Raw genomic sequence first — 216140 nt, 5'->3', positions numbered from 1 at the left:
CAGCACACCTCCATCTCTCATTCTCCCCATCTCACCCATAACTCGCGTAGCTGGCGGAGACCCAACAGCATCAAACTCCTTTCGGCCAACCTCCGTCTTGGCTGACTCAAGGACATCACGGCCAGACCATCCGAGGCCGGCTCTCCTCCCTCCTTCCTTTGCGCTCATGTAGTTGCTCCTCAAATCCATCGGGAGAACGCCTGCCTTGCTCACCTCACTTCACCCGAATGTTCGGTGGGGTAAACTAGCCCCTAGAGCGCCACAGCCCAATGCTGCTTCATGGGGCCCAAGCTTGTTCTGCTTCAAAACTGTCAGGTGGCCAGATCCTATTTCCAAACCTGCCTCTACACGTCCTTTAACTTCTTTCTCCTCTATCCATCCTGATTGATCCATCCCTCCACTGCCACCATGGACCAGGGGAATCCAACTGTTTAAACAAAGCATCGCGTGGACCAGAGAGTGGTGTTGACACAATGTGATTTCTGCCCAGTGCTCTGAATGTCAAAGTGAAGAAATTCAATGAAGCTGCGGACCCGCTATACCACGCCGGGATTTTAGTTTGTTATGAAAAATGTCATTATTGGAGGCAGATTTAACATAGAAGCAATACATATATGTTTTGTAACAACCTTAACATGTGTAGTTTGAGCCAGTGTTGTGGGGCTTATGCTGTCTGCTGTATCCTTCCTTGGACACTCAATAACACTACTGCTGATTATACAGAGCTCTTTCCATACCCCTTCACTCACTCTAATCTTGGTCACTCATTGCCTAGATATTTAATTTTGCTAGCACCACCTCTCACATCACTTCACTTCTAAGGTAACATCATCAACATCCCTTTCTCTAACTTTGTGAGAAAATCCAAGTCAGGACCCTTATGAAGACTTGCTCATGGCAAAGCACCTAGATTATTGGACTTTAGCAGCAGAAAAGCATCTCTGAAATGGTCACAAGTAAGTGCTCCCTTATCCATTTCTACTCTTCAATGCCCCAATAATTGTGCTATGTGGCGTTTCTTTTGCCTAGCATTTACCATCTTTGTAAGGTGTGTTTTAGTTTACAACGATATTGCTTTACATTTTTGTGGCATAGTGGGTCATTTATATTTAGTACTTCATAAAAAGTAAATATATAAAACTATAGTAGATGTGAAATAGCTAAGCCCTCTCATGTAATAAGTAAGCTCTTGTTCCACACCTCACACTATCAACAATAGATGATTGTTCTGTGAGGAGGCTGCACAATGACAGCACTCTGGCAGATTGACACATGAATTTACCCATGCATTATACAGTTTTTTATGCATATTTTGTTATAAAGGAGCTTCATTCTGAGTTGATTCAATAACCAAGGTGGCACTGTATGAAACAAATATTTGGACGTGAGCGTCAGTAGATTTTGCACCCTAGGAGCCAAGTTATCCAAACTATTTTGTAACATTTCAATAATTATTTACCTCTCTGATGCTGATCTTTCTGATCATAAAATAGGTCCTTACGATAGCAATTGACAAGAAGAATTCATAATTAATTGCAGAATTATGGTATTTGAGGGATCCTCTAGAGTGCCTCTTTCTCTTGCACAGTTTTGTTCAAAAACTACAGTAAATAACACATCGTCATCTCATAACAAGCTCATGTTTCAAGTTTGGTATTTTCCATCCATCAGTTTTAGCTCTAGACCGTCCTCAAGAAACTGTGACTCACACACACACCCATCATTGATATATCAATGTTTTCAGTATCAGGGGACCGTAAAACATCGAGATCCATTGAAAACCAGAGATCAAATTTTTCACTCCCCCCATAGATGATAGGTAATGGGGGGGGGAGGGGGGGGAACAAAATAAAAACATAATAGTGGCAATGAAATGCATGACAAATCACAGAAAAATAAACACAGGGGGAAAAAAATCACAATGTACATAGGGACTGACTGAATATGCAAAATAATTAATACAGAGGAGTCAGTATTTGTATTGTAGACACTGATGAATCAGTTAGAAAATGGAATCAGTCCAGAAATAAGTGATCTAAAATTTTCCTTTCCATTATCACCCATGCTAAATCCAATTCAGGGTAGTCAAGAGGGCTAGCATTACTAGGCACACAGCTTGACTCATCTCTAAATAGAGCTAGCTCATTGCAGAGGCCCCCTCTCTCTCATATGATCCCAAATCAGAGCCAACAATTAACCTGCGTGACAACCCACGCCAAACACCAGGTAAAAGTACAATAATTCTTCTTTTTATTATAATAATTATGTGCACCAAGCACCCTCCACTCTGTTATACTCATTAAACACAATAATAATCAATAAACCAATCCTCCAACTCCCAGACCCTTCCTCCCAGCTCAGCTTGCCATCTGGGAGCTCCCACAGTCCTTTTATAGTACACGACCCGGAAGTGCTCCTTAACCTGCAGTCCATGTGACTTCCTAGCACTTCCGAGACAAATCAAAAACTCTTCTTTCTTTGTCAGCCGCAAGCACTTTATTCCTTCGGTCCTCGTGACCTGCAAGTACTTCCGGGCTATAGGAAAAGCAAATGTCTCTGTGCCTCCCTGCAGCGTCCCCTGTCGGCCCCGACGTTATCCAGCAGGGCTGTGCATTACAACTCCAAAGTCCATGATGACCTGCTGGAATTCGGGGCATCTCCACATTGCAGGGAGGGCTCCATCTGGCGGCTTGGGGGTCTTGGCCGGGATAAACCGTCGGGCATAGTCCACACCTGACATACATGTTTTTAGAGGGAAGAAAAAAAACAGAGTACCCAGTGAAAAACCCAGGCAGACCTAGAGTTGGGCCGAAGCTCAGCCCAATCTGTTGGAGCTGTGACGTATCAGTGTATTCCGCCATGCCTCCCTGCTGCCCTCTGATGTAAACTGCGAGTGAATAAAAGCAGATTCTCAATGCAATTTGAGCATGAACATAGTTCATTACAAATAGATCTAAGGAGACAGTTACCCAGATGAGAGCTGCAAACTAACCACATAGCTGTGATGTTGTGGTTCTGCACAGAACACAGTTACCAGATTTTCATCTGCTGGCATTTCTGTAAACAGCAGTACTTCTAGCAATGACTGAAATTTAGCAAAACATGAATGTACTATTATAACTATGAAAAAATATAAACAATGACATACAATCAGTTGCAATATGTATTAAATGATATGAGACATCTATGTTTTTTTACAAATATGCTGTGCCAGCAGCATCACTTCAAGAGTGGCCCACTGAATCATCAAGCTATTTAAAATTATGGAACCCCCTGGAGGTAGTAGCAAAGGACAGAATGAAAAGAAAACTGAGTGTCATTATGAAAAATGCTGCACATCCCCTCTCTGACACACTGACACTGAGGACTTTCAGTCAATGAACCCTTCAGCAGAAGTGTGTCAAGAGGTTTTATGGGGACTCCTTTATACCAACAGCAAAACACCTACATAATGCTTCTATGCGTTCTATGTTAAATGATCTTAAATCTGTTTATATGAAAAATGACAAATAAGAATTAATAAGGTCTGATGAAAGCCATGCTCGCCAACCCTTTAAAAATGTTTTATGTCACTGTTCAGAAATATTGTGGGTCTGAAATATCATTCTGTAATGCATAAATGAACACAGTACCTCTCTAGTGCTATGAATAGCTATGCTGTTTTAACTTAGATACAATACAATACAATACAGTTTATTTTTGTATTGCCCAAAATCACACAGGAAGTGTCGCAATGGGCTTTAACAGGCCCTGCCTCTTGACAGCCTCCCAGCCTTGACTCTCTGAGAAGACAAGGAAAAACTCCCAAAAAAAAACCTTGTAGGGAAAAATGGAAGAAACCTTGGGAAAGGCAGTTTAAAGAGAGACCCCTTTCCAGGTAGGTTGGGTGTGCAGTGGGTGTTAAAAGAAGGGGGTCAATACAATACAATATACAGAACAGAACAAATCCTTAATACAGCATAAAAAAAAAATTAGAAGTACGGAGCAGAATTTAACAGTAGATAATATCACATAATAAGATTTGTATATTTTCAGAGTCCTGGAGACCTCATCCATCAAGCTGCCTCCCCCATTTGGCCATTACAGGGCTGAAACAGTGCTGGGCCAGCCAATCCGATGAAAGGACCCCTCTTACCCATGATTCCTGTGATCCTCCATCAGGAATGACTTTCCCATAGGCAGGCAAACAACTTGGCAGGTGGGCTGTGACACCAATTGCCACATTTGAGTACCGAGAACAGAAACAGAATAGGTGAAGGTTAGTATCCAATTATAACTATCATGTTTTAGTGCTAATGACTAACAACAGAGATGCAGTCTGTACAGTTAATCAGCAGCTCTAGTCAGGATATGCTAAACTGAAGGAGTGAGTCTTCAGCCGGGATTTAAAGGCTGAGACCGAAGGGGCATCTCTTATAGAAGCAGGAAGACCATTCCACAGTTTAGAGGTCCTGTAACTAAAAGCTCGACCTCCCACTGTTATTTTATTAATCCTTGGAATCCTAAGCAAACCGGCATCTTGAGATCTTAATGTGCGTTCAGGTTTGTAAGTCATGATAAGTTCAAACAAGTAAGCCGGACCTTGACCATTTAATGCTTTATATGTTAAAAGGAGGATTTTGAAATCTGCCCTTAACTGGGAGCCAGTGTAAGGATTTAAGAATTGGAGTTATGTGTTCATATTTTCTTGTTCTTGTAATAATTCTTGCAGCGGCATTTTGGATTAACTGGAGGCTGTATAAAGGACAGTTTGAACAGCCAGTGAACACCGCATTGCAGTAGTCATTCCTACTAGAGATAAATGCATGAATTAATTTCTCAGAATCCTGTTTATTTAGAAAGCGCCTTAATTTCCTAACAAGATACCACAGTATGTTTGAATGTGTCAAGTTGCAAGTCATCATTAATAACTTTATACAAAACTGCCAGACAACAGAGATCCAACTCCAGGCAGCCATACCCCAAACTCCAGAATGGGGTTGTGTGGTATACCAGAACTGAAAAAGTACCCAAAAACCTAATTTGTCGGGATTGGGGGAGGTTTCCATTATTTACTTCTGAGGTCTAAAAGCTGCTATTGATTCCAAAATCGAAATTTTTGTATTGATCCAAAACTATTCTTAAACAAAAATCTATTCATCCATCTATTATCCAACCTGCTATATCCTAACTACAGGGTCACAGGGGTCTGCTGGAGCCAATCCCAGCCAACACAGGGCGCAAGGCAGGAAACAAATCCTGGGCGGGGCGCCAGGCCACCACAGGGCCAGAAATACTTTTAATATTTCAAAATTACTTAATTTCAAAACTTGGCTTGAATAACAAGGCCCACAAAGAATCTTTATAAATGAAAAATTAATTTATATGAACAAAAGGAGTACAAAAATTGGCAAAAACAGGAGCAGGTATAAAATAATTCCAAAAATGGTACACATTAAAAGCAACCCACAGGAAACAAGACCAGTCTGCATATCAAAGGATCAGAGTCTAAAAAAACAAAGCCAAAGAATCTATAAACTATTAAACTAGAACACTACTTATTCAACATCATCTCCATAGTTCTGAACAATTTACTGCTGAGACCACCTCTTCCACCAGAATATAAAAGCAGAGGGTGGTCCCAGCAGTGATATCAGAGTGTAACCAACTCTGGGGCTTCCACCCACAGAACATAAAAAATATACTTACATTTCTTAAATACGCTATATATAAATACAAAATAAAAACAATGTTAACAGAAATGAGGTTAAAGCAAAAATGCCTGGAAAATAATAATCTAAATAATTTGAAAATAACTAAAAAAGAAAATACTGTATACAAAAGTCAGGTAATAAACCCTGGTTGAAACATAGTACTCTTGGCCCACAGAATAAACTACAATGGCATTGTCTAACCTAATTAAGCCACACTAGGTTTGTGGTTGGACAGGAGCCTATTCCAGCTAGCATAGAGCACAAGGCAGGAATAAACCCTAGAGGGTGCCAGTCCATTGCAGGGTGAACACATGTACACACCAAGCACACACTGGGCCAATGTAGTGTTGCTAATTCACCTAACCTGCATATCTTTAGACAGTGGTAGGAAACCATAGCCCTGCAGGAAACCCACACAAACACGGGGACAACATGCTAACAACACACAGGGACGACCAGGGATGTGAACTCAGCAATCCGTATTGTGAAGCAGCACCACTACCACTGCACGACTGCTTATTTAACCTTAGTGCTGGTATACAGTAGCTCATACCATACCCTGTCATGCCCTATCCTTCATCACGTGGTTTAGCAATGGCAATTACTTAGCATTCTGCTGATATTCATGTGAGTTCCTGACTCACTTTGGAAAGTGTGTGTGATGCTGCATGTTGTAAACTATGCTATAAAACCTACAAATATATGCATAAACTGGATTAAAAAGTACCTTCTATCTACTTATCTCCCCTCTCTCCTAATTTGTTCTCAATGTCTTTGCCTAACTCCTCTATTTAAGGTTTTGGAGTAAGTTGTATTTTTCAAATGTTTGTCTCTGGTTTGACAAATTCTTTGTTCTCTACCTAGATTGCATTATTGACCAACTACCGCACTGGCCCTATTCTATTGTCTGATGCTTTTGTTTCCTCCTATTCTCCAGATCATATAGTTGAATCCTTCTTTAAATGACACTATCAGCTTCTCTGTCTCTATACTAGCAATAGTCTTCTCCATTAAGCATAACACACTTGGACTGGAATGTGTCATGGCAGCATTGAGTGTAAGGCAGGAAACAGACCTGGACAAAGCACCAGTCCACTTACACACACCCACCCTTAGGCTTGTATCTTATTTCCAGTTGATTGAAACAGAATGTTTTTAGGGATTTTGGGGTACAAAGTGGAGGGCAAAACTTCCAAAAGCAGCTTGCTCAAACTATGTTTTAATAATTAAAAAGAATTTAATATAATGAAACTAAAATTGAAATACAAAATTTTTCATTAAAAAATATTTCACAATTAAAAAACAAAGGAACAGAAGCACTTTGGTTAATAAACAAAGTATATAGACAAAAAAAAATCAAAGTCCTACCATACCAAATTTGAATCCAGAAAATATCCAAAATATTTAAAGATGAAAAGACCACCAAGCTTAAAAAAGAGGAGTACAAATGGAGAAGAAACAAAGGACAGTTGGAGAATATGGAAGGAAAAGTGACAAGGTGTAGTAACAAGTCTATTTAATACCCAAATGTCAGCATCACCTGAGGGAACAAGTTTAAATGGAGGTCCAACCCATCGATATGAGACTGGGAGGAAACAAAAACATTAAAGAAACAAAGAAAATCAAAGTACTGGAATAAAGAAAATTACAAACATAAAGAAAAATGTATATTGGGGTGAGGAATGACCCAGATCTTAATGGTGGGAGGAAAACCAGAGAACCTGGAGGGAAACCCAAACAGACATGAGGAGAATGTGCAAACTTGACACCAACAATCCCAGAATGCTATATGTGTAAGGCTGCTACATCATCTGTGATTTGCCCCACGAACCATGGATAACCAAAGAAGGGAAACGATGTGTTTACCCCCTCTCTCCAGGTGCTCAGGATTATTTGCATTTGTATCACCATTTATTTTATTTGTTCAAGATTTTATTGTAGTATTTTGCACATTTTTATTTTTATTCTGGTTTACTGTCTCTTATTCTAATTCAAAGCTTTGTGTTTCCTGTATTTATCTTTAATTAGTGTTTTATGCAGATAGTATTTGTGCCTAATGTTGCATATTTCCTGTTGTTAATTTTGATTGTGCAGTGCGTTCATCATAGGAAAGGTACTATATAAATAAAATGTAATATTATTATTATAAACAAATCAAAAACAACCCGAGTTTGAAATACAGTAGATCATAAAAACACACTTACAGAATTAAAAAGGTGATCAAAATCCAGGAGAGTGCAGAATCAATGCTTCAGAAATCAGCTTACAGCCTGCCAATCTCTTGAACTGTGATTCAATACTTCCACAGCTGCAGCATTAGGGGGACTCCCCCCTACCCCGCCCCGGGTTGAATATACAGATAAAATAGCTTTAAGATTTAATTAAATGTAATAAATAATCAAACCCATACTAATTAAGAACTAATCAACAATGAAGAGAAAGTAGAAATTTGCAAAATAATATAAAGAAAAGATACTTGAGCCAGGGATGACACCCTAGCTGTTTCCTATTGGCCCTGTTTTTTACCTTTCTACAGCTTTAACTAGAGGTCTTTTAAAAGCTCCATTTTGCTCACCTGTTACTCTTTATCATGGACTATCCCATAATATCTACTATCCTGCAAACCTGGATATCACAGTGTAATAATCAGAGTAAAGGACACAGGGTGCTCTGGTTTAGGCTGCTGCCTCACAGCTCAAGAGAACCGAGTCTGAATTCAGAGCCAGGCGCTTGTAGTACAGGGTTTGTCCTTTCTCTGTAGTACTCAGTGGATATCTCTCCAGTTAGTCCAGTTTTGGTGACACATCTAAAAGACATGGATTGGTCTGCTTAGACCTTGTTGTTTTGTGTATGAATTTTAACAATGCTGATGCCTTCATCTGCTTTCACAGCCTGTGTCTCTAACTCAGAACAAATGAGGTCAGTAGATGAATGAATGAATGAATAGATGGACAACCAGAGTCACTAGTCTTAAAATGAGTGCAGGACAACTAACTTGCATGGTTGAGAACACAACTGGTTAGATAACTTACTTCTGCTAATATTATAGGGTGTATTATATTATCCAATTCATTTTTTAGTTTTTTACTAGGCTCACCCACCTTTTAAGGTGACCGACTTTTAAGTTGACCACTTCTTAAGGCAATTCAGTATGTAGATCAATTTGATATTTTATACAAACTCATTAATTTGGTTATATTGCATTTAAGCGGTATTACTTTAATACTCGTAGTTTCTGTTATTTTTGTGATGAAATTTAAACTTTTTTTCTATATTGAGGTCGCCCTTTTGAACCCCCCTGATATTTACTACGCGGTGAAGCATTTGTACTCCATCAACATTAATTATTTCCAGAGACATAATTTTGCCTATTTTTCCAGCGCATCGCGCACAAAAGCAAGGGAACGATGGGAGCACCAGAACTCTGCTTACATCATGTCGCTTTGTACCGCAAGCTGCAAGCAGTAAGTCTGTGATAAGCGGAATACTGCTACGCTTTCCACTCACGGGACGAAAGGACAATCCCGACCGCTTTTATATAGTAAGAAAGATGGCAGAAAATCTTCAGGCAGACTTCCAGTACTCCTTATCCTTGATACTGCACTGTTACAGGTTTACATTTCAATAGTCTTGTAAATTTCCCCTTGGGATTAATAAAGTATCTATCTATCTATCTATCTATCTATCTATCTATCTATCTATCTATCTATCTATCTATCTATCTATCTATCTATCTATCTAGTCACACTTAACCTCTCAATTACCCAACATCACCTGGGGTTATAGTGACACTAAGGAGTGAAAATCTCATCATAACTCACTGTCAACCCTTCTCAGAATGTATCTCAAAAGAACAAGCCAGGAATAAAGACAAGTATTCCTTGTATAAAACATGAGGTTGTAAAGATGAGAGGTGGGGCAGTCATTTCAAAAGAATGGTCATTAATGGGATGTCACGATGATTAGTACTACTGCCTCAGAGCTCTAGCAGCCTCTTTTCATATGTTGCACTGGTTACATTTTGAATGGTGTTAATCTGGTTACTCCAGTTTTTCCTCTCATGTGCTAAAGATATTCCTGTTTGGTTACTTGATGTATATAAATTGACTTGGCTTGAGAGAGTGCAGCTTAGAGTTAAGTGCACAAGTACAGGCTGCAATGGTGTGGAAGACTGGATTGAAATGCAGAACTAGTTACTTTTTGTAATTAGTTTGTCTGCATAGGTTTTTCTCCCACATCCCCAGAGAAGTCCAGATAGATAGATAGATAGATAGATAGATAGATAGATAGATAGATAGATAGATAGATAGATAGATAGATAGATAGTGCTTTATTTTGTTTCAAAAAGAAATTGGCGTTCCTTACTAGGCTCTGTGACAAACAATGCCTTGTCTAGAGTTGTTTGCTACCTAGTATCAAATGTTGCTAGGACAGGGTCAGTTCCTCAGTGACCCAAAACTGGATTAAACAGGTTGCATAATGTAATGTTATTTGAAAATAATTATGAGTGAGTGTGATTTTGAGCATTAGTGTGGCCTGCAATGGACTGGTTCTTTCTTCAGAGTTGGTTCCTTTCTCACATCTCATGCTGCCAGGATAGACTCTGATCACTCATGACCCTGAAGCATTATGAACACTGAGTGGGTAGTATCTTTGGCTGCTGGCCTCCTATCTGTTCCAGAGCTCCATTGTTGTTTATATGGTCATTATTGTAACATGTAAAGAGTACTGCGGTGGGCTGGCGCCCCGCCCGGGGTTTGTTTCCTGCCTTGCGCCCTGTTTTGACAGGGATTGGCTCCAGCAGACCCCCATGACCCTGTAGTTAGGATATAGTGGGTTGGATAATAGATGGATGGATGGATGTTAAGAGTACAGTGATATTTTTAGTTGTACTAACTTCCCTGAAAAACAAACATTACTTCAAAGTTTTTTGTCCTCTTTACCTCAGAACATATTAGTTTCCTGTTTCTTACTTAATACATGGATAGGCTTAAAACATCTTCAACATTATAGATTACAAAATATGTACATTTAAAACTTAAGATAATGCTCAGATCAGCTATCACCCCAGAAGCAAAGAGAATAATAAATAATTAATAATTGAAATGGCAGTGAGTAAAAACCTCTAACCATTTAAGTGAGCCTATTAAAATACTCATATTTAAAAAATTCCACACAGTCATTCATCATCTGTAGTACCCAGTGTGGTGATTAAATACTGTTTTAGTTTTATTTTTTTAGGTCTTCCTTTACTATAGATTTTTAGCAACTTCTATGATTTTAGCAAGGAGGATCCATCTTTCTTTTTATTTCTTACTCTTGGTTTAATTTTGAACCAGCTTATATATTTCAACATCTCATTTACTTTATTAGTGGACTCCATTTTGTTTCCCTTTGTTGTTTCTGTTTGATGGAGTTTTGTTGATGGTTTCCATCCTGGATGCTATGCTAAGATGACAAAATGTACATGACATCACCTTCCTGGCAGTATAAAGGTCAGCATCATGCATTTCCAGGTTGTCCAAGGTTGTGGATAATTTCAAAAGAATTGTGCAGAACTATTTAGATTGCTCAATTCGAAAGAACAATTTTGATTCTTTGTTTTGTGAGAAGGGTTTTGAGGCTTAATTTTTCTCATTGATATATTAAAAATTACTTGGCCACATTCACAACGTCAATTTCTGTCTTGTGATTTTGTTTAGACCAAATGTTTAATCTCTTAAGTTGGGATCCCACTCTGTCATTTGGCTACTCCTCATCATTCAGTTCTTGTACCTGTTGTTTTGTGTCAGTATACCTAATGCTGCTCATTAAGCTCCATCTGTCTCAACATTCAGATCTGGAGTGAAGATTTCTCAGTCCTCCCTAGCTTCATAATTGCTATTCTTTCATCTCACAGTCCCATGGTCCCTGTTACATCAACATGATTGTAATTTGTCACTATATTACAGAATTTTAATGTAACTTTTATTCAGACTTTTTCAGTTTACCGTGTTCTTTTACATGATGCCCTGTTTTGTAGTTTTCTTACATAAATGTGCTTGATCTGTACAGCTCCCCACATTAACTTGTCTAGTGCTATTATTAAGCAACCTGTTTTCTGATTTTACACTATGGCTGTCCTGGATTTGTACTGCACCTTTGACACTTGCATATTTGATTTTGTATTGTAGTCTAGTTAACCATATAATCTTGCATACCCCGTAACACTTGTGGGGTTAAAACTGCAAATAATGTTAAATAAAATAAAGATTGATTGCTGTTAAATAGGACCTCTGGGCACAGTACTTTTCAGTCTTGTCAGAAGTTAATTATTTTGCATCTACAGTGGTGGGATAAAGCTTGTGAACAGTCTATGTTAACATGTGTTCCTGAATCAATTTGTCATAAAATTAGATATGACTTTTACTCAAATCCTCCTAAGAAAGAAAATATTTTTTTTTCCTTTCCTTTTTAATCCAAATTTGGTCAACTTCAGGGTCATGGAGACAAAGCCCATCCTACTAAAATGTTGTGCAAGGCATGAACTAGCCCTGGGTGGGACGCCAGTCCTTTACATGGCACACCCATATGCACACTCACATTCACTGACACAGAGGCAAATCTTTTATCATTTTTACAATCTCACACACTCGGATTCAAGGTTTGCCTGATAATGGACAATCTTAGATAGTCACTAAGTATAACAAGAATGACTTGGAATAATTTTTAATTTTTTCTGTCTTTTTTCTTTTCTTTAAAGATTTTATCCATGCAGAATCTAACTTTGGCATTTAAATCCTGACTTAAACAATATTTAGAAATATTAAATATACAGTGCCCATAAAAAGTGTTTACCCCCTTGGAATTTTTGGTATTGACCTTTAAACCTTTGTGTTGATGATGTCACTGTCATTCCCAGTCATGCCTGGGTAGCGAAAACATAGCAACTGTAAACAAAGATGGTGATGCAGGTAAAAACACAAATGTAAGGTGCTAAATACACTGCCTATAAAGTTTTCACCCCCTTGAAAGTTTTCACATTTTACTTTTATACAACATTGAATCACAGGAGATTTCATTTGATTTTTGGACATCAATCGACAGAAAGGAAATGTGAAAACAGATCTCGCTGGCTGCCCCAGTGATGTTTTAGGTGTCTCATAATAAACGGGGTAAACACTTATGCAATTAATTATTTAGCGGTTTATATTTGTAATTAATTGAGACCACTTTACAGAGACCTGTTTTCACTTTGATATTAAGTCATCTTTTTCCTGATGATTAATGCCAAGAAAAGCCAAATTAAATATGCTGTGATTCAATAATGTATGGCAGTAAAATGTGAAAACTTCCAAAACTCTGGTCATAAACCAATTTGGTCGTGAACCGAAGTAATTTCCCCCATAGGATTGTATGTAAATACAATTAATCCATTCCAGACCGTACAAACTGTATGTAAATATATGTTTTAAAGATTTTTAAGCACAAATATAGTTAATTATACCATAGAATGCAGAGCATAATAGTAAACTAAATGTAAAAACATTGAATAACCCTGAGAAAACCTTGAACAGAGAAAACTAACATTGCAAGAGTTTGCGTTATAGCACTTTTTTTTTAATGAGTTTTAAGCACAGGGAAAAAATGAACATTTGAAAAAAACAATGATTTAATAAACCAGCAAGAAAAGCAACATTGCAACAATGCACGCTACGAACCGATCGCTGTAAACAGAAGTGAAGTGGAGGTTAAAATCCAATAGAAAAAATTCTTCGTTAAATACAACTAGGTTAAAACAATGCTCGGATCTGTCTCTTTAAAAGCAAGTCCGACGCATTCTTTAACAGCCTTCTCGGCCTTATGAGTCCAGCTGTCTCTCTCTCTTGCTCGCGCGTGTGTGCGTGTGTGTGTGTCTCTCTCTCTCGCGCGTATGTGTCTCTCTCGCGTGTGTCTCTCTCTCTCTCTCGTGTATGTGTGTCTCTCTCTCCCAGGTATGTGTCGGGCTCTTTCTCGCACGTGTGTGTGTGATTCTCTCTCGCGCGTGTGTGTCTCTCTCTCACGTGCCTGTGTATGTGTGTGTCTCTTTTGTGCGCGCCTGTGTGTGTGTGTGTCACACTCTCTCTCACTCGCCCGTTGCGCAGGGAATGCACAGGGAGAGACTGGACACGTGCGGAAATCATCGATGCGCACAAACCGAAAGGGAAACTGACTTGTTCGTATACCGAGTGTGTGGTCGTAAACTGATTTGTACGTGTTCCGAGATGTTCGTGAACCGAGGTTCCACTGTAGTTGAATACCTTTTACGTGCACTGTATTTAACATTTTACCGCAACTCTGCATTTTTTAAGGGTTTTGCCATAATTGCTTTACGGTTACTATGGTTTTGCTACCCAGGGATGACTGGGCATGCGTGACACATGATGTCATCAACATAATGATTTAGAGGTCAGAACCATGAACTTCCTGGTTGCTCGATATTGTGGATAATGCTCTGTTATCAGCACCCTTTGCTATGATTTTTTTTTACTTAAGATTTCTGATTAGTTTGGTATTTTGATGACAGATAGGACAGGCGTTTGGTTTAGAACTTTGGCCTGACACTGGATTTTATGTTTTTAATGGTAGATAATGGATGGATGGATAATATTTCGATTAATGATTACTGCCTCAATACAATGCAAAAAGTTGTGGTGTTCGACACAAAAGTTCAGCCCCCACTCCTGGTAGCTTGCTGTGCAAGAACACATTATCGCTCTGTTCAATGTCTGCTTTTAGAGAAATCTAACCTTTGCCACAATAGCTCTCATTTGTCAAACTCCTTATGTTCTAGTGCAAAGTCTGCCTCATTGTATAGGTACCAATTGACAAAGGAAATCACAAATGGTATTATGAAAGTATAAATCAAATTCAAAGTAGGATTTTTAAATAGTATTCACCAATAAACAGTTCCAGGTGCAACACAACTCACATAAGGAACCAGTGGTTTATTTATCTACGCTTACCTCAGTAATCCTTATCAGTAACAAGAATAACATTTAAAAAATGAGTAGTTAACCAACAATCAACAAAAAAATAATCTCCATCTACACCTGTATGCAAAAAATTTGTTAAAACTTGCAATGCACACGTTTGCTCTTTCTAGGATATTCTTGATCTTGAAATGGATAAAGTTGAAACACATGGATTAGACTTCTTCATGATTCAGTGACCAAAGCCCACATTATTAGGTTGACAAAGGACCTGTTTCATTCAAATTCAAAAGAGCTAAAGTAGAAAAGAGGCACTCCAGACGAAGCACCCTCTAGACACTTGAAGTCTTATCAAAGTCCTTACCATGAGAAGTAATCCAAATGTTTCAGCAGTCAGTAAGCGACATTATCGCCTCAAAGCCAAGCAGATAAAGGTAAAGTTAAACATAACTGTATTTTATCATAAATGTTGTTTGACCTGTTCCTAGATTAAACAAAATTATCAAATGAGCCCTTCACACATGACCTTTCTCTTGCTGGTGGGAGTTTCCAGGGGCAAACTGCACACTGGATTTTGAAGTTGGGTCACAAGAGTAGGAATAGCCCAGCTAGCAGGGAGTCGGGTTCAAGGGCACCAGCACAGGGGCAGGGCATAATGTTGTCCCTGAGTTTTATATTGTTATGCACAATGTTGCTTCTGTTGTCAGTCTGGTTCACTACCCCCATCTCTCTGCACCATCCTGGTCATTACTGGGCCCCTTGCAAACGTTTGTCAGTTGGACCCTCCCTTTACATCTTCCACTCCAGCTGAATCAGCATTAGGAAACACAATATTGAAAAAGCACAATAAAACATTACAGGAAGAGAAGGAATATGTTTTGCAAAATGACATTATCTAATGAAATTGTTAGAATTTGTAAATTTACATAATTTAATTGGCTGATTGAATGACACAGCACAGAGGTAAACACAGCCAAACCCTGGAAGGTTTGTATTAAGAGATAATAGTGTCTTGCCACATAAGATTACTGTCTTTGTTAGAAGAGCTAAGTGATCCTTCAGATGTAGTAACTGGAGGCACCTCCTTTAGCAGCACAGACTTTAACTAAACATTTCTTGTACTAGTTTACTAGTACTTGCTAATATTTTAGAATTTCTTTTGAAAACTAATTGTATTTGGTAACTTCACTTAGCAATTCGAAAAAACACAAAACTTCTTCTGTATATGGTTTACTTGTTTGCTGGGGATCAGAATTGTAATGCATTAGTCATATTGTTAAGCTACAGCTGATACCGTCCTGTAGACTTCACTTGGACAATCCAAACTTCAATATTCTCTAAGCAACTGCAAGTTATCCAGGTCCTAAATCTGAATAGAGGCTTCAAACCATTATGCCCCATCCCTATCTTCATACTCTGTGCTTGTGTGGTGATTATTTGTAGAATATAGTGTCACTAATTACAAAACATTATTTGACATTTATGCCAAAATATTTTACTGTAAGCAATAATTATCCTCACAGCAATCTTCCAAGTGCCTTCTTATTCAGGCCAGACAGCAACATTCTTTGGTATCCTTTCAGTATACAGCCTTGTAAAGTTTTTCCTTTACATTGGACTTGCATGTACTGACATTAGCTGTTACTCGCTTCCTTGTGCTCTCCTAGGAGAGTTATCAATGGTTTAGGATCTTCACAACTTGTACGCTACTTGGATCCCCGTGGACTGATGAAAAATTAGCAGATTTAGAAACAGCTTTGTTAATTTTTTCAAACTCATGAATATGTAGTTTTCTTTGAGATTCTTAGAAAGCTCCTCTGAGCTGGACACTGTGAGCTTCAAAAAGCACTTGTTCTGAAAAGCAGATGGTAATAGTGATGACAAAAATTATACTTTTATTTTAGAGAAAGATCTCATTGTTTGCTTTTTAATTATGCCATGTGACTCAAATTACCCCTCTAATCATATCAGTTTTCCCCATAGGTGTTAACATACAGTACTTTTCCTTATAAATGTAGTAAACAAGACAATAGTGAACCCGCGGCATAACAAACGCCGCATAATTATTTACTGATGGTTGAGCACTTCTGGAACGACACAGGGGCACCCCTCGCAAACTGTTCTACACGCCGCATACAGCGATTCACATCTGCGACAAACTGTTTTACACACTGCATACAGCGAATCACATCCGCGACATGATTTTTCCTAGATGGTCCTGTCGCGTCCACCCTCGCACTCGAAGCATACACACTGCCTGCTCATGTGCCCGGTCGCAAGCCGCGTCCAGCCTCGTTCTCGAAGCATACACACCGTCTGGCATTGTGTCCGCTCGCAAGAGAAACTCACGGAGAGCCGCCCACCAGCTGCCTGTGTGTGTGCCTCTGTCTGTCTCTGGCGCGGCTTTCTCTTCCGCTGCCTCTGTGTGAACCGGTCAGGCACAGAGAAGGTCAGCTGCTGACAGAGCGTCTCGACTGTTGCAGGGCCTGCATTGGTGAAGCAGGTGAGACGGTAATGAAACAGAGGCACAGGGCTTATTGGTTTTTAAAGACTGATTCCTTCATTGTGCTTTAACCTCAGTTTTAAGGATCCCATGGGATACCCTTCGCAAACCGTTTCACACGCTGCATATGGCGATTCACCTCAGTGAGAAACATGCCTCTATGAAAAGTCAACGTAGCTCGGAGGTACATGACCTTAACCTGACCTGCACTGCATGTGGCCTCTACGACAGACGAACATAAATGACGCCATTTTTTCTGTGTCGTCGCGTCCGAGTTGGTGGGCGTGGCCCTGCGAGTTGTCGTCGTATCCAATGGTCTTGGAGTTGGTGGGCGTGGCTCCTTCCTGTGTGCGCCATAGGTGTCTCACTTGTCGGCAGCTTAGTGAATCCACGCCCCTTCCAGCATGCTTTTCATGGTTGTCTTGCTTTAGTGAATTATATATATAGATCCTAGGTCAATGGTGTTAATGAAGAAAAAAACTCTGCTGTGTTTTATTTATTTAGTGAGATAGTTTTCATCATTAGGATTTAGGCAAAGTTAAAAATCACATTTTAGGCCAAATTAATAAAGGAATGCAAGGTAATTTAAAAAGTTTAGCAACAGTCAGAACCCAGAGCTAAACAAACCCATTCCTTCTGTTGAGCAATATGTCTCCTCTCAATTAAAGGTTTAGTTTTAACTGCGAAGCTGATTATAGAAGCGAAGCCTTCCTATATGTTTTTATGGGATAAGTGCTGTGAGACTTGAAACGTTAGTGTCTATTGCTCTTTCGCAGAATCTAGAATGGCCCACAAAACACCAGTTATGACGCGTTTGGTTTTATTTTGAAGCCAGTCATGCCTACTTTAAATCGAACCCAAAGATAGGTTTGTGCCTGTTTCGGTTCACCAGCAGGATGAGAGTATAGAGGGCTATTTTGTTTTGCACTCCTGTCACATGCCATCCTGTTTTAAGCATTAATGTCCACGTTTACTCTAAACAGCCAGAACCCAGAGCTAAATGAACCCATTCCTTCTGTTGAGCAACATGTCTCCTCTAAATTAAAGGCTTAGTTTTAACTGTGAAGTGTTTAAGGGATAAGTGCTGTGAGACCTTGAACATGAGTGCTCATTGCTCTTTCGAGGAGTCTAGAATGGCCCACGCATTTGGTTTTATTTTGAAGTCAGTCATGCCTGCTTTAAATCGAACCCAAAGATATGCTGTTTCGGTTCACCAGCAGGATGAGACTATATAGGGCTACAGTAAACCCTCGTTTATCTCGGTTAATCCGTTCCAGACTCTACCATGATAAATGAATTTCCACGAAGTAGGATTCTTTATTTATAAATCGAATATTTTCACAGTTAGAGCATAGAAAACCTGTTTACGACCTTCTAAATACATTTTTTAACATTATTAGAACCCTCTAGACATGAAATTACACCCTTTAGTCAAAAGTTTAAACTGTGCTCCATGACAAGACAGAGATGACAGTTCTGTCCCACAATTAAAAGAATGCAAACATATCTTCCTCTTCAAAGGAGTGTGCGTCAGGAGCAGAGAACGTCAGAGAGATAGAGAGAGAGAGAGAGACAGAGAGAGAGAGAGAGAGAAGCAAACAATCAAAAATCAATAGGGCTGTTCGGGCTTTTAAGTATGCGAAGCACAACCGGAGAAAGCAGCTGCAAGGAAGGGAGCAATGTGAAGGTAGTCTTTCAGCATTTTTTAGAAGAGCGTCCGTATCCTCTAGGCCAGTGTCCTAACAGCCCCTCTGCTCACACCCCCTTCATCAGGAGCAGAGAATGTCAGAGAGAGTGAGAGAGACAGAGAAAAGTAAACAATCAAAAATCAATACGTGCTGTTCGGGCTTTCAAGTATGCGAAGCACTGTGCGGGAAGCACATCGTATATCATTGAGGAGTTTTATTTAATATGTAATACGTGCTCTATTGGGTAGCTTCTCAGCCATCCGCCAACAGCATCCCTTGTATGAAATCAACTGGGCAAACCAACTAAGGAAGCATGTACCATAAATTAAAAGACCCATTGTCAGCAGAAATCTGCGAACCAGCGCAAAATCCGTGATACATATTTAGATATGCTTACATTTAAAATCCGCGATGGAGTGAAGCCGCGAAAGTTGAAGTGCGATATAGCGAGGGATCACTGTATTTTGTTTTGCACTCCCGTCACATGTGAGATTGAAACGCTGTTCGGCTGGCCCCTGGGTCAGGTTGAAAATTCGTCCAGCTGGGCTCAGGGACCCATGCCACGCCCCCACAGGGCTGTGGAGAACTCCATCTCCCATGAAGCCCTGCGAGAGACTGAGGCAACACTCCAACCCAGGGGGGCTGCCATCCAGGGGAAGGTACTGCACCGTCCAGGGCTGCTCCCTCTGAATACCCATTGAAGGGGCGTCCCAGCCGGGCATAGGACCCAGCCGTCCACCACAGTGTCATCATACAAAATGTAATGATTTACTTCATGAGGTAGAAGTACAAAATAAACAATAATAGTTGCATCAGATATTTGAAATATTAAAGCATGCACTTCAATTTAAACACTTAAAGGCTAAATACTCTTAATTGTAATAGAAATGTGTAATTTTTCACGCTGAGGGCTTCATCCCTAGTAAAGAATCAAAAATGAAAAATAACCTCATTATTTATAATCACTGACCTTGAAATAGTCTTAAAACGATACCCCACATGCTTATGTTTGACATCTGGCATTTTTAGCATTTTGGGAGTGGCTGTTAGAGGGCTAGGACTACCAGTAAAGAACCAGATACCACAAAAATGAACATATTTATGATCAGCAACCCTAAAACAGCACAAAATGACACTGCACATGTTACTATTACCGATCCACATTTTTTGAAGTTTTGTGAAAAGGAGTAAATTTGTCCCTTTATATCCCACTAGCCATGTTTGCCCAACTATGTTGCGCGTGTTAAAGTTGTCTGTGAAGGGCAACCTGCTTAAACGCGGCTGCCAGTCATGAACTGGGCCCTTCGTCGCACAGCATTATGATTTTTTATAAGGGAAACAAAATTACAAAAGAAAACCCTTGGATATTGATTCGACAGGAACGGCCCACTCGGAATCACTGTCCGAATCGTAATTATGTGGTGGTGTAGGAGCATTTCTGCTTCTGTCCGTTCACAGTCCGTCTTGTTTTCACGACGCTGTCGTTTCCTCTCACGATCTCTTCTCAACCTTTCTCCAATTTCGCAGGTTGCTTTGTGACAATCCAAAGAGTAAGGCAATATACACGGAGCAATGGTTATAAAAGGGGGACACATAGGTATCCAGGCTCTTTAAAGCTTAAATAGGGATCACTTCACTGACATGTGAGCAAGCCACGGTACAACTGTGAGACGCACAGCACTTGTCGGCTACAACGTAACAATAACAATTTCTGGAACGTGCTGTTACGTTGTCATTCATTTTACCCACTATCTTTCTTTCATTCATATGTTACGTAGGCATGTACCTTTTATCTTTGGCAATCTCATTCTCTAACCAGGCCTCAGGAGCTAACCAGCGTAACACTGTCCACCACCCCTTTCGTTATTCCGGCACATTGTTGACATCCGTGAGTAACAACGACGTACTAAATTGGAAGGTGGTCTACGCATGCGTGGAATTCGCGGACAAACAAAGATCAAGATCTAAATCAAGATGTCTTTAGTTAATTTAAAGCACAACAATTTGTTTAGTTTGAATGTCTGTGTTTTGAGGTGTGACTGGCGTACTACAGTCTTCAGTAGTATAAGTCTGGAGGAGATTCTTAATGCAATGCCTATGTTTTAGCTGTCTCTCTACTGCCATCTAGTGCTTTTTCTTCTAATTCATTCACGGACAAACAAAGATCAAGATCCAAATGAAGATTATATATAGAGATTAGGGGGTGAATCTCTGGGTTTAGTTGATGTGACATGTACAATTTCAAGTCCTCCAGATAATTTTTCCTGAAGAGACATATTGGTTTACTATTTATCATGAGGATGTAAATTTCTACACAAAATATAGTCCAGAAATAGCCTAAAGAGGGGTTTTCTGGTCTAAAGGGCCAAAAAAAATAGCAGAGAACCCCAAAAAGCTCAACATCTTGCATAACTCAACATGAAGAGGAGTCAAGTGGTATATCATATGTAGGGCTTTCTTGTTCCGGAAAGACTGGAGTTGCTGGACAATAAAATCCGAAGGTATTTCAAAGTGGTCGTAAGTAATTCTTATGAACACAATAAATGTTCCCGGAAAATTCAGCAGACATTATAAATAGGACACACAAGTCACATGGGACTGATTTTTTTGAGTTGAATGCAGGAATCTTGACCAATCAATGAGGGGGAGAGGTGGGTCTTCAATACAAAAGTATGACCTCATGTGTCTTACATTTCCTGTTTATGATTGTTACATTTCCTGTATACTGATTTTTCAGTAAGACTTATTTAGCAATATTTAACAAAAAATTGTGCAAACAACTGGATAACTGTCATGTGGATTATGCAGTATGAGATATGGAAGATTTTTTTCCATTAATGTTTTTCATATCATTTGCTTTTGTACAAGATTGGTCACCATTGGCTTGCTTTATATAATCACAATTTTTTCCATGTTCTTCATGAAAATGTGAGATTAGAAAAATGATTTGTGTAAAACAAAAAGTATCCTGTTTCGGTGATGTATTGCTTTAATGTCAAACTGGATGCAAATTCCTGCAAAAAGTGATTTAAATGAATTACAAATATAAAGCACAACATATTTAGACAAATTTATACAGGAATGCAAGTCATTTAAAATGCCTGGCAAACTTTTCATTACAACGGTAAATAGGTGATCCAGAAATAACTTTCGTCATGTTTGTTTGAACGGTTATGCCCACAGATTTAACTAAAACTAGCAGTTGCTCCAACATTCGCTTCAGAAAAAATGTCAACTGCTGGTTTTGGGCTCTATTCTTGATTTAGACCCAACAAATAAATTTGCTTGAAGACCAACATGACCACACGAAACAAGTATAAATCTCCTTAAGGCCGGCCTCGCTTTTTTCACGAGCTCTTGTTTCAGATTCAGACGACTTTCTGACGCTGCACTTCCAGAATTCCGTTTCTCCCGTGATGCCGTGCAGGACGCGTAGATCTCGCGCATCACCGCGCATCGCGCACTCGCTCTCTTCCTCCATTGCTCTTCATCCGCGATTAACGCGGGCCTCTTTAGGTTTTTTTTCCCCCACATATAATGCGGGACATTATCTCATTTGGCCAATTCTACAGCACTTGCTTTGCTTTTTAATCCTAATATATTTCCATGACACGCACCAAGTGCTATAATCTTGCCAAGACCTAATTCAGAGAAGCATCTCTTTGAATCAAAACTGTGTCCCAACTGCGCATTCTGCCGGCAGTTGTCCCCCGCATTCTCAAGTTTTGGTTCAGCCCCAGCTTTTGAATGGAATTCGGGGCTTCGCATACTACGCTAAAAATCAGGGAGAAAGGCGGGAAGGGTGGCTCCGACTCTGCACATTATTGGAACCTCTTAAAATAGGATACGTACTCATGATGCTAGATACTCGTACACTTAGAACAGGGAGCAAAGGTTCCCTTTGATAATATCCACAACAACATAAGAGTAACTTATGTGATACGCACACCCCTACATAAAGAAGTGGTGCGGCCCGCCCTGTGGCAGCTGTTCCGGTGTACCCGCCCCCTCCCTCCCTCTGTCTCTCCCTCCCTCCCTTTCGCAGCAGCAGCTGCTGATCGCTTTGCCACTAGTGGTGATGGCATGCCTGCGATCTGGGAGATTTTGCATTTTTATGCTTTCTAGCCTGGCGAATCATGGCTGAAGATTACTGGGAGAAAACAGTGGCATTTTTACAGCACTGACAGCAAGGAAGCCGAAACCCCGAAGGCGTCCGGTGTCGGGGTAAGAAACTGTAACGCTTCTTCACTCGTAGCGCTACTTTGTTATTTTGAGTCGTCTTGTTTTAGAGAAGGAGAAATTCTTAATGCTGAATTTAAAATATCAAAGTTCGTCAGAAATGTTGTGTCCTGTCCGTTTAGCAGTATGCAGTTTTGCGATTAGCCACTTAAAGCAGCTCATCGTCGCATGCTTCAGCCGCTTAAATATGCTGCAGATTGGGGCTGAACGCTCGGCTTGTCTGCAGGGGAGCGCGTTTCGATTAGCTGCTTTGCAGCAACCTTGAGTCTTTGCCTCGCGATCGCCGAAGAAAGGATTATGTGTTGCAAAAGCTAATCTCTAATTGTTTTATTGGTATCAATACAGCGTTCTTCCAGTGATCTCATTTAATGTGGGCAATTTGCTAAATAACTTTTTTTTCTGCTCTGTCATCTTCGGTCCGGTCGAAAGGACCCGTTATGCCTGGTAGTTTAAATGATACACAGTTCGGCTTTGAAAGAACGAAGAAATTTGTATTGGTACGCGGACCGTTCTTCTGTCACCTCTTTGTTTTGATTGTCTTTCTTACCTTTGTCTTGTTTGCCCTCTCCGTACGGTGCAAAGCATCCTCTGCCTTATTCGCCGTGGTGCAAGGTTTGAATTATAGACATCCTTATAAGACGATTCATTATTTATTTCTTCGATCTTGCTGCTTTACAATTTCTTTGAAGGTTATTCAAAACCGTAACGTGGTGTCACATTGGTGCATTTTGCATAGAGCCTGTTTGTCTTCCTCAAAGAGGAGTGAGTGACAATAAGCAAATTAGCTTGTCTTTTTCTATCATTTTTAGAGTATGCAAAAAAAGTAAGATTACCAACATGACTTCTCAACAGCACATTGTCATTCTTATGGTTTGTGTTGGTTTATTATATAAGATCAATGTGTTCATGCATTTTAACTTCAGGCATGCGTTACCCTCATTATACTGCACGAGTTTCACATAGCTTGCTCCCTCTGAGTTGACCCAGTCAGTGTGAATAAATGTATTGTGCCCAGGGTTGGGTCTTGCATTACTCTAATGTTTTTAGGGCTTCTTCCCCAGTCCTGTAAAGGCATAAGGGGGTTAAACAAAGTGATTGAATTTTGCTTCACAACAATTGCCATGGATGAATTTTAGCACAACTGTGCACCTAACCTAAACTGGTCACAGCAAATACAGTAGATGTCTGGTTTAGGTTGAATGTCCAGTGCTGAATGAAGAGCTTCAGGAGTTCTAAGAGGGTTTGGCTACAAGGTTACCTAATTTTGTTGATTTTTACACCTTTGTCAAATGAGTGCATCAGCAATTGTGAAGATTTGCTATTGATTGGAATAAGTAGCATTGTACTGAAATGCATGAGCCGACCTGGCATGAGCATGTGCTGCTATGCTGTTAATTGGTGTCCCTTCCAGGAGCAATGCCCTTCTTTCTTCATGTGCCATGGAATAGTATCTTGGCCCCCTCAACCATGAAATGTCCTTTTGGGAAATGAATGGATCGCACATGGTATTGTTTAGCTTTCTTGTGCAAGTTCAGTTGAGTCATTTTAATAACCTGCTGAATCTAAATAATTTATTAAAAATGTCATGAGAATTTACTGTGACTTCACAGTCTTCCATTAAAGACATGCAAAACTTGACTGTTCTTATTTTGTACAAACTAAGTGGACATATTTATACTGATGTTGTTCAGCTGGGATATGAACTGAAGTTGCACAGCTGCCATATACAGTATATTTTAAATGAATGCATATCGGTTCTTGATTTCCACAAAATAAATCAATGCATACCTTTATTATGTTTAAGTTATATTTAGTAAAATCAAAATTAGATGTCATGTTATGTATTATACCCATTATGCTCACGATGTTGTGTAAGTGACAGACCACTGATTTATGTTTGACAGGCCAGCACAGACTGATTGGAGTCTGTGTTCATTGACTTGTGTGTGGAAGAAGTGCTTGCTATCTGATGATTTTTATGACATGACTGGTTACTTGGTTTTTCTTGAGTGTATTTTGTTATTCAGATTGAGGTTCCTGTAAGTGCTTCTCTTGGGATGTCTCCCTGAAAGAGTCCTATTTGATAAAGCTAAGTAAAATAAACTTCCAATTAATTTCTTTACTGATTTTTATCTTCTGCTAGAGTAGGCACAGGACTCTGACTTGCTCTTGAACCTTGAGGTTATGTTCTTTGCATTACAGTTTCTGACAGAGCTTCTAGGATTTGGGATTGAGCCATCTGTTAAGAGGCGCCGGCATATAATGGCTGTACGCTGTAGTGTAAGACGACTGCTGCCCTATACGGTAGTCCTGGCACAAAAACATTTTGGAAGTTAGTTTGTTCTGTGTGCCTGCGCAACTGAAATAAATGGAACTCGGTATGATGTACATCTGACGACTACTTATTGAAGGGCATGCTTAAATAATCCCTACATTTTCTTTATGATAAATACTATTTTACAAGAAATGCTTCGTCTGGATCTGTGACTTTAATGGTTATGATAAACAGATGCAAGAGCTACATTTCAAATGAGACGCTGAATTTTTGATTTGCTAGAGATCATGTGCACTTGAGATTGACATTACAGAAAAAGACAAACTCCATTGGGAATTCTGAAGATATTGTGCTTCCTGTACCATGGACACATTTTTATACACACACTGGTTTGGCTTTAATGACATTCAAACACCTTCTACCTTGTAAAAAGTAACACTGAACCCAGCCTTCTTTGACTTCCTGTCCTGCCAAATCCACTAAGTAAACTTGTGAATAAAACTCTTATTACAGACAACATATGCTTAGAAATTAAGGTGTTCTATTAATTGCAGAGGTCGTTTTCATGTTAATATATCCTTAATTTTTCTGTCATTCCAAAAAACATAATCTGGTACATGCCACCTTACCATTCTTTGTCTTTGCGCATGCTCTGAATTTGTATAGCAGCGTTATTTCATTTGGCATAAACAGAATTTTAAATTTGATTGCTTGCATCTAAGGAGATGTATTGTTGTGCACAGAATTGACCTGCCTACTGTACATAATGTTAAGTGAATGTGGAATCGCAGATTGTTTTTGACTTTTGTTTTTTTTTTTTGGTTAAATAACACCACTAACAGTCACTTCCTTTGCAAAATACGTTTACAATATGATGTACGAGGAGCATTCATCGAATGCCAGGTGAGACAATCTGTCCTGACAAAACAGTGGATTTCACGCTGATATTTAAAGTTGCCATTGTTTCCTGAGTTGCCACACCACACTGTTTGCCTGAGGTCTAGTTGTAAACCCTGATGTTTTATAGGCAGGCAATGGAGGAGGGCTTGGCCTGGGGGCATGCTAAATTGGCTAGGTGTAATCCGATGTCAGTAACTGGTACAAAGTGACCATTCCATTATAAACAGTTTCCATGGATAAAGGCCGCCAACTGCTGTGAGGTGATAAGATTCAGAGAATCTTTTTACTGATTAGACTTTAATTTTCGGAGGTCAACATCACTGCTGCATTAATTTTTAAATTAGATCTTGCTTTCAGTATTACCTCACTATTAGGCCAGTTTAACACTTCTCATTTGGCTGACAATGCTACGAGACACTTTGAAAGTATTTTAAGGGATTCATCCTTCAGTTTATTCTTCGGTGGATTTTAGTACAGCATGTGGAAATACTTTTAAACACATGGAGTGCACCACAAGATTAAAATGTACTGTTGGGAAGACCTTTCCGCCCCTGGGGAACATGAGCTCCATGACTTCATCTACCTTGTACCTACCTTTCTTGGTCCCTTTTCAAGATATCAGGTGGAGCTGTCCAGTGAAAGAAAAAGCAAAACCTACTTGAGTTATTTTAAGACTGTGTCCCAGTTTTCTAAATTGTGCTCTCTCATCTTTAATGGTGGCCTAGTCTGACATGTTCATCTAACAACCCTCGAATAGGCATCCCCAAGGTGTCACCTGACAGCCCTGACTGTGACTTATGATGCTGAAGTGTGTCCCAGTTTATAATTTTTTTTTTTGTACCTTCCTTGTGGAATGCTTTACAGTTTAGCAGAGTGGTTAAGTATTACAAAAGTGTCCAGTGCTGCTCACTTCCCATGATTTAGTTCCAAACATATCCTGAGCAGTTTTAATAAAGAACCCACAAAGTAGGAAACATGTGGCAGCTAAATTGCACTTTCATCTGAGATTTAAATTCTAATTGTTTTAAAGCATGTTCTGTTGCCACAGCCTTTTCTGTAATGTGGTTAAATGTTTCCAGGATCATTTAGACAGGACTGGCTGCAAGACTGGAGAGGATTTGACTAAATTCTTCTTTTTTTGTTTAATGCTGTTACTTTGCTTTTCTCGGTCAATTCTCTTCTTGCCTGTGCAATTTGAGATGTTATTTGACTGCTTTTTAAACGATAGTATTAAGAAAGTTTTTATCAGGTAGATACTGATTTTTATCAGGTAGATACTGATTAAAGGAATACTCCACCCACAAATGGTATTTTTTGTTCTTTTTAGTCACCCTGCATTGTTTGTAGTGATGGCCAAAACAAATTGTAATCTTGTGTTTTCACGGAAAATGGAGATAACCTAAAGTCCTGAAGCAGTGGCCTTCATTGAGAACCCTAACTGAACAACACCAAACAATATCAAAACTACTATGAAGAAATGTTAAATTAGTTTTGTTGCATAATCTATGTCAGGTACCAGTCATATGCTCACAACATTCCAAACACATGTATTTTTAGTAAAATATTGTTAAAAAGAAAACAGTTTGTTTAAAAGTCCCTAATACTTGACTGTGCCACATGCAAAATGAGGTTGAGCTTTTAAACTGGAGACCCAGCGCTCTAAACAAAAATTCACCTCAAGGAGCCAGTGGCTCCTAAAAGAAAAAAATTAGGAACCAATAGCTTTGATTTAGGTGCCAAATAATAAAATGTGGAGTTTGCATGTTCTCCCCGTGTCTGCGTGGGTTTCCTCCGGCACTCCGGTTTCCTCCCACAATCCAAAGACATGCAGGTTAGGTGGATTGGCGATTCTAAATTGGCCCTAGTGTGTGCTTGGTGTGTGGGTGTGTTTGTGTGTGTCCTGCGGTGGGTTGGCACCCTGCCTAGGATTGGTTCCTGCCTTGTGCCCTGTGTTGGCTGGGATAGGCTCCAGCAGACCCCCGTGACCCTGTATTCAGATTCAGCGGGTTAGAAAATGGATGGATAATAAAATATGTAAAATGTAATCTTTCAATCTCTTACGTATGTGTGCTTTATTGTTTTCCTTCTCCTATGCAGCACAACCTTCCCTCCATGCTTTTCTGTCCGGCTTAATGATTTGGGTAACTGAATATCATTATAACTTTCAAACTATGTACAATCATATAGATATGTGTATTTTACTCAGGCTCCGAGTCTGTGTCACTGACCATCAGAATGTCAGTGTCAGAGGGCCATCCAGTGTAATATGGTCATCTTTTACCCATGTTTGAAATGAGGCAATGTTTGACACAGGGCATAGTATCAAATTCCTCAAGTGATGGGCCTTCGGTGCTGATCTTGACTAAATCATCCAAGGTTGAGACATTGAGGGAGTTTTGCACTTTTGATTTTGTTCTGCTCTACGATGAAAAGCCACATTCACACTAAGCTGCAGAAGTAGGCATAAGAAGCATTATCTCATCAAGATGTAGAGTATTGTGAAAAATTGACAATATTGCACAGAAAGACTTCCCCCAACTGTTATAAGACTTATTTGATTAAAGGCAAATTCTCAGATTTTTTTTTTACCAATCTACATTCTGTTTGTACAAACCTGACATCACATGCATTCTTTAAGAAGACTTCTTGATACCAGTTAAAACGTGTCCGCCTCATTTTCTGTAAAAGTGGTTAAATCATCTGGCAGTGAATCATGATAGAAGATTGAGAAACAACAAATGATCGCTGACCCCAGTGCAGGATTTACGTATAAGCTACACAAGCTATAACTTAGGGCCCCCGCCTTCTTGGGGGCCCTCAAAACAAATTGTCCGAGTGAGCAATTGTCATATATACTTAAATATACTACAGCATTATTTGTCCCAATGCCGCACGTCTGGGACGTCCAATATTCTTCACCCAATTTTTTTGCGCCTTTTTCGAAGAACAGAGCGCTGTTGTGCCTAGGGTTTGCATTACCGATAACCGGTTAACCAATGTTACCGGTAATTATGACTACCGAAATTACTGATAAATTTCTACAGTAAATGCCGGTAATTTCTGTAATTTTTAAAATTATTTCATTATTATTTCACAATAGAAATGGAACGTTTAGACTCTAAACTTTAGAGTATATAATTTCTTTTACTATAAACACGGAGATTCCCCTGTGTTCCTCCGCTACACTTGAGCATGCGCTGATCTTTTGTAGTTCGAGTGAGCCGGCAAACGATACACTATTCTGACCTTTTATTTGCAGTGTGTGTTTCGTTGATAATTTGATTGTTGACATTATTTTGGAAAGTAGTTTTTTGTGTCCTTACTGGAGTTACATTTCAGGTAAGTACATTTTACACAAGTACGCACATAACGTAACTAACGCAAGAATATTTTCTACCGCATTTAATTATTTTTTTTACAATATTTTGATAAAAAAATCTTGTTGGATAGTGGTGCATAATTAACATGGTTAGTACAGGTGTTGCATGCAATAATTTTTCTGCAATCGTGTTGAAATTGAAAAAAATATAGAAAATAGAGAACCATGTTTTCTATATTTTATAGTCAAAATAACAGTAGAATTTGCATGATAACAATTTTTTTTAAATAAAAATTGGTAAATCATATTGAAATGAATGACTTCTTGTCCTAAATAGGTTTAAGTGATAAAACATTAGATATGATATTTAAAATTTATAGATAGGTCGATCCTATGCAGACACCTGTAGCTGTAATTATAGCATATATTTTTAATGTTTTTTTTTGTCAATATAATATCAAATTGTAAGTTTAATATATAAACTTAATATATAAACTTAAAACTTAAAAATACATATTATTTTGTTTTGATTGTATTAAATTAAGTATTAATGTATATGTTTATTGTTTTTTCTTCTTTAATTTAATTAATTAAACTAATATTAAAACTTGAGAAGATATTGTTAATTTTCTCTTTGCATGCATTATTTATTATAAAAATATCGCTTGCTGGTAAGTAGTGGTAATATCACAGGAAATTTTCAATTAAAAAAAATGTTGTGCATTATATTACTTTTAAATGTATGTTTATAGTTATATTAAATATTCTGCCCACAGTTTGCAAGATGTCAACCAGAAGTTATAAAAGTGGAGCTCAAAAGAGGAAAAAGAAGCAGAGAGCTGAAGAAGAGCGTAGCAAGTTACCAAAATTAGAAAGTTTCTTAACAAAGATAGATAAGGGGCCTGATGAACCAAAAGCCTCTACCACAGTGACTCAGTCATGGGATATTCATCCTATTCCTGATACAGAACCTGGTACATCTAGTTGTATAGAATCTACTCCAACGAATGAAGCAACAAATATTAAGATTTATAAACCAGAGAGTAGTACAAGCACAGAAGATTCAGTATCAAAAAACAAACATAATGATGTTGGGCTGTGGGGTGATTTAAGTAAAGATGAGATTTTATACTGGGTAGAAAAAGGTCCGTCAGAATGTCAGCACTCAAATGGCTCATTTACAAAATCAAAGAAGCTTTTTGCAAACCAAGACAGCTATTGCTCAAAAGGCTTGTTCTATCCCAAACGGGCTAATGGTGAAAAATATTGCAGAGAATGGTTAGTATATTCGCCAGCAACTGGTTGTGTATATTGTTTCGTGTGTAAACTCTTTTCAAATTCTTCTACACCATTATCATCTGATGGATTTTGTGATTGGCGTAATACCTATTTAGTTCAAAGTCATGAAAACTCTGTAGACCATAGAACAGCTTCGGTAACATATCTTACAAGAAGATGTGGCTCAACAATTGACTGCCAACTAGCAGAACAGATAAATAATAAACGGCAGTACTGGAAAAATGTTCTTGCACGAGTTGTGGCAGTCATAATTACTATGGCAGAGCGTGGTTTACCTTTCAGAGGAGATAAAGAAACATTTGGTTCTCCTCACAATGGCAATTTCCTTGGATTACTCGAACTTATAGCAAAATTTGATCCTTTTCTAGCAACCCATATAAAAAACTTTGGGAATAAAGGATCAGGTGTCACATCTTATCTTTCTAAAACAATATGTGATGAATTTATTCAAATTATGGCACATAAAGTAAGAGACTCAATCTTGGGTGATTTAAGAACTGCAGGATATTTCAGTTTATCTGTAGATTCCACTCCAGACCGGTCCCATATTGATCAGCTCACTGTTATTGTGAGGTATGTTTCACCAGATGATGGGCTCCCTATCGAACGTTTTCTAACTTTCCTAGAGATGGGTAGCCACACCGGGGAAAGTATGGCTAAGATGGTGCACAACTACCTTACAAATGAGTGCAAAATAGATTTTAGTAAGTGTCGAGGCCAGTCATATGATAATGCTGCCAATATGTCTGGCAAATACAAGGGTATGCCAGAAATAATATTGAAGATTAACAAGTATGCTATGTATATTCCATGTGCTGGTCATTCCCTGAATCTTGTTGGTAGAGCAGCAGTTGACTGTTGTTTAGATGCAGTAAACTTTTTTGGAATTGTTCAAGAAATATATAATTTCTTTTCATCATCTACACATAGATGGGCAGTACTGTTGTCATTCTTCAAAGATGATTCAAAAGTTCCAAAGTCTTTGTCAAAGACCACAAGTGCAATACTTGATAGTTATGATGGAATAATTTCTGCATTGCATCAGCTGCATATTGATACTACAGAGAAAGGCGAAACAAGAAATCAAGCCATAAACATTTTGAATAAAATGGAGGAGTTTGAATTTATGGTTATGTTATATTTATGGAGTTATTTGCTGGATGAATTTCACAAGACTAGTCAATCACTGCAAGACCCCCAAATTAGTCTAGATGTATGTTGGAAATTGTATGCTTCACTTTCGGATTTTGTTAAAGGTTCCAGGGATCATTTTGAAGAAAAAGCAAAGGAAAAATTGCCTGATGTTGATTACAAGAAAAGCAGTTATAGAAGAAGGCATATCAGTAATGATGAAGATGATGCTTTAGAGAACCTTGGGCCAAGAGACAAGTTCAGAATTAAAACATTTATACCTGTGATGGATGCATTAGAGTCAAGTCTGGCACAGAGGGCCTCAATATACAATGATGCTGCAAAAAATTTTTCATTCCTAACAAAATTAGAAGCTACAGAAGAAGAGATTCGTGAAGGAGTTAGTGCTTTATGCCAAACATATCCTGAAGATGTGGACATGAATCTTGTAGGAGAAGTCAAGCATTTTCACCAATATGTTAGACATAGTCAAGCCCATGGTTCAGCGGAACATGATAGTCTGACACATCAGGATCTGTATAGGGTAATATTTAACTGTCGTGTCCAAACGGCATTCCCTAATGTAGAAGCAATTTTGAGATTGTTTTTATGTATGATGGTTGCAAATTGCTGTGAAGAAAGATCTTTTTCTCATCTGAAGAAAATAAAAAATGAATTTAGAACAACAATGACACAAGATAAATTATGTTCCCTCAGTCTCATGTGCATATAAAGTGACAAACTACGCAGTTTATCATTTCATGATGTCATCAGTGACTTTCCTCTGGCAAAAGCAAGAAAGAAAATATTCTAGTTTAATATAATTCCTTAATCCTTATACCAAGATATTAGATAATAAACCTTTGTACATTGTGCCTTTTAAAAGAACTTTTGTTTCTTTTTACCAGAGTTTGCATTTTTAGGTTTATTATGAATAAAAATTATTTTAAGTTAAGCATTTATTATTTCACTATCTATATACTTCTTAATTGTATTTCAGTTTAAACCTCTAGGTATCGGAAAATCATATTTGGCACTTACATAGAATATCTGGACTATAAAGGGCCCCTTGTCTCAAATAGCTTAGGGCCTTATCAAGTCTAAATCCGGCCCTGGCTGACCCATGTGAGCTTTCTTGCTGTGTATTACACCTATATTTACAAACCAGTTTTCCAGTTCGTTGACTGTAACCTCCACTCTTTTCTCAACATGCAATTGGTCATCTCTAAAGATGGGTGACACTTATGCCTTTGAGTTGAATATTCTGAAACTTGATGACAGTATTGGTATTACCCACTGACTCTCTGTTTCTTAGTTTTCAGTCTGTCTGAGATCTGTGTGTTATCTTGGAGTACCACATTTTTTTGCTGATTAAGTGATTCTAGCTTAGTGTGCTGCAGGAACTCGTGCAACTTTCCATTTATTAATGGTCTGTCTGACATACCCTTGATTGTGAAAACACAACTGTCAATATCTGCTCTAGTTTCAAGCAAAATTAAAGAATTTTTCTAAAGTGTAACACTTAACTTTGAGATTTTCCCAAACATGTCATGGAGAAAGTGACAAAATGCCACAAAAGACAATCTCTCCATTTTTCAGTGCAGTGTACTTGGCTCTCCCTGTAATGTTTGTGTTTTTTGAACTTGCAGCCAGGTGTTACATATGGTGGTGCACAGCTGTACCGTGTGATCCAAGAGCAGAAAAACAGAAAGTGCCCAGTAAAAGTGAGGCAACCAACGCTGGGTCTTCACCACAGAACGTGTGTGTATAGAACAGTCTAATTCCACACTGTTTGTTCTCAGCTAACACTTGCTTTTGGGGCTGGTTAGGGTCATATTTTCAATCAATAGCTGTCCAGTGTTCATTTTGAAAGCAGAAAACGGGGGCACTGATATCTATGGCAAAGACTTAGCTGAAGAAATAAGTGTCTCCTTGAGAGGAAAGGAAAGAGGGGCACAGTAGGCGTGAAAGTGACACCAAAGACTTCCTTCAGTCTTTATAAATATTTTTTGGGCAATTCTGTAATTCCAGAATTTATCATTCAAGCAGCAGGAAGGGGACACACATTGTTATACAGTTGTGCTTGAAAGTTTGTGAACCCTTTAGCATTTTCTATATTTCTGCATAAATATGACCTAAAACAACATCAGATTTTCACTCAAGACCTAAAAGTAGATAAAGAGAAACCAGTTAAACAAATGAGACAAAAATATTATACTTGGTTGGTTGTTTATTTATTGAGGAAAATGATCAAATATTACATATTTGTGAGTGGCAAAAGTATGTCAACCTCTAGGATTAGCAGTTAGCTTGAAGGTGAAATTAGAGTCTGGTGTTTTCAATCAAAGGGATGACAATCAGGTGTGAGTGGGCATGCTGTGTTATTTCAAGAACATGGATCTATCAAAAAAGTCTGCTCTTCACAACACATGTTTGTGGAAGTGTATCGTGGCACGAACAAAGGAGATTTCTGAGGACCTTGGAAAAAGAGTTGTTGATACTCATCAGTCTGGAAAAGGTTACAAAACCATCTCTAAAGAGTTTGGACTCCACCAATCCACAGTCGGACAGATTGTGTACAAATGGAGGAAATTCAAGACCATTGTTACCCTCCCCAGGAGTGGTCGACCAACAAAGATCACTCCAAGAGCAAGGCATGTAATAGTCAGCGAGGTCACAAAGGACCCCAGGGTACCTTCTAAGCAACTGAAGGCCTCTCTCACATTGGCTAATGTTCATGTTAATTAGTCCACCATCAGGAGAACACTGAACAACAACGGTGTGCATGGCAGGGTTGCAAGGAGAAAGCCACTGTTCTCCAAAAAAAACCATTGCTGCTCGTCTGCAGTTTGCTAAAGATCACGTGAGGAGGAACAAATTATGGAATCTAAATTAACCCAAAAATTACAATTAATACTTTGTTGCACCTCCTCTGGCTTTTCAGTCAGCTTGACTTCTTTGAGGCATAGACTTCACTAATGAAAAACAACATTCTTCATCAGTCAGGTTCCAACTTTCTTGTATAGCAGTTGACAGAATAGCTTTCCAGGATGGAGCCTTGTCATGGACCATTTTTTTCAATTTCCACCATAAATTTTCAATTGGATCACAAACCAGAAGGCTACTAGAAGAATGTTTTGTGGGCGGATGAGACCAAAATAGAGCTTTTTGATTTAAATGAAAAGTGTTATGTTTGGAGAAAGGAAAACACTGCATTCCAGCATAAGAACCTTATCCCATCTGTGAAACATGGTGGTGGTAGCATCATGGTTTGGGCCTGTTTTGCTGCATCTGGGTCAGGACGGGTTGCCTTCATTGATGGAACAATGAATTCTGAATTATATCAGAGAATTCTAAAGGAAAATGTCAGGGCATCTGTCCATTAACTGAATCTCAAGAGAAGGTGGGTCATGCAGCAAGACTACGAACCTAAGCACACAAGTCGTTCTACCAAAGAATGGTTAAAGAAGAATAAAGTTAATGTTTTGGAATGGCCAAGTCAAAGTTCTGACCTTCATGCAATCGAAATGTTGTGGAAGGACCTGAAGCGAACAGTTAATGTGAGGAAACCCACCAACATCCCAGAGTTGAAGCTGTTCTGTACGGAGGAATGGGCTAAAATTCCTCCAAGCCGGTGTGTAGGAATGATCAAAAGTTACCAGAAACGTTTAGTTGCAGTTATTGCTGCAAAGGAGGGTCACACCAGATATTGAAAGCAAAGGTTCACATACTTTTTTCACTCACAAATATGTAATATTCGATCATTTTCCTTAATAAACAAATGACCAAGTATAATATTTTTGTCTCATTTGTTTAACTGGTTTCTCTTTATCTACTTTTAGGTCTTGAGTGAAAATCTGATGATGTTTTAGGTCATATTTATGTAGAAATATAGAAAATGCTAAAGAGTTCACAAACTTTCAAGCACAACTGTAGCTTGGCTCCGGGTGTGGAAATAAGTATCTCTTCCAGTGGATAGGACAAAAGGGCACAGTGGAGAGAAAAGTGACAAAAGACTTCCTAGAGTCTTTTTAAATAGGTTTAGCTCAATTTTAGCTATCCTGTGTTGATTTTGTAAACAGAAGAGTATTTCAATGACAAAGGCTCAGCTGTGGAAATGAGTGTCCTCTCCAGTGGATGGGATGGAGAGGCACATTAAATATGAAATGTATGTAGAAGACTGTCTACAGTCTTTTAAAATACACTTTGAATAGTATTAGCTATGCTGTGTTCATTTTGTAAGCAGCTAACAGGGGCATACCTTTCTACAGGAAAGGCTCAGCTGTAGAAATGAATGCCCTCTCTGGTGGAAGGGACGGAGGGGTAGTAGATATGAACGCTCTACAGAAGACTGCCTGATATTCTTATTAAGGACACTGTGCATTATTTTAACTACCCAGTGTTTATGTTGCAACGGGGCACAGCAGGTAAAAATTACCATTTAATCCTTTCTACAAGTTTTTTAAAAACATTTTGATCGGTTTTAATCAACCATGATCAACTGTGCATATAATATACAAGAAGAAGAGTTTTATAGGTTAAAGATACCTGTGATTAAATTGAAATCCTCCCCCTGTTTAAAGGCATTTTTTTTGGTACAACTTAAACTATTTAATTCATATGGTTTTGATCACTCATTCAACCGAATTGAGATTTGAGATTCACAACAAAGCTTTTCCTGTGGAGATGTTTTTTTTTCCTTTGTTCTCCAGAAAAACTACCTGAGTAAATGTTTGAGAGCACGTTATACCGTGTATGGTGTGAAATTGGATTAGTGTATTTATTTTAGTGAGTTGTCTTTTAAATGTCTTTGTACAGAGTTATTGGGTGTCAAGTAATTCATCATTCATTATAATTATTACAATTATTTTGCTAAATCTGTTTTTCCATGTTTCTTTGTTAATGAACTCCTGTTGAAGCATTTATTTTTAACAGAACATATAGTGCACATGCCCAAACAACTGATAAGTAGCATTTTTCAATACCATTTTAGCAAAGTTTACTGTCCACCATCAATCACGGAGCACCAACAATAAACAGCAATAAAACCTGCAACCTTAAAATAGAGACTTTGCTGTTTGTGAGGAAACAGCGGGCAGGCTGCTACCCGTGCAAGTTCACTGACAGACAGGCTGGCATTTTGCTTGGGGCATGCATTGCATCAATAGAGAAATGGTGCACAAAGATGCACGAAAACTTGGTGACCATATTATAGTGCGCTTGCACGAAATCAGAAGGGACACAGATATCTTTATAACAGGGGACTGACATGATGCATTTCTAATGCTTTTCATGTCTTCCTTGTATTTCTATGACCTGTTGTATATTCAGCCCGTCATTTATCATTTTGGCACAAGCCTCTCCTTGAAATTCACAATATGGGAAACATGGCCACTGTGTCAGCTGTGCTGCACACAGTTAGAAAAATTTGTGTCTCCACATGGCCCTCATGCCCAGTGCAAACATGTCAAGTCTAAACCAGCCTTTAGTAGAATGCAGTTCATGAACCTCTTAAAGGGAATCTCCCCCTGTACCGAAACTTATATTATTAGCACATTTACAATATAATTACTTTAAAGTTTCACTGATTTCATTATCAACTGGCTAACTGAGTAGAAATAATAATTGCCAAAGCTTGTTTTTGGTCGCAGTCTGGAGCTTAGACCCAGATTCATTGATCAGGTCTCTTGCTTAATAATAGCTCATTCATTTGCTACCATGGCACCTCACATGGTACCAGAATGTCAGAGTATGATTAAAGACAGGTATACAGTTAGAGATTAAAGGTTAAAGAAAAGTGAGAGAAGACATTATCAGGTGGAAAGTATGCCTTGTATTAGTACATATCCAAGATGCTAAAATAAGCAGAAGGTCAATTCACTACCTGAAATAATTCTGACGTACTGCAGATTTGGCTTACTGTTATAGACATAAAAATAACAACCAATGATTGGCTGTTGCTCGATTCGTTTCTTTGCCTGGTCATAATTTATAGAGTTTGCATGTCCTCCAGATGTCTGCATGGGTTTTCTCTAGGTTCTCTGTTTGTCCTTCTCAAATTAAAAAAAAAACAAATCCACATTTTGCAGCTTTGCCTGGTATGAGTTTCAGTATATTTGAGTGTGCTTTGAGACTGGTGGTGTCCCTTGCAGTGTTGGTTCCTGCTTTTTGAGTGATGCTGTTAAATAGGTACCAGCTCCCATGATCCTGCTGGGAAAATTTGGGTTCAGAAGGTTATTTAGTGTTTAATTAAATAGGATTTTGTATGCAACCAGAGAAATGTCTTAACTGGAGTTTGATTGGCTATTGCTTTCATTTCAGTTTGATTCATAAACCATCTATGAAGCAGACCATTAGCCTTTAATCTCATATAAAAACTTAAATATTGTTCAGCAGTAGAAATGCAAAACTAGAAAAACCAGCCATGCATCCATGTATTTATCATACTGACTTTTTCCTGGATGAGCTGTAGGGTGCTTAGATCATAACCATTTGGAACTGGCAGACAAATCCTGTTATCTGTGGGGGTTACGTTCCTGAAAAAACACTACAGTATGGAAACCTCAGATAATGAAGCATTAATACTATAGGAACATTGGGGTTAGGTTCTGGCAGAGCATCAGCTTGGGGAAAGTTCAGCAGGGGGAAACTGGGTTGAGCTGTCATGCAGACCCTCAGCTCTTGCCACTCAAGGCTTGGTAATGGTCCCTTCACAGGTTTACCTACGGAAACTTTCATAGAACTTTTACTTCCTCTAAAGTCAAGTTTGATAATCTTTTAAGTTTTCCGCCATAGGCTGTGAGTGACCACACCAGCGTAGATATAAGGACCAGCTTAAACCATGTAGTCCTTAATTGTTATGGGTAGTGTGTACAAAAGGCAGGGGGCTGATCAGTGCAAGTTTATGACCTGCTGTTACTAGGAATTCCTTATTTGTGAGGAACAATTTTAAGCCCTGGTGGGTGGAGTGGGGCAACCCCAGACATCTAAGGGCATCATAGACCTGTTGTAACCCCTGGCAAAAATTATGGTATCACTACTCTTGGAGGATGTTCAATTAAATGAAATTGTTGTAATTAATGGGGCATTTTTTGTTCAGACCAAGTAGAGGAAACAATTATGGAATCCTTCAATGAGGAGGAACAAATTATGGAATCTAAATTAACTCAAAAATTACAATTAATACTTTGTTGCACCTCCTCTGGCTTTTCAGTCAGCTTGACTTCTTTGAGGCATAGACTTCACTAATGAAAAACAACATTCTTCATCAGTCAGGTTCCAACTTTCTTGTATAGCAGTTGACAGAATAGCTTTCCAGGATGGAGCCTTGTTTTGGACCATTTTTTTAAATTTCCACCATAAATTTTCAATTGGATTGAGATCTGGACTGTTTGCCTGCCATGTCATTGAGTTGATATGCCTTTCCTGAAGAATTTTTTTTTAACTCTCTTTGCACAGTGACAAAATGCATTATCATCTTGAAAAATTACTTCATCATGAGCAAACCTACTTTCGACTGATGGAATGTGAAAAGTGCCCAGAATTTCATTGTAAACCTTTGCATTTCCTGTAGAGGTAATGATTTCATCTCCCTTGCTCCTTTACCTGACAAGCAACCTCATTTCATCAATGAGTGTGGAAACTTGCTTGTTTTCTTCAGGCAGTCACCTTTATATGTTTCACTGGAACAGCACCAGACAGAAGTTCCAACATCATCTCCTTGGCCAATGCAGATTCATGATTCATCACTGAATATTCCTTTCATCCAATTCTCCACAGTCCTTGACTGCTTCTCTTTAGCCCATTCTAACCTTGTTTTATTCTGTTTAGCTGTTAATGATGGTTTATGTTTGGCCTTTCTGTATGTAAATGCCATTGTCTCCAGCCAATTTCTTATAGTTCAGTCACAAATATTGGCTATTTCTGTCCATTTGTTTTTCATTGCTTTTGTTCTGCATTTTCTATTTTCCAGGTATTACTTTGAGTTTTCTTTCCTGATACTTTGATGTCTTCCTTGGTCTACCTGTATGTTTCCCTTTTCAGACATTCCCATTTTGTTTGTACATGCTCCAAAATTTAGACACAGCTGACTGGAAATAGCCAACATCTTTTGCCACACTCCATGTTGAATTTACTTGTTGAAGGAGTTTTTTTTAAATCCAATCCATTGTTTCAACTGACAGCTCTCTTATTGGGGCCATGTTTCCTGTCAATCAGCCTGGTGTAACAGCTCATTAAGGTCTGCAAGCACTCGCTTTGAACTGTAGACCAATTGGCAGGGATTTGTTTTAGAAATGCAAATTACCAGGTGATTCCATAATTTTTTCCTCATTGTTGAATGGTTCCATAATTTTTTCCTCTACTTGGTCTGAACAAAAAAGGTGCCATTAATTGCAACAATTTCATTTAACTTTTTTTCAGATCTGTTTTACAATGCCAGAATGTTCAGCTGTTAAAATAGTTTTGTGTCATAACTGTGATTTGTTTTTTTTTTTAGTAGGGGACAGCACATGGTCCCTGTCTGAGAGCAGTGGGACTGTGTTTCAATTTTACCATGGGACCTACATTTAGGAGATACTAAGACTTATGGGTGCAGGGATACTGGGAGCTACTAGAGGGCATTCTAACAGGGACCCAGTGACTCTGAAAGACCCTCTGACTAGAAGAAGAAAACTTGAAGAAAAGTTGATGAAACGTTTCACTGGGAGAAGTAAGAGGTCAAGGTTGGGAAAGGGTGTGAGAGTGGAGGTTAGAATGGAGAAAGTTTTGGTGCTACTAAGGAGGTGAAAAAATGTGGATAATCCATTCCAGGTGAAAGACAGAAGCCAATTGCCTGCACTGCCAGCAACCTGAGCAGTATAAATTTTAGAAAACGATCAGGAGATTAATGTAGTCAAAGACAGAATCAAATCAAAAACCAGGAAATGCTAAATCTGTTATCAAAGCTAATACACCAAACAAAAAATGTAGGTTAAGAGGAAATTCCAACAATTTCAAAACCAATAGGACAAGGAATAACACATGCAAAAGCTTGTTTTTGTCCAAGTTTTGAACAACAAGAGATCCATCGCACCAGTATTTAAAGCATTGCATTAATGACGTCAAATGCTGTGACCTCTGAAAACATGCACACTGGCAAGGGGAAGTCGCATCTTGATGAGGGGATTCCAAAAATTGTGGCAACTGCAAACAAAACAACATGATGATGTGGCAGTGCTAAATAATACTAATTAAAATATATTTGTTTTTACCAGAGACAAAAAGTCTGAAATAGCATAAGCCTCCTAATTGTATCTATGCTATCTGTCTTGTCTGTACTACAAGAGTGAGGCACATGTCGGTTATCAACTTTACGTTAGTTTACTGTGACACTCTTGCCTATCTGTAAAACCTTGACTCAGTCCATTCATAAGTTTTGTAAACCCACTTTTTTGATTAGACGGTCTACATTAAATGTGTCCTGGTGACACTGGCCGCAAAGACAAAACCATCCCTTAATATGATTGCACCCAGTACAAGGCACAATCATTTACGTAACATTCTCAAACCTGTATAATCCGATTCAAGGTTACAGAGGGTAGGAGCCTTTCCTGACAGCACTGCAAGCAAGGTCAAGAATGAACGCTGGATAGGGCGTTGTTCTATTATTGTGCCCGCTCTCACAGGCACAAGAATGGTGCAACAAGAACTACCCCTCCACGTGACATAGGGCACCACATAACAAAGGGCACCAGAGTAAAAAAGAAATGTTGATGATTTGGCAATAAAGTGAAAAGCATCCCAAGGAAATTTTAGGGACACTTTAGTCTAGCATATGTCAAAGCCTGACTGTCTCACTGAGAGCAGAAACTAATATAAATCCTCTGGATTGTGGAAGAAGAAATATCCCTACTTGGCAATCCAAAAGAGGAAGAAGGCTACTTGGAGGCTGCAGGGAAGAACCTGTCTTTTAACTGATACCACTGGGCTGTGGGGGCTAAGGTCACTCTCAGCTGATGTTCTTGTTACCAAAGTGGGGCACACCGAAGAAAAGCAATATCCAGAAGGCACTAATCTTAATTAGCTTCAGACAGGAGGTTATGAAAGTTTAGGGTAGGGTTTAGGAGCCTAATGATGGAAGGAAGAGATGCTAAGCTTGAGAGGGGAAGAGAAATGGAAGGAAAGTGGGAGAGTGGTTTGTCAAAGTTCTTTTTGTTTAGTGAATACCTTTTTTACTTCTATAGTTAGGTGAGATTTATTATTTCGAATAATCACAGCATTTTTGATAGCTTGGGCTCCTTAGCATTTATTGTGGGTGAGGAGAGATGTCAGGAAGTTGATATACTATTACATTGTCTAACAAGCAAGCAAATTAGTGTTTCTATTTGGTGGTCTTATTGGGTATGGCAAAAATCTTTTAATGTGACCTTCGGGATAGGAGGAACGGACACTAGTGGAAAAACTAATTCAGGCTGGCGTCTTGCATCCTATAAAGAGTATTGCCAAGAAGATAGGTATACTTATACTGTGTCATTTAATGAACATGTACACTGACTGTGTGGTCTAGTAGCTAAGGAACTGGAGCATCAACTATGAGTTTTTAGGTTCAACCCCACCAATTACTCACTGTGTGAACTGAACCTTGGTCATTATGTAGTCTGTTAAATGAGGCACTGAATATGTAAGCCAATTTGAAAAATTGTAAAGTGTGAAAGAAACTGTTTGAATCAGTTTTTTTGCAAACATTATATAATGAAAGTTGGACAACTTCTGTACATAGTGATGGAAATGTTATTTAATATTATACTTGTGTTATAGACCTTTCATGATCTTACACACTTTCAATATGAGGCAAGCATTCTTTTCATGACCACTGTATGTTGAGTCCAAAAAAAGTAATATATTATTTTCTGTAACAAGCTGCTTTTGTTCCATCTGTTGCCAGGGAGTGCAGTTTATTTCTAGAAAAATTGAGTCTATCCCATTATTTTGGATGTTAGGCCACTATTATAGACTGATATTGTGTTCATTTTCTATATTTTATTCAGTATTCCACAGGAAGATCCACAAGCAGAGTTTGTATAAATGAGGAGTAGGGAGCACCAAATGACACTATCCCCATCTGGGTGGACTAGAAGATCAATCTTCAGACACATTCAGAGACTCGGTAAGAACACTTACTGGACTGAGCAGAACTGTGGGCAAGTTGCTGAGGTAAAGAAATCTTTATCAGTGCCAAAACAGAAACTCTGATTTTGAAAATCACACTTTATAAGCAACAGTATTCAAACAAATAATAATCTGTTAAAATTCCTGTATCAGAAGGTGACAGAAGAATGGCACAGTGGCACCGTTTTAAGCACTGCTGCCTCATGGATCTAGCTTCCTGGGTTTGAATAACATGCCTGGACTTTTTTCCATGTGGAGACTGTATGTTCTCTTTGTATATGGTATGGTTTTTCCTCCAGGTTACAGTTTTCCTGTCGCATCCCCAGAGATTTGTGTGTGTCAGGCTAACTGAATATGAGGAGATATGTGTGTGAATGTCGGTCATGTTGTGGACTGGTGCCCTGTTTTGTGCTAAGAGGGTTTTAGAAGGTGTCTGAATGCCTATGATTCATAATTAGGTATCATTCATCCATAGTCATTCTTTTGATTATGCTGCCTGGGTAGAGGGTGGTCTATGCGGACTGCATGCGGGTTTATAAGGTGTTTATCATTTTATATTAACACAGATAAAAGACAGCAAACCATCCATATTTAATTTTCTGTCCTTTAAGTGGATTTGTTAGTATAACAGTATTAATATCACCACAGCTTAAAACCTTGAATGAGCCTGATGAACTTTGAATTTTAAATTCTTTTTTGTGCAGCTGAGCACTATCCTTCAGATTGGAGAGGCTTTGCTCTTTAGAATCTTCTTGGCAAGATGGTGATGTGTTGTTGATGTCTTAATAAATAAGAATTGCAAAGGAAATTCAGATGTTAGATTTGATCTTGAGGCTAACCACTTAGGCACATCCACTCTTACACATCAGCCTCACTAATAAGTTATTAATAAAGTTTTGGAGAAATTAGCTGAATAGGATTGATGAGTTTGTTAGACAAAATGGCTTGCTCTTGTCAAAAGAGGCCTATGCTTAAATCACATCCAAGTCACTGCATGAGTAGAATTGCACTTTCTCCCATTGTCTGTGTGTGTTTTCCCCTGGGGACTCCCTAAAATTGCTTAAGGTTAACAGGGGAATCAAAATTGTCTCAGTTTTCTTAAGTGTGTGTTTGGACTAGTGTGTGTCATAAGATGCTAACTTGCAAGCTGCAATCCATCCAGTGTTGGTTTTCCCCTTTGACTTTGAGTGGGGTAAGTGAGTTAGAAAATGAAAAATGAATACTTATATGACATGCAAGTAAGAATTTCACTGTACACATGACAGTACTACATATACTCTACACGTGTATCTACAGTAGGGTGCCTTTTTTGATTTTTGATAACTAAAGCAAAAAAAATGACTTTAAATGATTTTTGTACCACTTATCTAATTGAATACTTATCTAAAACAAACGCACACAGTTTCTTTAAAATTGTAATAGAAATCCTCATTTAATAATGTTTCCCATGAAAATATCCACCACATTTTTGTGTTTTTTCTATTGAGCAGTCTTCAGAAGCCACTGTCTATAAATGTTGCTGCAGCAAGCCCAGGTTAGGATGCAAGTTTGTTGCATGGCATGCTTCTGCTAACATGCATACTCATTGCTCTTACCATGCAGTCTTTAAGTAAGTCTAATACCTAATCTGTCATAGCAGAGACATTTTAAAGTAACTAATTAACCCAAACCGGCAGTTCTTTGGTTTTTGAGAGAAGACTATACTGTCTGAAGGAAACCCAAACAAATATGGGTTGAAGATGCAAACTACACACAGATTTTGGCCAGTGAAGAATTTCAAACCAGGAGCTGTAAGGTAGTGTGGCTGCATTCTGCACCAGTGTGCCATGTTTGCCACTACCACCCCTCACCTCTCATGAAAAATGTAATATAGAGGTAAAATGAATGATATCTGTTATTCCTTCTTTTAATTCAAATGCTTTGGATCAGTAACCTGCATTTGGCTTCAAGCGTGGCTATACATTATATTGCTTTATTAATGTACAAATCTGCTTTTGTAAAAAAAAAAAAAAAAAAGGTGGTGGAGATAGAGGAGACGATGAAAAATGTGCTGCACTTCCAATCCTGTTGCCTCTTATTTCAGCAGAGCAATCATGTCTCTGTCAACCAAATCTGCAAGCGAGCTTTGAGCGCTGCATCCCACGGTAGATTCACATTTGCAGAATAATCTCATTAGTGGATTCTATTAGCCAGAGGAAGCTCCCTGAGTGCTGTTTGGATGATTATTAACATGAATGTAAAATTCTGTCCTTAGGCACTTCCTCTCCTGGCTTTACGTCTGTAAGATTTTGGGAAACTGTGCCCTGGGATTTGCTGTTAATTATCAGTAGTGAAGATTGTTTGCAACACTGACTGGTATTTTCAGATGAAGCAGACCCAGCTTCTAGCTTCAAAGCAGTCTCATGAATAAATATGCACTAATACCACGTTTACTGCCTGCAAAATAATTAAATTATACCAAGATGGTAGCGGTTCTGCAAATATGTGACTCATTGGTGTGGTCAAAAGGACACCTATTTTAGATATTGCACCATTTACTTCCCCTTCAATTTTGTGCCCCCGCTTATCCCCCAGGTATGACCTCCTGAGGTTCAGATTATTCTAGATGGATAAAAGCTGGCTGAGCACCTGTAATGTATGCCAAAGGTCAGGTCCATAGAGAACTGCACATTGCATAGAAAGAGAATAATATTGTAACCAAATGCCTTAAGACTATTCTTTTTATTTTATTTTTTGGTATGTTGATTAAATTTGAGCTGATTGTTGTGTTCACATAGTAGACAGCATTGTCCCATCTGTTTATAGCTAGTATGTTTCAGGGCTGTGAAATTATTACAAAATTATGGTTCTAATATTTACATTAAAATAAGTAAATACTTAAATATAGTGGAATGTAGCTTAAAAGTTTGTGGTTAACATGCCTTTGTAGACTTCATTAATAATTTTTTATTTTTTTGCTATCCTGATACATGTGATTTGTGCACTGATGCTCCTCCACAAAATGGGATTTGTTGTGTATGGAAAGTGATATGATCAAAGAGAAAAGTGAAGCCGGGACACTTCACATGCCCTTAATGCGTATATGACACGGATACAAAATCGCACCTGATTATTTAAACACACTTGTTACTTTAGTCCCTCACACCCTGTCACCTCCTCTATTCCTCCACTCTGCTAAGTGCCTTTCTGATCCTTGGGTGCAAAAGACATGAAGTTACTGCCCATCCATATTTTATATAAATAGAGGCATGTTGAGTCTTTTTGTGTTTCAGAAAAGGAATTACTGAAAGTACTAAAGGGTCTATTGTAATGATCTTTAATTATACCCACTGCATTATATTTTTTAATTGGCATACTCTTTTCATTAAGTTATCTAACCAAGTTTAAAAAAATATGCAGGAAAATTGTAGTGTAGATGATAGTTTAAACAAAACAGCTTGTGAAAAGTAAATGAAATGTGTGGAACAGCCTGATTTGATAGGTTTGAAGAGCAGGTGAAGGTAGTCAAAGAATACAAAAATACAGGATTAAACTAGATGGGATTCCTTGTCCTCTTTATGAATTCAGCAAAAATATAACATGTGCAACCTTAATTTTTCATTTTGTCCTTATTTTTGGAATTATTTGTCAAGTCAGTAGTCCCCAAAAGTATTGGCTAAGGTAGCAAAGTATGCATGCTGTTTCAAATGGCAATTTTGAAGCAGTAATAATAATAACTGCCATATTTCTGTTTTCCTTGTATCTCCCATTATATTTAATGAGAAAGAAAGCCAGCTTTTGTTTGCTGCAATGAATACTGAACCTAAGATCCCTTTCACTTTCAACAGAAAATCAGGTAACAGGATCAGGAGCAAAATGATACCCCTAGGGCACTGGAGAAGGTTTTAAAAACTGTTGTTAGAACATACATTAACCAAAAAACAGAACAGTGCACTAGAACAATTAATCTGTCCATAAATTGTAAAAAGCTGATTGTGGAAGTGACATGCAAACTTCAGAAGTATTGCGGTGTAGTGTGTCTGGAATAACCCAGAGCCGAAATTAATGCGCGGTTCATTAGGTTGCATAGTCTGTTAGAAATTAACAACAGCAATAGCAGCCCATGCCAATGATTTTGAGTGTACATTTGGCAGATACTGTTATCCATGACAGGTTACAGGTTCACAGGGTTGGATACATTGTGGAAATTTAAATGTATGCTTGTTTGCAGAAGTGGGGGACAGAACTGGCAGTAAATTAAAAAGTCACTGTGAGTTAAAAGTCTGATGCCCTCACCCCAGCACCATATTTGCCATTTGCTGACTTGATCCTTTTACCACTTTTGGGACTGGGTCACCTTTTGTCATGTCTCAAAATGAACAATCATTACTAAGCCACATCTGATTTAGTCCACTTTCTTTAACATTCTTATGGCCTTGGGTTGCTTCTTTATGGTGCAGTAACATGAAGTGACACACAATATAAATACTTTGAATAAAACTTGTAGTGGATGCTGTTGGTGGTTTAGATGTTTGCCACTTAAATTACTCCTTTAATCCCCCGTAACTTGTAATAATATGTCTTTATGTTTAAATGGTCACAATGTTAGGTGTTGGTGAAGTGTAGAGTTGAGCACAAAAACATGCCAACTCTGGGCACCTTACCTTTGCCAAGTTACATAATATTTTGTCAACAGCTTGAAGATTATCTGCAATGTTTATTAATGTTGGGGAGCAGCTAGATTAATGAAAATTTTAAATTAAAGTGTACTCATGACTGCTGCCTATCACTTTACTTAATGGGAAACATTTATGTGATGATAAAGTGAAGTGGAAAATGGCACTGCTAAAATCAGAAAACCATGCCTTACTATAGTAGAAGTGGTGCTGAAAGGGAAATCTGCAAGCATTTCATGTAATTATCAGGAATGCAGAGCGGCTGTCTAGAGGTGAACATATAGTATCATGGAATGTATTTGCCTACCCATGAGTTGTTGTTCTCTGGTTAGACTGCTAGCGTTTTTATACATTTAATGCTTTCCAGACAAAAAAAATGCCTAATAAATAAAAAATGCAGCTGTAAAGTAAACATTAAATGTATTACTGAATTATAATGTGTTGTTTTCTGGATGACAACCCTCAGCTCTTCTGGAAATGACCTTTGGCTCCCCACTGCTTAATTGCCATAGACTGCTCCTTGTGCGCCACTCTGTCTCACTGCCAAAAACAAAGTAGTCAATGGCTGCGGTGTTGCCTAATTTCTAGAGGTTTTAGGGCTGCGTGGCATAATCTTGTGTGTGCCCCCCAGCAGTCATGACATGCTGCTAACACAGTTGTCTATTATTTTAAAGCCAATGATTGATGTGAAGTACAGTCATTTGTTGCTGCACTGTGATTGCAAATCTTGGCTTAAGAAATTCCCCCAGTTTAAACAAAATAACAATGCATTGTATCAAGTAAAGTTAAATAGTTTGGCTGCTGTTTTGTTAAACCCGGGTGATGTCAATAATCACCGGCTAATTTAATCTGGCATGTTAAGGAAGCACTTGAAGTTGCATGTGTTCTCTATTAGTGACAAATGGATTTGCAGTGTTATTGACAGACAGACAGACAGATAGACAAAGAAGTGCTTTAATAGAACACACTAACTTGTATCCCAGCTAAATACTTATGAGCTCATTGATCAGTGCTTCAATCTATGCTCCTGTATTGGAATGTGGGAAACCATATAAAAACAAAATCAGCTTTTGGAGGAGAATTCCTTTACTATTTCTAAATGCCAGTCTACACTCGCTTATTTTCAAGCTGTGATTGTGTACAAAACTCAAGTGTGGACAAATGTAATGTGGCAAAGGCACTATATAGGTGTTGACCTGACAGCGGAGGCATGTATAAAAACAAAACAAAAAGATTTTCCCTGTGTCCCTCTGCCCTAACACCGTCCCAAAGCACACAAAAGCACAAAGCAAAACACTCTTCTTTCTCCTCCACTCCTCCAAGGCAGCTTTGTCCTCTTTCTCCTGACTCTGGCGCTCGAAGTGGTGAATATCGGCTACTTAATAGCCCACCCGGAAGTGCTGCAGGTGCTTGTTGACCTACTTCCGGCTGCACCTCCCACCCAGACGGGCTTGTTAGGCTGTGTAACTCCCCCTGGCGGTGGCCATGGAGCCCAACAGGAATGAGCTCCGGTGTTGTAAAATATTGGCCCCAATGCAACCTGGGGGGCTGCCAACAAGTGTTCCAGGGGACGTAGTGTGCATTCCATGACTGCTTCCCCAGGTGTGTCAAGTGGGTCCCGGCCATCTGCCACAGTAGACATTAGTTGTTTTTGGTTTTTCTCCTGTTGCAATTTTGAAAGCTGCACAGTCAGTCAACACCTTTTCTCACACATTCCATGACTTTATTAGGTCTTTTTATAGTGGAATTGTGATTGACGTTCTAGAGGCATAATGGTGGACACAATCTTTATTTCTAGATTTTAATTTTTAAAATTATTGGATAAATTTTAAGACTGTATGACTGACCAAATGTTCGCAAGTCTTTTCTGAGATTATGTAATCTTATTCCAGACAACAAGTAGACTCCAGTGTAGAAGCACTGATTGGAGTAATCGGTTAAGTCACACACCATTTTTGTATTGGGTTGTGTGCTTTAAAATAACTTGGTCTAAGCAGTACTTGAATATTTCTTTCTCTTTTCTGTAATGCATATCAAAGCCACTGGAGCAAAATTAGAATCTGTGTACAACCTTCTTATTTGAACTGGCCAGTACTCTAGGTACCTCAAGCAAGTTTTCTGTGGCATTATCCTTTCACATTGCTGGAAGCAGTGTGGACACAATATCTCGGGTGAAAGTCATGGTTTTTGTGTAAAGCAGCCATGTGATAAGAAGAGCACTAGACTGTCACAGCCTACTGTGGGAATGCAACTGACTTCTAGCACTGCAAACATGTAGGCAGAGCAGAACTCGCATCTAAATGGTAAGACTCATCCTGATAATTTTTCTACAGAGACAGTTGTAGAAACAAAGGTTCTGCATCTCCATGTTATGTATGATGCAATGAGCATTTCAAGGAATGAGATTTCCTTTGGTACATTTCCTCTTTATGTGAAGTTTCAAGATTTATTGTCATGATATTCAAAATCAGGACTGCAATATAAACACACTTCTTGCTTGAGGTAGGTGGCCAGTATTCTTGTAAGAAATGTGACAGTCTAAAATTTATATGAATCTGACTGGGCGGTTGCATGTTTACATGCACAAATGGATAACCACAATAACAAAGATTTAACAGAAATTCATCTTGTCTTAGTGGAATCATTAACACTACAAGAGAGAGGCATTGAAAGTAGATAAACAAATATATTATGACAAAAAGCAAACCTAGTCTCAAATACACACCAGAGAGTCTAAAAAGAAATAAACCTTCTGACTTGGCTAAAGATAAAGAGCAGCCACAGTTATAGTGAGGCAGTATGCTGGCGTACTGCAGTAGGTATAATGGAGCCTCAGTAGTGTTTTTGACACGGTTCTGCTGAAAGTACGTAATGCTAGTATGTCAGAGAAAGGGAGTGAGAATTGTTCATAATGCCACTCAGTTGTGCCTTCTTTCTGTCCTTTGCTACTACCTCCGGAGGGCTGAGCGTAGGGCTGTCAAATTACACTACAATTTGGTATGAATAACAGGCAGGATTAAACTAAATGGAATTATTTTCTTGCTTTACAGATTCAGAAAAAAAATAATATTTGTAACCTTGATTTTTCATTTTGCCTTTGTTTTAAGAATATGTGTCATACCAGCAACCTCCAATAGACACGTATGTGATCAGGAACAAAATTATACTTCTAGAGGGCTGGAGAAGGCTTTAGAATGTGCTATTAGTATACCCATTAACCAATGAATCAGAGCAGTGTGGTAAAAGAACCTGTCCTTTTCATAAACTAAAAATTGTAAAAATGTTTTTTGTGGAAGTAATGTACAAAATATGAAACTATTGCAGCATAGCATGTCGGAAGTAACATGAAGCTGAAATTAGTGCGAGTATAAAAAAGAAAAGGACCATTCTTTTACAATTGAGTGTCAGCATTTGCCTTTGAGAATAAAATTTTTAAATATAGTTTCTAATTATATTTGAATAGTGCTGTTTATTCAGACAGCCGTAGTTGAGAGTGTGTCCCATAACTGAGCCTGCCTTTTTAATTAACATGTTGATTAGTAGGCCTATCTTGAGGTGATGTTACTGACCCAGCACATCATAGCAAAGGAAATCACACTGGTCATCAATAAGTTGTAGAATTTGTTGAGGATCTCACTACCCACATTAAAAGAGCACAGCCTTCTAAGAAAGAAGTGTCTGCTGTGCTCTATTTTATATAGATTCTCTGTGTTACGAGACCAGTTCAGCCTGTCATTGATCTGGACCCTCAAGTTACTCGTAGCAATGCACCACCTCTACATCCACTCCCTTAATAGCGACAAGGCATGGAGGCTGTTTGGTGTGGTGAATGTCAATAACCACTTCATTTGTTTTGCTGAAGTTAAGCTACAGGTAGCTCTTTCTGCACCAAGAAACAAAGGTCATCACCTGACTCCTATACTCTGTCTCACCCACTTGTTAATACACTCCATTAGTGCACAATCATCAAGAGAATTGCTGCAAGTGGTGTCATCTGGTGTTTTATTTAGTCCAAGGTGTACACAGTGAAGAGAAAAGGTGACAGGACAGTCTTATGCTTTTTTTTATCATACATTGAAACTGACAAGTATCAGTGTGCTTTCTGACTTAGAAGTGAATACCCCTGCAATTAGATGGCATTGCAAGTCTAGAACATAAATCAGGTAGGTAAGTAATGAAAGCCACCTTGTATTGTGCAGAATTTCTTAATGCTGCCTTTAATACCTCTCTTAAGTGTGCCAAACTCTGCGTTGTAGGTGAATGTGCACTTACTCAAACGTTTGGGCACCCTGGTTTAAAATGTCTGTTACTGTGAGCAGAAGATGAATTTATTACCAAAAGGCATAAAGTTAAAGATGACATATTTCTTTTCAGCATTGTATGCAAGATTAGTGTATTGTTTTTATTTGTACAATTGTACAGCAAAAAAAGGAAAGGAACACCATTCTAACGTTTGGGCATCCCAAAATATTTGAGGTCTCGGATAACTTTTACCAAGGTCTTTGAACTTAATTAGCTCATTAGGGCTATGGCTTGTTCACAGTAATTTTTAGGAAACACCCAGTAATGCAAATTGCAAATCTGTAAAAATTCTCTTGACACCTCAAACCTTACAGTCGGAAGCCATGGGCTCCTCTAAGTGGTTGCGTAGCAATCTGAAAAAAAAAATGCTCACAAAGCAGGAGAAGGATACAAGAAGACAGCAAAATGTTCAGGTTTGTAATTTCATTGAGAAATGGTAGTTAACAGTCAAGTTGAGGTCTGGAAGACCAAGAAAACTTTCTGAAAGAACTCCTTGTTGGATTGCTAGGAAGGCAAATAAAAACCCCCGTTTGACTGCAAAAGACCTTCAAGAAGATTTAGCAGACTCTGAAGTGGTGGTGCACTGTTCTACTGTGCAGCAACACCTGAACATATACAACCTTAATGGCAGAGTCAGCAGAACAAAACCTTTGCTGTGTCCTAGCCACAAAATTCTGCGCCTGAACTTTGAAAATGAACATCTAAACAAAATGATGCATTATGGTAACAAGTCCTGTGGACTGATGAAGTCAAGATATAACTTTTTGGGCACAATGAACAAAGGTATGTTTGGAGAGAAAAAAAGGTGCAGAATTCCAGGAAAGGAACACCTCTCCAACAATTTTTTTCCCTTTATTAATTTTATTGTAATCAATACAAGGCAATCAAGTTTTTACAAAAAGAAAAATTGAGTTAAGAACAGATCGATCCCCACCCCTGAGAGAGAGAGCAAGCCAAACGGCATGAAATTTAAGGCTTGTAAACATACCTAAATTAATAAATTCTCTGTACTTTATGAGCTTATTTTAAAATATTACTGATTAGATCCTGCCATGTTTTGAAAAGAGTCTGTACGGATCCTCTAACTGAGTCTTTGATTTTTTCCAATTTCAAATAGTACAAACCGGATTCCAAAAAAATTGGGACACTATACAAATCGTGAATAAAAACTGAATGCAATGATGTGGAGGTGCCAACTTCTAATATTTTATTCAGAATATAACATAAATCGCGGAACAAAAGTTTAAACTGAGAAAATGTATCATTTTAAGGGAAAAATATGTTGATTCAGAATTTCATGGTGTCAACAAATCCCAAAAAAGTTGGGACAAGGCCATTTTCACCACTGTGTGGCATCTCCCCTTCTTCTTACAACACTCAACAGACGTCTGGGGACCGAGGAGACCAGTTTCTCAAGTTTAGAAATAGGAATGCTCTCCCATTCTTGTCTAATACAGGCCTCTAACTGTTCAATCGTCTTGGGCCTTCTTTGTCACACCTTCCTCTTTATGATGCGCCAAATGTTCTCTATAGGTGAAAGATCTGGACTGCAGACTGGCCATTTCAGTACCCGGATCCTTCTCCTACGCAGCCATGATGTTGTGATTGATGCAGAATGTGGTCTGGCATTATCTTGTTGAAAAATGCAGGGTCTTCCCTGAAAGAGATGACGTCTGGATGGGAGCATATGTTGTTCTAGAACATTTTAAACATTTGATCTGTCATCTACGTTCTATTACAAATAAAATATTGACATTTGCCATCTCCACATCATTGCATTCAGTTTTTATTCACAGTTTGTTTAGTGTCCCAACTTTTTTGGAATCGGTTTCCCACTGACTTAAAAGATGTTAGGTAGAGCCATGCCGCCTTCTGCTTTTTATCTTTGTAGGGTCGCTCTTTTGATGCGTGGATGTTTTGAATTCCAAATAAATGAGGTTATTGTTGAATCTAATTGCCTAAAGAATGATTTATTAATGTATATTGGAATGTTTTGAAATAAAAAAGGAGCTTAGGAAGAATATTCATCTTAACAGTGTTAATTCTTCCAGCTAGTGTGAGATGAAGGGTTGACCATCTATGCAAGTCTTGTTTAATTTTTTCCATGTAGACGGCGAAATTTTGTTGATATAGAGCTTTATGTTTACTTGTGATATTTACCCCAAGGTATTTAAACTGTTCTGCAATGATAAAAGGTAGGGTATCTAATCTAATATTATATGCTTGAGAATTCACTGGAAAGAGTACACTTTTATTCAGATTAATTCTGAGACCAGAGATCTTTTGAAATTCTGTGAGTGCTGCTAAGACTGCAGGCACAGAATTTTCTGGGTCCGATATATACAGTACCATATCATCTGCATATAATGAAATTTTCTGTTCCAGTCCTTCTCTGCTAATCCCCTTTATCTGATCAGTATTTCGACAATGTATTGCCAGTGGTTCAATGGCAATCGCAAACAGCAGCGTGACAAGGGGCATCCTTGTCTAGTACCACGTTCTAGTTTAAAGTAGTCTGAGCAAATGTTGTTGATGCAAACTGAAGCTTCTGGGTTAGTATACAGTAATTTAATCCATGCACAAATGTTTGGGCCAAACCCAAACTTCTCCAATGTAGTAAAAAGGTATTTCCATTCAATCATGTCGAATGCTTTTTCTGCATCCAATGATAATAATATTTCTGGGGTGTTTGATTTAGTTGGTGAGTATATTACATTAAACAGGCGTCAAGATTTGAAGATAAGTGCCGGCCCCTAATAAATCCAGTTTGGTCTTGTGATATTACCGAGGGGAGCACTTTCTCCATCCTTCTGGCTAAGATTTTAGAGAGTATTTTAACGTTGTTATTCAGAAGTGAAATTGGTCTGTATGATGCACATTGTAATAAGTCCTTATTTTGTTTTGGAAAGACAGTGATTAGTGCTTGGCGAAAGGTTTGTGGAAGAGATTGGTTATCTCTGGCTTCTGTAAATGTTGCTAATAGGAGGGAGCTAGCTGAGCGGAGAATTTCTTGTAAAATTCTGCAGGGTAGCCATCAGGGCCTGCTGCTTTCCTGCCTTGGAGTGACTTTATAGCATCTAGTAATTCTGATAACGCCAGAGGTTTATCAAGTTCCTCCACACTAGAAGCGTCTATTTGTGGTATCTGTAATGTATCCAGAAATGCATTAGATTGTGTATTGTCATCTTTAAACTCAGTAGTATAAAGGGATTTATAGTAGTTTCTGAAAGTGTGCATTATATTTTATCTCCGTTCGCGTTGGTAATTACTGAGATTGCGTTGCGCACTTCTTGCTTGTGAATTTGTTGAGCTAAAAGCTTATTAGCTTTCTCTCCATGTTCATAGTAATGATGTCTGGATTTATAAATTAATTGTTCAGTTTCTTTAGTTGTCAAGAGGTTTCATTCTGAATGTAGAGCCTCTCTTGGTAGTCTGGCATGTTCTTCATCTATTCTAGTAATTTCGCTTTTTATCTCTGCTACTTTCTTGGCTTTGGATTTATTTCTGCGGGAAATATATGAGATAATCTCTCCTCTTAAGAAGGCCTTGAGAGTTTCCCAGAGTATTCCTGCAGAGATCTCGGGGGATGTATTTGTCTCTAGAAAGAATTTGATTTGTTTGGATATAAATTCTGTACAATTCTCGTCAGCTAATAGAAGCGGGTTGAGGCGCCATCTGCGGGGTGAGTGTATGGGGCTTAGTAATTTTAGCTCCAAGACCATAGGCGCATGGTCAGAAATAACAATAGCATCATATTTGCAAGATTTAATCATAGGCAAAAAGTTATTGTCTATAAAGAAGTAATCAATCCTTGAGTAGCAGTGATGTACTGGTGAGTAGAAAGAATATGTTCTTGAATTTGGGTTTAAAAACCTCCGGGGTCTGATAAGTTTGGATCAGTTATTAAAAATTATTAAATTAGTTATTAAATTGTCCCTAGTGTGTGCTTTGTGTGTGTGTGTGTGTGTGCGTGTGTGTGTGTGTGTGTGTGTGTGCGTGTGTGTGTGTGTGTGTGTGTGTGCTTGTGTGTGTACGTGCCCTGCGGTGTGCTGATTCCCTGCCCGGGGTTTGTTTCCTGCCTTGCGCCCTGTGTTGGCTGGTATTGGCACCAGCAGACCCCCGTGACCCTGTAGTTAGGATATAGCAGGCTGGATAATGGATGGATGAAATATATAATACTTGAGCAACAGACATTATATAGAGAGAGAGATCACATTATAATTTATTTTTTGTATTCTTCCTATGTGATGAGAAGTCAAGCAAAATGACACCTTTTATTGGTTAACTAAAACATTACAATATGCAAGCTTTTGAGGCAACTCAGGCCCCTCCTTCAGGCAAGATGTAATCGTAATGGCTAATATGGTACAACACCCTAGTACTTCTTCTTATCACGTGGAAATTTTGAAAATGTTTAAGAAAACTAGCCTTGTTGCCCTCTGTTTTGTCATTCTGTTGTTAAGTGCTCCCTTGTTCAGCCTGTTTGTTATCAGTGAGGGAAGCTGAAGTATCTTTCATGTGCATTTTGCCCAGCATTACATTCCATTTGTTACACAGACTGACTTAGAAAGATATTCAAATCCATCCATTTTCTTAACCGTTTTCCCCCCAGATGTGATAGTAGAAAGAAGACATCATCTTATGCAGGTGCCAGCCCTTGATAATTCATTACAGGGTACCTTGATTGACAAGCATGCTTACACAGTGCCAACCTAACTCGTGATGCCTGGACTGTTCACTCAGGAGAGATTCACAAACAAGGGAACAAACATGCTAACCCCACATAAAATACGCCAAAACTGACAACTAAATCGAGGTACAAGTACTGTGTTTCAGTAGTACTACCTGCTTTGCCACTATGTTAACCCTGCTTGTGGTCCGTCCATCCATCCATTTTCTAATCCGCTTATCCAGTTTGTCAGAAGGCCAGCATCTATCCCAGCATCATTGAGTGCAGGTCAGGAACTGATGCTGGACTAAGTGGCAGCCAAATGAAAGGTCCACTTACACACACATTTGCGCTTCATTTCGCTTGGTCACTTTATAGTCTCCAGTTAGATTTTTTTTGAGGTGTAGGAGGGAAATCCTGTAATGAAAATTCCACACAGATGATGCCTGGGCTGTAGTGTGATGTAGGGGTGATGGTACCCATGCTGTAGTGTGAAAATACAGTATTATAACTTTCCTTTACATTTCTTAATTTAAGTGCACTTATAGTAAATTAATATTACTATATAATTGCCCCCATTGTTGCCCTTTACTTGGTACAACTTGCCCAACAAATTCAGTCATGGAAAAAAAAGAAAAATTATGCTTATTCTGTCTGTCTACTAGTATTTTCTGAGATTTCAATTAATTCTTTCAAAACATAAGTGACTTAACTTGCACTATCTGAGCCACCGTAAACATTGTCCTGTCCTTATAAGTAGGACTCTTTACATACAATACAAATTAAAGAGAACCCTAGAAGAAAACTACAGAAATGCCAGACAGAAAAGTAAACATACCTGGTTTCCTCATCATCATGACAATTCTAAATGAATTCCACTAATGTCAACTCCATGTCTTAGTCAGAAGGAAATCTCCTTATTACACCTGTAGCACTGGCTACCTCCTTCAGTCACTGGGAGCTGGACCTCAGAAGTGTTAGATTATTTAATGAGATAGGGAAGACAAAAGCTGAAGGTATCTAAAGACTTTAGAGAAGTGAGTCCGCACATACCTTATTGCACATTGCATCGTTCCTGTTGGGGCACTTCATTATTTAAAAATGAAACTGAAATGAAAAAATTAATGAAAAAGCAGAAAAAGACATATGAGAACTAAGTGTAGCTAGTCACCATTAGATGGCCTTTTTTCTTTTTTTTTTTACCCTCTCTTTCTCTTCGGATTTTGACTGTGGGCTTATCCCCTCCAGCAGATTTATACCAGCTGCCAGTGATAAAATGTGATTGTTTCATTGACGACACCACAAGAAGACTGCCAGCACTAAGAAGGCATATCCAAATCTGGCTTATACGCCGTCAGCATCACTATAACCTTTCAGAGCCTGCCAGCTTCCTTGTCAAATGCGCTGGCTTTCATATTTTCATGCTGGCATCTAGGTTTCTTAGCAATTTCTGCAGCCCTGTTTGCAAGCACACATGACAACTGCTGCAGCTGGGTAATGAGGGCCATCTGCCAATGCTTTGGCTGCCTTCTGTGGAAAGGTAAGTATTGATGTGCACCCAAAAGTCTCCCCCCTCCCCCCAACCTCCATGTCTTTTCAACAAAAGAAATGAGCAATATTCAAAGCAATGCAGCAGTAATTGGACCTACAGTCTGAATGGGAGAGCATAACGGACTTATCTGGCAAGCAGAAATGCTACAATGCACTACGGCTGCAGTCTAAGCCATACACTGCCTGCCTGAGACAGCCTGACGTTTCTTTTCTTTTCTTTTTATTCCTGTCTTTTATGACTGGCGCCTTATTGTAGGCTGAGGGGAGAAGGGGGGTAGGTGAATGCAGCTCACTGAGACCAGTTTAACAAGTAGCACTGCAATGTCCGAATGAGGCCCAGCACATTATTGAAATGGGGATGCCCAGATTATCCTCTGGCCGGAAAGCTTCAGGACTGCAGTGGAGTTATGTAACTGAGAAAGACGTCACAGTTGAGGTCATTAGGAATGACGGCGCAAGACTTGAGTGCCTTCCAGACTTGAGTGCCTGCACACACACACACACACACTCTCTCTCTTACAAATGCCAGAACTTGGCTGTTAGTGAAGAATGGTACATATTTTTTTGCCCTTTTTGATGCTTCAGCAATTTAGTTTGAGGAGAAACTCCCCAGAGAGTTTATTACCCAAAGAATCAAGATGATCGATAAGCCCCAAAAGGGATGTTTTGCATTTTCCTCCATCCCCACAGAAGCAAAGAAGGAGAAAAATGATAAGAAGTTTCATTTGAACTTTAAGCCCACTTGCACTACATGACTTTCCCAGCTACAGTATGTTCAGTCATAGCCTTTATTTATATAATTTTAGTAAGTGACGTATAGTTTGACATTTCCAGTGACTCAATAACCGGTTTCATTATATCTTAATATATTGGAGTTTGTGTGGGAGTTGACAACTATGGAATGCTCAGCCGGAAGTACGGTGCATACAAAAAAGAAGGAACATGGGTGTTTTGCACTGTGCAAACAGAAAAGAGGCTTGCCTGTCTGATGTCACATATTTGTTACATTTGCACATTATGCAAAAAGAAATAGGGTGGGAAAAAACTGTGCTTGAACTCTGTATACCTTGAATACATTTGGTCACCCACCAGCACATGAACGGCTGTCAAAATGATACAAGCTGGTAATACTTTAAAAATTTTGAACTGTGCTAAATGAAAAGTCATGAAGGAGTTGCGTAATCCATCATGCCCTGTGATTCCTAGACATGTAATCTGACATATTCAAGGCAACAAGATGCGACAACAGCTGTTATCAAGTGTGATGTGCTTTCTGACTAAAAGTCATGCAGTGTGACGCCAGCCTTAGAGCTGCTCATTCGGCCCAAAACCAGTCCAGACTTGGTGCCAAAGGTGTTTGCAGCTGCATGGTGTTTTCCTTTTTGTTACCAGTACACCAAGCACACATGGCATGTCTAGGTTGCCACCATGTTCAAATATCCAATTAACTATTATCAAATTATCCAACTAACCATGTTCAAATATCCAATTTCTCACTGCATGATAAAAAGAGAAGCGATTTGTGGCTTGCCACCAATATTGTTTTTGAAGGCAGGTTGGGATGTACACTCTGACTTGACCAGACAGAATGTTACTGAAACCCCTTGTCCTTTCCCATTATATTACAAAACCAGATGGCGGTAAAAGCAGAGAGCTGAATTCCAGTGTTGTAAGTGGACCCTTAGTGTTTAGGTAGCTGAAGAGCAGGGTTCAGTCAGATGATGTATAAATCAGAATCTCTGCGGTGGGCTGGCGCCCTGCCTGGGGTTTGTTACCTGCCTTGCGCCCTGTGTTGGCTGGGACTGGCTCTAGCAGACCGCCGTGACCCTGTAGTTAGGATATAGCAGGTTGGATAATGGATGGATGGATAAATCAGAATCCTTTTTTTCCCCCTCCTAAAATAGCCTTTTTTAATGTGTATTTTATGCTGTGCTTCACAGTGCATATTTTTTTGCAATTAGCTGTCTAGCAGTTGAGTCAAGGGCTTGCATTGTGAAGGACTTGCTGTATCATTAAGAAGCAAAGAAAAGGATTCAGATTTTTTTTTTTATTTGGCAAAGAACAAAGCATCTGCTCAATTTATTAATATCACCGCTTGAAATGTATTGCAACTGAAAAGTGAAATTCTAACTAAAGGCGTGATTTTCTTTTTTTTTTTTTCAATCAAGATATAGGTAAGCTCCCCCTGTGAATTCAGTCATTAAACAAGCACTGACAGTTGCCTGCCACACTATGAAAAAGTAATATATTTACCCAAGGATATATATATATTTTTTTTTAAATAGAAGTGCACACATGCTGTGAATGTGCTAAGCTTACAGATACTGGCACGTACACTTCACTCAAATTGCCCTGAAAATGCAAATCTTTCAAGCTTTATTTAAAACCTTTTTCTTTCTGAGTCAGTGAATGACGGCAGATAAAGAAAAATCTGTTTGCCTGGAAAACAAATCCTCCCCATTGTAAAATATAGCTGTGGTCAGATAACCTCAGTGACGCCAGCTATATAGTTGACGCAAGTCTGTTGCAAGAAATGCACTTGTTTGAAAAAGGTAAAATGATTCAGTCTTTGGTTTTTATTTACTCTCTTATTATAAAAGAATTAAGGAGGAAAAAGAAAATGGCTTGGGCTGGGCTTCCCTGTGATGTGGCACTTGGAACTAGTGCGTCTCAGTGTTTGAGTTCCTTAATTTTGCCTTCTGTGTCAAATCTGCCTGATGTTCTTGCCATGTTTCCTACCTCAGTCTCTTCCCACAGGCCAGTTTGTAATGTGTGTTTTTGTGACTTAACCTGTTCTTGTGTTCTGCAAGGAGCAGCTGAGAACACTTCAGAATCCCCTACGGTTGCAATTGTAGTAATGGGTTGCTGTTATAATGTCAAGCCTTTTTCTTCTTTTGGCTGCTCCCGCTAGGGGTTGCCACAGGCGGATTTTCTTCTTCCATATCTTTCTGTCCTCTGCATCTTGTTCTGTTACACCCTTCACCTGCATGTCCTCTCTCACCACATCCATAAACCTTCTCTTAGGCCTTCCTCTTTTTCTCTTCCCTGGCAGCTCTATCCTTAACATCGTTCTTCCAGTATACTCAGCATCTCTCCTCTGCACATGTTCAAACCAACGCAATCTCGCCTCTCTGACTTTGTCTCCCAACCGTCCAACTTGAGCTGACCCTCTAATGTACTCATTTTTAATCCTATCCATCCTCATCACACCCAATGCAAATCTTAACACTTTAACTCTGCTACCTCCAGCTCTGTCTCCTGCTTTCTGGTCAGTGCCACCGTCTCCAACCCATATAACATAGCTGGTCTCACTACCGTCCTGTAGACCTTCCCTTTCACTCTTGCTGATATCCGTCTGTCACAAATCACTCCTGACACTCTTCTCCACCCATTCCACCCTGCCTGAACTCTCTTTTTCCCCTCTCTGCCACAATCCCCATTACTCTATACTGTTGATCCCAAGTATTTAAACTCATCCACCTTCGCCAACTCTACTCCTTGCATCTTCATCATTCCACTGACCCCCCTCTCATTTACACACATGGATTCTGTCTTATTCCTACTGACCTTCATTCCTCTCCTGTCTAGAGCATATCTCCACCTCTCCAGGGTCTCCTCAACCTGCTCCCTACTATCGCTACAGATCACAATGTCATCAGCAAACCTCATACACAGGGACTCCTGTCTAATCTAGTCTGTCAACCTGTCCATCACCATTGCTATTAAGAAAGGGCTCTGAACCAATCCCTGATGTAATCCCACCTCCACCTTGAATGCATCCGTCACTTCTACCGCAGACCACACGACTTGCACACTTCCCTCGTACATATTCTGTACAACTGTTACGTACTTCTCTGCCACTCCTGACTTCCTCATACAATACCACAACTCCTCTCGAGGCACCCTGTCATATGCTTTCTCCAGGTCCACAAAGACACAATGCAACTCCTTCTGTCCTTCTCTAAACCTCTCCATCAACATCCTCAGCGCAAACATTGCATCTGTGGTGCTCTTTCTTGGCATGAAACCATGCTGCTGCTCACTACTCATCACCTCACTTCTTAACCTAGCTTCCACTATGCTTCCACTACTCTTTCCCATAACTTCATGCTGTGGCTCATCAATTTTATCCTCCTGTAGTTACTACAGTCCTGCGCATCCCCCTTTATTCTTAAATATCAGCACCAATACACTTCTTCTCCACTCCTCAGGCATCCTCTCACTTTCCAAGATTCCATTAAGCAATTTGATTAAAAACTCCACTGCCATCTCTCCTAAACACCTCCATGCTTCCAAAGGTATGTCATCTGGACCAACGGCTTTTCCATTCTTTATCCTCTTCATAGCTGTCCTTACTTCCTCCATGGTAATCCGTTGCACTGTCGAACAATTTTAACTCCTCATAAAAGTTTTGTGCAGGCTTGGTTCCTGGTCAGTTTGATTTCTGTGTGGAGTTTTCATTTTATTTGCTGTGTTCTTAAGGAATTCCTTGTTGGGCTGGTGTCTTCCAACAGTCTAATGACATGGCTGAGAGGAAGCATGTGTGACAAAGTTTACCCCAGGTGTGACTGGCATTACATTCTTGGGTTTAGTCCAGCTTTGTTCCAGTAACTGTGCTAAATGTATGTCATAACAACAAGTATTGGTTTAGAAAATGAATGAGTGGCAAGGTTACGACAATGGCTGGTAGCATTACATATTTCAGTTCAGTTAGAGCCTAACATTAGGACACACACTCGCACTCATAATAGGCATATTTAGAATTTCCCATTAATTTAACACACGTCTTTGACATATTTGGGGGGCGTGAAACAGAAAAAGCAGAAATGAGGGAAATGAATAAAAGCAACACAAGCATGCAAAGTCTAACAAACAAGATAAGACAATTCAGTCCATCAAATGTGTTTGCTTAGCTAATAGCTAATTTATCCCAAGAGTAAGTATAAGTGTCCTCTATCCACACACTTTATAAAAGTTGTTGAGGTGTATGTGTGATTCTGATTCCTGTGATCCCAAGTGTGAATAAATACCTCCTGGATATCATCATAAATGTACTTATTCTTCATTTTCACAGATGTCCTTAAGTATATAGTACACTATTTAAGTAAAACAATTTTTATTGTTGCTTTTGACAGTTTTCAAGCTCTGGATTAGATCTCTACACAGGAATTTCTCCTCAGCAGTAAGGAGTAGGACATGACCTTTACTGCCACTGCCAAGACATGAGCGCTGCACCACCGTAACACCTATTAAAGCCTCAGCTCTGAAAATGAATGGAGGGATAGTTTTATATGGCATGATTTAAATCCAGTATGGCAAGGGAAGAGATATAATGTAGGCTTCCCAGTGTTATCTGGAAGCTTTTTAAAAGACCCTACTGCATGAATGAACAATACTTGTAGAAAGTGGAGCCCCTGCCTAACAAGCATCAGAGCAAAACCTGTGGGGGCCTTTTAAGTAGAGACATGACTCACAAATTTAGTCAAAACCTAAAATTAGAAAAGGATTTCAACATGGTTTCAATCGAGTCTTTTGGAGTTATGAGGACTAAGCACTATGCCATAAGGTCATCCCTTCATTTTTCCTATGAGACCTCTTAGGTCTGCTGCTATTTGTGCAATTGCTTTACTATGGTTTGAATTTGTCTTGGCAAAGTGGAATATGGATACTACCTCCCCACTGGCTCTGTTGGAGTAATTCGGATTTAGTTAGCCGTCTGTGTTTTTGTTTTTTTTCCTCAGTTTCTCTGGTCTTCTTCCACACTCTTGACATGGATCTGTCATGCAGACTGATATCTTTAAATTTATGAATGTGGGGCTCTGTTTATGCAAACCCATGGCCAAACAGAATAATGTGCCTGTGGAAAATGAATATTGTACCTTTCAAAAGTGTACAGTCCCCTTGAAAATAATCGCTATTCTCTGGATATCACAAGATGCAAATCCATATCCTTGTAATAAGTGTTTGTAATAATAAAATAATATTATAATTCATTACATTTATATAGCACTTTTCTCACTACTCATTGACAACTGAAGTATTCTAGCATTTTATTTTTAAAGCCAAATTGAATAATTTGCCAAAAGTATCTCTCTATTATAAAAAATAATCCTGGAGAGAAACACTAGGGAGACAAGATGTGATCTTCATGTGAAGATCACAAAAGACACTAAAAAGACCCATGAGACGAAAGAGATTGGCCACGGAGCGTCTCGCGGGGGCCTTAAACATGAGACTTTGTGCTAAGAGATTGACCCAGGACCGTCTCTCAGGGACGTAGAACATGAGATTCTTGCAAGACACGCCCTACTTACAACCAATATCAAATAAGACCATGGGCAGCAAAACACTTAGTCGTGCAAAGGCTTTAAGCACACGCAGATCCAGGGCTCTCAACGCATATAAAACGTATAAGGACAATACGTTATAAATGAAATGTAGACGACTAAGGGAAGAAGAAAGCAGTGTGGAGAAAAGAGACTCAAAAGCGTTGGAGATGGCAAAAAAGAAAAAATAATCTAGGTGCGAATTCAGAACATAAGGAAAGTAATTATCAGCCAGGAACAAGTGGCTTTGAACCACATCCAATCTGGTAAGAATTAAAACACAGACAGTAAAAGACAAAGTAGAACTTCATATAGATGTTCACAAACGTTGGTGCTATACACAAGCAGAGTAGGTTAGAGATTATGAAAGCAGTGGAATTCGAAAGGCTCAAAAAAAAAAAAGTTGGCGCAGTACACATGTGCAGAAAGTTAAAGAATATGAAAATAGGAAAATTAGAAAGTATAAAAAAAAGAAAGTAAAGATCGCAGTAGCGCAAACAAACAGAAATTACTTGAAAAAGGGAAAATAATCACCATGGACCAGGTGTCATTGGGACAAAAAAGCGGGACAAAGCAAGGTCAGAAATGAAAGACAGAGTAGAGAACAAAGTAAAATGTCATAAAGAGGTTAAAAAACAAGGGGGCCAAGCACATGCAGAGCAGGTTATAGATAATGAAAACTGGAATTCCAAAGACTGAAAAAAAAACGTAAGCGCGAAACACATGCAGAATAAGATACAGAATATGAAGGCAGAAAAAAACAACAGTGTCAAAACAAAAAGTAAACATCGCATTAGCGTAAAGAAAGAGAAATTATTACTCGGAGAAATAGTAAAAAGGCGAATAGAGATTGAATATATGGACATAGGTGATATGTCAGAAGTATGTAAATATTGTAAGGCTTTGAAGTTTAAGTCAGAGAATTTCAAAAACGGGGTTTACCGCACATGCATTTATTGGTTACTTTTGCAAAAAAAATTATTAACTGCTGATGATGTAGATCGTTTTGTCTGTGCTGAAATTCCAAACTGAGAAACCTATCCTGAATTATGGTACAAAGTCATTAAACGTGTGTCACTGACCTCTTTAAATGATTCAGCATATTGGGACTCGAAAGATTCCAAATATCGTTTTTACAGAAGTTCTGAAATAAAAGTGAAACTAATGATATAGCAACAATTCAAAGAAGAAAAAAATCTTAAAAGTGTGTATCCGGGAAAACCAAAAAACGAGGGTTGGCGAGCAAAGCAAGCAGGGGGCGAAACCCCCTAGTATTTCTAAAAAAAAATAAAAACTGGAAAAACGCTGCTTGCATAAGTATTTAAACCCTTCCAAAATGTTCCAAAAGCTTAAAGTAGCAAAGTGCCTAAACAAACCACATTTGTCTCTCATTTGGACCTAATTGAATAGTTAGTGAGCAATTACAGTAAAGGACACATTTTCTGGGCCAGACATTAGCCAGACTGTGAACTGAAAGAGCATACCATAGAAGTACAACACAAAGTGATAACAGATCCACATGATTGGAAAACGGTACAAACATATCAAAGTACACTGATGACGTACTGAGCACTACTGGTTCCATCATCAGGAAGTGGAATGTGTATCACAGCACTCAGCTACTGTGTAAAGGAAGCCTTCAATCAAAACTTTGTGCCCAAGCAAGACACAAATTGGTAAGGGAAGCAACAAAAAAAACAGTCAGCAGTCAATGAACTTAAGAAGTCAGTTGCTGGCACTAGGGTACATCTGCACAAGTCCACAATATCAAGAGGCAGGGTGGCAAGAAAGAAACCATTACTAGTATTATCCATAAAATGATACATAGAGATCACCACAATGCTTTTGAGGGACACAACTAGAAGGTACAAACCAAACACTGCCCAAAACACACCATGCATCAGTGAAGTATGATGGTGGCAGCACAATGCTGTGGGGATGAGTTTCATCTGTAGAGACTGGGAATCTTGTTACAGCTAATGGAAAAATGAATGAAACTAAATAAAAGGAAATATTGAGAGAGAATCTGTACTAGTCAGCAGAGAAGCTGAGGCCCAGGAGATGGTTCAATTTACAGCAACACCACAATACTAAACACAAGGCATGGATAACACTGGAGTGGTTCAACAACACCCATCCATCCTTCCATTATCCAACCCGCTATATCCTAACTTACAGGGTCATGGGGGTCTGCTGGAGCCAATCCCAGCCAACAACACAGGGCACAAGGCAGGAAACAAACCCCGGGCAGGGCACCACCCCACCCCAGGGTGCACACACACGCCCACACACCAAGCAGACACTAGGGACAATTTACAATCACCAATGCACCTAATCGGCATGTCTTTGGACTGTGGGAGGAAACCGGAGCACCCAGAGGAAACCCACGCAGACACGGGGGGAACATGCAAACTCCATGCAGGGAGGACCTGGGAAGTGAACCCGGGTCTCCTAACTGCGAGGCAGCAGTGCTACCACTGTGCCGCCCAGCTCAACAACAACAACAAAAATAAGTAAATTAAAAAAAAACAAAAAAAAGTGTCTTAGTCAAAATTGTGAGTACAAATAAATAAATACATTTTCAACCTCACTGAGAATCTGTTGCACTCTTTGAACGTGCTAGTCCAGAGGTGCTATTCAACCTACCTGAATGATTTACAGAAATCCTGCTAGGTAGAATGGGACAAAATTACTCGTGATAGGTGTGGAAAGCTGGTTCAGATGAACCCCAAAAGACTTATGACTGCGATTGTGGCAAAAGGAGGCCCTACTAAATATTGACGTGTGGGATTTGATTACTTATGCATGCAGCAATTTTCCAGGTTTTGTTTTTAGAAATATACTTTTGAGAAATTATTTACTTTGGCTTTAAAAAAAAAACTGTTAGAACACTTAGGTTGTCAATAGAAATGGAGGAATATGTTTTTGTATTTACTGTAATCTAGAGAATGGATTTTTTGCAAAGCACCGTAAATGTTTGAATTAAAACTACAAAGTAAATGAATACTTTGTAAATTTTACTTTTGTGCTTGTCCAAGCTAAAATGTATCATATAGCTAGGTTCTTTAAAATTCAAAGATGAAAGTTTCCTGGAAGTGACAAAGTTTGTGGTATTTTTAAAATTTGCAGATTTGAGCTGCATGATGGCATAGTAGAAAATGCTGCCTTCATTTAAAACTCGATACCTGCTTTGTTTCCTGTCTGTGCTATATTCTGTGTGCAATTCCATCTTCTCCTTATTTTGCTTTGTCTCTTATATGCGGGCTATTGTAGTCATTTTGAACAATGTGTGGTGCTGAAATATTTCTCTATTATTTCTGGTCTCTTTGATTGTAATGCTTTGTTTACTGTTGTTGTTATTTTTTTTCTTTCTGCCAAGTCAGTGAAGTCATTCAGATAGCCTTGTATTTTGAGTCACTTAACACTTTCCAGTCACTGTGGCTCATGTGTCAATTGGTGATGTAGAGTGTTTTATTAAATAAATAGACCCCACGTTACTTAAGATTTCCAAGTTCATGATCTTGCCATCTTAAATACATTTTCTGTTTTTTTGCCATATTACAAAGGCTTGCCTGACAGAGTTGGCACCATGCTTGTCATATAGGTGTCTTTTTGTGCTTAAACTTCTGCAATCTGTGGGAAAAAAACACTGTTGATACACTCTTTTGATGAAAGTTATTCCCTTGTGCCACAGGAGTATTTTTAGGCCATGATGGCAATATGCATGAGTGTCTCCAGGCATGAACTAGACTACCCTTCAGATCTAGTTTCTGTTTTCTACCAGAATATGTTCCCACTCTCTGCCACCATCTGCTGGCACAACCAAGCTCATGTGAAACCAGCAATACAAACTGGTGCTATAATTTCATTTAGATAATATAAATTTTAATGAAAAAACCTTCCCTCACACCCAGTACTTCCAAGAAAGCATTCAACAATTTGTTGACAAACAAGACATCAAGTGAAGCATATTTTCTGAAATGCCAACGAGAATTTTACTCCTGTAGCATGCTGCAAATATTTCACGGTTATCAAACTCGCTTATTTTTGATTTGCGACTTTTTTTTATATTGTGAGCTGCACTAGAGAAGGAACTGCTTGATGCCAGAATGATGTGATCTTTAAAAAACGAGAGAAAAGGAGTAAGCAGTCATTATGTGCATGTTGCTGCAGACTAAAGGACAGTATTAATAGAACCTCAACTCCACATAGAAGTCAAATATCCCCAGGCCCTTGGAGACAAAATTGCTACCATGAGGGGCTTTAGTTTTCTATTTTTTTCCAGTTAGTTTTTTTTGTTTAGGTATTATAAGTGGCTTAGCCGCTCAAAAGTATTGTAAAGCTGTTTTTCAAATTGCATTTGAGGGAGGAAAGCTTGTATTGAATTTTTTACCATTTGTTTTATTTGGAATTTTTCCTTTGGTCTGTATGTGCCTGTCGTAGATGGCACCACTTTGGGGTTTCATCGAGTTGCTGTGCTGTTTTTAAAAACATTTCTATATCACTGAGACAATGCAGAATGACTACTTAGGTTTTAATGGAATCTTTACTGCAGCTGTGTTCAGCTCATAAATAATGATAAATATTTCAATCATACTGCGGACTAACCTTAAAGTAATTACCTTCAGTAGCCTGCATTTTATATTAACCTTGGGTTGTGCAGCATTTGCTTCTGTCTCTTGAGAGCTGTGTGTCTGTCTTCATCATAGACATTGAAAATTCCAACATTGTCCTTTACTATCAAGCAGGTTCCTTCAGTTCTCTCCTCGGCATTTTTTCCCCACAAAAATAAAGGTGGCATTGGCTAAAGTTGACATGACACTTTGTTGCTAGGTTTCTACCCTAGAGACCTGCAGCTAAGCTGGCTTCCTGCATATTTCAGAGTTTTTTCAAGTCCCTGCTTACTCTGAAACTGAACATTCTGGACTATTTGTCTGTCCTACTTAACACCAAATAATCCTGTGTTCCATGTGAAATTCTTCAAAGGACAGCATTGAGATATTTAGCAGGCTTGAAGCATGCATCCTCAGCTTTGTGGCAGCCTCTCTTTGAACCTGTCTCCAAATATTCTGGTAAATCAGCCTCTTTGATTTTAATGTTCATGTTGCTGACCCTCTTGCCTGGTCCTTTCAAAAGTTGGCATTATTATAGACTAATCTGCAAAATGTAATAGTTGATTCTTTGTCATTTTTTTTTCTAATTCTTTCTGTGTAAGCATTTTTTTTTTACTTTAATCCATCCATTTGTTCACTGAACCTGCTTAATCCAAGGTTAGGGTCACGAGGAATTGTCTATCCTGATTACACCGCAGAATGGGGAACCAGTCAGTCGCAAAGCAACTAAGGTTAAGTATTAACTGTATTTCTATATATACTAGTGCCACTCAATAACAACTGCTTTAGGTCTTTGAATTATTTCAGTTTCCTGATTGGTGCTTTTAATTTACATTGCCTGGATGGAATCTGATTGGATTCACACATGACTTTGCTGTTAGTAAGCAGATTTTCATGGAGATTATTAGGGTTGTAGAATCATAGCCCCAAAGTCTTGGGTTCATATATATCTGCCTGATTTCCGCCGTTTTGTGTGGACTTTGCGTGTTCATCCTGTGTCATTTTCTCTATACTTAATCAGGTTTACTTAAACATCACAAAGATGTGCAGGTTAGGTTGGCTGGCAACTTAAAATCCATAGTTGACTCGCTGGCAGTGAGCTTGAGTGTGTCTGTATGTTTATGTGGTGTGTAATACTCTGATGTTCCTTCCAGGGATGTTTCTTGACCTTCTCTCCATGCTGCATGGCTCCAGCTCCCCACAACCCAATAACTGGATGAAGTGGCATCTAATAATGAAAGGATTTATGGAATTTTTTGTGAACCTGTATATCCATCCATCCATTGTCTAACCCGCTGAATCCGAATACAGGGTCACGGGGGTCTGCTGGAGCCAATCCCAGCCAACACAGGGCACAAGGCAGGAACCAATCCTGGGCAGAGTGCCAACCCACCGCAGGACACACACAAACACACCCACACACCAAGCACACACTAGGGCCAATTTAGAATCGCCAATCCACCTAACCTGAATGTCTTTGGATTGTGGGAGGAAACCGGAGTGCCCGGAGGAAACCCACGCAGACACGGGAGAACATGCAAACTCCACGCGGGGAGGACCCGGGAAGCGAACCCGGGTCTCCTAACTGCGAGGCAGCAGCGCTACCACTGCGCCACCGTGCCGCCCTGAACCTGTATATGTATTTCTTAATTGGATAATTACAGTATGAAATAAATGTAAAAACTATACTTTTGCAGACAGATTTCTGTTGGCACAAAGACAATGTAAGAGCAGTGAGGAAGATTATATAAACAGACAGGCATTCCCAGTATGTCTTACATGCTTGAGGGCTGAGATACACACATGCATCTGCATTTTTGTAGTATGTGCTGCATAACTGCAGCATGCCCTATGTGTTTGCACATTGATCTATACCTTTGCTGTTTATTGTGCACATGCTCATATTGTGAGTTTCCACATTCACATAATTCCATAAAATTTCCCAGGGGCCTTGTATGTAACCTAGTGAGTTAATTTATATTTAAGAAGTGGAAATTTCATTGCATACATTACTAAGAGAGAAACCAGGCTAGAAGCAGTAGCTGTCATGACAGTCTATTGCTAGAGACGAGGTACAGTAAGTGGTTGGTAACACGGAGAACAGAACAATGAGATATTTTTTGAGAGGCAGAAAGGAGACATGCTGTAACCTTTAGAGCTCTTCTGTCTATTACAGACCACCAGAGGTTGCTGTGGCCTGTTGGTATCAAGCTATTTTAAGGCAACCCTTCATCATAGAAGAAAATTCTAAGTGAGATTTAAATGGCTGTCTAGCAGAAGGATATACAGTAGTGACACTCTAGCTGAAAGGAGCAGTAGCACAGATACTGTAGACAAGAAATTAGGTTTTTGTTTTTTTGGAAGAGAAATTAGTAAGTGATTGAGGAGATGGGGAAAACAGGCCAGATCCATTTAGAAGCGATGCCAACATGCATAAAAAAGCAGGTCCGCAGAAAGATATAGATGGCTTTATATAATCTGTGCTTACAGTAGTACACAAATCATCTTTGGTGTGTCTATGCAAGTGTCTGGCTTGAGGGGTGGGGCAAGACCATGCCATGCAGCAGCCTGTAGTCAAATAAAATTTTAAGCCAAATTCTGACACGCCTGGTGACATTGGTCTGCCATAATCTTCACTTTTCATGTGGCAATTAACATATTTTAGACTAAACTTTGAAAAGGAGGGATTTTTTAACTAAGTTAAATGATAGGAAACCAAAATTAGCATTTTGAGAGAGCTGCTCTGAAATGACCGCTTGGGGTCAGTCTGCAGTGGTTATGCATTCACTTAGTGGAGGATCTGAAGGGACCAGAGTTAAAAATTTAACTTTTTATTGTTTGACATTTTCATCTTCTAGTATATTGTTTCAGCGCAGTGCTTTCAAGTTAAATTGGAATAGGTACATGCCTCGCTTTTTAAAATTGTTGGTAACTATTGCATTAGGGTGGGGTAACTTTATTTGTGGATACTGGTAAGGTTTGTTTTGCCCACCAATACAGAATTATATTGTGCATCAAATTCCAGTCAGCAATGCACTGGTCCATTAATTTGTACACTATGTGTGTGTGTTCGTGCTTTGCAAATTTATGTTTTTACTTTATCTGTTCTGATACTTGGTAGCCTTATTTATTCAGCAAATCACATGACATGTGTCTATAGGTGTGGTGAATTATCCAACCTTACATTCTATAAACCTGCTTTCTTCAGTGAAGAGAACTTAAGTCAAGTTTATTGTCCTGTTTACATAGTGCGATAAAATTCTTGTCTATGCGGACAATATCTTGCAAATGCCCAGATATTTGATAATCGTTATGCTGATGTTGGATGGGACTTCCATTTCTTCACAGTCCAGAAATTTACAATTTCTGAATACCAGTGAACTGGTACATGGATTTCATCTCAACGACTAAGCATGACTGGTATATTTCATACTTGAAATATAAATATACGGGGTGGAAGGAACACCCAGAAGGGTTTAATGGTGTGTGAGTGGGTTTGTATATTGACCTTTGAAAAGTAGAATGCTCATTCCATCAAAATGCAGAACACATTGGAGTGGAATTGTTTGCTGTGATGGGAAGAGCAGGTTACCCACAGCCAGAGGTGTGGTTTTGAGGAGCCAAAACATATGGTTTGCAGTTGACAGTGCTAGGATTTGCACCTATACTTATTGATTAAGACAGTATTTAAGACACGGGTGTCAAAATCTGGGCCTGGAAGTCCGCAGTGGCAGCAGGTTTTCATTCTAACCATCTTCTTCATTAGTGACCAGTTTTAGCTGCTAATTAACTTCTTTTGTCTTAGTTTTAATTAACTTAACTCAGGGCCCGTAGTTGTCTCTTCTTCCTTAATTAGCAGCCAAGCAATAGTAAGACGCAAAACAAGCCACCACATGAGCAGCTCATCTGTGAGCTGAAAATAAAGAAAGGTGAAGGTCTCAGTAAGGTTGATCTCTCTTGTCACCAAAACATTTTGACGGTTTTCTTAGAAAAAACTGAAAAAATCAACAGTTTTGGAAATGTCTTCTGTGGCAGAATGAGAGCAGCAACAAGCCATGGAATTAAATAATGAGTTGAATTGACAGCAAGAATCAGCTTCTCATTAAGAGATTGGTTAGGGTTGAATTGGTTGGAGTTTGAAATTCCAGTTTAGCTGGTCATCTGTTGGCTCATTTCACATCTCATTTCTGTTTGGTTGTCATTTATTGAAGAAAGGAATAAATTCAGAAGACTGAATCCTTAAAAACAGGGCTAATAAAATGAAGGGAAAAGAAGTTAATTAGCAGTGAAAACTGGTCACTGATTAGGAAAAGGGTTAGAATGAAAACCTGCAGCCACTGCAACACCCACGATTTAAGACATTTTTTCAGTGGATCATTCTTTTAGAATAGCCCAACTTTGGAGAAGTTATATACAGTATTTTCCTGTAGGCTGTTACGAGGCTGACCCCTCCTGGCCAGCATACAAGTAGACCTTATCATTTTTGCCGCACTCAAATATATTTATTTTGGGACACAGTCTGGATATTGCCAGTAAGGGTTATCATATGATTGCTGCATTCCCCTGTAAATATTTTAGTTAATACCTTGTTGCATGAAGTCTTGAAGTGTATTTTTATATTGAGAATAAGGTATTTCTTAATTTTTAGGTTACCAGTTTCAGAGCCAGAAGGCCTACTTTCCGTTTTTAATATTAAAATGAAAACCATGAAATGGCAGACCCTTGTATGCAGGTTCTTCCTTTTATGCCTGTAGTTGGTGAGATATCACAGCACTAGCTAGACAAAGTGGGTTTAGGAAATCAGTAATAGAGTAAGTCAGGAATGTGGCACACAGCACCGGGGTGCCAGGTTCAAATCCCTGCCTGGCCCTTCTTTTATAGACTTTGAGCATTCTCTCCATACCTGTTGATTTTCTCCACCATATCCCAAAGACAAGCATATTAGGTTAACTGGAAACTCTAAACTGACACAGTACGAATGAAGTTTTGAGTGTGTGTGAATGCCTTACATGACCTGTTATCCTTGTGTATCCCAGTGCTGCTCAGATTGTCTGCGGTTTCCTGCCACCCTGATCTGGATAACAAGTGAATGGATGCATGGGTGAATTTTCTTCAGCAGAGGTGGATACTAACCTAATTTCTTTTTGTAAAGTGATTTCAAATGGTTTAAGGAAAGGGCAGTAAATCTTCTCATTTCTTTCCATGTTTGTGTTTTTGTGGGTGAGAAGAGACTCTAGGATGAAGTAAATAATAAACCTTCATAGCCATTAAACCCACCAAGCAGACAAACATAGCATCTCTCATCCTGTGGTTCATAGCTGCCAATGAGAGGCACGTGGCTTGGATAAGATGGTATTGTACAGAGTGTTGGTTTTGGCATAGCTCATTGTGCTATAATTCTTAAGACTTTTCCCTAAGGCTGCAGAAAGTCAGCCAAAACACGAGCTTTAGTAAATGGCTGCATTGTGACTGGGGGTTTGGCACACCTTGTGTACTGTCTGATTTTACACTTGAGCAGCACAAGTCTTCATACAGAATATACGTTGTAACTGCTGACCTTTATGTAGACGGCCCCTTGGCTCCTTGAGCCCACTTGCTTCTTTGGTCCCAATTAGTGTACAATGTACCATTGTCTAATGTCCTACTTGTCAGGTTTACCTTTGGGATTATTTAGAGGTTCTGAGCAAGGTGGGCTTGGCTCATCATAATCATTTCACTTTCTGTTATATTCTGCACCTTTTTATCTTTTTTTTTTTTTTTTTCTTTGTTTATAATCTCTTCTGGGCCTGAATTTTAGTGGCAAACCTAAATTACACCCTGGCAATAAGTTGAGAGAGAGAGAGAGCACTCCAGCAGCTGTTGTGTCCATTTCCAGCCCTGCCTCTGAGTTTTTATGGATGTACTTCCAGATGACATTTCTATGTTTAAGCCCCTCTGCCGAAATCAGACTTGTAAAATGCGTGTGCTCCTAACATATGGAGTAGTCTGTTAATATTTGCATTGAAGGCTGTGGCCTTTAGCAGCAATCTTCACGTGTCATTTATATGGAAGATTATCTTCAAAAGTTTAAGTTGAATTGCACATTTCATTAAATCTTAGGGTGAAGGTTACCTCAGCCCCTGCTGGGTACAGGCATAAACTTTACATATTCATTCACATTTTCTATTATTTGGTCAGTTTAACAGATTAAAAAAAAAAATAAAGTGATTGTTGCACAAAATGTTTGGGCACCTTAACATTTAGAACTTAGTAACACCACCTTTCATTGAAATCTCTGCTTCAGTAGTATCTTTCTGTTCTTGCTTTAGGAGTTTTTCTCATTCTTCTTTGCAGAACTTTCCTAGCTCAGAAATATTCTTAGGTCTTCTTCTATGCACTACAAGTTTGAGATCTCTCCACTGATTTTTAAATACATGAAAGCCATTTCAAACCCAATTTTTCACAGTCTGTTAAATTCAGAAAAGTATCAGTAATTGTGCATTGGAATGTATGGCAATTTTATATATAAAGTCGGGCTAACTTCTCTTTCTGAGCGATTTATTGAAGCATGATGTTTGACCATGGTTGTCCATACTTCTTTATACAGCTGTACACAGCCTGTTAATGTGATTGAGTAGCGAGCTGTATCTTCTGTGCTCAGTTAATACATGAAGCACACTGAACATTTAATCGCAATTTTGTCTGTCCTAGTCCCATTTAATTGATTGAGTGGCATTATCCCCAACCCATCCTGAGAAATGTTTATCGCATTTGTAATTTTATTTGAAGACCTATGCCTTTGCATTACAGGACATATGTGCTCATTTACAATTATAAGAGCACTTAGTGCCTTAATGGTTAGTGCTACTGCCTCGCTGAGTTTGATTACCCCACCCAGCCTCTGTCTTTGTGGAGACTACAAATTCTCCTACTGTCTGCATGAGTTTATCTCTTGGTAATCTGTTTTCTCCTACCTCCCAAAGCCATACATGTTAAGTTAATTGCTGTTTTTAAATAGGCCCCCATCTGGGCGTTTCTTGAGTGGTCAGCAGTGGACTGGTATGCCATCTAAGGTTGGTTTCTGCCCTGTGCCTGATACGTATAGGAGAGGCTGCTGCTCCTAGCTGTCCTGAATTTTCTTAAGTGGGTGTAAGACTACCGTATATACTCAACGTATAAGTCGGGTCTTGAAACCCGAAAAAGCGATCATAAAATCAGACCTTATACGCCCGTTCAAAAATGCAACACTTAATTTTTTTTTTCACATCTTCTTCTCTTCTTCAATTTCGCATCATTTTCTCAGACGCATTGCATTTTGTTACAGCAGCGCAGTTACCAATTTCTTTCGCTACTTCAACGACATTTAATTCAGCGATACAGCACATTGCCGCACCCACATAGAAAAATAAGGCAGTGTGCTCTGAGGTTACTCTGTCAGGTTGTCGTTAGCATATCATAATCTCTTGGACCAATAGCGTGAGTCTTCCGCATTCAGGTTAAATGAATGACATTATAAAGTACCAGAAATTATATGGTGAAATCAAGTCTCAACTTATCCGTGGAAGAACTTATCTGCGAGTATATACGGTATATCAGCAATTATCAGTAATTTAAGGAAAACTCAGGTATACACCATGGTGTATGTAAATCCCCTGTTTATTAAAATACCTTTCTTTCTTTCACTGTTTCGACAGTTCTGTCTATCTGTCTTGGGGTAGTTTAATTCTTTTTTGGTAATGGTTGTTGGGGCTATGTTACCATTTTTCGAAAGGGGCTGCTTTTTTATAATTTTGACTGTTACCACTTTGAGGAATTATTACAGACTAAACATATTTTGATAATTAGAACACATTCATAATAATGTAGTGAGTAATGCAGTAACAATAGACACAGCTGGTGACACATTCGTTCACTGCTGAACTGTTTTCACAACAGTAGAAAAGCAAATTATAATGTGATCAAAGAAACATAACACTCCTCCCTCCCACTTCTGTGAGTGGATGCCACACTCTGCCTTTCATTTACTTCTTTTATTAAATAGAGTCTGCTTCTTTTCTTGTGTATGAATTTGAGAAGAACAAATTGAGGTAATAGTGTCCAGAAAAGTCTACAGCAGTGATTTTTATCACAGCCTTTGAAAACTCACTGTGCCTTCTGCTTTTTATTGTAGCTCTGTACTTAACCTGTGAATAATCATCCATTTTCTGAGCCCACTTATTCAGTTAAGGGTCACGAGTAGTATAATTCAACACTGAGTAAACTGAACCCATAGATGCAAGGCCTGAAAGAAGAGGCCACATCCTGAATTGCAAGAAGACAGACCACAAGGTAATTGTGCCTGATGAGAAGAGTGTTTGTTTAAAACTGGCACTGAATTGTTGACTGGCATTTGAGTTAATTAATTGCATCATTAAGCATTCAGCTTTGTCTCACGCCCTCAGTCTTGCCCAGTCTGCTGCTCCACATATTTTTTCTGTTTCTTTCTACAGGAACTCAAGCGGTCTCTTTATGCTTTCCTGGTGTGCATTAACAGCTAGCACTGCATTGCCAAGTCTAACATAACATTTTTTTTTTTTGTTCAAGTGAGTTGTTTTTATACTCATTTTAATGTCCTGCTAATTCATGAAACTCAGCGTCCACAATAATAAAAATCAGCAGACATAAGACTGTTTAAATTTAAGAAAATCTGGCCAGCACAACTCTTGGACAACAAGGTACATATCCTCTCAAGATGTCTTCATCAAGGGTTGATGACAGAACTCTGTAGCCACTTGAAATTGTTGTCCAACAGCATTGTGCCTATCAGGTTTAATTGCCTGTCTACTAAATAAGGCCTCTCCATTCCTCCTTAACCTGCGTCAGAGTTGCTTAATCCTTTTTTTGCAACCTTTCATCCCCTGCTGTGAGGGGTCAGATTTGGAAGTCTTAACAAGAGATTAGATGATGCTGTACTGGTTCCTTGGCTGTGGTACAGTAACAGTCCTGCCAGTTGATGGCTTTGTCTGCAATATGCTACCTTGGCTATACTGTGAGATTAAAGGGGCTTTATTTGGTAAGGTGTAAGATATAAGGAGCACTTCCTTTTATCTGCTCTGCAGGATGAGGCTGCTTTGAATCAGTGTAAATCTCAAGGAACTTTTTGCCCTTTTCCCTCAAAGCCATTTTGTAAACGTAACCAATTTGAGTTTGACTTCTTCACACCATCAGGAGAAGGACTGACTAGCATTGACCCGACTACGGGCCATCCTTAGGTTCCCAGTCATCAAAAGTCACTTAACACAGAGCATGTTAGAGCATTTATTTAATGTTTTTTTTTTTTTTTAACAAAAGTCAGTCATTTTAATCTCATCTTTTAGGTTAAAAAGATTTTTCTCCTTTAGATGATATTTGTAGCTCATATGCTACATTTTTGGAATTAAAGTTGAAACTCTTCACCAGTATTTCATAGCACTATGCTTATATTCACTGTATAATACAAAGATCACAAATTAAAAGAAATTTGCACTACTTTGATCAATTAGTCTTTTTCTTTTTTTGATACTGTAATTCGTTACTGTCATTTGGGTCAGTTGAACAGACATACTTAAGATTTGCAATTCTGCCACACTTTGGAGTCTGTGAATTCTACATGTGATCCTTGGAGTGTGTTTGGCCGTATGGTACAATGGGGTTGTACTCCTGTTTAGTTTAAGACAGCAGAACCCACATTCATTAAGCAGTTACTGATTTATTTCTGTATTTTTTATGAGCAGTGCTTTTTGAGAGGATACAGAACTGAATGGCACATCAGCAACTTTTTTTTTTTAATCTTGATATGTTCAGCATATGACTTTTCCCGCATAAAGCGATGGTTTTCAGCAATAAAATATGCAGGGTAGTATTTATTTAAGTGATGGGGAATGAAATGGAAGAATCATCCTTTCTGAAAATGTTATACTCTTCTTTCCTTTTGTGCTGTTAACTAACTAGAGCTGCAGCACTTATCTGTGTCAGGCTGGCAAATCGGTTTCATGTCATGTACTGTATGTAGTTCCTTAATCTACTTGAATCTACTTGGAATAGCCATTTTACCATTGTGTGCGTAGCATTGAAGTATTTTATGAAAAATGACAGTTCTGCATGATGCTGGCCAGAAGTACAAAGTGACCTGGCTTTTGTTTGCAGATTGCTTATCTGTGCATGATGGGATCCATCTACTTACAATATACTGTCACCCTTGGGTCACAGATTTGCACAGAAACACAGGAGGTTGTAGAAACAGGTACTTTATTGAAACACTGCAAACAAACATTTGTCCCTTTTTCAAAAGTTTAAACGTGCTCCATGACAAGTCAGAGATGACAGTTCCGCCAGGAGCAGAGAATGTCAGAGAGAGAGAAAAGCAAACAATCAATTCCAAATCTGACAGGTGCCGTACAGGCTTTTAAGTAAGCGGAGTACCGCAGAAGAGGCTTATCATGCGACAGAGCCACCAGTAAGGTAAGGAGCAATGTGAAGGTAGTCTGTCAAAGTTTTTCAGTGGTTTTCCCAAGAATGTCTGTATTCTCTGAGGGTGCGATCAGCCCCCCACCACACAATACACATTCTACATTAGAGCAGTAGAACAATTTTGACAAGAGTAGGTCATTCAGCCCAACAAAGCTTGTCAGTCCTTATTAATAACTGAGACTATATATATAGTTACTTTATTATATATTCTGTAGTGCCAGAATAAGATTTCAGTGTTTAGTCAACAGTGACTAAATGTCAATGTTGTATGCACTGTATACAAATCTAGAACCAACCCATCATTATTAATACTATTTACATATTTAGCTCCTCATTAATTGAAATCAGAAAAGCTATGAACATGACCATAATTTTTCAATTGCTTAACAAATTTTGGCCTTACCGGTGAGTAACACATGATGAATTCTGAGATCAAGTGGATTAAGATGCAGTCTAATAAGACGAAAAAGGGAATGAATGTAAACGTCCATTAGCATTTCGGCCAAGGTTCCAGCTTGACGTTCAACTGAAAATAAGTGGTAGGTGTTGAAATGTGCTTTTCACTAACACTCTCTGTCATGCTTCAGCACAGACAGATTCTAAGGTCCAGATGTTTAAAGCTGTTAGAGTTTTATCTTAAGAGATTGCCTATTAAGAAATATTATCTCAGGAAAGTTGCAGATTGTGTACTCATTTTTATTTGTTCTTAAAATTCAGCTTAATGCATGTATATTTTCTACTCCAAAAACTTCTGACCATCATTGAAGGTTCTAACTGTGCCCAGTGTTGCTGGATAGGCACCATCTCCATGTGGCCCGGAATCAAATTAGGTGGTTAAAAAACTTTAAGAAACCAATGTAAACTCACTATGCTTGCGGCAACCATGCTTTGTGGCTGTCTTAGACTTTGATTGGTTTACCTGCCTTACTCTTCCCTGTCTAGTGTGCTGTTGACGTCTTAGAAATTCATGTGGTAATCATTTCAGGTTTGTAGTACTATCCATCCATTTTCTGTTACATGGTGTCTAGTGATTTTGGATGGTGTGGTAGCCCATCATAGGTTACACTTACATATGTACATCATTTGGAAGGACCCAAGTTACAAACCCTAATTACCTAACCACATTTCTCTCTTGTAGTGTTAGGGTTTCATTCCTGAATTTAGATTCTGTTTTATTTGTTTTTTTTATATATATAAATTATTTGGTGATATTTCTTACTAAATATGTTCCTTGATCATTTTGTGCTTTTCTTTTTATCTTTTTTCCCCATGTTAATTTAGTTTGTTTTTTATCCTACTGTGACCCTTACCAGGAAAGCAGATAAGAAGGCGAGCCAAGTGTGTTTTGTTCTTTTAATATTGAGCCGATAGGGGTGGAGCCCCCTGATGTTGCAGCTGTGGAGACTGATCTCTGCTTTCTGGTATTGTTATTTGGCTCATTTAGGATTCCCTGTGTTTTGTAAATGTTCATCTTGATTCTCTGCATTTTTAAAATTTTGCTCTTGTCCAGGGTTGTTGATTTTGGTGGATAATTGACTTGTAAGTAATCTTCTGTTACTTTTTGCTTTTGTTTTAATTTTTTAATCTTTTGTGAATAAACTTTAATTGCTCGAATACTTTGGTTTGTTACTAGGGTGAGGGGTTTCGTATAGTTCCCCTTTTCCATTATGAGTACAGCTTTGATTTTAAAATTTGAAAGCCTAATTTTAAGTTTCATTTCAGACAGCACTCAGGCTGATTTTTAATATTTTGGTGCAATGAGGCAGAAATCATAACCATAGTGCCAAAAAGCTGCTCCAACAATCGACTCATATTTTAAACCGGCTTAATGCAGTGTTTCAGCATTTACTGGCAGCATCAACCACAGTATAAAAACCAACTCTAGACAGGACATTAGTCTGACAAAAGGTGACACCATTCCCATTCACACTGGCCAAATAACCTTCTTAATTACACAATTAAAATGTAATACATTATTGTGACTGGAGTTTAAACATATAGAAATATTTCTAATATATTAGATTATAAAAACAGTACATGACAATAGGGCACTTTTAATTTACTTTTGAGTAAACATTCAGCTGGATGTGAAGCATTTTCAGATCCCAGATGTGGAGCTCACCATCGTCTGCCATTCCAGACAAGGAGAACCACTTTACAGCACCCCATCTTGTGCCATGTAGAGTCAACAATGTTAAAGTGGAGATGGAGGAAGTAAAGAAAGCACAGACTGGTTACAATCTCATGTTAGTAAAAATATATTGTCCCTTTTATCAATGCTACCTTGCAGTTGCTGCAGGTATTAAACATTTGCATGTGAAGCAGAAGTAGGCCCTTGGGTGTTTGTAATTGGAAAATAAAAGAAAACAAATTGAATGTGATTAAACTGTTTGAATACAAAAAAGAGTTTGGCTTTGGTCAACAGACATCCCTGACACAAATTTTATTGAATACTGTAGTCATTCTTGACTAATAAAAGCATATTCAACACATCTGGGTCCTAGGTATTACCAGTTGGGTCAGTGGTAGCTGTGTAGTTATTAGTTTAACTGAGCCTGTTTAAATGGGGTGTTAATCTGATTCTGATTTAGTCCCTTGTGTCCGTGTCATTTAGAAATTATTAAAAAAACTCTCCATTTTACAACATTTGATTGAAAGTCACATACACTTTTATCCCAAGAAAAGCGACCTACAGGTTTACCTGCACAACACAAAGCGGGTTTGAAGAATATTGACAAGAAAAGTTGTGTTAGTGTGTGTGTGTGTGTGTTTTGTGGAAGGAAGGCTCTGTTTGTTTTCCGTTTGCTAGGCACCAGCAGTGACTCTAATCCTGTCCTCTTGGCCTGGTGATTGATAGTGGGAGGCACACGCTTAATACAGCTGCCACTTTTTTTTTTACAGTGCCTAAAAAGCATTTTGTGTAGTTATTAGATCAATATTTTTAGATGCTCCTTTCAGAATATTTGGACAGACCCCACTAAAGAAGCTGGTAAGTTTTTGTAGGCAGGAGCATGTACTTAATGCCACATTTCTCTAAACAGGTCTCACTTTTTAGGATGCTCTGGTAGACAGAAAATGTTATTCTTTGCCTCTGTGACTGCTGGAGTCAAAGTGTGCTAGAGGAGAACATGAAAACCAGCTGGCCAAATGAACCAATACCATGGAAAATCCACAACTTTGAGCATATCTTCTCCGAGCTTAAGCTCTGCCATTCGCAGGGAGTGCTGGGGGTGGGGGTGGTGGGGGTGTATTTATAGAGCAGTAAATAACCCCCCTGTGATTTCTGGCATCACACTCTTTCTGTGACAGCAGGCAGGCTTTAAAATAGTTCTCTCCTGCTACAGACCACGCAGCAGCAGTTATCTTCAAAGACACTGGATCCTTAATGAAGGTTTGGGCTGCTCTGCTATTTTTTTATCTTCTTCGTTTTTTTTTCTGGATTTGTGGAAGTCCACTTCTCAAAGAAGAATCTTGACAGTTCTATTTTCACCGTGCTTTGAATTGATCTGTAAGCCTATGGAAATGTCCCACAAAATGTTTTCTCAGTGTGGACAGGAACAGGTAATGTGAGCCATAGGTGTGCAGATTTGAAAAAAAAACAACTCAAAACTGGGCTAAAACGCTTATGCTGTCAGGCTTTGATTAGGTCGAAGTGAGATCACCATGCCGGGACATGACTGGAGTCCAGATTTGGAGATGTATGCTAAGAGACAGGTTAGTGGGCATAACTCTCCATCCTCCTCATCCCTTCTCTCTCTCTCTCTTTTTTTATTGTGTAGTTTAGGCTTAAAATTCAAAGTAATGGCTTGGAACCTCATGGATCTTAAACAGATTAGATGCCCTGCACCTTTTCTTGTGCGTGGCAATACTTTATAAAGTGTCGTAAAAAATCATGGAAGGAAGGACCAGTTACTGTATGTATGTTTTCAGAAATACCCAAAAGCTTTACAGGCGCATGAATATGATATATAAAATGTTACACAATTAGGAAATGTAAAGCAATTCAAAGATGTGCTAGAGAACTTTCATACTCTTCTAATTTCCTTTAGTCTTTGAATTTCTTGAGTCATGCATTACTAATTGTGGACAGGCCCAGGAACTCCTTTAAATAGTTTTAGTTAGATGTGTTTGTCTGTATATGTATGTCTGTGTATATATATGAAAAGTATACTAACATATAAACCACTGTGAGATTTAGACATTATGTTTAATGCTGTATTATGCTTGATGATGCATCATGGGGTGCTGCTTGTAATGAAATTATAAACGTGTGCTAATATCCCAGAGGGTGCCCATGACTTTAATGCATTTACATTTAAATGTCTATTATGCGACACAAATTACAATTAAATAACGTATTTACTCTGTACTACTCTGGCATACCTGATACTTGCTGGGTTCTTCTCCATGTTGTGTTTCATAAATTGTGCATCAGGAAAGTTTATCTTGGAAGTACTTGTAACTGTAAGTGGTGCTTGAAGTGGAAATTAAGTGTCAGTACCCCCTACTGTGAATTTCTATTGTGAATATAAGACAGTAGAAGATACTGCTAAAGTATAGAATGTATTTTTCTTTACTGATCAACTTCCAGTATTTCAAATTAAAACCTGCCTACGGCTTTGGGGCATCTAGAGAACTGGTGTGCAGTGAATAGCTATGAAGCAGCTGAATGAAAACTGTTCAGTCATGTTACAGCATTGGCAGCCTTGGTGGCAATGGTTGCCACCTTGTTGCCAGGCTAACATTATGAGAGACATGTGAAGTTCATTCTATTTAGCCTACATAACACTAAAAGAAATGTAGTAGGAAAGGAAATGTAAGCTGACTTGCGTGAGTTAGAGTACCCTGGATAATGAAGTTTAGTAAGGATTACTGTAAGGGACACCTCCAGCCAGCAGTATTTTCCTTGAGAGAGTGTCCGTGTATCCTGTCTCATTAGGCAGAAGCTGAAGAGTCCCAGGAGTTTTGTGAGTAGTGCAGAAGAAGTCAGTGAGAGCAAAACCAACAAGTGCCGGTACCAGCCCACTTCAAGCACAGACTCTTAAGTTTTAGTCTTTAGGTTTGTGCCTTTGAGTTGCACTTCAGCCTTTGCTTAATGCCTGGATATGCACTCTTTTGAAAAGTGGTTATATTTTCTCTATTTTGTTTCCATTCTGTACCCCAAGACAGTTTTCCCTGATGATAATTAGCAGTAGTTCAGTTCAGTTTATTTCTGTATAGAGCTCTTAACTTCAAGCACACAGTGTGGGTAATGAGTTCACAGGCAGATACGAATACTAATGAATACTAACTTAACAAATTACTAATTATATGGGCTGGCGCCCTGCCCGGGGTTTGTTTCCTGCCTTGCGCCCTGTGTTGGCTGGGATTGGCTCCAACAGACTCCCGTGACCCTGTAGTTAGGATATAGCGGGTTAGAAAATGGATGGATGGATGGATGGGTTGGATAATGGATGGATGGATGATTAGTACCCATAAAGACACATATTTGTTTAAAAAGGAAGGAAGCAAAGTGGTTTGAAACTGATAAGCATAAATGCAACATGGTAATTTATGCTTATTAATTAATTGTTGAACTAAAACCAGTTGAAACCAAAGCATACTGTGTGTAGTATATCTGATATAAATCTGAGGCACTTCCACTCTGATTAAAGGCAGAAGGGCTCATTTTTACCGCGGAATGCAGCCCAACTCTGTAAATTGTGGGAAGTATTTCTCATCCTCTGTGTTAGCGGTGGGCCATTATTAAATTATTCTTCACTTCTCTTGTTTTCTGACTAGAGCTCTTTTCTGAGAAGTTGGCTGGATAACCTCAGTGGTCAGGCTGTGAACACAAAACCTGCACCTAGTAACTGGTTGTCTCTGATATTTGGAATATTCTGTTAAACTTTCCAAATCTTTGTGCTTCTATTAAATATGCTTGCTTTCTCTATCTTGTTAACACAGTTCTCAGATGAGAATCCTTTCCTTGTCAAACTTCAACACATACAAAAGATTCCTGTCCCTTTATTGCACACACTGTCCGCACTCCAAAATGAGCTTTCACATCCCCTCCCTTTCTTTCTCACATTTTGCTCAGATTTTTCCATATAGAAGCTTATTATTTTTGAGCACTGGGATGGAAAGCTCTCATGGGCACAAGGTCCGTGGAGGCTAAGGATCTGCAGAACCACATATTTGTGGCTGTCTTGGGGTTTTCTGTGTTAAATGTAATTTTTGTGGCATTTAAAATGCAAGTTTTCTGAAGAGTTCACCCCCCACACACACCTCTTGCAATTTCCCTACTATTTCTTGGCTGGAACACTTTTTCTTTTGTAGCCTACCCTGTTTTAAGTGATGGTCTGCTTTCATCTGAATATGATCAGTATTATTTTTTTATTCATAATTTTCGTTAGCAACAATTTTAAGTCAATCAGAATGCAAGAAAGCTTATGCGTTACATCATTATTTATCATCCTGAGAAGTGAAAGCACTTTTGGAGAGACTAAGCAGGAGAACACTCCTTCAATTTGACTTCATGCTCCATAACCGGACAGAACACCCACTAATTGTCCCTGAACACGTGAAGCTCAGCAATAAAGGGCAACCTTCCCCTCCTTTGTTGTAGCTACTGAGCAGGCAAACAGGAATACTTTCCAACCTGGGGCAATGTGAAATAATTAAGCTTTTTTTCTTTGTAAATTTAAATGTGGGCTACTACAATGAGCGACACGTTCTCTATAGACAGATAGTTAAAGTTTATTTTCATATTTACTCAGTACGTTACAGTTCTTATTCTGAATTAGCAAAAATTTATAAATGATTTTTGCTGGACCTCTACCAGTATCAGTTGTTTTAAATATCATTATCCAAAAAATCATATCACGATCCTTTTAACACAAAATCATGATCTGAATTTCAATCTCTCTTTACAATGTGGCATACACCTAATGAGATTGACTCCAGATATTCTCTTAAGACTTAAGTTACACTTTATTTTTAAATATCAAACAAACTTGAATTCAATTGTGAATAGGTTACTTACAAAAATAAAGAAATTGTAATCAGCAGCTAATAGATAACATAAATATAACTAATATAAACAAGTGCACTTTTAAAATTCTGGCAGTTTCACACAACATTAAAAAATGTTTTACAGTTTCAGCTTCAAGTTGGGATCAACAGCCACATAACCATAAAACAGATTTATTCAAAAACTAGGGGGCACTGCTTTCTGCTCGCTTTGCTCGCCAACACCTGGGCAGGCTCTACACAGTAGCCACTTCACGCCTCTAACGCTCACGTATGGGCTAATGGATGTACAATTTAAACAGATTATTATTTTCATGGAAATTGTTACATATGCATAATAGAACTAACTGTTTTATGTTGCAGCGAGTAATTAACCATAGTAAAAATAGTAAAATGTAATAAACTGAAAGAAAATTATGTTTCATGTTGAGTTAGAGGTATTCGTTTCGTTATACGTTTTCTTTCTGTTTGGCTTTGACATTAACACACAAATACTTTTTAAACTTCTACTATAAAACTTCAGTAAAAACAATATTTGGAATTAACTTTTCAACAATATCACATTGAATTTTGATTCGGTTTTTGGACTTACATCATGATAATGCAACGTATAACTGCTCGTGAGTAAATATCGTTTCTTTATGTCTAATAAATAAACTGACTTTTTCGAGTGTTTGTCCCTTTGATTTGTTAATTGTTATAGCAAAAGCTATTCTAACGGGACACTGTAAATGTTTTAATAAGAATGCCATATTAAGATCTCCTTTGGTGTCCAATGTTTTCCACAGAAGATGTACTACATTACCTTTCTTGTCGTCTGTTAAAAATTTACATGTCAGAATTGTTCGGCCAATTTTAAATATAACTAATCTTGTCCCATTGCATAGCCCATCACTCATACATAAATTATGCAATAACATTACGATACATCCTTCTTTCAACAGTAATTCGGCTGATGGAAGACCGGACGGTTTTAACGGTTGTAGATATTCTACGGGATTTTCTAAGTTGATGTTTTCATCTTCCACCCCATCACCACCAACTGTTTCAGCATAGTCTATTGATACGCATTTAACCAATTTGTCTTGTAACTGATTGACAATTTTCACATTCATTTTTTTAACTTCATCGTTTCTCGGTGCTGGAATTGCCCGTGTACTCTATTTCTTCTGTTGATAACCCTTCGGGATGAAATTCTTCAATAAGATTTGGACATAATAAGTCTCCTTTTATCAGGAACTTAAAGTGAGGAAAACGTAAACATTTATAAGAGCTGAGAGCGCAGGAACTGTGTTTGACAAAAGCATTCATACGAATAAGAGGTGAGATGGCCGTGGGCGTGTACCATTATCTGTAAATGGTTGAGAGGAGGACGGGACTTAAAAAAAAAATCTGTTGGCAATAGTCTTGTCTCATCTCAAGATTTTCATTTATAATAGAGAGATGTATTTAAATGTGAACATTATAAGTGCAAGAAGACTGGTTCGCAATCATTCTAGGTAATAAAATGAACATAATAAACCAAAACAGAATAACAAACAGCTAACATCAGAGGTAGAAACGTACTGTAGGTGATGAGGTAGAAACGGGGGAAGAATCAAATGTCTGGTACCTTTCATTTTAAATACAGGTACAAACAATTTCACTATGCTATTAAACTAGCTGACTAAACTCCAGGTACTTTAGTTACATACCTTAAACATGTAAGATTAGGTTGACATTCTGTTTACATTAGATGTAATGATTTTCTGCTTACACAATGAACAGGTTTTTGGCAAGGAAAACCAATTGATCCACTTTATAGGGTTTCAGAGCAGCCCTTTGACTTCTGACAATATTGTCACCTGTGCTAAACAGTCTTTCTGATGGTGCACTGGTTACTGGGATATAAAGATACTCTTTGCCAGGCATCCAGACCCAGGTACAGCTCCGATGTTTGACTGGATCATAAATCAGTCGTTGTTACAAATAATTCACTGTTCTTTAATCTGTCTGTCGGCAATTGCTATACATATGTGGAATGGCCATATCAAAAAAATATTTGCTGCTTGAAAGATCATATTGCACATCTGAAGTGTGCATCAGTTTCTTAAAACTCACGTTGTCTACAGCTTTGAATTGTATCTTATTTTTAGCTAGGTAGAATGTGACCGCCTCAGTCACCTCTTTCCATTGGTTGCTGCTCTATTCTTATTTTTTTGACTGCTGTAATGCATCTGTCAGCGACAACTGTTTATGCTTCGCGATACAGGTGAGTGGAGTTGTACTGACTGGACTGAAACAGTCTTGGCATGTTCCTTCGAATGTCTCCATTTAAGATGATTAGATTTGTTGTATTGCCTCCCGAAGTTCTGACTTATCCAACAATTTTTTATTTTTTTTTAGTTTTATTGATTTTATTGTAATCATTCCATACAAATAGATCAATTTTTACAAAAAATAGGATTGAAAACAAATTAACTCCCACCCCTGAGAAAGAGAGCAAGGCCGACAAGGTACTTAAAGCTAGTAAAAATAAATAAATTGATGAGTTTAATAAGTGGATAAAGATAAATGGAAAAGAAAAAGAAATGGGAAGGGAATATGCTTCCTCAGTGCTTTAAGTGCTTATTCTAAAATGTTATTGATTAGATCCTGTCAGGTTTTAAAAAAGTTCTGCACAGATCCTCTAAATGAGCATTAGATTTTTTCCAATTTCAAATAATATAAAATATCAGTATGACTTAAAAGAGGAGAGTTAGGATTCTTCCAATTTAGCAAGATAAGTCTGTGTGTCAATAGTGTAGTAAAAGCAATCAGTTTGTTTGTCCTTCTCAACTTTAAGCCCATCTGGAAGTACACCAAACATAGCTGTTAGTGGGTTAGGAGGGATTGTGACACCAAGGCTATCTGAAAGGCACTTCAAATTTTTTGTCCAGAATGGTGTTAATTTGGTGCAGGCCCAAAACATGTGACCCAGTGAGGCTGGGAATTGACTGCAGCATTCACAGGTTGGATCTTGACCTGGAAACATTTTGGAGAGTTTTCAGTGAGACAGATGTGCTTGATATATAATTTTGAGTTGAATAATTATACGCTTTGCGCATATGGAGCTCGAGTGAATTCTCTGCATTGCTACCTTCCACTCCATTTCTGATATGTTGAGTGAGAGATCATTTTCCCACTGTCTCTTGGATCTTTGAAAGGGAGGGACTGTAAAATAATTTTAGGTATTGCAGAAATGCTGTCTGAGTCCTCGAAACTGAGCAATATTTTTTCCAGCATAGAGGAAGGTGGGAGATGAGGAAAATCGGGCAGGTTCTGTTTATCAAAGTTTCTAATTTGAAGATAGTGAAAGAAATGTGTTGCTGGAAAGTTAAATTTGGAATGTAATTGTTCATAGGATGCAAAGATGTTGTCCATATAAAGATCTCTAAGTAATTTAATCCCAAATATTTTTCAGATATTAAAAACTGCATATGTTTGCGAGGGTTGAATAAGGTGGTTCTCATGCAGAGGAGCTACAGATAAAATTCTCTATCTTAAAATGCTTCCTACATTGCTTCCATATTCTGAGTGAGTGAAGCACAATTGGGTTGTTAGTATATTGGTGATAACTTGCATTTATAGGGGCACAAAGCACGGAATATAAAGAAGTACTGCAGGATTTTATTTCTACTACGGACCAGACCTGTGTATGTTCATCTATTTGTGTCCATGTCCAGGTTTTTATAGCTTGTATATTTGCTGCCCAGTAATAAAACTGAAAATTAAGTAGAGCCATGCCAAACTTCTGCCTTAAATCTTTGTAGGGTCGCTGTTTGGATATGTGGATGTTTTAAGTTCCAAATAAATGAGGTTATGGTTGAATCTAATTGCTTGAAAAATAATTCATTGATGTATATTGGAATGTTTTGAAATAAAAAGAGAAGCATAGGAAGAATATTCATCTTAACAAGGTTAATTCTTCCAGCTAGAGTGAGATTAAAGGGTTGACCATCTATGCAAGTCTTACTTAATTTTTTTCCATACAGATGGCAAAATTTTGTTGATAAAGAGGTTTATATTTACTTGTGATATTTAACCCTAGGTATTTAAAGTGATCTGCAATGATAAAAGGGAAGGTGTTCAATCTAATATTGTATGCTTGAGAATTCACTGGAAAGAGCACACTTTTATTCAAATTAATTCTGAGACCAAAAATCTTTTGAAATTCTGTAAGCGCTGTTCGGACTGCAGGCACAGTATTTTGTGGGTCTGATATATACAGTACCATATCATCTGCATATAGAGAAATTTTCTGTTCAAGTCCTTCTCTGATAATCCCCTTTATCTAATAAGCATTTCGACAGTGAACTGCCAGTGCTTCAATGGCGATTGCAAAAAGTAGTAGTGACAAGGGGCATCCTTGTCTGGTACCACATTCTAGTTTAAAGTAGTCTGAGTTAATGTTGTTAATACAAACAAGCTTCAGGATTGGTATACAGTAGTTTGATCCATGCACAAATGTTCGGGCCAAACCCAATTTCTCTAATGTAGTGAAACGGTAGTTCTATTCAATCATATCACATTTTACATACAACTTTGCTTTGTACAGTATCTGTGTATAGCCAAACCACCACTGCCACACTACTGACGTCAAGTTCTTCTTTAGCATAAGCTCCTCATCTGCCATGCTAATTGCATGCTACAAGCTGTTTTCAACTTTTTCACACAAGAAAGCCATGGTGGGGACACGTGATATAATTTGGCCAATCACAACGGTAAATCATTCTGTTGGTCTGTGGATTTGGCACGGAACAATCAGTATTGAGTATTAGAAGAATAAAAAAGATCACGATCTGTACGATTTGCTTGTGGATATCTTTAAGATCAATAACAATCTAATATCATCAGACGCACACCCCTTCTTTAAATATGCTAAATATAAGTACAAGGCAATCTTGAAGCACCCCTCAAAATCTGTTTAATGCCAGATTATGTTAAAATATGCCTTTTTTCAATATAATAGACAGTACGGAATAAGCATAGGGAATAATACAATGTACAAACTGAAAATGACCCAGCAGCCTAACTAGACTTACATGTGTAGCAGCCTCCTGGTGAAGAGTAACATTTAATTTAACAGTTTTTGGTTTGATCTGCTTCATCTTGTCATTACTGAGTACACTCCTATAGCAAATATGGCGGGAGGTACCTAATAGACTACAAAAAAGGGCAGGACCTTCACTAACCTGCCCAGAAAAGGCCTTGCCCAAGGCTGCCTGACCCCAATACTTTACAGGCTGGCTTTGGCCTACATATGTCTACACCAGAAGGTTGCCTTCAAAAGTTCAAAATATATATAAACTCACAAAATGTATCAAAATTCACACAAATGTCCTTCTAGGGAGAGGAACCATGTAAAACTTGTGCTAGACAGGTCAAGACACTGATTGGCTTAACTTTCATGTCTTTGGGCATAAACAATGAAAACTAGAGTACATGAGGAAAATCTCCCATTTATTGGTGCAGAATGGGCAAAGTCCTTATAGACAACTTTCTGAGCCTAGGTTAAAAGAATCTATAATGTCACAGTGCTACTTACTATGCCATAATGCTGTGTGCGCAACCTCCATATTAACGTTAAAGCGAAGGAATCCTGGGCCCAGTGTTTTAGCACTTTTGTTGTAGGTTCTATTCCTAGCCCAATAATATTTGAATGAAGTTTGCACATTTTTCTAACATCTTTTCTAAAATGTCAGTTTTTACTGGGTACTCTGGTTTAATCTCAAAATCCTAAATCCAAGAGTGTTCTGTGGATTTTGTATTCAAAACTGGGGTAGTACATGTGTGTGCCCTGCAATAGAAAGACATTCTTTCCAGGATTGGTTTGTGCACTTGTCACTGATGCAACTGGGATAAGTATTTGGCTCCCTGAGACCCTGGAATAGAATAGAAAGATTAAGAAAAAAGGGAGTTAGAGGAAAATGTTAAGCATTACCATTAGGTTTCTTGATATTATAAAATTCTTGAGATTTTGTTTTTAATAGAGCAGGGTTGTTTGATTATGTAATGTATTCCTATGGGGGCAAGAGACAGACCTGGTCACATTCTGGCCTGGATTAATCTAGATAAATTGCTTTCAAGAATTAAACCTGCCTAAAACAAATTGATCAGTACATCACACCCCAAATGCCAGAGCTTCCTATTCAATCTCTATGTGGCCTACAGGATGTTAAACCCCTGCTGATTTCTGTATGAGTGCAGTATAAGATACTAAAATGTGATTCATTTTTCTGTCTCCCCCATTCTTCCTACTCCTCCTCCTCCTCCCTTTTTTCTGTACCTTTGAAACATACTGCACCTTTCTTTTTTTTTCTTTTCTTTCTGAGACCTGAATGCCACTGCATGCTGCCAACACCCCCACAGACGTAGGCTGGCCACTGATTTCTTTTAAGGTGCAGTGGCTTTCTTTGTCCCCTGTTACTCAGTGCTTTCACATTATGTAATTTGTGATGTTTTTTGTCAGTCAGTGTTACAGGTGGTGTGAAGGGAGGCAGGAGAGAGAGACCAAGAGAGCCCAGGATCTACAGTGCTGCCCCTCATCTGGGTACTCTTTTGAAGTCTCATCTTTGTGTGGTTTACTCAGAGGCTGGGTGTGTTTTGTACTCACACCCATCTCCGTGCTCTTTCTTTATACTCTTCAAATTTTGTATAAGGTTCTCCATAAATAGGTTCTCCAGTAGCTTAAATGTCCCTCAGGATCAATGAAGTCTCTCTCTCTCTCTCTCCCCCTCCATGTTTCGTTTCAGGTATCATTGTTTAGGAGTATTCACTTTACAACTCTGTCTCTTTCTGTAATTGACACAATCTGCCCAAGATGATCCATAATGGGGATGGTGCCTGATGAAGAAAAATCATTTCCTGGTCTCTTGCTGTTTTATTGGCTGCCTCCTGGTCAGATAGCTATAGCTAATTTTGTTGCCATCTGTAATTTGAGCCTTCTTCATTTACATGGACATAGTGGGTGGAATAGACTTTTAGTTTAAAGGGTTTGCTTGTGTATGTGAAAGTGGCCAGGTATTTGCGTTTGAGACTGACTACCACGGCTGTGTGCTGCAATTGTCTATATGTTGCTGTGATTTTTTTTAAGCTAATGTAAGTGAAGGGTACAAATGAAAATTGTTGAAAAACTCATGAAGCATGACCCCAGTGTCATGGTGTATTGCATGTTCACGAAAGCACTGTGACTTTTTAGCATCTCTGCTAAATTAATAATGCACTGAAATAATGACTCTTAAAAGCGTTAATGTTACATAACATACTCTCCAACCTGCTGGATGGGGTGCCGGTATATCACAGGGTGTTTGAAAGACACCTTTATTCAAGACAAATTTATACTATCAGTATATAGTACCATTGTTTAGAAGCCCATGCAGGTTTAGTGATATATTCATCGTCACAAAGTGAGTGTAGCAGCATTTCCATTTCAGTGCCTTACCCATTGATCAGCTGATCTCATAATTATAAAAAGGAATGTAACTACAATAAATTGCAGCTCTAATAAAATATGCCATGCTAACATAACCTATCAAACCTTTGATCCAGGTGTAAATGCAGAGACAAGTCAGTCTTTCCTGCTGCTCGATAGATCATTCCAGAATTTGAGAGCACTATAGCTACAATATTCTGTTTCCTTTATTTGCTTTTAATATTGGAATTATGAAGTCCCTGCATCAGTTCTTTGTATCTAAAATACCAAACTATGGATTCCCAAGGACCCTTAGGTCTTACTGAACAAAATATCAAAAGAGATATTCAGGAAATCCTGCAGATGGCACAAGAACAGTGCTGCAGTGCAAACACAAGAGAACATTATGATGGAGGAGCTGAGTGGATTGAGCAATGTCTCTGGTTACAAGCAGAAAGGTTATCAGATGGTGAGTGAAAAAACTGGACAGGGCCAGTCTGCAAATTCAGTTCTGGAATAAATGTGACCCCCATCCATTAGTCAGTCAGATGTTAGAAGCTTGACTAAGGTTGCCCAACTTTTCCATGACACATTTTCCTTGAGCACTTGTAACTCACTCAGTCTTTCCTCTAAAGCCACCAGACTGTGTAATGTCCTTCTTCACCTTTCCAGGTCATATCCAAACACCGGACTGTATTTCTTTAGAAACACAATATATTTAAATTCCACAACTTTTACTCTGTGTACTACATGGGTTCGGAAGCAAGTCAGTTTCCATATAGATTATCTGTCTGTCTGTCTAATGATTGCAGCGTTAACATTAGAGCACAGATATTGGTAGCTATTCTCCTGTAAAATGGGATTAAGACATTTACCACTTTAAATGTCAGAAGGAAGATTTCCTTTATTGGCCCTAAACTTAGCTGGAAGCCAGCGTAGCAGTTTAAGAAGTGGAGCTATGTGGTGGCCATACTCCTTAGGCTGACTTACGATCCTTGGCACAGTATGTGGAATTCACTGTGAAACAGGAGTAGAATGATTTGGCAGTTAGGTATTGCAGTAGTCATTTTTGCCTGATGCAAGCGAATTAACTAACTAGATTTTCTATTTTCTGCATATTTAGTAAACACCTTAATTTAGTAAAGTTTCTGTGCTAGAGATGACATGTCTCAAGCTGTGGCCATATGACAGTTAATGGTCAGATTAATGCCAATTTAACCCGTTTGTGTGGATTCAGCCAAAATAAAGGGTAATTCCTTTATATTTGGAGTTACCATTACTGCTCTAGTTCTTGTAGAATTAACTTAGTCAAAAATAACTTTCAATTGTTCATCCCTGCAAAAGATGTTATTCAATATTAACATAAAGAAATACTTTTGCATTTTAATGTTAGATACGTATGAGCCCCATTATCATTTATTTACATTTGCATGTGGCAAGATAAGTAAAAGTGAAGAGAGGAGTCCATGTTGTCATACAGTACACAAAGAAAAATTAATAAAACTGACAGCTGATCTCTCTTGGTCTGGACTGCTGCTGCTGCTGTTGCTGCTGCTCAAAGACAGACAGACACCTAGTTTTGCTTTGCACACAGGCAGTTGGTGCTGTTTGTTGTGATGCTGGATGCTGCCCTGGTATATGTTGCTGCTCATTACGTTCTAACCATGCCACAAACTATACATACAACTGGGAATTGCATTAGAAGCTTTCAGACACTGGGCACATGGCACTTAATGAAAATAAAATGTGTAGGTGAACTAAGGAAAGAGGCCTACATCAGTCAAAGAGCAATACTTGGCTCCTGAACCGACTCCTCCTGCATTGCTGCTGCCAGTGGCGCCTGTCTGCTTGTGTAAGGGGGGTTTAGCAGCATGTCTGACAGGGACTGAGTGTATGAGCGATTTGACAATGCCGTTCTGAAGTTTACTTCAATTTAAAACAAATGCAATGTTTTATATAAGAAAAGGTACAATTGTGTCGTCTAGACTAGTGACTCGGAATGTGATAAGGTTTCTCCAGTTCATGTTTAAGACATAATATTAAATCATGTGGTCATAGCTGAGACCTTTGAGATAAACCATTCTGAAATGTCCACCACATGCTTTTCCATACATAAATCTGTGAGTTTTAGAAATTTGCAGGTCTGTTTTTCTGATTTTAATGAAATATAATAAACATGTCTTGTTAGAAAAACTGTATATTCTTCCTTCATTGAGTTGCAGCTATTACACAAATGTGAGCAAAAATGCCAAGTCATTTTCTGTGTTGAGAAAAATCTGCTGGTATTATTTTATAAATCAATAGGCTCCTGTCATTTTGCAGTGTATCAAATTTCACTTGGACCGAGCGATTTGGTTTTGAGTTATTGTGTCCACAGAATCAAATCCATACAGACTCCTACAAAGACGCACATCAGTCCAAAAATATGCTCAAAAGAAAGTATGTCACTTGTTTGAAAATCAGGAGATGAAGCATTGATCCTGTATATAGTTACATTTGTATATATCCACTTTCCTCCTTTACAGTAACTGCAGTGTTTTTTCACGTTTTAAAAATCAAATTCAATGTCTTTTTAAGACCACCACAAAGAAATACAGAGAACTAATACAAATACATTTACTTTATATTTTATAAAACATTGCTCACAGATTGTTTGTTTGCTGCTGTTTCCAATATTAAATAAATCCAAAAAAAGAAGCACGGTTATATTAACGTAGCATGAAATGATGGAGCAAGCCCTTGGCTGCAGCGTGGCCGTGAATTGAGACCCACAAAAGCAGAACTGAACAGATGTACCCATATTGGTGGTGGTACAGTCTCTTATGAGGAGGTCTACTTGTGTTTTGATGTTTTACATTAACACAAAGATAAACAAATCCTTACTTGCTTTCAGTACCAGATCTCTTTTAATGAATGGTGTGACACCAAATCGTGATAGATATGCAGTTTTATGTCTCATGCAATGGAACAACTACACATACTCTAAATGAGAAGATCTTTAAAAACGGTGTGAAGGTCATTGTTAGATTTATATGACTGGTGTCGATTTATCTTGTAGAGAATCTGCAGTACTTCTGCCCTTAGAGCTCCTATTGCTAACAAAAACTACTAACAGTCCAGTACAACACTTCACTGTTCATGAGGTTTGTGTTTTTCAGGTTACATGTGGGTATCAGATCTCTTAAGAACATTCTACCTAATTTGAACACCTTTTAGACATAATTTACTTCTAGCCTCAAAACAATTGAATTTTGATGCTAACTAGTCCCAGTATTTTTATTTTTTCCAGCCATTTTTCCTGAAATTTGCATTTTCCCATTTTTATGAGTCTGCTGAGCTCAGTGTACAGATTAATACAAGGCAGGTGAGGAGTACAAATACATAAAATATTAAAGTACTGGTGCAGTATAAGCCAATATACTGTACAATGAGGTTGAAGTAGCTGAGTATTCAACTTGACTTTGGACATCATCTGTAAATGTAATTCCTCTTATAGTTTCATGAATTTTATAACCTTAATTTTTTTTGCCTAATTTATGCAAAGGCACTTTAAGATTTGAAGAAACCCTGTATTCCATAGGCTTGCTTCTTCTGTTCTTTCACTTTTCTTTGATCTCAAGAAGACCTTTGCCTACACTAATCTTCCCAACTCCAACTTCATCTGTCTTGTGGATGGGAATCATTTCTAAATACACACTAGGAGTAACTTCCAAGGAGTCATTAATGTCATGGAGAACTCTTAAACATTACCCTACTAGAAGTCATCCTAGTGGCCACAGGTATCCATACAACTCTGACCCCAACTCTCTTTAAAAAGCGTTAGGGCTGGGACCAAACACAGACCACATATGTCCATCATGGATGATACCAGAAATCCATATGCAAGTTACTGAGCCTCCTTGATATCAGGTTTCTGTACTTCGCATCTCCCCTGACTCCCCTGACTCTTCTCTGCATATATTTGTGCCTGAGGAATAATTTATCTCTTAGGCTTCTCATATTATGGTGTGGCATAGCATCCTTTGTCTGTGGTGGCCTTGTGTGACTGCCAATGTTACCAGTGATCTTACCACAATGACATCTTGCAGTCCGAATAACTAAGTCTGTTCTAACTCTGCTTTAAGACAGACAGAAGGTTTTAAGTAATCAACAGAAGGTAGGACACCTGAGCAAATTTTGCTTCAACTTGCAAGGCTTAATTTACTTTAATTGCTGCAGAACATCTAAAGGTTTTAACCTATTAATTGTTTCCTGAAGAAGGCCCATTTGTAATATTCTGAAAATTCCTTTTTTCAGTTTTTGCTAACCTAAACTTTAAATTAAACCTCTGGCACCATTTTAGGTCATTCATTGAACTTCAACTGATTAAATTTAAGGAAAAACCTGAAAAACTGAGGTGTTCTAAAACTTTTAACATAATTTAAACTTTTATGTATGTGTGTGTGTATGTATATATACTGTGTATGTATATATATATATATATATATATATATATATATATAATATATATGACTCGACACACGTAAAAAGTTTTGGGGCAGCCACCCGTATATTATTCCTAGCTGCAAAGGTTTGGTTTTCCATTCAATAGAGTAGTTGATTGCGCAGAGTCCAAAACAGAACTGGTGAAGGTTGGAAAAGATAGCAGTTTTAAATGGTCAGACAGGAAGTGATGTAGGTTGACCGGAAGTGGTATTTCTCTGACATGCAAAGAGTACGCAACACGTGTTTCGCCCTTATTTGGGCTCATCAGGCATACACACTCCACTGCACCCCTCGCAGGGATTGAACCTCGGACGTCAGCGTCAGAGGTGAAGCCTCTTTACACTGCGCCACAACGTGTGGTTTGTTTATTTGACAGCCTGGAAATCGGAATAATTACATTCATAGCATTCGTAGTCTCCATACAGTGCAGTGGAGTGTGTACGCCTGATGAGCCCAAATAAGGACAAAACACGTGTTGCATACTCTTTGCATTATTTGACAGTAAACTATGTAGCATTCTATGATCTGCTTCTCACAGATGAGAGGGCCCGTGGCAGATGTTTGCCGACTAGCAGACCAACCACACACATACATACATATATATATATATATATATATATATATACACTGTATATATACAATATATATATATATATATATATATATATATATATATATATATATTTTTTTTTTTTTATCTCCTCTTTGTTCGATCTGCTGCTGGGTTGCTGCTGCTTCTGTACTGTGTGATCTGCATCTCGTGCAGCGCTTCAAACATTTAAAAGCCTGTACAACAGCTGCCCTACTGCTTGTGTTTTATTTCCAGCCCAGGTGTGGTTAAATCTGTTGGCATAAAGTCCCGTCTCACGAGATGCGAGTTCTTGATATTTTCTAGTTTGTAATTTAAAAATGGACTAAGAATCTGAAAATCTAACAACATCACGTTAAAATTTGATAAATTTTGAAAAGAATGATACCAAACATATATTTTTAGGTTTTAAAATAAGCTCCATTTAAAGCGTGACAAACAATGTGACATTGAAAACATCATTGTTGCACTTATATATACCTGTATATATAGAGTAGATGTATGTATGTCAGTGAACCTTACATTTCTCTTAGTTAATTGGATGTATCAGAAATACATAAGCTAAGTGCTTTTCTATATACAATATTTGTGTGTGTGTATATTACGTTATTAAATATATAAATAATAAAACCAGGTTATAATATTATTAGCTGACCTGAACTACTTGCTGTTGAATTTGCTACATGCAATTATATTGTAATATTTGCATATTTACATAGTTTTAATATTGAATATTTCAACCCCATATTTTGGTACAATTTGACAGTCCTAGTTCACAGCTGAGTGTGATATTGTACAGATTAGTGCCTCCACCTCTTAGAGCAGGATTCCATCTTGTATTGGAGTGGCTTTTTAAGGAGCTGCCACAGGAGGATCTTGTTGAGGAGTTAGAATGAAGGTCGCACCACCGATTTAATGTAGCAGCAGCAGTCCTCCTATCATTTGACGTGGCACTTAATCTACAGCGCCACCTTCACACACAGATGTAAATGCTTGACAATTGGAACACTTGAACAGTTGTGATGAGAACTGGTTGTACAACCCAACAAGCATCTCTCTAATATTCACCCAGATTGTGCAAAATAATGTTAAGTCAAGATTTGAAGGTTCCTAAAGGCCTCCTCTCCACCACACTACTTGGTAATTTCTTCTGTGTGCCTTTGGTTCTTTTTGTGAAGAAAAATGTTGTAATGTTTGCGTGAAAAATCTGTCCTTACATTTCCAACCATGCCCCCCTTGTTGTTCTTGTTGCCGAGTTTATTTTAAAGTAACAGCTGGGATCCCCTGCACTAATTCCTTTCATAATTTTAAACTCTTCAGTCATTTTACCTCTTAATCCCCTACTACAAAGCTTCAACCCCTTTAACATCTCCTCTTAGCTCACATCTCACAGTTCTGAAATTAGCCTAGTTCCCCTCCTCTGAACTTTCATTAACCCTGTAGAGACCAAAGCTGAATACAGTACTTTAAGCGAGGCTTCGCTAGTACGTAACGTAATTTAAGCATAACCTTCCTTGACTTGTATGCCACACATTGTGTGTATTTAACCTAACATCCTGTCCTGTTAGCAGGTTTGGGACTGAAGAAATTACAGGTACAGTGTGTCTAGTTTCACTGTCTGTGACAGGACAAATACCTTGGCAATACGTGAAGACCTCAGAGTGGAATCTGAACTTCTCTGGGCTAGGAAGAGTCAGATGAGGAGGTTTGTGCTTGTACTGAGGATGTCTCTACGTGTCTCAATGGCCCACTGGAATAAGACCTGGCCTGGTGGCTTGGTCTGTTAAATCTAATGTGTTAATACCATGACTGCTATCAGGAAAAGTAGATGGAAATTAGGTAAGGAACAATATCAATAGAACATGTACTACCATAGCTGATAAAAAGTCAAGTAACAGTGGTTGTACAGTATGTCATCAATTCAGTTACCATATTGCATTATTTGCAAAAGCTTTATAAATTGATTCCAGGGAAGCAGTTACTGCTGCTGTGATAATGCACATGTCACATGTTGAAGCTGGTGAGTCACATTCCACAACTGCTGCTTTAGAGTATGTGAATAATACTCTGACATATCCTCCCACTCTTTGTATCTGATAGACTTGAAATATAAAATGTACTTTGAAGCTTTTTCAGAAAGTACAGCCAACACGGCCTACTGTTTACAACCCACACAAGGTGCATTTCCTTGGTTACTGGCCTGACAAAAAGTTAAGAAATTAAGCAGGATTGTAGACAATAGCAGGAAGCATATTCTAGGCTAAAATGGTGTTACCATACATAGAGCTCTGAAAAATCACACTTTTTTTCAAGTTCTGGTACTTCAACTTTTCATCTGTCCATCCAAATGCTTTCTGAAAATTGTGTGCTTTATCTGTCACAAACCTATCCTTGGAAGCCTTGGGAACAAAGCTGCAAACAACAGTAGATGGTGCTGCGTGCACACACTTGCACTTGATGGTCTTTGGGGTAACGGGAGTCTTCAGATAAACTCAATATCGAGACAGAAAGAAAATAAAAAAAACTCTCCCCAAGTATTGCTGAACCTAGAATTTGAACCCAGGACTCTGGAGCTATAAAACATCAGATAGGCTTGGGACTGCTCTTACTTTGCCGCTCTTTTGTTTTAACCTAGCTCTTAATTCATGGCAAGGCCTTTACAGAAATTTAAACCGGTTTCATGAAAACATCTCCATTGATTTTAATTCTGTTCATGAGCTGTCAACTATGATCAGGTATTTCAGCTGAATTAGTGACATTACGGTATGCATGAGGAGCAGGGACCGAGCTCTCAAGCGATCTGCTTAACCCCTTATGCCCTGAGGGTTTTTTACCGTTATTGCGCTTAAATTACGTACCCAAAAATAAACGCCTATGATTCTGCTTATGTAATAAAGGAGCTGCAAATGGCTAAAGAGTAATGAGTTTAACACTCCAACTTTAAAAGATCTATCTGAATAAAAATGTTTGTTTCACACCAATATCAATTAAATAAAAGAGTAAAATATGAACATTTTAGGAATTTCTCTCCAAAAATAAGAATGTTACAATACACAGCCAAAACATTTTATGATGCACAAATGTCATCGTTGTTCTAAGTTTAATTTCATATCCTACAGCACTGCAAAGTTATGATATTTGGCACAAGGCATCCCTGTTTTTGGAAACATTTGGTCTTCTGCCGCTAAACTATCTCTCAAAAAAGTATTGCAGTTATTTTTAATTTTTTTAGAAAAGTGTGTGTGTGTATGTATGTATGTATATACAGGGCTGTACAAAATGAAAGAGCAGATTTCAAAAATGTATTTCAAATAAACTGTATAAGACAGAAACACATTCCGCATATCACTTGATAGAGGAAAGTTTAATGTTTGGTTCTATGGTCCTTGAGGTTGCATGCACTCAACTTGAACACCATGTGTGGCGTGACAAACATCAGAACGGTAGAACATTTCTTGCCGCACACGAGTCAACTGGTCCCTAGTTACTGAATTCACAGCCTCCTCAATTCGATGTCGCAAATCTTGAAGATTAGTGGGCATAAGTGGAACAAACATTCTTTCTTTAATGTACCCCTATAGATAAAAATCGCAGGGGTTAAGGTCAGGAGACCTGGGAGGCCATAGACGATGAGGAAGATCTTGTTGTCCACCTCTTCGAATCCATCATCCTGGATTGGTGTCGTTCAAGTAATGGCAGACCTACAAGCAGAAATGAGTCGGGACAACATCTTGCATGAAAATTAAGTCATTCAAATTTTCTTGAAGTTGGGGCAACAACCAGTTTTGTAGCATGTCCAGGTATGAAAATCCAGTCACAGTTTGCTCCGGCAAAAAAGAAAGGTCCATAAACTTTGCTTGCAGAAATGACACAAAACACATTTACCTTCGGGGAGTGTCTTTCATGTTCGACGACTATGCAAGGATTTTCAAACCTCCAATTTCTAACATTGTGGTAATTAATCTTACCAGAGAGATGGAAAGTTGATTCATCCGAAAAAATTAGTCCTTCTGGATAATTGTCCTCATCCATGTCCTCCAGAATTGCGGTGCAAAATTCTAAACTTTTTTCATGGTCGTCAGAATGCAATGCCTGCTTTAATTGCAGCTTGTAAGGCTTCATATGCAGACACTGTCTAAGAACACGCCATAACGTTCTTTGAGGAATTCCAAGTTCAATGCTTGTCCCTGTTGTAGATTTTCTAGGACTTTGCACATCGCAGCATGCAAAATGACTTCTCTTGTGGCGTTGTCGCCCATTTACTATAAAACAGAAACAGCGCTCGATGGCATTTACTGGTACTTTTGGGCAGGCTTTTAAACTTTGAAGTTTCCTCTATCCAGTGATTTTCGGAATGTGTTTCTGTCTTATACAGTTTGTTTGAAATAGATATTTGAAATCTGGTCTTTCATTTTGAATAGGCATGTGCATATGCCATAGCATACGGCGGAGTAAGAATAGGAACGGGAAATGGTGAGAAAGGAATTCAGAAATCACGAGGAAATAAATTCTTCTTTCTTTCTGGTTCTTATTTCAGAATTATTGTGAAGAGTAAACAGCATGTGGGTATGAGGAAGGCCGCGCTTCTGAAATTCGATTACGTAAATATAAGAGATAACAACCCCAAAAACATGTTGTTGTAGAATGTCTCTAAGTAATTCCTGCAGCTTAATCCAAAAGACTCGTACTACAATATCAGGTCTGTGCTCCGGTCTTTGGGTATCCGACAGTGCATGTAAAATTTCCGGCCAAGCAGGATTACATGTGAAAGTGATAAATAAATCAGGCTTTCCAAATTTACGTACTATGGCCATGGAATCCTGATTGTTTTGGTGCATGTATCTTGGACTTCTTGAAATGTGGACGGTAATGTGATCATTTTACTTACACGTACGTTATTTTCAGTGTTTGCTTGCAGTGCGTCCTGACAGTCCTTTGTATTGTTCCACGCGCAGATCTTGTTGATGTAATCTGAGATAGTTGAGACGCGCGCCCTCTGTTTTAACATACGCATCTACGACGTACTGTTGGAATAGTTTGCCGCTGGAGTGCAAAATACTAAATGTATTCCTCATTGCTAATCTGTACGCGTAAAATTGGCATTGAGTAAGCCTTATTTGCTTGCCGGTTCTTTTATCAGGAACATGTTGTAAATCTTTGTGCCAGCCAATGTCTCCGTAAGGGAATAAAAGTGGGTAAACCGTAGGATTGCAATTCATATTGAGCGTGGAAATCTGTTTACTGGAGTTGCCTCTCGGATAGATCCAAATGTCCCTTTCTTCTCCGAAGAAAATCGTTGCAACATCGGTGTGACATGTCAGGACATTGTATTGTCGTAAATCCTGCCCAGGGTTTTCCTTGAAAACCATTTGTACAGATTCTGTTGGATTGGACTGAGCAATTTCATGCATGTGTTTGTATGATTTAGGAAAGGGGTTGATGGTTCTGAGCATGGAATCTAGCTGGAGAAGTACATTTTCGCTGCATGAAGAGTTTGCTTTATTTTGTAAGCGTACTTACGCTGGCACTGTGTCAAAAACATACAACTGTCCATATCCTGGAGAGGTAGAAGTGTTAGCGTATAGTGGAGAGATTTGGTGATAAATTTGCCCATGTATTTTAAAACGGTATGGTCCATGGCCAGGAGGTTGAGTTATCTGTGAACCCATGGAAGCAAACGGTAATCGAGAAATGCTGTGTCGGCTGCGTGTGGGCGGGAACGGTTTTAAAGTGGAAGCAGGACAAACCAGAAGAGAAATAAATAAATATATATATATATATATATATATATTATATATACACTGTGAAGCAACATGTAAATAACTTGTCACCCTGTTTACAGAATTATGTACTGATCCAAACCTTTATTTTCAAAATTATTATTCATGCCAGTCCTTGATAGAATTTCTGGTTCCCAGTTGACACATTGTATTTTCTACAGTAGGTTCAGGTTTTTGTGCTGCAATTCATACATCTTTTCCTGCTGTCTGTCGCAGTTGCCCCACAGATTGATTGATTGTCTATCTATCTATCTATCTATCTATCTATCTATCTATCTATCTATCTATCTATCTATCTATCTATCTATCTATCTATTTGCAGATATGAAATACAAGGAAAAAACAAGGGCATACATTCATTTTCCTGCCAATTTTTTCCAATGGTGTGGACAATGTTCCCCCCACGTGAAACTGAAAGCAGCAGTGTGGCCTGATGCAGCATGATTCATGACGTTCAGTTTAAGAGCGGTCTCCTGTCAAAGTCTGCATAGTGTGAATTGGTGTCCCTATAGTAAAGCTCAAGTGCTGGCATGGCTTGACATGATATAAATATATCCACTGCAAAGTGTTCCTTCATGAAACTGGAAGAGCGCTGCTCAGGAAACTAACATAATGAGAAGATGCAACAGACAGCATCTGGATATAGTTATTAAACCCATGACACATAAAATGTCAAATTGCATGCCGCATGTGTATAGGAAATGTCTATGAAAGTGGAGGAAGCCTGACCGTGGTAATGTCATCGCAGCATCAACTCATCAACCCACTGTGCATGTTCTTCTAAAATCTTTTACCTCCTCTTTCTTCCTAGGCCATTTTTAGGAGTGTGGCTGACCAATTGCGAAATCAGCCCCCAGCCCAGCCCCCTCACCTGATGGACAGAATGAAGAAGATCAAGCGGCAGCTGTCTATGACCCTGCGGGGTAGTCGGGCTTCTGAGAAGACCCTTTCTGAGCTCTCCGAGCAGATCAACATCGAAGACAATGCAGCAAGTGATAATGGTAAGGGAATGAGCATAAATTAGATCATATACACAGTCCAGTTTGGGCCAGGACACGACACCAGCATAAATTCTATTAGAAATTCTCAAACAAATTTGAGTTCTTGCAGAGGACAGGCAGGGATTTAGTTTGCTTGCTGTTGTCTGTCCTTCAGTGGGTCGGATACTACGCAGGTAAGTGTAGCCCTTCTGATTCCTACTAGCGCCTGCAGTCTGATTTTCCTTTTTTTTTTATATATATTTTCTTCATGTCTGTTTTGCATGAGTCCCAGTTTCTTTTTATAAAAAAAAGAAAATGTTCTTTTGAATTGATTTTTTTTTATAATTTCTTTTAATTTCCTGCTGTTCTTTTTTCCCCCTTCCTATTCCTTTCTTTCCTCTGTCCATCCTGTTGCTCTTCTATGTTTGTCATATTGTTTCTTTTCATTCATTTCTCTCAATTGCTTCTCCTGCTGTCTTTATTTTGTTCATTTTCTATTTTAACCCTCAATTGCTTTTTGCTACATCTCATGCTGTTACATATTTGGCCTCACTTTTTTTCCTCCTTGTCCTCCACCTCCTGTCTGTCACTCTTTCATCCCGCTTTACCTTCCCTGTACATTGCACATCCTCCCAACTCCACCACCTTCCCACCTTCACCATCCCTACTCCTCCTTGATCCTTCTCCTCCTGCCCCTCAGAGCCCATCGTGAGGAATGGGAAGCCGGCTGCCTCCCACAGCATGCACTCCTTCTTGCACCAGTACGCCTCCCTCCGCAAGCCACCACTGCGCCGGCCTCACAGCGCCATGGGCCGCAGCCTGAGCTCCTACCTGAATCGCAACAGCCGCCTAGGTGATTATCTGTCTGTCACTTATGTGTGCACGATGAGCCTAGAGAGAGTGGAGTCCTGCCACGGTGATGTGTGGGTTTTGAAGAATGTGCATGCACCTTCATGTCTCTTCTGCACTGCATATTTCCGCACATGTGTAGGCCAGATCTCTGCTGTGTGTGTATGTGTGTGTGTGTGTGTGTGTGTGTGCACACAGATATGGTTCAGCTTTTATGTGGGTAAGTATGCACTTATGTATATGTCAGTGCTTTTGACCAGCATCTACTCAAATGTGTAGTGATTCTTTAGCTTTCTTGCACTGTGTCAGGAGGCATGTAGATTCTTCACAGAGGCCCTGTATGTATGTGTATATTTATAAGCATGTGTTTAATGGCTTAAAGTGGAGGTCTGCGAAGTTGGTTCTAGAGTGCTATACTGGCTGCAGGTCTTTTTTCCAACACAGTTTCTGAATGAGATGTCAGTTATCGCTATTGAATCACTTATTGCGCAAACAACATTTTCTTGCTTTATTTTAGTTGTCTTGCTTGTTAAGATTCCCCACCCTTAATTGATTATTTTAGTTGTAAACAGCTTCATTTACTGTTTTCATTAGCAGTAATATGCAGTTCTCCATCTAACTTGTTTCCATTTAAACCTGTGTGTATTCACTGTAACCTTTCTGGAGTAAATAAAACATCTAGGAGGAAAGTGAACAGAAAAAAAGTGAAGCAATGGAAATTACTAGACTGCTTTAGGCTACCAATTAGAAAGGAAAAAATTCCATGATATAAGAATGACCTGACATGGCAAAATGAAAACGCCAACAAGCCATGAAATTAAATGTGATCTGTTATTACTAAAGACTGGTTTCTAATTAGGCAGACGGGTTGGAACAAAAGCCAGCTGCCAGTACGGCCCTCCAGGACAAACTCTGCAATCCCCAAGTTTAAAGTATGCAGACCCTATTTTGGATACTGTTTGTTGTTAGATTTCCAAAATGATGGAAGATAAGGATTATGGATGCCTTCATAAGTTATTAATAAGATTAATGTTCTGGTCTTGTAGCATTAGAAGCAAACCAGAATTTACATTTTCTTAATGGTTTAGCCTTTGTGTAACTAAGTGCTCAAGAACTCAAGAATTTCAGAACATTGGTGGAAGATCCTTTTCAAACAGTTACTGCCAATAGGTGAGGCTGCTTTTCTCATTCATGACTAGAGATTCTATGTTGAAAAAGAGCCTGCTGTCCATGCTGATGCAAGGGGTCGATGGATATATATATTTAGCAGAGACAAAAACTAGGGGTCTCATGTATAAACAGTGTGTACTCAAAAATGTAATCGGAGTGATTGACTGCATGCACATTGCTATAAAGGCGTCTTCAGAGAATTAATTTGCTTATGTAGATAAAAAACATTTCTATTAATGTGCAAATTAACTGTGATGCGAAACTGCATCTCATTATTGTTGTGGCAAGATGGACTGGCTTAACTCATGAATCATGAGTTGAGCCAGTCCATCTTGCCACAACAATAATGAGAAACAATTTGTTGAGACACAGTAGTGTTGGGAAAAAACTTGAAAATGATGTTGTGTATGATGGCTGACTTCTCGGTAAGCTAAAACATCTAATATTACCCCTTTGGTCAAAATTGTAAGTTATCTGTGTGATGTAACCATATAATACGATTACTTGGGTATCTGCTGAAGACATGGCTTCTGAACCCGCTCACTGAACAAGAGTGACGTTATAATGACCCACAGTGGCAAAATGCTGGTTAAAATTGTCTCACCAATAATTGCAACAGCTTGCTGTTCAAACAGTGTGAGTTCCGGAATTCTGCTACCATCAGTGGTGTTGACACTCAGATGGTGAGCCATGATATCTGACCATTTCTTTTTTCTCTTGGGCACTGTGCCACTTCCTGAACTTTCTGAACCAGCACTCCATCAGTTTCCTTTTGTTGCTTATACCACTGCTTATTCCACCAAATAGTACATTTTCCTTGCCTTAACTTCACTGAGCAGGACCTCAAATTCTTCCTTTTTCCATGGCTTTCCAATGGCTTTTGCCATTTTCTTTTAACAAAAAACTGAACAGAAAGAGCTGTTTGTGTTGATTTGCATATTCAAATAGGCAAAATTCTGGAAGGAGTCAGGGTGGGGCTGTAGGTGCATGCATGTGTTTTAAAATTCACATTGATTGGAATTTATAAGGCTTAAGCACAGTTTTATGCACCTGAATTTTTTGTGTGTTTGTACATTTCTAGTTTTGTCCTTACGCCATGTTTTAGTGTGAATTCTACCCAAGACGTTATAAATGAGGCCCAATGTGATGTTGTTTGGGATTGAAATCAAAATGTGTGGGCTGGTGCATATCAAGCAATATTATTCAATTTGAGTCAAAACATTGATGAGGTAATGTGTGCCTTTGGATGTTTCACAAAAGGATTAGATGTAGCAGACATCCTGAAGTTAATTGGGTAATTCCATGCTTGTTTTACCAACCGGCTGTATCGTTTTACAAAAGTCACATCTGACAATGTCCACTATTACATTTTTAAGCTCTTAAAAGCTGATGCTGATAATCAAACATAGCATTCTGAATCCTGCTTAATCCAGTTCAAGGTGTCAAGGGGCAAGAACCTATCTTGGCAGCATTAGGTGCAAGGAAGGAAACAGCCCTGGCAGGGTGCCAGTATATCACAGGGCCTCCTCACATTCACAGCCTCACTCACACACAGACTGGGGCTAGTTTGGATCTGATATTGGTGGTAAGGTAAATTTATTGTTCAAATTACTGCGTAATGCTTCAGAAGGTCAACTACCAGGAGCCACTCCTGAAATGAAAGAGCAAATTTGTGAGAAGACAGAAGTAAAATAGAAAAATGAAGAATAAATTCTAATAACATTAATAATTAGTCAAGATTGGCAGTAATGTTTTTGTGTTGGGAATGTAATACATTCTGATAATTAGTTTTGCTTATTCATTTTAAAGCCATTCAGGCATGGTAAGTTAATGCAATGCCTTGATTGAATACATCTATCTAAAACTCAGAATGAGACATGGCAAATAAATACACTATATAAGAACAGCTGAGACACTGATAAAATCTTGGAGACATATTGTGCTTAGACGGACCCCTAAATAACAAAAACATCGCACAGGGCTTTAGACAAAGAAAAGCTGATATGCTCCTCAAAGAGCTGGTTGTTATAATAATTGTTTTTCTTCAGTTGTGCAGGAAGAGCTGGTCCCAGAGGAGAATAACAGAACATATCACCAAGCTGCTTTACATCTACCTTCCTAACTCAAGCTGCTCCATCTTTTGGCATTTTATGCCCATTTAGTTCAAAAATGCACCTGGGGCACTTCAGCCACAGACTTGGTTAAAGATTGAAATTCGTGTCCATAAACAACAAACTGTAAGTGTTAGCATAGTCATTTCTCCATTTGACCAGCTAGGAGTTCCCACAGTCAATCATTTGCTTGTAAAATGTGACAGTATAAAATATTATATATATATGCACAGATGAACATCCCATGAGAAATGTAAATATGCCAATGATTATTTTTCATGTTCATATTTTTCTGATTGTATAAGTGCTTGATGCATGGACTGGTCGCATGGTAGCACAGTCTGTCCCAGAGCTAGGAATTGTTCATATACGAAACATGGCACATCTCTGGGTGTACTCATACTTATTACAGCAGTTAAACTGGCAGAAACTGGGATACCCAGGCAAGACTCCAATGCCCAGTGGAAATCTCCAGCTCAAACATCTGTACTACCTTTTCACTTCAAAAAGAGAGTTATTTGCTGTTTCAGTGTATTTCTACTTCCAGTGTTATCAAGCTATTTTAAAACCCTTGGGAATTTGTGAACTGAGATCTTTAGATCTAATGTCATGCTATTGAAGCACTGAGTACGGGTGCTTTAAACATACAATACAGTACAATACAGTTTATTTTTTATTGCTCAAAATCACACAGGAAGTGCCGCAATGGGCTTTAACAGGCCCTGCTTCTTGACAGCCCCCTAGCCTTGACTCTCTAAGAAGACAAGGAAAAACTCCCAAAAAAACCTTGTAGGGAAAAATGGAAGAAACCTTGGGAGGCAGTTCAAAGAGAGACCCCTTTCCAGGTAGGTTGGGCATGCAGTGGGTGTCAGAAGAAGGGGGTCAATACAATACAATACACAGAACAGAACAAATCCTCAATACAGCATAAAAATAAAAATTTTAGAAGTATGGAGTAGAATTTAACAGTAGATGATATCACATAATAAGATTTGGACATTTTTTTTAAACATGTATTTTATGTATTTTAAACATGTTACCAACATAGTGATAATGCCATCTTCCATTAATAATATAAATGTACTATTATTATAATTGTAATATAAATAAGAACTACAATGAGAAATCAAACTCAGCGCAATTGTTTTTTTCTTTAGCTATCAAATCCTGAACACTGGACTTATTTTTGCATTTGGTACAGAAAATGAGAACATTTATACTAACAATACGGCTTTGGTTTTAGTGAACCAGAGATGCTTTTTTAGACATCAAGTACATCTTTGATGCTCATAGCAATATTGTTTAAGGGACCAGCCAAACACCTCTGTTTGGAGTTTGGACAGCAGGAAGATGTTTAAAGGGACTGTACCCACGGCTCCCATTGGCAAGGATTACCTCTTGTTTCCACATGCCATGAAAATGCATTCACCTTGTAAACTAAATGAGTGGACGCACACCTTGATGTTTTCATCTGTAATTTGCAGGATTCTGATTTATGAAGAGGGTAGGCACACTATAAGTTGTGACAGATTAGGGTTTTCACGCACCCTTGTACCCTCAGACCACACGTCAGACACCAGATAAAAGTCCAAATAATTGATTTATTATAATAATAAATGCACAAAGCACCCTCCACTCCCAAATACTCCAATAATTAAAACACAATAATCCAATCCTCCAAACTCCCAGATGCTTAGCCACCCTGCCTCCCAACTCAGCTCGTCTGTCTGGGATCTCCCACAGTCCTTTATACTCCTCGACCCGGAAGCGTTTCACCCTCTCTATCCATATGACCTGGAACACTTCCGGGTCAGATAAAAAATCCTTTTTTCTTCACCCAGGAAGCACATTGTTCTCTTTGTCCATGTGACTATGACGTACTTCCTGGGCGTAAGGCAAATAGTCTCTGGGCCTCCCTGCAGCGATTCCTGGCGGCCCCCATGGCAGGGCTGTGACTAAAGACTCCAATGTCCATAATGCCCTGGTGGTCTTCGGGGCACCTCCATACTGCAGGGAGGGCTCCACCTGGCGGCGTGGGGGTATTGGCCGGGATGAACAGCCGGCCATACATCACAAAGTAAAGTCACTGGGATGTAAATTTGTACCACAAATGTACTACATCTAGACAAAAATGATTGTGTTTTGATGCTCTACACTTGTTAACTGCTATGAACATAGGACAGACATATTTTATTAACTGAATTAAGGACAGTCCTGACAGCCTTATTAAAATGCCAAGTATACAGAAAGTGTGCCTGTTTGTTGATTACAGTTTGTTATTATTAATATTAACATTACATTATGTGCCAACATATTGCCTTATTATTGACTCGACACCCTGGCCAGGGTCGGTTCCTGCTGCTGCTGTTGGGATAGATTCAGCCCCCTAGAAGTCTAATTGGACAAAGTGAGTAAAGGAATTGAATGTCGTATGGACATTATCTGTCAGAATCTTGACACCTTAAAATTGCAGATTTGATGATTTGATTTTCAGTTTTCTTAAGATGTATTGGTTTGTCGAAATTTAGTGAAAATGGTTTCTACTTCAATTATTCTGTTTTACTCATACCTGAGGAAAAAAAAAAATCTGAACAGAGAAAAATCTTTAACAGAAGTAAAAACTGATGGCAACACTTGCTCCGGACCTTCCCATCATTCATCACAACATGCAGCCATGTGTTCACCAGTAGATGGACTAAAGCAGAAAATATCGTTTTTGTGTTATCATTATATTAATATTTCAGCCACTTTTATAGTTCATTCTACTAAAACAGATTACTATCAGTTACTCCAATTAATTTTTTTATTTTTTATTTTTTAGTAGCATCCCTAGGGTCATGGAGAGTGGAGGAAACATATTTTCAGACCAACTGAGTAATCTGACTAAACCCAGAAAGTGTCCATTATTAAACCATCTTCCCAATACACAAAAAATGGATTAGATGATAGAAGATTTTATAGATAATTCTTTGACAAAAGGCCAATATAATTGCATTTTAACATAGATCATAACTGTAACATCAATTTTATGAGCTTGTATGTCTGGTGGAGATTTTTGAAGACAGGCTGCTGAGCAGAAGATGCATGGTCTTCATGAATGATCTTCATGAATGACAGAAACAAGAAGGACTTGTATACTATATGGTTCGTTCTATCAAAGTACAGGGTAAATGGCTGCTGTTGACATCTATAAAGCAGTGTTGTATTTAGTTCATTTTGAGCTTTGTGACAGCCAGAGTTGATTTATATTTATAACAACATTTATTTATATAGCACATTTTCATACAACATACAAAGTGCTTCATAAGATGACATAGAAAAAGTTACAAGAAAAGAAAACAGTTAAGACAATAATATTAAAGAAAAAGTAATAACAAAGCGAAGTAAGGTCAGATGGTCGAGAGGACAGAAAAAGCACAATATGGAGAAAAAAAAATCTGCTGAGGTTCCAAGGCCAAAAGGCCGCCTGCCCCGACTGCGCATTCTACTTAACATAAATAGTTGTAAATCATTCCTCTTTGTTTTCATGCTTCACATGATGAAGTTGAGACACCGTCCTTCATTCCATCATCTCAGGGGGCTTCATGGTACCTTGATTAGGTGGTGGTGGCGGCACAGAAGAACTGGAGAAGACAGCAGAGAATAGTAGAGATTAGTACAGATGCAGCATCGCTGAAAAATACGATAATTCTAAACTCATATAGTCTATGAGGAATACAACTGAAATGTAGCTACAAAAAGCCATATTAAAATAATGTTATTTTGGAGTTTTTAAAAAATATTCCACAGTATTAGCCAAGCAAATTTCAATTGGTAAACTATTCCAGATTTTAGGTGCATAACAGCAGAAGGCTTCCTCACCACTTCTTTTAAGCTTTGCTGTTGGAATTCTAAGCAGACCTTCATTTGAAGATCTGAGGTTACGACTTGGGATGAAGATGGACAGGCATTTCACAATATAGGAAGGGGTAAGAATAGTTAAGGCTTTATACGCCATTACTAGTATTTTAAAGTCAACTGTGCACAACACCTGTGGTGGGCTGCGCCCTGCCCGGGGTTTGTTTCCTGCCTTGCACCCTGTGTTGGCTGGGATTGGCTCCAGCAGACCCCCGTGACCCTGTACTTAGGATGGATGTGCACAACACGGTGACCCAGTGCAGCAATGCTGAAACTGGTGATATGTGCGCAATTTTTTTTTTTCCAAGTTAAGATTCTGGCTGCTGTGTTCTGCACTAATTGTAACTGATTTGTGTCTTTCTTAGGTAGTCCTGTTATGAGTGCATTACAGTAATCTAATTGACTAAAAACAAAAGCGTCAACTAATTTCAGTGTTATAAGAGGTCAAACCTTTGCAAAATTCCTTAAGTGAAAAATTCAGTCCTACTTGAAATTAGGGTCAGAGACAATGATTACCTCTAAATTCTTTACCTCTGCCTTGATTTTTAAACCTAAGAGATCAAGTTTATTTCTGATGTCCTCGCGTTATCCATGTATGCCAATCACTAAGACCTTTGTTTTTTTTTTTTACTTATTTAATATGAGAAAGTTTCTACTCATCCAATTAGAAATACTGCTAAGACATTGGATCAGACAGCCAAGAGCATCAGGGTCATCAAGTGCTATCAGTAAATACAGATGTTTGTCATCTGCATACCTGTGGTAACAGCCTTGTGCTTTGGAATAATCTGACCTAATGGAAACATGGAGATTGAAAAGAGAAGCAAACCCAGAACACGTAGATCCTTGTGGTACACCATATACAATATCATGGGTCTCCGAAGTACAATAACCACAACTCACAAAGAATTTTCTACCTTCTGAGTAAGACTAAAACCAATTTAAGACTTTGCCGGAGAGGCAAACCTATTGTCTAAGGCAAATTATAAGAATACTGTGGTCTATGGTGTCAAATGCTGCACTCAAGTCTAGGAGAACAAGAACAGATATTTATTTTATATTTAAATATTGTCAAGTGTCATCAGTATGTTACAAGTCTGAGAATATATTATCGATATAGTTTCCACTGATAACTATACTCAGTAAAGCATTATTATCTAAAAACAATAATCTGTGGAGCTAGGGAGCTGGAGAAGGTGATATGAAAGTTGTTTTTTAATTTCTTTAATTGCTGTTCATATAACACAATGTATTTTAAACCTAAACAGCTGGATACAACACCGGGACAGGCTAACAGCATAGTGCCAGGAGCCCTCTGGTTGCATTGACCCTGACATTCAAAGCTTTTCTAGCTGCACTCACACTAATATTCAATACATGTACATTCTGTAGACAGTTTTATAGTTAGTCTTTACAGAAAAAAGGAGAACTTATGTGCCAGTTCTGCTTATTTTCCTTTAATGCATTCTTGGATTAGTGCAATTCAAGACAATGGTCTACTATCCTTTCTCCTTCCTGGGCTTACAAGCTTTGCACAGAAAAATGACAGTTGGTCCATTCATTTTTGATGTTACCAACTCTAAGTTGTAGTTTCAGATTATCCCTGTACTTAACAGGCATCTAATTACTTGGGCAGTGTGTCATGGTTTAAATATGTATTAGTGGGACAGTGTATCTGTAACAACAAACAGGCCATTGCACAGCCGTGAAGGACTGTGGTCAAGCTCTCTCTTCTTCAGTAACTTGCAGTCAAACTTTTCTGCTTCCAAATGCTAATTTGGATATTTGCTCATTTAATTCCAATATGGTAATGGAGGCTTATTTAGTGTACATTGGAACAGAAGACCAGAGGCAGACAGCCTAAGTAAAGGAAAGGAGTACCTTTCTTGCCTGTGGTCTCTTCTAAATATAAGATTGCATGTACTTTTTCCATTCTAGTAGTCAACCCTGATTACTCTATTTTAGTTTATTAGTAGAATTTTATGTTACATATCTATTTGTTAGTGTAATAGGCTATGTTGTTAGAGCTTTTCTAATGGTATTTCATGTTGATTTGTTAGTTAATTTAAATGTGTCTTTTGCGTATAGTAATACAGATAAAAGACAAACTTCACAAAATGGGAGTCATGGCTTGTACTTGATTGTTTTGGGATAAGCTGTGAGTCTCAATAGTTCTTACCAGGAGAGAGTTGACAGCAGAAGTGGTTGAGTTGTGTACTCTTTTTAAACCTGTCTCCTGTAGGTATTGAGTTATCCTTTTTTGTCAAGCAGATATATCTCTCTATCTCCTAAAGCTCAATATACAAAATGTATGTGGTCTGTATACATAGGTTTCAGAATCACATAAACCTTGGCTAGTCTTGGTTACTTGTCCACAGTTGAAGGACAAAAACACATATGACAATAAAAAGTAAGTATATGCCACCAGGTTGTTGTGATCTATCATTTCAATGTCATCCAGTTTTCCAGCAGCAGAGGTGTTACTTAGCTTCTGTATTTCTGAGATGGCCACTCATGCCTGGCAGTCCAGGAAAGCCTATATGTTTAAATGGCAGTTACGGTCAACATCACCAGCAGTGTATGATCCTCACTTACTACATTTCATTAGTGCATTGGTGTAGCCTCTTCCTGATGCATGTTACTAGTCTACATAGTGCCTGAACAACATTGTAGCAGAAACTCAACACTGTCACCCTGCACCCCTTCCCTTCCTTTCATCCTCTCTCCACAGAAATAGTCCATGAGGATCTGAAGATGGGCTCTGATGGAGAAAGCGACCAGGCCTCGGGTACCTCATCTGATGAGGTGCAATCCCCTGTGCGAGTGAGATTGAGGAACAGTGCCACCCGCAAGATTTCAACTGAGGTAATGTGACTTATGAGTATATATGCGAAACTGAGTGTTGCATCAGGGCTGTCAGCTTCTGCAAAAATTGATATGACTTCCATGTAAACGGCTGAGAGAACATCGTAATCTTCCCAGGAGTCTTGACCCATTTAGTTTTGGATGATGCTCAAGAAATGGATGGCCAAGGGGAGTGTATGATAGAACTACATTGAATCATATTGTCGCTATGTACTTAATTGTGTGTTATTTTTTTAATCTACAGGACATTAACAAGCGCCTGTCCCTGCCTGCAGACATCCGGCTGCCAGACGGCTACTTGGAAAAGTTTGCCCTTAATAGTCCCCCATTTGACAAGCCTCTGAGTCGACGGCTACGCAGAGTATCTCTGGTAGGCTTGCATGTTAAAGCAGGGAGTGGTGGGGGGGACAAAGGGAACTGAGATCTACCCACTTATTGACAACTTACCGAAACCACTCAGGAAATTTAAACACTTTGCTTTTTAATTTGTAAAAAAAGACATACTTTAAATATGAAACTAAGCACTTCATTCAGTAATGCAGTTTTACTTACTTCTTATTAGCTAATACTGTATATTTACCCTTTGTTCCCTGCAGTCTGAAATTGGTTTTGGAAAGCTGGAAACGTATGTCAAATTGGACAAGCTTGGAGAGGTTAGCACATATTCACATTTTTCCTCTAAATTACTTGATATTTTTTTTCTCATTTATATTGTCAAATGAAGAAATATAGTAGGCTACTGTCAGCCTGTCAATACATCTGTGTTACAGAGAAATAATTTACCAGGAGGCAAATATGAAATTTGCAACACAGATTTTGAATTTAGACAGAATTTAAAGTGACAGCACCACTAGATCCCTGATGGTGGGATCCTCTTTACTTCTACATTCCTTAGGTCTTTCTGGCTGTACACAAAATTGTCTTTTAGGCTGTATATGCTGCACCCCATCAACAGCCTGTTTGGAGCCCTTGTGTTTTCACTCACTATGTGGACCTATTGATAGCCATCTTGCCTTTCTCTAGGCTTCATCTCTTATCCTGTGTAGAACTATCAAAGCCTGAATTAATAGGCCAGATGATGACATCTTTCTATTGCACTGATTGTATCCTCATATCTATTTACAGCTCATAGATGATGCAGTAGATTTCACAAATTTGAGTCTTGTTTGAATTCCCAAGTAGCATATAGCATAAAGCTGTGCAGCATGTGGAAAAGAAGGCAGTGAATATGAAGATGGCAATAAACACACACAAGAAACTCCCATTTGGACAACCTGCGTAAAGAATACAGCTTTTAAGGCTGATGCAGACATTTGTGTTTATAAGTGTAATACTGCATTCATTTTTATGCTTTATTTCAGTGTGCAAGCATGTTTTCCATTTCCTCCATCTTCATTGCAAACTTTAGATATTTTTGAGATTTATTTATCATTGCCAGTTTTGACACATAGCCAAGCTTATGTCACTTGGTCTGCAGCAAGCTTTAGAGCTAAAGTAAAAGTTTTTGATATAGAAAAGTAAGAAAAATGAATTCCCAATGAAGACAGAGTGTTTAATCAAAATATTTTGTGTAAGGAAGCATTTTCTTCTTAGTTATGTAAACTTGAAGGTACCTTTGCCTTATTCTTCTTCAGGGAACCTATGCCACTGTTTATAAAGGAAAAAGCAAGCTTACAGACAACCTAGTGGCGCTTAAGGAAATCCGCTTAGAGCATGAGGAGGGAGCTCCATGTACCGCCATCAGGGAGGGTAAGTACAGCCTGCTCTCCTTTTTCTTTTTTTTCTTTTTTTTTTTTTAAAGGCCCGTTAAGCCATGAATGTTCATCTAGCAAAGTCATCTTTTTTTATTTAATAGTATTTTTCCGTACACCACCTGACAGTGTCTGTTCTGTCATTATGTATCCCATACATGTTTTGACAGCATGTTCCAATAAGCAAGGTTTGCATTGCAGTCATTCCATAGAGAAGCACTGTACTGTTACTATTATGGCCAAGCTTTTTAGAAATTGATGTGACTAGATGAATTATATTTATTTATATTGTGTATTTTTGCAAGATATTGTTTTGCCTTGCTGTTGATTATTGTTAGACATTAGCCCTCTGTAGGTGAGAAGTGGTCGATAAATTGCCTTGAGCTTTGTTTTCAATCTCATTTCATAGCATTCCATCTGTGACTTTATTTGCTTCATTAACACAACCCTTGGGCTTTCCTCTATTTCCCCCTCTTTTTCAATTTATCTCTTGAACCACTAGCCGTTGTCATATGTTACTCTAAATTGCTTACTGCTATTTCAGTTCACAGTTATAACCACTTAATCTCCATGCATGCCGAAGGCATTCTTCTCTATTTATGCTATGCTCCTCCCAGTAATCCCCATATCCTAAATCTGTTTAAGTCTATATGCACTTTTATAAAATAAATTGAGGAAAATCCTCTCATCTACCTCTTAATGATCTATGTCAACAGGCCTCTCTTCCCTGTTTGATAGCAATATCTTGCAGGCATGTATATTTAGGGATCAGTATATCCATTTCACTTACAGATATTGAGTCTCTTAATTAATTACTGCATACTATCTGATGCTGGGGCCCCCATTAAGGGCTGGTTTAATCTACCTCTCTGTTTTCAGTCTGGATGTCATCAAAATGAATATTGATCCTCATTTTATCTTTATTAGCTCCATGTGGCCTCTACATTCCTCCACTTGATACTGGTCCAAAGTAAAATCAGTGATTTCTAATTTCTTATGTAGAGAAAAGCCAAGCAAAATGACACCTTTTATTGGCTAACTAAAAAGATTACAATATGCAAGCTTTTGAGGCAACTCAGGCCCCTTCTTCAGGCAAGGTGTAATTTCTTATGGAATTACAAAAGACCATCCCTTAAAAATTCAGATTGAATAAGATGCAGGCAGAGTTCTGGAGTGTCCTTCCTGACCTTGTATTCGGTTCTTGGGTGGTGACCCTGTGGTCCTGTCTGGTTCCCCTTCCCACCCACCTGTTCATCCCCTTGTAGAATCTGATTTGACTGCCCCTCTCTCACTGCATGATGTATTGTCAACCTCATTAAAGCCAAAAACTTCCAGGCTGTCTTGAGAGCCAGTATTGTCTTATATGGTTTGTTTAATGGGCCAATTTACATTTGTGCAGAAGTTAAAATCACTAAAGGTAGATTTGTTCAGACAGAGAAACTTGTCTTTGTGACAAGTACAGTTTAAGGATAACTTCAGTAATTTTCAAGTCAAAGTTATTCTGTTGCAATTATGGTCACCATTAATGTGGCATGTGCAATTGTGTCCTTAGGTGAAGTATTTTGTTATAAATTAAAAAAAAAACACTATACTTGTTTTAAACAGCAAGATCAAGCATGGTATTTTATTAAATTAATAGTGAGGAGGATGGACAGGATTAGAAATGAGAACATTAGAGGGTCAGCTCAGCTTGGACGGTTGGGAGACAGAGAGGTGAGATTGCGTTGGTGTGGACATATGCAGAGGAGAGATGCTGGGTATCTTGGGAGAAGGCTATTAAGGATAGAGCTGCCAGGCAAGAGAAAAAGAGGAAGGCCTAAGCGAAGGTTTATGGATGTGGTGAGAGAGGACATGCAGGTGATGGGTGTAACAGAACAAAATGCAGAGGACAGAAAGATATGGAAGAAAATTATTCGCTGTGGCAACACCTAACGAGAGTAGCCGGAAGAAGAGGAAGAAGAAAAATTATTTACTTAAAAACACAATTTCCCATGCCAAATTAATATAAACTATGACTGTATTAAAATAGGGCATTTTTTTAAAGATAAATAATAAGCAATAATGACTAAAATACAGAATTTGTAACTGCAGATATTTTTGATAAGAAAAAAAGCAACTCATTACACTCTCTGCTTTAGTATTTCTTTTTAATTTAAGCCTAAAATGATTAACTATTGCTGAAAATAAAACATCAAAGTAACTTTGAAAATGCAGATTTAGTCACTGTAGTCATTTTTCCATAACTTAGTTACAGAAGCTACTTTCTTATCCTCTGGATTCTGCGCTGGAGCGTTTTGATAATTGAATACGTGTGGAAATGCAAGTGAGTTTTTCTCCACATTTACCAGTTAAGTCAGCAGAAAAGACAAAAAATCGTCAGGTAAGCCACAAAATGGTGGCCAACCCTTACACCTGTGCTACTTTAAAAAGTGAGTGTAGTGCTGGCTGCAGCACGTCAGAAGTCGACTTACCATTTACCTCAAGAGATTATCAAATCTTTGGCATCAGGTTAAAATAAGTTCTTTATGGTAGTGTGCCATGTCACCTTCTTCTTTGCCTTTTTTTGTTGGGTAATTAAAAGCATCCGACTCTAACTACTGGTTAGCAGCTATGCTGCAGAGATAAACACAAATGATCACTGAATCCTAGATTGCTATGTATACATAGAAAGTCCATCAGATTTCTTTCTGGACATGATACGGAAACTGAAGACTCAGGTGTAAATATAATTGAGATAAACTATACATGGAAATGATCTATATATGAAACAGAAGTTTTGGGGGGTTTTGAGAAAACTAATAGTCATTGTGGGCCATATGTAAAAAATTTTGAATATTGATGAAGCAGTCCATTTTAAAAAGGGCCCCGGATCTGGCTCACACAACTGAAGTTTGACAACCCTGCTGTAAAATGATTTTATTTTTCCTGCTTTCATTATTTTGCTGCTATTTTAGAATTACTTGCAGCAATCTTATGTTTCACCTGAAAATTTACTGCAGCCACCTAGCAGACTGAAACCCCTCAAGTTGGGAACCACTGAGCTAGATAACATGAGAGAAGCTGTGCAACAGACAATAATTTCTGTGAATGAATTAGAAGTCTTGGCAACCCACTGAAAGCAATCCTGAAACATGTCACTGTTTCAGACAAACAGTCATTGGATTAGTGAATGGGTTTATAATTACAGCTAAACTATGTGTATTAGATCTTCATTATATGCTTTAAGAGACCACTGGTGTCTACTCCTCACTATAAATGCTAGTTTAGCAATCACCCTAAGACAGTGCTTAACTGTGAAACTGCCTAAAACGTTTCTCACCTGCTATCTTCATCTCCACATACCCTGTCATAACCTGGCTTTTAGGTTAATTTGGCCATCTATTAATACATTAAATTGCATTCTCCTTTCCTGTGGTCTTTGCTTATTTGCCCACCTTCCATGTTCCTGATGAGTTTTATTGGGGATTTAGCATCTAATCGCCATGCTCATGCTTTTTTATTGCTGTAACTCTAAAGAGTAGGATAGAGAAGGTACTTGGGATTTATTACTGCCATTCCAGCATGCTTGTCACTAATCAGAGGTCCTTTGTCATGATCTCCAGGAATGGTAGAAGAGCATTATTTTCAGCCAGCATGTCTCAGGATTGCTTTTTGCATTCTATCAACGGTCTATCGAATGACTTCCTGTTTTTAGTATAGTAGGATGCAGAAGACGACTGTTTGCCTTTGAACTTTTCTTTTGTTCTCATTTTGTGGCATTCCTTCACTGACTTTGCCATTGTTTTTTCTTGATTGTGGTTATTAGTTATATTGACTTTCTTGTCTTTATGCCATCTTTTTCTCAAAGATTAAGATTTTTGCCTTTAATGTTTGACCCATTTTCTCTGAGTGCTGGTTGTGCCAGTAAAGTCTGTCATCATGTGATTAACTCTAAGTGGTAATCCACATGGAGAGCTCATCTTGAGCTCAAAGGTAATTCCTGTTAGTGAAGCTAAGAGTGTGGCCATGGCAGTACAGTAGTTCCTTTAGCACATATCTTACCTGACGTTTTTTGTTGGTTTTTTTTTTACCATAAATAGTAATATGATTTTTTTATTTAGTTTTAAGAAACTGGTACAGTGGTATGATATTACTCCATCAATTAATATTTTATATTGTGATTTTCTTTGGAGTCGTAGTCTGCAACTTGCTTTCTAAATTCAAACTATTGCTAAATGTTAAGTATACCTGCTCATAAATAAGAACAGTAAAGTTAATGGGCTGAGGTCAAGCAGGAAAATTAAGTCTTAAATCTTAAAGGTTGTTGGTCCATAATGTAGAAGGCATCCGGTATAGGTCAGTACTTTGTGTCTGACTGTTTAATAGGAGCTTCACAGACAGATATATTTTCCTTCACTGGGTGACATAAGAAGAGCCTGTCTTTATTTTCAGTTTTAAAACAACATGACTTTGTACTTGTCGTCCTTTTTGCATTTTAGTCCAAGAAAAATCTGTCACTTACACAAAGTTGCATTCAGCCAGGAAAGTGAGTACATTTGTGTCCCATGCTAATAAAAAAAATATGTGGTAGCATTTATTGTTGTATTCTAAAAGTGCTTTCCGCTTTGGCTGCTGAGATAGAAAATGTGGTTGATGGTGACATTAATGCAGTAACTAACCTGAACAGCTGTTTGACTGCATAGCTATTTATTTTGGGACATGGAAAATATTTGCCATAGCTTTATTGGAAGTGAATTAGTTTTGTATTTGAGAGGGACACTGTGTTCAGCTCCTTGTAATTTTTTTTTGGCTCAGTCATACTACCAGTTAAATTATTCTTATGAATTAATGACTCTAGTAAGTTAAACTGTATCCGTGTCTTCATCTGCTGTTGTATCCTGCTTTTCCTAACTAACACTGTACCTTTGACATCCAAACACAATTAAAGAAGTTTCTTTCTCATTCATATTTCCCTTAAGCTCTCTTGTACTATATCATATAATTCTGTCTCACACTCCATTTACAAATGTAGCCATCTGGCATATACAGTACTTACAGTACTGTAGATATTCATAAATATATGGTACTTAAAAATTCTGGGTCTGCATGGGTTTTGCTCCAATTGTTCTTGTGTTTTTTTTTTCTTTTATGTTTAAGACATGCATGTTAGTTTGATTGATGACTCTAAGTTGGCCCTGCATTAGTAAGTGTGAACCTGGCCTCACTTTGAACTAGATATAGTAGGTTAGAATGGATGGAAGGATGATTATTATTATTTTTATTTTAATTTTGGCTGGAGCCTTTGTTAAAAATGTCTTATGATAAGGATAATGATACAGTAAAATGATTATTTTTTTATTAACAGCTGAAGCAAGAAAGGGTTACGTGACATGTTTAGGGGCGCACAGTAAGTCAGAGGTGGGGATTGAACTGTCAGCTTTCTAATGCTTTAGCAATTACACCTTCCTGCCTAAACGTCAGTTATTCTGCATTCCCTGCTATAAAACGATTCCAACCAACTGATGTATTTCCAACAGAAACAACTATGCAGAGCCCTGCAAGGCTGAATCAGAAAGTGCCAAAGGACATTTTAGACACACTGTCAGATATAAAAATAATTATATAACACTTTTTATAAAACATTACAAAGTGTACAATGAATGTGATAGAAAGCAAAGAACAAAGCTATTCATTACATTTGAATTGGATATAACATTAATTTTAAAAGATTAAAGAGCTAAATAAATTAAAAGCATTGTAAAACAAGAAGGTTTTAAGGTGATTTTAAAAGTACCACAAATATCAGTGACTCTAATGTTTTCTGTTAAAGAATTCTAAAGCCATAATAATAGTAAGTGGGCTCACTACAAAAATAGATATGTTGACTTCCCTGATGTAAAGGTATAAGACAAAACTGACAGACTTTAATCATTACAGAATAATGGCAATAAAGTGATGTGCAGTAAGTGTACAGCAATTCAGTATTACCCAGAAGGCCACCTTGCTGCCATATTCCTAATTGAATTTCCTTACAGTTCAAACACTGGTGTTTTATACAAATAACCTCCACTAAAATTAAAGTGTTTAATTCCTTCTAGGTGGAATGTTGTGTACAAAGGTTACCAGATGATGGAAAGCAGATTATATGACCTGATCCTATTCATTTTTTTCCTTGCAGTATCACTTTTGAAAGACTTGAAGCATGCAAACATTGTGACACTGCACGACATCATTCATACAGAGAAGTCTTTAACTCTGGTTTTTGAGTATTTGGTAAGTGATTATGCTCAGTGTTCAATGCTCAATTTCAGTTCTATAAATTTCTTGTGCTGATCGTGATAGTATCATCAAACTTGGGGCTATATGAGTAGTAAAAACATATTTTTTTATGATAACACTTTTAGGATAAAGATTTAAAGCAGTATTTGGATGACTGTGGAAACTGCATCAACATGCATAATGTTAAGGTGAGTGAGAGTGTGTTTCCTTTTATATTGATGGCGGAGTTTGGCTTCTCTTTGTATGTGTTACCAATCACCATGTTGCGTGCATATCTGTTTTCCCTCTGGTGCCAGTTAAGCTAATGTGTTCATTTGAATATATCGCCTAAGAAACAATTGAGTCAGTGCTGACCTGTAAGTAGTAATGGCTGAGCAGACACTAACTTTATGTTTTCAGTTCATTTTTGAAAATGTTAAAATGGACAATAGTTGTAATGTAACGTTATGTTATATTTTAATCCAGTGGCAACACAGCTAAGCCGCTTTCAAATAATAATCTGAACTGTGTTGTATTTCTATTAATATAGTGCCTTCTTGGGTTAGAGGACCATTAGCTTGGGTGAATGAATGAATTCACTTTGCAGGTGTGGGTCAATTCAAGTAGATGATGTGAAGAACAATATAGAAGCACATGACACACAGAGTTCTATAGGGAAAACCCCTTAAGCTGGGCTTATCATGCACATTCTTTATAGTGAATCAAGCAACAAATACTGGCAGTGAAGGTGTATCAAAATGCATCATACATCTTCATTTTTGGCATAAATTACAAAAATATCTTCTCTCACTTATTCTGTAATTTTGCACTTTGTCGTTTTAAGTTCACACAGGAAGTAAAATGGCTTTTTTTTTTTACTTTTTTGACTATATATATTCTGTGTGAACAGTCAGAAAGCATTTTGATTAATCTCCTGATGTTATTTTTTTAACCTTTTACTTATTACCGCTTTATAAATTGCAATATCGAAAGAACAAGTGGCTTATTTTACACACAGTATAAAAATCTTCTTAATGAGAAGATTGATAAGTGAATACCAACTTTCTGAACTAAAAAAATGCAAATCTGAGAATATGAAAGACTGTTTGAAAGCTTTTTAAACATTGCAGTAAATGAATGGAGGTAAATACCATTTAAAAGAAAAGTAAACAGAACTTCTGGAATGATTCACCAATTACTGTATATAAAAAGATCTAGCAGAGTGGCATAAAAATGTCTGTCATCTTCATTTGAGGCATTCAGTCCTGAGAGCATTAGTTTCTTTGTGCCAGTCCCAAGCCCCGGATAAATGGGGAGGGTTACGTCAGGAAGGGCATCTGGTGTAAAATTTTGCCAAATCAATATGCGGAAGCTGATCTGCTGTGGTGACCCCTAACGGGAGTAGCCAAAAGAAGAAGAAGAAGAAGAAGTCCTTCCTTTAGATTGAAACTAAGTTAAGTATTAATTGAAATTCTTTTGCAAATTTAATATCTAAAACATCATGAAAACATTTTTCCGCTATATTGTTCTTTTGGGATGCCATAGTAGCACAGTGGTTAGTGCAGCTGCTTCATGGATCTAGCATCCTGGGTTCAAATCATGCACCTGGATGTAGCATGTGTGGAGTTATCTGTTCTGTCTGTGTCTTATGGTGTTTTTCGCCAACATCCTCAAAGCAGCCCAGGTTAGGTTGACTAGTGTTTTCAAATTGGCCTCTGTGTGTGTGTGTGTGTGTGTGTGTGTGTGTGTGTGTGTGTGTGTGTGAGATTGAGCCCTTCAATCGACTGGTGCCAGTGCTACTGAAATAGTATTCTCCCCCATGAAATTGCCTTGGATTAAGCAGGTTGGAGAATGTCTGTTACAATTCTTTTGGAAGTTTGTTGTTCCCTCCTATTGCTTTAGAAACACAGTCCTTGCACTTCCATAAAATGTATAAAACTAAACCAACCGGGATTATTACCTGGGTCAGGAAAAGGTGCAAGTTTGGAATGAGAGTTAGACTTCAGACTATAAACCTCTATGCTGTTATTTCATCACTTCTTCTGAAAGCATGTGCTTTATTGAGAGCAGTTGCACTGAGTTGCCTTTGGAGATTATGGTTCACATAAAGCACTATAGCATAGTGCTCACTGGGAAAGAAGCTATATAGAATTAAATAATAAAATGCAAATTCTTTGATTTGAGAATCTTTTATGGTAGGACTGTATATTTGTACAATAGCCTTGAAAAATGAGTAGCAAGTGAGCAATTTGGTGGCCAGCTGCTTATGCTATTTTGGAATGATAATGTGGTACAAGGATCAGTCCAGACGATTGATAGGGGTGTAATTAATAAGAGATTTAGTGTAAAGCATACTGATTCTCTGGTTTGTCACCTGTAAATGTAATTTTACGATTGACCATTTCTTTTTACTTGATGAATTCGTACACATCAGTTAGCTTGTTCATTACTGAATGGTGACAGTGTGTATGCAGTGAGTGAAGCAAATGCCTTTTCTAGTTATCTACTGAAGTGTAGTTAAAATAAGAGAAATGATAAAAAAAATACCCATTGAAAGGATGTAGTTCTTTGCAACACTATGAAATACTTAATAGTCTCCTTAAACAACTAATTTGCTGCCTGTTCATCTGTGTAGGAGAAGCACAAGTCGATGAGAAGGTTAAACAAATAAAAGCAGTTCATATTTCTCACTTTGTAAGCTTATATAAATTGAGTTAGAAAAAAAATGTCCTTCTACTGTAGTATAAAAAATGAGCCAAAATGTACCTAGCAAATAAAATAATTCATATTTTTTCCCTTTACATCTATTTCTTTCTACATAGCTTTTCTTGTTCCAGTTGTTGCGAGGATTAGCATACTGTCACCGGCGGAAAGTCCTGCACCGGGATCTCAAACCACAAAACCTGCTCATCAATGAGCGAGGAGAGCTGAAACTTGCTGATTTTGGTAATGTCTATTATGGCAACATCTTGGTCTTTGTTTTCTTTTTTTTTCCTACTTTATTTTTCTTATGTGTGAATTTGTTTTAATGGTTCCTCAGGTCTGGCAAGGGCCAAATCTATCCCCACAAAAACTTACTCGAATGAGGTTGTGACGCTGTGGTATCGTCCGCCGGACATTCTCTTGGGGTCCACAGATTATTCTACACAAATTGACATGTGGTAAGGAAAGATACTTTTTCCAACTCCTTCAGTTTAACATGCAACCGCTCTTATGAAATGTAATGATTATGATTAAACTTGTAAATCTGAATGTCTGGCAGAAAGCAGACACCTCTGCTATTCTTGCTTTTCAGAACTTTCTACTGTACTAATCAAGGTCATTTATATTTATATTTCAGATTTGGATATGTATAGATCAAATCATATTTACTCTCATTTGTTTTGATTCTTCTGCATTAGATTTATCCTAAAAACATAGGGCTCAGGCATGATAATGGCGACACTTTACTTTCAAATGTGTTTGTGTGTTTTTATTTTCCTGCTACTCCTTAGCAGAGTCCATTTCGGAACTGCTCAGGTACCTTCCAGTTGAAGCTCCCAGGCCACCTGTAAAGGGGATGTAAATTTCTGTTTAGGCACAACTTAAACTCAAGATGCTTTAAAGAAAATGATGAGGTTTACTGGAGAAGCAGATTGGATAAAGTCAGAATCGTTTTGTGCTTAAGGTATACATGAATACTAGCATATAGATATGCTGAGGAGGAATTGCATAGAAAAATGCAATAACACGTTCAAAGAACAGTTAAGTTTGGCATCTTCACTTGATGATCCAGCGCTCTGGGTTTGAATCTTGTGCCCGGTTATTGTTTGAGTGTCTCTATGGGGTTTTCTTTGGTTATTTCTGTTTTCCTACTACAACATGCATGTTAGGTTTCAAACTTTCTGAGGCCATTTCTCTTGTCTTTGGATGTAGACCAGCAGTTATGCTACATTCATGTGCTGTTGGACCGACAGTAAATACGAGTTTCCATGTCAGAAATTCCATGTGAACACCTTAAAAAGTTGGAGCTACAAGTCAAACATTTTGGATTAATAAAAGCTACCCAAATTCTCTGCATTATGGCATAACTGTGATCTTTCACCTCAGTCAATTGAATGAAATAATAAAATATAACCTTGTCAGCCAGAAATGCAATTTTTGTGGCATATTTGCCTTTGGAATGAAGTGATATGTGTTTAATACATCTAGTTTTCTCTGTATTTCCAGAAAAAAATACAGTTAATCTTTAATTGCTTTTTTTCCCAGAACAAATAAATCAATAGTGACTATGTATTTCTCCAAATAGTCTGACTAGAAATTCACAGGAACACAGGCTCAGTACGCAATAATAACTCAGAATTCAGAAGGATCCCTACATCTGCTAGATTTCAAAATGTTAATAGCTCTGGGGATAAAAGAGTTCTTAAGTCATTTGCTCTTGATTCTTGTGAGCCTAAATCTGTAGCCTGATGGTCACAAATGAAATGCAGGAAGCAGACGATGGCTACTCTCTGAAAGAACTGAGGTGACGTTTTTTCTAACTTGTCTATAAGATGGCTCAGTGAAAGAGGACTACTTCAAACCAGTAAATTTGCTACTAGTTTTAAAAATGTTATTTAAACTCTTTATATTCAGAATGCTAAAGTTTCCAAACCAACATGTAAGACCAAATATGACAAGATTTATAAGGAAAGAATTGTTATTATGGTTTTGTCCACTTTAAAACCATTAAGATTACTTAGAAAGAATAGTAGTTTATAGCGCTTTTTCCAAATTTGCTCTTTGTTGGGGTCAAAGGTTAGCACACTCCACATGGCTTTCTTCTAAAGTTCAGACTCTGTGTCTGTCTTGTCCTCACTATAGCTCCACCATACCCACACTCTTCTCTTTTTATTGTTTTTGAGGAGGGGAGTACCTAAAATCTGCAGGCATGTCCTTGGTCTTAGAGGTATCTATTAAAGAAGCAATCACATCACTGAATAAACTCAACAAGAATAGGTTTATGACTGTCCCCCTTATATTGTAACAGACTTTCAATGGCGGAGTCATCCTGCAAATTTCAAAATGTGCCTGTCCTTATGTGAACTCCTGTAGTCATTTGAATACAAAATAGACAGAAGAGGAGGCAGGCGGCAGCCTTGAAGTGAATCCTTCAATGAAGTAGGGCTAAGCTGTTAACATTCACTCTTTGTGTTCTGCAATTTAAAAATTCTAGAATCTACCCCACCAAGTTAGGGTCTAAACAGAATTCATCAAGTAGTTTTTCAACTAAAGCGTGAGGTTGGATTGCATTAAAACTGGATGGGGATCAGTAAACCACAGTCTTTTGTGGGGTTTTTGATCCTTCCAGGTTCTCATACAGCAGATTCAGAAGTGTTGCTCTGACATCCTCCACCCTCTCTTTGCTCTGTTTGCAAATTGGTAAGGAATCCAGATAAACCTAGGTTTTGTGAAGCAACAGTCTCTTACGTCAGTTTCTCAAAAGATTTCATGATATGGGAAGTTAAGGCTATCAGTCTGAAGAAATTTAAGGATTTTGATTGTGCAGCTTATTGGAATAACATTTTCCCAATTCCAGAATTTGGGTACCTGTTGTAAATCCAGAGACTTTTCAAATACAGGGTGACACAGAAAAATGGGAACTTTTGAAATGCGTAGTGGCAGCCATGTATAGTTTGCAGCACTGCCAACTTCACGAAACCTGGTTTCAACAGGATGGTGCGACATCGCACACTGCAAGGCAATCAATGGCAGCTATGCGAGAATTGTTCGGTAACCGTGTCATCTCAAGATTCGGTGACATTCCCTGGCTCTCAAGATCACCGGATTTGTCCGTTTGTGATTTTTTCTTGTGGGGCTACCTTAAGAGTCGGGTCTACATAACTCGGCCAAGGACACTGAATGAATTGAAACAAAGAGTTCAAGACGAAATTCGTGGTATCCCAGCTAAAATGTTGCAGCGATCAATGGGGAACCTCAACAGCAGATTGGAAGAATGCATACGTGCAGGAGGATGTCATCTACAGGACGTAATTTTCAGACATTGATAATTTGGATTACTGTCTCTTAAAAGGCAAGTTGTAGTGGTTCAATTGCTGTCAATAAAAATTTTTTGTTGTATTTCTTCTATTTTTATTGGGTTTTTCAAAAGTTCCCGTTTTTCTGTGTCATCCTATATAAAGGAGACTGCTGGACATATCTGCTCTGCATAGAAACAGGTGTCTGCTTATTCTGTCTGGGTGTCTCTGGCTGCCTTTTTTAATTTAAGTTTGTTGAAGGATATTTATTAACATCATTTGGTTAAGTTCTAAAGTTCTAGAACTATGACTTCTAAATCTCATCTTTAGTTTGGTGTTTTGATGAGGAATTTCTGAAGCACAAGCTTGTGTCTCATGCCTTAAAAAAAAAATCAACTGAATATTTGCACCAGTTGGTAGTTAGTTTTAACGCCTGCCAATTGCACACAGTTATTGTGTTTAATTTGAAAGTAAGCCATCATCTTCATAACCTTTTTCACAATGAACCAAGGTTGCCAGTCCATAATTCTTAATCTTGTTGTACTTTTACTGACTTGTGACATTTTGTCTTCCCACTGTAGGAAAGAGGGTTTAATCACTTAGTTAATTATGTTTTGCCTTTGGCAATACTGGTAATTATTTAAAACAGTTAATAAAACGGTCATAAAGTAGAACGGCAGGAATAATGTACAGTAGGTCGAGTGAGGGAGTTCTGTTTTACTTTCGGGCCAGGACACCAGAAGTAGAAGTAGATCTATACAGTTTATGAAAAGGGTTTATAAATTGGAGAAAGTCTACATTAAATGCTTTCACTGTCTCTGGCTATAGACTTAGTTTCACAAATAACCCAAACATGCCTGTTGAAATGACCAAATAATGCAATTTATATATTTATATAATATAAGGACAATAGAAAAATGGATATATGTGAGTGTGTGTATGTATGTATGTTTGTATATAAAACATGAGTGAGGGAGAGTGAGGAAAGACCCTAGCAGTTGGCACAAAACATATAGTTACAAAAAATTGTAAGGTGTCGTTTGCTTGTTCACAGCTAGCCTATACCGAATTAACATCACATCCTCACACTGTTTCTGTGTGTGAGTGTGTGTGAGTGTGTGTGAGTGTGTGTGTGTGTGTGTAATGCTGCTTTGCACTTTCTAGTGGGATTTAATTTGAGAAGATCATAACAGCTGGAATTTAACCTTTCCAAGGTTATTACCAGCTACAGTGACACCAATATCATAATATATTAGCTAGCTTTGTCTTGTCTGTTAAATTACAATTAGTAGTACTTACAGGCTGGCATAAGCGATGCTTTATTTCTTTCCTGGTTGGTATTCTTTAGACATATGGAAGGACCTTCAGCATGCTTTCTTTGTCCATATGCCCTTCTCCTTCTTTGCCTTGGTTGCACCTTCATATTGCAGATGGTACTGCAGTTTCTTTTTTAGGTTCAAACACACCATGTCGGTCCTCTTGTTAGCAAAATTATGTCTGTTGGGTCAGCTAGTAATCAATCAGCCCTCGTCGTTAGCAGGGAAAATGTTTGGTTTTTATGTATTTGATCTTCCTCTGCTTGGACACTTGCATCTTTAGTAAGGATTGGAACAATGGCACCCCCGTCCAACTCCTGTCATGGACGTTCTTCCATTTTCCCAGTCCAGCCCCATTTACCCTTTGGAGTAGTTTCTTCTTTGGTCAGTAGATGATATGGCCAGGTTGAACAATGAGTTGATAGAAGAAGGCAAGGATCTAGGTTTTGCAAAGAGCTTTTTTAAAGAAGAAATAGAGGTCTTGCCATTGGTGTCTTGGTTGTACGTAAGCCCATTCTTTTGATTGACAGTTGATGCAAAGTTCTGTCCATCAGTGTTACTCATTTTCGAGTTATGGTCCTTTGTTCAAATTTGGATGTCTAAGAGCTGTCTCCGAGAGTTACTTGGTCTGTGATCAATCATCTTATCACATAAGGCATGGAGCCTGCATTCTGACAATGAAGTCCGTCATGGAAACTGAGACTTTTTAGCTGGCATCACGAGTGTCTGGCTCTGGGTTTATGGATGTGTCAGATGGATAATGGATAATTTGCATTCACATTAATTTTCAATGCAAGGTCACTGTTAATTTGTTACCTTGTTTTGGAAAAGAGAAGAGAAACTGTGTTTTTTGTGACAATCAACAACAAAATAAACATTAAAAATCTGTAACGTTTTGCTCCAAATGTAATCAATCCATCCATTATCCAACCCGCTATATCCTAACTACAGGGTCACGGGGATCTGCTGGAGCCGATCCCAGTCAACACCGGGCGCAAGGCAGGAAACAAACCCGGGCAGGGTGCCAGCCAACCGCAGGGCACACACACACGGGACAATTTAGGATCACCAATGCACCTAACCTGCCTGTCTTTGGAGTTTGGGAGGAAAGCGGCGCAGACACGGGGAGAACATGCAAACTCCATGCAGGGAGGACCCGGGAAGCGAACCCAGGTCTCCTTACTGCGAGGCAGCAGCGCTACCACTGCACCACCGTGCTGCCCTTCCAAATGTAATACAACCACACAAACCTCATTTCTGGCTGACCAGGTTATGTATTTTATTTTATATATCTGATTAAGGTGAAATACAACTCTGAGAATGTGGTTGGCTTTGTTTTCTCAACTTTTTGTGACTTGCAGCTCTGAGTTTGTTAGGTATTCACATGAAACTTCTCACAAGGAGACTTGTATTTACTGTCAGTCCAATAGCATTTGAATGGCAGCTATATTTTTTGTTTCACCTCTTCTTTTTTGTTCAATTATACATGTGCACAACCCAACACAGAGTCTCTGTAACTACAACATATTATTGGAGGAATGCTATACAGGAGAAAAGCAAGTCCGATGAGTGAAAGCAAAGAATACTTGCTGAAGCTGCCATTTAAAGCTTGTCTGGCAGAGAGGCATGAGCATTTTGGAGAGTGGCGTCCATAAGACTGCGGAATAACTCACTGGAAAGTGTGTGTGTGTCCTGGCACACTGAGAGGGAATGGACGACAAGGCAGACACAGAGTCTGAACTTTAGAAGAAGCCATGTGGAGTGTGCCTTTTTGGAGGAAGCTGGATGTAGTGGTTAGGGTGTGTTTTTGCCAAAGCATTTCTGGAGTGCTTGTATAAAAATAGATGCACTAAAACAACATCCTCACTGAGCTGCGCTGAAGCTGCCTAGAGGCACTTGTCAAAATTGACCGTCTTACCTTCTTCCTCCAGCTTCAGGTTTGCTCCCTCAGACTCCTGTGGCTGCTGTGATTGACAACATGTTTGCTGTTGCAGTGTACTTTACTGCAGGATTTTTTCAGCTGTCTTTTTTGTTAATGTCTTTTGACACTTTCATAGATAGATTGATGAATCAGCCGGACCTGCAAAAAAAATTCTGGCAGATAATTAAGAGTGTGTAGAGAAATGCAGCCCCCAAAATGAATAGTTGCTCTCAAACTGGGACACATTTCTGTGTGATTCATTTTGCATTCCCTCTTCCTGTGTGTGTCAGTAATAACGCACACCTAGCTTTAGTGTATGGATGACTCATTGCTTCTTCCCAGTAACATGAGGAGACTTGCCGGTTGGTGAGGTTTATTTCACATTATACTGGGCAAGGATAACAATTCACAAACTCCTTATCGAAAACGCAGGATGGTGTCAGTGATAGGCTCATAATAAGCCTGCTCGTCATCTTCACTTTTTGTAGCTTTTATAAAAGGACATTGCTGGATGCACATCACATTTGCTGTGAACAGTAAAAGCATAGAGAATGTTTGTGAAATATAATATTCAGTCTGTTTCACTTAAAATCCTGCAATCATCATTTTTATTGGACAAGGTGGCTTTGTATGGCTTTGATAATCTTTCATCTCACATCTCCAACTCACTTTTTGGTAGGGGCGTGGGCTGTATATTCTATGAGATGTCTACAGGGAGGCCACTCTTCCCAGGATCCACTGTGGAAGAAGAACTCCACTTCATCTTCAAGCTGCTTGGTAAGCACAACATGATTTCACTTTTTTTTACTGCAAATAGCTTAAGTGAACATGTGGTAAAGAGAGTCTACCCTCATGACCCTGAATTTGATTAAGAAGCTTTAAGAATGTTATGTTCATCTAGTTATTTTCACCTCATTGTTGTTGTTTGTACTGTTACTGTGTAAAATCTCTGGAATCAATTTCTTCCTTTTTTTATTTTTGATTCATTTGTATTCATTTACTCAGGTCATCTAGCAGGCCCAGTGTTGAACAGTTAATTCTTATGTGATACTCTGCCACCTTGGACTTGAAAATGCAACAACGTTATACTTTTCTTTCACTGTGTATTATTCATATGCATGTTAGTTAATAAAAGGACAGAGATACAAGGCCATCAGTATTGCCGTTGTGAAATGATTGTCCATATATTATACTAGGGGGCTTTGCTCCCTGCTCACTTCGCTATGCCAAATCCCTCCCCCAGACCCACATTACATGCCAGCCACTTTACATCTGTGGCACATGCGTTGTGAAAGGGGTGCTGAACGCACACTAAGGAGATGCGGTTGGATCAGCTGCTGGCTTGTTGCTATCTAGCTGCGTGCTCTGCATGTCATGCTGCACGTCGATCATTTAAAAGCCTGTACAGCAGCTATCCTTTTCTCTTGCGGGATGTTAAAGTGTCTCCGAAAAAATCACCTATCGTCTCCTTGCAAGCCTTCCAAGATTTTTTTTTTTTATAATAGAGAGACATATTGTTGACAGTGTCATAAAATATTTTCACTTACATTTTTAGGTATTTGATTGTGTTACACTTTGTAATCTTAATACATTTAATTGGTATTTTTACCATCGATTAACTCCATAATATTAAAATGAATACAAACTAATGTTATGCTGAATGTTTTTTAAACATTGTATATTTTACTTGTATTTAGACATTGGAGTCTGCAATTCGACATTAAATGTCAACATTAATACTAGGAAGAATCAAAAAGTTCATACAACTTACCCTTTAATACCAATAACATCACAGTTATATTTCACTTCTCCACATAGTCTTCCAGCAGGTCGATGCACTTCTGATATCGTTCTACTAACCTCTTCATTGGGGGAAGACGCTTTTGGCCTACTCCTAAATCTAGGTCTTCACCAATTCTTTAATCTCATAATCAGAGGTGAACCTGTAAACATATTGAACCTTTTTAAATGAACCGTAGATGGGATTGATGGCATGGGAAAGGCACTACATAAATAAAATGTATTGTAAAATGTATTATTATTATAGTTGCATGGTGCTGGATTTGGGCTGTAAGGGGGTTGTGGAAGATGTTCAAACTGAAGCTGCTACATTGCCTCCACTTGTTTGTTCGCTGCATGGCAACATGCATTGTCAAGGAGCAATATTTTTTGACAGTGTTCCTCGTCTTTTGGTCACTGATTGTCCATATTCCTGAAAATGTGCCAGAATAGGACCCTTCATGTACCAAAAGAAGGTCATCGTGACTTTCTTGACGGGGGGCTGTCGTTTGAATTTCTTATTCTCAGTAGAACACATGTGTTTCCACTGCATGCTGTGTCTATTGCTTACCAGAAAACAGCGATGGACTCATGTCTACTCCAGAACACTTGGAACTCCTTCATGATGTTTCAGGAATTGGGTTGCAACCTCTACGTGTTGTTATTTGTGCAAATGTACCAGCTTGCACAAACTTTACAGTACTCTTAAGTCATCATACACTAGGGCCTGTTTAGATGCATTGCTGATGTCCGAATATACATCAACAGAGGACAACATAATATGTCAGCCTTCTCTGATGAAAGCATTCACCATGTCGATGTGGGCTTGTGTGTTTGTGCAGTGTCAATGGTCAACCAGATCAAGCTTTGTCAGTTACACTTCTTCCACTTTAAACCTTTCTACCCATTCATGATCTTTTTCTTCCATACTGTACCAACATTTTATGGTGAATTTCAGCAGGTTTCACTCCCTCTACCCAAAGAAATCTCACTATGGTGTGTTGTTTGCCAGTGGTGTAGTCCCACAGTTGAGCATCCTTGTTCATTTGACTTTGGCTTCAACTAGAAAGCAGAGAGATGTGCTGTGCGTGGTCAAACTATCCATAAGTTATTGCGTGCTTGTTGTATTGCATCAGCTTCTATCCATTGTGATTATTGTGTAATTTTCAAATTACATTTATTTTTTGATTTACCCTTATAGAAGTCCCACAAACTTGCTGTTCGACAATTAATTTTAATCTCTTTGTGTATTTGCCATGATATGGAAAAGAGTATCTACCATTCAAAGATTAGAACTGTTCTTTGCCTCCTGCTGTAGCTGAAATCAAATTTATTAATGAAAATAGCAAATGGAATTAATGAAATGTAAAATTCAAAACGGTATACTTTTTCCCAAATAAGTCTAAGTGATATCCTGGTAATGCAGATACCCAGCCTTGTTCTACTTCAGTAGCAACTTGGAAAACCCAGTGTGAAATGACACTTTTTTATTTAATGACGCAGCAAAATGAAGAAAGAAATTTGCCAAGCAAAGTGGAACATTTTCCTTTATCAGGACACTTGGTTATATTAGTTAGCTGTTTTATTGTCTGATTAGAAACAAAGCAATTTTTGCATGATGTAATGCTGATAATGAAAAAGTGACTGATGATAAAACTAAAGTAAAATTCACCTGTACTGTAGTAGAGATCAGTGCATTGTGAATTGTGTAATTGCTCAGAGAAATGCAATGAAAGAATCAGGTGTGTTACTAGGGGAGTTCTTGCCCACCATTTTCTTTCAGAACAGAATGAATTATTTGGAGCATTAACTTTGCAAGCTGTCAGACATGCAGCATAGGGACACTGGCTCATTCCGACTCCCTACCTTTGATTTAACAGCTGGTGGATCTCTGTCCAAATATCTCCGCCCATAAACCATGGCTGGACAGAGGTCTAGAGACTGGAGAGGCCAGTATATTAATTCATTCTTGTTCTCCGAGTCATTCACGGATTTTTTTATACTGCTGATAAAATGTGCTACTACTGCCATGAAGGGAAGCTAATGGCATTAAAATGTTGCTGCAGTATTTCTTTGAATGACTTCAGAGGAGATCTTGTTGTCAAGTGCTGCATAATTTATGCTTGCATTTTTTTCCGATGTGTGGGAGGGAATGCCTAGTATCTCTTATAAAGTAATTATACAGTCTTATTTAAAAGTCAAAATTTTAAAAAATATCTCATTTTTCTTGAAAGCAGGGTCTTATTCAATTTAAAAACAAAACTGTTGATTAATTATTTTTTCCCCTTTAATAGCTTGACAGTATGAATGCTATGACTTAACAACAGACTACTATGGTTCTAAGCTCCTTTTAATTATGTTGTTTATACAGTATGTAATTTATATACATATAATATAAAGAACTTCATTTTCTTTAGGGTTGCAGTGAGTTGGGGCCTATCCCTGCAGCACAGGGTATAAGGCAGGAAACAACCCTGGGTTGGTTGTCTGCTCTTTGCCAGGTCCTCTCACACACATTGATACTTGCACTCGCATACGGCCAATTTGGAATTACCAATTAATCGTGCAAATCCACAGTTATATGAGTAAAGCCCATGCAGAAACAAAGAGAATGTCCGAACTAAACACAGACAAAATTCATGTTAAGGCAGTAGAGCAACCCATTGCACCATCATGCCTTTGCCTGTAAATACTCTATATATACATAAAGTAATACGCAGTATGCTCATACTTCAAAATGCGTTTTAGTTACCTGTTATTTTTCTCAGTGCACTTGATATGCTAGCTTTATGTGCAGCATAAAAGGGATATAGAAGAAGGCTATAAATCATCTCCATGTCTACTGAAATGTAATAAATTGTATTGTCTTGCAGGTACACCCACAGAAGAAACATGGCCTGGGATCTCCTCAAATGAGGAATTCAAATCCTACAATTATCCAAAATATAGGCCAGACTTGCTCTGCAACCATGCTCCTAGGTAAGATGCTGATGTTCCACCCTTGACATAATGACTTGTATCCCAGAACTAAATCACTGTTCTGCTACTGCTACATGTCACCAAGTCAGTTAGTAAAACATAAAAGCATATTTCTTTTTTCACTTGAAGTCCATTTTGAATTTTTGTGTTACTTGCTTTCTGTATTATAAGTTTTCTTGTGTTCATTTGCTGCAGGCTAGATAGTGATGGTGTGGATCTTCTTTCCAAGCTTTTGCAGGTAAGCTGTGCTGAGTAGATGACCTTCTTAAAATTAAATATATTCTTGCACAGATCTCATCCATCATTGATTTAATGTCCATTTTCTACTCCAGTTTGAAGGAAGGAAGAGAATATCAGCAGAAGAGTCTATGAAACATCCTTACTTCCACTCGCTTGGAGAAAGGGTACTCAAACTGCCAGACAGTAGGTTTCCTTTGATGTGGACATTTATAAAATGATATGGAAAAACACATTAATAGTGAGACATATTGTGCACGCATCAAGACTTTTTTCTCTGTATAGTGAAAGTTTAAAATTATCCCCTCACATTTTTCATACATGTAACTATTTTTTCATCCACATAATCCAGCTGGAGCCTGCGGTCTTGGAAATAATAGTCAGGGGTCATGCCAGGCCTATCCCATACAGCTCCACTTGTATACTTCTTACTGTCATGGAAGTACTTTAGAAATACCATTGATTTGACAGCTCACTTTTCTCCTTTCACACAGCTGTGACAGGTGCAATTTAGTGAACCAGTCCACCCTGCTCTTTTTATAATGTGGGTTAAGGAGGAGTGTGGCATTAACCAAAAATAGCTTAACCACATGTCATTTTATTATTATTGTTATTAATATACCATCTCTACCTTCATCTCTCATGTGTGAGTATAGCTTATATATATATATATATATATATATATATATATATATATATATATATATATATATATATATATATATATATACATACACATACATACAGTGGGTACGGAAAGTATTCAGACCCCCTTCAATTTTTCACTCTTTGTTATATTGCAGCCATTTCCTAAAATCATTTAAATTAATTTTTTTCCTCATTAATGTACACACAGCACCATATTGACAGACAAAAACAAGAATTTTTGAAATTGTTGCAGATTTATTAAAAAAGAAAAACTGAAATATCACATGGTCCTAAGTATTCAGACCCTTTGCTCAGTATTTAGTAGAAGCACCCTTTTGAGCTAATACAGCCATGAGTCTTCTTGGGAAAGATGCAAGAAGTTTTTCACACCTGGATTTGGGGATCCTCTGCCATTCCTCCTTACAGATCCTTTCCAGTTCTGTCAGGTTGGATGGTAAACGTTGGTGGACAGCCATTTTTAGGTCTCTCCAGAGATGCTCAATTGGGTTTAAGTCAGGGCTCTGGCTGGGCCATTCAAGACAGAGAGCAATTGGTCCCATTTGGTCGCATTCATTTTATTGAAAGTATGAGAGCTCACAACAAAATCATGTTGTGAGGAGAGCAGAGGTGTATGTTCTGTGGCACTGATTGCCTAAGTACTGTTTGGAATTTGCTTGGTTTTGATGGAGCAAAATAAAATATTCTAGTTGATTAAATAAGACCCCCTACTGTCTTTATGATGATGTGGTTCTAATAAGGAGAGATTAAAGCTATGCATCTGTATATCTCGGCACCAGTGATGGTTGGTAGAACTCTTTATTAAACGTTCCCAGCACAGTACTCTCATACTTTACTGAGATTAGTGTGGCTTTTAATAACATTAGTTCTGATCTACTGCATTATGCCTAAGTATGCTCTTGCAAGTTACTGTGAGTTGCAATGTATTAATGTTTCTTTGGAACTTGTTCTTATCTATTTACTCTCCAGCTACTTCAATATTTGCACTAAAAGAGATTCAGTTAGAAAAGGATCCTGGTTTTCGTACATCTTCCCTCCCAGAATCTGGTAAGTGCTGAGAGTCACAGATGAACCATATGAGAAGCCAAAAGATTTATATAAATATATTTTAAAACAGTTGTGTTAGGAGCATAAAAATAATTGAGTTATTTTGTAATTTTTGTAAAACACTTCAGTAAATGTAAAATAGTAGTTAAATAAGCTTGTACACTTTACTGATAGATTTTTATTTTAAATTGATATTTTACATTATCGATCTGTTTAAATAAACCATGGTTCTGTTGCTACTCTTCATTCAGTCAATTCCTACTACATACATTTAATAAAATAAGGATTTATTTAGACAGTTCACTAAATGTAAATAAGTGGAGACAGTGCAATAATGTAAGCAGGATTGACAGTAATGTTTAAAAAAAGTGGTGAATGTTCAAGTTTAACATCCTGCAAGTTTAGCATATCAGTCCTAAAGTTTAGAGAATAGGCAGATCTTGAGCATAGGTTTGAATGACAAAATTAGCTTCTTAGGCACTAAAAAACAATAGATGTTATTTAGATAAAAGTTATAGACAGGTATTCTGGGGTGTTTTTGTAGGTCAATAGCAAGATGTTAAAAATAAATCTAAATTGGACAGAAAATGTGAATATTCAAGCGGTTTTAGGCAGAGAGTGACATTCTGATGTACAGATTTTGTAGGCCTGGTCATGACTCTAGTCAAAGAAATGTCTAGCATTTTAACTGCTGCTTGATACTTTGAGAGACACCCTATGTACCCAGAGGCTAACAAACCAGTTATTTCACATTCATATCTGGAATACCAAGAGTAGTATTATATATTTAACTTGGAACTTTCAGGATGATATAATGCAACAAACAATGCATTATTCTACAAAAAGTGCAATGTATTTATAATGTATGTATAATTTATAATGTATGTATTCTTTTTAATAAATTAGAGGATAAAAGTATGGCAGTTGATAAAAATTTAAGGTACCCATGATTTATATTAGATTAAAAGCTACTCGGTTGTTTTTCTTTACTTAATTGTATTTTGCTCTTTTCAGGTACAGTTCTGTGTTTACTGTACCTTTTAATCACATCCTTAAATCAGTCAATGTGAACACTGTATTTATTAAAATTAGCTATTGAGATTAAAATAAGTATGAAACAGGTACAGACTCAAAAATATGTTTTTACACAAACAAAAGTCAAATCCCCAATTTAAGAGGACAGTGGCTGTAAATGTAAATAATACAAGGTTAGGATTTCCATTAATTGCAGAGATAAATATATTCTCTAGGGCAGGGGTGGGCAAAGTCATTCCTGGAGGGCCGCAGTGGCTGCAGGTTTTTGCTCCAACCCAATTTCTTAATAAGAGGCACTTATTGCTCAAGTAACACTTCTGCTTCACTTTAGTTGTCTCACTTGTTAAGATTTTGAACCCTTATTGCTTATTTTAGTCTTAAACAGCTGTATTCTTTGTTTTTAATTGTTCCTTATTAGCAATAACATGCAAAAGACAAAAGAGACCAGCATTTCTCCATTTTGCTTGTTCCCCTTTACACCTGTGTGTATTTATCATGCACTATTGAGTTTAATTAAATACTTGGAAGGAAAGTGAAGAGAGAAAAGGTAAGGACTGAGAATTACTAATCCATTTTAGCCTTCAAATTATTTGGATGATATCCTTAGAAAGGGGAAAAAGGTCTAGGATAAGAGAATTACCTGACAGGGCATAGTTAAAGCACTAACATGCCATGAAATTAAATTAGATAGATAGATAGATAGATAGATAGATAGATAGATAGATAGATAGATAGATAGATAGATAGATAGATAGATAGATAGATAGATAGATAGATAGATAGATAGATAGATAGATAGATAGATAGATAGATAGATAGATAGATAGATAGATAGATAGATAGATAGATAGATACTTTATTGGCAAGAACTGCTTTCTAATTAAGCAACTGGGTTAGAAGAAAAACCTGCAGCAACTGCGGCCCTCCAGGACTGACTTTGCCCACCCCTGCTCTAGGGTCTTGTAGGGTCTTGAGAAGTTGATATTGATCTTCCATTTGTTTTCTTTATTTGGATCTTCTCACTAAACAGAAAAACTCAGTTGGATAATAAACCTCAAGTAGTTTTGCTTCTTGATTACTGGAGATCGTGCATACCACCTAACAATGAAACGCTGTTTAAGATGCTAGGTGATCCTGGGACAAACTGTAACCTTTCTTTCTCCAACAGTCAACTTGACGATTCAGGTTGTGGACGCTGAGTTTTGAAAGGTACTATTGAGCTTGCTGAATCTGAGACTGTTTGCCACTGTTTTTGTCTGTGTAAAAGTGGGGAGGGGGTGCACAAAACAAAGCTGTGCGCTAAAGTAACCCAGCTGAAAAGCTTTCCCTTCCTGCTTGTTTGGTGCTACTGCCCTGCAGAAGGCCTTCTGCTTGCTTTGTCTGTGTCTGGAAGAGCAGTATGGGGAGACTGGAAGTGCTGGGTTCTGTCAGTTTGTACAGACATTGCCTGGAGCTGACATTGTTTTATTTCAACCTGTTGAACTGTAGTTTGGAAGTGGTAGGATGCTGAATGGATTACACCCTTCCTAAAATCGAAACATTTTCCAAAGGTATTATTCATTACAATGAAACACATTAATTGATGGACTGATTATTCTTAAAATGTATTTGATAGCAGGAAGTATTTCTAAGGTCTTTGGCAAGCTTAATATTTATAAAACTACATGGCAAATGGATGTTATCACAGTGGGTCTCCAAACTATTTTATTTATGTCCATTAATTTTGTGCTATTTCGACTAAAGAAGCCCTTGTATATTTCGTCAGTGTCTTGGTTGCAATATTTCAAATTTATAGAATGGATATCATAATACTTATGAACTTCTACTGAGACACATATCTAAAATTTAGAACTCAATGAACATGCACCTACTTAAACGTATTAAGTGAGATATGCGAAGTCCCTGTGGCCCTAGTGACTGTTCCCATCCCATCGTGCTGAATTAAGCTAAATTGTAGCCACATTAATATTGATTAGATACTAGCATAATAACTCTTAGCCAGGGGGAAATGGAAGAAAACTCTTTGGTGGCTCCATGTACATTGCAATAATGGATAAGACATAATAAGTAATAATTAATAATAAGACATAATAAGTGGCATAATTGTTAATGCACCTGCCACACAACTCCAGCTCAGAGGTTAGTCCTGGTCCAGCCATTGCAGTTTAGGCTGATACTCTGGATTTATCCCACACACTAAATGGGCTCCTGTCTGTGTGTCCTATTTTGAAGTAGCATCTTCGTCTGAGTTGGTTAATGTTATTTTGTGTGCTGAATGCTGCAGGGATTAACTCCAGTTTACAGCAAACCTGAATTGGAATTGGCAGATTTAGAAACAAGTGGTGATATTATTTCTATAAAATATTCCAGTGCACCTTAGTATCTATAAGAATGCAACACTTGAGAAGATGGGAGTGCTTTAATTTCTCTATAAATTATCATCTATCAAGCTAGTAAAATAAATCCAAAATATTCACAAAATGGCACAAAAATATCCCATTGTACCAGCAGTTGTGCAATTTTGTATTGGATTTAGCATTCCTCAAAAACCATATCTCTTATGTCATTTTATACTTTCCAACCACAATGCTGTAGTGACGCTCAATTTTACACTGTAAAATAAGTTACTTGTTTTAGATTGTGACTATCATTTACACCGAAAAAAAAATCTTGTCATATTGTGGACTGGTGTCATAGTTGATAACAGTAGTCTGCAAAAAATATGTTATTGCTACCATCAAGAATTTTACGTATCTTTATAGATTTGAGGGTTGCTGAATCCAAATCTGGCAATAAAATTGTTCTATGACATCCAGTTTTTGAAAGATGAAGTTTTTACATGAAAAAACACTATTCTACAAAGAAAAACCTTATTTAAATATAACTATTGCTTACAAAAAGTTGTCACTTGGCAGATTTTTTCTCTTAATAACCCTCTAAAGATGTTTCACGGTGGAACGTCCAACAGGTTTTTGTTAACATTGACTCACTTTACTTTTCACTATCATGTCTTTCCATTTGAGAGATGTCCTGGTGAAGCCTCTCCACGTGTTCATTAGAAGCCGCTCCTATGTTTGTGAGGAACACATCAAAATAAAAGTGTAAGAAATGGATGTTTAAGGACATTTCACCTAAGTGCTAGATAGGAAGAGAGAACCTCCACAAGTTACTCGTAGTTTACCATCTTTGTATTCCCAAGAAAGCTGCAGTAAACTTTTTTTTGCTTTTCATTTCTCAGTAAATGAAAGGTGTATACATATAACTGCCAACTGAATATAAAACATTTGTCTTTTGTAAAAAGCATAAAAACAGTGATTTATAATGCATACTAAAATACATTCTGCCAACACTATTTATTAATCAAATGTCACCACAAAAAATCTTTTTTTTTCCCCCGAAATGGCCAGTGTGCCATTTGAGTTAATGGCAATAAAGGTGAAGGTTTATAAGCTTTAGTTTTCTCTTTGTCACAGACCAGCCTCCATTTTAATGGGTTTTCTCTTCCTTTGCTCATCTTTTTTTACTTTAGTGCATGTCTGCCACCTTGCTTTTGTTGATTTCTTTTCTTTTTTCTTCTTCTCCTTTCTCTCTCTTCCCCCTTCCCATTTTTCTGATTGCTGGCCTGATCTTATAAATAGTTTCCTCCTCTGGCGCAGATTTTTTCCAGTCGGCCAATCAAATTCAAGCTGCCCGTGAGCATGTGCTCTGCTAGTCCTAAAGCTGCATCCCCATTGGCTGAAATCTGCATCTGCTCTGGTAATCCTTTTTATTTTTGCACTCTGAGATTGTATTTTTGGTCTGTGGTTCTTGACACTGGGTTTTGCTTGTGACTGGTCTGGTTTGGCCTAGTGGTGTTACTCTACTGGTATTGATGGCTTGCCTTGCACATTTCAAAATTCAGACTCAAAAAAAAATATCCTTTTTTGTAAATGCATCAATCTTAAACATAAGCTTTGAAAACTAATGAAATAGCAACGAATTTTTAATTTTGCTAAATACTTCACAGGATGAACTTCAGTGCTGCATTAGTAATAACTGTGTGGGTTTATCGCATTGCTGGATAGTTGTGTCCTCTTATTTTAGCAAAGTAGCAGCCTCATCAAGCGCAAGAGCAATATTTACTGGAACCATCTGTTCAGTGGATATGCTTTCCATGCTTAAAGAGTGGGACAAGGCAAGTTGCCCAAAAGAGCAGTTGCTTCTGTTCACACCAAGAGTGGGTATTTTGCCCTTTGTTGGGTTATGAGTTTTCTTTACAGCAGTGACTCAGTATGTATGAAATAATAGACAGTGGGGTTTCTCTCATATATTACAAAACTTCCAGTCTTGATTGCTGTGTAGACAAAATCTTTGATTTTATGCTACTTGTAGCTATAGCCAGTCTGTCTGTGAATCTTTAGTGGACCTATCCAGAGCCATTCCATAGTAAATAAATATTTGCACCTTTAACACAAGAAAAGCAAAAGCAGTGAATGCACGGAACAGGAAAGGAAAAGACATGTTGCTTAAGTTTTCCCAAACCATAAGGAGAATGTATTAAGCAAAAAACACTTGAATGAAGCTAGCATTGTGTTAATCTTATACCAAGGATGTGCATATGGTACTCTTACTGGTGGCTCTAAACTTGCCCAGTGCTTGGGAGTGTAAATGCGGCTGAATTTATGAACATGCCCTCTGATAGACAGGTGGCCCTGTGAAATTGTGGCTTCTGTCTTGTGCTCTGTTCTACTTTAGATAAGCCCTGATTTCTAATAAGCTAATGGAATAAGAATGTAAAATAGGTGAGTGGACATATAAAACAGTGTCCTACAATTAAGTATTTAAAGTATTATTAGCTTCCTGGCTTTTTTGTGAAAGTAGTAACTCACAAACAAAGATTTGCTTTCGTGAGAATAAAAAGGGTGAAATCATTCCATCTATCAGTCTCTTTTGGCAAAGTAATACAAATACGTAATTAGCTGTTATCATCAAGTATTCCTGCAGAATTTTCAGCAGCTTTCTTGCACACACGCACATCACATTAGTTAATGCAAAACTTTAACTTTATCCTAGCAGCATTCGTTTTCAAATTAGTTATGATTGTATGATAACCAAATGTTATTTAAAATAAAACATTATTCTGTGTTTTTAATATTTTAATTTTTACATTGAACAGGAATGGAAAAAAGTTGTTAGAAGCTACTTTGAGCCCCTACTTGAAGGCAAAACATTATGTGTAATATAGTATGATGATACACAGTAACAAAAACTCAAAATGAAAGGTTTTAATTCTTCATCAGCATTAAAGAGATACACAGCTCATTTATTTATCCTATACGTTAATGCTCAGTCTTACTATTGTCTTTTGTAGGTTTTCTGTATTTTAAAGTAGTTGAGAATAATAATTATTTTCAAAACCGGAACAATAAAATTTGTGGCATCCATTGTAAAAATAAAGTTCCCATAAGTACATATAATCTATTCTAGCTCAAAAAAAGAATTCTCAGCAAGGAAACCATAATGATGACAACAGGGTATGCGATTTATTATATAAAACTAGTTAAACTACACTACCAGCGAAAAGTCTGAACAAACCCAGAAATGTTCGTGTTTTTTCAGAAATGAGTACCTTTTTTAATCAACATACCATTGAATAGATTATAAAATACAGCCAGGACATTACTAGTATTTCTAATGACAATTATCGCTTGAAATAACAGATTTTTTTTTTTTGCAAACATGTTCACAAGACCTACAGTCATCTTTTTTTTCTGTTGCAGATCATACTGATAATTTGGTGTGTATTTAACAAAAAAAATACATATATAGTTCATCTGGGCTTTCCCCTTTTAAAATAATAATAATAATAATAAAAAACAAACAAAACAAAAAAAAAATCACTAACCTGACCTGATTCTTGAGAAAGCTGTTTTATTTTTTGCTATTTTTGGACCCAGACCTGAACTTAAATGCCCAACCCGAGTGAACAGAAAAACAGGTTTCTGCAGTGGCGATGCAAATACAAAGGATTCCATTTTAAAATGGCTAATTAAGCATAAACTAGCAGTCATATGTGAATAATAAATTAAAAATCTGTTAGTTTAAGCAGTAGTAGCCATTAGTAAGTGTTTGTATCGTAAGGATTGACACTTCATAGGAATGACACAACAAAGGAGTGACATAAATGCCATATTAAAGGAGTGACATTTTATTGGAGTGACATAACGAGTCACCTAACACACACAAGTGAAAGTACGCTTGCCAAAAAAATCAGAGTCGCCTCACCTACCACTCGGATGGTTGTCACTCCTTTGAAATTTATATCAGAGGTTTCACTCCTTCGTAATGTCACCCCTATGACATGTCACTGTTTTGAATAGGACCGATTAGTTACACTAGGACTGTCTTAATAATATCTTGATGAAAAAAGATATTCATTTCAATCAAAAACATGAACATTTCTGTGTGCATCCAGACTTTTGACTGGTAGTATAAATGTAGACTTTATTGTGCAAAATAAATATCTGGTATTTTACAGAAATGTTGCATTGGTTTTGTAACTATACATCTTAAAATACTTATACATTGTATGAAATAAAACGCTGTTTACAAAGAAGGGGTATCACTTGCTATACTCCGTAGTTCTTCTGACTTTACCATCGAATTATTTTCTAAATACACTTCTTTCATTACTCAGGCTCATAATGAATTTGAGGATATCTCAGTAACAGCAGACACAAAATTACTTTTATGGGTCTTATTTTACTACTTAGCTACTTTTTCTGGCTTTAATCTTTAACTAAAAAATTTATTAAAAAGGTTTACAGTGTACACAGATAGAGCAAAGTACATATTGCCATTAATAACTTTGAAATTCTTCACACCATTTTAATTAAAAAAATGATAAATAAAAATCGTGTCCCTCCTCTAGCTGATTTTTCATATACACGGACTACAAAAGTTGCCCAAACTGGTCATTTTTTCTGCATTCATGTGCTAAGAGTATTTTCTGAGACATTATGTGTAATATCTCATCTTCCTAAATTTTTTGTGTTGTCATGCCTTTCTGTTTGTCATTTTGGGAGAAATTAAAGGTTGCTTTTGATTTCCCTACTTGCTCCACTAATAAAATAAATAAGGTTTAGCCTCTATTGGCTGACCTGGTTATTATTCTTTATTTTATATTACTGAATGAGGTCATATGTCACAACTTGTCTGCTTCACGTAGCATTGTTTTTTTCCCCCAAAATGTCCCCTGAAGAGCTGTGAAGGATGAAGCATGTGAAATTTCCTACTGAGAAACCTCCATTCCTCATCTATCTCATGTGAAGGCATTTTAAATCTGTGGGGAGTGAGAAGCTGATTGGCAACAAAAAAAGCCTTGGCACAAGATTGACAAGAAACATGTGTGCCAATGCTGCAGTTGCACTCTGAAGTTGCTCTTCCCTTAAAGCAGGGTTGTCAGATTGAGCTAGGATGACCACAGAGGCTGCAGGCTTTCTCTGAAAGTAATCTGTCACTAAGAGGCTCTTTAGTTTTCTCTTTATCTAATCAAAATGGCACCTTATTTACTAGGGTTCTCTGCTTCCCTGTTAATATAAAACTCCCCTGCTGTGTTTGTTTAGCATTCTCAGAGATATTTGGAAAAATGCCTGTTAAAGAATGTTTGACATTATTGTGAATCTTGTTCTATATGCATAATAGAATTGATCTTTTTCCCTACATTGATTGTAAAAGTTAAAGAACAGGTTCAAGTGAAAATTGGCCTTTTAGAGGACCAACTAATTAATTATAACTGACAGGTCTGCTTTATTCATTACAAAAGACCACTCTTTTTAAAAAAAATATTGTTCATTATTAAAGTAAAAAATTAAAATCTCAATTTTAAAAAAGACTTGCATTCATCCATTTACTATAAATTACATTTTAAGGTCACAGGGAGCCATACTTTATCCTGGTAGTGTTAGGTACAAACCAAGACTGAATGCTAGATGGGTTAGGGTACCCAAACTTAAGATACTGGGCCAATTTTAAAGTTAATAAGTTAACCTAACATGAATATTTTTGAGATTTAGGGAGAAAAGTACCTGGAGAAAAGTTGTTAAGTAGCACTGTTCACTACTGTCCAGCAAAAGACGTGGCAACACAAATAGACATATTGTTAAATGTTACAAAACTATGAAACCCAAATCTTCACAAACAATGAGAAAATCACATAGTCCAATTAAAAGAATACTCCATCCAATAATATTTTTTTTTATCTATTAGTTACACCGTGTTTGTAGTGATACCTAAGAAAATTATTTAAGCTCATGTTTTCATGGAGAACGGAGATCACAAAGCTTATGACCAATAAATAAGATATTATTAATATGGGTCTATATAATTTTGATTATATTAACCACTGTCACAAGAACGACATGAAGAAATCGTAAAGGTTTGGGGCAGCCACCCGTATAATGTGCCTTGGCTGCAAAAAGGATTTGAAATAATTGTGAGATGTTCACAAGTCCAAGTCCAAAACAGAACTGATGATGTGGAGATTCAAGGTGGCAGCTTTAAAGGCCAGTGTAGGAAGTTACGTCATTGGGACCAGAAGTAACATAATCAATAGTGCCGGACCAGGAAGTGATGTCATCTGGACCAGAAGTGAGGTCCTCAGATGCCCCGGGACCAGAAGTGACGTCATCAAAGGAGCCGGAACCGTGCAGGATTTCCCAAGAATGGTCTGCAAGGGATTGAGATAGTTTGTGCACCTCACCAGCCCTCTGGTCTGGCGTGGAATTACTACTACTCAGACCCTTTAGCTGTCTCCTGTTTGCACGTTTGTGACACCACATAGTTGGGTATTAAAAATTACAGCAGCTTACAGATAATGTTTATCACACAGCACTAGTGACTGTATTTGAATTCATAAAAACAGTTATAATTTATGAATATGATGATTGACAGGAAAAATGATACCTAGGTGAGATGATACATGTATGATTGAAGGCTTTGTTGTCTAACAAGACAAATATGGTATGGATTGACTCCTACAGAAACTTGTGAAAGAGATTTTATGTCAAGTTTAGGAAAAATTCTAGTAATCAATAAACAAAATGAAGACATATTTCGAAATTAACGTCTTCATAAAACAGAGCAGATCTTTACATTTTTTTGACGTCCTAAATCCCCCATATCACTACCACTGTTATTTTTAGCGGCCAAGGAAAAACCAAGAGTACAAATAAAAAAAAACAAATGCCAGATCATCATGACATACTTCTGCTGAACAATCCCATGGCTACAAGTACTCTGCGATGGTGCGTTATGGAGAGGATGTGCAGCATTGTTCATGAAAGAAACTCCTTCCAGCTTGAATGCATTTTGAGTTGTACTTTTAAACTGCAGCAGAAAGTCTAAATTCTAAGAGCTGAGTGACGCCTCAAGGCACTGGGCATATATGAAGGGGTGAGCTCAGTCATCACCCATTGAAGATGTCTAATGCCACAGGTTGCCCTTTAGTAGTCCTCAGCTAGAAAGAAGGTTGTGTAGTCCTTATATTCCACACTTCATGGAAGTAAGTACTGTATGTTAAAAGCCAACAACTATTATAATACTTTTACGGGTAATTCAAAAATCATTTCCACTTACAGTACATCATAACATCGTTTTGTTTAACAAAAATTAAATTAACAAAGACTGGTAACAGACCAGATTTCATTTGGAGCAGTAATGGTTCATAAGTGGTTTCTTGAAGAAGAGCAAATGTTGATGACTTTCAGCCAGTAGCGACTTCCTAATTTTCAAACTCTCTCTTTTTTGCAGCCAATAGCAAGCCAAGACGACAAAGTATGTTATTTTGAAAGACAAAACAAGCTGGGACATTTTCATCGTATTTTAAATATAAATTCCCTCATGTGGTGCCGCTGCAAAACTTGTGGACTTCTTGTGGTATGAGGGTGAGGTATTTGAAAGTGTCCGAGTATAAGGATTTCCCTGGAGGTGTGGACATACTGTATGATCTCTCCAGAGCAATGACTGAGTAGGTGAGTTGGGGATGACGAAGAGTTTGCTCCCAACCTCCAACTTTCTAGTGGCTGCTGCCTCCTCTGCAGGCAACATCAAGTTCAGAGGAGAAGAGACTTGTTTGAAACAAAACGATTGATGTGCAATGAAGGTTTTCTTATATTGTGAAGGACAAAATATCTATTTTTTTTAAACTGTATCCTCATTGCTGTCATTTTTTTTCTGATGTTGGTGGTGTAGATTTTTGTTTTTCCCAAAAAGATACATTTTTAGGTTCTATGTATATGTGTTACTGGTTTTGGGTTGAGAACACCGTGGACTATTTTAAAACTTTCACCCTGGTACTGCCATATTGAACCTATTGTTCGGATTTCATCCATCCATTTAAAGTATGTTAATGTCTAGTTTTTGTATTATGGCTTTGCATGCTGAAACTGAAGCAGAGTTCTGTTTTGCCCATTTTCCTATTCTGTTGACCCAGTTGGCTTTTTATAGAAAAATGACAAAAAGCCTCATAAACTGTCATTTAAGCCCCAGAGTTCACTTTAAAAACTTGAAAAGCAGCTTTGTTGGAAAATCTGAAACTGGTTACTGTTTTTCTCATTTTATTTACACATGGTCTTTACACTGACATACAGATATTAAAATCCAAATCTTCCATAGCTCTTTGTTGGAAACACACTCAACTTTTCCATCTTTTAATCAAATCCAGGAAGAGAGAGAGAAACTTGAGCCAGCCCTGTAAAGGAAATCAGTTATTGGGTTACATCAAGAGGCGAACTTCTATGAACTTTGTAGAAGAATTGATTTTTTTTTTTTTTTTTCTCAAATATTTTACCAGTTTTCTTTCAGGGCTTTTATATTTTTAAAGTTTCAGTATTTTTGAAAGTATTTCCATTTGCTTATATTGTAGAACACTAATAATTTAGAGAAAACCTCTTGAAAGTGAGGTTTAATTTTTTACATTGTTAGATTTAGCCATGTAGAAATATCTATTGAAAATGTTTACAAACATTAGTTTACATTTTTATTTCTTACAAAAATGAAACATTGACAAAATTTGTACAGAAACAAAGTTTGTAGCACTTGTCCTTTACCTTTACACAGGACTGGTGGTTTCATTTCTTTGGTATACTTTTGTGGTAGAAAGTGAACAAACACAGTCATTTAGTCATTACAAATATTTTCTACTGCAAATAATAATAAAGAATTGGACAAGCATTGTAGTTACTGATTTACAGTGCCATAGGAAGTACAGCACATTCTTTTTCTTCAAAGACCAAGTTAAATAAAAACAAATGTAAAAAACGCATTACAAAACAAAGTGGGTGACATTTCAGATTGACCCGTTAAATATTATCCCACCTAAGAGGCATACACAAAGCAGAACTGTGCTTAGGTGACTGCTGTCCATCCATCCATCCACCCATCCATTATTAAACCTGCTCAAGCCAATTGAGGGTCACAGAGGCCACAGTCTATTTGGTGAGCATTTTTTGCTTCATGTCTGTAAGTTTAGATTTTTCGTTTAGCTGTCTTAAAGTGTACTGCATTTTCTCCGTATGTCTCAATCGGTTATATGTGCACTGTTCTGCTCTGTGAAAGGAATGAATGCTTGCACATCAAGTTAATCCCAATTGTGCGCCTTTTCTTCATAATTGGTGTAACACTTGAGGTCCCGGGTGAACGCTTCTTGCCACTTGGATCGGTGTTTGCATAAGGGAGCAGAACAGAGCTGTCTGGGAAAGAGAACCGAGAAACGAGAACTCCCTTACATGCTGCAATAAGTCTTCCAAGAATGAAGAGAGAGCCGGTGAAATGGTACCTGCTGAGAGACTCCCATAGATCGGCCATTTATTTGTGAGCTCTGTATTTTCGTATTCTATTTTAGAAGCATTTTCACTTTTTGCTAATAGCTCCCACTTTTTAAGTTGTGTTGTGAATATAGAGAAATTTTCCAGGATGACAAATAAAAAAGCAGTGTTGCTAATGTCATGTCCCCTTCAACTGAAAAGGATTTGTTTTTGAAATGTATTTGTCTATTTATTTATTTTTTATGTTTTTGCATCACAATTTAGCCAAAGTTCATTTCTGCATGTAGATATTATAACAAATTTTCAGGCAAGCGTGTTCGCTGAACTCCTCTTTTTTTTTTTTTTTACCTGATTAATATATATCTTTTATACATCATCATATACAGGCAGTGGACAAAACAGAAATATGCACCTCTTTTAACCTGGTGTCAATGTTGCTGACCACACTGCAGCTAGCATGAGCTTAAACCCACATAATAAAGAAATAAAATGCTTAATGTTGGGCGCTCTTCAGGAGGGATGCAGTTCCATTCTTACTTTGTTACTGTTAATATCCTTTCTCATTGTGCGTGTGGAATGAAGAAGATCACTCTGTTCTGTGACGTACTGATGTTTCTTAAGGTTGCTTTTGAAAGGAGTGAATGTTCTACAACCACGCTAGGAAAAAAAAGTATCTCACGTTTTGATGAAATCTCCAAAAAAGTTAAGAACTGTCCAGGTTGGTGGCACATGTGCACATTTCCTTGTGTTTGATCATTCATTGCTGCTTCTCCTGCCAGTGCTGGGTGTACAGATGGACAGTGTCAAGTGTGATGGAGCATTTGAAAACATCTCTGCCATTGAAATCTCCCTAATTTGATTAAAGTAGTGCTTGGTGTTCCACCCGATACTGCGCAGTGGCTTGAATGTTCTGACACAAGGCAACTCAAGGGCTTTGTCATCCTGGAGTGTCAATTTCTCGATACTGTTGGCCATTACTGTTGTTTCCAGGCAAACCTCACCTTGCACACTGGTTCTCCTGAGAATTGAATAACTTGGGCTGCTTACATCCCTGATGCTCCTGCACAATTTGCCCCAACAAATTCCCATTTTTTTTTTAAATTTAGTGATGCTTTCCTCCTGTAACAACGCCAAACATCATAAGCAACCAGACCTGTGAAAATCCGAAAAGCTTTTTGGAATGTTATCGAAACTCAATGCTTGGTCAGCATGTAAGTAGACATGTCTCCTGTACATATGTGTGATGCTCTTAATGTATTTATTTTTTTGTCCACTACCTGTACATTCCCAAATGTTTTCCATTTCTGAATAAAACACTAGGGAAGGCAAGTCAGGTTGTCCATGTTCAAAAGTAGCGATTGTTTTTGAGAAAGACTCTGGAGGGTTTGGGGCAATCGTGGAGGGGACATGGTGCCTATGTCTCACTGGAGGGGGGCTTAAGCCAGTACACAAACCCTACATTTATACCCTTCACGGCATGAATTGCTGGAGGCTTTGTAGCGGGTGTAAATTTTCCAAAATGAACTGTTCACTGTAGGCACTTTTCAACTAAAGAAGAAAAAAAAAAACACACACACACATCTCCATTTACTTTTTATTGCTTTTTAAGGAATATGAAACAAGTTATTGATTTAAAAATATTTGAGTACATTTAAAATGTTCTGTGTAAATTCAACTTTTGGTTTATTTTAAATATTGGTTTACCAAGATGAGCACGGTAACGGTTTTAGTGTTTTTAGTGAACACTAAAAATTGTATTTAAAAAAATATGAAGGAAAGTCCGCGTGAATAGCTGTGCATTTCTTAAACTTCGTATTGTTTTTAAGTGATTCTGCTAAAGACAGAATTAGACAAAGTGGTAAACATTGAGTTGTATTCCTCTGCCTGTCCTGTTTGTAATATTTCTAGCCTGAGCCATTGCTCTCATTAAACACTTTATGGACGTGCAAAGAGCGAAACTCTGGCAGCCATCAACCGATTAACATTTTGATTGGATATGTAAAGGCAATGAGCTCATTGAATGTAAAAGGCACAAACAACTAACTGTGGGATACAAAGTATAGTCAATTGAGGGACATCCTGTGCTTTCTGCATCAAACAAGCAACTGCTGGGAGAAATGGGCAAGGTGGGTCCAACTGCAGCAGGCCTACCGTTGACAGGAAAGACATGCAGGTCTAGCTGAGCATTGGACCTTTGGATGGTCTTGAAGTCAAAGGAAATAAATTGTGCTGCTTCTATATGCACAACTTTTTTTGATTAAAGTTTTCTGTGCAGACATGTCCAGTTTAGTGTTTGCAGGCTTTGTATTTATCAGTGTGAGAGTTGGATATGTGTGTGTGTGTGTGTGTGTGTGTGTGTGTGTGTGTGTGTGTGAATGACTGACTGACTGTATTCTTCTTACAGATTTTGGTGCTATATCAATAATATTTGGAGTCTCTATAGGCAGCTCTCCGCCATCTTCAATGGCTGAACATAATGCTTTCTTGTTCCAAAAAGCCATTTAGCCATCTGCTGCCATTCAGTGTTTTTGTTGGGACACATTTTTTTCCAGAGGTGCTGTTCTCCTGTTGTCTAGGTTTAGATTCATTTAACTTATTTGTTAGTCATTGAAGTTCCAGAAAAACACGCAAACACGGTAGGATGTTACAGTGAACCAAATCCAGTGCAGTCCCATAAGTATTCTCATTAGTTTTGTGCTGAAACTCCCGTCGAGGTGCACTGCATTCACATTTAATATCAACTTGTTACTAAGCAGGCTTCAGGCTTTCAAACTGTTGTGCAGCATCAGGTATTAACTTTGTCTCATATGATATATAGACGTGGATATATTACTTATATACTATATAGCCGGTTATGGAATTGTTTTTGTTGGCAGTGATCTCCAACATTTTGAGCACAAAGAGCTCTGTGTTTTTGGCCTGGGCATCCTCCATGGATAATGGGGCCGAAGCATTCTCACGTAAGAACTTGTGTCAAATCCCATCACATTCCAAAAAAATGTGCAGCAATAATACATTTTTCCCTATTCTTTTTCTTTTTTAAAATATGAAACGTCCCTTAAAAATATCGCACAAAACATGCATTATCAAGCTGCATCAATCATCCAAACTCTTTTTATTTAATATGTACAGGGTGCGGCAGAAATAACTCCCACATTTCAAAGGGGGATTGAAAAACAAAAGCTACGAGGTATCACCAAGAACTTATTATTTCCCAAATGTAGGTATGAAAAAGTTTTTTTACTTTTAAGTTTTAAAAATTATATCGTCCAAATGGTGGCCTTGACGGCTGATACACATTTGGAGCCGTTCTTGGAAGTTTTCCATCACTCTCATTAGCATGTCAGGCGAAATTCCTTCAATTTCTTCTTGAATAGCCTCCTTTAGTTGCTCCAAGGACCGAGGATGATGTTTGAAAACCTCCTGTTGCCCTTACTCTTTGAACCCACAGCAAGACTCGTTTTCCGGTCTGGAACACTTTCATTAGCACGTAAACCGAACCGCGTGCGAAACACCCTCTGCGTCACAGCTACAGATTCGCCATTTTTGAAAAAAGCCTCCACTACAAAGCCTCGATACTCACCTGACCACGACATGGTGACGACTGAAAACTTTATTATGTACTGTACCTAAACGGAACGGACCGCACCCCTCTACCTGCTTTGGGGACCCACAGTGATTTTTCGAAATGTGGGTTATTTCTGCTGCACCCTGTATAAGATTGTACCCCAAGGGATGACGACTGTAATAGCAACGACTTGAAATAAGAGTCTTGCTTTATGTCATGGGCCCAGCACAACTGCATGTTTGGTACTTTGCTTCAGAATAGTTGAGCTTCTGACACCTTCATCTCCAAAACTGGCCAGGTCTTTGACAAAAGAATTATATGTAGTTTTTAAGAATTAAATGTCGACAGACAAGTCCTAGTCCATATTTGGACAAAGTTTACCTTAAGTATCCCCTTTATGAACACTGCTGTCTCAAATCTTAGTATTTGACCAGAATCATGCTGTATATTGGTTAGGCTGGCACACTGCTTCAAACCCGGTGTTCACACCTCGTAGGTCGATGCATCTGCAACCTTTGAGCATCATACTGACCGACTGCAGAGTGTTTTTATTTATTTTTTTAACATTACAAAAAGAATATACTTGGGGAAAGGCAACTCGGCATCTTAAAAAGTTGAGATCTGAAGTAGTAACTTGCCCACTGCCTTGCAGAAATGCCAATCACTTCTGATTATAAGTTTATTAGTTCTATGACTCGGCTACATGACAATCTGGCCCAACGTGGCTTCTCTTTAGTCTTCCATATTGATTGCAATAAAATTTCCTGCATTCTCATTATCAAGCAAAGGTGTCTGCCTGCTTCACCTATCACTTTTGTGCTCGCCCATTATTTCCATATCAATTCTCCTGAATGATAGAGAGAAAACAAAGATGCGTGCAAGACTTGAAATGTTTTACTTTGTGAATTTGTTCCGCACAATTTTTTTTTTGTTGTGTTTACTTTTTTTGTTGAATTACCATTTTGCTTTTTTCTCTGTATAAGGGGGCCGATTTGCATTAAATGTTTTGAAAATGTTCTTAGTATGCAAGCTGTAAAAATGCATTAAAATAATAATTAAAATGTTTGAATGAATCTTTGTTTTTCTTTGGGTTTAATAGCTGTTTGGATTATATGAATGCAACAGAAATGTGTAATTTATTTTTAGGTCTTTTTTTGAGAAACTAAGCCAAATTTAGAATACAGTCATCGCAAGTTATCCGATTTTAATTCATTCCTGAAGATATTAAAAAAACACTGTCTGTTATTTTGAGTGGGGAAATATATTAACATGTTCACAGCACATCAGAAAACCACCAATCAATTTTCTGAAATATCACTGAAACATTTTTAAAGACCTGAATGACCATCCAGCTGTAGGACGTGTGAAAGATCTCGGTTTCACCTTCCAGTTCGGACACCAGAAATATGAAGATAGCTATACAATTTGTACATGTAGTTCATAAATTGGGGAAGTCTACATTACATAACTTTCACTTTCTCTATTTGTGGTTTGGAAGTGGTGATGGATTATTTTTCAACAACTAACTCAAACACACTTGCTGCAGCAAACCAAAAAAATGCAATTTATTCATGATATAAGGTTAATAGAAGAGGGATATATGCAACATATAAAAATAAAGGACGATTTTAAAAATAGAAAACATAACTTTACACTAGCTTAATGGAACTTTTTCTCTCCTAAGGAAAATGCACATAACTTATGAATCTGGATCTTTCAATTCAAGTGGTCAAGATGGATAAGTTCTTTAGTCAGGTATTAAGTTTGGTGACATTGATTTGCTCACAGCTAGCCTACACTCGTTTACACACACGCAGTTCTTCTGTATATGTGTGCAGGAAAGGTTCTACTCTAAACTTTCCTACTGGATTTAAGAAGAGAAATCTGTTACATCTATAAATGTATCCTTCAGAAAGGTTATTGCTTTTTAGCTACAGTAATATCGATACCATAATACATTAGATGGCTTTATTCTAACTACTAAGTTACAGTCAATAGTTTTCAGAATCAAAGGTGGTGGGCTTATGTTTGGTGCCTGTTGACTGTTGCTTGTTTCAGTCCTTATGCTCTGGCTTTCTCCAACACACGTGAAAGTATGTTAAGCGCGTTTTTCTTTCTTTATTCATAGGTTCTTCTCCTTTTTCGCCTTAGTGACACCTCCTGTTTGCAGTTTTCTCTGAGGTTTCACACACTGAGGTCCTCTGTTGCTAGCATACAATTTTCATCTACTGGGTAGTCGGTGATCAGTCGCCTCTCATCTTTAGCAAGACAAATGCATGACTTTTTTGTACAGTCCCTCTTATGCTTGGGCAAATTCTTTACTTTAGGAAGGTTTGGACTTGTAGCACACTCATCTGCACAATTCTTCCACTCTTTCAGTTCAGCACTAGGTTACACTTCGAAGTGACAGAGATCACTCCTGCTTTTGTTATAGCCACACTCTGAGAACAGGGTCCTTTCTATGGAGCCAAAGTTCTGGCCAAGCCAAGATAATTGAGCATACATATCTGGTGCCTACAATGGCTTATAAAGTAGTGAGCTGACATTTTGCCATTAGACTGTTCGGTGCACATAAGCCCAACCTTTTTGAAGTTTTGTCCTTCAGGGTTGCCAACTATTGAGTAATAGCTCTTTATTCACTCATCAAGTTTAAATGGTGCATCACAGAGACATCCTTGAGTGTCACTTTGTGACTGATCAGCCTTATCAAATAAAGCCCAGAAACTGCATTCCGACAAGGATCAGCGGAGAGAAAATCGATACCCGAGTTAAAGGTAAGATCATCTAGCAGCCTCTTTATAAGCAAAAGATTTGTGTGCCAAAGCAAAGCAAAATGGGTCTACACTCCCTTCCTTTCTCTGTGATATAAAACAATTCATTCATCACATACCTAATTAAGAACCTGATAATGAGGTTGTTAACAGGAATGTTTCTACACATTAGCCTATTTTCCGGATAACAATTATTGGATGTGTTTACGTAGTTTCGTCTTCAAGGCTGACCAGCAAAGTGAACTGGTCTCTCAGCAAAATATACTTATTAAAATTTCCCTAAAAACAATTGCATTACCTTTTTAAATATTTAAAATTGTTTCCACTTTTTTAGAGCCATTTTCAAAGATTAAGCAGATATTGAGTGATAAATGCAGCCACTAGTGTGTTAAAGCAAGCAAAGTCACAGGACTAGTTAGGAGGAGGCTCAGAGTGTGTGGGCAAAATGGGCAGTGGCGAGAGCAGCAACACAGACAGAGCCCACAACGTAAGGCTAATTGGCCATAGTGTGACTTTGAAAATGTTTTACAGGTGCAGTGGATGGAGTGCGTCTAAAGACCATGTCACATTACGTGATGTTTCTGTTGTAGACTTCATGTACATAATTTCAGCAAGTCAGAGGCATTCACGGAGCCCTCATAAGATGGTCAGTCATGTAGTTTGATATGCCCAGTGACTCAGTCCAACCAGTCTGTAACTTGCCCCAACAAAATGTCCTAAGTCATCAGAGTGGGCCTGTATGCGTATGGGAGCTGACAACCAATGATAAACCCAGACGTATAAATGCATCTAATGCAGCTACGAGAAATAAGGAAGGCGAGTGTTTTGGACCGAACAAACAGAAAAGAGATGAGTCTGTTTCATGTTGCCTGTTTTATTTATCAGAATTAAAAAAAGGGGCAGAGAACGTAAGTGAACTTGCTGTACTTGCAAAGCCTTCACACAGGCACCGGCTCCATCAGAAAACCATTATAGTGAAGAATCAGTACAGTGATAAGTAAAAGTCAGATAAAGAAAGATAACTGTAATAGTTCTAGGTGAAGGAATGTAGAGTAATAATAATACTGAACTCTGCCAACCACCTTTGTTCAGTCACTTTGCTCAACAAGAGCAAAAAGTTGGTCCAATGTTCAAGGGCAAAATACAAATACAAATTTTTCTTTTACAGATTTAACTATCTGTTGGAGTGTCTGTTTCAAAACCTCTGCATAGGCTTTCTTATGGAGGATGAGGAGTATAATTTCCTGAATATTTGGAAAACACCTTTTCCATCATTGTAAAAGCAATAGTTGACATCATTATTGACTGCCGCGGTCTTGTCCAATCATCTGAGCCAGCTCACTGCCAAGCCGCAATCAACTGACAGCCCACCATTACTCTTTATCAAAATGTCTAGAATGTATGGCCTCCAATCTCATGGCTCAACATACAAAGTGACAAACTGATCATTGACCCAAGGTACTCTAGTACCTAGTAGACTTTTGCAAAACCTTATGTTTACACATTACAATTATTCTAGATAATTTATGACTGCCATAGAAATCCAGCAACAGTTTACTGCTCTGGTTCAGATCAAAGCTGGCAATTTCAATCATACACCTCCAGGTTATCTTTTATTCTCCATGCAAGTACTGAAGTTTCCCTGAAGGACAGCATACTCTAGACAACATCATTTTGAATATCACGTCCACTTTTTGTAAAAACGCAGAATAAGCTATAAGATGCATCAATACAAATCACAGGGAAATGTTCTCCCCTTGTAAATTTAAAAAAGCATTAATACAATCCTTCCATCAAAAGTGTGAACTCAAACTGGATAGCATGCAGCTGAGGACTTGGGAGCGTCCCTCCATCCACCTGGTACTTCTTCTATGAGGGAGTAGCAGAGAAAGAGACAGGCTGTGCTGCCATCACCTACAATGTCTGATACAAGACTGAATGCTGTACATACAGTAGAGTAAGGGTGAGTCCAAGTAGATCAGTTTCAACCTTATGCATGAGCTCTGGCTTTAGCAAGTGAAGTCATGTTCTATAGCAGAAATGCCAGCTTCTACTGCCGAGGAAAGGTACGCCTGAATCTGTCCCACACATTTGTGTCATTTACCTGTCACTACACACAATCCTTATACTTCAGCTTGTGACTCTGTAAAATTTCTTTGGGTTAAGCCAAACTAGTCTAAATGAGTTACTCAGCCAGAATGGCCAAGGGGAAGTTTTGATATCTTTCAATTAAATAAATATTAGTCATAATGGAATCAACTTTTAGATATCCTTGGACCAGTTAGCTAAATGTAAGTCTACTAAAATCAGAAGGCTGTCAACAACGTACAGTGCATCCGGAAAGTATTCACAGTGCATCACTTTTTCCACATTTTGTTATGTTACAGCCTTATTCCAAAATGGATTAAATTTATTTTTTTCCTCAAAATTCTACACACAACACCCCATAATGACAACGTGGAAAAAGTTTACTTGAGGTTTTTGCAAATTTATTAAAAATAAAAAAACTGACAAATCACATGTACATAAGTATTCACAGCCTTTGCTCAATACTTTGTCTGTGCACCTTTGGCAGCAATTACAGCCTCGTCTTTTTGAATATGATGCCACAAGCTTGGCACACCTATCCTTGGCCAGTTTCGCCCATTCCTCTTTGCAACACCTCTCAAGCTCTATCAGATTGGATGGGAAGCGTCGGTGCACAGCCATTTTAAGATCTCTCCAGAGATGTTCAATCGGATTCAAGTCTGGGCTGTGGCTGGGCCACTCAAGGACTTTCACAGAGTTGTCCTGAAGCCACTCCTTTGATATCCTGGCTGTGTGCTTAGGTTCGTTGTCCTGCTGAAAGATGAACCGTCGCCCCAGTCTGAGGTCAAGAGCGCTCTGGAACAGGTTTTCATCCAGGATGTCTCTGTACATTACTGCAGTCATCTTTCCCTTTATCCTGACTAGTCTCCCAGTTCCCGCCACTGAAAACATCCCCACAGCATGATGCTGCCACCACCATGCTTCACTGTAGGGATGGTATTGGCCTGGTGATGAGCGATTCCTGGTTTCCTCCAAACTTGACGCCTGGCATTCACACCAAAGAGTTCAATCTTTGTCTCATCAGACCAGAGAATTTTGTTTCTCATGGTCTGAGAGTCCTTCAGGTGCCTTTTGGCAAACTCCAGGCGGGCTGCCATGTGCCTTTTCCTATGGAGTGGCTTCCGTCTGGCCACTCTACCATACAGGCCTGATTGGTGGATTGCTGCAGAGACAGTTGTCTTTCTGGAAGGTTCTCCTCTCTCTACAGAGGACCTCTGGAGCTCTGACAGAGTGACCATCAGCTTCTTGGTCATCTCCCTGACTAAGGCCCTTCTCCCCCGATTGCTCAGTTTAGATGGCTGGCCAGCTCTAGGAAGAGTCCTGGGGCCTCATGTATAACGCCGTGCGTAGAACTCGTACTATAACATGGCGTAAGCACAAAAGCCGAAATGTGCTTACGCACAGAAAAATCCAGATGCAGGAATCTGTGCATACTCCAACTTCCACGTTCTTCCGCTACATAAATCCCGATCAGCGTGAAAAGTAACGCCGGCACGCGATTATGTAACGCCCCAAATCCTCCCAGAATTACGCCTCTTTGAATATGCAAATCAATATAAATCGCCCTTAAGCGCAGCCTTCTGTGAAAAGACAATGGGAAAAGCACGGGGGGGGAAACATAAGAATTTCAGCGAATACCAAGTGGAGGCAAAGGAAAAACATACTATTTGTTCAAATAAACCGTGGTATAATCAACAAAAGGAAGTTGATCGAGTGGCATAGTGTGTTGGAGAAACATGAAAGCTCACATCCACAAAATCGCACAGTGCCGGAAATAAAAAAGAAGTCACATATCAAAGTCGCCGTGAAAAGAAGAGTTGTAGCCCACTGTCTGAGTGTCATATGAAAGCTTATTAGGGTACAGAGAAAAAAGGCACACGGTGGGGAAAAAGTACGAAATGTCCACTTCAATATCGACATTTCCACTTTAATCACGTAGTTTATTTTGTCATTAAAGTAGAACATCATAAACTTCATCTTAAAATCGTTTAATTAACCAGTTTCTCAAATCACATCGTAATTAAAGTAGCACGTTAAATGCTTTGTTTTGTATTTGATTTTCTATGTGCTCTATGTATGTGAATCACTACTTGTTTCTTAATCCGGCTCTCTTCCTCCAACTGGACACAGAGTCCATTACATTCGTGATATTACAGCTCTCTGAATAACTAAAATACTGAGATGTATACGTGATGTCATTTTCATGATGATAGGAGTTAAAGCACGTTATTAAACATGTTTCACTTCGATGAAATAATTTATTGCAGCAGTACTCAGGGGCGGCTCTAAGCTTGTGGTGGCACTGGGCAGACAAAGAATCGGTGGCTCCTTCGTCGACCAATGTCAGTAAAGTATCTTATGCACGGTGGATGGCCACGTATGTTGCAGACACTAGCCGCCTCGTGCTCATGACACAAGCATTTAACTTTTGCCGAAATTTGTCGCTGTTTTTAGCTGTGTTGTTATTTTATCTTTCTGTTTTATATTCAATATATATTGGCGTAGCCGTCACTGCAGTCAGTGCTTTTCTTTCCCCAAGTAACCGATCGCCATACAATCAGCTCTGTAATAGAAGTTAAGCCATCTGTAAGCTTAGCGCCGATTCTTCAAAACGTTTAAAGAACATTGAAATATCATCGTAGTACATGTTTAATTATTCTATCCTTAAAGACACTCCCAGTGAAGAATATAGATTATTTAAATGAAGTTAAAGTTTTATCTGTATAATTTAACAAACATATTTTGCTGCATTTCACCTTAAAAATGATATCGTCATCATATGTAAATACGCGCTTTATAAAGTGGCCCAGGTTGTGAGATATTATAACTGTAGTGCAAGTTTACAGTGGGGTGATTGTACTTATAAGTACACACAGTTCTACAAGGAGCACTTGATTGAGTGCATTTAGAGTTCTTGGGATTAAACTGTTTCTGAACCGCGAGGTCCGTACAGGAAAGGCTTTGAAACGTTTTGCCGTCGCAGAGACAGCGTGTGCTTAATGCCGTATACCGATAATTCTCTTTCCGATCAGCTGCTGCTGTGATTCACACTCAGATACAGTGATATAAATACTCCGAGTGGTGCAGTGAGAGAAATAAGGAAAAAGATGATCCGCTGTGGCAACTCCTAACGGGAGGAGCTGAAAGAAGAAGAAGAAGAAGAAGAAGAAGTGAGAGTAACAACGCTAAAGCAGTTATGGTATTTGGAATACTATGGCTGTTCCCTGGACAATTATATTGTTACAAGTTAATTACAATCAGATGCATTACACTAATAAACAATATGCGGTTAGTTTCTGTGTATTTATAAAGCCGCGTCATGAAAATAATGAGTAATCACACAAGAACAGTAGCACTGCTTTGACGCTGGGTGCCGCCAGTTTGCAAAACCGAGCGGAGAACTTGCGTACGACAAGGCATGAGGTACCGTGGAAAAGTGCGTGGCTTTACGCCAAGTGTAGGTTTTATACATCGCGATTTGAACGTGGAAAAGTTCTTACGCAACATTTCTGTGCGTACGCACCGTTTATACATGAGGCCCCTGGTGATTTTGAACTTCTTCCACTTATGGATGATGGAGGCCACTGTGCTCATTGGGACCTTCAAAGGAGCAGAAATTTTTCTGTAACCTTCCCCAGATTTGTGCCTCGAGACAATCCTGTCTCGGAGGTCTACAGACAATTCCTTTGACTTCATGCTTGGTTTGTGCTCTGACATTAATTGTCAACTGTGGGACCTTATATAGACAGGTGTGTGTCTTTCCAAATCATGTCCAATCAACTGAATTTACCACAGGTGGACTCCAATTAAGCTGCAGAAACATCTCAAGGATGAACAGGGGAAACAGGATGCACCTGAATACAATTTTGAGGTTCATGGCAAAGGCTGTGAATACTTATGTACATGTCCTTTCTCAAATTTTTAATAAATCTGCAAAAACCTCAAGTAAACTTTTTTCACGTTGTCATTATGGGGTGTTGTGTGTAGAATTCTGAGGAAAAAATGAATTTAATCCATTTTGGAATAAGGCTGTAACATAACAAAATGTGGAAAAAGTGATGCGCTGTGAATACTTTCTGGATGCACTGTATAATACATAGGGTCCTCCACTATGATAATAAAGTCTGGAAGGTCTAGGAAGTCTAGGAAAACTAGGAAAAAGGATGTAGCAATCCACTTCCGAAAAACTAGCCAGTGAAAACCCATCCATAACAAAGACATGCAGTCCAATATAGTGCTGGAAGATGAGCCCCAAGTTCGGAAGGCACTCGATACGCGACTGGGGAAGAGCTGCCTCCTCAGAGTAGAGTTGACCAATGAAGTGAATGGAGTAAAACCCGATACTTTGATACTTCAGGAGCTACATTGGCTGATGTAGCAAAACTCAAAATGAAGAGAAAGAGCTGCAAACACCCACTAATAATGGGGACTTGGAGTGTGAGAAGCATGAATGTCGGCAAATTGGAAGTTGTCAAAAATGGAATGGAACGCATTAATATCGACATCATCTGCGTCAGTGAACTGAGATGGACTACTTTGGTTGGTTTCAATCAGACGATCATACGATCTACTAGTCTGGGAGTAAGGAATCAAAGAGGAATGGTGTCATACTCATCATCAGGAAGAACATCTCAAGATACAGTATGTCTTGAAGTACAATGTGGTCAGTGACAGGATAATACTGTATCTATGCACCTACAAGGAAGTCCAGTCAACACAACTATTATACAAATGTATGCACCAATTACTAAGGCTACAGATGAGGAAATTGAACATGTATCCCAACTTCTGCAAGCTGAAATTGATCAGACTTGCAGTCAAGACGCACTAATGACCATTGTTGATTGGAATGCAAATGTGGGAGACAAGGAAGGAGGATTAGAAATACAGCCTTGGAAATAGGAATGACGCACAGGGTATGCGTGATCGGATTTTGTAAGACCAATGACTTATTCATTGCAAACACATTTTTCCATCAACATAGACAGAGACTGTACACATGGATCTCACCAGATGGGATTCACAGAAACCAGATTGACTACATCTGTGTAAGGAGAAGTTCAGTTTTGAAAATGAGAACAAGACCAGGAGCCAACTGTGGAACGGACCACCAACTGCTCATATGCAAGTTCAAGTTGAAGTTGAAGAAAATTAAAGCAATGTCACAAGAGCTAAAGTACAATCTAAAGCAAATACCACCTGCATTTAGAGACTGTCTCCAAAATAGATTTGATGTATTGAGTACAAACAATCAAACACCAGACAAACTGTGGAACAACATCAGGGATATCATACACAAAGAAAGCAAAAAGTCACTAAGAAGACAAGAAAGGAAGAGAAGACGAAGGTGGATGTTGGAAGGTACCCTGGAAATTGCTCTTGAACGTAGAAAAGCCAAAGCAAAAGGAAGAAGTGAGGAAGTGGCAGAGCTGAACAGAAAGGTGGAACATGGTCTGCAAATTTCTCAAGCTGAAAGAAGTGAAGAAGAAATTCAAGCTTTGATTTGCAATATTTAGGGATTCTGCAGGTGGAACATTAAATGATGCAGAACGTATCAAAAGAAGATGGAGGGAGTGCACAAAGTCACTGTACCAGGAAAAACTGGATAATGCTCAACCATTCCAGGAGGTAGCATATAATCACAATGGTACTGAAGAAGTAAATCAAAGCTGCACTGAAGGCAAAGGTGAAAAACAAGGCTCCAGGAATTGATGGAATATCAATTGAAATGATTCAACAAATGGATGCAGCTCTGGAAGCACTCATTCATCTATGCCAAGAAATCTGAAAAACAGCTACCTGGCCTACCAACAAGAATAGATCAATATTTGTGCCCATTCCAAAGAAAGGTGATCCTATGGAATATGGGAATTACCGAACAATAGCACTAATATCTCACGCAAGTAAAATCCTGTGAAGATCATTCAAAGGTGGCTGGAGCAGAGGTGCAAGTGGGATTCAGAAGAGGACATGAAAAGAAACATATCATTGCTGACATGAGATGGATCTTAGCTGGAAGCAGAGAATACCAGAAGGACGTTTGCCTGTGCTTCATCGACTACGCAAAGGCATTTGACTGTGTGGAGTACAACAAATTATGAATAACTTTGCGACGAATGGGAATCCCAGAACATCTAATCATCCTCATGCAGAACCTGTACGTGAACCAAGACACAGTTGTTCAGGCATAACAAAGGAATACTGAATGGTTTAAAGTTTAGGTAGAGTGTGCGTCAAGGTTGTATTCTTTCTCCATACCTATTCAATTTCTATGCTGAGCAAATCATCCGAGAAGCCAGACTATATGAAGAAGAGTGTGACATCAGGATTGGAGGAAGGCTGATCAACAACCTGAGATATGCGGATGATACAACCTTGCTTGCTGAAAACGAAGAGGACTTGAAGCATCTACTGATGAAGATCAATGACCACAGTCTGCAATATGGATTATATCTGAACATAAAGTAGACAAAAATCCTCAAGACTGGATCAGCATGCAACGTCACAATAGACAGAGAACAGATTGAAGTTGCAAACAATTACATTCTACTTGGATCTGCAATCAATGTCCATGGAAGCAGCAGTCAGGAAAACAGAAAGCAGAAAGTTTTTCCACTGGGAAAATCTGCTGTGAACGACATCTTTTAAAGTGTTAAAAAGCAAAGATGTGTCTTTAAGGACTAAAGTGCTTCTGATCCAAGCAATGGTATTTTCAGTCGTCTCATATGGGTGCAAAAGCTGGACAATGAACAAGGAAGATCAACAAAGAATTTCAAGTTATGGTGCTGGTGAAGAATGTTGAATATACCATGGACCTCCAAAAGAAGAAACAGATCTGTGTTGGAGGAAGTTCAACCAGAATGCTCGTTAGAGGCGAGGATGGTGAAACTACGGCTCATATTCTTTGGGCACGTTGTCAGGAGGGAGCAAACACTGGAAAGGGTAATCATGTAAGGTAAAGCAGAAGGAAAGAGGAAGAGAGGAAGGCTTTGCTCAAGGTGGATTGACACAGTTGCTGGAACAATGGGCTCAAATATGGAAGAAATGGTGAGGATGGCTCAGGATCAGACAATATTTCTCTCTGTTGTACACAGGGTTGCTATGAGTCAGAACCGACCTGAATGCACATAACAACAACAATTATTTATCTGGTAAACTCCAAGTGCAACATCTGCATCCTGTTGGTAGAATTAAAAAAAAAAACCTTCACTGAATTGATTTGACAAAACACCAGCAATCTCTGTGACTGGCTGTAGATACAGGAGAGCCAGCTTGTGTGCAAACTGAACTGACTGAAAAAAACAGGCAACTTTTAACTTCTCTTCAGCTGTAACAGTGAGATAAAGTATTGCAAAGACACTTAAAATGATTAAATAAAAACAAAAATGATATATGTATATGTGCAAAGTACAACTTATTTAATACTCCACAACTCACCACCATTTTTAAAAAGGAGGAAACGAATGAATGTTTCTGAAAGACTGCTAAATGAGGTTTTCTTAAATCAATTACAAATTTTGTTTCAGCAGCCACTTACTGCAGGAAGGAAGACGCATGATGAGTGAAAAGCTGCTAAAGTGTAATGAAATGGGCCTCATTAATTCCAGGCCTCTATCCCGAGTAATAAAGCAGTGACCATAATCAGGAACAGCTGTTCTGATCGACCAGGCTTTCTGTGACCCTGTAATGGAAAAATCAGAATCAGAAAGTTGATGGAATCAGGAAAATTATTTCTGTTAGTAGCAATAGCTGTTAAATTAGGTCACAGGAGTCCGTTTTGGCTGCTAATTTTTGTTTGCAGTGATTTATTAAGTGCTGATTGTGTTTTTCCAAAACAGATCTTGTATTACTAGAAGGCTTCTTCATGTTGTAAGACATTCGCATCCAGAATATTCAACTGTCAGTGCTTGATCTTCAATAGAAATTCTCCACATGTGACATTGCTTATGTTCTGCTCTGTTTCTAATGAATCGCACACTTGGTTGTGGAGTTTGAGGAGTCTGCACATTCTCCACATGTCCTTGTGAATGGCATCCCTCCTCCCCAAAAATGCGTGTCTTTGATTGGTGACTAGAGATAATATAAACAGGGAAGTTTCAATTTGCATACAGTTTCGTGAAGTTGACACTGAAAATAATTTGCCAGTTGATTTCAAAATTGTCAAAGAAGAAACGCACTAAAGGGTTTATTGAGATTTAATTTTTTAATGGGTGAAAAACAATGAATACTGATCACTTAAGCCTTGTTCATGCTACAATGTTTACCTGTGTTCTTTTCTCGAGCTACATAAAGTGCATCATCCCTGCCACACCAGTAAACTCAGTTCTATTTCTGCTTGTCATTTACGTCACCATAAAGAGCATGGTATGTTTTTTTAATGTGGCATGCTGCATATTTTCCATACAAAGACACACTAAAACACATCACTATGCACATTACTGTGTTTTCTCCTACCATGAAAATGCAGTATATAGAAAGTCATCCTGCGGTGGGCTGGTGCCCTGCCTGGGGTTTGTTTCCTGCCTAGCGTCCTGTGTTGGCTGGGATTGGCTCCAGCAGACCCCCGTGACCCTGTAGTTAGGATAAAGCGAGTTGGATGATGGATGGATAGAAAGTCATTGATGGCAAATCCCCCTCCCATGCCATAACCACGCAACCACGCTATCCCAGTTCAAGATATGCACACTTCTGGTGATTATTTGTTTTCTTCACTGGAGATCTTTATTTAAATAGTACATTAAATGACAGGCAGACACATGCAGAATTGAATGCATGAAATGCTTCTTGACAGGAAGTAAACATCATTCTTCTTGTGTGAATGACATGAATTTTGGTGGAAATGAAACTCTGTTTATTTTGTGGTTTTTTTTGCAAAGCGAAACGCAGAGTTTTGCTGCAAATTCATTTCACTCATGACATTATTGGTAAGTCACCTGCTTTGCATCTGAAGCTGCAGAAATAGGCTTTGGTCCCCTCTTATCCTCAATTGGAATATGCAGGTTTAAAAATGTAATATTTATATTACCTTTTTTGACTATGGTTTATTTTTCTTGATTATTAAGATTACGTGCCTTTATTTTTAAAGGCCACCCTGTCACACATATGCAATTGGGAGGCAGCTAAAGTGCCGCTGATGACATTACTTCCGGTTCCGACCCCCCCACTGGTGACGTCACTTCTTGTCACGGCCTTTAAAGCTGTCATCTTTGCACCTTAAGTCAGTTCTTTTGGACTCAGACCTGTGAACATCTCACAATCTATTTACCCATTTTTCAGCCAGGGTAGCTGTCCCAAACCTTTTTGATGTCTTTTGTCTATTCTTGTGACAGCGGCATAGTCAACAGGATGCAAGAAGCCCAGAAGAAACAGGGACAGGACCAGAAAAATAACCAGGTGGGAGAGTACTGGGGCCGAATTTCTGAGTGGGGGGGTTTGTCCCGTGGTCCAGAAAGTCTCGGTACAGGCTTCACTCCCAATCTACATAACCTGGGCTATCAAGGAAACAAAGGGAGTGTGTGGGAGAGACACACAGGAGTGGGCTGGTCCCTATCTGGGAAACGAATGGGGGCTTATTATGCACTCTCAGAGGAGAGAGCTGCCCCACCCCCACCCAAGACCCAATCTAAATGTGGGACATCCCCTTACCAGCAGGTGAAAAAAATAAAAATAACTGGATATTTCACCCAGAGCGGCCAACCCAGGCACAAGCATTTTCTCTCTGGAAAAAAGGTGGCACTATGGCTAAGGCTATTTGAATGTACCACCATGCAGATAATACAGCAGATAGCCTGCTTTCTATTAATCAAGACCCTTCCCGAAAATTTCACCCAGCCAGTCTGGCGAGATTTTCAAAACATAGATGAGCTCATAAAGCTCATTGAATCATCTAGGACGGCCTTGCAATCTGGGAGAGCAGAACGGTCCTCTAGTGGACACCATGGGAATTGCGTTCCACAAAATCTGCCTCTCCCTTACAAGCCAGAGCCTGTTCCGAAGTCCCCAGACCCGTGGGCACGCAACTTACTTGGGAATAAGGAGGAATACAGGTGGAGAGAGAAGGGAGGTTTGTGTACACTTGCAAACCCCCTGACAATATCACATACGGGAGCAGTAGTTGTAAATGGATTTAAACTTGAAGCACTCTTTGATTCCGGCAGCAAAATTTCCATTGTTGATCGCAGATATAGTATGCACTACCGCAACAGTGGGTGAAAGTAAAGACCAGTACAACTTGTATACACTGAGAAATCTGAAAATATAAAACTGCCCTATGTTTCATCAGCCATAGAGTATCACTAAAAAGATTCCTTTTAGCGGTCTTCCCAAATCCACCTTTTCTGGTGATACTGGGGCAGGACTATTCTGACAATAACTGCGGTTTAATACTGACTACTCCCAAAAATAATTTAGGCCTAATTATAGATGAGAATGACCCATCTCAAGTTGCCTCCACGCTGGAGAAAGACATGGAAAATCAAGAGGGGGATGGGGAGATTCCTGGACCGTCGCAGGCAGAAACATCATCACTCAGAGACGTGACAAGCTGGGAAGAAACCCTGCCCCTTGAGGTCAGACCTCAGACCAGCAGAACCCTCTCTCTGAGATGAAATTTTAATTTAGAGAAACACCAGCTTCTTTCAAATGGGAGCAGTGGAATGACAACTCCCTGAAATTTGCTAAAAATGCAGTTGTATTATTCAATAGCCAATGCACTCATCAGCCCATGCCACAGGGTTCTCACTTTCTGATAGAAAATGACCTATTGTATTGGGTAGCGGAGAATGAGGGGGAGGTGGGGAAGCTGTTGTTAATCCCACAAACCTACTGGCGGCAGGTCTGTGAATCGGCACACGTCCAACTCCTAGGAGGCCATTTGGACACCGAAAAAACTTCAGAGCGTATTAAGCTCCGAATTTATTGGCCGTGAATTAATAAGGATGTTCGCCATTTTTGTATCTCTTGTCCAGAGTGTCAATTACAGCAAATTCCTGGGAGGGACCAAGCTCCTCTTGTTCCCCTTCCGTTGATTGATGTCCGCTTTGAAAGAATTGGGGTCGATATAGTAGGACCCCTAGAGCCCTCAGCCCGAGGACATAAATATATATTAGTTCTCATAGACTATGCTACCCTGTATCCCGAGGCTGTTCCTTTGCGCTCAGCGATGTCTAAGGCTATCACACAGGAATTGGTAGGGGTCTTTGCACGAGGGAGCATCTCTAAGGCAGTCCTTACAGACCAGAAGAAGCCTTTTACCTCAGAGACATTCAGGGAGACAGCCAAGTTACCGAAAATAAAGCACTTAAACACCGTGATGTATCATCCTCAAACCAACTGTCTAGTCGAGAGGTTTTATCAGACTCTCAAGCAAATGTATCACAAGGTGGTCAGTGGGGACAGAAGGAACTGGGATCAGCTACTCCCCCTCATTCTTTTTGCCTATCGGAAGGTCCCACAAGCCTCTATGGGGTTCTCCCCTTTTGAATTATTATATGGACGGCAACCCAGGGGCATATTGAATATTTTGAAAGAAGGATGGGAAGGAGAGGCTCTTCCTTCTACAAACATATTGGAATGTATCACACAGTTACGCGATAGATTTGGAAAGATTCGGCCCATACTAAAAAGTTTCATGGAAGAGGCACAAGCAGCACTGGACCACTATAATGACTCTCTGAGAATTCCATCTGGGGGATCATGTCATGGTCTTAGTTCCCACTTCTCACTCTAAATTGCTGGCCCATTGGCAAGGCCAATATGATAATATACAGTAATAATATAAGATAATATATACTGCTCAAAAGAATTAAAGGAACACTTTTTAATCAGAGTATAGCATAAAGTCAATGAAACTTATGGGATATTAATCTGGTCAGTTAAGTAGCAGAGGGGGTTGTTAATCAGTTTCATCTGCTGTGGTGTTAATGAAATTAACAACAGATGCACTAGAGGGGCAACAATGAGATGACCCCCAAAACAAGAATGGTTTAACAGGTGGAGGCCACTGACATTTTTCCCTCCTCATCTTTTCTGACTGTTTCTTCACTAGTTTTGCATTTGGCTACAGTCAGTGTCACTACTGGTAGCATGAGGCGATACCTGGACCCTACAGAGGTTGCACAGGTAGTCCAACTTCTCCAGGATGGCACATCAATACGTGTCATTGCCAGAAGGTTTGCTGTGTCTCCCTGCACAGTCTCAAGGGCATGGAGGAGATTCTAGGAGACAAGCAGTTACTCTAGGAGAGCTGGAGAGGGCCATAGAAGGTCCATAACCCATCCGCAGGACCAGTATCTGCTCCTTTGGGCAAGGAGGAACAGGATGAGCACTGCCAGAGCCCTACAAAATGACCTCCAGTAGGCCACTGGTGTGAATGTCTCTGACCAAACAACCAGAACGACTTCATGAGGGTGACCCAAGGGCCCCATGTCCTCTAATGGGCCCTGAGTCCACTGCCCAGCAGCATGCAGCTCGATTGGCATTCACCATAGAATACCAGAATTGGCAGATGCACCACTGGTGCCCTGTGCTTTTTACAGATGAGAGCAGGTTCACCCTGAGCATGTGACAGAAGTGAAAGGGTCTGGAGAAGCCATGGAGAACATTATGCTGCCTGTAACATCATTCAGCATGAGCAGTTTGGTAGTGGGTTAATGATTGTCTGGGGAGGCATATCCGTGGAGGGTCACACAAACCGCTACAGGCTTGACAAAGGCACCTTGGCTGCCATTAGGTATCAGGATGAAATCCATGGACCCATTGTCAGACCCTATGCTGGTACAGTGGCTCCTGGTGCACGACAATTCCTGGCCTCATGTGGTGAGAGTATGCAGGCAGTTCCTAGAGGATGAAGGAATTGATACCATTGACTGGCCACCACACTTTCCTGACCTAAATCCAATAGAACACCTCTGGGACATTATGTTTTGGTCCATCCAATGCCACCAGGTTGCACCTCAGACTCTCCAGAAGCTCAGTGATGCCCTGGTCCAGATCTGGGAGGAGATCCCCCACAACACCATCTGTCATCTCATTAGAAGCATGCACCGATGTTGTCAGGCATGTATAAAAGAACACAGGGGCCATACAAAGTGCTGCGTACAATTTTGAGTTGCTGTAATTAAATTTTGGCAAAATGGACTAGCCTGCCACATAATTTTTTCACTCTGATTTTTGGGGCGTCTTTGAATTCAGGGCTCTGTAGGTTGATCATTTTCATTTCCATCAAACGATGTGGCATCCTTTCATTCCTAACACATTACCCAGTCTATATCAGTATAGATATCCAGGAGGATTTCTTTTTCCCATTGAGATCTGATGTGTTTTCAAAGTGTTCCTTTAATTTTTTTGAGCAGTTTATATAATATAAGGAGAGGAAAGGATTTGCTGATTATCTGGTGAAACAACCCAATCATTGACCGAGCAAGCAGGTATCTCATGTAAATTTGCTGATGCCATGGAAGGCCTCCTCCACTCAGCCCCGCTCATTCTTTGCTCAGAAAAATATTTTTAATTTTGGTGCTGAATTAAATTTCAGACAGATATGGGAGCTTGAAGCAGCTATCCTGTCTGTCCCAGTGGTATTGAACAAAAAACCAGGAAGGACCTTTCTTATTGCTCACAATATTGTGACAGAACCCGGGGTTATAGTTTGAGAGCGCCCCTATCGTCTTCCAGAGGTAAAGAAAGCAGAGGTGGAGCTTGAAATCAAGTGCATGCTGGAACTAGGAGTTATAGAGGAAAGTCATAGTCCCTGGTCCAGTCCGATAGTCTTGGTTAGTAAGCCTGACGGAAGTTGGAGATTTTGCAATGACTTCCGTCAGCTTAATCAAGACTTACAATTCGATACTAATCCAATGCCTCGAGTGGACAACCTCCTTGAGAGGCTTGGACAGGCAAATTATTTGACCACACCTGACATGACGAAGGGATACTGGCAGGTTCCTTTAATCGACTCCGCTAAAGTTATGACTGCACTTAGTACCCCTAATGGACACTGGCAGTATTGTGTCCTTCCATTCGGGTTACATGGGGCTCCTGCGACTTTCCAGCGTCTGGTGGATAAAGTGCTCCACCCTCATAACGCGTATAGTGCTGCCCACTTGAATAATGTAGTCATTTATTCCAGCACATTAAAGGAACATACACAGCAGGTCAGAGCGGTATTGTGGACACTAAGTGAAGCCAGGGCTTTGGCTCAATCCACAGGAAATCCCTCATGGTTCTGGCCCCACTGATGAGCCACTTCTGTTTCCAGTCACTTCCAGTTCCGGAGCCACTGATGACATCACTTCCAGTCCCGGGCCCACTGGTGATGTCACTTCCTGTCACTACCTTTAAATCCACCATCTTTGGAACCTTAAGTCAGTTGTGATTTGGACTCAGACTTGTGAACATCTCACAATCTATTTACTCATTTTGCAGCCAGGGCACAATATACAGGTTTTTCATCTATTCTTGTGACAACCCAAATAACAGTGAAATACAGCAAATAAGGAAACAGTAGTTCATGCTATTCAATTTCTTGATTAGTGGCCACAGATTGTAATGAACAATATAATTTACTTCAATTTATGTGAAAATCCTACTCTTTTTATTAGTATACACTTGTGATCAGTATCTCTTAGTAACTTTTTTTTTTCTTTATAAACATTTTATTTAGCTACTCTAACATGAACATACACTGGAGCTGCCTACATCTGCGTCAACCTAAAAAACAAATGTCCGTACAGAAGAGATATTGCTCACTATTTTCAACCTTATTAATTGCTACTTTTTTCCTTAAAATAAATGCTATGAATCAAACCAATCAAAGCAAAAATGTACTCTGACTCATCTACTGCCCACTAAAAAAAAGATGTTTGAATTTCAGAGAGAAGTAAAATATGCATTATCAATCTTTTATTTTTGGGACTATAAATAGGGAATGGTGAAACCCATTTAGTTAAATGAGTAGTTTAATTAATGACAAGAATAACAATACAGATTAAGAATTTAACTGGAGCCTGCAGTCGCCTTAGCTCTCCCGGACTAGGCTGCCTGCTTCTGCTGTAATACTCACATTTCCTTTTCAGTGTATTGACTGGGGTGTTGGGTGAAACCTGTCTCGATAATGTAATGGTGTGCTTTAAAAACTTCCATTGCCCAAAATACAAATGTGTTTTTATATCTTTCTTTGCTCTTCTCATGCCACTTGTCTATCCAGAGGTAATTTTATTAGTACTCCATCTCCAATTGAAAAGTAACAAGAAAAACTGAATCCTTTAACAAAAGACAACAAAAAAATCTTGCAAAAATGATTAAGCAAGAAATTCAAAGAAAAGTGTGAAATTACTTAAATCACATTATAACTCAGGGTGGCGCAGTGGTAGCACTGCTGTCTCGCAGTAAGGAGGCCTGGGTTCACTTCCCGGGTCCTTCCTGCGTGGAGTTTGCATGTTCTCCCCGTGTCTGCTTGGGTTTCCTTTGGGTGCTCCGGTTTTCTCTCACAGTCCAAAGATATGCAGGTTAGGTGAATTGGCAATCCTAAATAGTCCCTAGTGTGTGCTTGGTGTGTGGGTGTGTGTGTGTGCGTGCCCTGCGGTGGGCTGGCGCCATGCCCGGGTTTGTTCCTGCCTTGTGCTGGCTGGGATTGGCTCCAGCAGACCCCCGTGACCCTGCATTAGGATATAGCAGGTTGGACAATGAATGACTGACTGACATTATGACTCCAATGCCATCTACAGTACTGGCAACTCATCCTAATAAAACAAATCATATGACATATTGTTTAAATCTTGAAAAGCTTTCAAAACATTTCCTCATAATAGATGAATCCTCAAGCTGAATTCCACAGATGTCAGCAGTAAAATACTGTATAAATGAACTGTGACATTGTGAATGGCCAAGAAGCTAGAGAGGTCTCCCTTGTGGGGTGCAGGCCTGAGCCAAATCAATCTAAATAAAAAAAAAAGTTGTGACAACAGAGATGTGCGAGGGGTACGGAGAGGAGCTGTCACTGGACACAGCAGAACATGATATTCTGATTACACTGGACAGCACAATTTTCCAAAAGTTTTGGAGATTATCAAGTTGAACACAAAAATAAATTCAGATTGACTGTATCATGCATGAATTTGGGGAAACATTAAATGAACGTTTATTGAATTTAATATGCTAAATCACTTAATGATACTAACACATTGCATTACTTCAACTGAGCCAAACATGTTTTGCTGCTGATTTTTGTTTGTTTTCAGCATCTTATGCTTCTCATTTTAGTTGGCCAGCATCGATGTAATCCATATGCTCTTATACTGCTGATCGATTGCTGTGATCTTCTGGTGAAATCTTCCACCATGTTCATCACCGACTGCACCAAGATTAGCAGGAATACGTCCAAGTGTGAATGTAGAGAATGAAACTTAGCGGTATGTTGTAATTCATTCTTTTGTCTGCTTGAAGCGTGTTGTCAACATGCTGGATGTAGTTTGGTGCTCAGTAGTTGTCATGAAAATTCTCAACAACATCCTTGAATGCCTTCCAAGTGATTTCTTCTGACATCACCAGCAGATCCTCAAACAGCCCCTCATTGGTCATGTGTCTGATCTGTGGCCGTCTTTCCTTAATCTTGGCATCGGTTACTCATGGAAACATCTGTCTTTGATATCCTTCACCCTTGTTGTTCATCCTTATCACAAGTTTTTTCATTTGTCCAAGTTTTATATGAAGAGAAGGCAAAAATATCTTGGTTAGGTTGACATGTGCTTTATGTGTCACACTTTTCAGCCATGGAGCCAAATGTTTACAGGGCAGGCAGTTCTTTTTTATCGTAGTGAGACTTTTTAACATGGCTGTCCCATTCGTAAAATACAGTATAAATGAGCTGTGACATTGTGTACTTGGGATATCCAAGCTGCAGTCCTAGTGGCAGTGTCACCGCTTTTAGATCTCCACAGATGTTCCAGTTGTAGTTGTTGTACTGTTTAAGTATTGTTATAATGTGAGAGAAAATCACAAAAATAGGGGTTGCAATAAAGTGGTTTCTGATAGGAAAATTGAATGGTGACTTTTGTGATCAGCACAGTAAAATCCACAAGATACACCCAAAGTGTTCAGGAAGCAAAATCTGCGTTGTTCAGTGTAATGAGAAGTGGTCCTCATCACAGCAACTAGTTGAGCAAGCAGCCAGCAGTCCTGGAAAATGGCATCCTGATTTGCCAAACCATACAATACTGTACTCCCTAACAATAAACAAGGAGAGGATGCTTATGCTGCTCCTATAGGATACTGTTTTTTTCTAGACAGAAATAACAATGTATTCAAATAGGAGGCGCAAACATATAAAACCAAAAACTGGGATATTAAATAAGAATTATTTAAAGTAAAAATGCACACAACAACCTACTATATATGTAGATAACAAGAACATTACGTTAAATCTTTCATGCAGTTTATTATTACAATTACTAGGGGGCTTTGCTCCCTGCTCGCTTCTCTCACCAACCCACTGGCCAGCGCTAAGCACTAGCCTCTTTGTGGTTCTGCTGCTCATGTATGGGGATGTGAATGTACAATTTAAACAGATTTTAATTTTCATATGTAATTTTCATATTACATTTGCATCCATGCAATGTATAACTGCCGTGGTTGCATTTTGTTTCTTTCTCTCTATTAAATAAACTGACTTTTTCGAATGTGTGAGATTTATTAACTGTTTTTGCAAAAGCTATTCTAAAGGGAAACTGTTAACGTTTTAATACGAATGGCATATCAAGATCTCCTTTGTTGTGTAATGTTATCCGCGGGAGATGTACTACATTACCTTTCTTGGATACATCCTTCTTTCTACAGTAATTCATGCGGTGGAAGACTGGATGGTGTTAACAGTTGTAGATATTCTTTGAGATATTATAAGTTGTTGTTTTCATCTTCCGCACGATTGCCACCAACTGTTTCAACAATAGTCTATCGATTCGGGTTTAACAATTTTGCCGTGTTACCGATCAACATTTTTGGCGTAAATTCGTTTGAGTTCGTCGTTTGTAGGTGCTATAGGAATGCCTTTGTATTCATTTTTTCTGTTGATAACCCTTTGTGATGAAATTCTTCAATAAGATTTGGACATAATATGTCTTCTTTAATTGGGAACTGAAAGTGAGGAAAACGTTAAAATTTATAAGAGCTGAGAGCGCAAGAACTGTGTCTGACAAAAGCATTCACACGAATCAGAGGTGAGAGGACTGTGTGCGTGGTTGAAAATGGTTGAGAGGAGGGCGTAACTTGAAAAAATCTAATGGCAAAAAAGTCAACGTCTTGCGGGACATCACTCCAAAAGGTCTCTTCAAAAGATCACGTCTTGTCGCAGGATAAAAAGCCGCGTCTCCCAAGACTTTTTTATTATACAGTGGTACCTCGGGTCACGACTGTAAATCGTTCCAAAACTCTGGTCGCAACCCGATTTGGTCGTGACCTCAACTCATTTCCCCCTAGGATTGTATGTAAATCCAATTAATCTGTTCCAGACCGTACGAGCTGTATGTACAGTAAATATATTTTTTAAAGATTTTTAAGCACAAAAATAGTTAATTATACCATAGAATGCACAGTGTAATAGTAAACTAAATGTAAAAACATTGAACAACACTGAGAAAAACTTGAACAGAGAAAACTAACCTTGCATAACTCGAGTTCTGGCATGAAGAAAGTGAGGAGGAACTGGGTGGAGAGGAGATTACAGTTTTCAGGTAAAGTCCCTCTGCGCGATGCACGTCTGACCAAGAACAATGTACTGTACAGGGAGAGACTGAACACGTGCATAAATCACCGGCACATATGAACCGGAAGAGAAACGAAATAGAGCACAAAGAGTTCACAGCGAATGCACAGGGAGAGACTGAACATGTGCGGAAATCATCGGCGCGTACGAACCGGAAAGGAAGCTGGCTTGTTCGTCACCCGAGTGTGTGGTCGTGAACAGATGCAAAAGTTTGCCGAACTTTTTGGTCGTAACCCCATTTGTACGTGTTCTGAGACGTTCGTGACCCGAGGTTCCACTGTAATAGAGAGATTACTATTAAAATTACAATTACAATTGTGCATTCATCTACAGCAAACACTACATAAGTAAATTATGTTAGTATTAAACTAACTTTTTAAAATGCATTCTGTGTTTATTTCTTCATAATGCATACAACCACATAACCAAAATAATATTCAATTCACAAATATCCATTTTGCAGCATAAAATTAATCTGAAATGGTTAAACCTCAGTATGAACCTTTTTGTATACTGCAGTTAAGGAAATGAAAAAGCACACACAAAACTGGTTGAAAAAAAATATGACTTCATTCATTTTCTGTACATATTTTAGAATTTATTTGGAATCATAGTTTATCTCAACAGCAGTAGAGAAACCTGACCATGGACAGGATGCCAGTCTATTACAAGGCACATTCTCTCTCACCGCTACACTTGTTCATATTGGGTAGAGTTTAAAGTTGCCATTTATCTTAACCTGGATATCATTGGAAGGAATAATCAAACTAGAGTTCCTGAAGAGAATCCATGTGAACACAGGAAGGTCTGGAATTAAACTCAGGTCTGTGGAGTTGTGAATGCAGCACAGGTAACCACCATCCTTTCATGATACCCGAAAAAAATCACAATTTTTCTTGCCCATTACTGCATCACAGAGGTTGTTCTTCAAGGAAACTGCATGTCCGAGGCTAGCTAGTACATTCATACAAAATGGAAACTTGCAGACATATGTAAGGGCCACATGGGATGGACGGGCATCCCAACCAGGAGAGGGGATGTTCCTTACCTGGACAGGAGGCTCCAAGTGGACATACAGGCATCCCAGCCAAGAGAGAAACAGGTGCCATACTTGAATGAGACTCTCCAGGTGGAAGGATGGATATCCCAGGCAAAGGAGAAGATTCCTTTCCTAGACTGGAAACCACAGGCAGATGGACAGGTGTCCTAGTAAGATGTATCTGTAGTAGCTTCCCTGGCCTGGATGAAAGGGAAGGAGGGTAAGGGACTGGCTCTAAGTGATTTTGGTTTCCCAAGGATGCTAGGTGACAGCACCCCTGGATATTGGTGCCTGTTTGGACACCAGCATGGAATGCTGGGAATTGCAGTCCAGTAACACGGTCCTGCTGGGGTCGATTGGTGCCACAAGAGGACACTGAAGGGAGATATGGTCCTTGTTATTTGGGACTTCCATATGTCCCCAGAAGTGCTTCCAAATCCCTTCCCAAATACAGTGTATAATACCAGTAATATGAAAAGGTGCCAAATTTGATCTATCAGTTAATTTTCTGTATCAAATAATCCAGTAGAGAATTCAGTGGTGTAGAAGCCTATGGGTACTTCATTAAAGATCTCATTTTTGAAAGTGGTTTATGAAGTCTTTCAGTGAGTTAAATGATCTATTGTGAATTTCCCTCTGATGTAGATTTCGGCATGCCATTTATATACATAGTAATCCAAACATAGTTTATATTAAGTCTATATTAGTGAAAATGCACCATACCTGTAAATATGTCATCCTCATTTTTATTTAGCTTTTCTTAGTAAAGGTCGTAGTGCAACATGATTGACCAGGCTACCTTATCCACAGTCATTTCCTCCAGTTTCTCCTGGAATTCACAGATACTGCCATACCAGTTGAGTTATATAATCTCTCCAGAGTATCCTGTGGAGCCATGGAGTGGGCATCTTATCTACAAGTCTAAACCAGTCTCTCTGGCTCCACTTCATCAGGAGAAGTGACAGTTCTACTTTTGTTGTCCCCCCATTTTGCCCTATCAACCCTGCACAGAACCTCAATCTCTTGGCCACTACCCAGAGGTTGTGAACATAACAGAGGATGGGGATTTTGACTGTAAGTAACACAAAAGATTCCTTCAGGAACTTCAAGAATATTAGGTCTCCTACAGCCACTAGAAATGAAAATATCTGCAGCGCTAGTATAAATAGGTTCTTAAAACTATTGTTTTAGAGTCTTGGGAAATAAATCTGTAGAGTGATGGCAACAGTTGAAACTTTGTAAACAGGGGATGGCTGCTGTCTGACAGAATTGAGTTGCTGTTATTCCTGAACTACTTATGACACAGCTCATTGAGACTGGATTGGTGTAAACCAAACATTTTTCTACTAATTTTGATGTGTTTTTTTGAGATAGTTTTTCTTTTAATAGTGAGATTTGTATGCCAACACATAGGATCAAATGTAACAATAAAAGAGTTGAAATATAATTCTGTCCACTTTAAAATAAATTAGTTGCCTTAGAAGGAACAGACACTGGTACTCCTTCTTAATGATTTGATCTACGCTCAGATCAAGTAAGGATCAGATTGTTGCCAACGATTGCCTTAACTATTTACAGTTCTTCACTTTCGCCACAGTATTGTCTTTCCAGGGGGTTGCTGAGCAAAGGACTGTGCGAACTGTTCATGTATTGATTGCTCTGTCTGGAGCGCTCGATCTGTCGGCAATCTTCGTATCACCTGCTTTACGTCAACGACTGCCCTCATCCAAAATGGCGGCGCGCAATGTGGAGGCACGTGAGCTGTTTGGGAATGCTGTCCGTGCTGTTCTGGAGACGTGGCCCGTTTTAAAGGTGAAAACGCACAAAGAAGTGTTTTGATCCGTGTATATTGCAAGGGTAAATGTGATCCAGTGTATGTATTGTGTGCTATTAGGTTGTCGACCGGTCATTTTAACGTTGGAAACAGTGTGCCATGATGTGTTGGATTAACAATGATAAAAGTCTTGATAGAAACAATACAAAAGAAAGCAGGGCGACAGCATTCTAAACGAATCTGAAAGCGATAGTTTGGAACCGATAAAGCATTTTATTTTCTAATGCAAAACTGGAAGAGACGCGCTTTCCAAGATACGCTATACATGCAGCTGCCTGCTTTGGGATAAAGTGTCTGACATCGCCAGTACAGCGTTTATAAACCAAGATAAGTAATAAGCTATAGTTCTGCGTGCAGTTCTCTGCTGCTATTCTGCTGTAGCATGCATTGAAGATTTGGGTTAAATAACAGACTGAAAGGACTAACCTCAGACTCCTGCAGTTGGTAAAGTGTCACTGAAACAGAATGAAGAGTGCAGTAGGTACTTCAGAGGGCGTCTCTGGCTGTTGACTTTTCCCACACTGACAGCCTATGATTTACGTACTGTCTTTAAATCTTTGTTAGATTCAGTAAAAACGTTACAGTTACGTTATCAGTCTTGAAATGTAGCGTTGCTCATATTTATTAATTAATCTATCGATCCATCAATCCGTTTTTCCAATGCGTTCCTTCATTCAGAACCGTGGAATCCGGTGCCCATGCAAAGGGCGTATAATGCCATTATAGGATACAGACACGGCACATAATCCACAGTCACTCATTCTGGATCAGTTTTTTGTCCCTAAAATTATACGATGGTCTGATCAGTGAAAATCTTTAGTCCATTTTTATATTCACGTTATGTATTGTGTATTTCTGCACATTCGGGCAGGTGAAAGCTACAAGTAACAGGTCAACAGTTTGGTGTAGACACTCAATCTAGATTTGGTTGTTTCCTGGCACACAATGCTGTGAAGGTTTGTTTTGGCTACTGCATTTCTAAACCAGATTAGGCAGAGTTGAAAATAGGTTGAAGGGTGAATAAGTATTTTCTTTTCCCATGTAATTATTTTTTGTTCAGTACCTTATAGTGGCCTGTCCTTTGCGGTATCAGTCACTGCTTAGTACTTCATTCTTTTCAGTCTTCACAGATACTGTAGTGACAGATACAGTTGTTACCATTCAAAGCAGTAGTCATGTATTTGTCAAGTCAAATGTATATTTTGCTGGGTTTTTTTCTCTCAGATTGCAGTGGAAAATGGCTTTGGTGGTGTCTACAGCCAACAGAAAGCTGACTGGATGGTTGGAGCTGTGCAGCAGTATTTCTTTGATAATGGTGAGTAAATACACAGGTATTCAAAAGTTTGGAATTAACCAGAAATTTTCATGTTTTTGAGAGAAACTGATACTTTTTTTAATCAAAGTACCATTACTGAATTAAAAATATAGCCAAGACAATAGTAATGTTACATAAGGCCATTACTGTTTGAAATAATTCTGTTATAATTATTTTTGAAAAAAAAAAAAAGAAGTAATATCAGGAATGACTGATAAGGCAAGATGAGAGTGCTAAAGAGACGCAGAATTAAATACTTGTTTCATTAACATCAGGATTGGCTTATAATATGGAGACACTTTGGAGCGGTGAAGGTTACCTCATACACCAGCTCTGTCTCTTGAAATCTTTCTTAACCAGTCAGTCAAATTAGTTTAAAATAAGTTTTCACCAGAAAATGTAGTCAGTAAATTGTACTTTTTACTGCTTTTGGGTCTCTTTTTAGCGGACCTCCAGCAATATGAAGTGGAAGACTTCCTAGCTGAGCTTCTGAATAATGAATTTGACACGGTTGTGGAAGATGACAGCTTGCCACAGGTATTGAGATTCTGCGATGTTTCAGAGTATATCCATATTCCAGGATTACGCAAATTATTACTATAAAGAATACGTTTGACATCAGAATTTTGCTAAAGCATTCAGCAAATGGTGCATGCTAATAAAAACTGGAATATTCATCAGAATGGGCCTTTTGTGTTTTGCCAAGGAACAGTTTAAAGGGTATACATGTTGAACTCTTCCACATTTTAAATACCTTCTCAATTAATAAAATCATAATTTATGTGTATTCCTAGTATAACGTAATTTTTTTTTTCTCAGTAATGCTTAATTTGTTGCTAAAGTGACCTCTGTTGGACTGTAAATTGCTCCTTAAATTGTTCAGTTACTCTGATTTGCTGTCTGAATATTATTATTGAAACTTGGGTTATAACTTGCGATGCTGTACAATCCAGCTACCCATCATATCTTTCACTCCTTGTTCCACGTAAACATATTAGGGTTGTTTTTTTTTTTTTTTTAGTGTTTTTTTCTTTTTTTGCAAAGACAAAAAGTTATTTTGGTGATTTATTTTGATACTGGATTCTTTTGTATTCCATGTAACTTTCAATTATATGTGGCGTGCTACTCTTGATAAAAGCCACTAAATTAAATGAAAACTGACTATATTATGTACTGTGTATTTTAAGGATTAGATGTATAATAATCTTTCATCTAGCATGTTTTTGTTGTTGCTTATTTTATTTTGTCAAAACCACAAAGCAGATAAGACACTAGTTCAGTTGTGGTCAGTGTTACTGGCACCCTTGCATTTTTGGTATATCTTGTACAGCATCCCTGGAAAAAAGTGAAACAACTTTATGTTCATTGTGTACTGTTCAGCATTAAACAATCACGCTGTAACAATTAAGAAGGGAAATGCGTGTTATAAAACCTGAAAAGTTGCTATGATACAATTAGTGCCTCCCTTTGATCGTTTCAAATCAATTTGATTGGATGAACTAAATTCTCATTACAGTAGAAGTAGACTTCCCTTCAGTAAATTACCTCTGTTCATGTGGTTAACCAATGAATGTTGGCTTTAATGCATTAAAAAACTCGCTTTCACTTCCTGTACCTTTATTGACGGTGATACAACAACAACAACAACATTTATTTATATAGCACATTTTCATACAAACAGTAGCTCAAAGTGCTTTACATATTAAAGAATAGAAAAATGAAAGACACAATTATAAAACAAAATAAATCAACATTAACATCGAATAAGAGTAAGGTTCAATGGCCAGGGGACAGAAAAACAAAAACTCCAGACGGCTGGAGAAAAAATAAAATCTGTAGGGATTCCAGACCATGAGACTGCCCAGTCCCCTCTGATGAACATAAAAGTACTGTCAGATATCATCAGAAAAACTTAATCACCAAAGCTAAAAATGCAAAAGGGTACAAGACCATCTCCAGTGATCCTGATATTCCTGTGGCCATGGTTTGCTATGTTATCTATTAATTTGCTGCCCCCCGAGTTGTCATCAATTTCCCAGAACATGGTAAGAAGTAGAAAACTGATTAAATAAGTCTTCAAAGATTGATGAGGAACTCTTGACAAAACACAATGTAAAACATCCAGAGAGCTTAAAGCTGATCTGGAGCGATGGTTTCCATCTGTACCATATGCCACACATAAAAATGAGATGGGCCTTTTTGCTAAAGGCCAAGTACGACCCCACTGTTGAAAGACAAAACATAAAAAGGCACAGTCATCTGTACCAAAACATCAAAATCCTTTTTGGAAAATATTCTGTGGAATGATAAAACCGAAGTAGAAGTCTTGGACAGTGCTGACAAGTGACTTGTTTACAGGCAATTAAATTAACCATGTAAACCAAAGGACACCCTACCTACAGCTAAATATTGTTCTTTTATGTTGTTGGGTATTCGATTTATTAAAGAAATGATGAAATCAGAGGATAGCCAGAGCATGGTATATACAACACAGTGTTCAAAAAGTGGGTCAACAATCATATGTTCTCCAGCAGGGCAGTGACCCAAAACACACATTCAAAAGAATAAAAGAATAGTTGAAACAGGGAATAAAACTGCTCAGCAAGGAGTCCTTATCTCAAGTCTGATTGAAAACCTAAAAGAAATCCTGAAAACATTCAATAGCTAAAACAAATTTCAATTGAGTAGTGGGAATAACTACCAACAGAAAGGTGCAAGAAGCTTGTAAATGGCTTCAAGCATTTTTGGAGGTTATTTGCTAAAGGTTGTACAACCAGGTGTTGGAGCCATTACTATATGCTATTCAATCAGTCTGTTGGCAGAGAAAGATTTATGTTTGCACACATGCCATTAATCTCCGTTTAATTATAGGGAGTATAGAAGTCCAGTGAAGGTCTGTCTTTTTTCGTATTTTTGCTGTTATGCTGCAGTAGTTATTAGAACACAAAGCATCCCAGCAGCTCAGTAGCCTGGACAATCGCTTCCTGTCTTATCCCCAAACTAACCGCCCCAGGTAATCTTTTGGCAAGAAGTGTTTCCCAAAGACTGGAAATAAGAGTTAATAACAGAAGGAAACCTTTTGTGAGGGTAGTAAGTTGTTTTTCAAGCCAGAGGATTTAACCATCATCACATCTGGAAAAGACTTGCAAAGAGTTATTCCCCAAAATTCTGTTATTTTTTCAGAACCACTACTCTTTAAGACAAAACAACTCCTGTGTGAAAACCAGAGTATTGAAATCAAGATTGTCTAACCATACTTGTTCACTTATCAAATCCATATCTTGGGGAAGCAGTGCTTCCTGTACTGTAATTGATTAGCAAGTCCTTGTTAGACTAGTTAAGAAGGAGCCCCCTAGTAACTCATTGCCTACCCATAGCAGCTTCTGAAATGGTGATGTACAGCACTTAGAATATAAACAAAAAATGTCATCTTTCTCAAACAAAGAAATGAAATTCAAACTTGTGTATAAAAACAAACCTCAAAAATTAAACTTCCAAATTATAACAATTTGGTGAACCACAAAAAATCTTTAAGCCTGCCAAAACAGGTTTTTGTATTTTTAACATTTTTATAGTTGGAGTGTAGTTAGGGTCAGGATAGCATCAGATTACCTCTGACAGAAGTGTACCAGGCATGGCTCGCTGGGATAAGACTTAGAAAAATCCTAAAGAATTATGTATCTGTTGTCTTTGTTAGCCTGACACATGTGTCTGGAGACATCCATGAGAAGATTTTGCTTAAGCCTGGATGGGGAGTGATGGTGCTTTTGTTAACTGACAGAAAGCAAGTTTCAGATTACAATGAACTGTCTACAGTCGAAAAGTCTACTCAAAAAAATGAAGCATATTGTATAAGATCAGCCTGGACACAGACAGACACGGACTCAAAATGTCCAAAATAACACACGTTTTATTCTTACAAATGTCCCACACAAACACAGTGCTCTAATCGACACCATCTGCCACCTCCACTCCTCACTAGCAACCTCGTCCTCTGCCACCCGACTCTGGCTCCTAAATGGAGTGAGGCGACCTCCTTTATAGTGCACCCGGAAGTGCTCCAGGTGTGTCTTGATTAACCTTTGGCAGCACTTTCGGGTGTGGCGGAAGTGCTGCATGCCCAGACTCTGGAGCTGTCCAGGTACCCGCTGGTGATGGCCACAGACCCCCAGCGGGCTGAGCATCTGAGCTCCAAATCCGTGGCCCTGATGTAAACCAAGGGAGCTGCCCTCTCATGTTCTGGGGGAGGTACTCCTGGTAGTATGCCATTCTCCCGGTCTTCTCTTATAAAGGGTGTCCCATCCGGGCAGGATCCCCGGCTGTCCATCACAGTATAAATGTAGCATGTACGGAGAGCACATTGCACATGTTAAAAGTAAATATAACCAGTTGCAAGGGAAAAACCTTTCTGTAACTCTGCATTATATATTGGCATTTGAAGGCGTCGGTGGACTAGTGGTAAAAATGAACAATGCCTTGTCGCAGACGCTATGTCTACTTTCAGTTTTTAGGAGAACAGAGTAGGAGTCAATGTAAAGTTGAAAGAATTCCTAGCTACTTCAAGAAAATATAGAACTTTATTTGTCCTCAGAGGGAAATGTGGCTTTTTACAGAAGCTCTTTAAATATATGCATAAGTAGATAAATAATTCTATATATACCTGTATATACACACATCAGAATGGCTAAAAAGGAAGACGAAAAGAAACAAAAGAAAACCTCTGACTTGGCAACCATAGTCACAATGAGGCGTTATGCAGGCATATTGCTGTTGAATAAATGTGAATTGTAAGATATGCATTCAAAGTAAATGATGTGTCACATCCCATCAAAAGCAAATGAAAAGACCTGCTGTTAGAACCATGGATGCGACTACAGCACATCCACCTTCTGACTGCACATCTAAACTAGCCAGAATAACTAAAGTAAGTTAACATTATTGTCTAATTGGAAATGCAAGCATGCCATGCTAGAATATAGCCACAGAGTATTAACATGTAGAATATACATAAATCACAATGGTTATCTACATTATATTTGCTGTTGTTATGCCCTTCAGTGATGCAATAGTCAAAATGACAGAAAGATATTCTAGCAGAGAGAGGCACTTCTCAAACACGTAGAGCCAAGTAGCTGTAGTGGTCTATGTGTGCGTCGCTCTGTTTTCTACTTTATGCTACAGGGTTCCTTAATTCATAACAGCAATTTTAACTTTCAGCTTTTTTACCATCATGTTTTTGTTCAGTTTCCTTTTTTCCTCTCCCTGAAACGCCGGCAGTTTAGAGTGCATAGATCTAAAGAATTGGGGGTAGGCGTTTTAGGAAGAAGCCCTGTGGTTGTAACCTTTGCAGCGGTGGATATCTCCACTGTTCACTACCAACTTTTTTTCGACTTTTCCCCAGATGTGCATTTTCGTTTGAGAAGCTGCTGCTGCTGGATAAATGCCTTCACAGTTGAATCCTGAAACTGGTAGCTCTTAGCTGAGTAATATACAGGGAAAGAGATATCTATCTTTCACATTGCTGATTAAGTGTGCACCACCCCTGTTTTTGAATATATCCATTTAATGTGCATGCTAGGAAGTGTAAGTTTCCTATTGATTAATGTCACTTCCTGTTGTGCTAAATTGTAATGCTTGCTCAGCATTATTAGAAAGCTGTGAAACTGTCATTTGATAAGTATATGTAAGTTTTATTTGTTTTTGCTAAAAAAAATAATTGGCTGCATTTTTGCTTGTTTTTATTTATGTATCAGTTTAAAAATTCCATGTATATACATTTTTAGATCACAACAAAAATCTGTAGGCATATTTACATTTACAATTAAAGAGCTGGGAGTTTTTACTTCATCAGATAGATGGAAGTGTTTCTTACATAATGTGTTCAGTAAGTGTAATACACACTTGTTTTTTTGTTATGCTAGTACTATGAAAACATTTAAACACAAAAATTTAATTTTGATGTATGTTGTTTAATTAACATTCTAATTCTTCAGAGTATATCCAGGTAACATTTATCCACAAGGTCTGTATGTGGTTTTTATTGTTCATCTTTCATTTAGGTAGCATTGCAGATATGCAAGTTGTTCAGTAGCTGCTCTCAGGGGCATCTTATAGAAGTTCAAGCTAAAATTGATGAACTGATTCAGAAGAAAATAACTACCAAGGTGAATGTTGTGGCAGCAAAAGGTTTGGATGAGGAGGAAGAAGAAAGCAGTGAGGAGGATGAAGTTGGAGAGGTAAGAGTATTCTTTAATTTGTTTGTTTTTTCTGGACACAGAAATTCCTAGCATCTGGTAATGTTGTGTAAGTGGTCAGTTATATAAGGCGATCTTCAGGCTCACTGGTTAAAGTCTGATTCTCCTAGCTAGCACTCAGTAACATCATTTTACTGCATTTAGCCTGAGGACCCTCCAACAATTCCAACTCTCCAGTCTTGGCTAAATGTTTTTGTTTCCTCAAAAGCTTACACCTTGTTAAGACTTATTTTCTTTCTTCTTGTGACTTTATATAGGCCATGGATTGTGAGGCAGCTTGTTCCTCCACTATGACAAGCAGTGGCAGGCAAACTAGCCTGCCACCTTCAGAAGACAAGAGTGATCAGGTGGCAGAAGATGATGGTTGGACTGTGGTTCGCCATAAAAAGAGATGATTTCCAAGATGTCTGATTTTATGATACCAGTGCAAGTTATTGTGTTTTCAAAATGAACTGGGATCACTGGATAGGAGCCAGGTGTGACTGCTCAAAGTGGATTTAAGAAAGAGCCTGTAATTGTGGACCGTAGGACTTGAGTCTGTTTAAGGAATCATGGTTTCGACTCACTGTATCATGTCTGGTATAAGTTTTCTAGCATATGAATAAGGGCATCCAGATTTGGTCATTTATTCTCTAGCAGAGAACCACAGTATTCAAATGCAGTAGCAGGTTCAGACTATATTTTTTACATTTAAAAATTAAATCTATGGTAAACTCCAGGGAAGAAATTGCCTTTACTGTTGTTTGTCAGTTTTTGTCTATCTTGTCTGTTTACTGTATGTCTTATGTGTGTATAAATTACCTGAATCAGCAGTGCCCTTTACTTGCTTTATGTTTTATTTTCCATGTATCTTCTTACTGAAGGTCTATTGAATAATATTATGTATAAGTAGTGTGTGTGTGTGTGTGTGTACTGTATATACATATGTATTTATATATAGCCATCCATCCATTTCCAGAATCGCTTATCCTGGGCAGGGTCATGGGGAAGCTGGAGCCTATACATGATATCTCCTAAATTTGTTATATTTTCACCAAGGGAAAGGGTAGTGTTGGCTCTAAAGAAATCATTCTGCATTTTCTAGCATCCTTCTTTGTGCACTTGGTCATTATGGTGCAAAGGTTGTCTCATTCAAAAAAGTATATCTGTTGTACTAAAAGTCAAATTTTGGGATTTTGGGCAGTTTCTTTTTATGTGGAAGTCACTTTTTACAACAACATTTATTTATATAGCACATTTTCAAACAAATAATGTAGCTCAAGGTGCTTTACATGATGAAGAAAGAGAAAAAAGTAAGAATTAAAATAAGACAAAACTCATTAACATAGAATAAAAGTAAAGTCCGATAGCCTGGGAGGGCAGAAAAAACAAAAAAAACTCCAGACGGCTGGAGAAAAAATAAATCTGCAGGGGTTCCAGACCATGAGACCGCCCAGTCCCCTCTGGGCATTCTACCTAACATAAATGATCTGTCCACATTGTATTTAGGGTTCTTATGGAAGGACTTGATCATGTGGACTTCTGGCTTTTAATCCATCAATGTAGGACATCACGGTGTTTTGATTAGGTGGTGGTGGCGCAGGTCGCCACCACAGAAAACCGGGAAAAGAAACAGAAGAGAGAGTAGGGGTTAGCACGGATTTAAGAGCCACCATGAATAGTTATGATAATTAATTGAATATACAGAGCATCAGGATTAAACTAAAATGAAGTTATGAGAAAGCCATGTTAAAGTAATGTGTTTTTAGCAGTTTTTTTAAAATGCTCCACTGTATTAGCCTGTATTGGCAGGCTATTCCAGATTTTAGGTGCATAGCAGCAGAAGGCCGCCTCACCACTTTTAAGTTTAGCTCTTGGAATTCTAAGGAGACACTCATTTGAGGATCTGAGGTTACGATTTGGAATATAAGGTGCCAGACATTCCGATATATAAGATGGGGCGAGATTATTTAAGGCTTTATAAACCATAAGCAGAATTTTAAAGTCAATCCTGAATGACACAGGTAACCAGTGTAGTGACATCAAAACTGGAGAAATGTGTTCAGATTTTCTTTTCCTAGTTAGGATTCTAGCAGCTGCATTCTGCACTCGTTGCAAGTGATTTATGTCTTTCTTGGGTATTCCTGAGAGGAGTGCGTCACAGTAGTCTAGTCAACTGAAAAAAAAAGCGTCAACTAATTTCTCAGCATCTTTCAGTGATATAAGAGGTCTAACTTTTGCTATATTTCTTAAGTGAAAAGATGCTGTCCTAGTGGTCTGGTTAATATGTGATTTAAAATTCAGGTTATAGTTAATAGTTACCCCTAAATTTTAAAGCAAGTACAATTATATAGTGCTTTATAAAGGAAAGTAGATTATAGTTGTTTTTAAAAATAATGTCTCTTAAGTAAAACAAGAATGGGAAATATCCAGAAAAGGGAATTATGGAATGAAGTAAAATAAAATATAAAGCAAAGTATAAGATGATGGAATATGTAGTACAAATATGTCATTTTCACAGTCTCCGTTTTTATTGATAAAAGCTGTTTAGTTTTTAGCTTTTTGTAACACCTTCCTCTAGACAGTATTAGAGAAGTCAGTTTGCGCCTTGGCTAATTGGAGCAAACTGTGGTGCAGGCTTTGTTATGTTTGCTTTTAGAGTAAATGTGCAATTATGCTCTTATTTCCTTCAAATAGAACCAAACTCCTCTGGGTAATTGTTCTGCGGTGTATAATTTTATTATTGTACCTCTTTCTTGACTATGTCCTCAGTGTTTTGGATTCAAATCAGGTCATAATGCAGTAGATCATAAGTTAAAGGAATCTGAAGAAACTGTTTCCCCCAGGTACTCTATTAGTGTTGCACATGATATGGCTGTTTCTGTGTCCCTTGAATTCCACATAGATTTCCTTTTGCCCTGGTGACTTTCAGCTCTGAGCTGCTTCATGGCAGAACTTTGTCATACTGTATTTTGTAATTCATTCCATTGCTTTCCTTGCATAAGCCATACTGTGTTTCTCCGTCTCATGATTATTTCATTATTGTAACACTGCCACTTCCTAATCCCATCAACACTAATAATTGAAGTGATTTCAGATTTTTCTCTGTCCTCCATTACAGCATTTCAACCTTGCATTTTCTAAGAGCCCTTTCATTAACAACACGTCTTTTTGATCAGGTACCTAACAAAAACTTGTTCATTATATCCATATCCAAACTCATCAGGAAAACACCGTCATAACCATATCTCTTCCACCCCAGCAACATGACTTCAGCCTGTGCAGCTCTAAGGCAGACACTTGAGATCTATTTATAAACCATCATTTAAAACATTGCTTGCCACATATATGGCCATATGAGAATTGTGTTTACTTTCTTATGAATGTGCTGAATCAAGGGTATCTGTTGTTAACACCATGTTTAATGACATCTATACATTATATTTTTTAGTTGCACAGAGTTCCCACAGATCCTGAAAAGGTCTTAAAATGCTTAAAAATAGATACCGGTAATCAAAACTGAAATTCTTAAAAAATGTCTTATTTGTTTTACAGTAAGAGGTACTTAATTTTCAGATCACTCCAGAAGACAAATTAAATACTCAGCTACGTCCATTGTTCAGCTACATCTGCTTTATGTTGTTTTTATGCAACATCCGCCTTGCCTTAATTTGTGCGCAGAGAAGAGCAGGCATGCCAAAACAGGACAATCCAAGACTGACAAAAAATGGCTGTTGGATGAAAAATGCCAGGAGTGACTGGCATCAACGACTGTTTTTACACTAAATTAAAAATATGTTTAATGACATTCAGCCTAGGTTCAGTGGTTGATTAAGGCACTCAGTCAGCACATGAAATTTGAAAAGCCCAAGTGTTACGATAGCTCTTAAAAGGAGTATGGCGTCAGTGGAGTCTTACATTGGATCCTAAACTCTTACTTGCATTATATGCTGTTTCTTTAAGCTACTTTTGGGGCAAGTTCCTCCAGTTCTATGTTTCAGTGTAAGTATGCCTAGTCCTTTTCAGAATCCCTTATATTTAAATTGTAGAGTTGCTGGCATATTTGTAGATGTAGGCCTCTAGGAATTAAAAATTTGGTCAGGACCAGAATTGTAGAAAGATGCAGTGGGTTTTAGTTTTCAGATTCCTTCCTTCTCTAAGCACTAGTACCCACTTCTATCATTTTGACAAGCGCTTTATTAATTGCCTTCTATAACCCATACTAACACAGACTGCTAATACTGTCTGAACTGCACTGAAATGGAATAACTTTCTGGTTTCTCGGGGCCACATTGATGCTTTAGCAGCTGTTTGCACCATCATGAGAGGCCCTTAGCTTTATCCAGCAGTAACTTGTTATACAGAAAATAATAAAATTCAATTTTTGCTAAAAAAAATCCAACTTTAACATTCCATATAGTGCATTTTTTGATTTGAATGATTTTAAAGTATTAAGAAATCTCTTCCTTTACCTATTGTTTACCACTTAAATCATAAATGACCTTATCTAGAATAATTTTCTAATGGTTTACTATTCCTAGTTTTTCGTCTTTGCAAACTCTTACAATTATAATTTTAAAGAGTACTATTATAACTTTAAGGAGTTCATAACAAAGAAGAATTGTTCCCCACCCTCACCTAAACCTCATGCATTTTTTATCTGTTAGCCATTTTCATTCATACATTTAGCATTGGGCCTTTACAGGATAAAAAAAAATAAATGCAATGTCTATGTGGCTGTTTGATAGTAAAGCAAGGTCATCAACTCCGCAAAAGTCAACATGATCCCTAAGTGACTCTGTACAGTTATTTATGTACTTGTCGTGTGGTGGGTGTGGCAACATGCAATCAGCACATGCTCCCAACCTCTCTCTAAGCTAAGAATACATACATACATACTTTATGTGTAGGTATTTAGAAATTCCAACACTCATATCCATCTACACTCAACAGTATTCAAAGTCCATGTATTATAATCTATGGCTGGGCAACCATCATGTTAAATGGTAAACCACATCTATAATCTTGTGAATTTCCCCTTGGGATTAATAAAGTATCTATCTATCTATCTATCTATCTATCTCCCTCTCACACATCCAGAACGTCTGTCCACAACATATGAAAAATCCTAATGTCAACCAAGATAAATAAAATGTCCATACTATTCTTTATACATCTGCAGATTAATCAGATGTACAAGACTAAATATCTTTCACATGAGATCTTCTACTTCCATCCTGAGACCAACTTGATCTTTAGTCTGGAGTGTCTCATAAATTCTACAAGCACTGGATTGTTTTCATTGAGCCAGGTCAGTTTCATATCAAATTTAAGTACCTGAAAGCTGTTATCTAATTCTTTCCCTAGACCTAAAAATTGGATGAAGTTAGAATGTGCTTGCTATGTTAAAATAACTTCTTTGAAAGTGGCTTGATGTGATCTGGTGAAAGTGGAAACAGACTGATATCCCATCTGGGGTTTGTTCTCTCCAGGGAAGGAGAGAACACGACTTACGAACTGCATAAAAGGTATTTGTTTTGCATTTGTAATATCTTTTTTTTTTTAATAATGGACAGATCAGATATCATTAATCAGTTGTATGTACTTGCTGCTTACTTTTAGTTTCAATTAAACTTTTGGACTGTATTGAGTGTACGCTACCATAAGCACAAAAATTCTCATCTTCCATAAAACTATTCCAGGTTTGAATCCCAAATTTTGTAAAAGATGTGCATTCTCTATTAAGATCATGACATCTGATGATTCTCAGGAGTGTTAACATCAGTAGTTAAATAAGCAACCACCAGGAAGTTATTTTCTATTGCCAAATTTATGACAATCAAACTTCAGAATAAATATTGTATGTTTGCCGTACATAATTGCCAGCATCTGCTTTACCACATCACTCCACTGTTTCTTTTATTTGTATACTAGGGGGTTCCCCCCCTGCTAGCTTCACTTGCCAGCCATGTCGCGTCTCTGCTGCTCGCGTTGTGAAGAGGGGGGCTGAATGCACCTCCAAAATCCCCTCTTAAACGGTGATACAAAGGGAAACAAATACAGTTTTATTTTTACCTCCTCTTTGCTCGATCAGCTGCTGGCTTACTGAAGCTGCGGTGCCACGTGATCTGCATCTCACACGGCGCTTCAAACACTTACAGCCTGTACAGCAGCTGTCCTACTCTTTGTATTTTATTGCCAGCCCTTGCCATGGTTAAATCTTTTGACACAAAGTCCCATCTCTTTTTTTTTTTTTAATTCATAATTTAAAAATGGAATACAAACCTGAAAATCTAACAACATCACATTAAAGTTTGATAAATTCTGAAAATAATGATACCAAACATATATACTGTATGTAGGTTTTAAATTAAGCCTGATTTAAAGCTTGAGAAAAAAGTGACATAAAAATGTCACCATTGGACTTTTAGGCTTAGGATTTTATATACAGTATATAGAGAGTAGATGACACTCCATGCACAGTATGAGGGCTGCCATGAAAAAAATAGACAGTTTTATATACAGGGTGTCCCAAAAGTCACTATAGACTTCTAATAAATTCCTAAAAATTACACAAGAAACTGAGTTTATTAATATTTGTAGCATCAACAAAGGAGTCGTTGCAGTTTTACTTGCTAGGCTTGCCATCATGTTCCAACGCCTTGAAGACTAGTTGTATACCTCCACATGAGCGCCTCCATTTTTGACAACTTTCAGCAACCTTTGGACGCAAGCCTCTCCGACGTTTTGCAGCATCTCTTCCCCGACCTCACTGTAGTGCCATGCGGATTCTTTCCTCAAGCTGTGACACATTACAGGGCTTAGTGGCGTACACCTTGCTTTTGATACAGCCCCACAAAAAAAGTCACAAGGTGTAATAAGGTCAGGGGAGTGAGGAGACCCCTTCGACTAATCCATCAGTCAGGAAACTTGATGTTCAGGAAATCTCTGACTAACCTGGCAAAGTGGGGAAGAACTCCGTCTTGTTGAATGGTTAAGGGAATGATACGCTTACAAAAACTGCAAAGCCTAAGTTGTCATATGCTGATGGCTTAAGTCTCTCCGAATGATACCTGGAACTAAATTGAAAAAGGAAGTGTATAGTGACTTTTGGGACACCCTGTATATATATATATATATATATATATATATATATATTTTGTAACGGACAGCCGGGTCCCACGCCTCTCTTGTGTATATTCCGGGGGAGCCACCATGGACACTTCAGTACCTGCCCCGGGACGCTTGGTGGCTGCCTCCATGGCGGACGGTGATTTCCCAACCACCCGCATGGCTCCATGGGAGATGGAGTCCTCCGCAGCCTGGCTGCTTGAATTCTCAGCCCCACCCGGAAGGGCAATTAGGACCAGGTGGTCAACCAGCTGGAACTCTTCTGGGTGGGGTATAAAAAGGGCCAGCCACCTCCACTCGAGGCCAGAACCGGGAGGAAGAGGTTGCCTGCAAGGAGTGGTGGAGCAGGAAAGTGGTTTGTGTGGGTTTATTTGTGCTTGGACTGTGTTGGGCCTGTGGGACACGGGGAAGACGTGTGCCCACGGCTGAAGAGAAAAAAAATAAAACCCTTGAGTGTGAACACGTGCCTCTGCGTAGTCTGTGCCGGGTCGGGCGCTATATAGCACATTTTCACTATATATATATATATATATATATATAAACACACAGTGGTACCCTGAGATACGAGTTTAATGCATTCCGTGCCTGAGCTCTTAAGTCAAAATGCTCGTATCTCAAATCCATTTTCCCAATTGAAGTTAATTGAAATGAGATTAATTCATGCCAGGGCCCAAAAAACCACCCCAATTTTTTGTTAAATGTTTTCAACACAAAAAAAGTATTTATAATGAACAAATATTGTATACAAACAAAATAAAACCTAATACATAAAAGAGAATCTAAAGAAATAAACATGTTGCCGGAGCCGATTAGCGTATTGTAATGTTTTTTCTTTCACTTCACTTTTGCTTAACGTAATGTTCTTCTTCACTAGTTTTGTTCTTTTTGACATGCTTTCGTCATTTTCATTCACAGGGTGTTTCAATAGAAACTTTGTTTCTTTCTCCCCTTTAGAATGTTTCTGAAATGAGTTAAGCAAGTGTCATTAAATTGCGTCACTGCACAACCAGTTGCAACTTTTTCAGGGTGTTTCCTTTCAGTAAAGTCCAAAACTTTTTCCCACATTGCCAACACTTCCTTTATCTCACTTGAAGAGATAACCTCCTCTACCTCTGGATCCTCTGTGATACTGATCTCCTGCAGAACCTCCGTATGTTGCTACGTCTGTAGTTCTGTCAACTCCTCTATCGTCAGTTCCTCGGAATGTGCGGCGACAAGCTCTTTGATGGCTCGTATTTTGAATTTTGGCTCATAACTCAAGGCATGTCATCGACCTAGTGACGGCTTGTATCTCAAAAAACTCGTACGTTGGGTACCACTGTATATACTAAGGGGCTCCGCCCCCTGCTCGCTTCGCTCACCAACCCCCAGGTTTGGTTAACTGGATATACAATTTAAAGAGATTATTTTTATTTCATTCATTTTTTATTTCTTGATATTTGCCAGTAATAAAGCTGTAGTGAATGAGTTATTCCCCCTCCCCAGGGAGCTCGCTTTAAGCCAGCTGCCTCTTGTGCCGTGCTCTGTGTTCTGCTTGTTGCGCTGTGCATCGATCATTTAAAAGCCTGCACAGCAGCTGTCCTTTTGTCTCACTTCCTTGTCTCGCGGGATGTTAAATTGTCTCCAAGAAAGTGTTTGTAAGTAGGGCGTGACATGAAAAAGTCACCGTCTCACGGGTTTTGCTTCCTAAGGTTGTAATGTCTTGTCTGACGTGACGTCAAAGTGTCTCTCCGAGCTGATCACGTCTCAACCAAAAATTTTTTTATATAATAGATATATATATGTTTGTGTGTGTGTATTGTTATGTTACTGCATATTGGTCGTTCCACATCTGTAATATTTTTTTTGTAAAAATTCATTCATTTTAATGAGTCATATTAATTTCAAGGCCTTTTAGTTACCTAGGCATTAAATTAACACTAGACGTTTTTTTACCAGTCCATACAATCTGGTATAATCAATTAAAGTTGTACAAAGTTAGAAATGCTTACAGATAGAAATGAAAGGTTGTATATTTCATCAGTTCGGTAGTTCTTTGAATCGGATTATTCTAGTACAAGACCACATGGGACAGAGTCTATCCTAGCAACATCGGGTACGAGGCATAAACTAATCATACTGTAGTTAGTGAATCCATTCATACCAGTGCACCTTCTCTGTCACCCGCACTCGCTTGGAGCTATAGCCAACACATAAATAAACGTGAACATTACCTTATCATTTTTTCCCAAATGTTGGCACTTGAAGAAATGAAGGAATGGGTTGTTGCTCACTTGTTAGCATTTACTGTGATACACTGCCGAGAGTCTGGGGTGAATTAGACTGCATAGTTGATGTGTCCTCTGTGGCACCAGGGGCTCTTTATTGAGTGTTTGTTTTATTAAGCCGTGAGGATTCCTTTACACATTGGTTTAGACTGGATGTTCATATCACAGGTTCATAGAGTCGTTATAATACTTTGATAGCAAGTGTTCTATATGATTCCTTAAGAGGTTCATATATTAAAATGTATGAGTTCTAGCCATCTATTTTTTGTTTTTTTACAGTAATTACTATAATGCTTGTGAACCCCAAGATCTGGAATGGATCATCACTGGCATAAATTCATGGTTAGTTCCCACAGTACAGTAGAGACCAAAGTAATACACAAACACAAAGGAACCTGCTTTGCCTATTTTGGATATTAGTCTCAGAACCAATCCCATCTGCTTTGGGCACAAGTCAGGAACCTACTCTGGACAGGAAGCCATTGCACATTTGTTTACATTACTAGGTTGAGGTTTCTGGGGGTAGGGGTGCAGTGATTAGCATATCCCATGGCCAAAATTCGAATTCTGTACCCAGTCACTGTTTGCAGTTGACGTGTTCTTCAGATTTTGCGTGAGGTTTCCTCTCACATCCCCAGAGATGTGCTTGTCGGGCTAACTGGTGAGTGTGTGTATAGGAGTAAGCCCTGGAATGGACAGGCACACTCTCGGGGACTGATTCCAGTCTTACATCCAATTTTGTTAGAGTAGGCTTCCCGTGCCTGCACCAGCTGGTGAGAAAGTACCAAATGACATTTGTTTGAGTAGATAACTTAGGCAACTTTACTTTTTAAAGAATGTTTCAACGCAAATTGTACTCTTTAAAAACTGTATTATTTCATATGTATTTAGGCTACTTTATTACCTTTTTGAGGTGGTGGATCGTTACAAAGTACAATTTATGTGGTATGTTTGAAATGCAGAGCTCGAAATGGCCAATTAAAATAAGACTGCATGCACTGTAAGTAATTTTGTTTGCAGTTCATGACCATTTCTGTGGACGCATCTCAGTATATCTCAGTATATCGTGGTATGACTGCTCCGTGTATTGGCCAAGAACTGAGTGTGCGCTCTAAAGGCTCTAGTTTCAAATTGTGCGTGCAGTGACTTTGTTTCTGAGCGACTGCAGCAGAGAGCTCTCGGTATGGTGGCAGTGGTGGCAGCTCTTTGTAAAGCAGAGACTTTCCACATGCCTGGATAAACTTAGAAGAGCCACTCAGTCTCATGGACATAAAGTAAAGTAGCTTATGCGGAGTAAACTCTGCTTCCCGTCATGTGCAGGCTTACCAAAAAAACATAGAAGTAAGCTGATTTTTTAAAAATGATCTGGGTGTTTTAAAATAATACAGCATACATTCTAAAAATCATATTTGATGGCATTGAAATATTATACAGTAAATATTTTTTACAGTGCAGTGAAGCAGTGGCCAAAAGGATAACCCATCATTTTAAAACGATGATCCCCTACAGTGTATGATACAGAAGTGAAGTGCACTTAGAACATACATTATTTCCTAAATGCGCGCATGTTGTATTAATGGGCACTACATTGGTACTTTGGCATATGTTGCACTCATTTTCTATATAATTAGATACTTGTACAGTTTTTGGCATCACCTTTTGGGCAGCTCAACCGTTGTCCTGACTGCAGCCAAAAGTTCCCACTGAGAGTTGTTTAGCGAGTGCACCCGGCATCCTGCCACACTCAAGTGCCTTCTAAGGACATGCTGCTATACAGAGACGCTACATTCGAGCACATGCTTCACGTAACATGACAAAATACACAGTATGTGTACAATGCAAGTATTTCAGATTAACACATCCTTTTGCTTGCAAAAATAATCCTCTTCCACCAGCGTACTTATTTTTTTTCTTTTAAATCCTTTCACATATTTGAAAGAATGTATTTTTTTGTTAATATATGATGTTGCTGTACAAATTGCACCTGGCTAATGTCAACATGTTTAAAAATCCCTTTGCTGTTAAAAAGTCAGGCCTTATTTGCAAAACTAAGCTTTTCTCTCTACTCAGGTTTTTCCTGTCCCAGAGGAGAGTTTACTAGAAGCCCAGTAGTTTGTGGATACCAACAAGTTGCCTCGTTGCATGTGCTTGACACTTAGAGGATGCTGGAGCTGTCATTCTTCATATTCCTAATGTGAATATTTGACATTACTCAGGTCCTAAACTGGGATCCTGAGGTGCTTGTTGTGTGGTGATGCTCTGTATCAGCGCCTGCTCCCAACCAAACAAAAAACTATCAGCTTTGGTTATTTGATTCACACTCAGCAGATGTTGCTGCTTCTCTTTTTCTCTCTACCGTGTCACCTTCTCAATTGGTTTCGCTATGCAGTTAACCATAGAAATGACACAAAACCAAATAACTTCGAGGAGGTTGCTGCCAGCTACATTTTTTTTCTTCACCAGCATGTATTATTATTACATCATAAGCTTTCAGTTAAAATAAAGATCAAGTTTCTAGCCCTAGTGGTCCGGAGTAATCACGTGATAGACACAACCATCGGCATTTTGTTATGTAGATAAGTGACAGATATAAACATTTTTAACTGGTGTTTACGGATGATTCTGATTATATGCTTGCAATGCATTTATTTGAAGTGTACGCAACAAATACAGTTTGAAATTTGCCATATATAATACAATGTTTCTCTTTGTAAGTATGTCTGTGTAAAATTATCCATATGCCTTTTGATAAATAAAATATATTGCATTACTATTTAAAGTCTGCTTATTCTTTCCATGCATGGATATTTACTAATTTTTTTCTTTTGCTAATGTAACTGAATTGTACTTTTACTTAGGTAATTCTTAGAACCCACTTTTTACTTTTACTTGAGTAATTTCCATGCCGCACCCATATACACAGATACAAGATAATTTGTAATCTTCAAATAACCTTCACATAATTCATAATGCATAATAATAATAATAATAGACAAAACAAATTTATCATATTTAAGCTTTTGACATTGAAAACATTCTGTAGTATGGAAATTGATAGTTTAATTTCATGCTTATTTTTATTTGATTGACGGTAGTGTTAATGAAACAGTTACATTCTTCATGAATCTTTTGGTCAAATTATCTGTTGTATGAGGCTCAGAAAGATGAAGGAAATAAAAGTTTGGTGTCATTCTAACTGATTCTTGAGAAAAACTGAGTATTGACAGTAGATTTGATGTGGAAAGCTTTGGAATTAAGATAGAGATACAACTTACTGTTGAGCTCATAAAACAATCCTGATGGACTTGTCAAGCTTACGTTTTATTGTAGTCCCCTGTAGGAGCTGTTAACTAAAATGTCAGGTGACAGAAGCAAATCAAATTCACAGTCAAGTTGGTTCACGTTCCCTTTTTAAATCACAGGTATTTCTGGTAATCAATATACAGTACATGCATTTTAAAACTACCTTAATCCAATCCAGGGGCCAGGGGTAGTTGGAGTCCTCCTGCAGCAGTGAACGCTTTGACGAAGCCATGGAGAACCAGCGTAGGCCTATTTTGAGTAGCAAAAAAAACTATTGTAATGTGGACATCTTTTGGGATTTGGGAGGAGAATTTGAACACTAAAAGGAGCGCGAGCAAACCCAGCACTGACAACGATAAGTCGCGGGATTCGTGAGGCAGTAGCGTTAATCGCAGCTTCTGTACTATGGGGGTCATCACTTAAATGTGAATGAAAGGACTTTATCATTTTTATGTGAAAGCAGCAGCACACAAGCACTGACACAAACCTACCTGTTCGTGTTCAGCACCAGTTTCATACAGTCCACCCATCATTTTTTTAACTGGCCTATCAAGCCGGAGCATTTTTCTGTGGTACTGGGCGCAACTGGAGGACGTTTGTTGTTAAATCTCAGTTCAGTTTCATTCTGGGCTATAATATAGTCCAGTGACCAGCTGGTGGCAGTGCAGTGTTTCCTAGTCTCAAATGCAGTCAATTCAGCGGCGGAATTCGTCACGTTTGGTTACATGCGCCTCTCTGTGCTGGCTGAGTGGCTTTGGGGGCGGAGGTAGAAATGCCAACGTGCAAGAACGAGTCGTGCTTTCTGCGTCTGCTTAACAGTTTTAAAATACTGACTTTACATTTTAAATTGCGAAGAATGTAGACTATTATGTAACATTTCTGCTGAAACGGTGCATGAAAAAATTAGTTCATGCTAACGAAAACGTGCTGGTAGTCGTCATTGCGGTAAACGAAAATTGTGCCCTGTGAAAATGTGTCTTTTGGACTGTTGTATGCTTTGTGTATTCAATTTATTTGTGGTACAGGTCAGATCCTTATGCTTCACAATGTAAGTCTGTCATTGTCCAAGCCGCTATAGCCTAACTACAGGGTCACGGGGGTCTGCTGGAGCCAATCACAGCCTTCACAGGGCGCAAGGCAGGAACAAACCCCGGGCAGGGCGGCAGCCCACCGCATTTTTCACAAGGTTCCTTATGGTAATCAGTTACAAAATGTCCGATCATTGTGCACATTATTTCAGCACTGAATCCATTCTCAAAGCGCTGACTTTGTATTCTTTATGCCAGTGACTTGTACTGCTAGGGTTTTCTTGCTTGGTGAATGCATCCACTTCGTTTACCCTGACGCCTATGTGTCCTTTGGATAGTTACAGTAATCGGAAGTTTCTTTCTTTCTTTCTTTCTTTCTTTCTTTCTTTCTTTCTTTCTTTCTTTCTTTCTTTCTTCTATAAGAAGGTAGTTTGTACAATCAGGAATGAGGAACTCTTTCTGTTTGTAATTCTAATAAGTTTTAGTATTTGTGTTTTTCCACATGATTTTTTTGACTAAAGATTTTGTTTTTTTAATGATTGTTACTGAGTAATAAAGTGTATATTAAAAAATCGCTTTCTTTCTTTCTTTCTTTCTTTCTTTCTTTCTTAACCATATCTGCCATTAACACTGCCTGTCATCTGCTAGCATGCTGGCCAGTAGATGTAATTGTCTTCCTTAATATGTCAATGAATTTTCTCTAGTCACGCAGGTGTCTTGCTCATGACTCCCCCTCTTGTGTACTGTCTTGTTGCATATCTTAAATTTTCTAGAAATTAAGAGATTGGTCCTTAGGTCCTATTATCAAATTCTCTGCCTCTCCTTTAAACACAAAACCTTTATTGGAAAAGAGTCTGTCAAGCTGTCTGATGAATTGTCAGAGCAGGGGAAATGTGTAAGACAGACACTAAACCTTAATGGGACGTTAGTTCACTTGCACACACATTAACATTCACTCATACAGATCAAATGAGTCAACAGGTAGCCCAAGGTAGCTAAAACAATGGTGAATGGTGAAGCTAAACTGCCAATTGTATTACCTGAGACAAATTCAGCTTAGAAAAGTGTACTTGTACCTGCTTGAACTAAAACATTTGTAAACTGAACTATAAGATTTGTTGTCCGTATCATGTTTGCATTGCACAAGTTGTGATGCTCTTGTTTGCTTTGTTAAGTTAACTTGAGGTGTTGTACACCACAGAAGTCCATATACCTTCTTTACTAATATTATTCTTATGTCAGAGCTTAGTGCTGACATTTTGTAACGTAATACACTTGAGTCTGAGTAGACTCTTACAGAATGAACAACACTCTTACACACAGCATCTCTTTTCTGTATTTGTACAGTTCAACTGGCCTCACACTGAATCAGAGCTCAGAATTAAACTTTCAGGCCTTGTCATTTTCAGACAACTGCTTAACTGCAAGGATATTCAGATAATGCAGATATATGAAGTAACAACTACAAATTAAATATTTTAAGCAATGTAATCAATGTCTATATCTTTTTAAAGAATAATATTATTATTACTGATTTTTCTGGTCTTAATGTTTCATTTTGGGATAAATTTAAGAGTCCAGTCTAATGTCTTATTTCATTAAATTACTGAGTTAAACAGGATAGTGATCTACACAAAAGTCATTCTATAAAACAAATGCACTATTAACATATTTGTATAAAAGTATAGAAACAGAATTCCATTATTCGTGTATTTTCTAAACCAGCACAAGATCAAGATTCATCTCTCCTCATACAGCCAGCCAAGTGCAACCTAGTAAATGATAAAAAAAATAAGTGGAATGTCCAATATAAACCTCTAAATTATACAGAAATCCAAAGAAAAATAAAGGTTTGCATGTATGGCTATATTACCCACTCAATTTCAAAATACTGTATGAGACCATCAAGTCTTTTACTTTTCTCCTAAAATATTTAATACCACATTCCATCCACTTTTTTCATTCTTTGTCCAAACCTGCTTTTTAAATTACTGGGCCTATGTACACAAATGCAGGGATGAAATCATAACATCTTTTGAATATGGAAGGAGACAGGAGTACCTGGGGAAAGCCATATGGACATAACACGAATGAGCTAACTCCACACAGGCAGTGGCCAGCCAGACAGTTAGTTGAGTCCAGGTCCCCATGGGGCAGCAGCACTACTCACTGTGCCACTGCAAGTGAATTCTAGTACTTATGAGTTTGTCCAACCCAATGCATGTCATTGACTGGCATTGCACCTAGCTTCCAGCATGGTGGCACACATAGCTTCTTCAACCAAGGCTACATAGTTCATCTGGCCACCAGACCCTCACCAAGAAAATGACACCTAGACTCTTAGATCTCAGCTCTGGGTGAAGTTCATGTAGATTTGTTGTAAATTTCTCAGGCTTTGCCTCTTAGGTCAATCAACCTTTCATGTGTTACATATGATGCCATATTGCATCTCTAAGGATCAGTGAGACATTCCTGCATTCACAGGGAAAGTGACTTCTAGTTCTTGCAAAAAATTTGAATGACCTTATATTGCAATCCTGAAGAGTGAAATACATTTACTTAAATACGTGGTATGGGTAATACGGAATGTACTTTAGCAAATGCTACTTTTAGTTGCTGACCAACTGAGACCCAAACAAATAGAGTTAAGTGAGTTCTGGTAATGGATAGACTTGTATAAAGATGTTTTTACCATAAATCATACAAACACAAAATGTTTTATTTATGGAGCAATCTCAATTTAAAAGCAAATTATAAAATGCAGTGATGCACAGAGTACATTAATAGCAGATGTGGGTTGGTAATGGCCGTGGAATTTAGAGACTGAGCATATGTTTCCAGACAGTTTACAATTCCTGTGTGCAATTTTAATTGTGTCAACATTGATGGGTAGTTGATTAATGTGAAGAGAATACTGGCAGCTGGCATACAGTGAATTGTTATATGGATGTTTTGTGTTCTGTTGAAACATAAATTAAATGTTAATATTAGCTGCACATAAAAAATAACAGTAATTTATGCGTGTTTTATAAAAGGGTCTCATGGTACTGAACACCTGGGGCCTCATGTATAAACGGTGCGTACACATAGAAATGTTGTGTAAGAACTTTTCCACATTCAAATCGCGATGTATGAAACCTAAACTTTGCGTAAAGCCACACACATTTCCACGGTAGCTCATACCCTGGCGTATGCAAGTTCTCTGCTCGGTTTTGCATACCGGCGGCACCTAGCGTCAAAGCAGTGCTACTGTTCCTGTGTGTTTTCCCATTCTTTTTTAGATCCACATCCCTGACGCGGCTTAATAAATACACTGAAATTAACCGCATATTGTTTATTAGTTTAAAGCATCTGATTGTAATTAACCTGTAACAATATAATGGTCCACAGAATGGTCAAACTATTCTAAATACCATAACTGCTTTAGTGTTGTTACTCTCACTGCACCACTCAGAGTATTTATATCACGATATCTGAGAGGGGAATCATAGATCTACAGCAGCTGACTGGAAAGAGAATTATCGGGATACAGCATCGAACACACGCTGCCTCAGCCATGCTGTCTTTTGAACTTCTTTCATACAGCAAACACTTCAGAACCTTTCCTGTAGGGACATCCAAGTTCAGAAACGGTTTCATCCCAAGAACTATAAACGCACTCAATCAGTCCATCAAGTGCTCCTTGTAGATCTGTTTGTACTTATTAATAACATGCTTTAACTCCTATCGTCATGAAAATGATATCATGTATACATCTCAGTATTTTAATTATTCAGAGAGCTGTAGTATTACGAATGTAATGGATTCTGTGTCCTGTCGGAGGAAGAGAAAGCCGGTTTAAGTAGCACGTAGTGATCCACACACATAGAGCACATAGAAGAATACATAAAAAACAAATAATTTAACGTGCTAATCTAGTTACGATGGGATTTGAGAAACTAGTAAATTAAATGATTTTAAGATTAAGTTTATGATGTTGTACTTTAATGACAAAATAAACTACGGAATTAAAGTGGAAATTTCGAGAATAAAGTTGACATTTCTTGCTTTTTTCCCCACTGTGTGCCTATTTTTATTTTCTCTGTACCCTAATAATCTTTCATATGACACTCAGACGGTGGGCTACGACTCGCCTTTTCACTGTGATTTTGATATGTGACAACTTCTTTTTTATTTCGGGCACTGTGCGACTTTGTGAACTTGAGCTTTTGAGTTTCTCTGGCACGCTATGTCACTCGATCAACTTCTTTTTGTTGTTTATACCACTGTCTAAACCAACAAATAGTACTTTTTCCTTTCCTCCACTTGGTATTCACTGAACTTCTTCTATTTTCCCCCGTGCTTTTGCCATTGCCTTTTCACAGAAGGCTGAGCTTATGGGCTATTTATATTGATTTGCAAATTCAAAGAGGCGTAATTCTGAGAGGAGTTGGGGTGGGACAGTAGGTGCGTGCACGTGCATTACTTTTCCGGCTGATCGGGATTTATGTAGTGGAAGAACGTGGAAGTTGGCAAACACACAGATTTATGCATCTGGATTTTTTTGTGTGTAAGCACATTTCTGCTTTTGTGTGTACATTATGTTATAGTGTGAATTCTACTCACGGCATTATGCATGAGGCCCCAGGAAATCAGGACTGAATGGGTGGATTTTGGGTGTTCTTCCTACGTGCTACTGGCTTTTCACCGGGTGTTCTGGTTTTCCTTGTCATTCCAAAAACATTCATTGTTGGTTAATTAGTTCCGATTTGTTTGAAATGGACTGGCATTCTGACAGGAGTTAGATCTGTATAGTCTCACAGCCCCCCATCCCTAAATTTAAATAGGATTCATTCAAGAAAGAAATTTTATAGATATTTATAATAACTTAATATAGCACTTTTTGTTTGAAATTTTTGATACTTTTACACAGTTACCTTTTATAGAGGCTTTTGAAGACTCCCTACTTCAGTTTAGCATATCCTGACTAGAGCTGCTGATTAACTGTACAGACTGCATCTCTGTTGTTAGTCATTAGCACTAAAACATAAGTAGCATGATAGTTATAATTTGTTAATAACCCTCACCCATTTTGTTTCTCTTCTCAGTACTCAAATGTGGCACTTGGTGCCACTGCTCACCTGCCAAGTTGTTTTGCCTGCCTAAGGTAAAGTCATCTCTGATGGAGGATCACAGCAATCATCAGGTAGAGGGGTCCTTTCATCATATTGGCTGTCTCAGCTGTGAAATGGCCAATTGGGGGAGGCAGCTTGATGGCCGAGGTCTCCAGAAATCTGAACAAATCCAAATCGTATTATGTGATATCATCTGCTGTTGAATTCTGCTCTGTACTTGTAATATTTCTATTGCACTATTATATTGCATTGATGATTACTTGTGTTCTGTGTATTGTAATGTATTTAGCCCCTTTTTTGACACCCACTGCACGCCCAACCTACCTGGAAAGGGGTCTCTCTTTGATTTGCCTTTGAATCTGATGCCAAATGTTGGCAAGTTCAAGCCATGCCATGGACACAAGGCTTTCCTAGATGAAATGGATAAGTGTTTGAACAGCTTCCTCCAAAATTACCAGACTGGACTGGGATGATGTGTTTGCAGCTAGCAACAGTAGATCACATCATAAATCCAAATCGTATTATGTGATATCATCTGCTTTTAAATTCTGCTCCATACTTGTACATTTTTTATTTTTTATACTGTATTGAGGATTTGTTCTGTTCTGTGTATTGTATTGTATTGTATTGATCCCCTTCTTTTTGACACCCACTGCACACCCAACCTACCTGGAAAGGGGTCTCTCTTTGAACAACCTTTCCTAAGGTTTCTTCCGTTTTTTTTCTACAAGGGATTTTTTGGGAGTTTTTCCTTGTCTTCTTAGAAAGTCAAGGCTGGGGGGCTGTCAAGAGGCAGGGCCTGTTAAAGCCCATTGCGGCACTTCTTTTGTGATTTTGGGCTATACAAAAATTAATTGTATTATATTGTATCATGTCAACCTTGTTGATAGCAACTCAGAGGCACAGCTATATATCATTAATTCAATTTTAAAGAAACACTGGAAGAAAAAAACAAACAAAATGTGTATAAAGCTTAGCACGGCACTCAGATATGTGAATCCACATCTTTATTAGTAGAAATAGACAACAGGTAGATCTAGTGTCAACAGAGCTATATGTGAACTTTTTGGCAACCCCTTTAAAATAGAAAGGAAAATTATCTTTAGAGTTTATAAAATATTAGATAGTTCATTTTAAAATTACAGTCTATGGTTTGGGTAATGGGTAGCCCAGTGGCTATCATTGTTCCTTTCCATCATCAAGGATCTGAGTTCAGTTTCCACTGCCTTTGTGCTCATGAAACTTTGTGTTGTCAGAAAAATTGAGTATCTGGAGAAAACCTACATGTCCCAAATATATGCATATTAATCATTTAAAATACTGTATAGCACAATTCTGCAGCTTTCCTAATATCTGCAGAATGTAGGAAATGTCTTTTTTCATCTTACTTTATTTTCCTTTTTCATCCTTAGTTTTTGTTTTTTTTAACAATCGTTATTCTTAACAAAATATTCTTTTTTAGACAATAAGAATTTTGCCTCACTGCAAAAAAGATGTAGTTGTAGTCATGGTGTCCATTAGTACACTGTTTGGACCATTGCAAGATGTATCATGCTGTATGCTCTGTGAACATGAAGACCGAGCCAATTGCCTTCTTTCACTAATAACCTGTTTCCATGCCGACAGCCTGGTTCTAAACAGAAAGTGTTTTGTAAGGTTTCTAGCCATCCAGCTGTCCAATATAACTGGTAATCTTTAATTAATTGAAGATCCTTTATAATTTGAGACTGCAAACCCAAGAACTATATGGCTCACGTTTGCCCTAATGTTTTAGAAAATGACCAGAAATATTTTTGTGCCAGTTGTAACAAAATTTACAAAACTGCAACATTTCCTTACAGACCTGCTACAGTTGAATTTCAGACCCTCCAAATGTGATCTACATGCTCTGTTCTTAAAAAAGACACTCCTATTACCTTTAGAAAAATGTAGCTGGAATTCTCTTTGGAACATGAGGTGAGTCTGGAAAATTCTTGCAATATTCACATAATCTGTTAAAACAAAAACATTACAGAACCATTAAGAAACTATCAAATTTAGGGTAATGGGACTGCAGTCCATGGGATAGAAAGGCTCAAGAAGCACAGGAATGAGTGTCTGTTCTTGTGTTCCTGTATTATTATTTCTGGAGACAAGTGAACAAAATGCTATCCAAGTATGCAATTAATTCTTGCCCAGAGCAGGTTGGGTTTTCTAGGACAGCACTAGAGAAACTCAGCTAGCAATGTTCAGTATTTGAACTGGGACCAGTCTTTACAGGGATGGATCATTGCCAACACTTTTTTCGTTACTGGAAAAGTAACTGGCTAATTGGAATAATAAGCTATATATAGCTCTCTATATAAGTACAAATTAATCTTCTTCTTCTTTCGGCCGCTCCCGTTAGGGGTTTCCACAGCGAATAATCTTCTTCTATATCTTTCTGTCCTCTGCATTTTGTTCTGTTACACCCATCACCTGCATGTCCACTCTCACCACATCCATAAACCTTCTCTTAGGCCTTCCTGTTTTCTTCTTCCCTGGCAGCTCTATCCTTAGCATCCTTCTCCCAATATATTCAGCATCTCTCCTCTGCATTTGTCCAAACCAACACAATCTCACCTCTCTGACTTTGTCTCCCAACCGTTCAACTTGACTCGACCCTCTAATGTACTCATTTCTAATCCTATCCATTCTCTTCACACCCAGTGCAAATCTTAGCATCTTTAACTCTGCTACCTCCAGCTCTGTATCCTACTTTCTGGTCAGTGCCACCGTCTCCAACCCAAATAACATAGCTGTTCTCACTACTGTCCTGTAGACCATCCCTTTCACTTTTGCTGATATCTGTCTGTCACAAATCACTCCTGACACTCTTCTCCACCGATTCCACCCTGCCTGCACTCTCTTTTTCACCTCTCTTCCACAATCCCCATTACTCTGCACTGTTGAACCCAAGTATTTTAACTCATCCACCTTCGCCAACGCTACTCCTTGCATCCTCACCATTCCACTTACCTCCCTCTCATTTACACACATGTATTCTGTCTTGTTCCTATTCACCTTCATTCCTCTCTTCTCTAGAGCATATCTCCACCTCTCCAGGGTCTCCTCAACCTGCTCCCTACTATCGCTACAGATCACAATGTCATCAGGAAACATCATAGCCCACGGGGACTCCTGTCTCATCTCGTCTGTCAACCTGTTCATCGCCGTTGCAAATAAAAAATGGCTCAGAGCTGATCCATGATGTACCCCCCTCCAACTTGAATGCATCTGTCACTCCTACCGCAGACCTCGCCACTGTCACACTTCCCTCGTACATATCCTGTACAACTCTTACATACTTCTCTGCGACTCCCGACTTCCTCATACAATACCACAGCTCCTCCTTTTTATATTTATTTATTTATTTATTTATTAATTTTATTACAATCAATACATAGCAATCAAGTTTTTACAAAAAAAAGAATTATGCTAAGAACAGATCGATCCCCACCCTTGAGAGAGAGAGCAAGCCAAACGGTGTAAAATTTAAGGCTTTTAAAAATACCTAAATCAACAAATTCTCTGTGCTTTATAAAATCATTTCAAAATATTACTGATTAGATCCTGCCATGTTTTGAAAAAGTCTGCACAGATCCTCTAACTGAGTATTTGATTTTTTCCAATTTTAAATAATATAACACATCAGTTTCCCACTGACTTAAAAGAGGAGAGTTTGGGTTCTTCCAGTTTATCAGAATAAGTCTGCGTGCCAAAAGTGTAGTGAATGCAATCACAGTTTGTTTGTCTTTCTCCACTTTAAGACCCTCTGGAAGAACCCCAAACACAGCTGTTAATGGGTTAGGAGGGATTGTGAGTCCAAGGCTGTCTGAGAGGTAATTAAAAATTTTTGTCCAGAATAATGTTAATTTGGAGCAGGCCCAGAACATGTGACCTAGTGAGGCTGGGGCTTGGTTGCAACGTTCGCAGGTTGGATCATGCCCTGGAAACATTTTGAGAGTTTTAGTCGAGACAGATGTGCTCGATATATAATTTTGAGTTGTATAATTGTATGCTTTGCGCATATGGAGCTTGAGTGAATTCTCTGCATTGCTACTTTCCACTCCTTTTCTGATATATTAATTGAGAGGTCATTTTCCCAGTGTCCTCTTGGATCTTTGAAAGGAAGGGATTGTAAAAGGATTTTATATATTGTAGAGATGGAGTCTAACTCCTTGAAATTGAGCAATAATTTTTCCAGCGTGGATGAGGGTGCAAGATGAGGAAAATCTGGAAGGTTCTGTTTAACAAAGTTCCTGATTTGAAGATAGTGAAAGAAATTTGTAGCTGGAATGTTAAATTTGGAATGTAATTGTTCATAGGATGCAAAGGCGTTGTCTATATAAAGATCTCTAAGCAAGTTAATTCCAAATTTTTCCAGATATTAAAACTGCATATGTTTGTGAGGGTTGAAAGAGGTGGTTCTTTTGCAGGGTGCCACAGAAAGAAGCTTCTCCGTCTTAAAATGCTTTCTACATTGGTTCCAGATTCTAAGTGAGTGGAGCACAATTGGGTTATTAGTGTATTGCCGATAGCGTGTGTTTATTGGAGCACAAAGCAAGGAATACAAAGAAGTACTGCAGGATTTTACTTCTATTGCGGTCCATGCCTGTGTATGTTCTTCTATTTGTGTCCAGGTTCTTATCGACTGTATATTTGCCGCCCAGTAATAAAACTGGAAGTTAGGTAGAGCCATGCCGCCTTCTGCCTTTTGTCTTTGTAGGGTCGCTCTTTTGATGCGTGGATGTTTAGAATTCCAAATAAATGAGGTTATTGTTGAATCTAATTGCTTAAAGAACGATTTATTAATGTATATTGGTATGTTTTGAAATAAAAAGGAGCTTAGGAAGAATATTCATCTTAACAGTGTTAATTCTTCCAGCTAGTGTGAGATGAAGGGTTGACCATCTATGCAAGTCTTGTTTAATTTTTTCCATACAGACGACGAAATTTTTTGATAAAGAGCTTTATGTTTACTTGTGATGTTTACCCCGAGGTATTTAAACTGTTCTGCAATGATAAAAGGAAGGGTGTCTAATCTAATATTATATGCTTGCGAATTCACGGAAAGAGTACACTTTTATTCAGATTAATTCTGAGACCAGAGAGCTTTTGAAATTCTGTGAGTGCTGCTAAGACTGCAGGCACAGAATTTTCTGGGTCCGATATATACAGTACCATGTCATCTGCATATAATGAGATTTTCTGTTCCAGTCCTTCTCTGCTAATCCCCTTTATCTGATCAGTATTTCGACAATGTATTGCCAGTGGTTCAATGGCAATTGCAAACAGCAGTGGTGACAAAGGGCATCCTTGTCTTGTGCCACGTTCTAGTTTAAAGTAGTCTGAGCAAATGTTATTGATGCAAACTGAAGCTTCTGGGTTAGTATACAGTAATTTAATCCATGCACAAATGTTCGGGCCAAACCCAAACTTCTCCAAAATAGTAAAAAGGTATTTCCATTCAATCATGTCGAATGCTTTTTCTGCATCCAATGATAATAATATTTCTGGGGTGTTTGATTTAGTTGGTGAGTATATTACATTAAACAGGCGTCAAAGATTTGAAGATAAGTGTCGGCCCCTAATAAATCCAGTTTGGTCTTGTGATATTATTGAGGGGAGCACTTTCTCCATCCTTCTAGCTATGATTTTAGAGAGTATTTTAACGTCGTTATTCAGAAGTGAAATTGGTCTGTATGATGCACATTGTAATAAGTCCTTATTTTGTTTTGGAAAGACAGTGATTAGTGCTTGGCGAAAGGTTTGTGGAAGAGATTGGTTATCTCTGGCTTCTGTAAATGTTGCTAATAGGAGGGGAGCTAGCTGAGCGGAGAATTTCTTGTAAAACTCTGCAGGGTAGCCATCAGGGCCTGCTGCTTTTCCACCTTGGAGTGACTTTATAGCATCCAGTAATTCTGATAATGACAGAGGTTTATCGAGCTCCTCTCCACAGCTCCTCCTGAGGCACCCTGTCATATGCTTTCTCCAGGTCCACAAAG

General features: G+C 38.4%; 2 protein-coding genes across 10 annotated transcripts; both read left to right on the top strand.

Annotated features, from left to right (window-relative positions):
- Window positions 1-22848: 22848 nt before the first annotated feature.
- On the top strand, window positions 22849-155237 carry cdk16 (cyclin-dependent kinase 16). 9 transcript variants are annotated; one of them, XM_039775036.1, is made up of 19 exons: window positions 22849-23059; window positions 43026-43144; window positions 105838-106027; window positions 106707-106859; window positions 116765-116898; window positions 117143-117268; window positions 117495-117551; window positions 118533-118647; window positions 124807-124901; window positions 125033-125095; window positions 127709-127832; window positions 127927-128047; window positions 134802-134899; window positions 138775-138880; window positions 139076-139118; window positions 139213-139303; window positions 140753-140830; window positions 145504-145621; window positions 151655-155237. In XM_039775036.1, the coding sequence occupies exons 3-18, from the start codon at window positions 105901-105903 to the stop codon at window positions 145575-145577; spliced, it is 1605 nt and encodes a 534-aa protein (XP_039630970.1). In that variant the 5' UTR covers window positions 22849-23059; window positions 43026-43144; window positions 105838-105900; the 3' UTR covers window positions 145578-145621; window positions 151655-155237. The 9 variants fall into 9 exon arrangements, with proteins under 9 accessions (XP_039630970.1, XP_039630971.1, XP_039630972.1 ...); XM_039775037.1 differs by lacking the exon at window positions 43026-43144; XM_039775038.1 differs by lacking the exons at window positions 22849-23059; window positions 43026-43144 and adding an exon at window positions 82652-82718.
- A 28357-nt stretch (window positions 155238-183594) lies between these two features.
- On the top strand, window positions 183595-192180 carry tsr2 (TSR2 ribosome maturation factor). Its single transcript, XM_039775040.1, has 5 exons — window positions 183595-183701; window positions 184948-185038; window positions 185484-185575; window positions 191098-191274; window positions 191550-192180. The coding sequence occupies exons 1-5, from the start codon at window positions 183621-183623 to the stop codon at window positions 191685-191687; spliced, it is 579 nt and encodes a 192-aa protein (XP_039630974.1). The 5' UTR covers window positions 183595-183620; the 3' UTR covers window positions 191688-192180.
- The last annotated feature ends 23960 nt before the right edge of the window (window positions 192181-216140 follow it).

Source organism: Polypterus senegalus, chromosome 13 (genome assembly GCF_016835505.1).
Source record: "Polypterus senegalus isolate Bchr_013 chromosome 13, ASM1683550v1, whole genome shotgun sequence".
Classification (NCBI taxonomy): domain Eukaryota; kingdom Metazoa; phylum Chordata; class Cladistia; order Polypteriformes; family Polypteridae; genus Polypterus; species Polypterus senegalus.
This window is presented reverse-complemented; position numbering and strand designations above follow the sequence as displayed.

Coding starts and splice junctions, on each gene's coding strand:
- cdk16 (XM_039775031.1), top strand. CDS start 83,393: ATGCCGGGACATGACTGGAGTCCAGATTTGGAGATGTATGCTAAGAGA. Junction 124,902..125,032: donor CTCTGGTTTTTGAGTATTTG/GTAAGTGATTAT, acceptor TAACACTTTTAG/GATAAAGATTTAAAGCAGTA. Junction 125,096..127,708: donor TCAACATGCATAATGTTAAG/GTGAGTGAGAGT, acceptor CTTTCTACATAG/CTTTTCTTGTTCCAGTTGTT.
- tsr2 (XM_039775040.1), top strand. CDS start 183,621: ATGGCGGCGCGCAATGTGGAGGCACGTGAGCTGTTTGGGAATGCTGTC. Junction 185,039..185,483: donor GCAGTATTTCTTTGATAATG/GTGAGTAAATAC, acceptor GTCTCTTTTTAG/CGGACCTCCAGCAATATGAA. Junction 191,275..191,549: donor AGGAGGATGAAGTTGGAGAG/GTAAGAGTATTC, acceptor GACTTTATATAG/GCCATGGATTGTGAGGCAGC.